Here is a 252,500-nt window from a genome sequence, read left to right on the forward strand (position 1 = left end):
GCAATGTTGTCGAGGTTACTGAATTTGGATATTGTTTCAAAATTTGACTTTTTCAAGCACTTTAAGAATTTTCCTCGATTTTCAAGCATCATTCAATGCTTATATTTACATATTTTCAATGAAATACTGAAATATTTCAAAGTAAACTACCTACTCCTTACATACATGAAATTGATAGAACAGCTGATTCAGTTTAACTTGATAAAGGTTTTATAACACAATGAGCTCTGTTGGTGCAGTGTTGAATTCTCCTTTTCTTGGGGCACACAGACTTTTTGTGAAATACAATTCAAATCTTGCAATGGAGTTAATGAGAATGTAAATATAATGGATGGTATGTGATTTGAATTCGCACTTTCTTATATATATGGTATGGTAAAATGTTTGTTTCATTCCTTATGTAATCTTTGTTAGAATGCAGCATTGGAGGCACAAGTGTCGGGTCTGCAGTCTCAACTGGTCCGTGAACAGCAGGAGTCTGAGGAGCGACTGACTCTAAAAGACCAGGAGATTTCAGATCTCCGAGTCACCGTAGAGGAACAGAGTCAAGAATATGCAGATATTCTAGAGGTCAAGATTAAACTGGATAATGAGATTGCCACTTACCGAAAACTGTTGGAAAGTGAAGAGGAAAGGCAAGTGTTATAATAGAGTAAATATAATAAGATATCAGTAAAAACATGATAAATGTATTTGTAGGTCATTGTAAATGTAAAAAAACATCAGATGATAGGTATGGTATACTACATTTGTTGTAGTGTGGCTGTGACTTTAATTTGTTTTCTTTCAGATTGAACTTGTCACAATCTTCTTCCCCAGGATCTACATCAGGCAGCAAGAGGGGGCATAAAAGAAAAAGAGTTGCCTTATCAGAGGCAGTCCAGGAGTTTGAATCTCATTCTGCCTCGGGGTTTTCTGCACAGTCCTCAGCAAGTGGCAGTGTGAACATTGAAGAGATCGACTCAGATGGGAAGTTCATTCGACTTCAAAACACTTCAGGAGAGGTACATTCCTATGCAGCAGTAATGTCTTATTTTAGATGTCACTCCAAGTACAAGTAGAATCTGGAGAATCAGAAAGCTCTCTGATCTCCCTTTGAATGCTTGTGCAGAGCTGCCAACCCTCACGATTTTGGCGTAAGGCTTACGATTTTAGGGCAGAAAATACACCTTACGATTTTACTGTACATCTTCCGATTTTCGCTTATTTGACATTTCGAAATTTTTAGAGCTGTCCGTCATTGGTTTTTACTTTTATAATAAGCAAGCTATAGTCGTTGCTACGTTTGTTTGCATAGTCTATATAGTCTCGATCATTTTAATGCTTTAAAATAATCAATATGGCAGCTGCTACTAAACGTAAAGCATGTGTTGATGGAAATAACAACAATACTCCCCCAAAGGAGAAAACCTAATGGAGCTAGAAATTCAAAGAACAATATGCAAGTACACTGTAAACATCTATTCATTTCAAAGTCAGAAAGGGGGAGTTTGTATAAGTGTACAATCTGTTGGACAAACTTCAACATTTCTCACAGCGGCGAAAATGACATAAAAAAACCTTGCCAGAATAACTGATTCAGTAACTGTAAAATTATGCAATATACTAATGTAACAATATTTTTTTACCCAAGTTTTAGAAAGTAAAATCAATAAAAGATGTATTTGATCTTTTGCAGTTGTAAAATGTATAACAATTAGTATGTCTAAATTCATTAAATTTGGAATTGAAACGTGCCTAAAATTGCTCAGGTAACATGTTTATTCATAAAAAAAATCTCCAGCGGCAGGGGGTCTAGGCGGCCCCCTGACCCCCACCTTACTATTTCCCATTTTATAATGTTGGCAGCTCTGCTTGTGTAGGTACAGGTGTTGGTTTTAGGCAGATGTATTTGAAACAGTGGCATTAAGGGAGCGGTAATACATAACTGTTGCAATGCTAGTTCTCCTGTGATGGAGGAATGTTTAAAACTAGATATTTTACTACCAAGTTTACCGGACCTAAACAGAAAATGAAAGGTATCAATGATGAACTGCTAGTTTTGTCGGCAAAAAAAATGTTTGAGCTTACCCAACCCCAACTGGTTCGTTTCTATCAACTTTCTAAAGTCCTGCAAGGGGATCAGCTTTCTTGTTTTCTGTTGCCTTTTCCTTGTGTTGTCTTTCACTAAGACAGAAGCTTTTTCCTTATATAAGAAAACAAATGGGATTCGATGACATGTTGATAGCAATTCTCATGGAGATGTCGAGAAAAACTCTCGTACACACCTCTACCATCCAGTTGTAAGAGTGTTGAAGTTTCCCTCAGTTTTTCTTGCAGTGAAATTGCCGTTATTTTTCACAAAATCTGACATTTCCAGCTCAGGCACAGGCCTAAAAACGAGATTCTAATTAAGAGTTCCCAATGATTAAGTTTCGCTGTAAATAGATGTTTTAGTACGATTCAGGTGAACTGTTCCTATTGGTCCATGTCTTCGTGCATCGTTCGTTAGTTGTGCGATAACGATTGAACATTTTTAACTTCTTAAGAACTGCCATTCCAATTCTTTTCAAATTTGGTATGGAGCATCTTTGGTACAAGGGCCGTCTCGTATATGTAGTCGATCCCACACTGGTGATGATGTGAGAAGTCATCTCACCCTTCGGGCGATACAATCCTTGCTCCAGACAGCTGTCTCTGCAAGTCAAAAGCCTCTGTATTAGGACTGATACACTACTAGGAGTATAATATAGGTGTTTCAGTTTGTTCATACCATGAACACCCCCCTCCCTTCCCTCAGGGTCCTTTCAGTTTGTTCATTGAAAAAGTAGACGTTTGTGATAATACTACTCTAAAGGGTTGTTGTATGATGAAAGTAATATATACTTGTGTTATCACAGTTACTGAATTGATGATATATGTACAGTAGTTATATATATATATATATATATACTACCATTATTTTGCTGCAGGATGTTGCTGTAGGAACATGGCAGTTAAAATTACGCCATTCAGAAGATGAGGATGCAGAGAGCAAAGCACACTACAAATTCCACCGTTCTCTCCTCATGAAAGCAGGACAGACCTGTACTGTGAGTCATTGAACAATATTATTACACGGATACAAACTTTGTAAGAACTTTTAAGACCATATAAGATTTTGTGCACCAATAACTCCTTGAGACCAGAAGAAAATATTGGAATGTTTTGCATGGATGAATTAGATGTATATATAAAAAAAAAAAAAAAAAAAAATTTGAAGTTAATACATGGAGCAGTATATTGGATGCTGGAGAGGAAAATGTACACTTACTATGTTGCATTTTGCATGTAGATTTGGAGTTCTGGCTCTGGACAGACACATAGCCCACCCAATGACCTTGTGATGAAAAGTTCAAAGTGGATTCCTAACAAAGAAGTCATGGTGTGTGTTTTAGTGAACTCGGATGGAGAGGTAAGGACAATAGCCATTTGTATTATTAGCTCTACCAGTAGCACCAAGATTAAGATTGCAGGAAGTCCATCTTCATGTACAGGTAGATTGCATGTTGAAAGTAAGATAGACAATTACATGTATATTGTTTAGGCAATTACATGTGACTATTGCTGCATGGCCTTGACTTGAGTTTGCAAAGTGATTGCCCACACACCTTTACCTAATATTGCCTGGGGACACCCAGATATCGGAAGTTACAGTTCCCCCACATTGTAATATTTTTTTCAAATTTTACTTGATATCTATTTACATACTGTAAATGCCTAAATATTTTTGAGGAATTTATTATCGTGTAATTTCACGATAGGCACGCCCACTAGTGAAATAAAATTACTTTCTTTTATTTTTCTGTTGCTAAAATACATGAAAGAACTCTTGACTTGATTAACAGTCTACATACGAATTCATGTTCATGCGATTTGACGTATACAAGTCATTTTGTCATATTTTAAAAGTATTCATGTAAAATAAGAAGTCTACAGTAATCTTGGGGTCAAAAAGAAGTTTGTGGCAGTTGCTGCCATTAAACCTGATTTTATGAGAAGATTTATTCTGATGCAGTCAATTTAATTTATGTTTATGTATGAATTTTGTCATGACCCAAGAATGTACATTGTCATAATTGTCAGATTTATTGTATAAGAAATTTTTTTTTATCATTTTAAATCTTATTTTTCCTCACAATTGACTTGGGTGAAGTGCACTTATCCTCTATGCTGCCACTTTGCCCTTGCATGCAAACATAAAGTGTACATGGTTTATGTTTTATTGTAAACTAGGAAGTTGCCAGGAGAACCATGACGAAGAGAATTCAGAGGATAACAACCTCTACTTACCGACCACTGTCAGGGTCCGAGGCTGCTGGCTCAGGGGTAAGACTTCTTTTATGATGTTGCCTGTCTTTTGTCTGCATCATCGTATTTCTTCCCCACTCCTACCCATTAGTATGCCTCCCTTCAAAGAAGAGGGGGTTATTGCTTTGCACCTGTCACACTCGATAGACCACATGTCTGCTCAATGTCTTGAGAACCCTTCACTTGATTGTAATGATATTTGAGATGTGGGTTGGTTATGAGTAGGAAAGGACTCCTATTGATTTTGAGGTGATGTGGTCAAAGGTTAAGGGTCAAACTGGACACAGAAAGATACTGTCCACTCAATATCTTGAGAACCCTTTGCTTGACAGACATCAAACTTGGTTCACTTGTACATCCTAAGGAGTAGATAACCCCTATTGATTTTGAGGTCACATGGTCAGGGGTCAAACTGGACATAAGAATATTCTCTCCACTCAATATCTTGAGAACCCCTTGCTTGATAGACATCAAACTTGGTATACTGGTGCATCCTAAGGAGTAGATAATATTACCCTATTGATTTTGAGATCCTGTTCACTTGATACCTTTCCTAGACATTAAAATTGGTACACTTGTACATGAGGAAAGGATGACCCCTATTAATTTTGGATTCACATGGTCAAGGATCAAACTGGACATGGTAATATTTTGTCTCCTATATTTATGCCCCCCTTTGAAAAAGAGGGGGCATATTGTTTTGCACCTGTCTGTCGGTCGGTCGGTCTGTAGACCATGTGTTGTCCGCTCAATATCTTGAGAACCATTCACTTGATGATAATGATATTTCATATGTGGGTTAGTTATGAGTAGAAGAGGATCCCTATTGTTTTTCAGGTCAAAAGGTCAAGGGTCAATCTACTCTGGACATAGGAATATAATGTCCGTTCAATATCTTGAGAACCCTTTGCTTGAAAGACATCAAACTTGGCACACTGGTACATCCTAAGGAGTAGATGACCCCTATTGATTTTGAGGTCATATGGTCAAAGGTCAAGGGTCAAACTGGGCATAAGAATATACTGACCATTCAATGTCTAGAGAACCCTTTGCTTGACAGACATCAAACTTGGTACGCCAGTACATCTTCAGAAGAAAATGACCCCTATTGATTTTGAGGTCACATGGTCAAAGGTCAAGGGTCAAACTGGACATAGGAATATACTGTCCGTTTAATATCTTGAGAACCCTTTGCTTGACAGACATCAAAATTTATACACTGGTACATCTTCAAGAGAAGATGACCCCTATTGATTTTGAGGTCACATGGTCAAAGGTCAAGGGTCAAACTTGACATGGGAATATACTGTCTGCTCAGTATCTTGTGAACCCTTTTCTTGACAGACATCAAACTTGGTACACTGATACATCTTCAGGAGAAGACGACCACTATTGATTTTGAGGTCAAAGGTCAAGGGTCACACTAGACAGGAATATACTGTCCGTTCAATATCTTGAGAACCCTTCGCTTAACAGACATCAAACTTGGTACACTGGTACATCTTCTTGAGAAAATTACCCCTATTTATTTTGAGGTCACATGTTTAAAGGTCAAGGATCAAACTGGACATAGGAATATACTGTCCGTTCAATATCTTGAGAACCCTTTGCTTGACAGACATCAAACGTGGTACACTGGTACGTCTTCAGGAGAAGAAGACCCCTATTGATTTTCAGATCACATGGTCAAAGGTCAAGGATTAAACTGGACATTGGAATATACTGTCTGCTCCATATCTTGAGAACCCTTTGCTTGACAGACATTAAACTTGGTACACTGGTACATCTTCAGGAGAAGATGACACCTATTGATTTTTAGGTCACATGGTCAATCCACTCTTGACATAGGAAGATATTGTCTGCTCAATATTTGGAATTGATGATACTACTCTCAATTAAATGATGTGTGTTTATAACCCTTTTCAATTTTGCACCATGGGGGGCATATGTGTTTTACAAACATCTCTTGTTTAAGAATCATTTGCTTGATTGACACCAACTTGGTACACTAGTACATCCTAAGGAGTAGATGACCCCTATTGATTTTGAGGTCACATGGTCAAGGGCCAAGGGTCAACCCACTCTGGACAAGGAAGATATTGTCTGCTCAATATCTTGAATTGTTTTGGCACTACTATTAATTAAAATGATGCATGTGCATAACCTCCCTGAACCCCAAACAGATTTACTGCCCTGCACCTCAACTGGGGGCTTGAAGTCGCCCCCAGACCTCCAACTGCCTTTGTTCCTCTTTGCAATCATTTAGGGTTGACAGGTATGGCATAGGTTTATTATTGACAAAACATTTGTTAATGTAGAAATAAAGATCATCATCATCATCAGCATTTTGATTAACGTGCAGGATTATTTGCATCCTCCACAGCAGTGGGCTCCCTTCCAGGTAACTGGCTTACTGCACGCATGGCAGACCTAACATGTGTATCTTATTTTGCAGAGGGCAGGCTCAGATAGATGTTCAGTAATGTGAGACATTGAATTGGGACTAGGATCACTGTGGATGATGATAAATGCAGCAGATGATGTCCTATCCAGTATGTGCATCAGGGATAGCCAGTGTTTTGCCTATGACCTATGACAAATGTTCTTAATGTTCATGGTAATGTTGTCATATGGTGTACAAGACCTCTTAAGTTAAAGTTACAGAAAAGATGTAGGAAGATGTTTTTTTATCGTTCCTATGTCTGGTGAAACCAAGGCAGCAATTGTTCTCCGTTAAGGAATCTCCCAATTCATCTCGATATTTTTATCCATAGACGGGCATTACTTACAAATTTTTGTGTGTTCAAGGACAAAATGTGTACATATTTGCTTAAATAGATGCGATTACTCTCATGTGTGGGGAAAGCATTTTTTGGGGAATTCTAATCTTGTGCGAGATAAAGCTTTTGGGTATGCACATATGAAGTACCAGGTTTAATACAGAAAACATTTGCTGAGCAGCATCATACTTTTATATACCCACCATTTTTATTTACACCAAAATATTGCATTCTTTGTATGTAACAGTGTGACAAAGACATTTTCCTTGCATGTACATTTTTATAGAATATTATATTTGTAAGTCATTTTAATCATTTATATCTGTATTTTCTCTCCAAGTGATTAATTTTCATTTTCCCTTCTTTTTTTCTTTCACTTTGATTTCACACAAGGGTTGTGTTATTTTTTGTGTGGGTTTTCCCCCCCTTCCATTCATGATGTAAAACTCTGAAAATTACAATGAGTCTTTAACTTTTGAATACAGTATACCTATTGGAGATGTATTTCATCTTGAGATTATCAAGTTGGTGTTTCTCTTGAAACCGCCCATCGAGTCCTGTAACTGCAATTTAAAAAAAAACAAAAAAACACTTTAATTGTAATGTTTGTTTCATGTACCATTATTATTTATTTGATGCAATGAAACTGGATGATTTTGGTTACTTGCAAAGTAAAGACATATCAAGCTGTAAATTTTTAATCAGGTATGTATATGTATTGTATGGTTAATAGTAATAGTTTTATAGTGATTGCTAGACCAGAAATACTATTGTGATTAACTTATGTTAGTGCAGTGATGAATGTCTAGAGAATCTCATTTTCACTAAAATAGAGGATATTATTCCAGTTTGTAGAGACATATTCTTGATACACATTTTCCTGTATTGTTGTGACTTCTGAAGTTATTGTTTTGGTTGTAAAGCATGGGCTTGATTTTTTCACATGTAGGTGATTTTACATGGATTAGTTAAGACCAAGGTACTGGGGACAAGTCCAAGTAGAAACCTCTTGCGTGTATATATTTTGTAATCGTAATGATACTCCTTGCTTACACAAGCTTTTTTTTTAATATGTCAATTGAAGATGGGATGTATTATGGTGTTGCATTTGTGTTTGTCCGTTAATTTTTTCGTATCCGGTTCATAACTTACTATATGTAAATACTAAGAGACCTAGAATAATCAACCTTAATACATACAGCTGATACATCTTGTGTAGAAGGAGGGTCCCACTTTAATGTGAGGTCACTTTGACCTTTGATTAATATGATATGGCAAAACCTTGTTCGATTTATAACAAATATTACTTGGCCTAGAGTCATCAAACTTGGTCAATTAATGCCTCTTAAGTCTACTGGTAGGTGTGTCACACCGTACATCAAGGTCTCTTTGACCTTTAATTAAAATGATAAGGTCATTTGTGTCATAGCCCTTTTTGGGCTCATGTGTATTTGAGTCCTTGAGTCAATAAACTTTGTCAATTGGTGCATCTGTAGAGAACTGTAAATTGCAGCTTAAAATCAAGTAGTTATTAACACTTTTTAAAAAAAATTGCAAGGGTTTAAAAAAAGTCGAAAAACACTTTTTTCATAAAATTTAGTCTCCATACGAGCGAAAAATTCTCGAGAGGGACATTAAACAATATACAATCAAAAGATCTAGCTACATATCAGTTAATAATATGTATATGGTGTGACCGTTGAGACGAGCGAAGACGCATGACATCTTACAACATGACTTTAGGCATTTCATTTAATGCGGGAAATATAATGCTGTTGATGTGAACAGTGCATTGTGACGCCATCATTAGCTGCAATATTTTTTTCTTTCAAACCATTCATTTGTCCACAATAAAATGTACGAAGGTATGGGAAAGTTTGTTTGGAATTTAAAATCATTTGTGGTAGATCTACTTTCCAAACTATTTGTTTTATCTATGGGGTTGTCAATAAAGTATACCACAATGACGGCGACATTTTTCAGGGGGCATTATGGGTAGTCCCCATCATTTTTCAGCTGATGAAGAGCAAACCACATGACTTAATTGCGTTATCATTGGAGCGAGCTCGTCGCTTTGCGAAGCGAGCTTTGCTCGCTATAAATAATAAACAATATACAGTCGAACTTTCTTATCTGGATTGAGAAAAAACTTATTCGAGATATCGAATGTAAAATACTTAACAAGTGGTTGGGACTTCATATTGCTTCAACATATCCATGGTATTCGAGATATCAGTGTTATAGATATCTAAGTCCAGCTGATTATATAAATAAAAATTTTGTTTCCAACAATGATATATATATACACACACACACACACACACGTACGTACAACAAAATTTGCAAAGCCTCGACAAGCACATCACACAATGGGTATAATTCCAATTTTCTTGTGGGAATAATGATCTAAGCCATAGTATTTCTAGGAGTTCATTTAGACATACAAAGATCATTTTGATTATGACCAAATTGTGTCTGTCCATTTGAAGATTCCATTTGTCCCTTGGGAATAATGATGTAGGCTGTAATTCACTTGGACATGCAAAGGGCTTTTTAATAAGAGCTAATAATTGCATATGTCAATTATAAATTAAAGGGTATAATGTTAGATATTGTACAACTCAAAATTGTAAAGTAGTTCATACCATGTGAATGAAATCTTAAATACATGCATATGATAAAAGGACATGCTTTGAAATATAGTTATTTTAACAATTTAAAGAGATAATATTGTCAATTGTTGTTCCAGGGTTGGCATGATCTTGTACCATGCATACTCGTCTGTTTATGATTAATAAAATGACCGGCATTATCATGTGCTATTTCAGTGCACATTATTTTCTATTGAGTTTTCACTTGTTTAAAACAGTGCTTTTTTGCATGTTATTGTTCATGGGACATTCAGGGTATAAAAGAAAATGGTTTAGACAATTTTGGCCCATGTTTGTTGTACGCTTTTAAATTTATGTTGTCTCCAATAAGCTTAAGGTTTTAATTAGCTAACATTTTGGAATTTTAATTTATATATGCTTTTGGTAGTTAACCATATACAATAATAAACAATTCTTATTATTAATTTTTGTTTCTTTGAAGAAAATTGGAAACAGTTTTATTGGAAGCACTTTTCACTTGAGCCATGTTGAAGTCGGAACAAAAGAATGAGCTTGTTAAATTCTATTTTAGTGTTGCTGGCATACTAAATTTTGACTAAGAATTTCAAACAATTCAATTTCTCATTATCTGGGTTATACCTGGCCATATATCAAGACAATACAGGGGTCTAGTTTTTATGGGGTTGTAAACGGATATTATTTCTTGGAGTTGGGCCTTGAAAATTTTAAACCTCGATTTTCCACTTATATCAGTTTCTCATATATGGACATTTTGAAATGAAACTTTCGATTTAGATATGCAGTTAAGTTTGTATTTGGTTCTGGTTGGGTAATTTTTTTGAAAAATTCAAAACAGATTACTATAACAATAAGTCAAAACAATATGGAACTTCTGGGATGTGCTGGAGTGACCGATTATATTTGACATTTGTACACCATGGTCTTGTGGTAATGACCAATTGTAGGGCGAAGTTGACATCGATACAAATGGTCCGTAAAGAGCTATGCACCATCCTACGATGACGATCCAAGTGACTCTTTGTGCTTAATACCTGGGTGTAAATTAGATGGAAGGGAAAAGGTATATTTAGACGTGTGTCAAAGGATGCAAGAAGTGAAGTTTTGCCGATATCCTCAAGATACTCCCTAGATTTATTTCCCTTGCCAACTCGCATAATTTAATCAAATGCATTTTCCTATACAATGGTTCTAGTGATTATTTTCTTTCAAAGATAACATTTGAATGCAGAGATTTGATAGTAGTTGAAGTATTCCACGTTTGTTTACTTAGTTGTTATTGTAATCTGGAAGTGACATGCCCTACAAATTTCATTCAATGCGCAATAAAAGTCTGTGGATCCGTATCTCGAAAGTCTCGTATTCAGTCACTGCTTATTTTCTTGGTCATAGATTTTGAATTGAAATTTAAGGTACATGTATACCGTGAGATACTAACTCTTGGCAGAGTTATGGCCCGTGGGTTAAGGAAATGTTAATTCAGTTTCCATGAACATTTTGAACTGAAATTTGGGATTTGAACTTGGTTGCCAGCAGGTGCATTCATGTCGCTCCAACACATGTAGTTGTTTGATTGTTTTACGCCCCAGGTCCCATGAAGAACTCTCCACTCCAATGTTGTAATCTTTAAGTAAACTTGCATGTTGTCTGCTCAATTCACTTGATCATAATATTTCATTTGTGGTTGGTTGTGAGTAGAGTCAATCCACTCTGTCTACTTAATATTGAGCACCATTTGCTTGACGGACATCAAACTTGGTACACTGGTACATCCTAAGAACGTGAAGTACATGACCCCTATTTGAGGTCGCATTGTCAAAGGTCAAACTGGACACAGGAATATACTGCTTGTTCAATATTTTTGAGAACCCTTTGCTTGACAGACATCAAACTTTGTACACTGGTACATTCTAAGGAGTAGATTACTCCTATGGATTTTGAGGTCAAGGGTCAAACTGGACATGGGAAGATTGTTTTATGTCTCGTCAAGAATTTTTCACTCGCATTGAGACATCATCAGCTGTAGATGAAGTACCACAAATTCAGACCTATGCTTGGTGCTCGAGGCTGTAACAGTGAGGGTTCTTTATCATGCCAATACCTGGTGCAACACAGGACCTCTATTTTTAAGGTCATACCTGGAAGACCCGTCACTGATTCTTGCTTCTAAATGCCAAGTGTTTGGCAAAGGAGCAATCACTACCTATTTTAACATTGTAGGTTTGACGCAGCCATAACACTCACAACTTCCCGGTTATGAGGCGAACACTCTACCACTGAGCTACTGCAACTGGTCGACATGGAAAGATCCTGTCTGCTAAATGACACGGCTCATATCCAAAAGACCCCTGATTCTCTTCACTTCTAAATGCCAAGCATTTGACAAAGGAGAAATCACCACTTAATTTAACGTCTTAAGTTTGATGCAGCCATGGCACAAGTGGGACTCAAACTTACTGGTTATGAAGCGAACGCTCTACCACTGAGCTACTGCAACCGGTTGACATAGGAAGATACTGTCCACTCAGTATCTTGTGAGAACTCTCTGCTTGACATACATCAAACTTTAACACTGGTACATCCTAAGGAGTGGATGACTCCTATTGATGTTGTCACATGGTCAAGAGTTAAACTGGACATTGGAATATACTGTCCGTTCAATATCTTGAGAACCCTTTGCTTGATAGACTGTAAGACATCAAACTTGGTATATTTTAAGATGACCCCTATTGATTTTGAGGTCATTTGGTGAAGGGGCAAACTAGACATAGCAAGATACTGTCAATATCTTGAGAACCCTTTGCTTGTTGGACATCAAACTTAATACACTGGTACATCCTAAGGAATAGATGACCCCTATTGATTTTGAGGTCACATGGTCAAAGGTCATTCCACTCTGGATTATAGGAAGATATTTTACGCATAATATCTTGAGAACCCTTTGCTTGACGGACATCAAACTTGGTACATACTAAGGAGTAGATCACCCCTATTCATTTTGCATTCATATGGTCAAAGTTCAAACTGGACATAGTAATATTTTAAGAATCATTTGCTTGATTGACACCAAACTTGGTACACTGGTACATCATGAGGAATAGATGACCCCTATTAATTTTGAGGTCACATGTTCAAAGACCAAGGGTCAATCCACTCTGGACAAAGAAGATATTTTCCACCCAATATCTTGAATTGTTTTGGCACTACTATCAATTACATGATGCACGAGTATAAATCTTTTCAATTTTTTTTTCTATTGAAAATGATACGTTTAATGAAATTGTCATTTTGATGAAATTCAAAAAGCTCCCCAAATTCACGACAAAATAAAAATTTCAGTTGTTTTTGGATCCATGTGAAACCACCTCTCTATGTAACTGGATTTTGTTTACAAAAATGTAAATGACATCGGATTCAATATCTGAAATTTCTTGTTATCAAGAGTTGTTAGAGAATCATAATTATGTATCTGCACCTTGTCAGTTATAGTTTTTAATTAGACAATGAAGAAAATTCCGATTCATTCAGTAAAGGGTCAAGGTGGGATAACAAAAGAAAAAAGTTGAGCAATACAAAAAACTTGATCCATATTCGTTCGAAGTTTATGACGTTAGGCCAAACAAATGCAGTAAGTTGCCAACGGCAATTTTTGCTTTTATGCTCGGCACATGTACTTGAGATTAGTCAACACAGCAGGAATAATTATTGTCCTCAGAACAAAGTCTGCTACCTCGAGATATACATACAGTTCCCCTTGATTACATTTGTGTACAGGGAATTTGTAATTTGCGTTCACTTAATACTTTTTAGGTGAAGAATGATATACATTTTAATTGAACTTCTGAAGGAAAATATACAAATTTTTATACAAAATATAAAAAATGTTGAAAATGTGAAATTTAAAAAAAACGTAAAGGTGTGGTATGAGGTGGATTCAAACCATGACAAAAAGGAACCATTTTGTATATTTTTTTGGTGAATTTTGACCCCAGGGCTAGGATGTCCCTAAAAATTGTTTTTAAGATTGCAACCTCTCAAAGCAACCATATGGTATTTTAGAACTTAATTCTAGTTGATATAAATTTAAACAATAAAACGTCTTTCTTTGTTATGCGGGTTAAGCATATTTTCTGCAATGCTGGCTACCTTCACCAGATGAAACGACAAAAAAACCATTTTATTGTTTAAATAAAGCACATAATAAAAAAATCATCTTCGCATGAAACAAAGAATTTTCTTACCATATGCATCTTGGTGCAGTACATGTACATTCATGCTTTCTCTACACATCACTCTTTTAGCACAATGATGTGACAATCTAGTTATAGTTCTATGTAATGTGACAGATATTTTTAGAGCCCTGCCATATGGTGGACGCCCTATAGTTATTACTCTGTCATCACTTTCTATGGCACGTGATAAATTTAGTTTTCTTAAGAATATTTTCAAAAATTTTATTCATCATACTTGGATTAGGCAGAGAAAGACCCCACTTGATTTTCAGATTTATCGGCTTTGTCGTTACAGAGTTATGGGACTTAGAATTTTTTAACATTAATAAAATAATAGCACTTATTATGATACAAAATTACTTCTGATTACACAAGAAGACTTCAATAAATTTTGTAAGTAATACTCTGAGTAGGCAGAGGAAGACCATTCAATTTAAGTTTCCTTGGGAAGATCATCTGTCCATCTGTCTGTCCGGCACCATTGCAGGGCCTTTTCTGACTTGTACATTTTCAAGTCTAGTTTATGATGGAATGTTTAAGCATGTACTGGTATTTGCACGACTTGTTGTTTTCATCTTTTCCATATATCCCATCATCTTTACCGTGCAGTCATTCACAAAATATTTTTCAATAAACAAGAGAAATTGCAAGCTAACTACTTTTTATTCTTAATTTGTTTCTAACTTGTTTGATCATTTTTATCACCTGCTCTGAAATAGCATCTGGATTTCTATATAACATATGTCTGTCTGAACTGTTTATAACAATGTGTTTCGCCCTAGGATAATGTTTCGTCAGTAAATTCTGCTCTGACTTGGCCCATGCCTGAAAAAGAAACCACCATTCTTTAAATTCCAAATACTCAGAACCTATCAATACTGTTTTTCACAAATAGAATAATGTCATTTAAATTTCACACAGGACTTGTTCTGTCCAACTTGCACTAACTGAGAAATTACATTATATAAATGACTGCTATAATAATGAGTGGCCCAAAAGGCCACCTGCATTGTGAGCTCTAAAGATTAGGACAGAAATTTTGAGTCAACATGTGTGTCCAATGAATTTTTGATGTCAAAAAGTAACTCCCATAATCCTAAAAATGTCCTTATTGATCATATGAAGTTGACCTGAGATTATGAACTTATCATAGATTATCTCAATTTCATTATAGTTTTGTGATCCACCTGCATTATGCAGTGAGCCACATCTGGCCCAATATAAATTAAGTGAAATGTTATATCAATCATAGCTGGGGCATAATGATATATGTGACATAACAGAATTTTCATACTCTCTGATTGGTCCAGACGATCTTTTCTAGTGTTTACCTCAGAGTGAGTTCACCACAAAGTTATGTTTGTGAGGTTTATTAAGAACTTCTCTTGACCAACCATAGCTTTGCTAACATTTTTATCGACCAATCAAATTGAGTGTTTTACAGCATGTATCGATAAATCAAATTCAATGCCATTAATGGCTTCACCACACATCACTAATTATGGTCAAACCATTATCAATTGTGTAAAAATATGAGAATACATTTTATTACTGTTACAGTTTCTAAGTTTTGATATTGAAATAGGATCATTAAAATATGTATGGAACTCAAATAATTGAAGATGATCTTTAATTATTTGAAGATATCATTAATTCAATTATTGCGCACATAAATGAATTGATACACACATCAATTCAATTATTGCGAGCATCAATTCAATTGAAGATAGCAATAATTGATTTGATATGTGCATCTCAATAATTCAATCATTGCTCTAATCATTTCGATTGGTGTGTGCATCAATGTGGTGGAATTATGGCTCCCAAAATTTAATTTGGAGCTCAGTATAAATGATTTCGTGATCTCTTTAATTCAATGGAAGATATTGACAACGCTTTTATATAAGGAATTAATGTGCACATCAATTCTTTTGAAGAGAGCAATAATTCAATTAAAGAGATCGATCATTAATTCAGTTGTGGATATGTTGAATTGAAGATATCTTTAATTATATAGTTACTCTCTCTAAACTAAAGGAATGATTGCATGCATCAATTGAATTAATGATATATCATACGTTCAATTTTTATAGAGCTATAATTCAGTTATTACGCACATTAATTGAATTAATGCTCACTATAATATAATTATACTAAACATTCGTAGAGAAATTTTAAGTTGCCTAGCAAAGAATGGTTACTTAGTACCCAAAGCATTCTACATTAAAGAGTCGGTAGTAATTTTAAACAACATGTAATGCATCTGTACTTTACCTTGTTTAAATGGCCAGGCATTAATTCATCGTAGTAATTTCCACTTAGTACTGTGACAGACACATTGCTGGGAACTGCTTTTAACATCCTCATCGTCCTAAAACATTTACTGATGTAAATTAAGTCATTCTGATTGTCAAGGAATGCTCAGCTTCACGATAGTTTCAAAACCAGGTACCCCAGAGCTTTTTCCACATAATTTATAACAAGAGGCCCAAGGGCCTTATTGGTCACCTGAGTATTCAGTTAAAAGTATCACTAGAGCAAAAGGCTATGAAATCTATAATAATTTTTTTGCTTTGCATATCTAAGCTAAATTCTAATATTCAGCAGCAGTATAAAAAGCATAAATACCCCCAAAAGTGTCCATTTTCATGAAAGACTTTCCATAATATATATTGCATTAACACTAAAACTATGATTATTTTTGACCCACCCTAGAGTCAGAACCCTGGCTGGGGTGGCGAAATTCACAATTTTGGTACATCCCTTTCTGCTTTTCCTAAATGTGCATTTAGTTTTTTATACAATATTGGCAAAATTAAAGAAGTCTCTTAAATGATAGACATTTAATCACTATGACCATTTTGGCCCTACCTTGGTACCAAAGCCCTTAGCTCTGGGATCATGAAATTTACAATTTTGGTAGAGGCCTTCCTGCTCTACATGACTAAGCATTAATTTTTCTTACAAATCTGTAATTGTAGAGAAGATTTTCAAAAATTGGTCAATTGTTAGCAGTATTTGCCCCACCCATAGGTCCCCAGGGCTGCAGGAGTACTGCAATTTATATCTCCCTTGTCTCAAAAATGCTTCATACCAAATTTGAAAAGAATAGGTAGGGTGGTTATCAAGAAGTTAGAAATGTTAATTATTTTTATTTAGCCTGCGACAGATGACGCACAACGGTGGATGCAGACCAATAGCAATAGGTCACCTGAGTGACTCAGGTGACCTAACAAAAATATAGCTATCTTCACTATCCCAATTACAATTTCATTGAGAAAAAAAGAATATATTTCAAATCTTTTTTGAAAATCTAATTTTAAAATTTCCTTAATCCATAACCATCAAATACACTGTATCTTCTCAAAAAGGGTAAGCCCACCTAGATTACCAGCTAGCACTGTTTTACATATATTTACCTGATTTGTGAAAATGATTCATTAATGAAATGGTACTCATCAACCACGGAACTGAGGTGTTTGGGATGACAAAGTAGGTATTTCTGAAAAAGGACACATATAATAACATTACATAAACAAGATCACACAAAGCAGCAAATTGACCACTAAAGCATTCTAAACTATTTCCAAGGAAAGATACATGAACTGTAATAAATATAACATCTTTTGTTTAACAAGAGGCCCACAGGCCTTATCGGTCACCTAAGTATTAGCTAAAAGTATCGATCACTAGCCCCAAGGGCTAAAATCTAGAAAAAAATTCCTGTTCTGCATATGTAAGCTATATTCTAATATTCAGCAACAGTATAAAACAAAATGTGCTCTTAAAACTTGAATGCCCCTAAAAGTGCCTATACTGATGAAAGACTTTACATAATATATGTAACATTAACACGATATGAATAATTTGGACTCGCCCTAGAGTCAAAATCCTGGGGTTGCAAAATTCACAATTTCTGTACACCATTCCTGCTTTTCCTAAGTATGCATTTAGTTTTTATATTGTGTCCAAAAAATTAAAGTGGTCTTTCAAATGATAAAGACAACAATCAATATAATAATTTTGGTCCCACCCTAGAACCAAAATTCTTACTCCTGGGATCATGAAATTTACAATTATGGTAAAGAATAGCCTACTCCTCCTAAATATCAATTTAATATTAATAGCATTTATGAAGATATTATTTAAATGTTTTATACATTTACACTACCGTATATACATGCATGCCAAGTTTGGCCCCACTCTGGAGTCAGAACCTCTACCCCGGGATCATGAAATGTACATTTAAACTTTATGAAGCGCCAAATTATTATAAATCGAATAATTGGAGATATCTTTAATTATTTGAAGAATCATCAATTCATTTGATGCGTGCAACAATTCAGTTAAAAATCTCTTCAAATAATTAGATACATCTTCAATTATTTGAGTTTGTTAATTCGGTGTTCCATAAATCTTAGTTTCACACTATTTCAATGCAGTAATTGCTGCATTTCCATTCCTTTATCAGATCTATCAATAATAAAACTGGTGAAATTGACCACATAGTACAGTACTACCTGTATATACATGTAATAGAATCTCAAGTCCTGGATAGATATGGTGGTGAGTATCGGCATTATAAAAAGTCATGTTTTTGTCATCATTCAAATCCTAGGTACAGATTATATGGTACATTGAGTGTTTAAAAGTACATTGAGTTTATATATATTGTGAACTTTGAACCTGTCTGTTGGTAACGTCCTCGGGTAGATTAGTGCCTGTCAGAGGCTGATTCATCAGTCCTACAAGTAATGCCAATCGAACCAAACCAAGCGCTGCACCAAGCTGTAAGCTCTGGAAATTTGGAATCAAATTTCTGAACCTGAAGATGAAAAAACTAATTGAAAGCATGTATTCACATAACAGTTACATGCAACTGAATTACAACAGAATTAGATGGAAAAAGTAAAGATAAAAGCTCACCACAAATTTAAAATTATGGTAATTAGATCTAGCTAGAAATCAAGTGCATTTACCATAAAAACATTCTACTTAATGATACAGTGAAAATTCATCTTCCATGCTCACTACATGAACAATGAAGCTTGTCTTATTCAGATAAGTTTGGTACCCCCAAATACTAAATTGATTACAAAGTCTGGTGATGAAATGTGTGTTCAACTTACACAACATTTTGAATTGCATGACATCTGAAATAAACAAATTGGACTGTATTGCACTTACCAATGCGCTTCCCATGAACCTGAGTCTTGTTCAAACAGATCATCCGACAAAGGGTTAATCAGCAACATCCCCGCAACCTGGCTGCAACAATTTAAACATCAGTTAGAATACACTTTCTGGAGCCATTGTTTTACAGAGGAATAATATTACTGTCACAATATCTAACAAGAGTACTGGAAACAGTACATAATACACCTGTCACATGCTTATTAAGGGTGTTTAAGCCATGAGTTGTAGAACTTTACTGAAGGTAGTATTAGCCATCATCAAGTTGCAAAATACTTTCTCTTGCATCATAAAGGTATTAGCATAAAAACCATGACAAGAGGTATATTGACAAACCAAGAGTTTTTCCTGAAATTGACAAAGTTCAACAACCCGTAATTTTTTCAAACCCTCAATGAATATTAGAAAATTGTTGGGAATCAAAATCCTTGCAATATGCACATCTTAAAGTTGTTTACAAAGGCCTTAGCTCAAAAATTGACAGTAGCTAAATGGTCGAAACATGTATTCACTTTGTAATACTTCCTCAAAACTGAATAAGTTCAATAATCTGTCATTAATGTTTGTCATATGCACATCAGTACCCATACAAAAATTCTGTATATAGGAAAGTCCTCATTTGAAAACTGTGGGAGGAATTAAGACAAATCATGAACTCTCTATGTAATATTTCCTAAAAACTGAAGGTCCTCACTTGAAACTAGCCATACAAATCATGTGTACCTGCCATATAACATTAAATTTCAAATAAAGGGGAAAAACTCCTGCAAGAGAGGTCAAAATGGATTAAAATTGCAACATGATCTTTAGAGTGGCCCACAAAGCAGTTATACAGTAAGTTTCAGCTTGATATGTGACAGAGAAATGAAAATAGAAAAAGAAAATCCCAAACAGATGAATGGAAGGACATACAGACATTGCTCTCCTGTCTAAAGACAGGTGTGTGTATAAAAAGTAAGTACATCCTGAATACATCAGTAATATATCTCTTGTCCATTTAAATATTGTTACCAACTGGTGAGCTGAATGGATGAAAGTGTTAAGTTTTCTAACCAAAGATCATGGTTCAAGTCCCACTGAGGTTTTAATATATAATTTTAAATTGTTTTACAATAAATTTGCAATTTTCTATGAAATTGGGTAAATTCTAAATTTGTCCTATCCATTAGATCATTTTACATGTCTTATACATTCCATTCATCATAATTTTCTTATGTGTGTTAAACCACCACAAACCAAAATGCAGCTTCACATTTTGTGATAATCATATTCAGAATGCTTCACTGTATTTTTAATGACCAAAGTGTTCTCTTCATAGAAATGAGCTATTAATGGAAACTAACACCATGGAATCAAAATATCTATGGTAGTGGCTTAATGTGATGTGCACAAATATGTGAAAAAGCTAAAAGCCTCAGTTTTTACAAATTGTTAGAACCTGTATTGCATTTACCATTTTTCTTTGACTATCCCTGTGTTTCTCTTTCTTTACTCTCTCTTCTTCTCATACATAATTTGTCTATACTTTTAAAGCTTACATTCATACACAGTACAGCCAGTTCAATCATGCATTCTGCAATCAAGTCATCTTCACAAGCCAATGGTTTTGGTCCACTTCGCTCTGGCTGCAGATCTGTAAGCTCTCTGGGAAAATACTGGGACAACCAGGTCTGTGCTTTATAACCTCCAGGCCAGGTTTGTCCCAATATTTTCCCAGAGAGCTACAGATCTGCAGTTAACTGAGCCGCTCTTGTGAAGACACAATCAAGAACACTTCAGGATTTAATCAAAATCATTTGTACCATTATACAAAGTGTTAGTCTAAATAATCATTTACATGAAGAGATAATTCCCAATACCTACTTTTCAAACATTTGAGTGTAAAATTGTGCGACCAGGGCCCCTAACTCTGCTCCCACTAATATAATGGGTTGAGGTTCTTGACTGCTTGTCGTTATCAATTTGTTCAAGTCATCTGCCATTCTGTAACAGAATTCACACAGAGTATACAAATAGGGTAACAGTACTTGATATGCAGAACTTATCAAAAGTATGACATGCATAATTTCAAAAAATTTCATTTTATTTCATGATAAAGAGTAGCATTCAAAACTGTAGATAGAGACAAATCTACTTTAATTATGAGGAGTTCCTATGGAAATTCAGAAACAAATAATATTTCAGTGGTGCCGAAATTACCATTATAATAAAATTCAAAGAAGCAGGTACAGTTTTGAAAGTCATATGGCCCAAAAAATTGAGGATTTCAGAAGGGAGTCCCAAAATCTGGCATTCAAATAAGGAATCTATAAGCAAACCCAAACTATGTTTAACTTGATCCAAAATTGCTTCGTGTTATATGACAGGAGCATGAAGTTAAATAATTGGCATAAAATTACCAAAATCAACGAAAAAATTCATAAATTCAGGGGGTTTTCCTTTCAGAAAACATACAGCCCATGCGTTGAACAAATTCATATTCAAAAAGCAATAATCTGGATGAAATGTAACAGTTATTAAGCTCTTTTTGAAAAAAAAAAGACGGGAAAAGTCTTATTCATGACGTAATAATGCTATCAAATAAGCAATAACTTTGATTAAAGTTGAGATGGCATACTTGGCATATATTAAGTCAACCTAGTTAAAACACAGATCAAGCTTAATTCAAGGCACTTTTAAAACAGAGAAATTTTTTGGGCCTTTTAATGTACACAATCATACCTTGTTCTTTATGAAATATAAAAGAAATTCACTGTTTAACATGTCATATGAAAACAGCTAAACTCATGGACAGAAATGAATTGGTCATCACTCTCACTAGTCATACTATGTATATTCCATTCCTACACGATCCCCTCCTTTAATATAGCAGACACCATTACATTACAAGTGTGCATAATGGGGTCAAGTCAGCACTGAGAAGTTAGGAAACTAAACCGTCATAAACAGAACATTTCTATTACTGTATATAAATATATTAAATACCAAAATGAAGGATATCAAAGAAAAAATTCGCTATCAGTGCAAGGTAAGCACCAAAGAAATTAATTATACATTATGAGGGTTTAGGTTGTTCATTTGCTAAGATTGTTATATGTTGGAAGTGGAACATTACAAATGATCAGGGCAACAAAATTTAACCTATAGAAATGATTAATTTTCTGACTCAAACTTTCATGTATAGAAATATTTTTGTACTACAGAGTATGAAGTATATCTCCCTGACAGAATTTAGTGACTATCAGTAAGAACTGCCATCAGCAAGTCTCCTAAAACTAGTTAAAAAGCATTTTCAGAATTTATCCTCATAAGAATACCCCCATATTCCTAATTCACATGCAAGAATTTTTCATTCAGTGAATTGAATTATTCCTGGTCTTTCAAAAAAAAAAAAAATTTTTAGTATACGAAATTTGTCAATTATATATGAATGAATTTGTTATAAACATATACCACAATAAATTAATTGTTTTCATTGTTAATGAAGTCACCTCTCGACTGTGAATGGCTGCCACTTGTTCCTGATGTTACTCTTGGCATCTTCCCCATCTGTGTGAGAGTAGTTCTGTGGACACAGAGAAAGATAATCAGATCTCTCTGTAGTGGAAGCAGTGGAAATGTTTTTTTATTATATGTGTTTTTAAAATAAGATGGTATACCTTCACTGGGCGGTCGCTGAAACCAAGCCCTGCTCTGTCATACACACAGACCTGTCAATCAAATTCAACCTCATTGAAATTTTGTGGGTTTTTAGAGTGTGGATGGATCCACTTTGTCTCTTGGTTTTCCACCAAAAATTTTCACGTGTAAATTTTACAATGGCTGAATATGGCATAAATATCATAAAGGTACTTTGATAAAACCCGGGGCTTTAACATCTCAATACGCCAGTTTTGAGATACGTCTGAGTTATTTCCCTTTGGAGAACTCTCGTATATAGTGAGGCATGAAACAATTTGTTTACACGTGGGAATGGGACAAATATTCATCACTGTGTAAGTGAAAGTACTCGGTAAATCTCTCATACGCTGTTTGATCACCCAAATTCGACTGATACACACACTAAGTAAGTTTTAAGTATTTAGGGAATAATTTTAAAATACATAGAATTCTTATCCTATCATGTTATTTCGTTGGTCATAAGTACCATATCTAAGATATTACTTGCAAATATGACATTGTTTATATGTTTCCACTTTAGGGAAACATTTCTTTCGATAGTATTTTGTATTTCCCACATTTACATATTAAAAAAGAGCTGCCTTTAATAAATTTCATTGTCTTCCTCGTTGACTGTAGGTACACTCTGTCCCACTTGGTCATTCAAAGTCCCACTAAATGCACCTCCTACACAGATGAATTCGTATCTCGAAACTGATGTATTAGAATTTGGACTTACATATATGGATGATGCAAATTGACCTGTGCAATCACTTACCCTAGAGACTTTTGCTATGCTTGGCCAAACTAACTCCCAGACATCTGAGGTCATACCAGTGGGGGCATCCAATATAACTGAAAAATCCAAGTCTTAAACTCAAGCCTAAAGTTCATACTCTAATGGATTTCATCTTGACCAACAAATTGATGCATGTATAATATGCATTATTTTCATTATACTTATATAGAGTTTCTTTTTACAGGAATTAAAGAGTTACTGTGGATTCCTTATTTTACGCGAGTACTCAATATCACGAAATGGCTTGTAGAACATGAATTCACAAGTGGTTTGTTGATCAAGAATTTTTATATGTTCTTTCACAATATAAGATCTAGAGATTGTTTTTATGAAAAACAAATGTCTCCCCAGCTCTCCAAAATGGAAGTGCTCCAAATTAAACCTCCTCCCCTTAATGTGCTGCATGGTATGGAGGAGAAAGTATGAGCAGGAACATAAACATTGTGAACTCCAATAAGCCATATAGGAGAAGTGTTTGCAAACTTTTTTTACATCCTCCACCTCTCTTAGATTCACTATAACCTTTAGGAAAAGAACTGGTTCCTCCTGTCCTGAGAATATGCACATCTACATATGGCAATGAAGCATTGTACAAAGTTTCAAGTCTATCAGATAAGCCATATTGGACGAGATTCGGAGAAGCGTTCAAAGATTTTGTGACATACAGACAAACAGACAGAAAGTACGGAAACAATATGTCTCCCTCCCCTGGAAGTTTTACAGTAATCATTCCAATGTTTAACCTGTTTGTGGTCATCTGATCACTGAATATCTTGCAGTGGAGTTGTGTTTGCCTCATGTTATTTCACTAAAAGTACTTTCCTATTGCTTTGTTCTGGTTGTGTGATTCATGCAGTTCCTGTAATTTGTATTTCATAAAATCATCACTAATTTCTGTTGTCACATTAGGATTGGTCATCTGATGTCATGGTCGTATCTATAAACATTTGTCCCTTTTCGAATGTCTTCATTTAAATTTAGACGTGTATAAATTCAATACCAGAACATTCATCAATGTGGAAAATTACTTCTAAAATACACTTAATCATATCTATTTGAAAATTCCCTGAAAATTTAGTGAAGGGTCCAACTCTGACAATCTAGCAAGTGACCGTTAAATGGTAGAAATATTGTAATGTATTATTGTATTGTAATATTTTGAGATAACTGGGCCTGTGGCCCACTAAAATAAAACCTTAAAAGAATTCTCAAAAAAGAAAACATCTAAACTTGATGAGACATAAAACAATCAACCAACCAAAGGGTTGAAACTTTTAAACCAGTGTTGTTTATTTTCCCGTATTTTTACTTGACTAGATCACTACATCACAACCAGATTCAAATTGATTCACTCCCAGATCTGGTTCCTTTACCTGAAGTTAAAACTGAATAAACACTCACAGCAGTGAAAACACTACAATACCAAAACAATTCTTAATCATTTAGTTGGACTAAATTTAACTTCGTTAGATCCACACATGAACTTTACAGATCACTGAGCCGTGGATCCATGTGGATGTTATCAAACAAATTCTGATGTGACAATTAATTCAAATCTGTACAAAAGTTTAGCGAGTAAAATTTTAAGTACATGCTTACCTGTGGGAGGGCCTTTTCCATGGCACATTTTCAATAATTTTTGTCCCCATGCAACATCATATAGTTGTCCTGCAATATCCACAAGGTCATGATATATACTTCTCAGTTCTTTACATAAAAATAAGGAATAATATATATCAAGAGCTCCACAAGGTGGGGCATATCCCCTCGCAATGAGTATCTACAAGCTTTTTCTATTAAGTCCAATCAGAATGAAAAGGATTTTTCCTCTCTTGATAACAAAGCTACATGTGAAGTATGAAATCAAAGGAGCAAAAGATGTGGCCTGCAGAGTGTCTACAAGCTTTTTCTATGAAGTCACATGGTGAACTTGACCTTTGGATCTTGAAAATAAAACTATATGTGAAGTATCAAATCAATGGAGCCAAAAATGTGGCTTTTAGAGTGTCTACAAGCTTCTTCTATGAAGTCCTGTAGTGACCTTAACCTTTTGACCCTAAAATGGAGTGGCTTCTTCCCTCTTGATAACAAAGCTACATGCAAAGTATGACATTAATGGAACAAAAATGTGGCCTGCGGAGTGTCTACAAGCTCAGTGTTATACAAGCACTCACACTGACATACTCACCCACATACAAGATGGTCTGTTACTATATCCCTTCTCACAATGAATTATTATGTGGGGATGATAAACCAGATCAGGAATTGAACCTAGGATCTCTACATCTCTGGTCAGGTGGACTATTGACTAAGATATCTAGTTACCAGCAACCAAACTTGCTGTCTGACCACTACACTCTTCTCCTGAGGGGTCCTCATTAATTTACGGTACATATACTATAAGGGACTGGGTACTACTGAAAACCATTGATAACATGGAAACTTCAATGAACCGATGAAATCTTGGATATCAACTCACAGTGCATTACTGTAACAATGGATCTTGACAATGAATTATCTTGATGACAAAAAAACCCAAAAAACCACCATTTAAAAAGCACACAGTAAATTCATTTTCAGAAAGATGAAATGAAAATACAGTCAAACCTCGTTATCTTGAACTTGATGGGATCAAGAATATAATCAAGATATCCGAGGATTTGAAATATCGAGGGTAAAATACTTAAAGAATAAGTGGTTGGGACTTCCTAATCACTTCGACATATCCTTGGTGTTCGAGGTATCATTGTTCGATATAACAAAGTTCAACTGTACTGTTAACAGTATACAGATACAAAATACTAACAAATGAAAAGCAAATGACATGCTGTAACTCACCATGACTAGGTTTGAGTTCTGAGGCCTCTTTCTGTAATGCTGCATAGTTCAGGAATGGTGGAACCAGTGTAATGATGATCAGAATTTGTACAGCTTTCAGAAGACGTTTACCGAAGGTCACTCCGCCTCCACTGTCAGATGACTGCTCACCTCTAGACTGAATAAAAATCTCCAGTGTGTGAAAATTTTCTGTTATAAACAATTTCTATAGACCTGACTGATTTACTATACACTATAACAACAAAGTATTATAACATATGTAGGTCTTTGTTTTTATTAATATTTCACTGCTTTCATAACTTGAGACAGATTTATTACTGGTATGCTGATGCATAGATCATTTAATGTACAAATCTATTTATTCTTCGGTGATATTTTCTATTAAAGCCTTAGAATTTGTATATTAAGTACATGCAGTGGACACAAATAATAGAACTACAGAATGACAAAAAATGTGATAACTGTCTTGAAGACTGCATTAATTCAATCTATACATAAATGAAAGGTGAAGATAATGAACAGTGATCAATCTCATAACTCCTAGAAGCAATACAAAATAGATAGTTGGGCAAACACGGACCCCTAGACACACCAGAGGTGGGATCAGGTGCTTAGGAGGAGTAAGCAGACCCCTGTCGACCGGTCACACCTGCCATGAGCCTTATATCTTGATCAGGTAAACGGAGTTATCCATAGTCAAAATCAGTGTGCAAAGAATGGCCTAACAATCAACTATGAAACACCTGTCTTAAACTATTCATCTAGCTATAGACTTGGCTCTAAATGTCGGCCTATACAGTTAATTGTACTATATTAGTGTACATCAATAATGATCGAGAAACAGTATTACCAAAAGTATAATTTGCAGTATATTTCCTTCATTATTCAATGCTTCTTCAGCCAAAACTTTAAATAAGGAAGGAAGAAAACGCAAGACCACACTGGTATTTGAACCTAGGTCCCCTGAATCTTTAGTCAGGTGCTGCACCAACGTATCTATCTGACCAATGGAGAGTGAACAATTAGGCTGACTGCCTGACTAATGTATACACCCCTGTCCTTTGCTCAAAAGACACATATAACCCAGGATCTTTATCCAGTGGCAGGTATTTTCACTTGTCACCTATCGACAGCCTCAATATCCCTGAGTTGTCAAACTTGTGTGCCAGACAGCTTGATGTAGCACCTGATAGATTCAGTGCAACCAGATTACAATTTACAACTTTTGTTATGACCATGGAAATATTTTCAAATTACGCCTTTTAAAATTAATTTCTTTTAGTTTTGTGCATATCATACAACGTAATAAGAAATGTCTTCTAGCTACATGTTTGTAATCATGTACTGTAGTGCACCCCTCCCCCTTACAAAATTTCATGCATAATTTTACCTTAACCGAATACTCCTCTTTTTGAACTGATCCACTCCCATGGTCAGAAACTGCTTTAGGTTTCGCGATCGTTCGTTTTCTCATGGTGCAAACACAAACGCGATATCTTGCACAAAAAGGTAAACAGTTTGTACACGTGGTGAGAAATTTCCGGTTCAGTAGCTTCTAAAAATAGATAAGACTTTTGTTTATACAATTTGGATCGCTAAAAATAATTCTATTTATTGTGTATAAATTCTGATTGTATACTACTATTTCTGTGTTTTGCTTAAATATGCAGAATATTTATTTTTCTGTAAGGTTTATTATTTCGGAAAAATATTGATTTCTTTCACATTCCTGCTTCTAGCTTTTCAAAGTGATAATGCACTTCCGGTTAACGTTTTGACAGAAAAAGAAAAGAATGTGAAGAATTTTAAGATTTCAGGATGAGTTTAGGGTAAGGATTCATTCAGTCACCATAAAAACCAGTGTGCAGCAAACGGAAATGGCATCATTCTAGGATCATTCATTGTACACCCTCAAATCTTCATGAAGTTTTTTGACACCAGCGAAATGTGAGTGCATAGAGCACGGTAGGACTGTAGGTCGTTAAGCATTCTAACCATCACTAACAAGCATGTCACGTAGCACGGGCCATTAACTGATTTTCTGCACAATATTTATAAACCAGTAAAATCGTACACCAGTCCATATGATAATAATATTAGTTTAGATCACTGTGCTATCCGTCTTTGAAGTGATTTTCATAGATAGAATCTCAGCTATTACTTATATACTATAGTCTGATTTTAGTACTAATTACTAGGAATTGATTATAGAACCATTATTTAATTATAATGATGATTATAAGAAATATTTTTTTAAGATACTGCATGCATCTGAAATTTTGGCTACCAACTCTGAATATTCTCTATGTACCAATCTTTTACTACCAGATATTAAATTAACTTGTTTGATATATTAGATATACCTTTTGAATGATTAGCGACTCCCTTTATCTGAGATTTTTCTCTTACTGTGTATCTTTTACTCACCTCATTGTCATTTTATTCATGTGCCAGTCTTTAACATACAAGGGAAAACATTTCCTGTAAATAGTAAGTATTAGCATACCATTGATATTGTTGATCAGTCGTGAACATTTGATAGTGTTTTTATATTCATTAGAATAATAAAAAAAAATCTGATCTGGTTGTTTTGCAAAACATTATAACCGTTAGTGCTTATTTAATTGATGATTTCCCCTTTTTTTATTGCCAACTTCTTTATATCAGGGCTCAAAATTAACATCTGCCCGTCAGTCTGTTACTGGTTAAAAGTCTGGCGGACTGATATACATTTGTTTTAGTCAGTCCAATAGAACTGGTCAATTTTCTAAAACGTCATTTTGGAAAACATACTTATGGAATCTTAAACACACATTTGGCTCTTTAGATATCAAATGAACCAGATTAGTAAATATAAATCTCAAATAAGTGTTACAATATTGTCTGAGGCATATCATTGATATCATGTTAAATTCCGTTACTTTATTCTAATAACATGAACGAAATATGTTTAGTTATTTCTGAAAAACTCTGGTGGACTGGTAAATTTTTCTGCAGACTGGTTGAAATTATACTCTATCAGTCCAGCTGGACTGGTGACATATAAAGTTAGTTTCAAGCCCTATATATCAGAGATTTAATTTAAATTTATGATGTCAGAAATATTATTCTCAATTTTAAGACATGTGCATATTTTGTTTGAGCTGAAAATTATTTAATGGAACCTGGTTCATGTTGTAATTTTACATTTGTTACAATTTAAAATTCCTGCATGATGATGCAGGTACATATAATACCCTTAATAAATTTAAGAATCCAACAGAAAAAAATTCATGAAAAAGGCTCTGAATTTCCCAAAGTTGGCATTTACTGGTATCTTGTGTTTTGAAGTTGCTCTTGTAAACTTAAACATATGAAACATCTTGACATTACTTGTTTTTTATGACAGTAATTGCAATATGATAAATAGATTGCATGGTATCATAAATGTTACAAATTAGTTATTGGGATCTCTGTTGATATAAAGTATATGAAGAAAGAGGCAGTGATGTTTGTATCCGTGGAGAACAAATATGCCAGATGCTACTATCACAGGAACTGTCTAATTTCATCAATTTATTCAGTCTTTGATGCTTTATGAACCACAACACGATAAAATGAAGAGTGCCAACTAGATCATTTGTGGTGTAGACTGTGCACTTTGGCATAAGAGTTTAGCTGGATGTATTGCAGCTAGTGTTATTGTAATGTTACTATTATAAGTGTAATTTATGCTAAAATCAGTTATATCTTGATCTTTTGATTATGCATTCCATGTTTTTCATACAATATTACCGCTACTTCATCACTATAAATAAACTCTACTGCATTAACTTTGTCTTATGCATTGGATCCAGTATATCTGTTTGATTCAGCCCATATTTGTAACAGCTTCCTCGATTTATCTTCATATATAGCCCTAGCTACATGGATATATTTTTTATTGACATGCAATTTCATCATTTTTTGGATAAAGAAAATTTTCAAACAGTTGAAAGATATTTGATAAATGTAATATGTTCATTAATGGATTGCTGAATGCTAATTTTCCTGTCCGATCCTGACACACTTGTTCCACTTATCCTTACAATGCCCTTTTAAAAACCACTGAATTTGAACAGCCGTGTCAACAGTTATTGTCACAATATATTTCTTTTGAAATGTTTTTAAGAATTTTAAAAAAAAAGTTTTTTAAAGAAAACATGGAAAATGGCAAATTTCAGAATGTGTTGAGTCAGACAATCTTAATTCTGAAATGGAGTTCGATCTGCAAAAACTGCACTGATCAAAAGTATACCAAGTATAATATAACTACTGGTATAATGGTATGTGAATTATTTGTGTCTGTATAGATCCAGTGTTGTTTGAATTGGCCTTGCTTTCAGTGTATTGTCCTTCTTGGTGCATTTCTTGAGTGTCATGCTTGACTCTGTGGACCCACAGGATGGTAATAAGCTGATTGTATGTTTATCTTGCACTATCTGTCCCCTTTACTTAGTGGTGATTATTACTTTTACCTGGGACCTTCCTGATTGTGGTTAAACTCCCCACAAACACAGGACTGATACCACAATGCTTGGGAGTTAATGTTGTTTGATTTGTGTCTGATTTTACCTTACAGAGGTATAATCTGTAATTATTCGTGATGTCACACCATGGAGATCTTCGCTTTTCATTACAATGCCCTCTCTAATGGGCCATACCAGAAAGTTTCATTGGGCATGCTCAAAATTCTGGTACTTACTGAATGAAGGTTGCAATGTTGTTTACTTTACAAACAATCTATATACCCTTAGTGGGTTATATATTTCAAAAGAACTATATGGGAGATTAAACTTTGTCATCAAAGTCCTCTCAAGGTTTTTTTTATTTTAACTACTAAGGTATTCTAGGTAGAGGTGGGTTAGTTAACAGTGCAATGGAATAATGGCAAAAATAATAAATATACATGCAAGTTTTTTTCTTTCTTTTTTTTTAACAATGAGTAATTGGAAAATGTCTTAATGGGAGTTTCAGTTTTCAGACTCATATCTGATGTGTATAATGTGCATATATACTTGCATTTAATTGACAATAAGCTTTTTACATGTATATAGCAATCTAATTTGAATTGATGACATGGAGAGTGGAAATTGTCAAGTCATGGTTTCTTCATACTAGGCTTGTTTAGATGGAGACTGCGTGTATTTTGTGTTCACTCCATGTGTAGTGCATTTCAATGACAAGTGGTATGCATAATTAGCTGTTTTACTATCTGTCAAGAAGTCTTTCAAAACAAGAAAGCTGATGTTATAGCACAAATCTTCTTGCCAGCCGTAAGACTACAACCACTGATCTTAATGTAATGTTATTTCTTGGCAGTTGCTTGCTGTACCCAATTACACTGTGTAGGTATTAGCTTAGATTGTGAATTTAGTCATGTTAATAGATGGAAGTGACTGAGATTCAGTGATCAGTGCCAGGTATCAGGTGTGGCTTCAGGATCAGGTGACATGGTCAGTCACACACTTAGAGTAGTCCAGGTATTATATCATGCCTTAGGGTCTGTGAAATAGGGAGACCGGTACCGACTGTATCACACATGGATGGACTATTGTTGATCGTTGGAATGTCCCCCTAATAAACTGAAGATGATGTCTGCAATGTACATGTTGAAGGCCAAGACTTTGTGGTATGTATCTTTGCTTCCTTCTAAGTTTAGATAATCCAGGTGATTGTTGTGGTGTTTATGTATGTATTTGTAAACAAATGGATCAACAGGAGATAAAAATGGAAGCCAGTTTAATACAGGTGATGCTCATCTGTTGTTGTTTCAGAACAGTGTAACACGGTGGTTTAAAAGGTTGGGGTAACTTATAGGAAACGGAGAATCCATTAGCTTAAGCTGGTACTTTCTATACCTGACCGCAGCCAAGTATTTAAAATTTGTGGAAATGATCGGGACTGTGTGAGAAATTCCATCCGGGGTATCTCTATAAACTTGTGGATGTCATTTGTGATATCAACCCCATCTGTAAGAGGAATACAGTGTCAGAAATTTAAAGCTGGTGCAGACATTGATTGCCACTTTCGATAATTGCTTTTTTACATACTTTAAGTATACATCACATTCCTTTGATACAGTGTACCATTTGTTTCCTCATCTTTGGAGTCCATGGTGTTGTGGGTTTTTTTAGTAATTTCTTTGTGGTAGCTTGGTGCTTTACTCATCTTGATCCAGACTATATACCAGTATGCCAGTGAGGTCTTGCATGCAAAAATGCATTTATAATTTAATAAGTGCTCTCTCTCTCTCTCTTTTTACTTGTATATTATATAATAATGAGAAATATATCACAAAGCTGATTGGGTATTCTTGACTAATTTCTTTACCTCTAAAGAAACTATTGTTGAGTATAGGAAATCGGCTTGGTGATATTTTTTATTATGCTACTAGCTACTACTTGTGTAGATTCTTTTATATATATATATATATATATATATATATATATATAATATATATATATATATATATATATATATATATATATATATATATAAGGAGAGATCTCGAGATCATATGATAAAAAATACTTTGACATACATTGGTTGTCTTGGTCGACCCTGCTGTGACGGGATACTGGTAACCAATGACATGTAGCTATTGCTAAGCATGAGGTACCTGTTTCAATACAAGGCACCTTTATCTTTCTGGAGAGGCACTATATTTGTGTATGTTGAGACTACACACTTTGTAACTACAATGTACGTTTGACTGTGGCAGCTGGTCACCTTATTTGATACCTTTGTAACCCTTTCCTTATTGAAGATTATCTTCATCTTGTGACCCTATTCTTACATGCAGGAACTGTTAGGGTTGGTATCGTATTACTGAAAAATAAAGATAAAATTCAGAAAATGAATGTTAGGGCATGTCTGCTGATTACAGTGGTTGTGATTTCCATATTTTATAAATAAAAAAGGTACCTAAGGAATTTAAAGACTCTGAGATTCAATATCCCTTAGAAAAATATGTTTGAAATAATTGAGATGCATTTAAAGAACAACTGCTGGTTTCACTGATATATCAGATGACAGTAAGATAAGAAGAGATGTTCTATTGTCAGATTTAGCACAGGATCAAATACTTTTGTTAACGGTCCTGTCTGTTGACAAGAGGGATTGTTAAAAGGATGAAATTGATTTGTGTACCTATAATGAATCTCCATTCATCCATCTCAGATTTTGATATTAAGTAGAATAACACTTGGGGTAAACTTATTTGGTCGTTTTGTTCTATTCTATTGATGGGGAGGTCAATATTTATATATTTTGATTTCAATGGCCAGTAACAGTGGGGACATAGGTGTTTTGGGTCAACGGAAATTACCGTAAGTACCTTTCTCTCTTCTGCTTAATTTGCTCTTCAGTTTTATCAAATTCGTAAATCAGAAAGCGTCATTTAAACAACAGGTTCCGTGTATTAGAACTGGGGGCCCAGTGCTGTGATCGGAACCATTTATCCATGGCACATCTATTTTTTAAAACGATTTCTATAGGGGTATTCTGTGTTTTCCTTGGTGTCGTGTACCCTATATATAAAGAGGATTCAAATGACATTGTATCAGCGTGTATCGAGTGGAAGTCGGTGATTGAATATTGATCATGATTGAGGAGACCATTGCAGAGTTAAGAACTCGGGTGTATAGAGTGTCTAGTATCATTAGAAGGTAAGAAAAAGTGGTCAATGGCACCTAGCTTGATTATGTGTATGTGCGGGAATTATAACATTAACATGTTGTCTTGATTACATTTGTTGAACAGAGTTACCTCCCTTCCACTGCTTTTAATGTGTGCAGTGTATGTTCATTAATCAAGGCATTATGGAAATATAAAAGTTTTGTTCCTTGGAGTAGAAAGTACTTGTTAAACTCATTGGCAAGATGAAAAGTTAATGTAGAACTTAATCTTGGCATTGAAAACTTCACTGACAACAGTAGATTTGAATTTAAGAAATAGCAAACACTTTGTCAAGATAAATGACTTCTGTGCTATTTATATTTGTGATGATTTATTTGGTGTGTGTGAGGCTGAGTTTTTATTGCTTATAACATCTTAATTTCATGCTTGGTGTGAAGTGGAATGAGTTAGATAGCTGGTGAAGGGTCATCCTTCACCGCAAAGAGAAGATAGGTGTTCTACAGGTGATTGTCGTGCAAAATTCTGTCAATTAAACTACAGTGTAGGCAGTTGCTATTTCTGCTATTTAATTGCAAAATGATTGAACTTTCCAGACATAAGAAAAAGAGATAATGTATTTGTTGTTGTGAACTTAAGATGTTGGTTGAATTTCATTTCAAGTTTAGGTATAACAAGAGTGCTATTCCCTCACATAAACATGACCTGAAACTCGAGGTATTTTGTATTGGTGTTACATACACAATCCCCCAATCACAATGGGTTATTGCTTGACGGCTATCACATTTAAATCCATTGTAAGGGAGTAATATATGGACAGTGGTTTAAATTGGACCACAATGAACTGAAATAATTAAATATTTAGAATGAATTAAAGGAAGTTGGAACAAGGTAATTTCATTTGATATCACTTTATCTATGTCTCTTAAATTCTTATCAACGGGAAGAGATGAACAAACCAAATAGTAATTCCTTTATAAAAAAACAGTAAGCTAATTGATGAGGAGAGAAAATATATAGAGTACTGTGTGCCCTGAGAAACGATTTGATGTTTTCCATGTGTGTGTCTTTATTGGGTTGAGTGTCCTGTTCCTCTCTCTTGGTTATGTATTTACATGCTGTGATGATGAACAACATTGTTTGTGAACCTGGAGAGAGAATACCAAATGCTACCACAGAACATCCAGGGAGCTTAGTGACAGTAGCAGCGATTCCCAGCATTGTTCTGTAGACAATACAACTGGAGTCAGTCTGAGAGATACATGTGTCTTTGTTGTGAATTCCATCTACATTTCGTCTGTGACAGGTCTATGATCTCCGACACTATCCAAATATTGTGGAATTTTTAAGTGCTAAATCTAGAAGGGGAATTGCTCTGTACCTCATGGGTGCCGGGAAGTGATAAATTCATACATTTTGGAGGAGATTCTGTCATCAGAGACAGTATGTTCTTCTTAATGAAGCTGATAATTAAGATGTAATTAGCATCAGCAGTCACCTGTTTCATATACACTTTGAAAGCAAGGGTTGGGAAGCAGAATACCATCCTATGCCATACAGATGAAGAGGATTATTTAGTGGCATTGCTGATTAAATTAATACAGCTACAAGGAACTACTAGACAAGTTTTATGAGTGAAAGTTATGAATCTATGATTACATGATATAAATTTTCTGTTTAGATCTGTAGATTAAAATCTGACATATGAATTCATTCTTGGAGCCACCATATTGACTTGGACAGCACATAAAAAAGTTTTTTATCTGTTCAGTAGATATTTCTATTAAATTTGTTGATAAACTTCTCAGATCTGGAACATATATAGATTTGTGATTTTTCACCAGAGTGGGTCTGCGTCTGACATCACATAGCTTTTTCGTATGGCTGTTTTGAATGTTTTCGATCTTGCTGCCGTTTGATTGCTCCTCGTACCTGTGTTGGAGGGAAGGGTTGTCCGTACAGGGGTGATAAGTTGGATTCTGTATCCTCTGTTTCTTGCATTATTAACCCTTTTGATGAATCTGCCTCCAGATTGAACTGAAAATCTGTGTGATGATGGAGGAGATTACAGGCCTCTGTTGATGGTGAAATTTATAACACCAACAGTTATTCTTGATTTTGATGTAGTACAAGTTTTACCTAGAGGAGATTCAGGAGAACTGGAAAAACAGATTTGGTGCTCAAAGATTTCAAAACAGATTTTTTAAAAAAGAACTGGATTATATTAAAGAGAGGATATCATAGATCGGTATTACTGGAAGCCTACTGTTCAGAAGGTGTTATATGGTTATCTTGTAAGAATTTGAATTATACTTTGTAAGATAGCATCGATTATCATGCCCTTTATCTTTTGGGAAGAGAAATATGGATGATGGTGTTGCACAGCTTGGGAGTTTGGTGTTTACATTACTACCTGACTACAGGCGCCTTGAAATAGAGAAGAATATCATGCCCACCTTTGTAGACTCATTATGTAAGAAGCAGACGGCAGCAGAAACCAATTCAATCTGTTATTTCTGCTGAAGGATACTAATATATTTTTGTGGAGGATTATTATCTGAGGAATTTAGTGTGTGTGTGTATTTTTCTTTCCTCAAAACATTTCCAATGAAAATTATGTCGTGGATGTCCTCGTTTGTTTCTGGTTCAGATAGCACCAGGAATCGACCCCCTACTCCAGATTTTCCCGTAGTGTTACCAGTAAACGTATCTGGACCGAACAATTTGTACACACCACAAAATAGCAGGCAGCATGTCTCGGCACCGAGCACACCGACAGAGAGCAATTCCCTGACCAGACAGAACTCTCTTCCACCTACCCACGGACTGGGACCCCACGTCATCACTGTCAACAGACAAAACACAATTCCACGAACAGGCCAGAGACCGGTGATTCAGAATGGGATTATCAGAGTCCGTGGAAGATCATCCACCCCGGATAGGATGTCCCCTGGAATTCCCCCCACACCAGTCACCCCACCGCCAGGATATTCCACCTCACACACAATGCAGACTGTGCCACCCTCTCCACGGGCAGTGAGGAGGGGCATCAAAGTTCTCCCTGGCAGCCCAGGGGTGGGCAGACGGCCTCCGACACCCGATGAGTCTGTCATACAGGACCTGTCATGGCTCGAGCATCATTCTGTGTGGACAGACAGGCAAGGTTTCAAAAAGTATTTATCTCCCTAAAAACATTGCATGGTTTGTGCTATATTTGTATTCCTTTTGTACACATGTCTCATCATGGGTGTTGATGTTATTGTTGAATCATTGTTTTAACATAGGGGAATCCTATAAGTAAGATTTTTAATGTAAACACATGGTCAAACTATGGCCTGATCATTAATCATCACATACATGGTTGAGTTTTAAAATGGAAATCATTTACATTTTGCCATGCTATCTGTTTATGATTTCAGGATCATAGAATGTTTCTTGTACTTACAGTAATCAGCATGCATGTTGGCAGTTATGTGGAAGTAATAAAGTTTGGCTTTATCATAAACACATTATAAAACATCAAATGTTTGTGCAAAAACAGATAGTGTTGGAATGACCTGTTCTATCATAACATATGGTTCACATATATACATCCGAGTACCTTATTTATTCTGTTGTAGAGTTGCAGTATACATCTTGTTGTCTTTGATGTGGAAACATTGCCAAAAATAACTTTTCTATGTAAGGGGGGCTTAACCAAGGTAGAGGGAAGCTAGGCCATCAAGATGCATTATCACTATCAGCAGCTATCTCACTTTGAGAAAAAAAAGATTCAATCACGCTTCCTGTTTCACACCAAGAATTGACATAATTAGTTGTGATACATAATGCCAAAACCAATACCTGTAATAATTACTAAGGAATTGACTGGCAAAACTTTTTTTTTAATGATAACTAATCTGTCGGATTTGATTTCTGTATGATCTGTATGATCTTTGAATGGTGGAATGTTGGAATCCAGATGTCTTGGTGTTGGATCTGGCAAAATCCACCTATGTTTATTATTTACAGAGTGAACTAGACTTTTTTATGAATGCATTCATGGAAAGAAGTGATGTTGATTGACGTTTCTCATACAGACAACTTATTCCTCACAAAAAAGCTTTCTGGCACATCATTCTTTGAATCATGTTTCCATTGACTAATTGCATGATACATTGTATGTGTGTGCATTGGAAATGATGACAACTGTAGGAAAGAATTCGTAATCCATCAAATGCAAATAAATTTTTGTGCCCTTGAGATTAAAGAATGGGGGGTTGGTTGGTCTGTCTCTGTTTTTAAATTTTTTTTTTTTTTTTTAATATCTCTTTCTTTGCTATGAAGTTTAACCTTATAATCATAATGTTTGAATGATACAAATGGAGACTTTGCAACTGGTGAACTAAAAGGTCAAACTAAATTACTGATAAGGTTGAGGCCATTCATAAAGGTCAAAAAGTACCTTTAATGTGGCCACACTGGAGAGTATTAAGGACATAAGCAACATTTCTGAATGATTTCCAAAATAGTTTGGAATTTTCTATTGTAGTGATATTACCACACGTTGTATAACGGCCTGGGTAATGCATTGGTTAGATCAGCTTACTAGGCCTACTCATCATCGCTAGCGGGGTAGGTACTTCCGGAGTCAGTAAGCATTACTGATTCCTGAAGTACCTACCCTGCCTCAAACCGTAGCTGTATAATGAATGGAACCCTCGATTTTCATAAATATTAATAAACTGACACAATCATTTAATGATTATCACAGTCATGATAATGTATTTCCATATTTTAATGGCTGGTGCAGCCATTAAAATATGCAAATATGTTATCGTATCACAGTAAAATGTGTAGTATTTGTATACAAATAAAAACAAACAAAAAAGCTGTCAGATTACTCTTTTAGAAACAAGTCGAGTATATAATGAAACCCACCTTAACAACAGATGCTATGCTTGCAAATTCTGTATCGATAAACTTATTATGATTGGCTATGATTGTGTCATTTTAATCCCAGATTCTATAAGCATGTTTTGTCACACAACATACACTAAATTTTTCATATTCAGAATTGCAGTCATTGTTTCAAGAAGAAAATTATTTCTTCTATACTTAAACCTTCAGAGCTACTGTTGCTTTTTGTTATTTCTTCAATGTTTTGTGAGTACATGTCTATACTCTAGATATGAAATTACGAATGATAACAATGCAATTATTTAGACTCTCCATGTTAGAAGTAGCAGTACATTTGGGAATTTTTTTAGGGTAAAATACAGTTGACAGGAACATAGAAATAGGGGTGGGGTAACTTCCCTTTATTGAGTAGGAAATGGTGATTGGGGGGGGGGGGGGGGGGGGGGGTCCAGGATTATGACACTACCTTGCCTCCTTAAGTCTGCTGGTTGTAATTGATTATACTAGATATACATTTCCTTTTCAATTACTTTATAAAATTGAATATTACATTGGATTTAGAACCAGATTTTCTTTAGTGCTAATGTGGAGATGTAGTCTGTTGACTGTAAACTTTGAGGTTAATACACTTGTGCATCATGCATTGATTCAACAGAACAAGAATTTTTCACTAAAATTGAGTAGAATTTGCATGTTTTATATGATAAGTATAGCTTAGGAGGCAGATAAACCGAGTCTGAAAAATCTACAAAGGTTGGTTTTTGGTTTCCCTGGAAATGTCACCTAGGGGGAGGCAGTTGTTCGTGTGTGTGGTAATATAAAATAGGAAGTAGATTGACATTAGATGTACCTAGATTGAATATAGATTTGAAAACTCCATCACCCCATGAGTACCCTCTAAAAGATCACACAGACTTTATAAGGGCCATGCACTTAGTGTCACATCAGAGTTTTTATCAGGCAACTGAAATCTTAATTACACAATATACTCAGGTAATTCAATAGCATATTTCTTTTAAAAGGCAATTTTGGGTGCTAAATATACACTAGAACAATTAATTCCAGTGCATATACATTCTTTTAATCTTGATTACTGATTTCAGGCACCTTTTTATACCCAATGACTAAAAATAAGTATACAGAGAAAGTTGGAGTCAGAGTGTACAGGGAGTGTCTAGATGTACAGGGAATGTCAAGGTGCACAGGGAATGTCTAGATGTATAGGAATGTCTAGGTGTACAGGGAATGTCTAGGTGTACAGGGAATGTCCAGGTGTACAGGGGATGTCTGGGTGTACAGGGAATGTCAAGGTGCACAGGGAATATTAAGGTGTACAGGGAATGTTAAGGTGTACAGGGAATGTCTGGGTGTACAGGGAATGTCTAGATGTACAGGGAATGTCTAGGTGTACAGGGAATGTCTAGATGTATAGGAATGTCTAGGTGTACAGGGAATGTCTAGGTGTACAGGGAATGTCCAGGTGTACAGGGGATGTCCAGGTGTACAGGGGATGTCTGGGTGTACAGGGAATGTCAAGGTGCACAGGGAATATTAAGGTGTACAGGGAATGTTAAGGTGTACAGGGAATGTCTAGATGTACAGGGAATGTCTAGGTGTACAGGGAATGTCTATGTGTACAGGGAATGTCTAGATGTACAGGGAATGTCTAGGTGTACAGGGAATGTCTAGGTGTACAGGGAATGTCTAGATGTATAGGAATGTCTAGGTGTACAGAGAATGTCTAGGTGTACAGGGAATGACCAGGTGTACAGGGGATGTCTGGGTGTACAGGGAATGTCAAGGTGCACAGGGAATATTAAGGTGTACAGGGAATGTTAAGGTGTACAGGGAATGTGTAGATGTACAGGGAATGTCTAGGTGTACAGGGAATGTCTGGGTGTACAGGGAATATCTGGGTGCACAGTGAATGTTTGAGTGTACAGTGAATGTTTGAGTGTACAGTGAATGTCTAGATGTATAGGGTATGTCTGGGTGTACAGGGAATGTCTAGGTTACAGGGAATGTCTGGGTGTACAGGAGATGTCAGGGTGTACAGGGAATGTCTAGATGTACAGGGAATGTCTGGGTGTACAAGGAAATGTCTGGGTGTACAGGGGATGTCAGGTTGTACAGGAAATGTCTAGGTGTACATGTCAGGGTGTACAGGGAATGTCTAGATGTACAGGGAATGTCTGGGTGTACAGGGAATGTCAGGGTGTATGGAGAATGTCTAGATGTACAGGGGATGTCAGGGTGTACAGGGAATGTCTAGATGTACAGGGGATGTCGGGGTGTACAGGGAATGTCTAGATGTACAGGGGATGTTGGGGTGTACAGGGAATGTTGGAGTGTAGGAAAATCAAGGTTCAAAGGAATGGTGTGTACACATAGGGTGTCAGGGTGTACATGGTGTGTATAGTGTTTATGTAGAAAGTTTGAGTACACATGGGATGTTAGGTTGTACAGGGGATAATAAGTCAGGGTGTAAGGGAATATTGGGTTACTCAGGGGAATGTTGAGGTACATAGGGAAAAGTCAGGATGTACAGGAAATGCGTTGGTATGATATAAGGGATGTCAGAAGATGTCAAGTGTGACACAGTGTACAGGGGAAAGTCAGGCGATGTAAAGAAGATGTCAAGGGTGTAGAGGGGAAAATCATGAATCAAGTGGTAAATCAGGGGTATAGAGGGGAAAATCATGAATCAAGTGGTAAATCAGGGGTATAGAGGGGAAAATCATGAATCAAGTGGTAAATCAGGGGTATAGAGGGGAAAATTATGAATCAAGTGGTAAATCAGGGGTGTAGAGGGGAAAGTCAAGCTGTAAATCAGGGGTGTAGAGGGGAAAGTCAAGCTGTAAATCAGGGGTGTAGAGGGGAAAGTCAAGCTGTAAATCAGGGGTGTAGAGGGGAAAGTCAAGCGGTAAATCAGGGGTGTAGAGGGGAAAGTCAAGCGGTAAATCAGGGGTGTAGAGGGGAAAGTCAAGCGGTAAATCAGGGGTGTAGAGGGGAAAGTCAAGCGGTAAATCAGGGGTGTAGAGGGGAAAGTCAAGCGGTAAATCAGGGGTGTAGAGGGGAAAGTCAAGCTGTAAATCAGGGGTGTAGAGGGGAAAGTCAAGTGGTAAATCAGGGGTGTAGAGGGGAAAGTCAAGCTGTAAATCAGGATCAGGGGTGTAGAGGGGAAAGTCAAAGAATAATTCAGGGGTGTAGTGGAGGGGTGAATCAGGGGTGTAGTGGAGCAGTAAATCAAGGGTGTAGTGGAGGGGTGAATCAGGGGTGTAGTGGAGGGGTGAATCAGGGGTGTAGTGGAGGGGTAAATCAGGGGTGTAGTGGAGGGGTGAATCAGGGATGTAGTGGAGGTGTAGTAGAGGGGTAAATCAGGGGTGTAGAGGGAAAGGTCTAATGGTAAGTCTGGGGATGTGAAGGTGAAAGTTGAGAAGAGAGGATGTCCAGCGAGAGTCTGGGGCTGTTATAGGGAAATGTCAATACAGTAATGTACAGTGTCTTATAGGGGAATGTCAATACAGCAGTGTACAGTGTCTTATAGAAGAATGTCAATATAGTAATGTACATTGTCTTATAGGGAAATGTCAATACTGTAATGTACATTGTCTTATAGGGGAATGTCAATACTGTAGTGTACAGTGTCTTATAGGGGAATGTCAATACTGTAATGTACATTGTCTTATAGGGGAATGTCAATACTGTAATGTACAGTGTCTTATAGGGAAATGTCAATACAATAATGTACAGTGTCTTATAGGGGAATGTCAATACTGTAATGTACAGTGTTTTATAGGGAAATGTCAATACAATAATGTACAGTGTCTTATAGGGGAATGTCAATACTGTAATGTACACTGTCTTATAGGGGAATGTCAATACTGTAATGTACACTGTCTTATAGGGGAATGTCAATACTGTAGTGTACAGTGTCTTATAGGGGAATGTCAATACTGTAATGTACAGTGTCTTATAGGGGAATGTCAATACTGTAATGTACATTGTCTTATAGGGGAATGTCAATACTGTAATGTACAGTGTCTTATAGGGGAATGTCAATACTGTAATGTACAGTGTCTTATAGGGGAATGTCAATACTGTAATGTACAGTGTCTTATAGGGGAATGTCAATACTGTAATGTACAGTGTCTTATAGGGGAATGTCAATACTGTAATGTACATTGTCTTATAGGGGAATGTCAATACTGTAATGTACATTGTCTTATAGGGGAATGTCAATACTGTAATGTACATTGTCTTATAGGGAAATGTCAATACTGTAGTGTACTTGATTGATAGCAAGGTGACATTGAATTTTACATGTCAGTCACTTATTTATCAGCATGTAATTTACAAACACTCAAACAGGTTTCATATTTGGCAGGCATATTTCCATTGAAGATTCTTTTTGATTGATGCCATAGTGTGGTGTTAACTTAGATTTCCATTCCTTTCCAATCAGTTGCTGTTTAAAAGAATTCTCTCTATAAATTCTATCTCATTTTATCATGATGTGTGTAGGTGTATTGCAAAGTATTCATGAAATAGGTTGGAAATGAGAAGATATACACTTATTATAAAATTATCAAATATATACTACGAGGGCCCTCATAATTTCTACAATTTGAAGTATTTTTTATTATTGTGAAGAATTTGGACATATGATTTGGAACAAACTTCTGAAGTCTTTGAAGTCTCAGCAGCTAAGCTGCATAAAGATGGTTATAAAGTTTCCCCTGTCATTTGAAATTCTATACAATATGCTGATGTGTGTTTCAGCACAGCTATTTTGGTTTTGTATGTGGGTAATTGGAGTCTTAATTGTCAGTCCTTTGATTTTGAAGATGGTGAAACCTGTGAGGTACTAGCTGGGTTTGTGTCATTATTTTATATGTACTATGGTTTCTTGTCTTTTATCTTTCCTGTATATATTAATCAGGGAGGATGAGAATCCAATGGCTCTAGTTCATATTGCATATATATATGAAGGACTGGCAAATTCTGTTAGGACATTTCCTGTATTAATTTTATATATTCAGTGGTCTTTGAAATTATACATTTCTGTAAGAGTAAACCTCTAGATGATGGATTAAATCAATGCTATTGGAGGAACCCATTTGGCCGATGATTTGGGCAGCTATACCTGTCTGAAGCCGAGAGTGTAAATTCTAACAAAATTCCTGTAGATCAAAGCAGGCTTTAATGACTTCCTGCAAATGTACAAAACTTATCAATTATACCAAGTTCTAATATCGCAGCAGGTGGAAATAGAAAAGGAATGCACCAGATATCCATTTTATCAATGATTTTTATCACTCCTCATCAGGGGAAACATCGTTAGTCTGTGTCATTAGAACATGTGGACTTTAGGGCTGGATTTTTTGTGTTCATAGTGAATAAATGACACCCAAAGCTGTAAACTTTCCATAGGTTTTGTTGTCTATACATGGACAGGTTTGACATAGAGTTGCTGGAGGGAACAAAAATCAAAAAATCAGATAAGAGTACAAGGAGTTGTTTGTGTGGAGCATCTTAAATAACGCTGAAGTATGTCTGATAAAGTCACAATTTCTGCCAGCTCTTGCCAACAAATTTAACTCTTTGATTGAAATTTACAGCAGTTTTGTGGAGTGAAAGTGAAATTCTTGCCTGACAGCTACCTGATTTTGATGAAGTGGGCAGGGATGTTTATTGGCTAATGATTTGTTGATTAGTGGCCAGTAACCCACTATGACAGAAAACCCCCAGGGTCACATCTGACCTCTGGAACAAGGACTCTAAGGTGGCTAGCTTGTCAATCCGGTGCAAATTCAATAGGAGTGGATTGTCATGATAGTGATAATCAGATTAATATACATCTCAAAGGAAATCAGTCATATTGTGAAGCTATAAGCCATATTACTGAGAGGAAGTGCTTTGACAAGGTGTAGAAAAGACCTTGATGTAGTCTGGCCTGCCTGGTGGTGAATGACTATTTTTGGTCGATGACTGTTCTGGAGGCTAAGTGGAATGTGCTGTACTAACTGTTGAAGACTTGGTGATCGGCTGTGACAGACATTTGTGTTTTGGTTTTAGAAGTATTGTGTTGTTATGTCTGATTCGATCGTCACGTCACATGGGCCTCTGAGGTCCACCGATTCTGTCATTAGGTTTAGGCTCGGAGATTTGGGGATTATGGAGGATGATGTTTTTGATGACTGGACAGAAGTCACTGTCAAGTAAGATATATTCAAGGCTTATTCAAGCTGCTTTGAAACACATTTCAACCGATTACATAGGCAGTAGCTTCAAAGAATGACAAGTTTTACTGATGTATGTAATATTGACACTTATTGTCAGTTTGTGAAGTCCTGAATTATGCATGCAATGTATTTAAACACGAGATTTAGTATCAGAAGATTGTTCAAGTATTTTGTTACCATTAGTATTTAATTCAATGATTGTCATTTGTCTGGAATGGGGTTTTTTCTTTAAGGAGGGAATACATTAAAGCATTATTGCATTTATCAAAGTCAGGCATATTGAAGCATATAGATTTTTTTTTAAAGCAACAAGAAATTTAGACATGGTTAAAGATGACATTCACTCAGTACAGGAAAGGTATGATATATAGAAAATATATTTTGGTCACAGTTATGTTTTTTTTTTATTGACATGTATTTGTCTTTTGCAGGGAACAGCCCATCTTCACAACGAAAGCACATGTATTCCAGATTGACCCGGACACCAAGAAAAACTGGATTCCGGCCAGTAAGAGTTCCGTCAGCGTGTCTTACTACTATGACACAACACGGAACACTTATCGCATCATCAGCGTAGACGGATCCAAGGTGAGATAATCATGGCTTTTGTCTCCGTTGGGATTTCATGATGAACGGATGACAGCAGGATATGTATGCATGTCAATTTTTGTCACATTTTGTTGGAAAGGATTAAGAACACTTATGTTGCTGTCAATATACAGTGTAACATGAAATACCTAAAGCAACACAGGTATCAGTAACAGCAATTTGTACAACCAGCCAGTAGCTTTCTTTGTAATTAAGATGGCCAGGTTTGTTGCTGTCAACAAATGTGTAAATTTCTTGGAAATTTCTATGGTTAATCATATTAAGTAAATGTATAGGTATAGTTAGAATTATGCCAGGGATTTATAGAATTAATTCAGATATGTGTGAGCCATGTGGTTCATGAGCTAATTGCTTAGGACCACATCCTACAGTATCACATTCAAAGTAGTGGCATGCTTTATTCAGGTAAATGGGTATTCATGGTTGTCTGTAATGAATATATTAGTAGCTGGGAAATGAAATGGTGGTGTAATATTGCACTTTGTAGAAGGCGAGTTTCATGTCTGGTAGATTGAAAAAGTTGTGATTGGCCAATTACAAAAGTCTGCACCTTATCTCTCTAGATTATGTAATAAGCATGGGTGTCTCTTCTCAATCCCAGCAGCACCCTGTCAAGCTGTTTACTCACAACTGGCTTGTTTTCACTGGCTTTTTTCTAGGGAGATATTAAATGAGGATGTGAAATGGTTTGGGATTCCAAAGTTGTGATGCAGACGATAAACACAGTGAAACAAGTCTTTTTGATAAATGAAATTGTTTATTCCAAAAAAATAGTTCATGGTTTGATGGAAATAAAGTATGCAGTTTTTCTAATTCTTTTTAGGTTTTTAGGCCAACAGCTATCTTTTTAGTGAGCAATGTTTGGTTTCTGACGTGAGATTAGAAATTTTATTTGAATTGCACCCCTTGAATTTGACCTTTACAATGCAAAATTTTTACTTCTTTTGCAAAAAAGACAGCATATCATATATCAAATCAAATATTAAATCTGTGTGATGTAAGACAAATAATCTCTCTATTATTTTTTGTGCTGATTGTAAAATCTAGCAGACATATAGATCACTTTGAATCAGACACTGCTGATATGAGTGACACTTTCTCGCTAAGTATGGAATGGTCAGAACTTTTAACAAATAGTATGTCATCTTTGTTAAACTATATGAAAAATTCAACAAAGAGATGAAATGATCAAGCTTATGGCCGGTGACACATTTATTTACTTGAATATGCTTGTCTTTGTTATATGTATTGTGTTTATAAATCAAAATGTGTTGCTCAATTTCTCTTCACGCCTTTTAGGCATCAATAGTTTTGGGAAAGGATCTGTGTATGTGAAACATGGTCTAGATGGTTCAGTCTATAAAAAATATTTGAATTTCAATTCTGTGTATAAAAATGCTTGGCAAATGAATTAATTTGCAAGAAATTAAGGAATTTCTGAAAAAGACAAAGTTCACATAAAATTGTAAATTTTCAAAAAATTGAAGTCAATGATTTTCACTTTCTGGCATTAGGAACATTTAGAAACTGCATCATGGTGAAAGATTTATGACTATACATGAATTATATAGTAGTTTGTACATTAGGATGTCAGTAAGTACATTATCACCATTTTGTTGAATTACTTCAAATGTAAGGTGTGTTTCAAAAATTCTATATGATACTTATAACCTGCAATTTAATTGTTTTATAGGTGTATTAATAATTTTTTGTTTGGATCTAGTTGCATGCTCATAATAAAGTTCTTTATAATATTCTGTATCAATGCTGTAACAGCATTTTCCAACAAAATTCAAGAGCTTTACTAGTTCTTCTGTAGGTGGATTTCATTAAAGAAACCCTCCGTCACTATTGAAAGTATGAAACCTCTATACTTTTATTCATACTGAAAAATTTGGCATAAATGGACATTTGTTGAACTGGAAATCAACACTTAAATTTGACCTTATAATTGTTATTTAAATTAATTAACCAAAAATCATTGACAAGAAATTGCATTATGTTATGGCTATGTCCAAATTTCTAGCATTCTCAACATCAGAAATCAGTTTCGATTATTTGCTTGGATCTGCCCTGAAGGACATGAGTCAAAATGCCTTAATTAATGAGGCCGTTTCGTTAGAAGTCCAGGCTATAAATCAGTTGTACAATGCAAGTCCAGGTTATGATATGGCTAGAGGCAACATCAGATGTTAGTTACCTACCTACATAATATTGTAAAGTCCATACAAATCCTGAAACTACAATGTAGTAGTACAAGTTTACAAGACTGACACACTTTTTTGATTAAGAATAACTCCGATGTTTGTACATTTGATGAGAGAAAACAACACCTACGTCATTGTTCGTTTGGCAGGTTACATTCACAAGAACTTATGCCAGTTGCTAGACCTTAGTATTACATAACTTGATCCAGGTCAAGAAAGAGTGAATAGTGACAACTAATGTGTAGGGTGGATTGTCAGTCAGTGCATTTGTTATGATTCAGCTATTCAGGTCTTTTGAAATTCTACATGACAATTTGTTGTATGTAGCCTAAAATACTTCAAATCAGTTATCTTAGCTGAAAATAAAGTTTTAGAACATTTGTGATTTTATAAAATTTGAAAAAATATTTTATAACATTTTGACCCTATTTCATATTGTTTACTTTTCAAGATTTATGGCTCTCTATTTTTATGTGTGTGTGTGTGTGTGTGTGCACTTTTTCAATGGAAGATGGAAGGCTATACTTGTATTATGATCTCTTTCCTTGTGATTGTAGGCCATTGTCAACAGTACCATTACTCCTGGGATGACCTTTACCAAAACATCTCAGAAGTTTGGCCAGTGGTCAGACCCGCGGGCGAACACTGTATATGGTCTAGGCTTTCCCTCGGAACAAGAGCTGCAGAAGGTTGGTACCAGAATTAGCTGCAAGAGTTGACATTTTGATGGGGGGGGGGGGGGGGGGGGGGGACTGTCCCACCAAAATTCAAAATAATAAAAATTGGGGATGATTACAATATTGCAAGTATACCAGGATATGCTTACTGCCCTAATTCATTAGCTTCAAGTGATCTATTTCTGTTTTTATGCACATTGAGTGAAGACTGTGCTCCTAAGTTACATGGCTTTTGCATAAAAATAGGCAAACAAAATATCTTGGGGCAGTAGATGTAAAACAAGTTTACAACATCTATATTTTAAAACAGAGAATTCTAGTTTGATTTTGCCTCAATCGACTTTACTTGCTGTGGGTTGTATTAACCAGATATATACCTACCTTGTAGCTCATAATTGTAGTACTGTCTAATACATGGATTGTACGTTAAAATAATTTTACAATATTACATGTTCCTGTACTGTATACAGTTCATAGAAAAATTCAAAGAGGTGAAGGAAATGACTCGCCAGGTGATCAACCAGCCACCGCCAACACCCCCGACAACCAATCAGAACTCTACCTCACAGGTGAACGGGAATGAGGAGTCACACCCCTCCTCCTCCAAGCACGCAAATTCCTCTCAACCAAGACAATTCTTGCATCACAGAAGCTCTAGTTTGTCTGCCATGCAGGTTGGTGTGGGTTGCTTCCCTTTGTTTCTAACCCTTCATCGTGCAGATTAGTGATGAAGAAAAAACATCTTTACCACAAACAAAAATTCTTTTATGGTTTAGAAGAGATTTTTTTTTTAGTAACGTGATGAAAATAATGATATATTTATGCCATACAGTCTTTTGAAGCTGTAGGTTACTTAGAATGAGATCATCTGTGATGTAAGACTTCTAAAATACAAACAGTATCATATACAACACATTCATGTTATATTGTATATAAATATCTCAGATATTCAGTGTTATGTCTGCATAGTACCAAACATAATGAAAAAAATTTCCAGCGCTAAGACTAACTACCAATTACCTTTGCATTGCTTGTCTTAATTCTGCTTTTATTTTTGCCCAGCAAGACATATATTAGGATGTAAGAATTAGCATTGTGAGTGGGGCGTGTACCGACTAATGTGCATGAATTGTTATTATGGTGGATGATTTTATATACTTCCATGTTTAGTTAAGGACAACTATATTCATGACATATTAAACAGACATTACACTTGTAGACACATTTTATTTAGTAGATATGTGACGGGTCATTTAAAATGGCATACTACTGTATCACTAATTGCATGCAGGTGATGAGATACATGCATTGAAAGTGGATTTTGTTTTTATGAAATTATAATGCTTGAATTGATGAGGAAAAAAAATTAAAGATAGAGCTCTGGGCTAAATGCTTTTCTTCTTTTCATACTAAATGCAAGATACTATTCTTGTGTCTTGTTTATTCTATTTAAACTATACTTATGTACATTTTATATTCTTGTGTCTTGTTTATTCTATTTAAACTATACTTACGTACATTTTAGGGCACGGACACACCCAAACAGGATGTGAATTTGCGAGAGAGACGTAACTCCTTTAACACACCAGGTTCTCCAAATAATAGCTCCAACAATGCTTCCGAAAGTCAACTCAAATATGAAAATGATCGACTTAAACTAGCCTTAGCACAAAGGTAAAGGATGTGATATTCGATATTTTCTAAAAAAAAAAAAAAAAAAATGCAGTCAAACACATTTATATGATGAGGCATGTTTCCATGTGGTTTGTAGTTCTACCAATGCCAAGAAATGGGAGGTGGAGTTACAGACCCTTAAAAACAACAATGCTCGATTGACGGCGGCCCTACAGGAGAGCACTACCAATGTGGAGGAGTGGAAGAAACAGCTCGCTGCTTACAAGGAGGAAAGTGCCAAAATGAAGAAAAAGGTCGGACATAGATACTGTATATGTTTGTCTCCAGGAGTGCAATAACAGCATAAATGTCTCCCATCATCAAACCCATTTAGATTTCATTTCATATTTTTATATACTTAAAGAACCTGTCTGAAAAAGTTTAAAATTATTTAGATTTATTTTTGTGTCAAAATTTAGTGGGTCATTAATTTGTTACTAAAAAGCATGACAAGTATTTTCTAAGAATCTATTTCAAAGAAAAATTAGTATTTTTCAAATTCAGTAGGATTTGCAAAATTGCTAAAGATCATCTGCAGAAAAAATAACCAGGCCTGGAGGTTATAAAACTTTTACCGTACTCATACTCAAACTCAGCAGTGTTTGTTTCGAGTCCAACTCTGAGCAAGCTCCGAAGCATACTCGAAAACTCTTAAGCATGTACTCCATTTGAGTATGAGAATGATTTTATAAAAGTTTCTTAACCTTCACTTTTGAGCTTAAGTACGATTTAGAGCACAGAGTTTGAGTATGAAAATGGGCTCAAATTTTATTTTATAACCTCCAGGCCAGATTTGCAGTGTGTATTTGTCATGAAATGTATTTCATTATTAAACACAGATAGTGGAACTGGAAAAGAGACAAAGTGGATCTGAGCAGGTGGCAGCTCTTCAGACTGAGTTACAACAACTGACAGAGAGGCTGGAGCGAGTACAACTCGACAACCAGGACAAACAAGATGTGAGTAGGGGCAGCCACATGGGACTTGGTCCTAACTGGGTCTTTATCTCCTTTAGTCAAATAGTTTGAGCATATATTTATTGACCATTGCTTACTTCTTTGTAGGAAATTAACCAACTCGGTCTTCGACTCAACGAACTCTCAGCAAGAGAAACTCAAAGTTCAACTTTACAAAATCGATGCAAGGTAATATCTCAATCTGAACAAAGTGTACATTAATTAGATTACATTTGCTTGGAGTAATTAAATAAGGTAAACTTTTTGTGCACCTTAGATAGTAGATCAAAGGACAAATTGTTCTTTAACTGGCTCTTTGTCTTCAACCTTGGTCATAACTTTTGAACTAAACTAGACACACAGATGTAGATTTCATATTTTCTTGACTAAATGGTCAAGACCAAAACTACTTGACTGATGGCAAAGTCATTCAATGTCAAATTTGACTAAGGTTACATTTGGGGGCATAGTGTCTCACAAGCATTATCTTGTATTGATTCAACAAATATTACCAGATCGATTAAATTTTCCAGAAACTAGATGAGGAAAATGAACATTTAAAGTTAAAAATGGAGGACCTGCAGAGACAGTTGACAGAAAGAAATATGTCACATGACCAGGAAAGTTCCGAGCTGCTTCGTCTGGAAGATCAACTCGGCAGTAAAGTTACAGAACTGTATGAAATCCATGAGCAAATTATTTCATTAATACGGAAGGAATCTCACAGCTGATAGCTGATTGTCTCCATTAACCACAATCCATGGTGTGACCATACAGATTTACTGTTATACAGGAGTGTCGGCTCTTCCACTTCAATTTCGATGACCAAAGGGAGCTTCTGTAAAGGGAGTGTATTTTTTTTTTTAATGTGGGAATGAATTGAAGGTCTGATGTATTGTGTGGGTGTTTAGTTTCGGGTCTTCTTTAATATGAGAAGATAATTTTGTTGTCAACTGATGGGAAACAGTTATAAAGTATTTTGTGTACTTTCTACATTATGATTGTAAACAATCAATTTTGTGCTGTGTAATTAATATGCATGTACATGTGATATTGAGAATGCACAGAATTTAAAGCACAAATTATACAAAAGTTTGGTACATTGCATACCATATATCTAAACATAAAGACAATTTCATTGTTTTAATAAAGATCTGTGTGAAATTTTCAAAGAGATGTACACATTATCTTCTCATACAAACAATTTCATTGTTTGAATACTAGATATGTATCAATTTTCTTCAAAGTGATATATATATATAGGTTTACATTTTATGTAATCCAACCATGCAAACAATCTCATTATTTAAGATCATTTTAAAATGTTCATAATGAAAGAGTGAAAGAATTTTAAAAACCTTGTTTTCAAATTGTTTGCCATCTTCCTGGCTAGGATGTTTGTCACTGTAAGCATGGTGTTTTTGGCTAGGATGGCTGTTACTGTAAGCATGGTGTTTTTGGCTAGGATGGTTGTCACTGTAAGCGTGGTGTTTCTAGCTTTTGGAGTCAGTGCTATGCTGGTGTTGTATTCCTTATTGCCGCATTATTAAGGGCAGCAGTGTTAGTGACTTCGTCTTTTATTTCTGTCATGCCTGAATTTTATCAAGTGTTGTGAGACTTAGCAGCTTTTCAAAGGAGGTGCCCAGATTGCCTTGGGTGCTTGCTTATACATCAACGTCCATTTTATAAATATACGATATTATACCACAAGGATCTGGCTATTGTGTTCTTGTATTATGGATCCGTCTGATGCACATATCCAGTCTGTATTGTATGCTATGTTTTATTCTATACGGAGACTATGCCATTTAAATTTTATTGGTTACAGAGATTTTAAAAATATTTTTTAAATCATGTAATTAGATGTAGTGCACACCATTTCCCTTAGACTTAAGGAACTGATTTTACTCCCATTTTATATACCATCACATGTACGAGTTTAAACCACTATGCAAGTCACGCTCTCTATACATGTATACATATTCCTATGTTGTATAGGTACCTTTTATCCGGTATCCATATCTATTTACTGTAGGACTTCTGTATATCAATAATTGTAGAACTACTAGTATGTTTTCACGTTTGTTATCCGTCCAATGAACAACCATGGCTTGCTTATTTCGGTGAGGGGATTATAACTGTAATCTGTACATCTAGTCCAGGTATGCATGTCTGAAGCTGTGGTACTTGATCATTTACCATCAAAGGTCTCTTTCATGAAAACAAAATATACAGGTTGGAAAATTGGATATGTATATGCTTTCTTTGTACACAAAGTGTATTTGTATGTGCAGCATTATATAACATTTCTTGAAGTCTTTTAATGAAGTGATAGTAAAGTTTTTAAAATTAATATCACCAATTTGTGAATGCATATACGAGCACATGCTTCCTATATGTTTGATAGTAAAGCTGTATATGCAACTGTAAATAATCTTAAATTTTTCTGTAGTTTATTATAGGTTATATATTATATATTTGTGGAAACCAAAGATCACGCATGTTTAAGATTTACCTTTTGATATTAACAAGAACCTGTCTAATTAAATCGATTATTTTCACGTTCTAATCTTAAATCAAAGGAGTGGTTGGTATACTCAGGGAAAATAAAGTATGTTGAAATAGATGGATTTAAAAACTTCACCACAGTATTACACAATACATATTGTATGAAGCATAAACTAGGTCATGTCAAGTACATTAAGCGAGACTTGCCTTCAGAAATAGTTGGAGGTTTACGATTCAAAAACTTTACAGCCATTTTACCTAATGTCAGCTTTTTCAAGGTTATATAATTATGTAGTTGCCTTGTTAATTAACCTGTTGTCATTATTATCAAGTTGTTTTAATTTGCCATCATAACTAATATATGCAATATTTATACATTATATGAAATATATACTCATTCATGAAAATGAATAAAACGAAGTACAATCTATTTGTTTATTGTTTATTTCCCTCTGAATTATAAACATGTACATATCACAGGTAACATTACAGCCATACAGAGTAATTATTATGGAGAAGGCAATAGTACTGTAGATTTCTCACTAAACTTAGTTTAGCAAAATTCTCATTCCACATAAAATCACAAGTACTTTAGTCTGAACTTTAATCTGTATAAATACGTAATAAATAAATAATAGCAAGACTGGATTTTACAATGGAAACTTTTCCCAAATGCAAGTGAATTAGGAATCTACAGTATTTGATATCGGCATACAATGTAGCATAGACTGGCCCCATAGCTTGTATCATTAACACTTTCATCTCATTCACTGTGGCAAGTCTGAAGCCCACCATTGGAATGTCTGGTAGTGGCTAGGATTTGGAGCCGATGTTTGAGAACCAGCTGGACAGTTCCGACATACTGGACATGCTGCCTAGCTTGTTGTAGAAGGAACTCTCTTTCTGTATACTGCTGGTCTGTGGTAGAACCGCCGCTGCTTTTTCTGTCAAGGAGAGGGAACCACTGTCTGCGACCTGTTGGACAGAAAGCAATAATTATGGAGTCCATCAATAGAATCCTAATCAAAGCAAACACTGCAGTTAATTCTTCTCTTAAAGATAACACACCCCTTCTTAATCATAAACAACAATTATCTACCTTTACAAGGACCTTATTCTGTAGTGATGGATGAAGGGTATCTTGGTTTTGTAATGTAAGCTAATAAGTTTTAGTATTTGAGAAGAGCTGCTTTAACATCTATATTGTATGAAGCTTGACCTTACCTTGGGTTTATACAAAGACTGCTGCATCGCAGGAGCCTGTATGGACGATCTGATTGGCTGGGTACTGATTGGAAGGAGAGCGAATCGGCCCGGACAGGAAGTGAGAGGTAGAACGTTGTGTTGTTCATTCTGCCCTGACTGCCCTGGCCTTCCAATACTGAACAGTCCTAGCCGATCCAGGGAGGTCAAGGAGCCGTACAGAACCTACAAATACAATCATACTGGACAGTCCTAGTCAATCCAGGGAGTACAGAACCTACAAATACAATCATCATACTGAACAGTCCTAGTCAATCCAGGGAGTACAGAACCTATAGATACAATCATACGGAACAGTCCTAGTCAATCCAGGGAGTACAGAACCTACAAATACAATCATCATACTGAACAGTCCTAGTCAATCCAGAGATTACAGAACCTACAAATACAATCATACTGAACAGTCCTTGTCAATCCAGAGAGTATAGAACCTACAAATACAATCATACTGAACAGTCCTTGTCAATCCAGGGAGTACAGAACCTACAAATACAATCATCATACTGAACAGTCCTAGTCAATCCAGAGAGTATAGAACCTACAAATACAATCATCATACTGAACAGTACTTGTCAATCCAGGGAGTACAGAACCTACAAATACAATCATCATACTGAACAGTCCTAGTCAATCCAGAGAGTATAGAACCTACAAATACAATCATACTGAACAGTCCTAGTTAATCCAGAGAGTATAGAACCTACAAATACAATCATCACACTGAACAGTCCTAGTCAATCCAGAGAGTATAGAACCTACAAATACAATCATACTGAACAGTCCTAGTCAATCCAGAGAGTATAGAACCTACAAATACAATCATCATATACTGAACAGTCCTAGTCAATCCAGAGAGTACAGAACCTACAAATACAATCATACTGAACAGTCCTAGTCAATCCAGAGAGTACAGAACCTACAAATACAATCATCACACTGAACAGTCCTAGTCAATCCAGAGAGTACAGAACCTACAAATACAATCATACTGAACAGTCCTACAGAACCTACAAATACAATCATACGGAACAGTCCTACAGAACCTACAAATACAATCATACGGAACAGTCCTAGTCAATCCAGAGAGTACAGAACCTAGAGATACAATCATACTGAACAGTCCTACAGAACCTACAAATACAATTCTATATAGCAACAGAGAATAACTGCTATCTACAGCACTATTATATGCATATAATGAAGTTGAAAAGTATAATTATATGTATATTGTGCAAAATAAAATCTGAATGTGTTCACTGGATGTAGTTTACAAAACATTATGATAACAATGATATTGCATATTATGAGCACATTTTTTCGGTGTTGTTTTTGTACTAACTTTAAACTCTACAGGTATTAAAAGGGGTACTTTAAACAAACCTAGAGAAAAACACTACGAAACCTGCAACCATGCCAATTCTCAAACATACAAAGGAACACAAAACAAGAACTGATGGTGGAAATGTATTGTACAATAAAGTCACCTACTAGTTATAACTGTAAAACTCGGGCCGATTTTCTATCCCTCTGATGTGTGTACTTTCACATAATGTATTATAATATCATAAGTCAGACTGACAAATATGATTTTGTGCATCCTTCCGCTGTACATGTAGATGTTCATATTGGAACATATATCTCTTACATCATACCTTTATGAAATCAATAAATACACTTAACTGTTCTGTCACACAAACAGGAAAATGACTTTGCTTTCTTACTGTTGATCTCTGTCCCTGCTTCATAAGGTGTGACATCATGTAGGGAGAGAAAACATCAAGGTCAAAGGGGTCAACCTTCTCTTCCAGTGACTCAATAATTCTGGCTGCTGATTTCTGATAGGATTTACTTTCCTACAAATGAACACAGAATGAGATAAAGCATGCAGACCACTGAACATGGCATCCTTCCATTGGCACAGTCTTTATTCTCTTGAAATTTCTTCTTGATTTACAAGGACTTACTGCAGTGTCATCTTTTCTAGGGATGGTTTGCAAAATGAATTTCACATCAAATATGAGCTGCAGCGCCCTCTGTTGTGTCAATGGGAGGTGATCCTTGTCATTCTTTTTACTTTTAGAAATAACCTCTTCAAAGCATTTCATTATTTCATCAGACACCTTGAAGACAAGTTGTTGTAAAGTTCCCCTGCAAGAAAAGGATATACTGGGCTTTGTTATTGCAGCTATCCTTGTCATTCTTTTTACTTTTAGAAATAACCTCTTCAAAGCATTTCATTATTTCATCAGACACCTTGAAGACAAGTTGTTGTAAAGTTCCCCTGCAAGAAAAGGATATACTGGGCTTTGTTATTGCAGCTATCATTGCAAAATAGTTTCTTAACTCTGTCGAGAGATCTTCTCCAATTAGACAGCAGCATCCAGTAGCACTGTAAAAGTGGTTATTTACGCTGGTGGTTATTTATGCTGGGGGTTATTTACGCTGGGGGTTAAGTACGCTGGGGGTTAAGTACGCTGGGGGAATAAGTATGCAGTCCTCTATGTCCAACATTACGCGTTGGTGAAAAATAAGCGGTATCTGAATAAAATATATATTATATCAAATATCTATACCTATACACGTAGGGGAAATTTACGTGCTTATTACGTGACCGCGTAATAAGTGTGAACTTCCCCACACGTAAATAACCACTTTTATAGTATTTCATGTTTTAATTTAATTTTAATTAAATAACTAGGAGTGTCAAATTGAATAACATGAAGTAACTGGCTACTTGGTCATTTTCTGACTGAATACGCCGATACTTGATCAGAACTACATCATCTTGATATTCAGATTTGTTTTAATGTAATATCGGCATCAGCTACTACTGTTGTAAGGAACTGGTACATTCATTTAGATATATCTAGAAACTAGTATCGTTGTCAATCCCAAGTCTTGGATTTGAATTTTAAAGAATATATAGTCATACTGAGAGGCATGGGCAATTCTGGCAAATATACATACAACTCTAGCCATATTAGCATTGAAAACGGTGCTGTATACTAAATCACATATAACCATAACCATTGCCATTCACTTTGTGGTGTTACAACATGATTTACTTAATATCACTTTCTTTAAAATTATCATAATTTCCAAACTTTAGAGGATGACATCAAAGGCATGTTGTCCATGGACAATAAAATCAAATTAGTCTTAAATGAGTAAGAAATTTTGTATGATATTTTTCAGTTTGGCTTGTGGCATTCTGCCTAGAAAACATTGTTTTAAACACACAATAGATTTGTCAACTGCTGGAGACAGAAAGACAAATAGCACTACAATAGAGGAGGAACAACACACCACAGGTTTTTCATTTGAAAGTCTGCCATAGATACGAAAATGAAATAGAACATACACTCCCACCCCTCCCAAGTAACCAAGTACAGTTCAGAATTAAGCATTATCCACTTAACCAGGCATTAGTTTTAACTGGGTATTCATTGACATTATCCTGTTAACAGCATTTAATTCTTACCAAATAAGACCTGCCAAATGTTGTGGTGGTTTACAGCCTCTATACAACTTTAAAATGTCAATATAAATGTGCTTGCTTTTGTCATAGTTTGATTGAACGCCTACCTCTGTACTGCATGGCCTCCTACTCTATTAATTTCCCGACACAGACTGTACAGCAGATCTTGGACATACCAGGAGGCCTAAATAAAAAAATAACTCAAATCACTAACAAACTGACGCAGACTGTACAGCACATCTTGGACATACCAGGAGGCCTAATAATTTATTTTTACACAAATCATCAACAAACTGACAGAGATTGCATGGTTGATATTAAACAAACAAGGAGCCATAAATAGTAAAACCACACAATAACCAACCAACACAGACTGGGCAGATCTTAAAACACAGCAGGAGGTCTAAATACATGTAATACAATCACACAAATTCATCATCTCATTGCAATAACAAGCTGTTTTTAATGAATTATACAAGTTATATTTACAGTCAGATGACAATGTTTTAGGTTAAAATAAAGTGATTTACCTGCATGGGAACCTTGATTTTGGAGGTGATCTTTTTCCCATCTTCCGTTTCTTCCTCAATGTTGACTTCATCCCATCTCTAAAACAGTGAATGACAATTGATAGTCATGGTTAACATATGAATACAATACAAAATTGAGAAATTTCCTGCAAAGGACTACTGTAAACCGACTTTAATTCGTGTCAACTTTATTTCGCGATTTACCAGTGAAGAACTGTTCACAATGACTAATTTTCGTGACCAAGATAATCTTAAACGTGCACAAAACATGAAAGAACTGGTTCGTGATGAGAAATATTCACCAGGTTAGTGAGAACCTCTTGATCATGAATATGTTATTCACAATGAAGAGGTTCTCAAGAACCTCATGAAAATTTCTCGCACGCGAATAAAAGTTGCTTTATAGTATACTATGATGAGGGCTATATTCTGCCCACCAAAATTGACTTTCGTCCTTTTCTTTGAGAATTAAGTTTGTGTAAGAATCCTGATGCAACTCACTTGTTATTCTCAATTTGATACAAATGACATAAAATTGGAATTGTAAAGTCATAAACATCACGTTTTTGCTGCCATTTTTGGTATTTTAACATAAAACAGTATTTTTTCATGCAGTATTTCTTCTGGGGCACATCAAGTACAGAAATTGCTTCACTTTTGAAGCTGTGAACTCCAAATAATTGTAAATATCAGAGACAAATCATGTGAACCTTCATCGGACATGACCTCTTTTGTGACATAAAAGGAGATTTAGTCTTTCTTTAAAGCTTTAACATTTAGAGTTTTAGGGGGGCACAAAAAGGCTTTTATCACATAAGTCCAGGTAGCGCTACGCTCTTGCTCCTCACCGCTGCGACCCGAGTTCGATCCCCTTGATCGGCAGTGGTTGTATGTGAGAGGGTATGGCAGTCGCAGGCTCGGACATGTGGGTTTCCTCCCACATAAATGACCCCCTAGCGCAAACATCTGTGCATGAAAGGACCCCATTGGAAATAAGCTTTCGAGCTTTCATGGGTTATCCTTGGTATTTATGTATGTATGTATGTACATACCGAATAAACATTTATTTATTTACAGTCCTTTAGACTTACTGTGCAGTGGATAAGAGCATCCCTGTGTTCCCGCGAACAAACTGCATTCCGAAATCTGGACACTACTGTCTGTGTTAAATGGTCCAGCCAAATTCTGAATGAAACAAACCCATGCAGCCCTCATTAGTGAATACATTTGCTTTGTAAATGATGTGAATTATTGTATAGAATTTATGGTTTTACAATATTGTTCAGAAATATATGACTTAAAGTGTGTCAACGCTCAACTGCATCATCAATTGCACAATCAACAACACTGCTGGCAAAATATTGCTTGAGCATTCAAACTTCTGAATAAAAATTTTACATTACATATTTCTATGCAAAAGCTAAATATTCTCTTTTCACATATGAATATCATGACATTTTTCTAGTCTTCAGGAAATGGTATCCAGACACGACAATGATGATAAAGTGTAAATTTTACAGATATTACACACTGCTGTACATGAATATCAACCTTGCATGGAGATTCTTCAATCCATATCAGGTTTTCAATGATATTGCTTTATCAATTCTAAACAGGCGATATTCTTATGCATAACATTTTGTAGTCTATTTTTCTCATTATTTTACTGGCTTATTTTTAACTTATAGAAATGTTTTCAATAATTTTTTCTCTCTATTGCATGACAAATGAAGATATCTAAAACTAATAGTAACCTTGACATTCTTTACATAGCTCATGCTTGTACCTTCATCATTAAAACAGCATCACATTACAATTTTCGCCAAAAACAATCTGTCCAAACAATTCCCTAATTGCAATGAAACAATTATAATTTTCTGACAGAAACTTCACAGAGTATTGGGACACTTTCAATATTACAAAAAATGTGAAAATCGAATCATTGGTTTTCTTCACTTCTTAGGCAGGTGTAAAATTTGGCAAAATCAAGATAAAGGCCTAAAGGTATGCCTATGATTTCTATGATTGTAAGTCCTTAAAATCTTTCACAAAGATATAAAACAATTAGAAACCTTCAGCCAAAATTGGCATTCCACTAAAAAATGCAATAGATATTATACAAATATTGCAAACAAATGGCACTGAATAGCCTTGTAACCTGTATGCTTCCTTATGGCAGCTACACAGCATTCCTTTTGTGCCGGCCCATGCATTATTCTCAGAAGTTTTGCTGCTACTTTGAGTAGACTGCTTCTTATGTCCCCTGTCATACAAATGAAATGAATCATTACACATTCTAACATGGCCTGCCTGTGTTATAATTTTCAATGAACTCCTTGACATCACAAGAGGTCCATGGGCCACAATGCTCACACGAATCACCTTAGCCCTAATGTACTTCAGAAGGTTTTTACCCTCTTTAATCCCATGACGAAGTTTGACCCAATATTATGACCCCAACCTGGCCCTATGGGGTTATGATTTTATCAATTTTGAATCCTTACAACATGGGTATGCTTCAATATCAATATGACTAACATGGTCTTGCTTTTTGGAGAAGAAGATTTTTAAAAAGATTTTGAGTTTGAAAAAGAACCCTCACTTCTTTAATAATTATCTAAAGGGGTTACTCTATTAGTGCATAGCGCTATTTTTTCAGATTGCAAATCAATGTACAATGACTGAACACAATATAATACTGAGTATATAATAATAAAAAGCGACTAATTATCGAAGAGGCACATTGTCTGTGTACAATAAATTTTCACACATGAAGTTTAAAACTTGAAATCGAGGATGATGATCTTAATAGATAGAGATGACTCATTGCAGAGTTGTACACCTAAGTACTGAAGAGACAATTGAAACACAAACAAATCATTTAAATATAAACTACAAATTTCTCCTATGCAGTCATTATTTCTTAAATGATTCACTAACTAGGTGGCAAGATTTGGTTTAAGATATAAACTAGTTTTTCAAGTTAAGGAAAACATGTTACTATCATACATAACCATTTTTCGGGTTGATTTCAGAAAAAGAAATACCAGAACTACACAGATATAGACTTGGGAACTTTCCAGCACAAGTATTTAATGGAATCTGTCAAGAAAATTGATTTTAAAGTCTTTACCTGCCACTGTCTGTTCCAAGTATTGCTGATTTACCCATAATGCACTGCTGTAAGGTTGGTACCATATCCCCAATAGCAGTACACAGTCTCCCAACTAAAAGCACTCTACAATGTTAAAACGGAAACGACACATTAAGGAATGAACTTACAGTGGAATTTTCTCAGTATGCTATCTAAGGGTTCTCTGATATTTTTCTCAATATATACAGGTACTCAGTATTTTTTTTCTTTTTCGTAAATGAACAATGGATGTTTCCAGTTAGCCAATCTGATACTGACGCTGTATGGCAATGAGTGATGTAATATATTCTTAGCTTACTTGTCCTGTGTCAGCTGATTAATGCCATCATCTGCTATTTCTTGCAAAGATTTCTCCCATAACTCTAAATGTTCCATTAGGCATTTAAGTAACCTTCAACAGAATACAAGACATTATTACGTATGGCTCTTCCAACTGGACAAGTCTCAATGAGAGATCGAATATTTGAAATAAAATAAAACAGACAATTAAGTCCATGTGCCTTAACGGTAATCGGAGTATGCACATTTGGTCTTTAAAAATCATTGCATTACATGTGTGATTTTTATATTACTTTATTTTTATACTTTGTACTATAGATGACAGCTATATTGGTCTGAATACATATTTGATAATTTTGCAATCTGTTATATGTGAGCAAATTTCATTACATCACAGCAAATTGCATTTTCAGTTTTTAAAGAGGACCTCATTGCTCATTATAATCATGCAAACAGTTTGCCTCCTTCAGGTCCAGGAGAAAAGATTTTCTAACATATATTGCATTTTCAACAAATCACCAATTAAACCCCACCCTGATACCTGAACCCAAGGGTATTGAATAGGACCAATCTAGCCCCACCCTTGTTCCTGAACCCTGGGGTCATGAATTTCACAATTTTGCTGGAGGGCTCAATGCTCATTATAATCATGTTAACATTTTGCCTTCTTGATGCCCAAAAGAAAAGATTTTCTATGATATAATGCATTTTCATTATAAGACCAACTTAGCCCCACCTTAGGGCCTGAACCCAGGATATCATGAATTTCGCAATAACGGTAGTGGGCTCAATGCTCATAATCATGCAAACATTTTGCTTACTATTCAGATTTGTTTAGACAGTTTTAATGTACATGTTTTTAGTTTAGTATATGTAGAGTGTGTTTTTATGTATATGATGTATTGTTTATTCTTTTAAAGCTTTTTATATGATACATGTACAACGCCATTGAATACATTGTGTAAAATTAGGCGTTAAATCAAATAAAAACAGTTTCAGTTTACTATTCAGAAGTAAAGAAGTTTTTTCTAAGATATAATGCATTTTCAATATTTGACCAACTTATATCAACCTAGGGCATGAACCATAAACCCAGGGTTCATGAACTTTACAGTTCATATATAAGACTCATGGCTATAACCATGCCAACAGATTGAGTGTTTGGTGTCCAGAATTAAAGCAGATTTTCTACGATATAATGCAGTTTCAATACATGACCAATTTAGCCCTACCCTGGAGCATGAACCCTGCACCCAGAGGTCATGAACAGAACATCATAGTTTTGATAAAGGGCTCAATGCTTACCAAAATCATGCTAACAGTTTAACTGCTTGATGTCCAGGAGTAAAAAAGAAGATTTTTGAAGATTGCATTAATTTTGATCGTTTGGCCACACCCCTTAGGCACCTGAGTTGCAGGGTCCATAAAATTAACAATTTTTGTTCCCCTTGACCCATAGACGTTATCTGATAAAAATTAGTTGAAATTGGTTCAGCCAATGCAGAGAAGAGAAGTTCCAGAGAAGAAGCTGAAAAAATTCAAAAATTGACTGATGCAATAAACATACAACTCACGACAATGGACAAAAGCAGATAGCAATAGGTCACCTGAGTGACTCAGGTGACTTAAAAATAAAACATCAGCAATATTATGCTCTTTGCCATCACTCTCTCCAATACCTGTACATGATATTTCTTAGCCATTTTAATGATAATAATAAGCTATTGTCTCGATTATGTTAACATAATTAACATAATTCTAATAAGCTATGAAATGTTTCTGTCATCTTATTTCAGTTCTATGGATAGACATGGCAATCACAAGTGGGCAGCATATAACAGAGACACCAGCGTAAAATAGCAACTCTTTAAAATTGACCCCTGGATGCTGATTTGAAGGTTGAGTATATTGACTTCAGTGACTTGTGTCAGCACTTACTCTTCTAAACAAGTTGTACAGGTTGTCTGAATGTGTTCACACAGTGCATCCGTGTCTGAGAGGCGATCAAACGGCTGTGACATTTCTGATCCCTCCTCTGATGCTGACAGGGAAAGATAACTCAGAGAATCCTGAAGCATGCCTTGTAGTTTCTCATCGTAAGTTTTACACAAACTGTAAGCAAATAGGTTTCTCAGTGAAGCAACTCAATACTGTAAAATGTAATCTAATGAAAACACTGTATACTGAAAAGGGGGAAATATTCGCTTGGGTTTTATTTTTGCTATTGTCGCAATTATGTTATATAAAAGGTATTTTAAATTAAACAGGAGTAGGTTTTGAAATAATATTTATCAATATAGTTCATCTGTATGTATAAATGTTACATAAATTAACAGGGAATGACTGCGCATCACACGTTGGCATTTGATGCAATTAGCTAGGAATCATGCAAAACAACTTCTTGAACTCTACATTTTTTCCTTATCATTAATTGTTTGATTAATGGTATGATAGCTTTGTCGTTCAAGCAAGAAATATTCAAACGCATTTAATTAAACATATACCTTGTAAGATACATAAAACATGTACAGATGCATCATCTTTCTCACAACATTGCTTTATCTATTTTTCCTTTCAGAGTGTTCACATCAAAATGCGATATTAGATTTTAATCTAGTTTGGTGATGTCGGCATAATAAAATTCATCAAGTTTATCTATTTTTTTCATTACCTGATTTAGGAATAAGTACAATATGAGTAAACACTCAAGATATTCCAAATAAATTGTTCATCTTGTGTTCACTTGAACTCCGTCCATACTCAGAGTTTCCTCACTATTCACTCATCTTTCACAAGCTGCATTCTGCATTCGCACACTTTTCTGCTTTTCCTAAATATGCATTTTAGTTTTTCTACAGTTTCAGCAAAATTAAAGAAGTCTTTCAGATGATGAAAACAATAATTATTTATGAAAATTTTGACCATCCTGGCACTAAAACCCCTATTCCTGGGATCTAATTAGTTTAAAAGTATCAATAGAATTAAAGATGATTTTATTTAAATGCTTTACACATAAACACAATATGCCAACTTTGGCCCCACCCTGGAGTCAGAACCTCTACCCTGGGTATCATGAAGTAGAGGCCTTCCTACTCTACATGACTATGCATTTAGTTTTTCTTACAGATGTGAAGTTATACAAAAGAACATTTTTGAAAATTGGTCAAATTTTGGCTCTGTTCCTAAGGCCTCTAGGGTTGCAGGAATCCTCAGGCTGGAATTCACAACTCATGTCCCCCTTATCCACAAGATGCTTCATATCAAATTTGAAAAGAATTAGAATGATAGTTATCCAACAATGGATGACAGATCAATCTAATTAAAATTAGATTGATGACAGATGATCTGCAGATCAATAGCAATAGGTCACTGACTGCCTCAGGTGACGTAATAAAAGTTTAATACACTTGACACATTAATTAACACTCATGGAGAGTGGTAATGAATATCTACACCTTCCATCTCCAAATGTCATGAGCATGCAAAGTTTTTATGTGGCCATATCATCAGCCACCATAGGTATGTGGATCTCCAGTTTGTACCACTTGACAGCTTCCGGAACGTCGTGCACACCACTGCTGTGTGTAAATAATCCTTATATGGGTTTTTAGCTGTTCGCCCTACACATACTACTAGACAGCTTCCAGAACGTCATGTACACCATCGCGAGATGTCTGTAAATAATCCTTATAAGGACTTTTAGCTGCCTGTCACACAATGGAGTATTAACACTCAAACATAAGTCAACTCCAAACCATAAAAGGAATTTAAAACCAAACACAGCACAAAGTATCCTTTTGTGTAATTCAATTTTTTTTTCACAGAGGGCAATATCTCCTTCCAAGACAAGATCATAAGGAAACGGTGAAAATATGGTGGAGCATTTAAAATATCTTCTCAAATACCACTGAATCAGAAAATCTCAAATTCTATTGAAAGTATCTTTACATAATGAAGATCCATGTTTTTTTTCAAACCACAAACTTGGGGGCCAGGATAAGGCCAAATTTTTGCATTTGAATATATACCCCAAAAAATAAAAATATAAATAAATATAAAATAAAAAAAAAAACAACCCAAAAAACCAACAACACAAAAATCAAACATCTACAGTTCTTCAAACTGATATACAATGTGCAAGCATTTTGTATTTCAAATCAAAAATTTGTCAACCTATGAATCCCAGGGCCTGGATATAATAGGGGTTTTAAATTTCAATCAGGAATATCATACAAGGAAAATTCTTTTTTTAAAATCTCCTCAAGATTCACATGGGTACAATTTGTCAAAGTCAGACTGAAGGTTTTCATAATTTCGGTGGACATGAAGATTTTCCTGATTTGCGTGGACATGAAGATTTTCCTGATTTGCGTGGACATAAAGATTTTCCTGATTTGCGTGGACATGGAGATCATTGTTTCCCTGTATTACACAGTAACTAACCTCTGTATAACTGGGGTGAATGCCTTGGCTTTCATAATAAGTCCTCCAGGATTATCAGAGGTGGATCTGGAGGTGGCGTTAGTCCAGGACATGTTAGCAGGAATGTCTCCAGGGGACTCTCGCCAGATGTACCCAGCTAGGTCAGTGTCTGCTAGACTCCTACAACAAAACTCTAAATTCTTGTAAAATGCTTCTAAGATTTCTAAGCTGCCTGGTAAAACTACCCAAAATTTTTACTGCTCTTGAAAAAATCAGGCAAGCTAATCTTTTTAAATGATTTAGACTTATACATTTACATATTAAAAATGATATGATTTTAAATTCCTATTGCTGTACTGACTGCCATATCTCATGACGGTTAGTTACTATACAAACTATTCTGAACGGCAAATAACTCTTGTCATTGGAAGAGAATTCCTTCAAAATATAAAGAATAGAATACAATAGAATAGATTCATTTCTAATTCAGAGCTCAAACAGGGCATAATGAGCATTACATACCTAGGAAAGAAAACCAAAAAAATATAATTAACATTAATTGAGACAGTGACATACATGTATGCTTGAGTACATCGGACATGAAGAAAGGAGTCATTGAACATTCTATGGTTATAATTTAAACAAATACATGGAACTGATCACTTGTTTAATATATAAGAAAAGAGAGGAAGAAATGAAGAAGAAAAAAGACCCAAAACAACTTAAGACAAATGATCATAAAGGAATCTGCCCAAGGAGTTCATAATTTCATATATACGAAAATTTCACACTGTATTATAAAGAATACATTTGTGATAAGGGAAAATCAATATCATTGACGTTACATGTTAATTAAACAAACCTAGGAACAAAACAAATGGTGGGCACTTAAAGTTCATAATGTACCACCTAAGATTTGCTAACCAAGGGTTCAAATCTTCTACTCTTATATGAGCAGAGCAGATCTGAACCTTTGGTAAGCATATCCTATAGGAAGTGTCTGATTGTTTAGACAGATGACTATTCTATAGTGTGTGATTGTTTAGACAGATGACTATTCTATAGTGTGTGATTGTTTAGACAGATGACTATTCTATAGTGTGTGATTGTTTAGACAGATGACTATTCTATATTGTGTGATTGTTTAGACAGATGACTATCCTATAGTGTCTGATTGTTTAGACAGATGACTATTCTATAGTGTCTGATTGTTTAGACAGATGACTATTCTATAGTGTCTGAATGTTTAGACAGATGACTATTCTATAGTGTGTGTGATTGTTTAGACAGATGACTATTCTATAGTGTCTGAATGTTTAGACAGATGACTATTCTATAGTGTCTGATTGTTTAGACAGATGACTATTCTATAGTGTCTGATTGTTTAGACAGATGACTATTCTATAGTGTGTGTGATTGTTTAGACAGATGACTATTCTATAGTGTGTGATTGTTTAGACAGATGACTATTCTATAGTGTCTGATTGTTTAGACAGATGACTATCCTATAGTGTGTGATTGTTTAGACAGATGACTATTCTATAGTGTGTAATTGTTTAGACAGATGACTATTCTATAGTGTGTAATTGTTTAGACAGATGACTATTCTATAGTGTGTGATTGTTTAGACAGATGACTATTCTATAGTGTGTGTGATTGTTTAGACAGATGACTATTCTATAGTGTCTGAATGTTTAGACAGATGACTATTCTATAGTGTGTGATTGTTTAGACAGATGACTATTCTATAGTGTGTGATTGTTTAGACAGATGACTATTCTATAGTGTCTGAATGTTTAGACAGATGACTATTCTATAGTGTCTGATTGTTTAGACAGATGACTATTCTATAGTGTGTGATTGTTTAGATAGATGACTATCCTATAGTGTGTGATTGTTTAGACAGATGACTATTCTATATTGTGTGATTGTTTAGACAGATGACTATTCTATAGTGTGTGTGATTGTTTAGACAGATGACTATTCTATAGTGTGTGATTGTTTAGACAGATGACTATTCTATAGTGTGTGATTGTTTAGACAGATGACTATTCTATAGTGTGTGATTGTTTAGACAGATGACTATTCTATAGTGTGTGATTGTTTAGACAGATGACTATCCTATAAGAAATGTCTCGTTGTTTAGGGATTGCTTGGTTACAGTTCAGGAGATGGGTACTTACCCCTCTTCTGTTGAGCCAATTGCCATAACAACCTTGGTAATTTGACGTTTTGTTAACTCAGTGCTGGTATCCAACTGAAATTTAATCAATGCCTGAAAAAAAAAATGTATCCTGAAATTGTGAACATGAGTACCGTAATAAAGAAATATTTGAAATACCAGTATGATAGATATAATTTCACAGTAATAGTGTATCAAGTAAGTTTTATATTCTTGTCCTCTTTCCCGACCTTGACTCTGTTTATAAAGAGTGGCTGCAGAAATCCATGCCAAATTGACAGCTGTTTGTTCAGAATCCTCAGACATACTGAATCCCAGGCCTGCATGCTGCTGTCCTACAAACGAACATCACACATCCAAACCATCATTGTAACAAGAATTATGTATGGTATGGACCAAATTTGTCCCCTCCAATGACTTTGACAAGTTTGAAGTATAGTTATTTAATTTTCATGAAAACCATCTCATAATAGTTTTATAGAAGAGGTCAATGGTCCTTAACGGTCAACTGTTGTTAACATAACATAAAACATATATTAGAAGTGTTGTGCACAGATGTCGTGGGTGTGCATCTTTAAAACTCCAAGAACTGGCTATCTTGATGGTTTAAAAGGTGGTGTAAAACTTCTGATTCTAGTCGTAAGCAACCTTTATGCCAAGAACAAGCAGCCAGTATCTCTAAATTACAAGGTTTCATGTACAGTTAGAAAATCTGGATTGTTGTTATTCCTGACCTTGACCTTACTTAAATGACCTTGGATTAGGGTGATGATGCATTGTCAATTCATTAGCAAGCTAAGAGCTAGATTTTCAGGAGTGAAGAATATTTTCTAAAGTTGAAATGTATTTTTTCAGTCTATAAAACCACAGAGCTTCACTCTTGGGACAAAACCACTAATTCTGGGGTTACGAATTTGACAAGTTTGGTACAGGTCTCACGTTCATTAAAACTAAGCACCCAGTTTGTGAGCTGATGTTGAGAGTTAAAAAAGATATTCAAAGATTCCGTACTATTTCACAATATGGTCTTCCCTGGTTCAAGGGTCACAAATTTCATATTTTGATAGAAGTCTCCATGCTCAATATAATTATGCACTTTGTTCCTAGGTGTTCAGGAATGAAGAAGATTTTTAACATTAAAGGTATCTGATACATAAATAGTCTTTCGAAAACATTCTCAGGAAAGGAAGATAAGATTATGCTAAAAACCCTGGTTTTACATCAAAGAGTGTCAACATAGAAAACCCAAGGTTTCTCCGGATGTGTGGAGCACACCAGCATCTCAAGTCAACTCATCAAAGAAGCGAAAGAGGGAAATTCCAGTGGTTTGGCATCATGTTGTTAATGCGTATGGCTCAGTGCTGCACATGTTGATAGAACTTATCATGTAGAAATTTTGAGGGAATTTGTATCAGATTTACAGAAGAGAGTTTGCAACAGCATGGCAGGGAATCATGACAAGATGTATGGTCTCACCAATCCTGTTTGTGATGGGAATGAACTTGATGACAACAGCTATGGAGAAAGAAGCAAGAGGTCCAAGGAATGTACCAGCCACCCATATGAGGTTTCATGGATGACCTCACAGTGACTACATCCACACATATACATAATAGATGTGTTTCAGCTTCAGTGGAAGATATTGTAACTTGGGCACATAAGAAATTTAAATCAAAGAAATCTACATTTTTGGTGCTGAAGAAGGGATGGATCACCTCAGCTCTAATTTTGGTGATTGAGAAGTTCAAGGTGGCTAAATGCAGACTGGTAATGACATTACAAGAATCATGTGATCACAAGACCTATGCACAGACATGGTTGGGATGCAAATGGTCTGCAGTAACATAAGTATACCAAGCAGAGAACGTGCTGGAGTTGCAGGACATTATTGGCAACACATAGAGATGCAGAGAAGGGGTTGGTGTGTCACATTTCCAACAATGGACAGAGGCTGATAAGATAGAGAGTAGGACCAGTGTCCAGGGTGAGGTTAGAAGAGAGGTTGAAAATGCCGGAGGATCATGGGAAGCAGAACTCAAGCAGCAGGGTGCTTGGATGAGATGGGAGTTTCTATAATGCAACATTATATGGTCAGACCTATGGAAGATGGATCAGTTCAGAATTGTGTTTTTATTGAGATCGGTAAATGTACATGATATTCTACCTTCATCTGCAAATCTACAGCATTGGTGACTCACAAAGATCCTGCGTGAAAGCTATGTAGGAGATAGGTACAATGGCAGGTGATCAGATGCACCTATGCAAGGTCGGTAGAGGTGGATACATGACTAAGTACCGAGGGAACTGACTGACGTTGTGGAGAAGGAACAAAGAAACTTCATTCGGGAAGGTGCAAGATCAGAGAACAAGAAAGGATGGAAATCATCAGTGCTCAACAGAGGAGACTGGGAACTTAGGGCAGATTTGAACAGATGGCACGTTTTCTCAGAGACAGTAGATACACCATTGAAACCAGACATAGAGTTGAGGTCTAAACAGTCCAAGATGCTGGTGGACATATAGCTGACATTGCTGAGGAAGGAACTCTATCAAGCACACCAAAGGAGGAGTCTGAAGTATGTAGACCTGATGACAGAGTGCAGGGAGAAGGGCTGGAAGGCAACACAGTTTACTGTTGATGTCTGGTGCAGGGGTTTTCCTGCTCAGTCAGAGTGGAGGCTGTTCCAGAGTTTAGTACAACAGCTGGCAGAGGCAGCAGAACGCACAAACAAGTGGAGCCAAGCTGGATGCCTGGAACCAATGAGCAGAGGTTTGGCCACCACTGCTGACCTTCGAACTGGAGGATGTCATGGTCTGGGGTAACCAGTCAGAGGATTTGGCAAACATACATTAGGTAGAGACAGGATGCCAGGACTCAGATGCTGATGAATATCATCTGTAAGCTTACTTCTAGGTACACATAAAACAGATCCATGGGCCTTAATGGTCATCTTAGTATGAAACACTAAACCCTTGCATATATCTTTGATTAGTTGCGAGTTTAACATTGAATTCGGCTAGCAAGTATTTAAAATCGGCCCGAGAATGCCGCCTCCAGTTTACATAATGGCGCCGGTTCTGACATTTTCCTGGCTAATATGTATACAGAACATTTACATACAGTACCTGCTAGCTAAATGTCTACAGCTTTTCAATGTGTATATGTGAGGAAAAATTACATATAAGAAGCAAATGACTATATGGATTCACAATTTTTCTTGGAAAAGGTATTCTTCATAAAGAACGAATAATGCCAATGGGAGGTTAGGATATACAGATTAAAACTAGGATACCAGGAGGTGAATAATCTAGAACATAATATATCTGTATATGTAAGTATGTCATGACTACCCACATAAGAATTAAACACACACTTTTTATTGCTCTCAAACAGTACACCCACTAATTGTATTATGAAATATCACATACCCTCCTTGAACAATGGCATTTAAAACTTGACATACTACTAAATCTTCCAATAACAAGAAATGTCCCCCTGTGTGGCAATTAACTTTAAAATGTAATGATAATGACAATAAATGGGTCATCTACTAGTCAGGGGCAACCACAATACTAAATTAAATCTCTCTTACATACAAGGTTCTAAAGCTGATAAGCAGTATTTTCTTATATTCAGGGTGATTTGAACAGACATTTCCAAATAACAAGTCATTCGAGTAATTTTGACTTGAAAACCAATGGGATTCATCTTATTTTTAGGGTGTTCTGGTGTACCAAGTTTGATGTTTGTTAGGCAAAAGTTCCTATTAAGATATTAAGTACTTTGACCCTTGACCTTTGACATAGTGACCTAAAATCACTTGGGGTCATCTATTAACTAGGGTGTATGTACCATATTTGAAGTTTGTCAAGCAAACGGTTCTAAAGATACTAAGCAGACAATATCTTTCTGTATCCAAAGTAGTTTGACCATGTGACCTCCAAGTCAATACGCAAGATCGTAAATACCGAGTTAGCGGAACTCTCTTGTAGAAGTCCGGAAGAGCGTGTTGATCTTGGGCATTTTTTGTTTATTCAAACATGGCATATGAAGACGATTTAACCTGTGCTTTCCACAATTAAAAGTATTTTTAAATGAAAGGTTTGTAAAAACGTCTGGATACAGGAAAAATGAATTCCTGAATATAGCTTGTGAAGCTATATATTTTGGCGCAAGCTCTTCTCAGCTTTGGGAATTTCCTGGCTGACAGCAGTGGGAAAAAATCCACCACATTTCCATTAAAATCTATCATTTGTGGATATTTCTGGGTATTATGTTTCTTTCTTGAATCATTACTACAGTCTACTGCAATGCAATGATGGTGCACCATTGTTAAAATCAGGTGAATCGATCACGACAAAAGTTGCAGAACTGGTATTATTTACCAACATGCCCAAATTCTCGCATACTCTGGGTCTCGCGAGACTTTGAAAGGGGAAAGTAAAATTTAAAAGCAAGATGGAAAAAGTAGTCATGATCTTGCACATTGGGTCCATATACTCTTTTGGATGCACCAGTGTACCAAGTTTTAAGTCTGTCAAGCAAAAGGTTCTCAAGATATTAAGTTGACAATATCTTTGTATATCCAGGGTAATTTGACCCTTGACCTTTGATCTCAAAATCAACATGGGTCATCTACTCCAATGATGTACTAGTGTACATGCTTGATGTCTGTCAAGTAAAGGAATCTCAAGATACTGAGCAGGCAATATTTTACTATATATACATTCACTGAATCTTTTCTCTTACATTTCATATTAAATCGATATTGCTTTCATCTGATACAATGAATATGTTTGTTGCAAACTAGTTCTATCCAGTTTTCTAGTTCCATCTGGTCACATAATCATTACCAAATATGGAATGTCATTACAGGACACAATGCATGTTTCTAAACTTTTTCATTTTTTCAGCAAAATTAACTCTTTTTATGCCTAAAACTACTTTAAATGTGTTTTAAATGAAATATTTTGCGTAGTTTTCGAGTTTGAAAGCGATGAAATTAAAATCTTGCGATATGCATATTTTCTTTCGCTAGTTTACGCGCCATTTTGTGTGACGTCATATGCGCCCTTGGGTTTGAAAACATCTATTAGCCATTTCATAAACAGATTAGATTTAATCGACAAAAAACCAATTGTCACGTTAACGGCTTGTAAATAATAATGCATTAAGATGTTTTGTGCCGTGCTCGGGTGTACTAGCTGTCGGTAGAAAGGATTTAGACTGAGTATTTTTCAATTTTTCGAAGGAAGGTACGAGAAAAAAGACGTGGATAATTTTTTTGTTGGAGCAAGAACTTTACCTTAAAAAACACACCCAGTCACCTTTTCAAACATCGCTTGGACAGAGACCCTGATAAACTGTGAGAAAATGGATATATCGAAGCTATAAGCACTGGTAGGCCTATAGCATACATTCTGTTTTGCTCTTCAAATTCAATACACACTCGGATCAACTGACCTTCACCTTGTAACAACATATATCGACGATACAATGTAACTTCTACCAACTGGTAGATTTACAACAACAAAAAATAAAGATACAAAATAATTGAACTTTTAATTATACAAATAATAGAATATTGTATTTCCTAACTTTAAATTGAATTATAAAATTATTTCTTTATTGAACTCGTAGCATCTTAATTGAGTGCGTCAGTAGGCTATAGCGCCGTGCTCCCACTTCGTACTTCCTAAAGACGTGCAGATCACAATTCAAAAATAGTAATAAGATTGCTTTATCAAAATAAAATAATGTGATTACCACTTTAAATTTGAATATTTTTATTGATTTGTGTGTGTGTTGTCTTTTTCTTTCTTTCCGAAATGCATGCGTGACAATAGTTTCTGTGGAAACGAGGGGGTTATTTATATTCGGTCTTAAGACCGAATATAAATAACCCCCTCGTTTCCACAGAAACTAGCGTGACAATAGCTTGGCATAGGGCCTAGTTGTCAACAATTTAACGTATCATAATTTGTCTAATCTAAAAATAAATAATGATTGCACTGTTTATTTTAGAAAAACAGCAGCAATTACAGATGTATAAAGGAATAACATCCCCAAACAGTTTGTAGACAGCGACCCATATACACATTATTTACTCACAATTTTGCCGATTTCATACACGCTTTACTCACTATATTTGGGTATTTACATCGTTATATGTGTGCACTGGTGGCGAACACATATAAAACTCGGACAATTTATCAACATCGATTTAAATGTTGCCCATGATAAATTAATTAGGACCCTAAAAGTTGAGTTTTTAATAATATCTCGCAGTACTTTCACATTCCGAAGGGCGCATGTGACGTCACTGTACCACGTGACTACCTACCTAATTAACTTGACTTTATGAAATCAGGGCTTAGATTTAAGTCTCTATTGTGGTTAATTATCGCAAAATTTCGGCGAACGAACTATTAGAATTAATTACTATAAGCATAAAGAAGACAAAATGCATGTAATATTGTATACTTTGAAAACATGAGATGTGTCCTTTAAAGAAAACATTGGCTGTTCCATTTAACGTAATGAATGGGTCAACCATATGATATTTTAGTATTTAAATCTAGCTTACTTTTAAAAAAAAAACCATAAAAATATAAATAAAATGTCTTTCTTTGTTTTATTGGGTGATTAAGGTAGCAATCAATGCAGATAGAATTTGCATAACCCACTAATGTGGAGGTACTATGTAAGATTCCTAAGCAAATATTTTTCTTTTTATCTTAATATTAATTTAATTTCAAACATTATTTTGAATGATTTTCTGGACAATCCAGTAAGATGCAATCAATTTCTTCTAATCTACACAGTACTCAAATTCTAAAACTTGCAGTAAAGTAATATCTAAAACTTTTATTCACCTCATGAAGGTGAATTGTAAAGAACATTCACAGTAAACAGAGCTTTTGGGACTACTTATTTCTGCTTGCAGTCCTGTAATTCAACAATACCTTACACTGTAATCTATGCACTTACACCAAAGAATTTACTCTCTCAATCCATATGACCTTGATTTATTCAAAACAAGAGGTACTGTGAGCAATGCTCACTAAGAATACCCCCCGCTTACCCCAATCTCCCAAAGGGTGTTAGTAATAGGTATAAACTACCTCTTTTCTGAGTGTAAAAAACAAATGGCATGACAAACCGAACCATATTGCTACTTCGATGTCCAGTGCGCGTGACCTTTGACCTTTTGACCCCAAAATCGATAGGGAACATCTTCATCCCATGGGTAGTCCATATGTATGATATGGTGACTGTAGGTGGAAAGGATAACGCTTTAGAGCCCGGAAACCATATTGCTACTTCGATGTCCAGTGCGCTTGACCTTTGACCTTTTGACCCCAAAATCAATAGGGAACATCTTCATCCCATGGGTAGTCCATATGTATGATATGGTGACTGTAGGTGGAAAGGATAACGCTTTAGAGCCCGGAAACCATATTACTACTTCGATGTCCAGTGCGCTTGACCTTTGACCTTTTGACCCCAAAATCGATAGGGAACATCTTCATCCCATGGGTAGTCCATATATATGATATGGTGACGGTAGGTGGAAAGGATAATGCTTTAGAGCCCGGAAACCATTGCGTCTACAGACGGACGGACGGACAGACAGACGGACAACCCGATTCCAGTATACTCCCCCACAACTTGTTGCGGGGGGTATAATGACCCTGACTAAAGATCATGGCACACTTTTTATAACAAGAAACCTTTGGGTTGCAGTAAGCTGGTATTGGACTTAAAACACTTATCTGAATCACTGTCACTAAAGAGTAAATTTTATATCAGAAGCAGCATCCAATTCAAGAATTAAACAAAGCATCCATAAATGTGATATTAAGCTGGAGACCAAGATCCCTAACCAATGGAACTGAAACAGTTTAAAAATCTATCACCATATATATCACAGTGTAAATTCCCTAGGTCTGATTTAATCAAATACACCTGTTAACAGAAGCAGGAATGAAGCATCCAAATACATGGATCATATGATATCATTATTCAAAATACATGCAATACTATATGTAATGTTTAATAAAACCTGAACTCACTTGTTTCAAGTACAGCCATACTTCATTGCGAATGTCAGCTAAACGTTTAACAGTGTTGACAAAGCTGAGTAGTTTTCCAACCCCACTTGTTACATTGTTCATACACCTTAAAAACAAAAATGTTTTACAGACATGTATGCCCTTGTATAGCAATACCAAATAGAATCATCTTTAAATTTAGAATGTCTGTAATGATCGTGAAAATTTTGGGTTATTTCCTAGTCAGGGGCAACCACAATACTAAGTTTGATGTCTAAAGATACAGAAAAGACATTTTCCAAATAAACAGCCATTTGAATCATGACCTTGTGACATGAAAACCAAGAGGGGTATCTACTGTTTTGGGGGTAACAGTCTACCAAGTTTGATGTCTTTCAAGCAAAGCATTCTTAAGATATAGAACAAACAATATTTTTCTATGTTCAGTTTGACCTTTTACCTTGAGACCTCAAAAGGTTCTTTAAATATTGAGTGGACAACACTTTGTTCTATCAACCTACATAATGTCAAACCAACAGATGCCAACAAATATGCACCCCCCCCCCCCCTTAATGAAAAAGAGGTTCTCAATCAACTTTTGATACCCACATGTATTATTATGTTTAAATTAGTACGGAGTATATGTATTTGTTTCAAGTTCTGTGCCATTCCATCACAACACTCGTAAAATGACTAGACTAAAACTCAGCTGAAGGTGACTTTCAATGCATGCAAGTTGTCTCAACTAGTGAATGATGTATGCACATTCTTTATGCAGTTGTCTGCTCTTGACTTACGTGTTGATCCACTGTTGACAGTTGTCCTGGAGATGCTGAACAGACACTGGCACTGCATGGGATCGCAGTGTTGGCACAAATTCTGAAAACAATGATGGTGAAAAGTTATCACACTGAATTGATGGTACCAGAAATTAGATTTATCCACAAACAGGTGTGTTTAAAAATAGACAGAGTAAATAAGTCACAGTGTGGGTCGTACCTAGTACAGATTTAGGCAAGCATCTAGCAGACATAGATCCAGGAGTTTCTAATAATCCACTGTCTGTAATACAACATAGAAATAATTTCTACACGCTGTAAGTCATTTAAATTCTACAGTCGTTCCAGGTTCCTCACCTGGATACTAGGGTTTTCATTTCTCACAATCTGAATACTTGCTATAATCACCACAGTAAGTCAGTCACACTATTACACTGTTCACAGTGATTTAATTTTGCCATTTTTTTAACTGCAAACATAATAAAATTAAAACCAATATCATGATTTCCAAATTATCATGCAATTTATCTGCATTTTTTAAATGTATACACAGTTTTAAATTCACTTTTGGTTATTTTCACGTTTTCCAAATGAAATCTGTTTTAAATTGACAGTTTTTATTTTCATATTATGTGGTGATTATAGTTATGTTACTTTGACTATAGTGCTAATTTCATTTTTCCCTCTGCAAAAACAATAAAAATACAACAGTAACAAAAATAAAGCTCTAAGTTCTCTAAACCTCAATTCTAATGAACACAAATAAAGCAAATCTTCAGATAAAATAAAGTTTTTCTGAATTCTTGGAAACATCCTTTTTATTTCTCTATTTTAAAAAATTAGTAAGCAAACCCAACAAGGAGACACATTATATCTTAAATATCACAAATGAATTTCTTAGACCATCCCAACCCAAAGCATTATCTATGGACATTACAAAATGAAATAGCTTTCCTTAATAGCTGTCAATTATGTATTCAAAAATGAGTAATCTTATACTAATACATGACATGGAATATTAGGGAGGCTATACTATTGCTATGCAAAATTCATCATAAATTCTAGAAAGTAGTTGTTATATGGATAGAGTAAATTATGGATATAATGAACTATATTATCTACAGATCCCTAGAATTTGCTGTAACTGGGTTCTACTGTAACCAATAATTCATAATAAGTGATACATTACATATTGTTCTTTATGACAAGTGCTTTGAAAATTCTTGTTGATAGTCTGTCAACAAGGAGAGTGAATATCAGAGTCACTAGAACTAAGAACATGGCTTTTCTTTTTCTTTTTGGTATCAACCCATGCACAGAAATGTGGGAGCTAATCACACCAACCCTGTTGTTTCTCCGATGTAACTTTGGTCAAAATACTCAGGAGCAGGTTGCAGGGGACTGAAAAAAAAATCAAATCAAACAGTTAATATACATTAACAACAAACAAAATATGCCCATCCAAGATACTCAGTAATGCAGTTGTCATAAAAGAAAGAATTAGCATCCAAAGAAGATGGTTCTGACTGTGCTCTCTTGATATAGAGTATTATCAACAAAATGTCACTTCAAAGTGAGCTTTGTTAATTACCAAATTGAACAGATTTCTCTCCAGTAAAGTATAACTTGAGAAGCAAAATTTACTACTTTTCAAAATATTCTTGGCACCAATCCTGTCCTTATTAGTACTGTTTTTCCTTCATGATTACTCATAAAAGTATGACCTTGACCTTGAGAATAAAAGGCATCTTACATTTCACCATAGGGAAAATGTGTCTTAGGGTTGATTATCGTAGCCTTATTAGTAATCATTTTATCTTTCCCACAAGGTGCTGATGGATGAACAGATAGACACACAGACACACTGTACCATTATACAACCTGTTTATGATGTTTCAATACGTGTTAACTTAGTTTCATTAGTACTGTTTCTGTCTTGTTTTGAGTTCATAGAAATACCAAAGTAAGTTTAACCTTAACCTAAAAAAACAACAGGCTACTTAATCATATCATTGGGAAAACGTTTAACATATCATTTGGAACTTGTGCAACAACTACAATGGCCTAGAAGATTATGACAGATGAGCTGAAAGTCAGACATGCATATGGAGAGACATGTTTACAGACAGATGCACTGCATGACATCGTATTACAATCCTATCCATCATAGGTATACAAAAAAATTCAATTATATGTACAAAAGCATGCAGATACCAAGAGGTCAATGAGTCAGAATTCTCATCATTTCACGAGATATTAAGCAGACAATATTTTTTATATTTAGAGAATTTGACCCTTGATCAAGTGACTTTAAAATTGATAAGGGTCATTTACTCTTAAGGGGCTACCTGTACACCAAGTTTGAGGTCTGCAAGCAAACAGTTCTCAAGATAAGCAGACAATTCCTATGTACAGAGTGGTTCAATCCTTGACCTTTGGCCTTGTAATTTGAAATCAACAGGGAACATCAATCATTCAGGGCAAACCAGGGTACCAAGTTTTATGTCTGTCAAGCAAAGGGTTCTCAAGATATCAAGCAGAAAATATATTGCTATGTTCGAGTAGGGGAACTAGCATATCAAGTTTGATGTCTGGCAAGCAAAGGGTTCTAAAGATATTGAGTGGACAATATCTTCCTATGTCCAGAGTAGATTGACCCTTAACCTTGTGACATCATTATCAATAGGGGTCATCTACTCTTTAGGGGAAACTAGTATAACAAGTTTGATGTCTGTCAATCATAGGTTCTTAAAGAACACATCGCATGTTTCCAAAGTATACAAATTATATGCATTTTGTCTTTCTTATGCTTATAGTAATTGCTTCTAATCGTTACCTCACCAAAATATTGCAATAATTAGCCACAATATGGATTTAAATCTAAGCCCCGATTTAAAAAAGTCTCATTAATTAGCTAGGTAGTCAAGTGGTACAGCGACATCAAATGCGACCTTCTTGGATCAACCAATTGTGAAAGTAGTGCCTAATTTATTCACCATTGACAACATTTAAATCAATGTTGACAAATTTTCTGAGTTTTATATGTTTTCTCCACCAGTGCATACAAATAGTGATGTAAATACCCAAATGTAGCAAGGAAAGCGAGTATGAAATCGGCAATATTGCGAGTAAACAATGTTTATATGGGTCGCTGTCTACACACTATTTGGTAATGTTATTCCTTTAAACATCTGTAATTGGTGCTGTTTTTCTAAAACAAACAGTGCAATTGTTATTCATTTTTAGATTAGACAAATTATGATATGATACATTGTTGACAACAAGGCCTAGCTACTATCACGGGTGCATTTCGGAAAGAAAGAAAAAATCTTTAAAAATAATCAAATCTAAAGTGGAAATCACAATATTTTATTTTAATAAAGCAATGTTATTATTTATTTTTGAACTGCGATCTGCACATTGTTAGGAAGTGGGAGCATGGCATTATACTGACACACTCAAGATGTTACGAGTTCAATGAGGCATAATTTTATAATTCAATTTAAAGTTAGGAAATATAATATTTTATTATTTATAATTAAAAGTTCAATTATTTTGTATCTTTAAAATTTTTGCAAATCAACCAGTTGGTAGAAACTGGGAGCACAAGTTACATTGGATATGTTGTTACAAGGTGAAGATCAGTTGATCCGAGTGTGTATTGAATTTAAAGACCAGAACACAATGTATATTCTGTAGGCCTAGCAGTGCTTATAGCTTCAATGTAGGTAAAAGTTCTTATGCTGTAGGCCTAGCAGTGCTTACAGCTTCAATGTAGGTAAAGTTCTTGTGCTGTAGGCCTAGCAGTGCTTATAGCTTCGATGTAGATAAAGTTCTTATGTTGTAGGCCTAGCAGTGCTTATAGCTTCAATGTAGGTAAAGTTCTTATGCTGTAGGCCTAGCAGTGCTTATAGCTTCGATGTAGATAAAGTTCTTATGCTGTAGGCCTAGCAGTGCTTATAGCTTCATGTAGGTAAAGTTCTTGATCCAACAAAAAATTATCTATGTCTTTTTTCTCATACTTCCTTCGAAAAATTGAAAAATACTCAGTCTAAATCCTTTCTACCGACAACTAGTATACCTTTAAATGGCATAAAACACCTTAATGCAATGTTATTTACAAGTTGTTAACGTGATAATTGGTTTTTTATCGATTAAATCTACTCTGTTTATGAAATGGCTAATACTGTAGATGTTTTCAAACCCAAGGGAGCATATCACATCACACTAAATGGCATGTAAAATAATGAAAGTAAATATGCATATCGCAAAATTTGAATTCCATCGCTTTCAAACTCGAAAACTACGCAAAATATTTCGTTAAAAACACATTTTAAGTAGTTTTAGGTAAACAAAGAATTAATTTTGCTTATAAAGTTTCGAAACATGTGTTGTGTCCTTTAAGATACTGAATAGACAACACTTGGTTTACCGACCAACCGACATACTGGTTGTCTGAAAGGTCCAAATCATTATGCCCCACCCCAACTCCTTTTCAAGGGGACATAAAAAGTTAAACACACAAACAAACAATATTGGCAAACTTCAATCAAAATCTTAGATCAAATGATAACATATTTGGAAATACATGTATGTGTATATATTTCTATTGATGTCAGTCTACTGTATAATTTTTTCCCCCCAAAGCACCCCCCCCCCCCCCCTAACTCACTGTCAGATGGTATTTCTGGGCTGTAGAAGACAGTGTGAATCTGGTGCACTGTGGTCGTTATCAGCTGAACGATCAGTGAGATCTGATCCTTCACACTAGCGTTTTGGTGGCTTGGGTGAAACAACTGCTGCACTGCTGCCTGTTCAAAATAATCACATTCATACACCAATATCCAACCAAGACAAATGTGGCAACATGTCTTGCCAACAGATCAAGTTGTACCACTACCATACCCTTGATATATGCAATTAATTGGACAGTAAATTAACTGTCTTGAATTTCAATATAGTCTAATTAATCATCACATATCAACTAATCTAAAAGTGTAATGAAGCACACATAAAATGAGATGATAAAGGTGTTATTTGCACACAAAGGTTTTATATCAACCTAAACTGACTTGCATATAATCCATATGAAAAAACTACATGTATATCACCAATAAAACAAAAGAATCCATACATCACTACAGCCACTATAGCTATGATAATTCTGTGCTTGAACTGAATACACATTACACACATACAGGTACAAGTTGAATGTAAATGACCAGAAAACAATTATTACTCACAGTTCTTGCCAGTAGAAATTCATTGAACACCTGCCTGGGGGTGCTGTCTTCTAACACAATAATGGAACACAAAGCTCTAGCTATTTGCTGAAAAAGTATACATATTAACAGCATATATCAAGATATTTTAAAGGAACATTGGGCATGCATAACTTTTTAAGCAACATGATTTAAGTACATCTATCACATAATGATTTAAACTAAAACTTTATCCATAATTTTGGTTGTCTTCCCTTTCTTTCCATTCAGTAAAATAATCACAAGATTAGAGTGACATAGAAGTTGCAATACCTCATCTTTAGCTCCTGCCTGTTTTAGTACATTCCTACAGCCCTGTCAAAATGAAAATCAGTTCTAAATACAGCCAATACAATCAAACCAAAAGTACAGAATCGAGCAAGTTGCAAATGCATGAATGATTATTTTGAGTGACAAACTTGGAGAATTGTGGTCCTGAAGTGACTGATAGCAGCCCACTGTCGAGTCAGTACGGGGAACAGCGTCAGCAGATTCCCCGACTGCTGTGATTCCAGTTGTAGACTCGTGTGAATGTGGCGTGACAACAAGAAATGCCTTGTTGCTGTCAAATAGTCCTCCTCATCCAAAGCACTCCATATCTAAAAATAACAGTTGTGAGATCATAGATTACATAGCCTTATGATTACAGAATATAAATATTCATTATATTCTTATTACTGCACTCCATTTCATTAACTACCATTGTTGGGAATATATAGGGAATAGTGACACAGATGTAGGACATCCATCATGTACAATGAATAGGATTGTTAACACAAAAGAAAAATGAAATCTCTCTATTAATCCTTCAGCTCCCACCATTAATCTTTTTAATCAAGCTAATAAACATTATTCAATTTAATTTATGAATGCAATGCCATTAGCATTAACAATGTTCACAAATAAGGACAATTCTATGACACACGTTCAACTTGGGATTAGCACAGACAGTGACACTAACACAACTTGAGATCACCAGTGTCTCACACAACTTGAGATCACCAGTGTCTCACACAACTTGAGATCACCAGTGTCTCACACAACTTGAGATCACCAGTGTCTCACACAACTTGAGATCACCAGTGTCTCACACAACTTGAGATCACCAGTGTCTCACACAACTTGAGATCACCAGTGTCTCACACAACTTGAGATCACCAGTGTCTCACACAACTTGAGATCACCAGTGTGTCACACAACTTGGGATCACCAGTGTGTCACACAACTTGGGATCACCAGTGTGTCACACAACTTGGGATCACCAGAGTGTCACACAACTTGAGATCACCAGTGTCTCACACAACTTGGGATCACTAGTGTCTCACACACCTTGAGATCACCAAAGACAGTGACACTCATACCACTTGGAATCAGCACAGGTGATGACAGGAGTAATATGATATCATAAAAGTTTTGGGAGGACATTCTGACAGGCAGAGTGAAAGGATAATTACTACATGTACAGTGCTCCAAGTTGCGAGTAAAATTGATTTTGTGACTAGAGATTATATTTAAGTCGCATTTTTGCGAGTGGAAAAAAATTGAGCATCCAGTAAAATTTTGTAATCGGGATTGGAAGTCTGAATAAATATTTTTCAGTCTTGGTCAAAACAGCGTTTGAAAGCAATCAAGATGGCAGTAAAATGAGGGTTAAAGCACTTTAGATTTAGTAAAAATCAGTATATGCACCCAGGGGTGCATGAGCCGAGTTGCATGGGATACATTGTAAAGCCAGGAATGACGTGGTATATTTATAATTGTGAAGAACTAATTTCAGTTTTAAACATTTCGAGTTACTGTCTAGAAACCATATTTGTCTGAAGTTTTCAATCTATATTTGGTCACTGTGACCTTGACCTTTGTTCTCCAAAATTAATAGGGGCCTTGCTTTGTTGGTATCCAACAATATATCCAAGTTTCATTTGATTCAAATTAAAATTTTTAGAGTTATCCTCCGGAAACCAAAATCCTTTTGGAATTTTAAATCTATTTTCAGTCACTGTGACCTTGACCTTTGACCTATTTTCTCCAAAGTCAATAGGGGTCTTCCTTACCTGGTACATAACAATATCTTCAAGTATCATTTGATTCGGATTTAAACTTTCTGAGTTATCATCCGGAAACCAAATATTTCTGAAATTTTCATTTTATATTCGGTCACTGTGACCTTGTCCTTTGTTCTCCAAAATCAATAGGGGTCTTCCTTACCTGGTACCCAACAATATATCAAAGTTTCATTTGATTCAGATTTAAACTTTCGGAGTTATCATCCGGAAACCAAATTTTTCTGAAATTTTCATTCTATATTCAGTCACTGTGACCTTGACCTTTGACCTTTTTTCTCCAAAATCAATAGGGATCTTCCTTACCTGGTACCCAACAATATATCAAAGTTTCATTTGATTAGATTGTAAACTTTTCGACTTATCATCCGGAAACCAATTGTTGACGCCCAACTGCCCGCCCACATCACCAAACCAATAGCCGAGTTCAACTTCGTTGCAACTCGGCTAAAATATAGAAGCCTCGGCCTAGTATATGTAACGAAGAAATTCAAGAATCACAAGGAGAAAGTTCTGCATTTAAAGATGACGTAGCTTTGTCTAAAGAAAAATGCAAAAGTAAAGGAAGAACCCCAGTCTTATACAGAGATTGCAAAATGTTTTGCAGAATTTGTGAGGCCAATCAGACAGCAACGTCCACCATTTCTGGACACCCAATGTCCGATTTTACCACGACCTGGTGTACATCTTTCAAATGTGGAAGTGTGACTATTCACGGTAACAGTAAGAAACACGTCTTGTCCGTGACTGCATTATTAGCAGTAAGTCGAGCGGGGCAACTGTTGCAGCTAATTTTCACAGACAATTACAAACTCAGGATGTATGTAGTGTTCTTATTGATGCTGGTACTGATTGTTCAGCAAAAGATCCAACAAAACTAGGAGCTCTTATTCGCATAACATGATAAGCAGTGAAGGCCCACTTATTGAGGACTTTAAAGCAAATCCTTGTTTGGAAAGCTAGGTTTTCTTCCCCAGAAGCATACTGTAAAATATACAGGATGGCCCAATGCAATACAACTTTTGCCAGAGTAAATACTTGATTTGTTAGCATCAAGCATGTTTCACAGCACATTTCTATTCAGTTTAAAAATAAAACAAACAAAACGCATACATGGGTGTTGATTTTTTTCTTGAAATATATTCAAATTAAAATGAAACTTGTAGGTCTTATTTACAAAATCTTTTACCATGGCGAGTAGAAATTTTGAACATGGCGACTAGAAATATGAAAATGGCGACCAGAAATATTTCTAAGTCGCCATTTTGCAACCCGATTGTAGATGTGACTTGGAGCACTGAATTGTACCAAACAAACACTTGGTTGGGAATACTATATCAAAGTTACCTTTTCCGGCATATCCAGAAGAAACTTAATTTGGGAGGCAATACCATAAAAACGAACTTCCTGCTTTTTCCTACAAATAAAAAGAAATCATATACTAAGATGCACTGTCCAAAATAACACTTAATTAAAAACACTTTAACAGGCATGTTGTAATTGCAAATAAAATACTGAACACATTCTTTGAATTCACTTTATATTAAATTCATGCTTTACATTTCCATATCATATTGTATAAAAAAGGTTTTTTTAAAACATTATTTTACTGTGGTTTTGATTTCATGGACTTATCCCTCAGTGAAAATTAAAATGCAAAGAAAAATAAGGCTAAATATAATATAATGGTTGTAACATCACAGCTTCAGTAAAATTTCAAATCTGAATTCAGAGCTAGACTAAGACTATCTCACCCATCTTCTTGGCCTATTCTCTGCTGGAAAGAAGAACCCTTTATCATATGTCTTTGTTTTAACTGTTTACACATGTCCTCCATCTTCGCTATAGATGACATTACCTGCAATGAATACACCGGTACATGTACACAGTGAAACGCTGAGTGGTAGTACTAATACTAAGGATTAATAATCAAATTTGAAGGAAGGGGTGGAGGGGAGATACTGGATAACTTGTGCATCAAGTTCTAAGTTTGTGTATCTGATGAGTATGCACAGTGTGTAGTTTGTGTGTCTGATGAGTATGCACAGTGTGTAGTTTGTGTGTTTGATGAGTATGCACAGTGTGTAGTTTGTGTGTTTAATGAGTATGCACAGTGTGTAGTTTGTGTGTCTGATGAGTATGCACGGTGCATAGTTTGTGTGTCTGATGAGTATGCACAGTGTGTAGTTTGTGTGTCTGATGAGTATGCACAGTGTGTAGTTTGTGTGTCTGATGAGTATGCACAGTGTGTAGTTTGTGTGTTTGATGAGTATGCACAGTGTGTAGTTTGTGTGTTTGATGAATATGCACAGTGTGTAGTTTGTGTGTTTGATGAGTATGCACAGTGTGTAGTTTGTGTGTTTAATGAGTACGTACAGTGCAGTTTGTGTATCTGATGAGTATGCACAGTGCATAGTTTGTGTATCTGATAATTATGCACAGTGCATAGTTTGTGTATCTGATGAGTATGCAAAGTGTGTAGTTTGTGTGTTTGATGAGTATGCACAGTGAGTAGTTTGTGTGTCTGATAAGTATGCACAATGGAAGAAGGATATCAAACAATCGTTTCCGTTTTGTACAGACATAATATTGTGATCTGGTTCTCTTCTTATTACTAAGCGTACAATAACTTCCATTTCCAGAGGGGAATTTGGATCCCCCACTCTAGATCTGCACATGATTCAGATATTGTTTTTAGTGATGTTTTGCGCACATGCCAATAAATGCTAAGTGAGCGGTGGGTAGGATGGGTAGAGTGTTAATGCAGGAAAGGAAAGGCCTCGGTATGTGTGAAAATTGTCTACTACTTGACTATGACATACATGTAGAACACTTGTTCCAATACATTAACACATGTAAGGTACACGTGAATCTGAAAACAAAGAATTATTACTGACACGTAGCTACAGGGGAACTTGGTCCCCACTTTCTTTTTTGACAAAGTAGTTTTTCCATATTTTACATGCGTTCGAGTTATATACACCCCCCCCCCCCCCCATATAGTAGTAGTAGTAGTGAATGCTTGTTGATATGATGAATTGAACCTATGACCTGATGCACGAAATGTACAGTATATAGGTACTGTGTAAACAAGTAAATCCTGTGCATGTATACAAAATTAACTAGCCAGGTATATATCTGATAGAAATAATGTTATAACATTTTTCTGTGTTATACACAAATGAAACAATATTAAAGGTGCAAGCAGTAACTCTGGAGCATGCGTTTTTGAGTTTATTGGCAAATTTTTTTAATCTATACGTATAGATAGTCGTATCACATGACGGCATGTACACTTCAATGTTCAATGCTAATGTAAGCCTTTAAACAAGATGAAATTTTTATAGCTCTACATCAGATTTTTTTTTTAAAAATCCTGTGTACTTTATAATTGAAACCAACTTCGTTATTGTGTTTGGTTTCCACTACTGTACCAGCTGAGCTAATATGCCCTATCAACCCATTCTGATGTCAGTTTTGATAAATGACATCCATTTATCAAAATATAGATAGGCAACATTTTCTGCCTACAGACAGGCATAGAAATATAGATAGGCAACGTTTTCTGCCTACAGACAGGCGCATTTGGTTATAAGCCTAGATTACATCTGTAAATGTACAATAGTATAATAGTCTTTGACAAAATGTTTCAAATAATGCATTTTCCATTGAATTTAGTTATCAAAGTATTCATAACCCAGATAAATGTTGCTTCTTTATGGATGTAAGATGATGTAATGAAAGAAAGCAAAAGTGAGCAAGCTCACATACCCCTTGCTCCAACATTGCTTGACAATGCCTCACATAATGAATGGTAATGCTATGCATTACTGCAAGAACAGGACAGATGGGCTCAAAATTCTAAATTCAAAAGGGGCATAACTGCCAAAAAAAATTATTGAATCAGTATTTCCTGGGAATATGCACATCTACATAGTGTGTCCTTATTAACTACAAAGTTTCGCGAAATTTTGTTGAGCAGTCTCAGAGGAGTTGTGCTGACAAGAACAGAACAGATGGGTTTGAAATTCTAAGTTTAAATGGGGCATAACTCCCAGAAAAATTATTGAATAAGAATTTCCTGGGAATATGTGTAAGACTCTAAAGTGCGATGGTTGCTCCAAAGTGCGATGGTCACGCCAAAATGCGATGGTCTGCGCCAAAATGCGATGGTTTGTTAACGTTACGGATGCCAAAGTGCGATGGTCACGCCAAAGTCCGATGGTGCGGGGTTCAGCAACGTTTGTGACGTCAAGTTACTGTGACGTCATTCTTAACGTCTTTCAAAATAAAACTGAAGAAATGCAACATGGACGACAGTAATAGCAAGGTTTACACTGTTGAGAATAGTGAGAGAAGCATAGTACATTTGTACTCTCTACTTCGCCCAAACATTCTTTAATTCATGATACATCTGGGACACAGACAAAGAGGCCCCTACATGTCTGCCATGTACTGCAAGGACACAAAAATGTTTCTGTTATCACATAGGCAAATACACTGATAAATCACGTCTCATCAGAACTAAGTAGTCTGTGTTCTCTGGAAGTGTTATGCACAGATGTAAGATGTTAAAATTAATAGAAAATCTTACATTCTGAGCACTGTTCTTCATTTCTGTGATGGTATCAGCAGCCTCTATCAAATCTCTGTATCTCTCTCTGAAGAAGAGAACTATTACTATATACAACCACATATCATACACTATATAAAAATTCTATTATTTTGAAAATATACATTTTTTGATATGAAGGAAAATTGAAGCAATTTAATGTAAAGAATGTTAATGTATTGCATAATGCATGCACATTATTTTATGATTCTGTGAGCGGTCTAAAATGCATCTTTAGCACTAGTCTAAAACGCATCTTAAGCACTGGTCTAAAACGCATCTTAAGCATTTCAAAACTTTGAAAGATATAGTACATCAGAAACTCACACAGGAACATGTTTGCTGTGTGTCATTACACTGAAGTGATCATTCTAACAGGTAAAGCTTTCTTAAATAATCCAAAACTGCTAGATATAACATTTCACGAACATCAAAACAAATTGAGAAATTTGAAGCAGCACTCTGATCCATCAGCACTTGAGCCTATCCTGAGGAGGGTGCTTATAATGGCAGTTATTGAGAGGAACGTTACATATAATGCCAAAATTCTTGAAATTAAATTCTAATTCCCGAGATTTTGAAGTACAAGAAATATCTCATCTTATTTCCTATGCAGCTTGTAAGACAAGTTTTGATTGGTAAACAAGGCAGATGTAAATTTCTGTAAACCTTGGTGAAAGTGAAGATAAATAATGTGATGTCACAATGCACTGTCTCTCCAAATGCAAAGAAAAAGAAATTTTACGACATTTGTTCCTTCGAATGTATTCTTCACCATTCAATATATTGTAACATCATGTTATAAACAAGTGAAACATCCAATATGCCTTTCTTTATTTCCATCACTAAATAATTACATGTAATATCATTAGTTTACGTCGGAAGTAAATTCGTCCCCCAGGCCAGTTAAGGATGTACGGAGATTTATCTGGGACAGTAATCCACACAACGAGCAGCTTCAGAGGTAAATCCCAGTACACCCTTCATTGGACCTGAATAACTAATTACATCTTAATTAATGACCCACCCAACCATGATCCGCAAATCTTCTTTCTTTCTCTCTATGTCAGCTCTGAAAATTTATAAATCATCATTAGTTTTATCAGCATAATAATGAATAATACAATGAATGTATAGCTTTAATTTGCTACCTCTCAATCTGATACTTTCAAGGTATGTAAAATTGTAATGTCAAAATGTGCTGCAATGAAAACAAGACCAATGGGACTGCTACTCCCTGCAGAATGCATCCTAAACTGGGTATATTTGAGAAACTATTAATTCTTGAACATCATATGTTTTCTAGATTACCTTTGATGCAGATTGATAGTAAATATGTGATACACATACTGCAAAATCATTGCCCATACTAAAATTTCACAATCCAATCCTTATGTCCTTCAAGTGTTCTAATTGGCCTTGAAGTACCGGTATTCTAATTGAATTTGACAGCATCATGACACAACTTCTAATAAAGAAAAACCATTGTGTCAATCCTGCTGTAAGATAGTAACAAGCCTTAGTGCACTTAGCAGAGCATCTGTAACCATGGGCACATTTTGATCATATGTCACTTGTAATAAGCTTTAAAAGACTTAAATACTATCCTTAATCAGGCCCTGGGACCATGTAACAAACTCAGACTAAGTCTAAATTTCAACCACCTGTAAGATGTTCATTACTTTTGAACTGTAACTCTAATTTGCAGACACTAGAAATTAGATGAAGCAAAATTGAATAACAATTCTATTTTGGAATGATTTACTTCTCATTCATTTCATCGCAACATTCAGATTTTGACAAGCTTAAGATGTTTCATAATTCTTAGGCCAGGGTCACTAGAGCATAAAATGTAGGTAAAATGCATCATCTGGACCATGAGTTGGAAGAAACATCCCATGATGTGTCATATGAGCAGGTATGCATTGGATTCCTTGTATGGGAAGATGAGAAGATTTTTAAAAATACTGTCCTTCACCTTGTGTCTATTGGTTTACAGACAGACGGATGGGCACACAGATGCACGGACACAATGTATACCCCCACAGTATATAACATAACCATATCCTTATATAGCATGGAGAAAAAAAAACTTGTTAATTTCAAATGAAGTGATGACATATTTTGCTCAAAAACATGTGACAAGTTACTTGGAGCAAATTCAAAGGCATATATATGGTAAATACTCATTTTATTATATAAACCATGTTTTCATTACTCTGTAATCTGAGTACAAATAAATCATTCATAACATGAAATGAAACCAAGATGCCCCCCCCCCCCCCCTCCACCTCCAGTAGGGGTGAAACGATACAGTACCTTCTCGATTCGATTCAATTTTCGATACTTTAGTCTCAATTCGATGATTTTCGATTCGATACAATAGCATGTACCAAATTCTTTATAATGCTAAGATTTTTTTATGTTTCGTTGTATTTATTGCTCTCTGCAAATAAATTCTACATAATGTAAAACCGTTTAACATAAAGCAACACTCTTATCACTTGTCCTAAAGCCGAAATGTCGCCATACCCAGGATTTATACATTGGGGGTGCATTTTTCAACTCGACTGCGTCCATTTTGATACAGCAAAGCTTACTCGTATGTTGATTGGGCAATTTTTAATTCCATTGGCTAATCAGAAACTGTGTTATCAAGAGCAATGTGTGCTATGATTTTAGAACCGTATCGAACCAAAACAGACCCCGAATAAATCGAACATCGAATCGAGGCCACTACATCGCGATTCGGCTGCATCGCGATGCATCGTTTCACCCCTAACCTCCAGTGGTGCAAAATTGAAAAAGGTTAAACATATGCATCATTAATTGATAGTAGTGCCAAAACAATTCAAGATATTGAGTGGACAATATCTTCCTATGTCCAGAGTGGATTGACCCTTGGCCTTGAAAATCAATATGGGTCCTATTCTACTCATAACCAACTCACATATGAAATATCAAGTGATATTGATTGGACAACATGTGTTCTAACAACCAACATACCAACAGGGGCAAAGCAATATGCCCCTCTTCTTTGAAGGAGGGCATAAAAAGTACATCCTCTACCTTGTTTTCTTTTCAATTTCTCTGATTTCTTCAACTGTGAATTTCTCAAACAAAATGTTGGTATCCATTTCATGTACAGGCAAGGCTAAAATGAAAAATACAAAATTCTAAAAATGTAAATCTAAATGTTCAAATTAGATTGAAAAAGGAAAATAAAACAGTTAGTGTTTACAATCAATTTCATCAATATACCGTATTCTATCTAGGATCAGTATCAAATGATACCAGAAATATTAAAATGTCATATTAACTAAAACAATAGCACAAAAACCATCGGAACATAACCTTACTCAGACCCTTCTAAAAAGACAATAACTGGCACATCTAGTTAGAGCACACTACTGGTCATATTCTACACTCTGCTACACTTAATCTCAACTTATACAGTGTCTGTGTATATTGAATGTTCTACTGTCAAAATGATACGAGTCCTTTACACCCAGTTTGATTGAAATTGGCCCAGTGGTTCTTGAGTAAAAGATTTTTAAAAGATGCCACAAAAATTTCAATAAATCATACATGTAATTATCTCCAGTTCAAAAAGGGTGTGGCACTTAGTTTGAAGAAATTTTAATTCTCTTTACCCAAGGAAGCTTTGTGGCAAGTTTGGTTGTTGAGAAGAAGTTTAAAATTTTAAAAGTTTACAAAGGGACGGATAGATGGACATCCGACAAAAAGTTACCAGAAAAGTTCACTTGAGCTTTTGGCTCAGGTGAGCAAAAAGTCCCGGGATTTGATAAATTGAGAAATATCCAATAAATTTTTAATTGGGAGTGGGGCCTTTTATCGGACCCACATACAATGAATACAAACCCCTGCATATGTAATACATATTATTGACATTTCATTGGCAGTCCAAAACTGTACAAAAAATTGTAAAGATACATATATAAAAAAGAAAAAAAAAATTTCTTTAATATATGGAACTACAACTGACTAAGTTCATTTTGTTTGGACAATTACCGGTGTGATACCTTTTAAAGTAAACATGACTTCATGTTCATCATGTGCAATACGGAACTTTCGGGATGTGCTGGAACGACCGATTATATTTGACATTTATACACCATGGTCACGCAATAATAACCAATTGTAGGGCAAAGTTGACATCAATACAAATGATGTTTCGCTAGCCGACGGTCCATAAAGAGTTATGTGCAGTCCCACGATGACGATCCATGTCACTTATTGGTGCTTAGTAGATGGAAGGGAAAAGGCTCATTTAGACAAGTATCATTGGATGCAAGGCGTGAAGTTTTACAGATATCCTCAAGATATTCCCTAGATTTATTTCCCTCGCCAAACCACATAATCTAATCAAATGCCTGCAGTGATTCCTTTCTTTCAAAGATAGCATTGAAATGCAGGAATTAGATAGCAATTGAAGTATCACATGCTTGTTTACTTAGTTGTTATTGTAATCCGGAAGTGACATGCCCTACAAATTATGTTTAACGCACAATAAAAGTCTGAGTGGATCCATATCTCGAAAGTCCCATATTGACAGCTCATTGTTGTTTTGCTAAATAGATACCAAAAAATCTAAATTTTAATCAAGAACAATAATCTTTCAGAAGGATTACAATTTGTCAGTCTTCCAAATGATCCGTGAGAAATCATATGTACACAATGTAACAAAATTAAATCTGAAGTTTAAGCATATATCTTTGATAATAAATCGACTGAACTTCAGAAAAAGTTAGTGTTTATGATCACTTTCTATTTTGTACAGAAACTGTACACATTAGGAGAGGTCAGAATTACATGTGGTGACTTCATGTTATGAGTAGCTAACAATGAAATTACTGACACAGACCCACGTCGTCTTGCTACGTTATATAAGTGTATGGGACACACTGCAACTGGGAGACCGAGAGTCAGAAAATGTTAAGACTGCATGATTACTCTAAATTATCAATCCATCCACTACACCTGAGAATGGATATTCAAATACTTGATATTGCAATAACCAAAATTATCTAAAATTTATCAGTAAGATAGAGTTTTACAACAAAAATAACCCTTCTAAATGACAAACGTCAAACCTCAAGTAAAGAATCCGAAAGAAGGTTATTTTGTTTTTAATTTACTAGGATGCAAAGTCACATTTAGATCTATTAGCGTCTTAGTCTTGTGCAATAACAAAAGTCTAATTATGCTCTTGGATATTACAAAATTTGTAGGATATCCTGAGACTTGTGATTGAAGTATCTTACATTTTGCCGATGCCAATTTCTGCTTGTCCATGTTGGCATAAGATGGAGAGTTCCTTGAAGGGAGATAATGTCAGTCCGTTCTTATGCGAGTTTATATCTTTTTACACCGACTTTAATTTTGATCGATATCTCGTTTTGGACGAGATTTGATTGCTTCCTGTAAAAAAAAAAATTTCGACACAGGACAGAAGAAAAGAAAAAAAAAGTCCAATAATTTTTATTTTTTTGTGGTTACACAGAGAAGAGTTCGTATGTCAACATCATCTACAGTATCCCCCGGGCCGTCTGGTGTTGGTGAGTATATCTGGGGGATTTGGAATGAGACAATTTGACAATGACACCCAGTTGTTTTCTTTCACATTTGACACATATCATATGTCATATGTAATAAATTGACAAACACTGCAAGATAATGTGATTAGAAATGGTTTTGATAATTGACAATTTTGCATCACAAAACTCCTTTCTACGATCATTATGAGGTTAGTTTTGGTCCAGGGACCTTTTCCATACTTAAAAAAAAAAACATTTGGGGGAACATGTTAATCAGTCTTATTAAAACCACCCCCCCCCCTTCTCCTATCGTCGTCAGGAGAAGGGGGGCTGGTTTTACTCAGACTGCATGTTAATATATGTCTTACGGCATGACCATTTTTGAGGGTATCAGCATCTATAGAATCTATATCCATAACAGGAACAAAAATTATCCCGAAGTTTGCACCCAACACTCTATCAAAGCATCCTCCTAACTTTGATAGACCATTTGGCCCACCTATTCATTGAACATTGGAAGCATAACGCAATTGATGTGAACAGTGCATTGTGACGTCAAATTCAGCGCCGGTTTTAAGCCCATTTACAAACATAGAAGACCAGGGCTTCATTCAAGATCGGGGCTAGGTATAGTGGCTGATTTTTGCCATTTGACAATTTGTCGTCTTTTTCATTATTTTGAGGAGGAAAGTAGCGAATTTTATCATTATGTTGACTTTTCGTTAGTTCGGGACAAAAAGGTGGCTAAATATCATTTTGTAGTCTATTTGCCTCAAAATAACAAATAGATGATTATAAGTGTAAAATGGCACAAATTATCCACCATACCTAACCCCTAGGCTAACCACTACGATCTTGAAAGCAGTCATGGTACAATCGCGTTGATTGAGGAGTGATTATATATGACTAAGAAAATAGGATTTACATGCTCTTACGGATTTCATGTAACATCTCAGAATGACGTGAACTTGGGTATACACGATATTCAAGGTGGAGAAATACATGTCCTTGCGGTTGCATTTGAAACTACGCCATTTTGACCAAAATTTTCAAGTTCAATAAGTATGGTTTACTTTTTCATCAGTTTTTTATATTTCCCTTTTCAACAATGGGAAGATCGGTACCTTTAGGCTTGTGTCAGAAATATTCAGCACTATATCTGTTATCGCTGGCACTTTGTCTTTTCTTACCAGTAATACAATTTACCGAATTGATATCACCCATGCACAATTTTATTGAGTTATTGAATAAAAATTTATTTGTTACAATTTTGTTATGGTTTGTTTCTTTAAAATAAAACATTGAGCATTTGAATTAAATACACGTATTAACACTTCGCTGCTTTATCTTATTTCCTTACGTTGGCCTTTGTAATTTTCTGACATATAACTTGACATTTGTTATTTTTCATCAATTGCAGTCAACTATAAATAACAATAATAGCCCAGGGTGGGGCAACCCGTAAACTATAAATTACAATAATAGCCCAGGGTGGGGCAACCCGTAAACTACAAATTACAATAATAGCCCAGGGTGGGGCAACCTGTAAACTATAAATTACAATAATAGCCCAGGGTGGGGCAACCTGTAAACTATAAATTACAATAATAGCCCAGAGTGGGGCAACCTGTAAACTACAAATTACAATAATAGCCCAGGGTGGGGCAACCCGTACACTACAAATTACAATAATAGCCCAGGGTGGGGCAACCCGTAAACTACAAATTACAATAATAGCCCAGGGTGGGGCAACCCGTAAACTACAAATTACAATAATAGCCCAGGGTGGGGCAACCCGTACACTACAAATTACAATAATAGCCCAGGGTGGGGCAACCCGTACACTACAAATTACAATAATAGCCCAGGGTGGGGCAACCCGTACACTACAAATTACAATAATAGCCCAGGGTGGGGCAACCCGTACACTACAAATTACAATAATAGCCCAGGGTGGGGCAACCCGTACACCACAAATTACAATAATAGCCCAGGGTGGGACAACCCGTAAACTTGTATGAAATTTTAATAATTAACTATAATTCATAGCTGTAACCTCTTACATTCGGTAGGGTAAAGAAGGAAAATTTGGCTGTTCACTGATGACCTTTGGCTGACCCTGCAAAGGGGGATAATTAAAATTGCTCATTGATAGGTGTATTAGAGTTAAAAAATTTCAGACACTGTTTTTCATTTGGACAAGTGATAGCCTGAATCTACTTATCCAAAGGGCAATTAGTGAGATGAAAAGTTAATGTCTATCCTTGTCTGTCTACATAGAAATCATGATTCAGAAGTATGTGCTAATCACTTGTTTGTGTAACCAGTAGGGTTGAAATCCGGCACAATAAGTATCAATACCAAGGACTTTCAAAATTACCGTTAGAATACTGATTCATTTCACATCGGTATCAATATTGGTATTTATATATCATTAATCAATAAATCTATAATCATTCTTTGACGTTTTAATCCATTCCTTGCATTCCTATGGAATACTTGAGTTGATTCAGTGAAATCGTATGTAAGACACATCTACAAACGTTGATTTTAGGCTTGCTTATTGACAAAATGCAACAAATGTTACCCTGCTTGACATTTCAATTACTCAATAAATACTTCAAAAGTATAATTTTCAATAAAGTGTATGTCAACCTTAGTTTACAACATTTATTTTGAATACTGGAATGTTAAAATAGAAGCAATATCAAACTCTTCAAGTTTTCCTGTGTTTTCGTCTATTAGTTTTATAATAATTTTACGGTAAGCAAACTAGGGCTGGATATTGTCTGGAAATTCCGTATTGCGATATATTGTGATATTTTAAACGATAATGCGATATGTATTGCAATATTTTCACTGAGAATTAAAGTAATCTTTACCTTATCAAGTAAGATAATATATGACTCCAATCAGCCACGTCATACCTCTGACTCTACACTAATTAAGTGTTTTGGTGGTGTGATGCGAGGTTATAAATATTATTGAAATAATTGATATGATTGGGGAATAAATAGAATTCTAACTGCATGAAAATCCTTCTCATCAAGGAGTCTTATTTGCAATTTACAATTATCATGCAATTTTATAATTGATGATTTGAGCATATCCCCAAAAATGCATTTAGTGAAACAATAGGTAGATCAGAAAAATAGTCTTTGTCTCTAGCATATTTTAAAAGCTTTTGTTTTATATTTTGAATCCAGGGTTGTATTTGGTGACAACCACAAGGGTTTACCCTGCTTTTTGCTTTAAAAGCATGGTTCGATTGTAGTTGTCAAGTATATGTACCACTTGTATGTTTTGATTGATTTCATTATCGCTATAACCCAAGAGTCCCCTCTTTAAGGTTTGTTTTGAATTCTTTAGATAACTTAGGCTTTCTTGTAGTACATCTCCGTCACTCGTTTCTTGCATATTCCATATGGTTTCACCTTTTATGAATCCCATAAAAATGAAGGATTATGTTCGCTTTTGCGTTTCAAATACTGGAAAGTGTTTGTTGGTTTGACGTACGTTTTAAAATGCAAGATGCGAGTTGCCTCAAATCGCTTTCCTTTATACACCATAGTGTCCAAGTAAGTAATTATTTAAAGTCAGCAAATACACAATTTAAGCAGTTGGTGAGTAAAATGAAGTATAGTGAATATATCACGGATTTCTTTCATTTCTCTGCAAAATATACTAATCCTTCATCGCGAAAACGCCCGTGCCAGTGATACATGCGATTTTAGTTTAGGAATCCCGAACTTAATTCCAAGCATGAACATTTTGTCAATATATTGGTACTGAAAAAACATATCGCAATACAATATTTTTCGTCAAAGAACCGCAATACACTGGAATATCGATATTATTGTGCAGCCTAAAGCAAACTGTTTGAAGTAGTCCCCTGTGCTTTACAATTTTACAGTAAAAGCAACATAAAAACTTTGAGTTAATTTTAGTTTCATAATACTGATTTTTTAAAGCATTTATTATTGAATATAAAATAAAAATGTTCTTCTGATTTAACATTGAGAAATTGGGACAGGAGAAAAAACTTCTGAGAATATTTGTCTGACACTTTTCAGCATGATCGTAGACTTACAATGGGGGTGGGGGGTTCTAAAGTTTTTGGGGTTTTTTTTGTGTTTACTCCCCCCCCCCCCCCCCCCCCCCCCCCCCCCCCACCTTTTCACCTAATCACATGGTTCCAAAATGTTGACTCGTCAAATTTTCATTGGACTGAGTCCAGTCTGGGGTCAAAAATGTGTTCATTTGAGTGATTTTAGCTGAATACAAAAAAATCATGACAATTGCCAAAAGTTTGTGAAATTTACATATCTTTACGCTCTGCATCAACTTGGTGTGTTTAATATTCTACAGAATGAGCATCGGGATCGGTCCTCTACTGCTCATAGGGCAGGGGTCACTCCGACAAGAAGTATGCTTGAAAGACTCAAAAGTTCAAAGTTTGACATGTAATATGCAAGAATTTTTTTTAGATATCTTCTTATTTTTGACCACAAGATTGCAGTTTGTCAAATTGGTGTGCAAGCTTATGTACATATAGTGTAGAGTTTTTCATAGGAAAAGTCTTTAAATTTTTTTCTCATGAACCACAAGATTACAATATGTCAAATTAATATTCTGTTTATAGTCAGCTTTGTTCACACTTCCTTGTGCCATGATAAAATGATTCAATTTTAACATGATGAAACACTTCCAAAACCACAGCAAAATATGTCAATACATATTAGAATTCCTGAGACCAGGGTTGGGGTTAAACACATAGGAGTACATGGAAAATACTTTGAAAAACATGTATTGTTAATGATCAAAAGGGGAAAATTTATCTGGCCAAGTAAATATTCTAGCATTCTCATAAAGTATAGATTAAATTTTCTTCACTCCATGACTCTGGAGTCAGTAGCTCCACATTGGGGCATTAAAGATTTACATTCTTATATTTACATTTCTGATGTTTTTGCCTTTGGTGTCTTTACAAACTGTAATGATAGCCATTTCCTCATGAATGTGCTGCAGTTGTGAACCACTTAAATTAGATGTAGTACGTCTATTTTAACGGCTGGGAATTCCGACAGAAATGAAAGTAGAATGTAAATACAAAAATGAATTTCAGTTTTGAAAATACATGAGGGTATGAACTGCAATGCTTCATGCTGATAAATATGTAGTGCATAGAGTTGTTGAATAGCAGGACTAACTTATTGTTGAGTAACTTTTGGTGTTCCAGTAAACTCTCTGTATGAGCTTTGTGGCTCAGGTGAGTGTTGTGGTCCATGGGCCTCATGTTATACATGTATTGGAACATATTGTAGAATTCTTTGAAAAAGCTTCATCAGAAGAATGACAAGGACACAACACATTAATTAGTATTTCAACATTTTCATAACAACCACCTGCAGGGCACAGTATATTAAGTATTCTCATGCTGTGTAGATTCAAGGTTATTCACACCAAGACCCTTGATTACAAGGTTGGTCATTGTTTTTAAATTATGCGGGGAAAGTGGAGTTGCTTAGTTGAACGATTTGAATTATGGGCCTCTAGTCTTTAAAATGGTACAAGATGGGTACATATCATATTAGACCCATAAAGTGGAGACATATTTTTGTCATTGTGCAAAAACACAGCAGATATGTTGTGCAAACATACCGTATAATGCTTTATTTTCCACGATAATGCAATTTTCGCTTTCTTTTGCGAGTATTTTTTAATCGCAAACAATTAAATTCCCATAAAATTTACACCGATTGTGTACCATATCTTACAAGATAAGAATAACTCAGTGGGTAGAAACTCACCACCTCAGATGTAATACTAATTATCTTAAACGGTGGTCAGGCATTAATTCTCACTCTGTACACGCACCTGTTAACTTGTTGAGTGACAACACGTGTAACAGTAATGTTTGTTCTGTACAAAATTGAAATCTGTCGAGTGTTAATTGATTTGTAACTTGGAGAATCGCAAACAAAGAACTACGCAAATAAAAAATAACAGTGTTTTGGGGTATTTTCGCAAAATTTATGATATGCAAGAATAACCTGTAATACCGTATTTTATTTAAGGTATCAGAATATCATCCCTGCACTACAATTGCCCAACTTGCAATGACTGTGCCCATCATGTACAAATATTCACTATGCTAGGAAATTTGGTCCCATGTTTATTTTTACCCAGACTGTGAGATATGTTGAAGTATTTTGCATCATTTCTAGATTTTGTCATTAGCCATTCATTGCATCATTAGAGAACTAAATAAATTTATTGATATCATTTAGAATTTCCATCATTTTCAGCATTGTCCAATTTGTTGCTGATTCTGTTAAGATTTATTTCATGAAGTATTTTCTACTGGAGTATTTCTTACTCAAAGGCAATATTTATTTTTGGTATTTTGTTGTGGTTGCAAGAGTTTTACCCCTTTGACTACCATCGCGTGTACACCGAGTGCCATTGGTAATACTGATAATTCTAGCTCACTAAGTGAGTCAAAGGTTTGAAATCTGATTCTGTCTTCATTTGTACTCTCATGTAAACTTCTACTTGTTTTAAAGAATAACTGAAAATCATAAAATGTTGATGTGAAAATGAAAAGTGATACCCTCTTTCAGGGGGATGAACTAGTAATGCATGTAGTGAAAATAAAAGTCATTTAGAAGTATTCTGTAGAACTACTAATTCAGAAATACCCAAACCTCTATTAAAGTTTCCATCCCAACGGCCAGCTCAGTAAAGCCATGATATCACAGGAATCAGTGCATGTACAGTGGAGCCTCATTTATCCAGATGCTTTGGTTCCCATGCAACCAAATTGTCTGGATAAAGTGAAGTGTCCAGATATCTGGATTGCCTTGATTTTTGATAAATACACTTGTGCATGTATATGACCCTTCATACCAATGGCAATAAAGAGGAATGATGCATTAATATGTCATCCCAAGCACACATATAAATCTGATGCAAGTTTTGATTGAATTTAGTATTAAAAATTGAATTACAAATTCAAGGTACAGGTAATAAAAGTCTGATTTGTATGTGAAATATTGTGCATTATAAGAGAGCAATATTGCTATGAAACTCTGGAGTCAGGTCTATAAATGACAGTAACAATATTTAACCTAAGATAATCATTTGTAAAATTAATAAAAAATACAATTCAACACACGTCAAGATGTGAGAGTCTGGTTCACACCTATGGATAATATCCTATAATTAATTTCAGGTGATTATTTTGTTTTGCCAGACGGCCAGGCTAATGCTTTTTACAACAATTAACACCCAGGTCGGGGGGGGGGGGGGGGGGGGGGGGGTCAAGCTGAAAGACCAATTAAATCTTTGACAATATTTGACCAAGGAAGCTACAGAAATTTTGGTTTTATCTTTAGTAATTTCTCATTTGGACTTTTGTAATGTGATTTTATATGGCATAACACAGACTGAAATATGTATAATGCAAAGAATCCAAAACATGGGTGCGAAATTGGTATTAAATCGTAAGAAATTTGACAGCTCTAGGGATGCTCTCATTGACCTACATTGGTTACCTATTGATTCTAGGATATCATTTAAATTATTGACCTTCATTTATAATTGTCATGTGGGCGAAGCGCCATTGTATTTAAGAGAACTTTTAACAAAACTGGTACCAAATAAAAAGTTGCGCTCCGCACAATCTTCTGAGAGTTACTACATTGTTCCTTTTAACAGGCATAAAACTTTCAGTGATAGAAGTTTCGGAACCATTGGTCCGAAACTGTGGAACAGTTTACTGGCTGAAATAAGACAGTCCAAATCTTTACATACTTTTAAAGCCAAACTGAAGACACATTTGTTTAGACAGTTTTAATGTACATGTTTTTAGTTTAGTAGATTTAGAGTGTGTTTGCATGTATATGATGTATTGTTTATTCTTTTAAAGCTTTTTATATTATACATGTACAACACCATTGAATACTCTGTGTAAAATTAGGCGTTAAATCATATAAAAACAGTTTCAGTTTACTATCTGGATAAATGAACCAAAATATGGTGGAAAAAAGCATTTTGTGATACAATAAAAACCTGTGTGGATCTGGAACACAGAATTCCAGAGAAACAAGACAAAAAAACAGTAAAGAATTCTCTTTCCAAGAAAAAATATCCGGAAGCTGAAGCGTCTGGATATCTGAGGGTCCACTGTATACAAACAAAGTGTCATGTTGGTAGCAATTTTTAACGAATTTTCATATGGAACAACAATTCATGACATCCTCGATTCAAGGAATCACTATCTAGTCGATTGGGTATGTGAGAGGATTCACTACAATGGAAAGCATTAATTAACAACAATGAATCTGAAAAAAGCATGAGACAACCAATCAGAATAAGTCACTGTAGTTGAATTGGTCATATTAAAGCTCCTGTGTGTGCAGTCTTCGACGTTAACCAGTGGCCTGATGCCCGAGGCCAGTAAAATCGGGATCGGGCTTCTTAAAGTATTAAACCCTGGAGTCCGGCGGGCCTGTAAATGTTTTCTTATATGTTCTGTATATATTACAAATAAAGTGTGAGATTGACTCAGACTAAATGTCATGACTTAGTAGTCAAATTTCGCATAGAAAAATTATCAACCATGCTGCCTTTTCTGAAGTATACTAGGGAGGGGGCTCGTCCAGGACATTCAAAACCACCCAAGCGTATTTCACAATCACAACCATCCGGGGAAAAAAACCCCAAAAAACTGTCGTACGAGGAGAAAAAAACAAAAATTCATGCCCCATTGGACCGAAGGCAGTGTTCGAAATTAACCATAGACCGATAGATCGAGTCTATGTCAAATGGCACTGGTCTATGCCAACTGTAATTGAGATAGACCAAATTGTCTATGCCAATTTTTTAGATTTAAAGCAATAAAGTTATCCAAGAGGGCCTTGCATGGTCAGTCGACGTCTGATAAACATTATGAGGAAAGAATGATATTACAGAAATGGAAAGAAAATACACTTTCTAAGTATATTAGAAGTAAATGAAAATGTTTTAAATTTGTGTTATTATTTTTTCAATGTTGTGGTATATGCCAATTCGATGAGGTCTAAGTCATCTTGTTTTGGCATAGACCTGTTGTCTATACCAAGTTTTAAACCAATTTCGAACACTGCGAGGGTAGGCCTTGGCTAACATTTAAGTGATTCTGGAGAAAACAAAATGTTTTGTACGTGGTGTATACAAAACAAAGTTGAACATGAGCTGCTGATGTATCTGCGAGATTAATATGTTGAAAAATAAGATAATCCTTTTAATGTCAGTTGTTCTCTAACTATGATCATCTTGACCTGTATTTTCCTACAGTAGAATAACTGTGCATGTGTCTATAGAGTAGAATCAGCAAATAACAAAAGGTCAAATTAGAAAAAAAAACATTTTGGGCCTGCAAAATAGTATTCGGGCTTGCACAATTATTATACTGGGAGGCCCGAAGGGCCTGTGCTTTACAAAGTTTTTCGTGAAGACTGTGTGTGTCGGCCCTCCCCCCCCCAAAAAAAAACCTGTTAAACAAAAGAACAATTCTAACAATATCATATATGCTGATTTGAATTCAGATGCAATAGGAAGAAACTACCAAGTAAGAAGCCCATATCTAGCTTGTGAATACTGTTGCATTCAGATATTGTCTCTAGTGAGGCTTCAAGTGAGAAGTTTATAATGCACTGCCATTAGATGTATTTGAATGTTGCTTGCAAAGTGCTCTAAGTTTAATTGCTTTGATATTATATAATTTGAGTGGGATTTGAATCTTAAAAATTGAGTTGTAGATTTCCTTTTCAATATTAAACATGAAAAGAAATAAGTAAAGGTTAAAGGCAAAATGTTATTGATATGGTACATATGCAAATGAGTAATGTTGAAATAATACACTCTATGTATGAGAATAAGGTTATAAGTATTTTGGGTTTATCTATTCTATGGTGTGTTTCATTATGAACCACAACTAAAAAAATCAATATTTCATAAAATTGATGTGTTCTAGCTGAGGTTTTATAAGGACACATTTCTACAAAAGAATATACCAAATCAATAATTCTGAATTAAAAGAATATTAAAGAAACAATATATATTCATATCTGCTACATGATAATGTGTCAGTTAATTATTATGCACCTTTCTGAGCTATAAATAGCAGATCATGACAATGGAGTCAGTTTTGTCATGTCTTACCTGATAACAGGTGACAACGATTGAGATGTAGCTCCCGGGGGTTCAAACAAGCTTACATCTTAATGATCAATTAATGAAAAGGGATATAGCAGAAAATCATGAAATTGTCAAGGTTTCTTCAGTTAGAAGGTTGGTGTTGGTGTTGGGGCCATCTTTAGTTGTTATGTTTTTTTCTAACGTCATTTATTTAATACATGTAGTTACAAAGATCATGCCATAAAAATTAAAGAAATCATATGTTGATGGTAAAGTGATAAGATGTCGTTTATTTAATACACGTATTTAATATAGTTGATTTTGTGTGTGTGTGTTAACATGAAAGATGTATTTTTTAAAATTCTGCTGATGAAGAAGGGGAATTTTAACTCTTGAGATCACTTTCTTAACATTAGCAGCTAATCTATTGATGTTTGCAGTCCCACACATGCTTGGATCACTGGAGTGTGACCATGTGTAGGAGTACAGATATACAGAGTTCTCCACAAGTCGTGACTGTAGTTCAGTCTCATGGGTGGCAGAAACAAATAAATAAGGTCGAGAGGCAGTTTGTAGAAAACAATGTCATTCGGGGCCATTTTGATAACAGTTTTTACTGAATAATTTTTACTAAATCAAGCAACAGGAGGCAGCCATCTAATGTTGTGTTCTATTTGTTTGGGAAAAAGACATAAAATTAATGAAAACACTGACATTTAAAAATCAGCATGAAATTAAACATTTTCCCATGAAATGATACAGATCCACAGAATATTTTTTTTAACCATCTAGTGAGAGAAAAAAGTTTGGTGTGGCATTAATGTTGCATTATGTGAACACACACTTGGGATGTGTTGAAAATTCATCATTTAAGCTGTGAACACCGTGCAAAGCAGTAGATTGAAATTGAAAACCAATAATTGGACTGTAGACTTTTACACCAATAAGTGAAGACATACCTGTTTTGTATGGTGACATATATCTGTGAGGCAGCTGTCTACCAGTATCAGTGATTGAGTAGTCATCTGCAGCAGCAGCAACAGGTGTGTCGTCTGCTTCCACACAGAAATGTAAAAAGTGAAGACTACTTATTGCGAGATAATTTTTTTCTCTCACTTTTTTTACATTGGAAAATATTTACATCTGTGTGTTTTTTGTGCATTGAGATTGGTTAATCAAATAGTATCAGGAGGGTTTGTCGCTGGTGAAAAATTAACTTTCCTTGGTACTCAAAATCTGACTTCAAAGATTAACAATGGATTACACTAATCTCCGATACCCAGGATCTTCCAAGCACTGTTACGACTTTAGTCAGGGGCCAAGTAGACATCATACATTTTCGGGAGTAGCTCCTATTCCCATAGTGTACACGGAAATGGCAATCTATGGTAAGATTACGATTAAAAAAAGATGGATTGTTATGAGACTCATGCAAGTATATATTTGTATTTTTAAAAACTTTAAATACAGTTTGAAGGATAGTAAATTTATAGTTTTCATACATATTTCTAGAATATTTTTGGTAGTGAATAAACATTTCATAAACACAGCTTATAGTCTCTATTTAAATGGAAATTAGTTATTTTGATATACTTCTTCTTTTGAACTAAGAATAATTCCTCAATAATATTAATATTTTACAACATTTGTGGTACCTTTTTCTAAAGCTAATTTTTCATCTCCTTGGTTGGATAAGTTTGTATATGATTTTTGAAATAGAGGTCTAAACTTTTTATTTAGTTTTAATATCTCTATACTTTATATATCTGCCTCCTGTTTGAGATTTGGGGGGGGGGGGGGGGGGGCATATAGTTTTTCATGTTTGTTAGCTTGTCAGTTTGTTTGCACAATATTTAACCTTGCCCTTAATTTTTGAATGGATGGTGATAGGGCTGTCATAGTTCTCATGTGTATTCTTTGTGACAAGGCCTTTCTTTTCAGAATCAAAATTTTTGACCTTTTGATCCTTACCTTGGTGTTTGACCTACTTTTGAAAAACTAACTTTGGCCATAAATTTTGAATGGTTAGTGATGGGGCTTTCATATTTCACATGTGTATTCCTTGTGACAAGACCTTAGTTACTTTATTACTTATAGGGGCATCGGGGTTTTACAAACACGTCTTGTTTTCCAAGTCTTGCAACATTAGCATAGTCATGTCCACAGATATATACTACCTTCTGTAATACATAACCAGTAATTTTACAATTTTACTTGCCAGAACTATTATGAAAATAAGCTTACTCTAAACAGACTTTGTAATATATACCCCAATTATTTTTGTGGAAACTTAAGATAGGATGCAAGTGGAAGTGTATCTGAAATGTCATGAAAATTATTATTGAAAAACATCACATGTGACATTTGATTATTGGTTAATTTGAAATTGCTTACATCAAAATGTATCTCTTTAATTAGAAGTGTGCTGAGCTGATAATGAGCGAGTTTGGAACGGTTTAATTTATGGTTACAAGGAGTTTCGGTTCATGAAACGGGCTTAACCCCTGTGCTCATGGCCAGTGAATCTATAACCATGCAGGTAGATACTGAGATGTGTTCTTTGCAAATTTTTTAGAATAGCAATTAAATTTTAGAGAGGTCTTGTTGTTCATTGATTGCTGTCTGATCTTGAACATGGAGATGGGGGAAAACATCCCCATCTAATGACAGTATTACTTTAAAATTTTTAATTCCAATATTAATTATTGTCTGGACTCAATATACTTCTTGTATATATACATGTATAAATTGGACTTAATTTATTATCCTGGCATTTTATTTACAGTGTGTTGGGGGGAATGGGGGATCTACGATTAATTAATTTGGTTTAGGTTTGTTAAATTGGGATCAAAATTTTAAAACATAACATTTTCTAAATGGATGAAAAAGATAAATTTTATTTTGAACTTCAGATACCGAGTATGTTGAAAACAAACTTTGGATATGTTAAGAACAATCGGTACGTGGTCCCCTGAATTTTGATTTACATATGGTATTTTGACCAACCCAACTGAAATATTTTTATTGAACAGCAAGTTTAAAGCAGTATTTGACCAATTCGAAACTGGTCAATTTAATTTAAATTTGCACTTCACATTTGCATGGGGACCCTGTTTTTCTTCGATCAGTTGAAGAAATTAATATACTTGTTTGGATAATAAAGTTCAATCAAGTTGCTAGGAATTAATAAATTTAGGAGAGAAAATATTGGAAAATTAATTTTCTCCATGGTACATTATTTGGGGTTTCTTTAGTTTCATTACTTGCTGCCTCTAAGGAAACGGGGTAATCAAGCAAAGTGCAGAAATGTGTAAAGACTAAAAGATGAACATTATCCGTTTATTTTTATCATCAGTTTTCTACCACTAGTGCAGTCTTAAGAGCAGTTTGTCATTTGACAAAATACACGTGGTGCATGTTAAGTAATTAATCCCTGGCTTAGGGTTTAAATTTTAGTCACTATCTTTCAATATTTTGATAAAAAGAGTATTATGATAACAAATATTAACCCAAGATTTGCAATTTAAATTTGATCAACTACTGATTTCCATTTTTGTTCATGAAGGATATGTTTATAAGGCTTTTAAAAAAACACAGTAACTGCCACTCCCCTTGAATGGAGTTGATAATGTTAATGAATGTGTGCCTGTAGCTGCATGCCATGCCTTCATAGACATATTCGATGACATTCACTAATAGGAATAATATTATAATCATTTTATAATCAATGATGATACGTTTATGACATGCGCCTGATTTTTGAACTAATTTGTTACAGAGTGAAATGAATCGCAACAGACCTTTTAAAAAGCAATAGCTGGAGATATGTTGTGTTTCAATAATTGATATCAATGAATATTGGTTTATTGAAGTTATACTGAACCGTGATAGGAATCGCTATTGATTGATTCATTGAATATTGTTTAACATCCCTCTCAAGAATATTTCACTCATATGGAGACATCACCATTGCCGGTGAAGGGTTGCAAAATCCTATATTGCTTAGCGCTTAGGGATCTTTATCGTGCTACACCTGCTGTGACACAGGGCCTTAGGTTTTTGCGGTTTCATCCGAAGGACGGCCCCATTTGGTCGCTTCTTATGACAAGCAAGGGGTACTGAGGACCTATTCTAACCCAGATCCCCATTCAATAATATCTATAGACCCTGCATCCTTATACTACCAGGACATTATATTCTGTTTTGATCTTAAACGATCAAGACTTTTTATGCCCCCGAGATCGAAGATCGGGGAGCATATTGTTTTTGTCCTGTCTGTCATTCTGTAATTCTATCATTCTGTAATTCTGTCATTCTGTCTGAAACTTTAACCTTGCTAATAACTTTTGAACAGTAAGTGATAAAGCTTTGATATTTCACATGAGTATTCCTTGTGACAAGACCTTTCCGTGGGTACCAACATTTGTGACCCCGTGACCTTGGAGTTTGACCTACTTTTTGAAAACTTTAACCTTGCTAATAACTTTTGAACAGTAAGTGATAGAGCTTTGATATTTCACATGAGTGTTCCTTGTGACAAGACCTTTCCGTGGGTACCAACATTTTTGACCCCGTGACCTTGACCTTGGAGTTTGACCTACTTTTTGTAAACTTTAACCTTGCTAATAACTTTTGAACAGTAAGTGATAGAGCTTTGATATTTCACATGAGTATTCCTTGTGACAAGACCTTTCCGTTGGTATTAAACCTTTTGACCTTGACATTTAACTTACTTTTAATTTTTTTTACATTGGTCATAACTTCTAAATGGTAAATATTAGAGCTTTCATTTTATACATGAGCATTTCTTTTGACAAGATCTTTCTACTCGTACCAAGATATTTGCCCTTGTGACCTTGGCCATCTTTGGAATTGGCCATTATCGGGGGCATTTGTGTTTCACAGACACATCTTGTTCTATTTAGACATGCTCCTTATGGAATACTGTACTAGTGGTCTTATTTTTTTTATTCAACTCATAAAATTTTAATCTTAATCAAAGTTTGACTGATAGCTCTAGTGAAGAAAGAAATGTGTGTCACCCATAAGTGACTTTCACTCAGATGAACATACTTGTATCAGTCATGCATTTTTTGGGGGGCAAAATTGCACAACATGCAAACTGCTTATAAAATGGTGAATGGCAGGCGGGAGGGTGGGTGTCCTGGTTATAGGATACCTACATTGTGTAATCAACTCCTCTCACACCTCTAACTTGATTTTTCTCAAACTTTGTACAGTTGTTATGGATACATCAAAGATGTGCATTTGCCTTTTTGAAAGTGATTAGACATTTTTCGAAAAATTTACATGTAGTTGAACTTAGTCATTTTTTAAGCATTTCTTGAATAGACAGTACCTATTTTGTGTAATCAACTCCTCTCACACCTCTAACTTGACATTCCTCAAACTTTGTACAGTTGTTATTGATACTGTTATTGAAGATGTGCATTTGCCTTTTTGAAAGTGATCATGCAGACATTCTTCGAAAAATGTACATGTAGTTATGAGAGTATGGACTGCAACACTTCACACCAGTGTGAAATGTTGCAGTTCACAACCTCATATATTTTCAAAAAAAGAATTTATTTCTAAAGTATTATTCTGCTTAGCCATTGTCCTTGTCTCAAAGCAATTTTTTGAGATATGAACTTATTCCTCCTTGAAAGTAATATACAGAAATAATATCAAACTTTCACATGTCATTAATCACAGTGCAGGGTGGAAATGAATGAAATTTTCTCGAGTTGTTGAAATGAAACATTTTTTTTATTCTTTAAAATAAAAACCCCACAAAAAACAGGATTATTCATGACTTGACTTCTCATAAATTGCATGTTCTCAGAGTCATTCATAGAAGCCCTCAGAGATGAGGCAGATGGCTAGAGATAAGCATTAGGCCGCTCAAGAAATCCTCCACAACTTCCAGACGATGCAGTAACTTTATGGAATCTTATATGCTGTTTATAAATATTGTGTCTGTTTTTTTCCAGGGACACCTGATAATTCCAAAGGAGGGAATCGAAAACGCAAGGGTGGATCCGGGAGGGAGTGAGTAACATCTGATAACCTAAGGTTTTATCAAGGGGTCTCTGACACACAGCTCCTGTTGGGAAAATTAATCATAGTTAGGGTCTATTTTATTGTGCAAAACATTTTGAATTGCATACATGGAGCTGATAAAAGTTAAAGTGTCAAGATGCACAAATATTCCAAAGGCTAGGTTGATATTCAAATGAGTGATCACTTTACCATTTTTATCTGCAAAGATGTGGTGGAATTTCTGTTTTTCTGCATGTGCCTCAGCAATTAAATCTCAAAATACTTTTCAAACCTTATTCAATAAAATTTAACTTGTTTTCTTTTATGAAAAGAACCATTAAAAGTTAGTATCATATGAATTGTCTTGTATTATTGGATATTATTATCTATATTAAATCAATTTTCCATGTACTAGTTTATATAGGGCTCAGATTTTTAACGTACAGGTTCCTGGCAACAATTAGAAATCTTCAGTAAATCTATATGTTGTTAAGAGTGTGATTGGATGATTTGAACAGGTCAGATGAAGAAGATGGACAAGGAGGGGGTTACAACCAAGAGCAGGCCGACAAAGAGAGATTTGCCAGGTAAAGACATTATGCGTGACCATGCATGTAACATCAAAAATCCTATTCATTTAAGATAACAAAGCATATGCATACATGTTCATATATTAACAAATCTCGTACATGTAACATGATACAGCCTGCATGATATAAAAAAAATGCAGTAAAGAATCTTCGTTCATTGCTTGCTCACAAAAAGTGTATGAATGACTTAATTTCTGTAAAGTACACATTCATTAGCATACCTGAGCAGGTTTTGTCAAGTGTTAGTATCTCTATTACCAACAGGTGAATTTATTTCAAAGTTTGGACCAAGCATATTTGGGTAGAGTCAGTGTTTTTTGGGGGTCCTCGAGGACTGATGTATGTACTCGTTCCCAATTTTAAAAAAAACCACACACCATATTTTTCTCTGAAATTGCTCACTGATTACCTAAAAGAATTCTTTATGGTGATTTAATATCATTTGTACTGAACTTTGATTATTTAACAAGAAAACCTAAATATATTAAGTAAGATACCTCATGTGGTGCAGATTTGAATTATAATAATTTACAACCCTAGACCAAGGTGATGAGAGTTCAGCATTGGAATGGAGTTGGGGGTTTGTGTATCAGATACCAACAATCTAGATCTTTGGAGGTGATTTTTTAGCTGAGTTGCATAGCAAATCTCGGCTTTTAAATTGGCGAAGGATGGGTGTCCACTCAGGCGGGCGGGCGATCTCCACAATTAGCTTGTCCGGTCTCTAACTTTCATACTTTTTGGTGCATCTTTGTTGGACTTACATAACATGATCACATCCAAAAGAGGAAGGTTCCTATTTATTTTGAGGTAAAAGGTCAAGGTCTCTTTTTCACTATGTACTGTAGATTTGAGCTTGCCTCTAACTTTTTACATGTACTTGCTGGTGCATGTTTATCAGACTTCAAATCCTGATGACATTCAAGATTCATGTTGCTTTTGAAATCCAAAGGTCAAGGTCATTATCATACTAAATACTTATTGCGGCCATTCAAAGCTTCATACATATAAACTATATTAAATACATGCATGTTTTTACTTCGTGAATGCAAGCGTGCATAATTTTTCAAACTGCAACTCGGCCATACACATCTTTGATGCATTTTAGCGATTTTTTTACATATGTTTTACTAACTGTAATTGAAAAAAGGTAAGCCTAAAATGACCCAAATAACCACTCAATGGTGTCAAAAGAATTTTTCCATGTTCAACTACTAAAAAGCCTTTGAAACAAATCTTTATGTGTGCTTTTTTCCACATGTGCACCTTTACCTAAAGAAAAACAAAAAATGGAATTCTCTGAAGGTGTGATAATGAAAATCAGAAGAAAAGTACAGAGGATTATTGTTTATCATCGAGGTGATACAAACGCTTTCCAAGATAATGACAAATCAAATGCACAATATGAAATGATATTTTATTGCAATCTTATTGAAGACAATGTGGAGCAATGAATAAAGGTTACCAGTGGTGAGGGTCATGTCCCATTATGTTAGTGATTAAAGTGTGTTTCTGTTGTAATTTTTGTGTATCCGTCTACAAATGTACAAAGTTGGTTCATTTGAAGTGTATGAGCCATTCCTCTGTGGCAATAGAAACATGAAATTCAGAGGGAAGATGCTGTTTTCAAACAGAAACGAATGCTTTTGCAGAGGAGATTGGTTGTTTCGTTAAGATTTTGAACAAACCACAAACTACTTTTTAAAATTCGAGAATAAATTGCAGTACTTTACAATTACACTGTATTTTAGAAATTAGGAAACAGATGCTTAGGTATAAGAATCTTATGAACATTAATTTGTAACGGTTGACATTTCTCTGCCGTAATGTGGACATATTTGGGGTTATTGTGAGAGGGTACTTGACTGCATTGGGTGATTAGGGAACTCATTTAGTCTCCATCGGAAACACTTACCACTCTCAAGTTTTTATTAAAGACAGACAAGTAGAAGTCTGTTATTTTGTCATTGATAATTATGATCAGTAGTGTTAAAACTTAAAAATAAGTCCATGTACATTCTTTACTGGGCAACACTAATACGATTTTTCTACTATCCCATTATTTTAATTGATATATTGTGTAATATGTATATATTATTGCATTTTAAATTTTAACGAATATATATAAAATATATATATATATGTGTGTGTGTGTGTGTGTATATATATATATATATATATATATATATATATATAAGATAAGATATATATATATATATATATATATATATACACACACACACACACACACACCAGGTAGTTTTATTATAAAAACTGTTTTTGGCATAGTATGGCATTAAGTTTAATAAGATAGATTTCATGCTTATATGTACTATAACACACTGTGATGTACAGAGGATTACTTGAGATAATTTATTTCAGAATTTGAATGCAAATTGCAAAATTTCCCTAATTTGCAAAGTTCTGTATAGTTTCAAACATTTAAAAAGTTATGAGGTGTAATACTGTACATGGAAAAAATCAAAATTTTCATAAATAAAAAAATATTGGACATGAATGATAAACTCATTGTGTTAGAAATACTAAAGTGTAAGATTTTTGCACCAAAAAATTAAATACCAAGTGGGGCTGGAACAATGATTGCCAGCCTAGTGTCTCCATTAATGCACTGAGCTACCAGAGGGGGATGAATTGGAAGAATGTGTATCTGATTTTATTTTTGCAACAATGATGTTCTTGTGTTTGGAAAATTGAGATGATGTGTTAATCCATAAGAGGCTGGATTTTTTTTCTTTCAGCTAAAACTTAAGACAAATGTTATATAATTATCATGTGTTATTATTACAGTGAGGACATATAAATTAAATCTTCTATACCCAAATTACACAGTTCACAAAGTCATTGCTCTCTTTCAATGTTTTTATGTTGATTCAGAAATAGAAATGGTTACTTCTGTATTTAGGCCAAAAAATTGTCATAATACAGGCTTACATATAAAAATCACAATTATCAAACCAAATTTAAAGGGGGGTGTGTGTCAGATGTATCTACTAACTAAAGACAATGAATTTCTAAAACATTGTGTATACATATGATTATTTTTTTTTTTTTTTACAGACAAATAGTTTGAAAGTAGTGCTAGTATTTACCAGTGTGTACATTTTAAATATTGTGTATAGTTTTTCAACAGATAAATTTAAGAATGAAGGGTTGTCTGTGCTAATGTTATAAACAGGGATTGCAGTGTGCTTCATGTACTTAAAGATGTTGTTCACCAACTCAACATAAATAAGGATTGTGATAGTTATGGTATTAAGTACGAACATGAAATAGAGTTATTGAAGGCTTGGAATATCCTGTGGGTTTTTGTTACATGTTTTGTGATAGCCATTGAAGGAAATATTAGTCATATATACACAGATACTGGCAATGAGCCTTTATATGTATATCAATATCTATACAAAATCACTAAATAAGGCACTGGGTTTTAGTATGGAATCATTTCTTTCATTTGGTTAATTTCCTGATCATTATTTTTTATACAAAACATCAGCCTTCTGGTATTTTTCACTATGGTGAATGATATATGGAAAGAAAGTTTGACAGCTATTGAGGAAACAAATTTGAAATGCCTCATAAAAAAAATTCCAAACGAGTTATAGAATTATTTTGTACGTGGTTTACCTATTTTTTCTGTTTTTTGTAGAGAGAGTCACTGTGAGATTGAGCGACGAAGGAGGAACAAGATGACCTCCTACATCAATGAACTCTGTGACATGGTACCCACCTGTAGCACGCTGGCTCGGAAACCAGACAAACTAACCATCCTCCGAATGGCCGTGTCTCACATGAAAACTTTAAGAGGTACAGGTTATTGTACTCCCATGTATAAAGAAAAAAAGCAGTTTTTAAAAAGCAATGGTCCAAAAGTTTTGTCGTGACTATGAAAAAGTCCTCTGGACTGATGCACTGTAGAAGGTACGGTACTTTTTATAGTGCTGACTGGTGTAATCATTTGAATATATCCTGCGTGCAGGAATCAAGTTTCAAAAATTTAAGCAAGTGCCTATGATATTATCCTTGAAAAGGGAAAGCCCATCTCTACCTGAACTTCTAATCAGCATGGGTATAGGCAATATGTTTACTAGCAAGCTATGGTATACAATATCATGTGATAGAAAAGACCTGAATTGGTTATGAATATTGGAATCTTGTTTTCTATCATAATCAGTTGCCAGAAATGAAAATGAAATGAATAAACCTATGAATTTATCAAGCCATTTTGTTACTGTAGGATGGGATGGCTTCTGTTCCATTGCTGCTATTTATAGAGTCACCATGCCCAGACTATTATACTTAGTATCATCAGAATCATTGTTCACATGTATTTCCCTGAAAGTATCATTTTTAGTCCAGCAGGCTAATGAAAATGCCTATTTATATACTCTCATACACACTCTGCAACTAGAGCAGGTCTAGTTTTAATTACATTAGGATAAGAGATTCTGCATTAATAGATACAACCCCAGAATAGAATTGTAGACTCTTCTGTTTAATGGATTTAGGTCTGTTACCATGTTCCTGCAAAATGAAAACAAAGGTGTCCTCTGATTAGAACATGAGGCTCAATTTAGAATAGTTAGAATAATCTAACTGTGTCTCAGGACAGGTCCTCACTACGGGGTCCATAGGACATTATCACTATTTAAATGTAGAATACTGGTGCTTTGAGTAGTTTGGTATGAGCGTTGAGCAATAATTTTTCAATGAATATACATGTATGTGTTATTTAGAATACTCATTTTTTCGAATACACTCTGTTGTGGGTATGGCCTGAAGGTGTTTTAGTCCTAGTAGGACAGTTCTAGTTAAATCTGTTTCCAGAAGACATTCTATACAAAAATATATTTATATCAGAAACAGTTTGAGTTTCGTGTTCATTCAGAGTAATGAAAATTGTTTGGGGTAAATACTGAAAGTAAATCCTACTGAACACCCTTTTAAGTGGAGATTTTTTCCAATTTTTAGAATCATTCACATGTTACCAGCTTATTATGCTTACTGATTGTGATTTCAGTTGCTGGGAACACCAGTGTGGATGGCTGTTACAAACCATCCTTTTTAACAGACCAGGAGCTTAAACACCTTATTCTGGAGGTAAAAAAATAATAAACTATAGAAATTTCACACCACTAAGTGGATTTTGTTATTGAGGTTTTTTCCTCTCTTAGTAAAAGTTTTCTCTTTCCTTTTTTTAAAAATTACATTAAGGAACCAGTGTTGATTGGAAAAGTCATTAACTTTACTATTTTCAGTTTTTTGATGTAAAAAATCATATTTCTTTTATAGATATTAAAAATTAGTAGTATTTGACTGTCATGACAACACTATATAAATATATAGAACATAAGAGTGTGTGGTTTTCTTTCAGGCTGCTGACGGCTTCCTGTTTGTGGTTCAGTGTGACACAGGCAGACTGATTTACGTGTCAGATTCCATCACTCAAGTTCTACACCAGTCTCAGGTAATCTCAGACCGCTGTGTCAAAATGGCTCAATAATGAATATAAGGTGTAAACACCATTAAACATCAGGCACGTTAGAGGTTAAATACACAAGGTGATATCTTTCACAGAATCTCGTAAGTTTGCTTCAAATGAAGTATCTTTGAACATCCCATGGTGCATAAAAAAGCCAATATTATGTGAATGAACTGTGTATGTTTAATATGATTTAGCTGGTGTCATCAATTCTGGTAATTGGCAAAGAATTTGCCAATTTTATCATAATTTCTTAGACTTCAGCGTTATAATTGAAAACTAGCTGTATACACCTTTCACGTTTTTTCGTTACTTTCCCATTCCTTCCAGCGTTATAATTGTGAACTAGCTGTATACACATTTCACGTTTGTTCGTTATTTTCCCGTTCCTTTATTTATAGCTTATTTCTCTCACCTTGCTTATTTCGTTTTGCTCCGTTTTCTTCCGACTTGTTAACTTTCGGTCATGTTTATTACATCAGGCTGACTGGTTTGGAAACTCCATGTATGATCTTGTTCACCCTGATGATGTGGAGAAAGTGAGAGAACAGCTGTCTACTACAGAATCTCAGAACACTGGCAGAATTTTAGACCTGAAAAGTAAGTTCATCCAAAATTCTTCAGAATTTGTTAAAATGTTGGTCATAGAATTTTGTATAGCAAAATAACCCTGAATGCAGGGGAATTGTAGATGTTAAAAGTTATCTTGGGATACAGGGAGTATTTAGATCTGAAAGGTGGATTACTTTAGAACTTTTAAAAGGTGAATATTTGATTTGGGAAAAACAGTTAACTTAGACTTGAAGGGGGTAATTACATGTAAGTTATAAGATACCTCGTAATTTAAGAATGTAGAAAGTACCTATAGGTCAATTCATGTTAGGATGTTCTAGATACCTCATAATTTAAGAATGTAGAAAGTACCTATAGGTCAATTCATGTTTCTACTGTAATCTTTATTGAATATTGAATTTTTGCTGGAGAATATTATCTTCTCAAGTTAGGTGTGAAAATGAAATAGGTCATGAGAGGATGTAAGATCAGTATCAAGGAGTTTAATATTTCATTCATTTCATAGCTAGTATTAGGAGCGTTATTACACAACACATCAGGCACCATTGTTCTTCAATACAGTTACAGTAAAACAGGGCTATAGCAAACCTCTAAGGTCAGCAAAAAACAGTTTGTTGTAACCTATTAAACTTTATTATATCTAGTAAAACATGGTTATAGTGAACCTCCAGGGCCAGCAAAAAACAGTTTGTTGTAACCTAACTTTATTAAATCCAGTAAAACATGGTTATAGCGAACCTCCAGGGCCAGTAAAAAACAGTTCATTATAGCTATACTTCATTATATCCAGTAAAACACCGTTATAGCGAACCTCCAGGGCCAGCAAAAATAGTTCGTTATAACCAAACTTCATTATATCCGGTAAAACGTGGTTATAGCGAACCTCCAAGACCAGCAGAAAACAGTTTGTTATACTCTGTAACCAAACTTGATTAAATCCAATAACATTTTCATTATTTTCCACTCGTAGGGAATATTGTTTTGCAATAAGCGTGAATTTGTTGTAAACGTGCTCATTATAAGCGTGTTTTACTATACAATGTATTAATCCCAATAGTCTTCATTTTCAAGTATTGGAGGCATTTGAATTTTTTTACTGTAAATTACTTTTTTAAAAACTTCATCCATTGAGTACTGATAATGAATATGTAGTGGTTTGGGCTGTAGTCAATATTGGCCTGGATAGCTCAGTGGTTAGAGCACCTGTCTAGTAATGTATGGTTCCCAGGTTTGTTCCCTATCCAGCCATAAATTTTCTCCTTTCCTGTTGTAAATGCATACTTTACTTTGCAGTGTATACAAATGAACTGGGTGAATTAAATCTTTAGGTTTGAAAAATGTTTACAACTGTTGTACAGTGTTTTTTCCCATCATGTTACAAAATATAATGTATTTATTTAATGTTAGGTATTCATGATTTGTTATGTATTTATGAATGGTTGTTTATTTGATTAATAATTGTTGTGTATTTATTATTTTAGCTGGAACAGTGAAGAAAGACAGCCACCAAAGTATGTAATGCATTAAAAAAAAAAAATGATAGAAAAGTGATTTTTAAATACTTGGAGTTAAACACTTATTTATTTTCATTGTTTCTTGTCTAAATTCATTTTTCACCCAATCATAAATTCAGGTTGTTAAATATGAATTCCATACATTCATGTCAAGGCTCTGTTATATTCCTTGTAATTTTAATTTCACATCTAAGGTCTACTGTGAAAATAGTGAAAATTAAACTGCAGTTAAATTATTTTGATTGTATAAAAGATAATGTAGCTGAAAGTATCTTTATGAAATCCTTGATTTATTTGCTTGTAGCCTCTATCAGATTATGTATGGGGTCCCGCCGTGGGTTTATTTGTCGTATGAGAATGGGTAATGTAGACGCAGGCAGCATGAACTCGAACCACACACTCCGGGCCCGACAACGGAATACTCTTGGCCCCTCCCCTGACGGGAATCAATACACTGTAGTCCATGTAACAGGCTACATAAAGAACTGGCCGCCATCAGGTAAATGTTGTTAAAAGGCGTATATAGATGAACTTCGGTATCTTTAACACCAATATCTCGAAATCCATGGATATGTCGAAGTGATTTGGAAGTCCCAACCACTTATTCTTTAAGAATTTTACCATTTATACATCGAAGTTTTTTCTTGGTCCCATCGAGTTCGAGATAACAAGGTTTGACTACATATGAGAAGGGTTCTATTTGCCCACTAAAATTAACATTCCTTCTTTTGTTTCAGAATTAAATTTATTTTGTGTAGGAATCCTGATGCAACGCAGTTGTTATTCTAACTTTGATCAAAATGACATAAATTAATAATTATGACATCAAAAAGATGAGGTGTTACTGCCATTTTCTGTATTTTGACATAGTGAAGCTATTTTTCTTCTAAAACAAAAACATCAAGAGTGGACTAGGACAAACTTTATATTTATGCCATAAATTTATTTTTCCAGTACTCGTACAATTACATGTATGATTAAAAAAAATTGCCTAAAGCTACACTTCGTTTTCTGGAAATAAAATGTTCACAGTAAATAGCATTTTAACTAGATTATATAAAATCTGAATATCAGGGTTAAAATATGTGAAACTCTATTGGACATGATAAAAGGGATTTAGTCTTTCTTCATACGCAGTCCTTTGCCACATTTTTAAAACAAGATATTGATAAAGTCATTATTGAGGAAGAAGCAAGTAAATACAATATACAATATACATGTAGAATTCATTTTCTGAGAAAAGTGTTGGAACATTTCTCACGAAAACAAAGATTTGTAAAAATGTGCCTATGATGTTACAATAGGGGTCCAGATGGACAGGGATTCGGATGAGAACTCCAGCACACACTGTTGTCTGGTGGGCATTGGTCGTCTCCAGGTAACCAGTACTCCTAACTGTAGTGATCTGATGGGTCCAAATGGTAGTACAGAGTTCATCTCCAGGCACAATATTGATGGAAAGTTCACATTTGTAGACCAAAGGTAGTCCATTCTCTTTACTCTGCTCATGCCTCTAACGTACTGAATGAATCTTCCTGTTGTTTAAATTTCTGCCCGAGTCAAAGTCTAAGTTATTTTGTAGAGTGACACCAGTACTTGGATATCAGCCAGCAGACCTTCTTGGAAAATCTGCCTTTGATTTCTACCATCCAGAGGACAAAGCACACATGAAAGATACTTTTGACCAAGGTATGAAGAGGAAGAGCGATATCTTATTTAACAATCTCATTCCTGAAAGTGTCTCATCTAGGCAATAATTGATTTATAGTCGATTTAGGATGCTATGATTATTAAGAGCCTTGCCTGCAACGTTCATCTAACAAATGGGACCCATTTCTCTTTTAGTATTGAAACTGAAAGGACAAGTGATGTCTATCATGTACCGGTTCAGGGCCTCCAATCATGAGTGGGTGTGGCTAAGAACCAGCAGCTTCAGCTTTCAGAATCCCTACACTGATGAAGTGGAGTATATCGTTTGCACAAACACATCTGCCAAGTGAGAATTTATTTTGAATGTGATGCATTTTATTTTGATAAATGTGTAATTTACATGTATAAAAAGTGCTAATAATTTAAATATCAGTAATTGGGAATTATATAATCTTGTGTTACCTGGATATTTTATCTATAAATAGATTGTTTTGACGTTATTCAAATACCATTCATAAAGCATTTTTAAAAACAGGATTCAAGATAGAACACTCTTGTAAGGTCAGTGTTGCCTTTCTGTGTTTTATAGAAGTGTTCAGCAGGGAGCAGGAGCTTCTACTGCTCAAGGAATGCCAAGTGAACAACCCCAAGATCCTACCCCGTCCATGGCCTCATATAACACCCCTCCTAGAGCTCCCATGCCAGCCGAGATGAATTTGCAGTCTGCTAACAAGCATGATTTCCGAGAACCTTTCCAAGATTATAGCGCTGTCCTTACCAGTTAGTTCATAAGAGTTTGTTGATATTATCTGATAGGAAATTATAATCTTTATCAATAGGACTCTTTACATTCATGTTTGAATGTTTTATAGTACTTGCATATACACGTATACTTTAATCCATGTTTACAGCGAAACTCCAGGGCCAGCAAAAAACTATATGTTGTATTAAACCAAATTTCATTAAATCCAATACAATTTTCGTTATATTCCTCTCTGGGGGAGAATGAATATCATTTTGCAATTAAGTGTGAACTCATTATATATATGTGTTTGCTATCTGCGTGCTTTACTGTAATCCATTCTATTTTTAAGAACATAATGTTATTTGGCCCTGATAGGTAAAATGTAGATGCTCTTACAAAGGAAGACAACTCTTTCATATGAAATTTGAATTTACAGGTGCCAGACAAGTCGGTAGACCAGAGATGTACAATTACAACTCACCTTCTCAAATCAAATACCCTGGACAGAATGCAGCCACCAACATGCCCATGTCACAGGCATCTGGGGTCAGAAGAAGCCCCAACCCTGGGGGCTGGGCAGGCACTGCAGGTTTTCAGAATCAGGTGAAATATACTTCTAGTACATTGTTGTTTATTTAGAAGTATCAGGTATTTAAATATTTTTGATTAAGCACTTTTTCTATACATATAATTCATTGAAAGGATTTTTTTTTGTAAAACTGGTAAAAGGGTCTCTATAGATAACTCTTATGTCGTTAAATTTCGTGTATTAGAGGGAGAAATTAAGAGACAATCACTTTTTAAAGTGCTTTTTAATTTTTTTAATTTTAAATTGTGCAGTTTATTTAAAAATTAATTCAATATTTTTTTAAATGTATTTTCAAAAATTAGAATTCATTTCTTACATTTACATTCTACTTTCATGTTTGTCAGAATTCCTAGCTGTTAAAATAGACATACATGTACGATATTTATCATGATTCACACACACATTGTTCACAACTGCAACACATTCAGGAGGAAATGGCTATCATCACAATTTGTAAAGATATCAAAGGCAAAAACAGTGGAAATGTAAATATATGTACAATGTATTTCATTTTACACGGTAATATATTAATTTGAAGTTGTTCAAGAGATTTATTTTAAGGGAAAACAACTTTAAAATCAAAAAGTTTGAAATTGACAAGTTCATTTCAAAATCATATGCCAATATCTTTACTTCCAAGTAAATGCATTGTCAAATACCCACAGATTTCACCTTTCTACTCATGACCCATGGGCAAACACAGAAAAAATATCATAGATGATAGATATGCATGGATTATATAATTGGTGTCATTGCTAAACCTAGGCAGGATTTAAACCAATTAGATTCAGTGTTAGGTATTTTTATATAGTGATGCTTACTTCTTTGAATAAACAGGAATAGATGATTTTTATGCCCCTGAGATAGAAGATCGGGGGGCATATTGTTTTTATCCTGTGTGTCATTCTGTCTGAAACTTTAACCTTGCTAATAACTTTTGAACAGTAAGTGCTAGACTTTGATAGACCTTTCCGTTGGTACTAAACCTTTTGACCTTGACATTTGACCTACTTTTTAAAAAATTGACATTGGTCACAACTTCTAAATGGTAAATATTAGAGCTTTCATATTGCACTTGAGCATTTCTTGTGACAAGATCTTTCTATTGGTACCAAGATATTTGTCCTTGTGACCTTGGCCATCTTCAGAATTGACCATTATCGGGGGCATTTGTGTTTCACAAGCACATCTTGTTCAATTAGATTTATGGTGTTAATGACCTCTTAAAGGGACTGGTTCACGATTTTTGATAAAAATATTTTTCATTTTTGATGGTAAACATTTAAAATATAACTCATTTAATGTCGACAGCCAAAATTTTGACCTTCTGAATGGATGAATAAAAGCTTTATTTTAGCCTTAAATCTGTGTTATGTAAACAAAGACTCGAGTCTTTTTATGTATACAAACAAACAAGTGAAATATTGATTTTGTAATATAAAGCATCTTAATTTTGCATAGTCACAAATTTTGACTTTTAGATAACACATTTTACCCCAAAACTGCTTGAAATGTGAAAGATATAATAAACTTAGATCGATATCCATTTCTTTTAAAAATTTCGTAAACAATAACATACCGCAATCTTTGTTTACAAAACAAATAATAAAGTCTCTAAAATGAGCTTCTGTGATAATGTATGACCTTAATTTTTATATGAACTGTTTTAAACACATTAGATAGTAGATTTTGATCACTATAAGGGAAAAAGAAAATTTTGGGGGAAATCGTGAATCAGTCACTTTAAGTTGTAAGTTTTTATGTACGTTCCAAATTGTAATCTGATTGGTCATTTATAATCTATGAATTTGCATATTTAATAATGATATCTCATTGACTTTGCTTGTGAGTGATTCAGAATAAAGAAGTCAGCCGAGGTATTGGATGAGGAGTAAATGTTGCCTGTAACTGTTTTTAGCTATGCTGTTTTTGCCAGTGTTACTGTTACCTTCATCAGCATTATCTGGGGGTCTCAATTCTGTAGAAAAGCTGAAAACACATTGCAAAAGATTGTCTAGCATTCAACAGTGCCTGGATGCAGAGTGCTTGATTTAAATTGAAACTACACCTCATATTTCCTGTGTAATTGTTGCCATCAATATCTTTTTAATCATGAAGTATTTTGTGTTAATGGAAACATGTCACATCTGTATCTTTCAGGGAGGCACTGATTTTAGCAACAACCCTGCTTCTGGATTTTCACAGATAAGCCCCAACAGCTCATCACCTGGTCAGTTTTACTTTTGTATAATCAAATATCTTTACATGTTATATACTTGATTTCTTTATATTTATTCTCTCCCATGCATATTGTATTTTTACATATTGCAGATGTAGATAATATAATCACTAGTACTGTGTGTTATTTAGCAGAATAAGAATTTTCTTCCTCTTTCAGCTGGACCACCCACCTATACTCAGCTTGGATCACAAAATATCCCCAGCTCACAACCAAATAACTTTCCTCATTCCTCACCCCCCTCCACTAACAGTCAGGGTATGTGGCCCCCTCACTGGCAGGGAGGGACAGCAGAGGCCCAGCAGAACACCCAGGGGCAGCAGGCCCCCAACGGTCAGCAGAACGAGGAGTTCAGTGATGTGTTTCGTATGTTGGATCCTCCTGGCCAAGAGTTTAATGATCTCTCAGGGATGTTTAACACATTCCAGGACTAGAAATGCACAAGGAAGGTGTTTCTCATCATCGTTTATGAAATCAAACATCGTTGTTTTGATACCAAATTTGGTCATATTGTTGGACTTCCTCATTATTTTATTTTGAGTATACAATGTCCTTTATTTTATACATGTACTCGGATTCACAAGTCTGAGAATTTTCCTTGAAAGCATAGGAAACAACTGTCAGTGAGAGTTGTTTAAGTGGGGCAGTAGGTAGCCATTTGTGCTCATGAAATCAACATTGCATTTGTTTCTCATCAGTGAATTTAGACAACAAGAAGTCTCGAACTGAATGTCACTACAATTTCCATTTTGAAAATGTTTTGTTGTTGATTATTTCACAATGTTTTGTTGTGATATTATTCAGATTATAGTCTAGTAGTTATGTTATTGTTATTCTTAGATTCATTTCCACTTTCAGTTTTTTGTGGTGCTTTAAATGACTTTGTTATACATAGGTACTTGTGCATTCAGACAAACTAAAAGGAATTTTGCTGTCAACATATTATTCTCCAAGTGCTGTTGTAGTGCTGAAAAGAGTAAAATTTTATAATATTACTGTAAACAATTCCCGAAATGTCAGAGCTTGAAATTTGAAAAGAAAAAAAAAACAGATTGTGCAGTGTAATTCAATCAGAGTGATGTGTACACTGATTTAATCATTGTGATTATCCCTATTATAGAGGGCATGTTCAATGAGTAGCCATTTTACTCATCACAAATAAACAGATATTGTAATGGCTTATTTTCATGCAGTATGTTTAGTTTCATAAAAATACTTGACTGAAGTAGATGATTTAAAAAAAAAATACTGGATTTCCTACTAAGATTAAGGAAATATATACATGTGTACATAGTAAATATCTTTTCAAAAAAAGATTTCTTGTGATCTGAACATTTCGCTGGATGTAAAGAAAACAGTATTTTCTTCTTTCCCTTCAAGTAATTGGGGAAAATTTGATTTTGACTTCATGCTGGGTTTTTTTTAAAACCAAAATAAGCCATTATGATACAAACAAATTTTGTACATACCTGTAAATGTTTGTCCTGTGCTACAACCTGTTACTATTGTACATTTATATTATTTTATATATGTAGTTTTGATTAAGATCTGTTTTATTTACAGATGCTTTGAATAATTTATTCCATTGTTTTCACATTTTGAACATGAAGGATGTTGTAAATATATGACACCTGTATCAGCACTACTTAGAGAATATATGCTAAGCAGGGATGAAAAAAGAATGGCGTGCAATCCTAGTTAACTCATTTCGGAGACTATGTTTTAGATAATGATTACTTCAAAGAAAAACACATTTACATATTCCATTTTGTATGATTTCCTCCAAGTTATATGTAATGTCAGTCGAAAACATTGTTGCAAATTCAGCACCTCTCCATTATGTAGTAGAAGTCAGAATTGGGTAGGATTCATCAAAGAGATTGTATTTTTAAATCATGTATGATGTTAATCATTTGTAATTTTCATTAAAGAATGGAGGTTTTATATAATCTCAAAATTTATTAATTTTGATCTCAGCTGAGAAATTCAATTTAAGATTTGCCATTTGCTTTTAATGCTTTCATAAATGACACTGAGGTTTTACCCGGAAGAATCAAATACACAGATATTTTTTTTTATTGATTTTTTTTGATAAATGGAATTGTAAATGCTTGTTCTGTTACCTTTTATAGTTTGCAAATTGTTATTTATGATACACATATGGTATGTGTTGATTTTCAGAAAGTATTTTCTTTTTTAACATATTTTTTAATTTACAGTAGACTCACACAATGTTTATTCATATTTATCATGTTTTATATTTTTTACTGTTTTCCTCTAGCTATAAAGTATTGAGGACTATAAACAATTAGATTTGCGGAGATATGTGCATATTATTTGAAATATTAAAAATGCCTTTTTCAACGTGTCAAGAAAAGCCAGTTTTATTGTGATGTATTGAACTACAGTATTTAAATTTTTCATATTATTGTGCACATTATTTTTTCTTTCAGTAACTACAAGAGCTGCAAATTTTGTTAAGATATGATAAGAGCCTAATTTAGCCCCACAAAAATGTGAATTCTGAGAGATTTCAAATACATGTACCTATGTTTTTCAAACTTGAATTCCTTTGTGACAAAAGTAAGAAAATCTTTACCACCAGTTATTAGCCATTTCTTGAAATTCGTAGTCAGAAGTTGCACATCTCATCGTCTGCTGTCTTATTCTTCTTCTTTTTTTTTTTCTTTTTTTTTTTTTTTTTTTTACCAAATCTTAGATTTAAAAGTACTTGACTTTTGTAAGAATGAAACATAGTGACTTTGTGAACAAGATTGATATTTCTGCCATTAGGAATCTTTGAAGGATGCTTATATATCACAATATGATTCTTGTCCATAGTTGCTCTATAATTATGAAAATGGTACAAATATGTGTACATGCAATTTGTTAGATATTTTCTGAAAATATTACATTTAGAAAAATAAGCATTTTGACTTAATTTGAATAGCATTAAGATATGGCATCACTTCTGGTGCTATCATTTTCCAAATGACTGTAAATTATGGGAGGTAAATCATGTAAAGCTACAAGACATCTCTTATGAAATAAAAGATTTTATATCTTACAAAATCCCTTAAAGACTGCCATCATATATAGTCCTTTCAAGAATATGGGAAAAGTCTAACATTTATAACTTCATGTCTTAGGATTATCAGCATTTTTTAAAAGTTACATATACTACATTAATATACATACCATACATGTATAACGGGTATTTCTGCATTTGGAAATTTTTGCAATGTGATCCCGATGAGGTAGCAAATTATATTGTGTTTCCAATTTTGATGATTGCATTTTACCTATATGTATCAATATATATATATATATATTGTGATTGTAATTTTTGCAGTTTTTTCTTATCTGCAAAATTCTGCAAAAAAATGACCAACCACAGAAAATACCCATTATACCGTATGCTCATAATTCAAATAAAACAATCTCTGCTTCAAAAATATATAAGTCAGTAAAAATAGCTGCAGATGATATTGATTTATTAGAGCATTCAATGAGGTGTAGTACATCTCCAGTTTTTAGATCAGTGCAAAGATCATGATGGAACTAAAAAAAAAAAAATCAGCACATTTTCATTTTAGAATTCTTATCTATAACAGATTTTAAAAAGTCTAGTGCATTGCATTGTAAATGCAGCCTGTTGTTGCATCAGATCTACTATATATTCATGTAAGACAACAGAAAAATCCGCAAAATAATGTATAATGTCAGAATGGTTTTCATTTTTCCAAAGATGGTTGATTTTAGTGATGTACATGTAGTTGGAACATTTTTTTTTTTGACTGTGTATAATTTTTATTCATCAGTAAAGTTGCACAGTGCTTCCCAAATGTGCATTACTTTCATTCATTGATATACATGTATATGTTCCTGAATATATCTTTCATTTTTGAAAATCTCAGGAAAAGTCTTGAAGTAATTGTCCGCAACAACATTCTGACTGCAGATTTTAGGAAATGAATCTGTTACTCTGGTGATCGGTATAAAGCCAGCGTAAATGTGCCATATATAAACATGTCGTTTCTGTACATCATTGCCAATATATAGTCTTCATTTGTAAAAAATCAAACGATGCAAGTCACTGTAGCTTGGTCACAAGTTGCGATAATTTTTTAAAATATTTAAATTCCTTCATCTGTGCTTTTCATACCAGATGATGAGGAACTGTTATTTTGTATCTCGGTCAAATCAAAAGAAATCTTTTAAATATTTCATTAGTTTTGATTGTATATCCTTGGAGGGTTTTTTTTTTCACTCCTTTTCAGATTTTTGGTCAAGTTTTAAAACTTTTATTTTGGAAACTTGAATGTTTATTGCGGGAAAGCAACCTTGATTTATATTTCTTAAGAAAACTTGGTTATACACATATTGTTATTTCTACAAGTGTATTTTATAAACATCAAATCTTGTATGCCTGTGTTTCGTACATGTAAAATGTGTTTTTGTTGTCATTCCTTGTAGTATGTTAATAAAATCATTTACATGTAAATATAAATTTTTGGCTGTAGTTCTAACATTAAAAGACATCTAATACCGGGTACCTGTAAAGTGCGAAACGAAACCCACCAAAACAAAACCTAAGGAAATGAAACAGATTGTATAACCAAACTCTTTTAATTATAATAATTAAAAATGGTATCTTAAGCCCCTGTGAAAGTTACAACATATAAATAAAATTCGCCTCCCCTTTGATGTAGGCTTTTGGCTTGACTGATACAAATTTTAAAAGTTGGAAAGGGGGAGGGGGGAGTAAGCACAAAGTACATAAATACCATGTGCTATTAGTTTCAGATCCATAAATTTCAGAACGGAGGGTTACAGTCTCAGAGGTCTGGGGAAACGCACTAAACGAGGGGTGGGGTCGCCGGCGTTGGATCACTTCGATTTCGTTTCGCACTTTACAGGTACCCTCTAATACCAGGGTAATATGAGAATACTCAAGAAAGAAAGAAATAACATGGCTACATACTGTAGTCTAGTTCACACTGAAGAGTTCCTTATCATGTGATTAAGGACATGCTTGACATTTTCTTTAAAATTACTTTTTCATCTTGATACAAAGAATTCTTGATTTCTGCAATAGGTTTAAATTTTATATTGTAGTAATATTACCATTCTTTGTGTATTGACCTGTAAAGCAAACATACTGAGTACATGGTTATAATAAGCAAAGGTGCCTCTACCAAAATTGTGAAATTCTCGGTCCCAGGGTCAGGACTTGTGATGTTGGGGTGGGGATCTATTGGTCATAAATTGAATTTGTATGATTGTTTAAAAATCTTCTCTGATACTGGGCATCTAGCAGATTAACTAAGTACATGAATTTGATGAGCAAGGGTGCTTCTACCCAATCTGATTAAAATCAGCTCCTCGATCCGCTCCTTTATATATTTTGTCGCTACAAGCACATTAAAAATAGAGGAGCGGATCAAGGAGCTGATTTTAATCAGATTGGTCTTTACCAAAATTGTGAAATTCATGGCCCCTGGGGCAGGGGTTCAGGCCATAGGGTGGGACCATGTAGTGAACAGGTATTGAATCTTAGCTTGTGAAATCCATGGTTCCTGGATCAGGCCACATAATGAAAATGTATGAAATACTTATTTTTTCTTCTCTCTGTTCGCAGTTGGATAAACTAAATGCATGGCTCTGATGCTCTTAATGTCTTCTTAAATTGTGAAATTCATGGGTTTAGGCTTTGGGGGGGGGGGGGACTCCCTATTTGGGTTATGATACTTGGGTGACCGTTAAGGCCTGTGGTCCTCTTATTTTATCATTTGGGCCATATTTTAAAAACGCTGTGGTAGATTTTTTTAAACTTGCAGCAGGGCATCTGTTGACCAGGGGCTATCAGATAGGGCAATTTCATAGGGGTATTGCTAAACAAGGGGAGATAATTAGCTAAATGTAGTACAAAGTAGTAACTAAATGATATTCTCCAGAACCACTGATCAGATTTTACCAAGCTTGCAAAACAGGATACTTAGATGATGTATATTTTAAATTGTTCAAAGGCTTTACCCCGGGGGCAAAGGGTGTGGCACCAAGGTGACCATTATTCAATAACTAATGGATCAAACTTCTAATACACATGCCTTTGATAGACACCTACAACGTATTGTTTAACAAAAATCATTTGGTGTATTTATCTCAAAAGTTTTTTCCAATGTTATTTTTGGGCCAAATGTAACGTATTTGATGGAAAGACACCTTTTAGTGTGTTGTGTCATAATTCAAAAGTTCAGTTTCTAAACTTAAAGTTCAATGTGTTTATTTCTAAAAATTCAAAAAATAGGAAATTAAATTTTTTTAATATAAAAAAACTAATTTTTAAGAATAGTGGCTTCATGTACAAGTTGTCTAGGGTGTGGGGAATTTTTTTTTCTAAATTAAAATGATATAATTGACGTACTAGAGACAAAAGAGGCTGCCAATCGTAATATTTTGCTATGTGTTTACCAATGGCACAAACATTTCAATGGTACATGTATTACATAAATTTTTTTCTTCTAAATCTAAATATTCATTAAAATGACCATTCAAATAAAGGAAAGGGGGTCAGCTGAGGCTCTCAATTATAATCTTTGGCCATGAATTTACAAATGGCATCAAAATTTCAATTATATTGTGTAATTCAATTTTTTCAAAATATTTAAATCATCAAAATCACCATTCAAATGAGAAAAAAAAGAGGTCAACTGAAAGTGTCAATCATGATATCTGACCATGAATGGCCAATGACACCAAAAGTTTAATGATATTATATAATTGAAAATTTTCAAAAGAAAGATTTAAATCATTAAAATCACTGTCTAAATGAAGAAAAGTGGTAAATTAGGCACCAAAATTTCATTTATATTACAGAGTTCAATTTTTTTCTTAAATTGTTAACATCACCAGCTAAATGAGGAAAAGGTTAAAGGTCAACTGAGGCTGGCAAACGTATTTCTTGGACATGGATATACAAATGATAAAAAAAAATTAATGGTATTTTTCTTTTAAATCAAAACCATTTAAATCGCCATTCAAATGGGTAAAAAGGGTCAAGCTAAGTGTTTCACCCTGAAAGCAGTAAATTACAGATATTTTTCGTTAGTGGTTAGGGTCTGGGTCCCTGAGGCCAAAGAAGTTCAAGACTCAACCATATTCTGGCAAGATGATGGCCACAATATTTTGGGACGCAAAAGGCGTTATCATGTTGGATTTTTTACCCAAGAGAACTACAATAACTGGAGTGTAAGTACTATGCAAACTTGCTAGACCAGCTGAGAACACAGGCACCTGAAGTATGGATATTACTAACCCCCCCCCTTTTTTCATAATTTTTTTTTGGTGGCAATAATTTCTCTGAAATGTATGAATTCCCAGTCTATCTCATCCCTCTTTCGATTCATGTAATCGTTTCACGCTTTTTGTAAGCTTTAAAGATTGGCCTTCTACCGGTATAAGTGTATTTTATTATACCGGTAGAAGGCCAATCTTTAAAGCTTACAAAAAGCGTGAAACGATTACATGAATCGAAAGAGGGATGAGATAGACTGGGAATTCATACATTTCAGAGAAATTATTGCCACCAAAAAAAAATTATGAAAAAAAGGGGGGGGGGTTAGTAATATCCATACTTCAGGTGCCTGTGGCTGAGAACCGCCATCCGTGAAAAACGCCGAGGTAAACTTTCTAAAGGTGTTTTGCTGCAACAGGACATTGCGAGAGTCCACACTTGCAAAGTTGCAATGGATGCTGTAGAGCGAAACAGGTATAAATTAATACCACATCCTGCCTATTCGTCTGCCCTAGCTCCTAACGACTTCTTGCTATTCCCAAACTTGAAAAAGGATATCCGTGCACATCATTTCCGGTCTGACGAAGAAGTCGTGACGGCCGTTGAGGAGTAGGTCCTGACTTTTTTAGTTCTAGGCTGATGACACTTGAACACCGTTGGTCTAAGTGCATCATACTAGAGGGCAACTACATCGAAAAAGAAGAGGTGGCTCTCAACCGGAAATAAGTTAGGCTGGTTACTTATTGACTCGCCCTCGTACTTATAGTTATATTGCTGCAATAATGTTGTCCTCCCAGACTTCTACATCACCTGAGTCACCCATTCACTGTCCGTTAACATTTGAACATAATCAACTTCTTCTCTGAAAGTACATATCCATGTTTCATCAAATTTTATTTAAAACATCTTTGGGGTAAGAGGAATTAATGTTGTGAATTTCATGGTCATCTGCCAAAATTGTGAAATTCATGACCCCCAGGCCAGGATTTTGGGCACTAGGGTGGGGCTGAATTAGATTCTTCTATACTTCTGTATATTGTGAATAAATACTTCATGCACGGTTAAGAAGAGCATGTAGCCCTCTACCAAGATTGTGAAACTCCTTGCCCTTGTATTAGGGATAGAGCTAAATAGGTAAAAGATTGATGCTATTTCTTCTCTAGTAAAATCAGCCTCTGTATTGTGACAATATCTGTTTGTATGGTTTTGAAGACCTGCCAAAAATTATAGAATCCATTACCCCTCTACCCAGGCTTCAGAGAGTGACAGTCGTATGATGACAGTACAGTACATGGATTTTGTTTTAAAATGCTCTACCCCTGGACATTGAAAAACCCGAATCTGGAAAGCTAGGGACAATTTGTTTTGTTTTTAAAAATAATTAACACCTTGTGGAATAATGCTGTTCATATAATAGTGCTGTATGTTACTTAGTCAGGTGACTTGACGTTAAGGTCCATGGGCCTCTTGTTAACATTCTGACATCTCCGGACAATGGGCTGCAGTTCAGAAACATATTATCTCGGTGCAAATATGACCCATGTATTTTAGAAAATCAAAAGAAAAACCGACACATTATCCACTTGAAATAAACCTAGGTAAACCCCCCCCACCCCCACCCCTTTTCCCGAAATGTCAGAATGTTAAAAATCGAAGAGGATTACGTTAATGCAGCTAGTTATCATGCCGGAGTGTGTTTGTGAGATGACAAAGTATTTTGCTCAAGGTAGCGCTATCCCCGTAGGTTTTTGCAAAATCTTCAATTAATCAAACGTTGTGCATGATAGAAATATATATTACGTAGGGAATTTATTCATAGGTATAATTGTAAACTTTGGTAAACTATTTGATACTGGAAAAAGTATGTATTATCTATGAATAATCAGTTATCCATACCTAAAAAATGTTGTCAAGGGCAATAACTGCCATTCTGGTATTTTCTTTATTATCAGTACAGTATATTATATAAGAATTTTCGTGATATCCATAATTTAATACTTTATAAACTTACATGTATATTTATATAAAGTAGCAGAATTTTTTAAACTGTTAGAATCAAAATGTTTTCATCTTAACCAGATTTTGTGTATTTTATACTGCTTTACGAAGCGTAAAACTTATACGGTACCAATTTTGATGCACCAGATGCGCATTTCGACAAATAATGTCTCCTCAGTGATGCTCAACGAAATGTTTGAAATCCGAAATAACAATAAACTTGATAGAGCTATTTTAGGGGGAAACAGAGTGCCAAAAAGTGGTGTCAAATTCATCTAAGGATAAGAGCTATGCATGAGGGAGATAATCCTTGATTTTGAAATGAATTTCTAAATTTTATCACAGCAATTAAATATACATCTGTATTTTCAAGCTAGTAACGAAGTACTTAGCTACTGGGCTGTAGAGACCCTCGGGGACTAACAGTCCACCAGCAGAGGCCTCGAACCAGGGGTCATAATGTAAAACTTATACGGTACCAATTTTGATGCACCAACGTGCAATTTTTTGATGTTGATATATACTTCTGTTCATGTAAATGTGTGTCTGACATTCTTAAAAAGGATGACAACATCTGAATTTTCTTTGGTTATTGATTAAACAAAAGTATATTTAGTGGAAATCAATAGTTTTCCACATCGGACTCATAAGAATGCTTAGTCACACGAGGATGGAGTTAAGTTAAAAAGATTGGATAATCTTTACATTTACCCATGTTTCTTTGGTAGTAAACTCATACTGGTTTAATTTTTTCTCAATAAAACAAAATATTAAATAAATATATATGAGGAGATATAGATGTCAATGTTGTTTGTATCTAGCTGCAGAACTGTAGCTCTCTGAGAAGATATTGGGATCTTAGAGAGCTACAGTTTTGCAACTAGTTTGTAGGATACAAAAACAATAGAAGCATTGGATTATTGTTCAATTCCGTCCTTACAATAAAAACCATCCTTACAAATTAATTTCAGATGGCCTAAATTGTATAGGCGTTTTTCACTAACCTTTCTGTGAGTGAATTTCTTGAATTTGTGTTTACTAGGCGTACTCTCAGTACTTTGATGGTTTCACCAGCTTCCAGTTTTATTGGAACATCACTTGACCTTTTCCGACAATTCGACTTCACGGAAAAGGCTGAGCAAGGTTCCAATTGATATACATGTATGTCATATTTGTTAGAAAACGGAATTCTAAAACAATAAAAACAAAGTTGGGATTTCAAAATAACTCAGAGAGTTACTAGATCTAGTATATAAAAACCAGTAGACTTTGATAGCATGTAAATTCAGATTCCATTAAATCAAGGCATTTTAAATCTATTTTACCCGGCCAAGAATGCATACTTTTCTCTTCACCAGAATGGAATTACGTGATTTAAATATCTTTTGGGGTAGTGAGAACGAATGTCAAAAAGGCGAAAATAAAGCAAGAACAAAATATATCAACAAAAAATAGATATTTGAAAATGTGTATAAACTCAAATATATGAGCTCAATTCGAAAAATCTAGAGCCCAAGTATTGATTCAAATTACGCAATCATATGTGTAAAAATATCTGTTAGCAAAAAATAGAATACACTTTTGTGATTACCTTAAAGTGCAATGTTGTCATAGAAAGGAAATGCATCATTGGAATATATATTGGTAGAGGACGTTATGTTTGTGCAACATTGGTAATTACGGCATGTGATCTATTGATTGAAGATCATAAATAGGAACCACGGTCGAACTACGCGATAATACCAATATAGTGTCATTTTGACAATCTTAAAAACAGATTGCCGTAAACAAGAGTTACGTGAAGGTATTTTTAAAAAAATCCTAACGATCATATTGAAAACAGGTGTTACGAACTTTTGATTACGGTCAAATTGTGATTGTTTGGGAAAAGAAGAAATGAATGATTCAAAGAGGTTTCGGATAGAGACCCATGATGATGCCACGTGGATCCTTACCTGCGCTTTCATTATTTTCACCATGCAATCAGGTGAGTAGTATTGCTAATTGCCGCTTTGATATTTAAAAAATCTCTCTCTCTCTCTCTCATTCTCTCGCCATCCGGAAGATGAAAAAATAGATTAGTAGTATTGCTTACTGCGCACTGATGTTAATTTTTCCTCCCTAGCTCTCCCTCGTCGTCCGGAAGATAAACAAATAAATGTACTAAGTACATGGACCATACATAAAAACCACTAGTATTGCGAGTAACGTGTGAATTTAATACCCCCTTCCCGCAAATACACACATTTTTCTAGTAGTGGGTCATTGTGTCCTCTCTCTCTCTCTCTCTCTCTCTCTCTCTCTCTCTCTCTGACGCGCAGTGATTAGTAAAGTCATTACATGATTGAAATCTCACAGTAATGAAGTTGATAAAAATTAATTATCTGCATGACAGATTATAAAGATTCTCGTCCCGATATTCAAAGAAAAAAGGGTTATTAATCCTGATAAAGACTTTCTGCAAGAGATTAAATCCCGTCCCAGAAGATGAAAACGTAGAGTGGTTTTCCTTTGGCTGGTACTGTGATACTTTGAAATAATTATTTGAAAATTGTCAGTGTCATGTATAATGTGGACGATCCAGCATGTATGTTTTTATTTTGTTTGGGATACAAAATCCAAAGCACGGTAATATTTTCCGTTCTTTGATATCAAATGTTCACATACAGTACTTACTAGGTAAATGAGAAGTTTCCTAATATAATAATATTTTGTCTGGCATGTATACATGTAATGGGATCTAATGAGACCCTCATACTAACATTAAAACAGGGGGGGGGGGGTATATGGATTTAATGAAGCGATCGACAAATTTGATTTCGATGAATGACCTTGACCTCTATCGGTCACAGCGTTAACCTTCACCTTTCAATTTTTTAATCATGAAGTATCTATCTTATTATGTTTCCCCTCTTACAGGATGAGACATATTGTTTTTGTGCTTTCTGTCCGTCCGTCCTTCCTTCTGTCCGTCCGTCTGTCACAAAATCTTGCGAACGCTTCTTCTATATGGCTTATTGGATAGACATGAGACTTTGTACAATGTTTCATTATCATTTGTAGATGTGCATATTTTCTGGACGTGAGGATCCAATTTTTTTCTAAAAGTTATAGTGGACCTAGGAGGGGTGAAGGATGTGAAATAGCCCGAGAACAACTCTCCTCCAATACGGCTTATCCGAGAGACTTGAAACTCTGCATAATGTGTCATTGCAATTTGCAGATGTGCATGTTGTCGGGACAGGATAATCCAATTGTTTTCTTTAAAGTTATAGTGGATCTAAGAGGAGCGTAGGATGTTAAATAGCTTGTGAACACTTGTCCTATATTTATCATCGGATAGCCTAGAAATTTTGTACAATACTTCATTATCATTTAATGATGTTCTGATCCAGGGATTTAAAATTTTGTACAATACTTCATTATCATTTAATGATGTTCTGATTTAGGGATTTAAAATTTTGTACAATACTTCATTATCATTTAATGATGTTCTGATCCAGGGATTTAATATTTTGTACATACTTCATTATCATTTAATGATGTTCTCATCCAGGGATTTAATATTTCTATGCAATTTACAGTGGATCAAAGAGGAGTAGAAAGCATAAAGTAACTAGTAATACCTCTCCTTCATGAATGTATTGGCTAATCTTGAAACTTATTACAGAGCATCATTACAATTTAATGATGTGCATATTATCAGGACCTTAGGGCCCAATTATCATGACTCCCCTATTTCAGGGGGAGACATTGTTTTTGTACTTTCTGTCCGCCCTTCGGTCTGTCACAAAATCTTGTGAACGTTCCTCCTTCTGTGTGGCTTATCGGATAGACTTGAAACTTTGTAGAATGCTTCATTGCAATTTGCAGATGTGGATATTGTCGGGACAGGATGATCCAATCGTTATCCTTAGCGGATATAAGAGGGGCTGAGGGTGTAAAATAGCTTATAAACATTTCTCCTCCTCCATGGCTTATCGGATAATCTTGAAATTTTGCACAATAGTTCATTACATTGATCTTACCCAGGGATCTAATATTATCCTACAATTTACAGTGGATCAAAGAGGAGTGTTTTATAGATTTATTTGTTCCAGCATGGGTATTTCTGCATAACAGTCATTATATTTGTATCATATGCAACAACGACATTGGTCACATCGATGTTGAATCTTTTCTCCGTCTTTTTTCTCAATGCACAAAGAGCAGTTCATAATGTCTATGTTCCTGTTCCTGTTTCCTCATCCATACCGTGTAATACATTGAGGGGAGGGGGTGTAATTTGGAGCATTTTCAATTTGGGGTGCTTGGGAGACGTTTATTTTTAACAAAAACAAATTATATTTTAACTCTAATGTTAAAGTTTAAAAAGACAGACCAAAATCGAAGTTCAGATCTTTGCTTTTGGGAACATTAGAAATTTATTTCCGATAGGCTAGAAGTTGGTAAATTCCAGTTGATCAATTGTAACCGACATTATAAAATATACCCGAGGTACATAAACCAGGTGGACTCCCCCTCCCCTGCCCCGTTTTTTGACAACATTGTTTTATTTATTCACAAGCCAAGTAAGATATAATAGCTGATTAACCCTCCATCTTTTTATAGTAGTATCAAATGGTACGAATATAGGCTTGAACTGATGAATTGAACCAATGTATTTAAGGATGAAGTTGTGGCAGCATAACACATTGAGAATTGTATAAACCGCTGAACACTGCAGTGGGACCCAGAAATAACAGTATTCCATGGCAAATGGTTCTCTGTCAACATTGCGTCAAATGGATTTCTATAGATATCCAACCGCCAACACCGCGACCGTCCGCGTGGATTAATTTCCTCTGTTAATTTGAAAATTATTAAGTGTCCTATTGAGTTCTGGGAGATAAAACGTAGATCCGATTAATTCATTTCCAATTTCTTTTATAATTTAGTATTGCAAAACAAGTCAATCAGACAGAAGTCATACTTCGTAAAGAACATTATTGCAATATTAAAACTTCAAAGTACTTGGTTTTTCTACCGTTATCAATCAATCTTCAGAGGCTTTTTTTCTTAAGGTTTGAAGTGTACACATAATAATGTCAAATAAATTTCAACATATCTATCATCTGTATTTTATATCATTTACATTTTCTACAATATTGTTATTGTTACTGCCGTGTTTAATCTATATTCTAGTAGCGGATCCCGCAAAATCTTTTAAATAATCCCATACAAAGGTCCTGCTCAAAATCAAGTTACATGTACATGTATAGATCTATTTTTTCATAGTATAGTATACAATATTAATCTAAAATTTAACGCTCCTGATTTTCGTTCACCTCCCCCTGTAGAGAATTGGGCACTGCATAAGATAAGTCTCCTTTGTTCTGGACTGTCCTTTGCCCTATTCACAGGTCCGACCACAAAGTAACTCTGAGTTGCTTCCCTTCTTCACCACCTCTATTTCGTGCTCCCCGTTTTCCACCAGACATGTACATGTATGGTAGAGCTACCCTAATCTCGGCTGAGATTCGGCTTGGCTGAATATTTTGACTGACGCCTTCACCGAATCTCGGAGCAGTCCTTCACAATTCATGTCTGGAAAATTAATTTCAGTTCGGCCGGTTCTAGCAATTGATGTGCATTTAGGTGACACTGCTGTTCGCTACAAATGTGATTTGACTTTTGAACTAACTCTCAATCACTATTAATTTTGCATTGCTTACCGTCTAGGTATGAAACTCCTTAAATGAAATTAGTCACTAAATTTTCCGTTCAAATATGATTCCATGGCACAATATTTTATCTCCTGAAATTGAAGAGTTCCTATAGTCTGTTTTATCTAGTTACTGATACATTGTATCTCCACATACCATATTGTATTTCGCTAATTTAAAAAAGAAACTATTGGAACTTTTCAATTTCGGAAGATAAAATATTGCGCCATGGAAGTCATCATTTGAACAGAAAATTTAGTAATAGTTTATTTTATGGAATTTACAAACTTAGAGGAGAAGTAATGCAGCATTAACAGTGATACAGAGTTGGTTTAACAGTCAACTAACTTATTTGAAGTGAACAGCAGTGTCACCTAAGTGCACATTAATTGCTAGAACCGACCAAAGCTGAAAGTAAATTTCAAGACATGAATTATGAAGGACTGCTCCGAGATTCCGTGAAGGCGTCAGTCCAAATATTCTGCCAAGCCGAATCTCAGCCGAGATGAGATCCACCCACGCGTCATTTCCTGGGGTCAATCTCAGTGCATGTCCGATCCACTCCACTTTCTTACTCCGATTATGGTGCTGATTTCATCGCTTTCTGCTCTTTCTCCTTATGCTTCATTTGTGATCGTTTCGGACCAAAATGGTTTCAGTATTTAGTTCGAGCATTTGTAGTTTTTCGTCATCTTTGTCCGTTTTCCGATTTCCTGCTACATAAAGTAGTACGGATATAACTTCTGATCAGGATTTTCTTAGATAATCGGTTGTTCACCCTGGTCTTAGATAATTCGTTGAAAGCGCTACTCGCATGGCCCAGCCTTCTTGTATTTTTCCTTGTTCATGATAGCACCAGTATGATATTATATAAACTGTCAACATCTACTTTATTTACCCTTGGTTTGCGTCTTTAGTTTAGTCTCATGACTTAAGTTTTTGCATCATTGATGTTTGTGAAACTGTATCAGTTTGTTCTTGTAAGACGGAGAATCTGTTTGTGAGACATAATTTTTAGCCTTCAATTCAAAGTGCTGTTTTCTATCCTGCTGTGAGTAATTTTGCCCTGATGATGACTTAGTGGTAATTACTTTGAACGTCTTCTCTGTATGCTTGCACTGGACCCCCCTCTACTCACTGTTTACCACATGGTCTGTCTTTCTGAGTTATATCCATGTCTGACGTATCTTCATACCTATTCATTTTCCCCATAATCTTTCTTTTAGAGTATATATTTTCAGTGGTACTATTTATGGTATGCCGATATGTTCTGTCTTACTCTTCGATTAAGTCCATATCTTTTTTTACACACTTCGAAACGGAAGGACTATCCCTGATTCTTTTTTTTTTCTTCTTCTTTTTCTTTTTGCATATCTCTCAATTTTTCGGAACTTTTAACAAACATAAATACAAGTTAATTTTATTTTGAGTTATTTCCCTTTGATCATTTGATTTTAAAGAGCCATTCCTTTTCCGTACAAAGGCTCGCTCAGTAATGATAAATAGAAAGCCCCTTAAAATCGGGACTTTTCAACATGCATCTCCAGTGGTGTTCGAGGACAGGACCCCCAACTTCCCCCGGCGGTCCGTGGTCCTCAGATATCCGGTGGCATTCTGATTTATTTTTTTTAAGGAGGTACTCTACATCGTCATGATGGCTGACTTCCTTTTAAAACATGGATGAAAATATGAATATCAGCAATATTTATCTATTCATTTCAAAAGTCATCGCCTAGCCGAGTAGCTCAGTATGTTAGCACGTCGACTGCGAATAAAAGATGGGGAAAAGCACGTCGACTGCTGAACTGTAGATCGAGGGTTCAAGTCCAGTAGGGGTTTCAAATTTTTTTCAGATTGCTTTCTACTAAAACTGCATTTTTTGACTAAATAAAGTATTTGAAAGTTTTCAATTTCAAAATATTGTGATACACATCCTCCACTTTTCATCCAGATCTGATGTAGCATACCTCCTTAAATAATTTTTTTAATTAATCAAAGTTCTTAGTTTAAAAATATTTTTCTACCATCTTCATTTTACCCGAAGAAAATTATAAAAAAAACCAAAAAACCGCGTAAAACAAAATAAGTGCAGAATCCCAAGCTATGAATCACTGGGTTTTAACACAATCTGAGGAAATTGGTTTATATACATGTACCAATATAGCTGCAATAATGTAGCCCTCTCTGGTTTTTTTTGTTTGTTTTTTTTTTTTTTAGGGAAAGGGCTACAACTCCTTAGGATTTCCGTAATGGTGCAAATCACTCCCGCAACATTTGCGCTCATTCTAAACATTTCCTGACTTTCTTTACGTAAATAAAATGATATTCTATGTTTCTTAGTCATTATATAAATTTACAACCTGCAACTTTAGATTTGTGAGGCTCTATTCTACCGTTTTCAACAATTTCGATAAATTCCAATTTCTCGATTCATATTTGTGCGCCATGTTTGATGTACTGAAGTTTCAACTTCCGGTTGTCAAGTCATTTGTATATGTCATATAAGGTAGTATTTACATCAATGGGAAAGTATGGAGGCGAAAGCTATTTCGTCGGTATTGAAAAGGTTTGAATTTAATATCAAGTTAAAAACCGAACAGCAGAGTGTAAATTCTTTCTGCAACAGTATGATTTTCCTTTCTTTGTCGAAGTGGCTCGAGTAACTACATTTTCGCACTGATTGTCAATGATTAGGCTTTTCATTAGATCCACCTACGAGATCTCGCGATAACAAGCATGGCGGAGCAGACGAAGAATTTTGCATGCTGTACATTATATTTAATGAAAAACACCTTTATTAGACATGCCCGAGCACAAAGTTGGTACTCCTTTTGGTGTAAACAACATTTGGGAGTAATACACAGAGTTTATTATCGGTTATTCATAAAATTATTTTGCACCATTACGGAGATCCTATGGAATTGTAGCCCTATCCCGAAAACGTCAGAATTAAAAAAAAATTGGATAGGGCTACATTATTGCAGCTAGTACCAATACAGTAGAGAAGGGACCTACCAAACCGCCATAAAAATTCTCGATTGCTCGCTCCAAACTCTCACCAGCTATTAGTTTCCGAGTTCAAACGGGTCAGCCATATCTAACTATAAATTTCCGCAGCAACAGATATTTTAAGATATTGTCCAATTGTCTTGCACGTTTTAAACTCGAGTCATTCGAGGGTATGAACTGCGACGCTTCACAACGGCATACTTCAAAAAGCGCGTTAGTGAAGTATCACTCATATTCCATTTCTACTTTCATTCCTGTCGGAATTAAAATAGACGCACTATATTTATCAAGTAGTTCTGTATTAATATATGCATTGTTTGCAACTGTATCTCATTCACAAGGAAATACCTATCATTATAATTTGTGAAGATATCAAAGGCAAACACATTAGAAATGTAAGCATTAAATGGTATAGATTGATAATTTATTGTTAAACACACCCCTCGAGAATTTTTCATTGGAGACGTCACCATCGCCGGTGAAGGGCTGCAAAATTTAGGCCTATGCTCGGCGCTTACGACCTTTGCGCAGGGAGGGATCTTTATCGTGCCAAACCTGCTGTGACACGGGACCTTGGTTTTTACGGTCACATCCGAAGGACCATCCCATTTAGTCGCCTCTTACGACAAGCAAGGGGATACTGAGGACCCATTCTAACCCGGATCCTCTCGGGACTAAATGGTATAGAAGAAAAATTGTCTGTGTAGACGTTAACAATGTGATTAACTCATATTTCTTGAAATCATGTATTTAATAGGAAATCTACCACGATTATTGCAAAGATCAAAGGAATGCTGCGGTCATTATTCTACGATATACCTTGATACGTAATAACTGATTATGACAATGACAATATCTTTATTCTCTTAAACTGATTTACAGTGTAGAGAAATAAACAAAGTAAACGTAATATAGATATACATGCAAATCGTGGGTAATGGTACATTTTGAAAAAGAGAGAGAGAGAGAAAAAAACTAGAAAACAATGTTGTTAGTGGGTGGATTGATTAACCTGGAGAACATACTCTCTCAGAAATCATTTTGATAAATTTACTTAAATTGATTAATTTACTTCTGTTTTGTGTATTAAAAACTTGTTCAAATTTAAAGATATTCGGGTTTTTATAGTAATAGCTTTCTATGAGCAATGCCCTTGATTGTTTTATAAAATTATCATTACAATTGAACAGATAATGAAATTCATCCCCTATCTCTTTCATATTGCATGAGAATATTGATACACATCTTGCTTGCACTTCGAATTTTGCTAATGCAACAATAAAGTCGATGACTGATAATTCAATTCTATAATCATAAAAATCAATATATGCACCCAGGGGTGCATACGCCGAGTTGCATGCGATACATTGTAAAGCCAGGAATGATGTGGCATATTTATAATTTTGAAGAACTAATTGTTGGATATAATGTGATAAATTCTTGTGAATACATTTTTAAAAGGAGTTTGGAGCTAAACTTTACGAATTACTGTCCAGAAACCATATTTGTCTCAGGTTTTCAATCTATTTTCGGTCACTGTGACCTTGACCTTTGACCTTTTCTCTCCAAAATCAATAGGGCCTTGCTTTGCTGGTATCCAACAATATATCCAAGTTTCATTTGATTCAAATTAAAAAAAAATTCAAGTTATCTTCCTGAAACCAATTTTTTTTTGGAATTTCAAATCTATTTTCGGTCACTGTGACCTTGACCTTTGATCTATTTTTTTCCAAAATCAATAGGGGTCTTCCTTACCGGGTACATAACAAGATCTTTAAGTATCATTTGATTCGGATTTAAACTTTCTGAGTTATCATCCGGAAACCAAATTTTTCTGAAATTTTCATTCTATTTTCGGTTACCGTGACCTTGACCTTTCTTCATTTTTCTCCAAAATCAATAGGGGTCTTTCTTACCTGGTAGCCAACAATATATCAAAGTTTCATTTGATTAGATTGTAAACTTTTCGAGTTATAATCCGGAAACCAAATTTTTCTGAAATTTTCATTCTATTTTCGGTCACCGTGACCTTGACCTTTCTTCATTTTTCTCCAAAATCAATAGGAGTCTTCCTTACCTGGTACCCATCAATATATCAAAGTTTCATTTGATTCGAATTTAAAATTTCTGAGTTAAAATCCGGAAACCAAATTTTTCTGAAATTTTCATTCTATTTTCGGTCACTGTGACCTTGACCTTTGACCATTTTTCTCCAAAATTAATAGGGGTCTTCCTTACTTGATACCCAACAATATATCAAAGTTTTATTTGATTAGATTGTAAACTTTTGAGTTATCATCCGGAAACCAATTGTTGACGCCCGCCCGCCCACCTACCCGCCCGCATCACCAAACCAATAGCAGAGTTCAACTTCGTTGTAATCGGCTAAAAATCAATCAATATATGTTGTAAAACAAGTTCATAAATGACTGAAGAACATTTGTCATTCAGTATAAACCAATCGTCTGCACACCCAGTGATAAACATGTAAACATGGCAATGCAAAGACAAGTTTTTCTTGAACTGTATTCAAAGCAATTAATATAATCCGTTAACATTAAACTAAAAACTTGAAATACTCTTTCAAAATAGACTTAGAATATCCCTACCACCTTGCCTTTTTCGTCAGCAAAAAATAATGTAGGCAGTTTCGGAAACTGTCATGACGTCACAGTGACCTAATTTGCAGCTGTATAGGAAAACGATCAGCTGTATATTTTTGAGCCGTAGTAGAATAGAAATAAAGTTCTTGTTTTTGCGTACGTTGCAGGATAAGCTCCTTGGTCTCGAAATGTTTGAAATATAAAAGCCGAGGCTTTTATATTTCAAACATTTCGAAACCAAGGAGCTTATCCTGCAACAATGAACATACACAAAAACGCGATCATTATTTCTCAATTTTAAGGGGTAAGTTTGGGTAAGATTCCTAAATCCTAAAAAGTTTTTACATAGTAGAAAGAACTGAGAAGAAAATGTTGACATCAACAACTCCTACACGTAGATGAAGCAAAAATTTTTAATTTAGGGAGCTAGGGGTCCATAAAACAGAATTCTTATTAGACTAAAATAGTTATCAACATTTTCTACAACAAAGAAGAGTATCGTGTATGGATGTTAACAAATTGTTCAGATCGTAAAGTTAACCAGAGGTTTAAAAGGGGTTAGATCTCCCAATCCTCAAGTACTTTGATAATCTCTTTCAAGGGGAAAATGGTCGCAATTAAACTTCAAAGCTATCTAATACATCAAACCCTATAGGGAACTATAAGTCTGACTCCTGAAAAGTATTAAATACCAGACAGAACATTTATAGCTTTTAGTTATCACATTGTCTCCTTTGCTACTCTGTGTCGAGTGTGACTTTTTAACAAAAATCGAACGGGACTTATAATTAGTTGCTTTAGCAACGAGCTCTGTTCTAGTTGTCGCCCTTTCATAGGATGTTTGTATTGGATATTGCTGGATCCAGTAAGTGCTCTACGAAGCTAGCCCTATCTTTGCCCAACTATCTAATTTGTATTGCTTGTAGGATTGCTTGTAGGAGTTATGAGATTGATCGCTGTTCCTTATCTTCACCTTAGACACGGGACCTCGGTTTTTGCGGTCTCATCTTACGGACCGCCCCATTTAGTCGCCTCTTACGACAAGCAAGGGGTACTGAGGACCTATTCTAACCCGGATCCCCACGGGATGTCTATTATACGATGATTATCCAATTTCCCTAATATCCAATAATTGTTGAATGTATATATCATGACATATCTCTTCAGGAAATATCCGATACAGTGATGCGCGCAAAATCTAAGTCTGCATGTGGGTTCGACGAAATTCCTTACAGTGTTTTGAAATATCCAATAGTCATCGACACGTTACGTCATCTTTTCCAACACATTTTTGACACAAACACTATTCCCTCGGTTTGGCGTAAAGCAATAATTTGTCCTATTCTTAAGGATTCTTCATCAGACAAACGTCTTCCAATGAATTACCGTGGTGTGAGTCTGCTGTCATGTATCAGCAAACTTTACAGTTTCCTTTTGAACAAAAGAATTGTGCGTTATTTAGAGAATAGCGATATTTTAGCAGATGAACAAAACGGTTTTAGAAAGGAAAGATCATGTGAAGATCATTTATTCGCTTTGAGTAGTTTAGTTCAAAACAATCAAAATCTTTATGTTGCATTTATTGATCTTAAAAAGTGTTTCGATTTTGTCGATAGAGAAATGATGCTATATAAACTTCCGTTAATATGGATGGTAAACTGTACAACTCGATAAAAAATATTTATCAAAGCTCAGAATCATGTGTACGAGTTAATGGAAAATTTACAAATTGGTTTAGTTGTAAAACTGGTGTTAAACAGGGAGAAAATTTACCCCCTACCTTATTTTCAATTTTTATTAACAATTTGGTACAGGATATTAACGATCTTGATTTTGGGACTAGACATAGTTAATCGTAAGCTGTCTATCTTATTATATGCAGATGACATTGTTTTAATAGCCAAGTCTCCAGAAGATTTGCAAAGCATGTTAAACAAACTACATAACAGGTGTAGACGTTGGAAGGTACTTATAAATACCAACAAATCTAAATGTATACATTTTCGCAAAAATAGTCGGTCCAGAGCAACCGATTTTGAATTCACTATAGGATTGAATAAGTTAGAAACAGTTGATAATTATAAATATCTGGGAGTAATGTTTACTTATACAGGTATTTTCGTGGAAAATGCAGAGAATCTTGCTAAAGCAGGGGACGTGCTCTTGGGAAAATTATATCCACAATTCATACTAATAAAGACTTTAAATTTAGGGCTTATGAGAAACTATTTTACTCCTGTGTAATACCTGTGTTGGACTATGCATCTCGTGTCTGGAGTTTCAAAAAATTCCAATCAATAGATAATATTCAAAACAGGGCTATTCGGTATTTTATTGGGGTACATCGTTTTGCACCTACATTGGCTGTTTACGGAGACACTGGATGGATACCAAGTCAATATAGACGTTGGATAAATGTTATCCGATATTGGAATAGAGTATTGTCCTTCGATAATGAGCGTATTATAAGAAATATATTTGAATTTGATTACAATAGATGTAGAAACAATTGGTGTAGTGATTTGAAAGAAATATTTCATAATTTAGAGTTAGACTATTATTTTGAGTCAACGCTAAAGGTAGATATAAATATGGTTCAATCAAAAATACACTTTTATTATTCAAACCTTTGGGGCAATGAAATTTTCAATATTCCCAAATTGCGTACTTATGTATCTTTCAAAACGACTTTTGGTAGGGAAAATTATGTAGTTATGTATATGCCTAAATATTTACGTTCAGTTTTGGCGCAATTTAGATGTGGAATTTTACCATTACGAATAGAAACTGGTAGATATCATGGAGAATCTGTTGAAGAACGAATTTGTATCCTTTGTTCCGAAAGTAGTGTAGAAGACGAAATTCATTTTCTATTGCACTGTCCTCTGTACTACGATTATCGATCAAAACTTTTTGAAAATACTGGATTTAACCAAATTTTACTGAGGTCAGATATGGATGTATTATGCATGCTAATTTCAAATTATCCTCGCCAGGTTGCAAAGTATTTGTATTCTTCATTAATGCGTAGACAGTCAGTTATTTTCAAAAATTAAGAATGTAAATTATGTGTATATTTATCAACGTCTACATACATATGATTTTATACTTTTCCCATTATCTCATAAAACACATTGATGTACTGCAGGTATTTACTTACAACATGTATGTGTGTTTTCATGTTTGTTTTTCCTTTGTTTCTTAACGCTGTACTTCTTCTTTTTTCGTTATGTACTGCATTTAAGTTTTGTGTTTAAAGTGGCATATAGGTCCGATGGGCCGGGTGTTTGATTTATTTTTACACTGTCTGTTAACATAATGTTTATGAATATACACATGTCACTATAAATAAATAAACTACTACACTGTACTATTAGTGCCGACTTTAAATAAAATATACTTTACTTTTACCATATTAATTTATACATATTTATGAATTAGCAGTTCTTTTTAATCTGTTGACATTTAAAATCTGTCATTTCAACAATATTTTGTTTATTTTTTATTATTCTGTATAACGAAAATGTGTGGTTTTCTGATATTAACTTAATACTTCCGTTTTTGTATGTCTGACATTTTAAAAAGGTGGCAACATACAAATTAGCTTTGCTTATTAATTAAATTTCACAATATTGAGTGAAAATTAATACAGTTCCCACCACTGTCAACCATTAGTATTGATAAGTCACATGAGGATGGAGCTACCTTAAAGGTCTCCACGAATTTGGTAGTGGCAAGTTGTTGTCAAGTCGAGACAAAGAGCTTAGGCCGAGCGATGGAGCTTGAAGACGCGATAGGATCTAACGGGGTAGGTCGTGACAGTACATGGGGAGTAAAATCAGTTTGCGCATGCACATAGTTTATTGGAATAAAAAAAAAATGTTCTGTGTGGTTTGTGAAAACGGTGTTTAGCAGGTTGGGGGAAACGTAAATTCCACTATGTGAGTTGATTATTACAAGCAAGAATTTGAGCACATGTGTGAGAGAAAATGAGATTCAATCATGCTTGAATACTTCCGCAATCACCGGTTGCTATGTTAAAAATGTAACTTCCGTTTCAAAAAGCGTGTTCGCATTATCAAAGGCAACGGTAGAAAATTTAATAAAATTTATAAAATGTTAGCATGCTAATTATTGTTCGTTTCTATACTCACCATGACTTGCACTTTAATCGGCTAATATGTAATTTGAGGAAATCGAGTCTATCTACAGCTGAAAATATAGCGAAATCTCACAATAATAGTGATATACCACTATTGTAGCGGAATTTGCGCCCCCCCCCCCCCTAACCTGTTTAGTGTTCGATTACAGTCATATGAAGTCCAAGTTATTCACTTGTACATTGTACATACTGTATAGTACATGACAACATATTCAGCTCAGCAACGCCCATCAAAGGAAGTAACGAATTGTTGTTTATATCTTAAACCGGACATCATTTGTGAAGTTGTAGTGACTTTCTAAATGAAAAAAGACATTCAAGCTTGTGAGGATCAGTATTTTGTGGCCAGTTATATCATTGTGTTAGGATTACGTATACGTATGAAACACAAACGTTAAATTATTATTTAGACCAAAAGGTCCAAATCAAATAGGCTGACTCTTAATTCTGAGGTTAAAACTACAAATATTTCTTATCCATTAGGCCTGTATGTCATTTTTTTTATTTTAACCTAGAATAGTTAAGGTTTTGTTAGAAACACATGTCTATGGTCCACGTATTTAAAGGACAGCACTTGTCAAGCCATAGGCTATGTCTAATTCACTGTTTACCTATGTGTAGCTTCTACTGAATGCTCATTGCTTATCAATGTTGTGTATTACAACTAGTAGTGGAAATAGTCTGGTCCCCAGTATATCTTGTGGTTTAGCCGGAACACGACACAGGCTAAAACTTGACCAATGAAATCCTTCGTAACAAATACAAACCAAAAATATGAAGATAATAACATTAAAACAATTCTTCGGATACAATACAAATGAAAAATTATATTTCGTAAATTATACAAGACACATAAGAATTACATATCAAATATTGCAACATTTGACATGGCATAGGCTTTTGCAAAAAAGAAATGTTGAAAAACACTGATATTGGACCAAAATATCGAGTGACGTGACATTTTGTTAGAACTCGTACACTCTTGGCATAACCGAAATCACGGTAACAATAGATATGAGGGGGTGTTTTTACCTTCTCTTTTATCATCTGAGGAATAATTAAGAGCTCAAAACGTAATTCGCCGGAAACATTTATTTCCTGTTTACGACTAAGAAATAACGAACAGCACACCCATCCCTTCCACGAGGGTTATTTTTGCCATGTTATATACTATGGTTATTTTGTAAAAATTGGATGATTATACCGTGCACGCAAAAACAATCATGGAAATTACCAAACCATTAAAAAACATGGTCAATGACATACTTTAAAGTACCGTCTAGCAATAAGACAAAATTACGACATGATTCTAAACACTAAACGATATATATTCCGCATTATATTGACTTTGAACCAATTCACTATATTTTGATAAAATCGACATGTTGACATAGTCATGAAAACTAACTGGGAATGATTTTAAAAACAGAAAAGTTAAAATCATTCATGGTTGCGGAATTGTTTTATTTTCTCGACGATTTTTTTCTTGTATCAATTATTTTCTCTTTTTTAATATTGTTTTCTCTTAACGAAATTAGACCCGTAAAATCGCCCACAGTATATACACAGTATACGATCAACAGCACCCGAGCATAAAGAAACTGATCGAGATCAAAATCGATTCCTTCTCGCAGTTTTCAAATCATAAAGTTGAACATAATTACCCATCAACATCCGTGCATTACAAAGGCAACACAGCTATTCTATATAAAAAAAAAAAATTCAATAATAACGGCATAACGAGGTTTAAAATGTTTCGTAATGACACAGAGGAAAAATTTGAGGACCCCCAAAATGACTCTATTTGGATTTTATCCAGTACTTTCATTATCTTTACTATGCAATCCGGTGAGTAGCTTTTAATTTTTCATTAGGTTTATAAACTTTAATATGAATATATATGAACGCGTTCAAAATTTAAGAAATCGGTGCATATTTGGGGGGAAAAGTGTTAAATAAGTTTAATTGAAATCAATGTTCATGATTTATCAAAACAACACCATGAAAACTTGTGTCCGGTAACTTGGATTCATTGGATCAGAATGTTGTGGATTTATATTGTTTTGAATCTCGAAGAGGGTACCCCCTTCCAATGCCTAGTTGTACGTGATTGTATAAGCTGTTTTGGTTAGGAGTGGATACTTTACGTTAAATTAGCTCCATCTTCCGACCTGCAATAATTAGTAACGTAAGTCTCCGTTTTGTGCTGCCTGTAAAGATACTCTTTTATGTCATTACCTTTCCATGTGGATCTTCTCTTTTTTAACTGACATAGCGAAAATTAAAAAAAATTCAAATGTCGTGTAAAATGTCAACCCAAACTTGAAAGTTAAGCGATTCGTTGTATTTTGTCCCTAAGTCAGGATGGGAGCTTTAGCAAGAATTACCTCATCTTCATACTGCCCCTGGGGTGTTTTGTTTGTTTTGTTTTGTTTTTTAGGATACATATTTAATCTCAAATACGTTAATAATGTATCCCTTGACAAACAGCGGAAGGACGGATGAAATAAAGGAAGAAGCAAACATGAGATGCTCACTGCTATGCCTACGGGATAAAAAAAAATCTACGAAATTCTGCGAATCCCATTTTAACGATTCCAAAACCTCACCTACTGTTAATTAGCAGTGCTGTACTTTGGTTTTAATTAAAATATTCAGTGTATAACAATTGACATTGATTTAGGTTCCATCGCAAGGATGTCTGAAAGACACAAAAGAAATAAAAATTGTCAAGTGCAGTTGTCGGAGACATGTGAAACCAATCTAGGGAACCTGTGATTCTCATGTTGCGGCTAAGCGCTCTAGCAACAAACACACATCCATCATAGGTAGTGCACTTTAAACTATAAATGTTTCAACATCAACAGCAAATATCGTAAGTAAGTGCATTGTAATTAGTGTTGAAACAATTAGAAAAGAAAAAAGATGAAAAGATTACGCTAACCCAAAAATTAAGAATTAATGTCACAAGTCGTTTTTAGTTAGCGATGCATTCCATTTCCTGTGCTAATAAAGCCTCGGTGTTAGATATTCTCTAAACCCAAACATCTAACAATTTGGATCAAATGAATAGATTTCTGCGAAAAAGAAGTCATGTTATTTCCAGAGAACTCGCATGGTTCTTTGATTAGTCTCTTCTTTGTCACAAAATCAGAGTACCTCACTTTTTTTCTCTCCGGAATTAAGCACTAATCTTACTTTTTAAAACTGTGGCCTGGGTATTCACTCGTTTCGGAATTAAGCACTAATTTTACTTTTTAAAACTGTGACCTGGGTATTCACTTTGTCTTTGGATCTGTTTACTGTGTTCTACCTCTAAAGTCGATTGCTCGGTTCAAAATGGCCCTTACTGCGCAAAGTTCTTCATTTCTAATTGTTTACATTTACTGCTATGAAATAGTACCGTATTTGTTCGCCATCTTTTTGCTCTGGGTTTTTTGATGATTTTTTTATTTGTCACCTTATAGCGTAGTATTATTTTCGTTATTTTGTCTTCTTTGGGGGAAATCAGACTTTGAGTAATTTAGCTTTGCAGGTACTTTGATGTAGAATGTATTGGCTGATTTCCCCCAAAATCTTCTGTTGAAGATTTCTTTCGTCATTTGGTATTGTAATAAATGACAATATTTCAATCTCAATCACTCTTTTGTTTTGTTCAGATTTTTAACGACAACAAAAACGAGCTACGGTGAGCAGAGAGTTTGGGTAATAGAAGCTGATAAACATAAAATAGTTGAATAGATGGAGAAATTTTAAATGTCTTCACAACCTCAAAATACCTGGGTTCTTCAGTGATGTTTACAGATATCGTTAGATTTTACCTTCAATTACTGATCGATAAATCTATGCTTTGTTCAATAAAATTTGTAATATTATTTTCTTTATAATAGATTTTAGGGACAATATTTGAATATTCTTACTAAACATTACCCATCTTGACAAATGATTTCTTTAAAAAAAAATTATTATGTCCATTTTACAATAGGTCATGCTATAAAAAATATATTGGTGAAAATGTTTCCATTTGTCAAAATTGTGAAAATATTGTTGCGGTTACTTCATTAATTTAGATCTGTTATGAATTCATATTTGATAAAAAAAAAACCAAAAAACAAAACAAAAAGTGCTACATTAAATAGATTGAAAAAAATATTTTTGTCATATTCAGAAAAAAAAATTCGGAGTAAAGTAAAAAGGGTGCGATCTTTAACAAGATATCGTGGACATAATACAAATCTTCTCCTCAATTAGTGATTCATTATCTTCCATAGAATGATATTTCGGCGATTGTTTTTCTGTAAAATAGAGAAATTTTTATGTCAGAACAACGAGATGCTGCAGGATGTAAAGATTTTATTATTTCAGAGGTTATTTTTATGTGATGTTATTTAGTAATAATCGCGAAGCATGACTTTGTCATGTAATGTCAAGTTTAACCTCTTTCGTAAAATGGGTCGTTAGGTTTTCCGCAAAATAATTATTAGTAGAATAGAGATTCTCTTGAGGGTAGTGTATCAGCATTAAGTACCATGAGTAATGATATGGTTAATATCAATTACTGCTTGCGGGTATTTCATGAAAATGTTAAGAGTATGCTAAATCGATCGTCATGTTTTTTGTTCTTTTCTCCTGAGTCTTTTGCTTTTTGACACTTTTCTCGGAAAAATTGTCCTTGATTTTAATGACATTCTGCAGACAGAACAATTATTAAAAACAAGTCCTAACAAAATGTGATTGGAAACACCAGCATTGTCACTCCCAGCCCAATGATGGCGACGGAGGCCGGGGGCATTCTATCCATTTCAATTTTCGTATCATCGAACTTTATTTAATTTAAATTTAATTATAATAAATAAAAACGTCATTTTGACCTCACTCGCCGTAAGAAAAGGATTAGAGCCACCAAAAACTCCAAATTTAACATTTTTTTCTCTCAGATGAAAGGTCACGTTTCATACTTTCAATAACACTTCGATTTTTGCTATTATCTTAACTCATCTTTCTTTCCATAGCTCTTCTCTGGAACCACAGGACCGATTTCAACAAAACTTACCTTAAAGCATTCTTGGGTAAAGGGGATTCAAAACCTTTCAAACGAAGAGTCACGCCCTTTTCAAAGGGGATATAATCAAGAAATAGTGAAATTCTGGTGGCATCTTTTAAAAACACTGGGCCAGAAAAGCAAAACCTATGTGAAAGCTTCCCTAAAGAATGTAGATTCAAACTTTTCAAATCATGGCTCTCGGGGGTAGGGTGGGCCATCTTTTAAAACCACTGGGCCAGAAAAGGCAAAGCCTATGTGAAAGCTTCCTTTAAGAATGTAGATTCAAACTTTTCAAATCATGGCTCTCGGGGGTAGGGTGGGGCCACGATAGCGGGTCAGTATGTATGGGATATATAAGAAAAATTGAATCCTTTTAAATTCTTCTCAAGAACAACAGGGTCTTGTTAAGTCATATTTCTATGCAATCATCCTCAGGTAGTGCAGATTCAAGTTTGTTCAACCAGGACCGCAGTGGGTAGGGTGGGGCCAAAGGGATTGAAGTATACATATTAAGGAAGAGTAACACATCCGCCATAATTACTCATATTAAGGAAGAACAACACATCCGTCATAATTAGTCATAATATGTATACGGTGTGGCCGTTGGACCGAGCGAAGCATGTAATGTCCATTGGAGTGTCCCAAGAGGTAATCATAATTCCGTAAAGTATGGTAGGTTATGATTCATTTAAAAATATATATTTTTAATGAAATTTTCCTTGTGCTAAAAACCCAGTAACATCTCAATATTAAAGGGGTTTATATGGGGACAACAGTTTTACAGGATCCGCCTATTCATTGAACGCGGGAAATAAAACACAAGGCGACGTAAACTGTGTATTGTGACGTCACATTTAGCCTCAACCTTTTTTCTTTTTTTTCAAAGCAAACAATTATAAACAACAATAAAACATTCCGTATGCAATGAAAAAGGCCGTCATAAAACTAAACAAAATTAACCAACAAATTCAAAATGGTAAAAATGTAACCGTAATTTTATCGTATATTCTTATTTAAAGAAACTCATGAACTCGTTCATCTATTTAGTCGTATTACGGTTTTATATGTAATTATTTGCTAAAATCTGTTACAATGATAATTATACTATTCACTTTAAACAAACTGAGTGTTTAAATTACGAATTGCACGTCAGAGTCTTCTATTATTGGCATTCAAAATAAAACACGAATAACTGTTGAAGTAGGTAATGAAAAAATAAATGGCGGCGCCCATATCCCCCCATATGGATCACGAAAATTTCAGTGAACGTATATAGAGATTGTCTCTTTTTCTTTTGCTGATTTTGACTTTTTTCTTTTACATACGTGTTACCTTTAGAGCCTTGCTTCGCGGACGGGCCTTCGGCCCGTCCGAGCTTCGCTCGGTATTAAGGAAGAGTAACACATCCGCCATAATTACTCATATAAAGGAAGAGTAACACATCCGCCATAATTACTCATATTAAGGAAGAGTAACACATCCGCCATAATTACTCATAATATGTATACGGTGTGACCGTTGGACCGAGCGAAGCATGTAATGTCCATTGGAGTGTCCCAAGTGGTAATCATAATTCCGTAAAGTATGGTAGGTTATGATTCATTTAAAAATATATATTTTTAATGAAATTTTCCTTGCGCTAAAACCCCAGTAACATCTCAATATTAAAGGGGTTTATATGGGGACAACAGTTTTACAGGATCCGCCTATTCATTGAACGCGGGAAATAAAACACAAGGCGACGTAAACTGTGTATTGTGACGTCACATTTAGCCTCAACCCTTTTTCTCTTTTTCAAAGCAAACAATTATAAACAACAATAAAACATTCCGTATGCAATGAAAAAGGCCGTTATAACTAAACAAAATTAACCAATAAATTCAAAATGGTAAAAAAGTAACCGTAATTTTATCGTATATTCTTATTCAAAGAAACTCATGAACTCGTTCATCTATTTAGTCGCATTACGGTTTTTTATGTATTTATTTGCTAAAACCTGTTACAATGATAATTATACTATTCACTTTGAACAAACTGAGTGTTTAAATTACGAATTGCACGTCAGAGTCTTCTATTATTGGCGTTCAAAATAAAACACGAATAACTTTTGAAACAGGTAATGAAAAAATAAATGGCGGCGCCCATATGGATCACGAAAATTTCAGTGAACGTATATAGAGATTATCTCTTTTTCTTTTGCTGATTTTGACTTTTTTCTTTTACATACGTGTTACCGTTAGAGCCTTGCTTCGCGGACGGGCCTTCGGCCCGTCCGAGCTTCGCTCGGTATTAAGGAAGAACAACACATCCGTCATAATTACTCATATTAAGGAAGAACTCCGTCATAATCCCCTATGATATATTTACTATACATAATAGCGAGCGAAGCTCGCGTCGCGACGAGCTCGCTCCAATGATTACACATATGAGTCACTTGATTTGCTCTTCATCAGCTGAAAAAAAATGAGTATTACCCATAATGCTTCTGGAAAAATGTCGCCGTCACTGCGGTATACTTCATGGACAAACCCGTAATTAAAATAATTAGACTGTTTAGAAAGTACCATAAACGTTTTTAATTCCAGACAAGCTTTCTTATAGCTTCAACCGTTTTATTTTTGCTTGGTTTGAGAGAAGAAGAAAAAACATTGCAGCTAATATGACGTCACAATATAACTTTACATCCACCGCGTTATATTTCCCGCGTTAAATGAAGAGGCGGATAAAATGTCTATAAGTCGTGTTGCAAGATGTTAATGGGCTTCGCTCGTCTCAACGGTCACACCGTACAACATATTAAAAATATCACGAAGCCAATTGGGTATACTTGACTTGTTCTTCTTAGAAGTTATAGTGTAAATTTTTCTAAATCTACTTCTGGATCAGATAGATAGAGAGAGTCTTGATGTCCTGTCGTAGCCCTGAGCAGTTATATATTCTTTAAAATCATGATTTGTAATAATAATTTACAGGCTTTTCAATGTAGTGCATGACCTCTTGAACTAGGATGGACTAAAATAGTAATTCAAACTTTTCAGGAGAATATATGTAGGGGATTTTAAAACAGCAGGGCCACATTGCATCATACTAGCAGGGCCACACTAAATTACACTAGTTGGGCCACACTAAATCATATTGATATGCGAACATTGCCAAGCTGTATGAATTAATTTTAAAAAATATATGAACTATGGTGTCAGGGTGGGGCTAAAATCGGAGATGAAAGTTTATATGATACATATAGGGCATCCTTATGTTGTTTGATTCAAGTACGGTTATCACCTCGTTTTGCTAAGGTGGGATCATGAATATAGTTCAAAAGAGATTTCGTCAGATTTTTGTGATTGTCTGGCATGAAGAAGAAGGCTAAATCTTCGAACTTAACGAATTGTGAAAAGTGATTTATGTAGCGGAGCATTCCCAAATTTCACGACTCTATACTTGCTCAATTTATTGAATTTAGGTGTAGTGTTTTTCGAAATAGAATTAAAAAAACTGGGCGGTTTAGCAGGGAGGCATGAAATGATGGACTCTGTAAACTGGGCGGTTTAGCAGGGAGGCAAGAAATGGACTCTGTAAACTGGACGGTTTAGCAGGGAGGCATGAAATGATGGACTCTGTAAATTAAATACGGAAGATAAACGTTCAAGATGAGTTTCACTTTTTGTTGCTTTCTTCTTCTTCTTGAAACCTTAGAACAAAACCATTGACCTGTACTGGATGTAACCCCATGTTACTCAATATACTAGATTCAGATAGCAATATCATGGGAGTCTGGACTTACTTTGAGTCGGTGTAGTAGCATAGATCCCCCTGAAAACCGACCTGGTCAGACCTTTTTCAGACCGGGAGCGCTCCAGAATATTTCACCTTTGAACAAAAATGTCAATGTAGAGTTTTCCCCATAGCGGAAAAAACCGCCCTAGGATAAATTTCCCCTCTCTTGTTTTCGGATTGTTTCAACCAGAATCTTCAATCATACTGCGCTTGTTCTGTAGAAGCACCATTCTATAACATTATTGTGAAGTTTGTGATGATGAAAAGTGAAGATAACGAACAGTGATCAATCTCCTAAATACCATAAAGAATACAAAATTAAGAGTAGGGCAAACATCGACCCTGGACACATAAGAGGTGGGATCATGTGCCTAGGAGGAGTAAGCAATACTAAGTATCCCCTGTTGACCGGTAACATCTGCCGTAAGCCCTGTATCTTGATCAGGTAAACAGAGTAATCCGTAATCAAAATCAATACGTAAAGAAGATATTTATTCTTCTCATGTAGATGCTTTTGAATAGTAAATTTTGCTTCATAAGAATATATAAACAGGTCAGATAATAAAGGAGCACAATTCGTACCCACGGGATTTCCAGCAGACTGTTGGAAGACTTGATCATCAAAGACCACGTAGATATTGTCTTTGAGGAACTCCAGCATCTTTTTAATATCAACTTCAGGGTATTTGTGCGTAGAACCAGAGTGATGTTTAACAAAGTAATTTTTGAGTGCCTGTCACAAGATATGAATATTTCCATGTTCCATTTTTTGAAAAAAGCATCTGTCTATGATGTCAAATAGCCTAATCTAATATGTATTGTGAGAAATGGTCGTGTAAAGTGTTGAAAAGTCGTATGTTTTGTTGTGTTGGTTTGAGAAAAGTTTTGTGATTTCAAATTTACTAAACAGAATTGTTGAGAATCCACATTTGATTTACACCATTTTTCGCATATGTTGTGGTACAAAATTCTGAAGTTTCTTCTTCAACGCAGTTCGCGTCGGGATCAGGGTTAGAATTAGTTCTGTCATGGTTAACCGCGGTAAAAACACATTCGGCTCGCATGTTCCAGATTTCGGTTAGGTTATGTTTACATTTTACGATATCCCATTTTGTTTGATACACGCCCAATAATTGGTTGGATATTTTACCAATGATATTCTAACCAATGCAAATCCAAGTAACATCGGTAATAGTAATTGGTTGGATATTTTACCCATGATATTCTAATCTAACCAATGAAAAGCCAAGGTTAACATCGGTAATAGTAAAACAAACCATGGGATATGTGCAAAGAAATCACGCATGTCACCATCGCAATTAAATACTTTAATTTTCTAAAAAAAAAAAAAAAAAAAAAAAAGGGGGGGACAGAAATTTTTGAATAAAGCTCCCAGTCTGCAAAATATCCAAGTGCGAGTTTAAGAATGCAATACGATCGCGATAGCTCAGTGGTACAGCATTCACGTTGTGACCGGGAGATCGTGCGTTCGAACCACACTCAACCTGAGACATAAGCATAGATGGTGATTACTCCTTTGCCAAACGCTTGGCATGTAAAATTGAGAGTCACGGGTGTTTTCGGTTATGATCTTAAAAACAGAGGCCGCAGCAAGCGTTGACACGTTAAAGAACCCTTACTACTACGCCGTGCATAGGTCTTAATTTACAGTACTGCACCTAGTCGATTAAAAAGTACTTGAGAGTTAATGTCACCCGTTGTTTTGTACATAATGTCTGTAAATAAAGATTTCTGATTTTTTAAAAATAAAATGCATTATAAATGGATGTTTGCATTACTACAGACCCCCCCCCCCTCCAAATTATTTCAGGGTCCACGTTATTCTGGATTCATTTAGTTATTTTATCACACACAATAAAACAACCGCCGCGGTGTCTAGAGGTAGAGTGTTCGCCCCGCATCCAGAAGGTCGGGGTTCGAATCTCTGCCGCTACAGACCAGGCAGTGATCGTTCCATCGCCAAACGCTCGGCATCAGGTGTGAATGTCACGGTATCTCGGTGATGACCTTCAAAATGGATGTCCCTTGTCACAGTAGTTGTGGCACGCTAAAGAAACCTCACTGCTCAATGGCTGTAAGCGCCGAGCACCTAGGCCTAAATCAGAAGCACTTCACCGGTCTTGGTGACGTCTCCATATGAGTGAAAATTCTCGAGAAGGACGTTAAACAAGATATAATCAATCACAAAATAAAACCGAACCGAAAACCCCCGAAAACCGAGGTTTTGTTTCCTGAACCGAACCGAACCGAAAAATGTCCGTGACAGCCCTAGACTTAGAATAGGTCCTCAGTACCCCCTGATTGTCGTAAGAGGCGACTAAATGGGGTGGTCCTTAGGATGAGACGGCAAAAACCGATGCTCCGTGTCACAGCAGGTGTGGCACGATAAAGATCCCCCCTGATCAAAGGCCGTAAGCACCGACCATAGGCCTAAATTTTGCAATCCTTCACCGGCAATGTTGACGTCTCCATATGAGTGAATAATTCTCGAGCGGGACCAATCAACCTTCAACGCAGTTAACATTTCTGTGAGGCGCAAAGATACGGGATTGGTAGAACAATTACTGGATCCAGCAATCTATCTATGTTTGTAGGGGTTTTTATGAAGTTTTGGAATCCAATGAAAATATGGTAACTCATATTTCTTTGTCCCATTGACTGGGATGTTTTATGTATTTAAAACTGAAGCAATAGTTAAACGGTTTTCTCATACTTTCTTGTAAAAACAGACACTGTTGCTGAAAACATATCCATGTATCACCAAATTTTCCTATACATAACCTTTTACTTTTGCATTTTCCTCAAAATTCATACACCACTTATCAATATCAGAATTCCCGGGGAAAGTCTAACCCGGGCCCGTTTTTTCTGGGAGAAATTCTATACAAAGGGAGAGTCTGTATTATAATACCGGGTGTTCGAACCTACTGTTCTTATCAAATGATTGTAATTGTTTTACATAACACCTGTCTCTATAATAAATCATTTACTTACTCATTTCCATACTAGGACAGCTACATCTATAATGCGGTGTTGTTACATACGAAATTCAAATAATTTCTATGTCAATTTCATTTTGAAAGGACCTATATAGCACTTTCCAATGCATTAACTTTCATATCCTTTGCTCGAAATACGAAATCGTTTTGATTACATTTGTCTAAAAGTTTCGTACATAACACTACACATGTATATACCCCAAAATGTTATATTGGTTATCAAAATAATGTATTTGTCGGAAAATGGATTGGTAATGATTAAAAATAAAAATCCAATTACATCTTTTGATTAATAAATACAATATACAGGGTTAAGACCTGCTGTCTAACTGTAATTAGATATTTCGTAACAAAACAAGCTTACAAAGGTTTCCTGTTTAAATACTGTTTGATTTATTCAGGGTACGTTATCCTATAATAATTGTTAGCACATTTTGTTTCTGTTCCCTAAAACACCACGACACACGCCAACCCGCGCTTATGAAAACCGGCGGTATAAATATGAAAGAATCCCGTTATCAATAATTTGGCGTTTTTAAAGCGTCGCTGTTGTTTCCATCTTTAAATTCATGTTTGAAGTTTTACAGAAGCCAATAGGTGCCAGGGTATAGAATTAATATTCATTTAGCTGGCGGCCGCCACTTAATTTATGTGGCGGCCGTCATATAAATTAACTGGCGGCTAGGGCGTGTAAAACGTTGTTATATTCGATAATCTTATAACAAACTTTGCAGTGCTTAGATATAGACCATCTTATACGTAATCCACCAACATGTTCTTGTTCTTCGTCTTCTTTCAACTATAGTCCAGCTGGACATGTCATTACTGGTGATGTTGATATAGTTGAAAATGAGGACCTCAAATCACTTATTCTTAAAGGTCCTAAATACAGAGAACCTCGGTCCTTTAATTGGCGACAGAACTTCATCTCTATTATGAGTTCTGTCGAAGATTATGCCAGACGATGGGCTAAATATGAAAAAGAAGAACTTGATACATTGTCAGAATGGGTTAAAAGCATAAGAGGGATATTAAAATCCCGCATTAGACACATGAAAACAAAAGTACGTACCATCTATCCTTCTGTGTTTAGTAAACCAGAAGTGATAAAAGAATTAGATAGGTTACATTAGGAATGTTTTGGTTCCAGCTGACAAAGCTAGTAACAACATTGTCTTTGTTTGTAAGGCTCATTATTACAACTGTATTTTAAACGAACCTGGCATTAATTCCACCTTTGGTAATCATACTTATACTCCAACTGCCCTTTCAAAAGACGAAATTCTTCAAAACCATGCTTCAGTTTTAGACACATTTAATATTCCAGTCAATGGGTCGAATGAATATGAGTTACCGTACCTATACTGGATTCCTAAACTACATAAAAACCCTTACAAACAAAGATACATTGCTGGATCCAGTAAGTGCTCTACCAAGCCCCTATCTTTGCTCCTCAGGAAAATGTTAACAGCTGTGAAGGAGAAACTTCAAACTTACTGTGCGACTACATATGCCAGAAGTGGTGTTAATCAAATGTGGATTCTAAAAAATTCTAAAGAACTTTTAGTAAACTTGAAATCACAGAAGTTTTACCAAATCAATAGCATTAAAACCTATGACTTTTCAACACTATACACGACCATTCCTCGCGATAAATTAAAGGCTAGACTTTTTGACATCATAGACAGTTGCTTCTTCAACAAAAACGGAAAACGGAAACATTCATATCTAGTGATCAGTCATTTAAAAACTTACTTTGTTGAACATCACTCTGATTCCACGCACAAGTACTCTGAAGTTGAAATAAAAAATATGCTAGAGTTCCTCATTGACAATATCTTCGTGGTCTTTGGTGATCAGGTCTTCCAACAGTCTGTTAGAATTCCCATGGGCACGAATTGTGCTCCTTTGTTAGCTGACCTGTTTTTATATTCATATGAAGCAGAATTTATTCAAAAACTTCTACGTGAGAAGAAAAAATCTCTCGCTGTGACCTTCAATTCGACTTTTAGATATATCGATGACGTTTTGTCTATTAACAATGATAGCTTTCATTCATATGTCGATTTGATATATCCCTGTGAGCTGGAAATAAAGGACACCACAGAGTCGTCCACTTCTGCTTCATACTTAGATATTTTATTGAAAGTAGACATTAACGACAAACTGACAACTCAACTGTATGACAAACGGGATGATTTCAGCTTCTCCATCGTCAACTTCCCACATTTATGTAGCAATATTCCATTATCACTTGCATATGGTGTTTATATATCTCAACTGATTCGATATGCAAGAGCTTGTTCTGGGTATGGTCAGTTTTTAAATCGAGGTAAGCTACTGACAAACAAGTTAATGGTACAGGGATTTCAACAGTCTCGATTGAAGTCAGCATTTCGCAAATTCTATGGTCGTTATAACGATCTAGTTCGTCAATACAACCTCGCATTGGGTCAAATGCTGTCTGACGTGTTTCATACCGATTGTTAAGCCGTTCTTGGCACACTGATTTTGACTGCGGATAACTCCGTTTACCTGATCAGGATATGGGGCTCACGGCGGGTGTGACCGGTCAACAGGGGATACTTACTCCTCCTAGGCACCTGATCCCACCTCTCGTGTGTCCAGGGGTCCGTGTTTGCCCAACTATCTATTTTGTATTGCTTGTAGGAGTTATGAGATTGATCACTGTTCGTTATCTTCACCTTGCATGATGTATGTTCAGTATCTTGTGATGTATATTCTATAATCTTGTGATGTATGTTCAAATCTTGTGTTGTATATTCTATATCTTGTGATGTATATTCTATAATCTTGTGATGTATGTTCATTATCTTCCGATGTATGTTCGTTTATTTTCTGATGTGTGTGCAATAATTGCATTGTGGGTATTATGACATAACAGCGTTCTATTACAGTAAAGACATTTTTCATTGGAAATAACGAAAGTATCCGGTGATGCAAAATATGATACACTAGTATGTTAATTAATTTTGTTCCCACCCTGGCACCAATTTTAAAAGCCCTACTCAAGGATCATGAAATTTACAATTTTGGCAACGGGTTTCCTGCTCCATTCTGTTTCAATTTCATGCCATGAGCATTAAAGAAGACGCTACTCTTGCATCACCGGATACTTTCGTTATTTCCAACCAATGAAAATTGTCCTTACTTTAATAATACGCTGCTGCATCATATTACCCATAATGCAATTATTGCACATACATCACAAGATTATCGAACAGCCATCACAATATATAGAATATGGATCACAAGATTATCGAAGATTCATCACAAGATAATCGAAGATTCATCACAAGATATTGAACATACATCACAAAATATTGAATATACATCACAAGATTATCGAACATGCATCACAAGATATTGAACATACACTACAAGATATAGAATATACATCACAAGATATTGAACATACACTACAAGATATAGAATATACATCACCAGATATTGAACATACACTACAAGATATTGAACATAATCACATAATAAGATTATCGAATATAGCAACGTTTTACACGCCATAGGCGGCCGTCACTTAATTTATCTGGCGGCCGCCACTTAATTTATCTGGCTGCCGATTTCAAAAACAATTTATTCATATTGTTGAGTGGTTATTTTGGAATATGCAAACACCTAGCATTGTTTTTCAAAGTGTAGGGACAGTTGGAGGAGAAATTGTCTTCTACAATTGTTGACAAGCAGAAAATTAACCTAAAGATTTCTCTTTTGCCCAAACTTCATACTCCTGAATTGGAGGGAGGGGGCTCCGTTCGTCTTCAATTCATCAGTTCACATTCATTATTACATTTTTACCATTCATTACTACAACCAAAAAGAGTGGGATGGGGGCCAAGCCGCCAATTAATCCTATTGCACATCAGAAAATGAACGTTGTAAAAAAAAAAAGTGGAGGACTTCCCTTTGGTTCTACGTGTTGATATCACAATCCACAATCACAAAACAATAATTTAATGTTCTTAATTGTATATCACACATACATATTACTAAGTTTTGGAGAGGGAGATTACAGGGATTACACCCCTTTCATTTGGAGAGAGAGAGAGAGAGAGAGAGAGAGAGAGAGAGAGAGAGAGAGAGAGAGAAGTTGAATAACTGGCGACCGCTATAAATTGAGTGGCGGCCGCCAGTTTCTACACCCTGGCACCTATCGACTTCCGTAAAGATGTGTTTGCTCGAAATCGTGCGACAACGTGCTGTGTGACAACGCTATGGTGTTTTATAGCTGGACATTATTCCGTACTTCAATATCAACACTTAGTTAAACGATTAGATATACTTATGGAATTTATTTTGAACCTAGAGACTAGCCATACCTGCAGTTACAGGGGTTGAAAGAATCGTTGGTGATAAATGATGCTTTAAGAAAATCAACTGGGGGGGGGGGGGGTGCAATCCAAGATGGTACTTTTTCCGCCCATAAGAGGAATGAAGACCCTAAAATGGCACAAAACGACGTGTTGTTAATATTTCAGCCGCTTGTTTTGATATGCTTTCTTCTTTACTGAATTTAGATCTGCTAAAGTCTGGAGCTCCTTCATATGAGCAATATGATAAAATATACCTATCATTCATGACCATCCAGTCTCGTAATGCTTGCAACACCAACTCATATTTTGATATCTAAATTAAATAGCTAATTGTACACATAAATGTAGTTTGGTTAAAACAAGTTTGAGCCAGGGTGACACGATCTTTGGCAAATATTTCTTTATCATACGACAGACGACGCAGAATTTAGTATACAAGTACATGTACACATGATACCCCTGTATGACTGAATTTATTCAAAAATTTCTACGTGAGAAGAAAAAATCTCTCGCTGTGACCTTCAATTCGACTTTTAGATATATCGATGACGTTTTGTCTATTAACAATGATAGCTTTCATTCATATGTCGATTTGATATATCCCTGTGAGCTGGAAATAAAGGACACCACAGAGTCGTCCACTTCTGCTTCATACTTAGATATTTTATTGAAAGTAGACATTAACGGCAAACTAACAACTCAACTGTATGACAAACGGGATGATTTCAGCTTCTCCATCGTCAACTTCCCACATTTATGTAGCAATATTCCATTATCACTTGCATATGGTGTTTATATATCTCAACTGATTCGATATGCAAGAGCTTGTTCTGGGTATAGTCAGTTTTTAAATCGAGGTAAGCTACTGACAAACAAGTTAATGGTACAGGGATTTCAACAGTCTCGATTGAAGTCAGCATTTCGCAAATTCTATGGTCGTTATAACGATCTAGTTCGTCAATACAACCTCGCATTGGGTCAAATGCTGTCTGACGTGTTTCATACCGATTGTTAAGCCGTTCTTGGCACACTGATTTTGACTGCGGATAACTCCGTTTACCTGATCAGGATATGGGGCTCACGGCGGGTGTGACCGGTCAACAGGGGATGCTTACTCCTCCTAGGCACCTGATCCCACCCCTGGTGTGTCCAGGGGTCCGTGTTTGCCCAACTATCTATTTTGTATTGCTTGTAGGAGTTATGAGATTGATCACTGTTCGTTATCTTCACCTTGCATATACATGTATGACAAACACAATTTGAAACGTAGGGATCTTAAAAGGGGTCCTGTGAGAATCCGGATTAGAAAAGGTCCTCAGTACCCTTTGCCTGTCGTAAAAGGCGACTAAATGGGGCGGTCCTTTGGATGAGACCGCAAAAACCGTGTCACAGCAAGTGTGGCACGATAAAGATCCCTCCCTGCTCAAAGACCGTAAGCACCGAGCATAGGCCTTAATTTTGCACGCCTTCACCGGCAATGGTGACTCTCCATATGAGTGAAAAATTCTCGAGTGGGACATTAAACAATATAAAATCAATCAATCTTTACAGGGTTCGGGTTGCTGGAGAGTGGCTCTGTGTCCATTAAGAACGAGGTAAACATTATGATGAAGAACACGGTGGATGTGATGTTTGGCGGGCTGACGTTCTGGATGTTTGGTTACGGATTGGGATTTGGGGATGATCCGTGGGCCAACCCATTCTGTGGATGGGGAGACTTCTTTGTTCACGCTAATTCCTCTGAGCTAGGATGGATCTACTCTAAATTCTTTTTTCAATCGTCTTTCGCAACAACAGCGACAACCATAGTCTCAGGTAAGACATTGCTGTAGAGTTGCGTTTAGACTGATTTAACATATTTTGTACATAACCAAAATAAGTGTTGATTTTTAAACTTTATGAAATATTCTGCACTTATCTAATCTCATGTTTTAGTATGTCTTGAGATACATGTATTTACCTCTCAAGACAATTTTTTTCTTATTCTACTTTGTGCTCCTGCCATCTTTACGACCACCATTCGCGTTTCCCAGTTCCATTTTTATCCAAAACGGCTGCATTCCAAGTCAAAAAACTTTGAAGAAATGTATCTTTAGACACTTGCAAAAGATTTATTCGGAATGGTCGTGATAAGATGTAGCTACTACTGAGCTGAGGCAAGGCACTCCAGCTCTCTTCCCCACTCACTGCTTAATCGGCATTGGACATCGTCCATTGACTGCAAGCCAAGCCACCAAACCTAGAACAAATGTTTTGCTACCAATACTGAACTATTGTTTTACTTTAAGAACCAATCAAATTTCTAGATTGTTCACCATTGCTTTTGATTAGTGGAGACAAATTCTTTTATAGAATGGCTACATTGAAGATATATAGACACCATTGTTGATACAGACATTCCTCGTTTGTTTCCCCAAAACTACACGACGTTACTAATTTAATTTTATGTTTACCACGACTTCAGATTAACTGAACTTTTCCTTTTCTTTTATAACTTTTTGTACGGTACGACTGCTTGGGTAATCATAAATTCTGTCTTTTGTTCCTTTATCTATTTTTCTACTTAAAATAACAAAGCAGATAATTATGGGAGTTAATGGGAATTTTCTTTGCATATGCAAATAAGTCGTAGCGCTTAAACATGCAAATATCAAGCGGCGTAATAAAGCTATAATGGTTCAAAAAATAGCCTAAGTACCTTTAGAAAAGGTGAGATTTTCCAGGTAATCATCAATTTTATTTTAAGTACATTCATTAGACTAATTCTTCTGGTTTTTCTTCCATTTACGAAAGGAAATAGACACAAACCCTTATAAAAAGATCGCTTGTTACCATACATTTTTACTCTTAAACGACACGCAAACCACTCCACGATGGTGTTAATTTCGCGTGTTCACATTTGCAAACTTCAATCTCCATTTAAATGAGGTCGCAATACAGTCTTTAGACTTGTTAGTTATAGTCCAAGCATTAAAGAATTGAAGATCTTGCACAAGTTCCTAAATAAATGCAGATTCATGTAACGTCATATTTAAGAAATATATCTTAAAAATTGGGGGAATTTTATTCATGCGCCACATCGCTCACTTGAGTCACCTTGGCCCATATTTAAAGAATTTCCTTATATATTCGCATGTAAAGCTTTGATCCCCATTGTGGCCCCAACCTACCCCCGGGGACCATGATGTTTACAAACTTGAATCTTTCATGTAAATGCAAACTTCTCTGGCCAAGTGGTTCTTGAGAAGAAATTTTTTAAAGATTTTCCCATATATTTGTATGTAAAACTTTGATCCCCTATTGTGGCCCCACCCTACCCCCGGGGTCCGTGATGTTAATAATTTTGAATCTGCACTATGTCAAGAAGCTTTCATGTAAATTTGTCTGGTCCAATGGTGCTTGAGAAGATTTTCTCTATATATTTCTTTGTAAAACTTGAATCCCCTATTATGGACCCCCTCCACCCCCCACCCCTCCCTCGGGTGCATGGTTTTAATAAACTTGAATCTGCATTATGTCAGAAAGCTTTCATGTAAATGTAAAACTTATCTGGCCCAATGATTCTTGAGTAGAATATTTTAAAGATTTTCCCTATATATTTGTATGTAAAACTTTGATCTCCTATTGTGGCCCCATCCTACCCCCGGGTCATGATTTTAACAAACTTGAATCTGCACTATGTCAGGAAGCTTTCATGTAAATTTGTACTTTCCTGGCCCAGTAGGTTTTGCGGCGAAGACTTTCAAAGATTTTACCCTATTTATATGCATGTAAAACTTTGATCCCCTGTTGTGGCCCCAACCTATCCCGGAGTCATGGTTTTAACAAACTTGAATCTGCACTATGTCAGGAAGCTTTCATGTAAATTTCAGCTCTTCTGGCCTAATGGTTCTTGAGAAGAAGATTTTTAAATGGCTCTTCTCTATTTTTGCATTTTTGTGATTATCTCCCCTTTGAAGGGGACATGGCCTTTCATTTGAATAAACTTGAAATCCCTTCACCCAGGGATGATTTTTGCGAAGTTTGGTTGAAATTGGTCCGGTGGTTCTGGAGAAGAAGTCGAAAATGTAAAGTTTACAGACGGACATCAGGCGACCAGAAAAGCTCACTTGGGCTTTTAGCTCAGGTGAGTTAAAAAAGATGTAAACTATTGATACTAAAAATGTTGATATTTCCATAAATAATCAATTATTTATGATTTAAAAATATTTCCAAGGGCAATAACTCCTATGCTGGTTTATTTATACATGTAAATACAACGATTTTCCTGATATCCACAATCAATTTATACATATTCATAAAGTAGCAGTTTTTTGAAACTAATGACACATTAAAAATGTCATTTAACAAGTTTTATGTATTTTTATTATGCTGTTTGTACGATTTTCTGATGTTGACATATACTTCTGTTTATATGTCCGACACAGGTGGCAACATACACATTGACTTTTGTTATTTATTAAATTAAACTAAGTTAAGTAGAAATTAGTACAGTTTTCCTACTTTGAACCATTAATATTGAAATTCATATGAGGATGGAGCTACTTTAAAAATGCTACACTGTCACGATTTCTTTTTTTCACTTCACAGGATCAATGGCAGAGAGAACACGTTTGGACTCCTACATCGTTTTTTCCATGCTTAACACTTTCATCTTCTGTATCCCTGCCCATTGGATATGGGCGCCCGGAGGTTGGCTGTATGAAATGGGTGTGATAGACATTGCAGGAGCTGGACCAGTTCACCTTGTGGGCGGTGTCACCGGTCTGGTGGCAACTTTGATGTTAAAACCGAGGCACGGACGATTCTCTACAGACAAGAGAGAACAGCCTCCTATGGGATCCCCGACGAATGCCATTCTTGGAATGTTCATGTTATGGTTGGTTTTATTCCCCATTAGCTTATATTTGTCATGCATAAATCGCTATAACAATTAAGAGCATTTTGAGACCGCAAACCTTCGTTTAGGCTCTCCAGATCTTATATCTACATTTTCAGAGCGTAAATCTCATCTTTCCTTTTGCATCTATATATATGGTTATTCTCATCTTTAAACTTTTTCAAATTAGTTGTCAATTGTCATTAAACCTACCTTCTATGATAACTTGAATGAAATCCAAGCTGTAGTTTACATGTAACCTCGCTTAAAGAGAAACACACAGGCAAACATAAACAAAAATATTACCTCCTTACCGGAGGTAACTAGAGGGTCTCTCCGTCGATAACATGTCTTTGAGATTTTGGCTACAGTAAAGAATAAAATGTAAATGATGATTTCTGTGTGTCATCGTCAAAAAGATGATAATTGAACATTTTCTTACATGAAGGTGGGGTTGGCTGGGATTCAACTGTGGAAGCACCTTTGGCATTTCTGGTCTGAAATGGAAACTTGCAGCAAGGTACAGCAAACGGCGTAAATATAAAGTTTTGTAATCAATGATTCTTATTGAAATACTTGTAAATGTGTCTTTAATTAATTTTTATTTGTGTGTTTACCATGGTTATACGACAAATTTGTCATGTAATAATTTAAAACTTCAGATTGAACATTAGTTAAGGACGCATGTATGAAAAATAATGACAATATTTAACACATACAGTTCAGTGGCGGATCCAGAAAATTTTCAAGGGGTTGCGATCTGAGTTTCTTTGATTTTGTCCTGTCTGTCTGAAACTTTAATCTTGAATTTAACTTTTGAATGTATTTTATAGTGACAAGACTTTTTGGTAACAAAATGTTAACCTTTCGACCTTGACCTTGGGAATTTGACCTTCTTTTAAGAAGGCCTAAGCTATTCAATATCCTAAACTAAGGTAGGGCTTTCCTATTTGCATATATATTCCTTATGGTAAGGCCTTACATTTAATACCTGAACTTTGAGTTTGACCCAATTTTCAAAACTTTAATTTTTCTGGTAACTTTTTAATAGTGGGTCATAGGGCTCTTGTATTTATAAATGTATTCCTTGTGACAAAACCTTTTTTCGTTACCAAAGTTTCTAACCTTGCGGATGTGACATTGGAGTGTGACTTACCGGTACTTTTAAGAAAACCTATTAGATATCTCCTGAAATATTTATAGTAGGGCTTTCATATTTTGTATATAGATTCTTTGTGACAAGACCTTTTATTTGATACCATGGTTTTTTACCTTGTGACCTTAGAGTTTGACCTATTTTAAGAAAATTTAATACACTCAATATCTTCTGAACTATTTAAGGTAGAGCTTTCATATTTTTATACGTAGATTTCATATGGTAAGACCTTTCATTTTATACCATGATCTATGACCTTGGCCTTCTCTAGAACAGCAAGGTCATGTTAGTGATATTGGTGTTAAGACATCCCCATGTTGTGTGAATTCAAGTTTGGCTATGTTGTGACCTTTTGGGGCTAGGTTAGGGCCAATATATGGGGGTCAAAATTTTTGAAGGGAAGAATATTTGAAAAAAAGTTTGAAAAATCACAACAGCTGAACAACAGCAGGGCCAAGGTGACTCAGGTGAGCAATGTGGCCCATGAGTCTCTTGTTAATGAAAATATATTTAATTCATCATCTAATGTTTATTAAAGTCAATATACAGTATTTTTTTATCTGAATATTTCACGAAGGCCGATTTGTAATGCACATCAGTACTCTGAATCAGTGTATGAAACTGTGCACTCGATATTCACTACAATCACATAATAAGATATGCAGTGTGGATATGTTTGGTTTTTTAAAATTTAACGGTAATGCTCATTAAAAAGGGTATCCGTTCCATTGAATCTTGGAATGGTCATTGTCAAACAATCATAGGGGTGTACACAGTGATATTGATACCTGTTATTCAGTAGAATTAAACTGCAGCAATTCATTGATCATCCACTTATTTTACCACATTTTACCAGATTGATGGCTTGGACAGTGAGCAATTCCTAATCAAAGACAGTTTTAGCAGTACCTTTTCCACCCAAAAAAGGGGGAAAGTGAAGACCCAAAAATGTCCAAAATATGACTTTTTGAGAGAAAAACATTAAACCAAACATAATATATTACAGACTGAACATTTAGCACCGTGTGGCTTTCAGCCAGAGAGAGACATAATGTTCTCAACAGTCAGACAGCTTGTCTAAATGTTACACGTTTCACCGAGGAGTTTCGCAGAAAATCAAATATTGGCAATTGAAACGATTATATTTGGCCAGCCTTTGTTGCTATACGACAGACTTTACCAGGTTTGGTATTAATCAAGATTCGATGTTTATGAAAAGGTATTTTGGTACACATACATCATTGCAATATACTCAGTAATATCATTCAGTTAGTGCTTGTGAAATTTTCATATTTAGGTAGTAGGGGCTGGGGGAGTAAATATGAGGAGAGGAGGGAGAGAGAAGGGAGGGGATAGGAGATAGAAGAGGGAAGGAGGAGGGAGGGAAGAGGAATGGAGGAAAGAAGAGGAAATAGAAAAGGGAGGGAGGAGGGAGACAAGATGAAATAGAAGAGAGAGAGAGGATGGAGAGAAGTGATGGGAGGAAAGCTAGGGAAATGGGGCTAGGCGAGGAAGAGGTGGATCCCGTGTCCATCCAATACATTTGACTCGTCTTAGAAATTAGTAGACATCTTCTCATTCCCATCTTCTATCTCTGTAGCAAGTATGAATTGAGATCTGGTACACCACTCTTTACATGGTGTCCAATACATTTTATTCGATTACTGACTATGGCCATGATTAATAGATAGAAAAGATAGCAACACTCGATCGAACATAACAGGAACGCAGGAAATCGACAGAACTTTAAAGATTGTGCTTTTGACTAGTATGATTGGTTGTCTGTTACAGCTGTAACTTGAGCCGCATTACGGCTGGGGAAATCTCCGCGAAAGCAGTTTATCATTGTGAAAGCGCGAAATAAATTAGTTGCGAATAAAATTTGGTTTACAGTAATCGATAGAGGACATCGAGGCACCAAAGGTTATCTTAGACAAAATATACTCACGAAAAAAGTATCTGTGCAAATCAGAAAGTTTAATAAAATCATATGATATGTATTTTGAATAAGTTGTACGGTAGTATGACCAACTGGGTCCTTGATGCCACAATGTGTTCAAATAGTTTGCACATGATTTTTTAAAATGCTGTTTATGTTTCTCTCGATTGTAAGATGTGCTTCCTGAGTGGAGGTTTTCTCTGACTACCTACAAGAAAGCAACATTAAACGGAAATCATTATTCCGCAAGCAATGCTCATTATAAACAATAATGAACGTCAGCATGCAATTTATATACTGCAAGATAGATGATCACGTTGTTCATCTTTCAAGAATCCCTTTACATAGAGGTGATGAAAATCTTTCAACGATCGCCCAGGCATCGCATTGTGTATCAAGTATCTCCCAAAGATTTCTACTCTCCATGGTGTCCAAAAAGTTGTGAAAATCACAAAGGTAATCAGTCTCTCAAAGAACGTCCAAGGATTACAGAAAGATCGCCTTATTATCTCGTAGATCTCTCAGAGGTCTATCAAAGAACACGGAATTATTTGAACGCCTTCGTGATATCTCTTGGTTGCACCTGATCTCTCAGTAATTCTCATAGATCTCGCAGTTATCTTGCTTGATTGCAAAGCAATCAGCAAACTCTCAGAGGTCGCTATAGAAAGCTATGTATCCACCAATCGTTGAAGGATATTTCATTGTAGGCTCCTTGAGCGTTAAGATCGCTGAGCGATTTCGACAAATCGTCATGAAATATGATGATATCCTCAATTTTTCATCGCACAACCAACACACTTACATTTCCCTTAATATTTAAGCAAAAAAACGGACGTTCCAAGGGTCTCAGAGGTCGCTAAGGGATCAGGGAATTTTTTAATCACCCAAAGGTCTCATAAATATATATCCATGTGTGTAAAGGGCCTTCAGGCGTCAAGCCTTACAGCTAGAATGATTCCTGGACTAAGGTTTATTGGTCGAATTGCGTTGGCAGCCGACTACGAAAGCACGATCATCGTCCAAGATGTCCAGTTGTACAATCGCAAAGTCACTGAAATGGGAGACTTGGCTGGTGTACACGACACATCCTATTTAGAGTACTGAGAGACTTTTTGTTATTTTGTTTTATGTAGATAGGCATGCCAGACGACCCACGGTCTATCGCCAAGTAGGAAAGATTATTCTGACTTCAGTGTTGTTCAGCGTCTGGGTTCAGTTGAAGTAGCATGATAGTGTATGGGAGGCATCACAACTAATGGTGTAATACACTTTTTGTGATCGTTAATAACAACCTAGCTTGAGTTTGGTATAGTGGTGAAATTGTCCAGAACATTGTCAACCTGTTTATCAAAGATCAGGGTTACCAAATTTTCCAGCATTATGGCATCGCCCAGATACATGTTGCGCGTATCGTTCACACAACAGAACATTCAAGGGTTACAATGGCAGTCTTCTTTCTTGACATTTCACCCAAAGAACACAGGAGGCGATGAAACAGATTGTCGATTGCGTCACTTATCCTCTCCTTACGTCAGCTAATTTTAGACCTGAACTTGTCGGTATCTGGAACAACATTCCACCAGTATTCTGAACTGCCTGGTAACATTTGTGAGACACTGATGTCAAGCTTGCATCAACTCGAAATGGTGGTCACACCCATTATTGACTGTTTGAATTCCCTTTGACCTCAGTGGTTTTTGATAACATATTATGAAAGATTTTGCAATGTCTTATGTAAAGAGTATGAATCATCTGGCGGGTGTGACCGGTCGACAGGGTATGCGTACTTCTCCAAGGCACCTGATCCCACCTTTGATATGTCCAGGGTCCGTGTTAGCCCAACGCTTCATTTTGTATTCCTTCTAGGAGCTATGAGATTGATCACTGTTCGTTATCTTCGCCTTTCATTCTACAAAATTAAAATATTCTTATTCTTATAAAGCAATTTCTATGCAACTCTCGAATATACACAGTAACATATTCCTCAGTGCATTAATGTATATCTAATATCCCTACAGAAAATGATTGGTGAAAATACAAGTCCGTACCACACGGTAAAAGATTAGGCATGTATTGCATTAAGTAAACCAGACACGTAATGACTTAGTGATATTAATTATTTCAGATCTGCCGTGACAACGACACTGGCGTCCATTAAGTAAACCACACACGTAATGACTTAGTGATATTAATTATTTCAGATCTGCCGTGACAACGACACTGGCGTCCATTAAGTAAACCACTCACGTAATGACTTAGTGATATTAATTATTTCAGATCTGCCGTGACAACGACACTGGCGTCCATTAAGTAAACCACTCACGTAATGACTTAGTGATATTAATTATTTCAGATCTGCCGTGACAACGACACTGGCGTCCATTAAGTAAACCACTCACGTAATGACTTAGTGATATTAATTATTTCAGATCTGCCGTGACAACGACACTGGCGTCCATTAAGTAAACCACACACGTAATGACTTAGTGATATTAATTATTTCAGATCTGCCGTGACAACGACACTGGCGTCCATTAAGTAAACCACTCACGTAATGACTTAGTGATATTAATTATTTCAGATCTGCCGTGACAACGACACTGGCGTCCATTAAGTAAACCACACACGTAATGACTTAGTGATATTAATTATTTCAGATCTGCCGTGACAACGACACTGGCGTCCATTAAGTAAACCACACACGTAATGACTTCGTGATATTAATTATTTCAGATCTGCCGTGACAACGACACTGGCGTCCATTAAGTAAACCACACACGTAATGACTTAGTGATATTAATTATTTCAGATCTGCCGTGACAACGACACTGGCGTCCATTTCAGGAGGTATTGTTGGAATCATGACCAGGTTAGTATTCTGTCAAATACATACACACTGTTACCTAGGAAACGAATATCATAGTATTGATTGATTGATTGTATATTGTTGAACGTCCCTCTCGAGAATTTTTCACTCATATGGAGACGTCACCATTGCCAGTGAAGGGCTGCAAAATTTAGGCTTATGCTCGGTTCTTGCAGCCTTTGAACAGGGAGGGATCTTTATCGTGTCGCACCTTCTGTGACAAGGGGCCTCGAAGGACCGCCCCATTTAGTAGCCTCTTACGACAAGCAAGGGGTACTGAGGACTTATTCTAAGCCGGATTCCACGGGAATCACAATAGATGCGGAGGTTAAAAGTCAATACTTTAATTACTTAATCATATAACCATTTTTATACCATACATAAAGGTTGCATACTCATTTCCTGATCTACGAAAATTGATTGAGTTTCTTGCATCAGTTTACCGTAAGCTTACAGGGTTTTCCACCGGCGAATGGAACTACCTGTAACTCAGATTTCTGATACACTATGACAATTTAGATTTCGGTTCAATGTTTACAAAGACTTGCAGATGGATGAATCAATGTTTTATTAAATCAATACCCTCAAGGCCAAACAGAAAACAGGGGGTAACACGCCATGATCTAATATGATTTATACATATTTAAAAACTTAACTTTCATTTATAGAATATCAATATTTTGACAAAAGAAGAATGAGAGAAAAATTTACATGTATAAATCAATTCAGTTCATTCGAAATTTTATCCTCTTTCTAAAATGTCATAAAACAATATGGAAGGGTAGTAGTCACAGCACTCGTTTTGAAATATGCATAAAATTGTTATGTTTGTTAAATTCTCCGAAGTTAAAGTTGAAGTTACGCGGAAGCACAGAGGTTCTTTTTAGATTGGACAATTGAAAGTCCAGTTGTGTTATTTCTGAGAACTTGGGGTATATATATTGCTATTGATTACATAAATAAATCATAGATTTATCCTATTCAGGCTTTACTAAGTACAATATAATGACAATAGAAATTGTTTGTGTTGTGTGCTGCATATATCGATTGTTGCAATTTACCTGGGGTTTTTTTTCCAGTTATATTTTTAAGAATAGAAGATTTGACGTGGTCTACACCATTAATGGAATACTGGGATCATTAGTAGGGATAACGGGTAAGTGTCATGTGACAGAGACATGATTTAATTCTTAATTGTAAAGGTTTTATTGTAAAACTATCTCTGTACTTTATAGCTAGTTGTGCCCTTGCTAAGCCTTGGGAAGCAATGGTAATTGGGGTTTTCGCAAGCATGATTACTAATGGAGTCTGTGCACTCCTAGGAAGGTTGAAAATAGATGATCCAGTCGGTAAGTACTGTACACGCTAACGCTATGGTCATCTTTTGAACATCGCTATGTTGTCAACGTACATGTAGATTTTGTTGTTTTACTTATTCCTCATTTCAGGCTGTGTAGGGACTCACGCTGCTGGAGGGATGTTCAGTCTCCTAGCTTCCGGTTTTCTGACAGAGAAAGACGAACTTGCCAATGCCATGCAGCTGGAACGAATTCGAACAGGGCTGGTTTATGTACGTATTTCGAACATTTTTAATTTTTCGCAACTGCATATTGGTTTCATTATCATGACCAATTATCTATATTTTGTCTTCTCTTCAACTAGACGGGTAATTTCCATCAGCTCGGAATACAAGCTCTGGCTGTGATTTCTATATGCGTATGGACGATAATCATGTCTTACGTGTTCTTGAAACTGATCAACATTACCATAGGTCTTAGAGTATCACTCGAAGAGGAATTAATAGGAGCCGATATCGTAGAACACGCAGTAGGAGGCATACGTTATAACAGAAAGACCCGTATGGTCGAATCAGATTCAACCAATGACGAGGAGCCAGACATAATACGGCATCATGACCAACCAACCATCGTTATGCAACGGAGACAGTCTCACACTTATGGCAGACGAATATCATGTCAAAGCGGAATGTGCAACGATGATAGTATACATATACATGTACCAGAGCTACCAGTGGTGAAGGAAGAAGAATCGAAAAAGACCGCATTCCGGAATTTATTCAAAAATATTCCAATAAGACGTAGAAAAAGGAAGAAGCATGTTTTATTCAGCCCTGGTGATCACAACAAATCAAACTTTACTAAAAGACAAGAAAACAATATAAGTGTAGTTCAGCACACGTCACTTTTCCCTGTCCTCCCATTCTGTAAAGCAGTTGAAGAAACGGAAAGCGAAAAAACTACAACTTACGTTTAAAACATGAACAATGTATGATATTCATTGTCATGTCTGTTGAAAACAATGCATACAATTTGTGATATTTGTGATAAAATGATTGAGTTATTGTGAACAAAGTTAATGATTTTTAAAACGGTGATGAAATTCTAAATCTGATCAATATCTCTTGAGATGAAAAAGTGAAGATAACGAAAAGTTATCAATCTCATAAATACTAAAACGAATACAAAATTGAGAGTAGAGGGCTCCCGGAAACACCACAGACAGAATCAGGTGTCTAGAAGAAATAAACATCCCCAGAGTAATCCGTAGTCAAAATCAGTATGTAAAGAACAACCTAACAATTGCTATGAAACACGTCATACAGCATCCGATTTAATGACAGGTTTCATTTTTAAATCAGATCGTTAAAACGACCATAAATTTTGCAAGATGCTTACTTTAAACGAAACTGTTGACCCCCCCCCCCCCTCCCATAGCATCAACTTATTTATCAGTAGGCTGCTTAGGTTTGATATCGAACATACGTGGAACAAGCTCTTCCGTATCAAGTCAGTTGAGAGACAGAAAAACCATATGCAGGTGATAATAGAATATTGCTACATAAATATGGGAAGTTGACTATGAGAAAGTTGAAGCAATCCCGTTTGTCATTGATGTTTATGTTCAATAAACTATTCAAATATGAAGCAGATATGGAAGATTCTGTGAATAGATAAAACGTGGTTGATGTATCTAAATGTCGAGTTGAATGCCACAGCAAGAGATTATTTCTTCTCATGTAGAAACTGTTGAATGAATTCTGCCTCGTAGCGTAACCTTCTAGTTTTATCAGAAAACAAATAGAACGGTTGTGTAGGTTCTATTGTTTGTGTTCTGGACGACTTGGAACTAGAGTGGTTAGTTTGGATTTCTTGCGAATCATGCTTATACAACATCAAAACCAGTAAAACAAGTCAAAAATAACAACCAATCACACTACTAGAAACTCTCATACCCACACACTTTCACACTCCTCTCTTCACCATTCAGCGTTCACCCCGATGAAAGATGCATAAGGAACGGCTTACGATTCCATTTGTGAAATGTAATAATGAAATGACGAGTGATAATGAAATTATGTTAAAATTTTCAAACTTGTAATCAATCATCCTGTGACAATAAGAATACAAGACAGGTCACCTAATAAAGGAGCCAATGCCCATCAAAATTCCAATAGACTGTTAGAAAATCATAAACTGAGAATAGATTTAAGACTAAATTCCGAATCTAAATAACTTTTGAATTCATTATCATACACAAATAAAATTGTTGGTACATGTTACAATTTTTTAATCAGCAGATTTTTGAACATCTGTGCTAGATAAATCATAAGTTATAAGTAATCAAAAATATTCTCATTTTATGGTATTGAGGCCGGATCTCCAAAATCTACATAGATATTGTCAATGGGGAACTCCAGTATTTTATTATTTTCATATCAATTTCAGAGAACTTGTCACTACCTTGGTTTCTCGCACTTGGTATACAGTGAACACCTTGGTCACTTGCCACTAGGTTACTCGCCACTTAGTCACTTGTTAAGTGTACCCTTGGTCGCTTGCCACACAGTGCACGCCTTGGTCACTTGGCTGCTTGTCTCTAAGTAAGCACCATTGTCATTTGGACGGTAAATACTGATTAATTAAACCAACTATTATGTTAAAGTTATACGGTACTAATTTTGATGCACCAGATGCGCATTTCGACAAATAATGTCTCTTTAGTGATGCTCAAGCCGAAATTTTGGAAATTCGAAATGACAAAAAACTTGTAAGAGCTAAAAGGAAAACTAGAGTGCCAAAAAAAAAACAACAACCTGGAGCCAGTACCCTTATTTATCTGTCAACGTATTCTTTTATTAAGCAGTGTATATTTCACAAGTCAATGATCCCTTATTCAGATATCCTAAAGACTTTCCTGACACACCATGCACGTTGACCTTATTGCTATTTATGCATTTAAATCATAACACTTGTTATAGAGTTTAAAAGCTAAGCAGCCATATATACCAAGGAAATGTAGCATACTCGTGCTCACATTAACGCAAACAACGTATTTATTTTGTTTTATAGCTACAATAGTCTTTCTTGTATAATCATTTAACCAAGGAATCCGTTAATAATAAATATTTACAATGATTTCTTCTATTCACATAATTGAACAAAGGAACGAAACTTTCAACCGTTCCATCCCCCCTCCTTTATCTCATGCGTCCAGCATGACACTTTGACACATTAATTATTGCACTATTTGGCACTATGATAAAACATACGAAAATACATACAAAAATATAAATGTATAAAAGTCTATCTTACTGTCAGTGCATACAATCTGCCAGTGTCCTTTCACAGCATTTTCTCATTCTTGACTGTGATCACTTTCCTTTCATTCGTGGTCGTAGAGATTGACTCCGTATACCGGACAGGTTCTGTTTAATACACAACGTAGTCACTAAGCCAACTTGGCGCTTTTCGAATTATACCAGAGCAGATAATCTCTAGGTTGCTGTCAACCTCACTTGGTATGTCTATACTAGGATCTGACTCTTTGCATTCATAAGTACTAATGTTAAAATTTTCAGCTGAAGATTCCTGAGTGTGGTCTTGCTCGTTTCGCAAGACCTGGTTATCTTTCAATCTGAGCCTATCTACATGAACAACTAGTGGCTTTCCACGTGACCCACAGTTCACATTGTATGTGATATCAGCTATCCTGTCCAAAATTTTATATGGACCTCTCTAGTAACTTGTGAACTTAGGAGACAGGCTAGCTTTCTGTAAAGGAAGATAGACTTACACCTGGTCTCCTTTCTTGAACTTTTGCCACGAGAGTTTCTGATCATGTTATTTCTTTTGCCTGACCATTGCCGTCTAGATATTCTCTGGGACATACGTATAAGTTTTACATTATGACCCCTGGGTCAAGGCCTCTGCTGGTAGACTGTTAGCCCCCGAGGGTCTATACAGCCCAGTAGCTAAGTACTTCGTTACTAGCTTGAAAATACGGATGTATATTTACTTGCTGTTATAAAATTTAGAAATTCATTTCAAAATTAAGGATGATCTCCCTCATGCATAGCTCTTATCCTTGGACGAATTTGGCTCCACTTTTTGACACGCTGTTTTTGGCTATATTTAGCTCTAAAACTTCATAGTTATTTCGGATTTCAAACATTTCGGTTGAGCATCACTGAAGAGACATTATTTGTCGAAATGCGCATCTGGTGCATCAAAATTGGTACCGTATAAGTTTTACGTATGTGATTCTTCTAGCCTTTCTTTGAGTTGCCAAGTCCCTTTATTCTTGGTCACATATTTCACTGCATTAGGCATCTCATACATTAGGCCAAGAGGCGTCGACACCTCTCTTCCTAGCATCATGTGGTTTGATGTGAAACCAGTTGTTTCATGTACAGATGTACGATATGCCATCATGACAAATGGCAAATATCTGTCCCAGTCAGAGTGGTTCGAGTTTTCTTTACACGACACATCTCCACAAAAAGCTCGCTTTCACATTGATGTCCTTAATTTGAGCGAATACTGTTTGGCACTCCAAACCTGGACACTACTTCCTCTACCACAATTCTGGCAACTGTGACTGTCCCCATGTTAGGCTTTGGAAACTCTCTGTCCATTTGGTGAAATAGTCCGAAATGGCGAATCTTTCTCTTTAAACACTTCTCGCAGCCAGCTATATAAGTCCTGGTATCTTACAAACCTGGTTAGTAGTACTTCCGTCAAATCCACACAAACGTCTTTGTTACACCCAAATGAGTAGTGGTCTCCAAGTCATGACAAACTTGAATCGTTCTACGCTCCTTGGAAGGTACTACTGCCTGAAGGCAAAATGATTGGCTATCCCCCTCAGCATATTTTAGGAACAAAATAACATTTTCCAGAATGAGGGTATCTCACTGGGACCAATGGGATCTTACGATATAGCCTAGGCCACTTATTTCTATGTATTCGGGCTTCTTTGTATTGGCAAGCCAACTTTTTAATAGTCTAAAGTCACAGTCCTGGTCTTGCAAATCACTCATCTTGGTACATGGCTCTTGCTTTGGCTGCATTGCAAACAGCGTCCTCCCTCTCCAGTTCGTATCCACATTGTTGACAAGGCAATCTGTTTAGAGCGTCCACATTTCTGTGTTGCAAGCTTTGGTCATGCTAAATTTGAAACGAGAAAGAACTCAATGAAAGGTGAAGATAACGAACAGTGATCAATCTCATAACTCCCACAAGCAATCCCAATTAGAGAGTTGGGCAAACACGGACCCCTGGACACACCAGAGATGGGATCAGGTGCCTAGGAGGAATCATCCCCTGTCGATTAGTCAAACCTGCCCTATATCTTGATCAGGAAAACGGAGTTATCCGTAGTCAAAATCAGTGTGCCAAGAACCGTCTAACAATCAATATTAAACACGTCAGACAGCATTTGACCCAATGATAGGTTGTATTGGCAAACTAGATCATTATAAAGACCATAGAATTTGCGAAATGCTGACTTTAAGCGAAACTGTTGAAACCCCAGAACCATCAACTTGTTTTTCAGTAGCCTGCCTCGATTTAAAAACTGACCACACGCAGAACAAGCTCTTGCGTATCGAATCAGTTGAGAGATATAAACGTCATATGGTAATAATGGAATATTGCTACATAAATATGAGTTGAGTTGTTGGTTTGCCGTTAATGTCTACTTTCAATGAAATAGCAGAAGTGGACTCTGTGGTGTATTTTATTTCGAGTTCACAGGGATATATCGAATCGACAAATAAATGAAAGTTATTATTGTTAACAGTATTATTGTCAACAGATAAAACGTCGTCGATATATCTAAATGTCGAATTGAAGGCCACAGCAAGAGATTTCTTCTTCTAAAGTTTTTGAATAAATTCTGCTTCATAGGAATTTAAAAACAGGTCAGCTAACAAATGGGCACAATTTGTGCCCATGGGAATTCCAACAGACTGTTGGAAGACCTGATCACCACGAAGATATTGTCAATGAGGAACTCCAGTATATTTTTTATTTCAACTTCACAGTACTCCTGCATGGAATCAGAGTGGTGTTTAACAAAGTAATTTTTGGATGACTGATCACTAGATATGATTCTAGCCATCTTGCAAGCTGACCCTCTGGATTCTTGAATCAGAACAACAACCTGAGCGACCTATGATCACTGGGAACTCCTTTCCATAAAGATAGCGTTTGAAATGTTTCACAAAGTGAACGACGTACTGGAGTTCCTTTCTTGTGATGCAGTATTTGCGCTCGCATTTTGTTAGAGTCCTGCTAGCGTAGGCTATGACTCGCTCACTGTCGTCTGTGCTTTGAGACAACACTGCCCCTATTACTTGATTACTTGCATCCGTGTCTAAGACAAATGGAAGTGTGAAGACTGGATGCATTAAGATAGGAGAGTTGGTCAGGTTGTTCTTCAAGCGTTCAAACGCTTCTTGACATTGGTTCGTCCAGACAAACGGTTTTCCCTTTTCTGTCAAGGTATGAAGACACTTGATAATCGCAGTGAAGTTCTTGATAAACTTGCGATAATATCCACATAGCCCCCCAAATGACCGAAGCTCTGTAAAGTTAGCTGATAATGGCCATTCTCTGATTTCAGCAATTTTGGTTCGGTCGGTGGCTACACCCTTTTCTGAGACAACGTGTCTTAGATGGGTAACCTCTTTAGCAAAAGACCCGTGGGGATTCGGGTAAGAATAGGTCCTCAGTAACCCTTGCTTGTCGTAAAAGGCGACTATGTGAAGCGGTCTTTCGGATGAGACCGCAAAAACCGAGGCCCCGTGTCACAGCAGCTCCGAGTATATACCTAAATTCTGCAGTCCCTCACCGGCAATGATGACGCTCCATGAGTGAAAGATTCTCGAAAGGGACGTTAAACAATATACAATCAATCATATAATCATTAGCAAAAGACATGTCTTACCTTTAAGTTCAGGTTTGCAGCTTGTAGTCTGTCATACACCTTGGTCAGGTTGTCAAGCATCTGATCAAACGCTTTACCCGATACAATAATGTGGTCTAAGTAGACTAGACATATGCCCCATTGTAGCCCTTGAAGAACACTCTCCATGAGGGCTACTGGAGGGTTATATTACGTCTTTAGTCAACATATCATTAATATTTAAGTTCTGCTCAACTTAAGTTTCGTTCGTCAAATGGGCTGGCATTCTTTTTGCTTGTTGTTTTATCGATATACTGTCGCCTGTCTCAATATGATGTTTGACTATCCCGGTTCAACCAAAGTCAAAGTTATTCTCAGCAAACAGACTTGTGTTCTTGACGAGGAATTCATTCGCCTTCTGTCTCTGATCATTGGACAATTTGCTTTCCGTCTTAATCAGCAAGGTCACTTTTTAGCTCTGTGGATGGTAATACTTCAGTCAAGGCAGATGACTTCTGCAATCTCTGCCAGCTACTCTATGACTGTTCCTGTGTGTAAGACCTTGGATTCCTCGCTGACGTTCATCAACCTCACGGGAACAATTTCTCGAGGACGCACAACAGTTCTGACCGTCAATGCACCCCGTCAATGCACCCTCTCTCATGGTCTCCTTGCATACAGGCTCTATCATGATATCGCTAGCCGGCAAAATGGACCCGTCTATAAAGCATATTTTTCCTGGGATTATGATCTCGCTCCGTGGGGGTATACTTACAGTTTTAACTGAAGTAATGCGAAGACAACCTAGAGACCTCTCTATTGACATTGCGATGCCCCTCTCATTAATACTGAGCACTTCATTGCTTATGTCTATCGTGAAATTATTTGCTTTTAGGAAATCAAGGCCCAAAATGTCATCTGCCTTGATATCTGTTACCACTGCTTCATTGTGGTACGTATTTTTATCAATAGTAAGGTTAAACTCTGTCTTGTCCTTGTCCGACAAGGGAGTACCATTTGCAGACATAATGGTTTATTGAACCGCATGTAGGTTTGAGGTAGCTGCCTCAGACAACCTCCTGTACAATATAGTAGATACGAGAGTAACTGTAGCCCCGGTGTCTACCAATACTTTCGCTCTCACCCCGGATGCTGATATTGACATATAAACTGAAGACCCGAGTCCAATGGATACATGTGGTCCTTTACTTGGTCCTTTGTCATCTCGGTGAGTATTATGCTTATTGTCTGCCTTTGTGTGTGGACTTTTTGTTTAACATTGGGCAGTTCCGCTCGATATGTCCTGGCTTATCACATTGATAGTATATGACATCTTGCTTGGCACCGTTCTTGTACCACCGGCTATCCTGTCCCTGTCTTGGTGTCTTTAGCTCTTCAGTTAGGCTTTACATGTTGTCTTCTACAGACTTCATCCAGTTTTCCAGCCTTCTGTTGGAAACTATGTCATGCTGCTTTTCTACCACAGCTGATCTCAAATGTCCCATAAGCTCTCTTTCTTTCCGTTCAACTTTATTGTATGCCTCTACATGTAGTTCAACTGCCAGGCTGATTGCCTCAGTCTGGACTGTTTGACCCGAATACGAACGTCAGAATCTATCAAGGCATCAATGAATTGGTCTTTTGCCAGTGTTTCACAGACCTCACCAGGTGCCGTTGGATAGGCTAAGTTAGTGAGCCGGCCAATAGCCTGACCCAACTCTGTTGCCTTTTGTCGCCTTTCCTTCGGTTGCATTCTACATAAATCCGTTTGGCTAGGGGGGGGGGGAATCTGTTTGCAAAGACCTAACAAGTGTCCCGTAGTGTTGTCCCCTCTCACTTGGCAGGACACCAATCACGGCTTGCGGTGGACCACGTAACGACAAAGCAAGGAACAACTCTCTCTTTTCTTCACTCCACCCGTTAACGTTGGCACAGGCTTCAGGCTAGAATATGTCCTCAGTACCCCTTGCTTAAAAATTGTCGTAAGAGGCGACTAAATGGGATGAGACTGCATAAACCGATGACCCGTGCCATAGCAGGTGTGGCACAATAAAGTTCCCTACCTGCTCAAAGACCGTAAGCGCCGAGCATAGGCCCAAATTTTGCAGTCCTTCACTGCCAATGGTGACGTCTCCATACGAGTGAAACGTCAAACAATATACAGTCAATCAGATCATACTGTTTTTCATAAATTTATCATACTGACAAAACTTTGTTCTAGTTTTTAACATCAAACAAAATATTGTTTAATACGTACGGCACATATACCTAGATAGAAAACACGATTCTGAACGCTATCAATTATATAAAAAAAATCACATGTAAAATCACCAGCTGGGGACTGTATGGCTCGACTGTGGTTGCTCTGGATGCCCTTGAATGGTCTGTAGAATGTCAAGCAGGAATGAGGGCTGTCTGGAACATACCAGTCTCAAAGCATTCCTGAGACTTTCACTTTCAATTGATGAAATGCAAGTCTGAAATAGTATACTTGGTATATCAAAGTTTAAGTAAATCATTGATTTGCTGTTAAAAAAAAAATCAACATTGATAACTGCAGTCGCAACTACAGTTAACCATTTATTCACAAAAGTTCTTTTTACCAATTTACCTCCATATAAGCCTCCCTATCCTGCCGGGTCCTAACTGCTAACTCTGCGCGGTTAGGCCTTCGATCCCCTCTTCCTCCTCTCTGTCTTCTGGCTCTTCCTTTGCCTCTTGCTCTAGGTGTAGGGGACTACAATATAGGATAGATACTAATGAAATGCCAACTAAATGATAATATTCATTTTGATGGTGTTTTTTTTTTTACTTTGCTAACAAGAGATGAGGAGTGTAAACACTTATCTTGATAAGTTTGCAGTAAGAATTTGCAAATGCATGGGGATAAACACAAATAAATGTGCATGTCCAACCAAAAATTGTATATATATTTACGTTTGATAAAATGCGCCTCCCTCTTTCTCGTCCTCCTTTGGGGGCAGTAGGCATATTACAGTCATCAGATGAGTCTAGACCTACGTACTCGGAATTCCATCTCGGCCTACTTCGTATTCTAGAACCTCTCGCTGCAGGTGCAGGAGACTACAATTATTGACCAATAAGGGACAATATAATAAAAATTACAGACATATACAATAGGCCTTTAAGATAAAAATTAACAATATACGTATGAATATTTATGTCATGCCATTTTTACATTTATTCTCATAAATTTTATAAGATATCTAATAAAAGTTATGTCTTCAAAAGTTTATGGGATATCTCATATCCTTTATAAGATAACTCATTAAATATATGATATATATCTTATATAGTATCTCATGAACTTTATAAGATCTTATTAATGTTTTTGATATAAGATATCTGGTAATATTTATAAGATATCATAACTTTCATAAGATATTGTATAAAAGAACGTTTATAAGATATCTCATAATTTATAAGATATCTCATAAATTTTATGAGATATTTTGTTTGATATACAAAATATCTTATAAGCTCATGAGATATCTTATATAATTATAAAATATCATATATATAAATCTTATGAGATATCTTGTAAACTGTAAATCATATAATAATTATATGAAATATCTTTAAAAGTATGTGACACATCTTATAAACCATTTTTTAAAACAAGATATCTCATAAACTTTCATTTATATATATGAAAATTATAAGATATCTTATAAAGTTTTTGAGATATTTTATAAAGATTCAGTTATGAGATATTTTATAAAATATACAAGATACCCCATAAATGTTATGAGCTATATTACAAAACATAAGATATTTTATATATGTTTTATTATTATAAGATATCCTACACAACTACATTTATAAAATATCTTCTATTTTTTAAAAGATATCTCATAAACCTTATAGTATAACATATTTTATAAAGTATATGAGATATCTGATATATTTTATGAGACATCTTTTAAATTGTAAATTATATGAGATATCTTATAATTTTTTTTAGATATCTTATTGAAAATAGAAGATATCTCATGAATTCGCCCATATATATGGAGCGCCAAATTAACATAAACTCAAATAATTGAAGATATCTTCAATTATTTGAAGATATCATCAATTCAATTATTGCTCTCTTTAATTGAATTAACGCGCGCATTAAATCAATAATTGCTCTCATCAAATGAATTAATGCACGCTTCAATTCAATTATTGCTCTCATCAATTGAATTAATGCGCGCATCAATTGAATCAATGAGAGCAATAATTCATTTAATGCGCGCATTAATTCAATTATTGCTCTCTTCAATTCAATTGATGCTCTCATCAATTGAATTAATGAGAGCAATAATAGATTTGATGCGCACATTAATTCAAATTATTGCTCTCTTCAATTCAATTGATGAGAGCATCAATTTCGTAGAAATAGTGCTCACAATAATTAATTTAGAGCTCGGTATAAATATATAATTTGATGATCTCTTTAATTCAATTGAAGATATCTTTAATTATTTACAATGCTTTGTATAAGGAATTAATGCGCGCATCAATTCTTTTAAAGAGAGCAACAATTCAATTAAAGAGATCATTAATTCAATTGTGGATATGTTGAATTGAAGATATCTTTAATTATATAGTTGCTCTCTCTAAAAGAATTATTGCTCTCTTCAAATGAATTAAAGATATCATTAATTCAATTGAAGAGAACAATAATTGAATTAATGCACGCATGAAATCCATTATTGCTCTCATCAAATGAATTAATGCGCGCATCAATTCAATTATTTAATGTGCGCATTATATCAATTATTGCTCTCTTCAATTGAATTGTAGCGCGCATCAATTCAATTATTGATATCATTAATTCATTTGAAGAGATCATTAATTCAATTAAAGAGAGCATCAATTCAGCTGAAGAATTAATGCTATCATCAATTCAATTAATGCGCGCAATAATTCAGAATTGAAGATACCATTAATTATTTGTAGAGATCTTTAATCAAATTGTTGCGCGCATCAAATGAATTGATGATATCTCAATTATTTGAGTTTATGTTAATTTGGCGCTCCATAAATATAAGATGCATGTATCTTTATAAAGTAATATATACATGTATAAATAGGGTGTGACATACATATTTTATATTTAGAATTGAGTATATATAACACAATGTGATGTAATATCAATAAACACAAACTCCTAATGCAGAGCAGAGAGAATCTGAATAAAACTTTGTGAGATTTATAATCCTGAGGAAGAAAACATTCATGCAGTCTATTATGGTAAACCCGGTATTGCTGAAATAAAACTCCCAAGACAATATACACACAGTGTATTAATTATTTCGTTTTCATAGAAGCTTTACTTTGCTTGACAAAACTGCATATATAAACGTATAGGCCCCTAATTTATAGATGTAGAGATGAGGTGTTTTTTTCCAAAAAATATTTTTCAACGAAGTAAATATATATAGAGACAGAGAATAAATGACGACTCGCATATGGCTTGTACCGTAGTTTATATTTTTGATATGAATTTTCATAAACTGTAGATATTTCGTTAAATACTGAATTTGAAAAAAGGGGGGCATTGTATACCGATAATTGCACATTTTGTGTGTGTGTGTGGGGGGGGGGGGGGGGGGGGTATATAATACTTACATCAAACGGAATGGATCTTCTTTCGCTACGTGCATCATCAGAATCAGAATCACTTTTTGACATAAAGGATTTCTGTGATCGAAATGATAAATCCAAAATTAATTTTAGGGTAATATCTTTAGTCACCACTTTATGGGGCCTCATGGTATTGAATCCATCTAATTTGCCAATTTTATTTAAAACTCATCGTCAAAATTTCATTTGAGTGACACATCTTAGTTATTGGTACTTTTTTACAATAATTCGTTAAAGTCATTCATGACACAGCGTTATATTTTAAAACAAACAAAATGTATAGTCACCCACGTCAGTCTCCATCTTCGTATGACATCGGTATCAGCAACTCGATCATACTCGGCAATCATCGTTCCCGTGTCCGAGTTTACAACGATGGCGTACGAGACTATGGCGGTTTATACGAATCGATCATTGTAGGTATGCTCTCTGGTGATATCCCTTTGTTTATTTTGCTTAATTTTTCATCAGATTTTGGTTATTATATAGTTTTACCGGTAGGTGTTAATTTGGTGCATATTTGGGTAATTGAAAAATACCGTCAGTTACAGCTTATTGCTTTTAAAAGGTTTTTATTTCATTAGATATGCTCTATCAAGTCAATATTAGGACACAAAGGACATTACACAGTCCGGGTAAGCGTTCAAGATAATTTAGCTACATTTGCTACCTATGCACAGAATGAATTAACATTTGTTCTCCCTATGTAGGGCTTGTCTGGAGATGTTCGTACAATTTCATAGTTCTACGTAGTCGATACGATCTTAACGGAGCCCAGTTCCCAACCGCACATTCTCGGGCCTTTCGGCAAGCAGAAAAGCGCCTTTATTATCCTTAGCTCAAAAGCACTAGCCAAGTGGACTGCACTCGTTTTTTGCTCCAAGCAGGCAAATCAGAACAAGTTTGAGAATATTTTCGAGCTAGCCGGAAAGGCCCGATCTTTTCATGCAAGGTTTTAAAATTATGTAGAATCTATCCATTTCCGGTCATTTGTCATCGAAGATTAACCATGTCGAGGGTTTGCATTTCACGAAGTATTCGAATTTTACAGGTTTGTGACGACATGTTATATGTATTTCTTTTAAAAATGGGATATTTTAACCAAACAAATTAAGTCAGATAATGTGATATGACGTTTTATGTATCTTACGTAACTTTGGGAAAGGCTTTTTTGTATGTACATGTTACGACGTTAGACTAGCCAATGATACCGTTCATTTCATGTTCAGATTCAATGTGTATATTTTGAACACCACATCGTTATATAATATCGATAAGAACTTTGTTAAAACTAAAAGATACAGTGAATATATTGACAGAATGAGTTGTCGACGAAATTTCATTGAAATTTACATCATCCTCAGCTCGGGGGATTCTAAAATGGAATGGTGGCGATGCAACGAAAATTGAAATATATCATTTTGTTAATATGTATACGGTGTGACCGTTGGACCGAACGAAGCATGTACGTAACTCCGTTTCCCAAGTGGTAATCATAATTCCGTTAAGTACGGTGGCTAGATTATGATTCATTTAAAAATATATATTTTGAATGAATTTTCCTTTTGCTAAACACCCAGTAACATCTCATTAAAGGAGTTTATATGGGGACAGCAGTTTTACATGATCCGCCTATTCATTGAACGCAGGAAATAAAACGCAAGGCAACGTAAACTGTGCATTGTGACGTCACATTTAGCCTCGACTTTTTTTTCTTTTTCAAAGCAAACAATTATAAACAACAATAATACATTCCGTATGCAATGAAAAAGGCCGTTAAAACTAAACAAAAAACCAATAAATTCAAAATGGTAAAAAAGTAATCGTAATTTTATCGTATATTCTTACAATCCCTACCCAGAGTTGTCGTTCCTTGCCCTCACTTACACCTCTGTTAACGTCTCAAAATAAGCAATGTTATTCCACATGTAAATCCACCTTTTTTACGGCTAATAAAACGAAGAACTATCTTATAAAATATCGGGAAAATGTAGGATAAGCAACTATTTGTAGATTTTTCCCCATTACTATATATTCTTCATGTACCTGTGTATAGGCCTGGTGCAATAGAACTATCCAATATCCATGTTTCAACCCAAATCAATGCTTCTTGTGTCACAAAAAGACTTGACACCTGCTCAATAATTATTTATTTATGTATATTTTTGTAACTGAAGTCAAAACCATACTTTATTTGAGCATACGTGCCATTTTACAAAAATCTTGTAAAACCCTTGAGACGTTGACAGAGGTGTAAGTGAGTGCAAGGAACGACAACTCTGGGTAGAGATTGATATTCTTATTCAAAGAAACTCATGAACTCGTTCATTTATTTAGTCGTATTACGGTTTTATATGTATTTATTTGCTAAAATCTGTTACAATGATAATTGTACTATTCACTTTGAACAAACTGAGTGTTTAAATTACGAATTGCACGTCAGAGTCTTCTATTATTGGCATTCAAAATAAAACACGAATAACTGTTGAAGCAGGTAATGAAAAAATAAATGGCGGCGCCCATATGGATCACGAAAATTTCAGTGAACGTATATAGAGATTATCTCTTTTTCTTTTGCTGATTTTGACTTTTTTCTTTTACATATATGTTACCTTTAGAGCCTTGCTTCGCGGACGGGCCTTTGGCCCGTCTGAGCTTCGCTCGGTATTACCTTTTGAGTTTTGATTGTGTTGAAAAATGTACAAATATTATGTTATTAAAATTTTGAATTTCTGATCAAAAACTACTTTCTTTACTCTCAAATTAGGACATGCTCATATACGTTATATACTCATAACTCTGATATATTTTTTCGCAGGCAATGTTTGGTCATGATGTAACAAAGACTGTAAATATTAGTTTTCGACTTATCATCAATTCTTCATTATTGATTTTGATCAACATTTTCGATAACCAATCTTTTAAAAATAAAATTTTATGTATATCATTTTACATTGCACAGTTTGACCTGCATTGCAGTTATGTAGCATTAGGGGTAGAGATGGAGGCTTGCCCCTCACTTCTTCATCCGTTGTTATTACAGGCAAAGTTGGCCATTTTTACTAGCTAAGTTCGATCTATAGGCTGGTACCGGCCTTCCTTTTAAATAGCATTATTGAATTTTAGTGGAAATGTAAAATTAAAGGTATACGTGCCTTATTAAACAGTATTTTGTTCAATGTTAAAGCAAGACCAATATTTTGTCAGTATGATAAACTATCAAAAATAATATGCTTTGACAATTTCGACTTATTATAGTTATATATGGGTATTAAAGGAATACTGGCCTACTCAATTTAAGGAGAACACAATGATTTTCTAATGCATGATTGAATGATGTTTTATGGTGGATGTGCGCAAGTGCACAAGAAATATATTATTAGAAACACCATGGGAGATTTACAGTATGTAGTTGTACTGAATGGTGATTTCATGTTAAACATGAAATTTAATGCCCCCTCATTGCTCAAAGTGGTTCTTTCTTCCCTGGTACATGTAATACATAACACATCCAGTGTGCGAAACTAACTTTAAAGTCCTATAGAGTTTCGATCTATAGTCATTTTATTTCCTATAGACCACAACAAATTCCTATAGACCGAAATTTATCATGCAATATTCATTGTTATTTAAAAATAGATAATAGACACAAATTGGGTTTGGTAATTTGTTCATAGTTTAATTATATTCTTTTTCAATTTCATGCACGTCAAGCTTTTCAATTAGAATTTCATTTTCTTTTTCATTTTGTTCCAGCTTAGTTTCACTGCCTGATCCTTCATCTAAGTCACATTTACTACATTTCATTTTCTCATGATTTTCTGCGACTTTAGCCTTGCTGGAACTTGTTGTACTGACCGCTTTCTGTTTGATTCAAGTGTGTTCACCTTCCACATATTTTTAAAACCGTTCAAAAAGGACATTCCGAATTTGCACGAAAATGACGTACATTGAAGTAAATATCAAATTGACCCCCCCTGTTGAAAATGGAATAATCTGATTCGAATGATTTGTAATTACATTGTGGAACATTTTATTACATCTAAGGGGTGAACAGAAACATCATCATACTACATATGAACTGGTCCCACTTCTCATATATGTTTAATAAGCGGCAGTGAACCATTTTTTTTACTCAGAATTCCTATAGACAAGTCGGTCTATAGCTATTTTGATCATTATAGACCGACTCGATTTTCTATAGACATTGTCTATCGGTCCATGGTTAATTTCGCACACTGCACATCCATACATGTGATATCTCCCAGACTGGCCTGAGGGCACCTGTAATGAAGGCATAAAGAGGTCTTCTGCTGAGAATTGAAAATGGAAAATAATCGTAAAATATTCCATTTCTTAGGAAAACCAGGCCCATTGTTATTTTGATTGACATGCATTTATGATCAGTGGTTTGTTCCTTGTATGGTGGTGATTATTTATTCCATGCCAATGAAGACTCATTATGTCAGAAGATTAATAAGTTACTGAGATGTAAGATGACTACCTTCTCTCTCTTGAATGCAGACTCAGGGTTTTAGATATGAGTGATGCAACACTTCCTAGCTATTATATACGAGGGATGGCAAATTGGTTTTGCTTTTTTACTTAGGTTGTAAATAATGGTATTTACTTAGGTTGTGAATAATGGTAAAGAATTTAAAATGTTGTAGTGCTGGAAAGGCCATGACACAATGAAAAACATAAACTAAATATCATAGCCTTCACAATAATCATAATTTAGAAGTGCTGTTTTATTTTTACAGTAGTAAGTTGGGGTCATAAGGTTTAAAAAGAAACATAGTGGCATCATTAGAAGTCATCTCACAAGGATTACACTCACAAATATCAATGAACTCTCTTTTACAAGCAATATTGAAGGATTTTGTCACTAATAGACAGACAGATGGGCATATATGCCAGGGTCCTCCACCTGAAATTTTTTTGGATCCATGTTATAAAACTATATACAATAAATTTCAGAGGAAAACATATCCAAACCAATGGAGTCAAAACATGACATTTTCATCTAGAAGTTTACCCATGAACACAGTAGTATTGTTTGTGCCCCAACAAGAAGCATGGGTTGTGGAGAGGTTTGGAAAGTTTGACAGAATATTAAACCCTGTAAGTGTATAAGAGATTTTATATTTCTGCAAAATATGTAATGAAAAGAAGAATGAAATAAAAATACTTGGATTATTAAGTTTTGTAGTTTTTGATGACTGTACATTTTGGTTGCTTTGGAAGTACAGTACATATTAGATATCAACCCTGCAGGTGAAAAATGAAATTAAAGATGTAAAATAACTCATTGAGGTACTACTTGTATGTTTCTTCCAGGGTCTCAACTTGATTTTACCAGTCATTGATAAAATCAAATATGTACAGTCTTTAAAGGAAGTGGCATCAGAGGTACCAGAACAGGCTGCTGTAACATCAGGTATACATTCTTCATTATTTCCTCAGTCTACTGTTTCTGTAACATCAGGTATACATGTACATCCTTCATTATTTCTTCAATCTACTGTTTCACTTTTCTTTTCTGAAATATGTGTCTATATAATATTCAGTGCAGGATTCAACTTGGTTTTTCATTTTACATTTGCTCCACACAGATAATGTTACACTTGGACTAGATGGGGTGTTATACACTAAAGTATTCGATCCTTACAAGGTAAGCCATGAAGTTGTCTATACATTGAATATCATTTTTAAGGTGGTTGAAAATTTCTTAAAATTCGAGCCTTTCAAGTTTTGTGTACTGTTGCCCAAGCGACTGAAATAAATTTATTATTATAGCTTAAATTTCGTAAGTATCTTTCTTATAGTTGACTTGGTTTCTGGAGTGCATTTAAGTGTTGATCCAAGGGGAGGCAGGGGGTTGGGTTCTGGACTCTCCCTGAGATTGGTCAAAAATACAGTTTTTGTCTATTTCTTGGCACTTATAAAATAAATCCCTATTACAGGTTGATATCCCCTTTAGAAAAAAGCCAGGGTTACTCCCCTTCCCCTTGGAAAAATCCATGCATGCCTATGGAGTGTAGCGGTCAGCTGGGTTCGATCGCCGGTGGCCAGTTAGCTCAGTTTGTAGAGCACCTGACTAGAGATTCAGGGGGCCCGGGTTCGAATCGCGGTCTGGTCCGTTGCATTTTCTCCCTTCCTGTTACATTTGGTGCCGTAGACCAGCCCCTGGAACTGAAAGGTGAAAATGCCTGTCAGGGGATAAAGATCCTGGGTTGATGTCTTCAGGTGTGAAGACATTGAAGGAGGGAGGAATGTAGCGGTCAGCCGGGTTCGATCACCAGTGGCCAGTTAGCTCAGTTGGTAGAGCACCTGACTAGAGATTCAGGGGGCCCGGGTTCGAATTCCGGTCTGGTCCATTACATTTTCTCCTTTCCTGTTACAGGAGTAACAAATTAATGTAAATAGTAACTATATGATATGAAAAAAAATTGTCTATGTACCATCCAGTACGAAGATTTGTACAGAGTCGGGAGTGGACCAAAATAGACATTTTAACAGTGTCCTTATATTCTTAAAAACTGAATTTTTTTTAAATTACAGTGTAGTTATAATGTAGAAAATGCTGACTTTGCCATCAAGAAATTAGCACAGACTACCATGAGATCAGAAATAGGAAAAATTACATTAGACACTGTATTCAGGGAAAGAGAGATTTTGAATGTGAATATTGTGGGTAAGTGTCATACATAGAAAATCTAAATTAATTGAATTACTTTAATAGACATGTCAAAAATGGAAGATTACCTTTATATATGTATGTCTTAATTTTACCATTTCTAGATTCCATCAACAAAGCATCTGAACCCTGGGGAATATCATGTTTACGATATGAAATAAGTAAGTAGATATACAGTGTACTTTAGCTAGTAATTAAAAAATATATTATAAAGATGTAAATACATATAGGATCTCCCATGGTTTGATATGATTTATATTCAATGAGTTGTGAGGTTCTCTATCCCCATGACATGGTAAGGGGATTGAAAACACACGTGTAGGATATAAATCATATCAAACCACAAATCATGGGAGATTCTTTTTATCACATGTTAACACACACAAACATGGTTATTCATTTACGGTACTGTATTGTTAGGGATTTTGCTTTCTGATATTTTATAAACTATGTAAAATTAATGTTTGTTTGTGACGTCACAAATGGCATAGGAAAACATGTAATAATTAAAATTTATGGAATGTGTGATATCCACTGGATAAAGGAGTAAACATGGAATAAAAATACTTATGTTTGTATGATGATACAGTGCAACCTGCAATATGATGTTGCTCCAATGTCAGAATAAAGAAAATTACATATACAAAGTATACAGTATAGTCTGAGTCAGTTCTTCAAGGAATTTTAGTGTACACCAGGAGACTGTGATAAAATGAGAATGGCTTCCACTAAATGACAAGGACTTCTAATGTACAACAAGGAACTATGATAAGAATGCCCTACAGTTATGCTTTGTAAACAAATGAGCCAGAATTGTGATATCAGAAGATATTAACTTACAGAGAAAAAATCTTTTATTTATCTTGTAGGAGACATGACTCTTTTATGATTTATCAATGAAGAAAACTAAATAAATTGGGTTATAAAGGTGACCTGGCCTGGTCCGGTTTTGAATACCCATTTTATCAACACTCCTTTTATTAATCCTGTAAGAGACTTGACTCTTTTCTCAATCGTGTAGGAGACTTGACTCTTTTCTCAATCGTGTAGGAGACTTGACTCTTTTCTAAATCGTGTAGGAGACTTGACTCTTTTATTAATCCTGTAAGAGGCTTGACTCTTTTCTAAATCGTGTAGGAGACTTGACTCTTTTATTAATCCTGTAAGAGGCTTGACTCTTTTCTCAATCGTGTAGGAGACTTGACTCTTTTCTCAATCGTGTAGGAGACTTGACTCTTTTCTAAATCGTGTAGGAGACTTGACTCTTTTATTAATCCTGTAAGAGACTTGACTCTTTTCTCAATCATGTAAGAGACTTGACTCTTTTATTAATCCTGTAAGAGACTTGACTCTTTTCTCAATCGTGTAGGAGACTTGACTCTTTTATTAATCCTGTAAGAGACTTGACTCTTTTATTAATCCTGTAAGAGGCTTGACTCTTTTCTAAATCGTGTAGGAGACTTGACTCTTTTATTAATCCTGTAAGAGACTTGACTCTTTTCTCAATCGTGTAAGAGACTTGACTCTTTTATTAATCCTGTAAGAGGCTTGACTCTTTTCTCAATCGTGTAGGAGACTTGACTCTTTTATTAATCCTGTAAGAGACTTGACTCTTTTATTAATCCTGTAAGAGGCTTGACTCTTTTCTCAATCGTGTAGGAGACTTGACTCTTTTCTCAATCGTGTAGGAGACTTGACTCTTTTCTAAATCGTGTAGGAGACTTGACTCTTTTATTAATCCTGTAAGAGACTTGACTCTTTTCTCAATCGTGTAGGAGACGTGACTCTTTTATTAATCCTGTAAGAGACTTGACTCTTTTATTAATCCTGTAAGAGGCTTGACTCTTTTCTCAATCGTGTAGGAGACTTGACTCTTTTCTCAATCGTGTAGGAGACTTGACTCTTTTCTCAATCGTGTAGGAGACTTGACTCTTTTATTAATCCTGTAAGAGGCTTGACTCTTTTCTCAATCGTGTAGGAGACTTGACTCTTTTATTAATCCTGTAGGAGACATGACTCTTCCACTCAGGATCCAGGAGGCTATGCAGATGCAAGTCGAAGCTGAGAGGAAAAAGAGAGCTAGTATTTTAGAATCTGAAGGTGTGTAACCCTATCAGTTTACAGCTATCAGTTCCTCTGTTAATCTTTTGTGAAATATTTAGTTTTCTGTATGCATTTATTTCCTGTACCAGTAAGTCTCACATCTGAGTAGATATGAAGGACGTGAATTTTTTTTCTTCTCTTGTTTACTCTCACCTCTCCTCTCTTCCGAAATTGAATTTCACACGAAACATACAGAATGAATCTGTACTCCCAAGATAATGTCTGATAATAAAGTACAGGGGGTATTTTTGGAAAACGACCATAGGAAAATAAATAGTACGGTATTCACCTATAAATCATCATTACAATCATTACATGTACATATACTGTATTCCTGTGAAAAATGATAGAATACAGTGTATTTATGAGTTATGGGAATAGTTTTGCATCTGTTTTCTCTGTAGGTATCAGGGAGGCAGAGATAAATGTAGCCGAAGGCAAAAAGAAAGCAAAGATTCTCAACTCCGAGGCCTTCCAAATAGAACAAGTTAATATTGCAACTGGTATGAATTTAGTACATCACAGAAATGTTTAATGTGGGTAAACACTAAATTGTTGTAATACTTAAAAATACATGTATATTTTGAATTCTTGAAATGCTGTTGAAATGTTCTTCTCAGTATATACAGTGCTTGCCAAATTCTTTGATTCATATTCTGGGCATCTATTAATACTGTTTTATAAATAGCATTAAGTCACCATACAGACTGAGATACATTTGTGTGTGTGTATTTATTTTTAAAATCAATATTAAAATCCCATGCACACACGTGTGCATGGGATTTCCCCCAAAAATATTTCAGAAAAAACTCCAGATACTTTTATCAATAAATGATTTATTGTGAACTCCAGGTGAAGCACAGGCAATTCGTTTTATGGCTGAAGCCAAGGCAAAAGCAGTCACTCAAGTAGCAGAAGCCATCAGTCAACAGGTCAGGCTAAATAACCTAAAGACTTTATTCTGTGTTATATGTATTGCAGTAAATCCTGTCGAATCTTACCTTCTCTGGGAAATCAGTTTTATGTTTGTTGATTGTATATTGTTTAACGTCGCAGTCGAGAATTTTTCACTCTTATGGAGATGTCATCATTACCGGTGAAGGGCTGCAAAATTTAGACCTATGCTCAAGTTTTGTGGTCATGGAGCCTGGTTCTTCTTGATTTTGAAGTTTTTAGCTCACCTGAACCGAAGGTTCAAGTGAGCTTTTCTGATCGCTTTTTGTCCGTCTGTCTGTCTGTTAAACTTTTCACATTTTCGACTTCTTCTCCAGAACCACTTGGCCAATTTCAACCAAACATGGCTAAAAGCATCCTTGGGTGAAGGGCTTTCAAGTTTGTTCAAATGAAGGGCCATGTCCCTTTCAAAGGGGAGATAATCACAAAAATAGGGTGGGGTCATTTAAAAATCTTCTTCTCAAGAACCACTGAGCCAGAAGAGCTGAAATTTACCTGAAAGCTTCCTGACATATTGCAGATTCAAGTTTGTTCAAATCATGGCCCCCGGTGGTAGGATGGGGCCACAAGGGGGGATCAAAGTTTTACATACATATATATAGGGAAAAACTTTAAAAATCTTCTTCTCAAGAACCACTAAGCCAGAAAAGCTGAGATTTACATGAAAGCTTCCTGACATAATGCAGATTCAAGTTTGTTCAAATCATGGGCCCCGGGGGTTGGATGGGGGCCACAATAGGGGATCAAAGTTTTACATAGAAATATATAGGAAAAATCTTTAAAAATCTTTTTCTCAAGAACCACTGAGCCAGAAAAGCTGATTTTTACATGAAAACTTTCTGACATAGTGCAGATTCAAGTTTGTTCAAATCATGGCACTGGGGGGTAGGATGGGGCCACAAGGGGGGATCAAAGTTTTACATACAAATATATAGGGAAAAACTTTAAAAATCTTCTTCTCAATAACCACTGAGTCAGAAAAGCTTATATTTACAAGAAAACTTTCTGACATAGTGCAGATTCAAGTTTGTTCAAATCATGGCCCCCGGGGGGTAGGATGGGGCCACAAGTGGGGGGGTCAAAGTTTTACATACAAATATAGGAAAAAGCTTTAAAAATCTTCTTCTCAAGAACCATTGAGCCAAAGAAGTTGACATTTACATGAAAGCTTTCTGACATAGTGCAGATTCAAGTTTGCAAAGGGTAGTTTGGGCCATAATAGGGACTAAGGTTTTACATGCAAATATATATGGAAAGTCTTCAGATATGGGCCAAGGTGACTCAGGTGAGCGATGTGGCCCATGGGCCTCTTGTTTTTAATGTGAAAGGTTGCTGAATGCATAATATCAAACTTGGTTAAGAATAAAAATGTTGGAATTCTACAAAACTCAGTAATAATTAATCATTTTTTCATTATAGAATGGAATGAATGCTGTGTCATACAGTATTGCAGAGCAGTATGTGGATGCTTTTGGGAAACTGGCCAAAACAAATAACACTATGATTCTACCAGCAAATTCTGGGGATGTTGGAGGGATGGTTGCACAAGTGAGTCTACAATATTGATGAATTCAAGCAAATTATGAACTTTATAGTTTAACGTAACAAGCAATGATATTGTACAAAATCTTTAACAATCAATTCAAAATTTTGTAGATCGGATCATATAATGATATTTTTCTAATTACAGGCAATGACAGTGTACAAAAATCTTTCAAATATGGACCAACTAAAGAGTGAAACAGCATTAAGAACTGACAAACTTACAAACTCAAAGGAATGAGATCAATGCTTTTTAAGATCTGGTGCAAACGTTTAAACAAACTACATTGTGAGAGAGGGAGAAAGGACTATTTTATATTCAAAACTGTGCAGTTTTGTTTAATATAGTTTAAATAAACAAAGAATTTATTAATTTTTTTCAATTCTGTCATTCTAAACAGCTTTTGAAATTACATGATACTGTGGTACTAAACGGTACATTGAGTTCATCGATGCCAACCTTACACAATTTCAAATTGAGAAATTTTTTGGGGGCGTACTCAATTTGGCCGTTTTGGAACTGCACCGATGGCAATCCTGACTGCCCTGCAAATCAAGTGAAATGGGATAATGAACGTGGCAGCACTGATCAAGTATCAAAAAACAATGATGGAAATACAAAACAATAAAGGGGGTAACATTTCTTACCACGCAGAGCACATTAGTGACCATAAGCACTTGAATAAAAAATGATTCACCATTTACCTCAGAAAGTAAGAGGGGTGCTTTCTCTTTTACTTCCTACTACAGGCATTATAACAAGTATTAATTAAGTAAATGATTTATTATTTTTTACTCAAGTGCGTATGTTTGTGACAATTAAAATGCCTATCATTATAAATGCCCTATTCATTCCGTTTAAACACTGTTGATGGCATTTTGATTCTGTCTGCACCACCTACTTTGCAGGGCTTGTTCCATAACAGCAATCCCAATCAACTTGTTTGGGGATTCCACTTAAATTCTCCCAGAAAGGACTGTCAATCAAAAGTACCCTTAGGTTTCACCTAATAAAAACTTGGGTACAATTACTAAACAAGCAAAATTTTGGAGATATCGGGGAATTAAAGAATCTAATCATAACCTAGAAAATTGACTAACCCATGCAGGGCTTTGTCGTTACTTTGGATGTAGCGGCCCCAATCATGCAGTCATGACAAAAGGCAATTGTATCACGTGGGTTCGAATTTACGATTTGAACCCAAGCGATATGTTTGCCTGTGGTTATGACCATGAAATTGCTAGTCTAATTAAGAAGCATTGCATAATCACACAAAAATAGAAACAACCACTTTTCAATTGCATTTATTGATATTTCACTGTTTCATTAAACCATGTCCATAGAAGATTCCTGTGATTGCTGAATCTATCCGAAACTAACACCAATACAAACACGCTTGCAGGGAGCAAATATTTTATCTCTCTGAAGACCTGGTGCCATCATTCGGAATTCAACGAAGACTATACTACCGTCACCTATAAAGCAGAAGACAGTATGAAAATTTATGTTTAAATACTTTCTATTGAAGAAAGGGGATAAAGGTGAACTTATTCATCAATCTGAGCCTATCTGTTAATAGATATCACATGTAATAAATCCTTAGACGTCATAATGTTCATCACTATTTGAAAGAAGAAGAGTGCATATTTTGCTAATTACTTTTACTAATATAAATGGGTCGAGTCAGCCTAGTGGTTAGGATGCTCGCTTCACAAGCACAAGTTTCGCGGCCGTGTTAAACCCAAATTCTCTCTTTCCGAATCGGGTTGCTTCTCAAAGATCGAAGTGCCATCAAAAACTGAAATTCCTTGACTTCAGAAGCTTTACTGGTCATTAAAGTATTCAGTGGATTAATATGGAAATACTGAAATGAAAACTACAACCATATGTATTTTTTTTTGTTTTTGTTGTTGTTTTTTTTATGTTTTCTCCCACACTCAACAATTTTTCAGTTAAATGGTGGCACCCAGTTTTTATTGGTGGAAAAGAGAACCCAGATACAATGTACCTGGGAAGAGACCACCGACCTTCCGAAAGTAAACTGGGAAACTTTCTCATTTACCGGCGCGAGCGGGATTCGAACCCGCGCCGACAGAGGTGAGAGGCCGTGTGATTTTGAGCGCAATGCTCTAATCACTCAGCCACGGAGGCCCCTCCATATGTAATGATTTTTCAATATCCTCATCATTTGGAAACGACGAATACTTCTTTATGGCAAGCCCTTTTACTATTTATTTTTAAAATAAGATATCTCTTTAAATAAGAGAGATATCTCTTTACACTAGAGAGATATCTCTATTGGTTGTAGATTTATCTCTTTAAGTTAGAGAGATATCTTTTTACGCTAGGGAAATATCTCTTTAACAAAAGAAATATGATATATCTCTTTACGCTAGGGAGATATCTCTTTCTCTTTGAGATATATCTCTTAATGCTAGAGAGATCTTTATCAAAGAGATATCTCTCTATCAATGTAAAGAGAGATATCTTTTTAAATGTTCAAAAAGAGATATCTCTTTAAGTTTTCCCCCGGTGATTCCCTGTTGCATCGGCATTAATATGATGTAACCCTATTTTTTAACCTATCAAAATATCTCCCAGAGTAAAAGAGATATCTCTCAAAGTGAAAGAGACATAACTTAAAGTATAAGAGATATCTCTCTAATTGAAAGAGATATCTCTCAAAGTGAAAGACATATCCGAGTGAAAGAGATATCTCTCTCAGTGTAAGATATATCTCTAAAAGTAAAAAGATATCTTTCTACGTGATAAGTAAAAGAGATATCTTTCTAAGTGAAAGAGATGTTTCTCTAAGTAAAAGAGATATATCTCTAAGTGAAAGAGGTATCTCTTAAAATTAAGAGATATCTCTCATTTTAAAGAGACATCTCTTTAAATTAAGAAATATCTCTTCAAGTTTTTTCGAGTGAATGGTAAAAGGGCTTGCGATACTTCTTTGCCACGTGGTGTTTTTAAACTAACCATTTAAATAAGATAAAACGGGAAAAAATATAGAAGATAATGTATTTAGCATTATTCATTAAGGACTTTAAGCACTTAGGATTCATGAAAAGTGTGCCAAAGTAAAGCATAGCAGTTCATATCCGATTGTATTTTCAAAAATGAAGTGTATTTCTTTTAATATTTACATTATACTTTCATTTTGTCGGAATTCTCAGCCGTTACTACATTTATCAAGATTCATTCTCACATTGTTTACAACTTCATTGCATTCATGAGGAAATGGCTATCATTACAAATTGTAAAGATATCAAAGGCGTCAATGATATAAAAAACATTGTCAGACATGTGTAGACAATAAGTATTTTATAATCTAAACGGTTAAATATTTGTTGTGGAGGCATTTTAGCGATGCCTGCCGTTGCCTTCAGAAATTCTTCACTTTTGATGACACCGTCGCTGTTCATGTCGTACGCACCAAAATCACAGGGTAGAAGGATATTCCCCTTTTGATACAGATCAAGACACAATGAATGTATCAAAAATTAATAAAGTGGCATTGTTTATTACTAATTGAATTCTGATTGGCTTGTATAGACATAATAAATGGCATCACTATATCCATTCAATCCTGTCAAGTATTAACTAGTGCTTTCTACCCCCACCGTGAGCCTTAAATCAGGTAAGGGCGTTATAAGGTCCTAACCGAGGCTAGAAAATTGCTTTATTTGAAATATTCCAAAGGTTAGGAGGCGGGCCTTAGTGTGAAGCGGCACATGCCACATTTGCCTTTCTTCCATTTCGGGGAAGAGGTAATGTTGGAAAAATTAGAAAATGTAATAATGATGAATATTTGTCTAGTTTTTGTGATAGAATGAGATGATCTACCACCAAATCTAGACGGTAAAATATGAAATATTTGAATATTTTTTTTTACCTTTGTCTGGACGGAAACCACTGAACCAATCAGACACAATCCAAAAACCAATGTACCAAACAAAATGAACTATTCTGTAAGTATATAGAACAGAAATTACAGCAAAAACATATAACGTTTGTACATCATGACATGATACTGCGAGTGATATCTCTTACTAATTTCAGTGTTGCATAAATGTGTTGCTGTGGAAGTTCTTATATACTTCAAAGAACGAACAATGTTGAAACCTTTATGAGTTCAAGTAGATCAATCTATTATCCTCTATCATACTTGCATTGTGATTAACTTTTGTGCAACACGTTTTGAGAACAAGGGGGAAAAGGAAGCAAAAACAAAAATTGAATTTCGTCATTCGACACCTGTCGAGTGAATAAAGCTCCTATAGAGATGGGGATTCTCTTTCTGTAAATCACAGCCAGGGTAGTTCATAGCTCTGAAATACAATCAGGATTTACATCTAAAAATGAAATCTCAGGTTTAAAGATTAAATACATTTGCATACAGCATCTATCAGTATTACAGAAATGTATGGTCATATGTGACGTTTCTGTACGAAAGCCTTTATAGTATCATATGAAAAAATAAATTCACCTTCCACGAGAACAGGGCCTGTTTATGAATTCCGGCCCAGATCTCGTAATTACGAAAAAGGTCTCGTTAATTCCTAAAAAGATCTCGTAATTACGAGATAATTATCTCGAAATTACGAGAAAATTACACATACGAAAACATATGGGGATCGACGTTTGGATAAGGCCGCATCAAGTCTTTGGAACTCTCTGCCTTTTAAACGCAGACAATGTACTTCACTGTCTAGTTTTAAAGTGGACCTCAAAATGCCTCTTTTTAGATTAGCTTTTAATTTGTGATATTTTTTTTTTTTTTTTTTTACATAGGCCTACTTAGTGCTCTTACATTACAGCTCTTACATTGCTGTTACAATTTTTTTGGGTACCAAAAAAAAAAAAAAAAAAAAAAACCCCCAAAAAAAACCCACCTTCAGATGCTATTTGAACTGTAGTTTGTTGTTATACTTATGTCCTTTCTATGTATCTAATTATTCCTAGGGGTTGTTTTAAATTTTTTTTTATGTCATTATGGTAATTATGTCTTCACACTAGGCGCTATATATTAATAATAATAATTATGCATTTTAATTCTGACACTATGAATATTTTATTCACATGTATGTGCACATCGATTTTATATTATCTTTTCCTCTCACATTTGTAAAGCGCTTTAGAGAACTAATGTTGATAGGGCGCTATATATTTTAATTACAATTACAATCTCGTAAAACGAGATAGTATATAAATATTGGTCACATGATAAGAAGGCCGTGATCGCCAATCGCCTTTTTTGGTAATATCATTAAATGATTACATGTTTGACTTGTTTCATTTTTTGTATTGATAAATTCAATTTAACATATGTTTAAACGAAAATATTATTTTAACAAACCACTATCTAGTTTCAGACAGATGCTTTAAGTGTATGCATCTTAAATTGATTTTTTTTAAAAACTTTCCTATTAGCTTGCATGTATAGGACTAGTACATAGATCTCTCTCTCTCTCTCTACTCAATATCTTATAAAGTAACCAGTACGGAATTATTTGATCATTAAAGATATACGATGACATCAATGAATTAAGAAAGAAAAATATTGCAAGCATTTGTGCATATAGTCTGTATGCGTAAAAATTAAAATCCAAACCTATTTCAATAAGTCTCGAGAGATATGTAGATCAGTACCTGATGCTACATTACATTTGACAATGGTGAGGGTTTGTGTTGGTATATATTGTAGAAGGCGTCTATGGAGCGCCAAATTAACATAAACTCAAATAATTGAAGATATCTTCAATTATTTGAAGATATCATCAACTCATTTGATGCGCGCAACAATTTAATCATAGATCTCTTCAAATAATTAATGATATCTTCAATTCTGAATTATTGCGCGCATTAATTGTAATTAATGATAGCATTAATTCTTCAGCTGAATTGATGCGCACTTTAATTGAATTAATGATCTCTTCAAATGAATTAATGATATCAACAATTGAATTGATGCGCGCTACAATTCAATTGAAGAGAGCAATAATTGATATAATGCGCGCATTAAATCAATTGATGCGAGCAATAATTGAATTGATGCGCACATTAATTCATTTGATGAGAGCAATAATTGATTTAATGCGCGCATTAATTCAATCAGTGCTCTCTTCAATTGAATTAATGATATCTTTAATTCATTTGAAGAGAGCAATAATTCTTTTAGAGAGAAAGCAACAGATGTCAATTTTACGTAGTTTGCATACAAATTGTTAGAGAGCAAAGCAAAATTTTAACAATATAGTAACGTAAATGAATAACCGGGGGGAGGGGGGGTGTTAACATGTGATAAAAAGTTGCGTGTTTTCTATCCCCAAGCCTTAAACACACAGCTCATTGAAATGAATCATAATATGCATAAACCACAAACTATGGGAGATCCTATATATTTTATGCAAATCACGCAATTTAACTCAATCGGATTAAAAAGTAATCAAGCTAATTTCCTAATTAATTATGTATTATTCTCCGAATCGGATAGTGAACGCCCAATTTCGAAATATAATCACTGAATGGTTCATCGATGCCAACCTTACACAATCTGAAAAGTGAGAATTCTTTTTACTTGGGGCGTACTCAGTTTGGCTGTTTTTGGAACCGCAATCCTGACTGCCCTGCGAATCAAGTGAAATGGGATAATAAACGTGACATCACTGATCAAGTATCGAAAAACAATGATGGAAATACAAAACAATAAAGGGGGTAACATGCAAGGTGAAGATAACGAACAGTGATCAATCTCATAACTCCTATAAGCAATACAAATAAATAGTTGGGCAAACACGGACCCCTGGACACACCAGAGGTGGGATCAGGTGCCTAGGAGGGGTAAGCATCCCCTGTTGACCGGTCACACCCGCCCTATATCCTGATCAGGTAAACGGAGTTATCCGCAGTCAAAATCAATGTGCCAAGAACGGCTTAACAATCGGTATGAAACACGTCAGACAGCATTTGACCCAATGATAGGTTGTATTGACGAACTAGATCGTTATAACGACCATAGAATTTACGAAATGCTGACTTCAATCGAGACTGTTGAAACCCCTGTACCATCAACTTGTTTGTCAGTAGCTTACATCGATTTTAAAAACTGACTATACCCAGAACATTTCTTACCCCGCAGAGCACATTAGGACCATAAGCGCTTGAATAACAAGAGGCCCATGGGCCACATCGCTCACCTGAGTCACCTTGGCCCATATCTGAAGACTTTCCATATATATTTGCATGTTAAATTTTAGTCCCTATTGTGGCCCCAACCTACCCCTTGAGGCCATGATTTTTACAAACTTGAATCTGCACTATGTCAGAAAGCTTTCATGTAAATGTCAACTTCTTTGGCCCAATGGTTCTTGAGAAGATAAAGATTATCCCTATATATTTGTATGTAAAACTTTTATTTCCGATTGTGACCCCAACCTACCCAGGGGGGCCATACTTTGAACAAACTTAAATTTGCACTATGTCAGAAAGCTTTCATGTAAATATCAGCTTTTCTGGCTCAGTGGTTTTTGAGAAGATTTTCCCTATATATTTGTATGTAAAACTTCGATCCCCTATTGTGGCCCCATCATACCCCCGGGGGCCATGATTTGAACAAACTTGAATCTGCACTATGTTAGGAAGCTTTCATGTAAATATCAAGCTTTTCTGGCTCAGTGGTTCTTGAGAAGATTTTTCATATATATTTGTATGTAAAACTTTGATCCCCTATTGTGGCCCCATCCAACCCCCGAGGGCCATGGTTTTAACAAACTTGAATCTGCACTATGTCAGGAAGCTTTCATGTAAATTTCAGCTTTTCTGGCCCAGTGGTTCTTGAGAAGAAGATTTTTAAATGACTCCACCCTATTCTTGCATTTTTGTAATTATCTCCCCTTTGAAAGGGACATGGCCCTTCATTTGAACAAACTTGAAAACCCTTCACCCAAGGATGCTTTTGGCCAAGTTTGGTTGAAGTTGGCCCAGTGGTTCTGGAGAAGTTGAAAATGTAAAAAGTTTACAGACGGAAAGACAGACAGATGACCGACAACAGGCGGTCAGAAAAGCTCACTTGAGCTTTCAGTTCAGGTGAGCTAAAAATTGATACACCATTTACTTCAGAAAGTAAGAGGGGTGTTTTCTCTCTTTTACTTCCTAGTAAAGGTATTATAACAAGTATTAATTAAGTAAATGATTTATTATTTTTTACTCAGGTGCATATGTTTGTGACAATTACAATGCCTATCATTGTAAATGCCCTATTACAATCCGTTTAAACACTGTTGCTGGCATTTTGATTCTGTCTGCACCACCTATTTTGCGGGGCTTGTTCCATAACAAGCCCCGTAAATCAACTTGAATTCTCCCAAAAAGACCTGTCAATCGAATGCACCCTTAACCTTAAAAAAAACTTGCGTACAATTACCCAACAAACAGACATGGGGTCAATTACATTCAAAGTAATCGATTATAATTACAGATTACATTGAAATTTATGATTACAATTACAATTACATCTATTTTGAAATGTAATTGATTATAATTACAATTACTTTGAAAAGTAATCAATTACAATTACAGATTACTTTTAGATACTTTTGCTGAGCAAATCTTTATCTTTACTACCGCAAGGGTCCTACAATTGAAAACATAACAACTGTAAATATTTTTCATCATAACTTTATCTTAAATCACTAATCTACAATGCACTATGTATATATACTGATTGACAATTCTGAACATAAATGATAAAGAGTTCATTTTGTCATAATGTCTTACTGAGGAGAAACTTTCAAGTTGCACTTAATGTTCATAAGTCGTTCAAAAGTTTGATCAGCAAGGAGGCAACGCTCTGGTCTAAAGATCTTTCCACCAATGCTGAAGAGGCGTTCAACAGGCACAGAAGATGCCGGAATGGTAAGGAACTTGCAGGCCATAGCAGAGAGGATTGGGGAGTTTTGCTGTTGGCTCTTCCAAAATTGAAGTGGGTCACTTTCCATGGCAAGACAGGGTTGGGATAGATATCTGTTGACCTCAGAGCTGCTGTCAGTTGATTTACTGGAGGAAGGCTCACCAGTTGTTGTCATGAAACCAAAGAAGTCCTCTGACTCGTCTGTCTTTGCTATCTTAGCTGGTGGTGGTGAAACTACTTGTACGGGAAACTACTTGTACAATCCATTTGGACTAATTTTTGCATCTTTTCAAAATTTTAACAAAGTGAATTACAGTGTGCCTTTATTAGACATAGCTTTGGAAATTCATTAAATGAATATTTTTCCTACGTCAAATGAATAACCAAACAAAAATGATACAATATCTGAAACAACAAGTTACATAGATGAGCTGGGGTCTTGTGGACTGACTCTGACTCAATTAAGAATTTTGAAAATCTAAACCAAGACCTAGCTGTTATTTGTCTCACAATTAAAACCCACATATTATAAATATTCCAGGTGACATGTCACACTCTAGGGAACTTAGATAATAGCACCCAGTTTTCAGTGCACAAGTTGTTTGTTTAGTATCTGTCAATTAGTAGAAATTCACCTGTAGAGATCAAGTGTATCTAAACTGAATTCCAAGAAAGACAACCATGAAGTTTCTATTTCTTTTTCATTAATGTAAATAAAAGGTGTATAAAACCTTCATCTTCCGATAGCCATTTTTGTTGTTGTTTTTGTTTTGTGGTTATGAAGGTTGGATTACCCCATCAGGAAATTTAATCAAACATTAAAACTTGATAAAACAACGGTGAAATCTATAGGCTGTTCCAAAAACAAATATGGGGGAGGGGTACATGGCCTGTTTAAAATTAATGAAAGTAATCAAAAAAGTAATCTAAAAAATTAATAATCATGATTACAGGGTAAAATTAATGTAATTGATTACAATTACATGTAATCTAAAAAGTACACGATTACAGATTACATGAAAAACTGTAATCGATTACAGCCGATTACGATTACGATTACCCCATCTCTGCCAACAAACAAACAAAAAAATCCAGAACCAGTTGGCGAATTGTAATATTTTCATGCTTTCTTTCACACCTGTCTGATGGTAGACAAACCATCGAATTAAGTCCTCCAACTTCATTGGCATGCCACTTCCTTGTGTAGTGAAGAAGTGAGCGGATTAAAGAATCTAATTATAACTAGAAAATTGACAAACCTATGCAGGGCTTTATCGTGACCTTGGATGTTGTGACCCCAATTCTACAATAACAGGTGTTTTTGCTTCACTTCTACCTACGTGGAAGAAAATACAAAGTCTGTGAATTGCACAATTGTCATACAATCCCACATTCATCATCTCTTTGTGACCTCAACCTAAACATTCTGACCTCAATTGTTTAGATGGCTTCTCTTGAACCTTGTACAGCAAGTACTGAATATTAAGTATGTCAGTTGAAAAATACATAACATATTGCATCACAGTCCTGCATTCAATATCATGTGGAGTTGACTTGTTAAACGAGACTATCCTCATATCATGTCTATGAAGATTTCTTGCCAATCCCTTTTGTATTCATCTGCTGTTTCCAATTAATCCTAATTTATAAAGAACTAAACTCTCTGAGATTTTATTTCAAAAAGTTTTAAAGATAAAGAGAACAATTCGTAAGTAAGAAAACATTTATTCATTAAAGAAACAGGACTGACAACAGATTATGCCTCTTCATTTTCTCTCTTTATACAGCAATTTGCTTCTTTCAAAGTTCAGGCCACCATCTGGTGTATTATCAAACTTGATAAGTCAATGCATGCTGGATAATTCACAGGTCAATTTTGGGACAAATATTTACAATATAATGATGAGCATAAATTGTAGACATATAGGTTCCAGTCAGAAGAATATAACTTGTTATATTGCATATATCATGAAGAGTAATACTGTGTGTTGTTTATGTTAGAGGTAACTTTAAAAAGAAAAAGTACTGAAGTCACCCAGTCCTGATATTTTTCTGTGTATAATGAGCAATAATTAACAATACAGGCAACCTAGCCCCCACTTTTCTTGACAACATACTTTTCCTGTTATTTTTACATGTAAAGTTCAATTTATTTTAATGTTCATTGGATTGTTGTAGTATAGAATGGTAGTAGAAATGCAAGCTTGAATTGAACCTAAATACTGAAGGATCAACCCTTAACCCTCCTCCAAACTTCATAGGCAGAATCATAATTACATCTAGTTGGCGACCTCTATTGATTTTCAGAACTGATGGTCAGTGTAAGAGTTCAAATATAAAAACAACTTTTATTGTACAAAATCGTTTACAGAATTTGTAATATTTACTTTATCTTTCTCACAACAAAAGCATCTGCATAATTAAAACCTTTTGAGTTGCACACTTACATAAGATGTATGTCATGCAGCTTCAGTACATGTATAATCATCACTATTACATGCACAGTATGTCGATTATTGAAACTTTATTTGTGATTGAAGCTGTATATATGATAGAGTGAAACCACAAGTTTAATCACGGGAGTGCCCAGTACTGTAGCTACGGGGACCAGATAGTACTGTAAATAGAATAACAAGTCCTTGACCTCCAAATAGCCCATCACCCTTATGGTTCCTGTTGCTAAGCAACGAGTTCTCCAATACTCCACAACAGCTTGTAAAACACTAAGGTCAAGGTCAGTTGCTATGGCTTCTCCCTATTTAGGATGAGAAAATGGTATTACATATTGGCTGAACAATCTAGATATGTATATGGATGGATATAATATACACTCAATTTTCAATATACCGGTATATATATATATGCATTATATACAGCCTTATATTTGCTGTATAATCTCTGCTAATTTCACTGAAGACCAAAATCTTGAAGTTAAAACTGCAGTGAAGATAACTTCTCCCATGTTTCTATAGAATCAACTAGGTGAATTCTAAACTGAATTCGAAGCCATAAAAATAACTGGGAGCAAATCTAAAGCTGTATACAGTATATATACATTATTTGATCAAGTTGTTTAAATTCAAAAATGAATATCACAACTCTCATGGTGATAATACAATAGTTCCTCACCAAAACTTCAGTAATTCGGTTTACATTATTTTTTATGGCCACTTCCACCATGTAAGCGCACACAAGCATGTAAGTCAAGGCCACAGTCCAGGTGCCTATCACAGTTAGCAAGCTAGTCCTGGAAAGAAATACCACTGGAAACTTGTCACATGGTCTAATTTATCTTTCAAAGTGTTTTGCGAGGGAGACCAGTAATTCAATAAATTATGGTAATTTTTAGGTTCAGCATTAAAAGAATTAGATTCACTTTTGTTCAAAATGATGCATAATTTTACTTTTTAAAGTGTTTTTCTGTTGTAAAACTGGAGGAGAAATAATAGAAGACAGTTTACCATTGTTTGATTCTCCGTGGAGACAGTTTACTTTTGGACCAGACATTATCCGTGAGGAAGTACACTAATGTTCCCATCCCTCCTCCATAAACCACAATATACATCACATACGTCACTGAAAACTTCCTGACATCAAAACGGGTGTGGATTTCATCCTAAAGAGAATCAAAGTAATATAAATGAATTTATAAAGACATCATCCAGATAGAAAGTGAAGATTTAAAACATGTACTCGGTGATTAATGTGTACAGTGGAACAGGGTGATGTAAGAGTTTAAGCATGGAAATACTCGTGTGTAGACATCCATGTACAGTAAGGTGCTGATACTTCATTAACTTTATTTTTGTCATCATGCATTATCAGATTTATAAGCAAGACAATTTTCCCAAAACTTAATTCGTTTTAATGTATATATAGATATCTGTGTTTGTGTAGTAAATGACTCTCAAGAAATTTATTTTTGTATGGATTTCATACAATTACAAATAAGAAGTTATTTGCAATACATGTACTAGATCTAACACAGGAAAAGAGTTTTGTACAGGCAAACAATGACAAGTATCAGAATAAAACAATGTTTCAATCATTAGAAAGCTCATTGGTTAACTTCATATTTAAAGTAATGGCCCCAAGACCATACACTGAGAATAGACTTAAGTCAAAATTTGGATTACTTTTACCTTAAAGATTTATCTAGAAGTGTTTAAAAACTGCTGGTTTATATATAAAGAAAATTGAATAGAAACATACTGAAAATTTTATTTGTTTATGAAATTAAAAGTTTGCTGGATATGACTTAAGTCTATTCTCAGTTTATGGTCTTGAGGGCTGGTTTCAGAGTACATTTACCAGTAGAAGTTTATGGTGAAGATGCCACTCTATCACAGAGGATCTGAATTTCTCCTTTGTTGCTGCCACATTTATGTTGTGCATGCTATTGAAGTCTACGAGTCTTTGGTGAAACAGCAATAGATTTTGCACAACATTACCTAAAAATAAACATATTTTCAGGGTGTCTTCTCTTTGAATAGTACATAACACTGTATGACAAAGAATATGTGTATTACATATCAAACAAGATGTGTTTGTGAAACACAATGCCTCTGGTAGCAACAAGGTAAAAAACTTTGGTACCAAAAGAAAGGTTTTGTTACAAAAATACACATAGGAAATATGAGAGTCCTGTCACTCGCCATTCAAAAATTATGAGCAAGGCTAATGACTTGAAATTTAGGTCAATCTCCATGGTCAAGGTTACAAGGTCAAAGTATCAAATGAAAGGTCTTATCATAAGAAATGTATATACAAAATAGGAAAGCCCTTAAATTCATAAATAGTTCAGGAGATATTACCTACGTTAACTTTTCATAAAAGTACGTCAAACTCCAAGGTCAAGGTCTCAAAGTAAAAATTGTTGACACCAAATAAAAGATCTTGTCGCCAGGAATGCACATATGAAATATTTGAGCCTTATCACTTACCATTCAAAAGTTATGAGCAAGTGAAAGTTTCAGACAGACGGAACAAAACCAACAAGCCCTCCAACTTTAGTCGTAGGGCATAAAAATACTTTATTTTTGGATCTTATGCACATACATGTGTATATTGGTTTTGTTTTTTACAGTAGCATAAGAAGCTAAGAAGCATATTTTTGAGTCCAGAGACTCTTAATACCAGTCACTGATGATGTATGAGAAAGGATCAAAACTTGCTGCTACAAAATAATGTTTAATTGTAAATATATGGCACTTGATAAACTCAAAATCTCTAAAATGTTTTACTCACCATGTAATTTAGTGAAAAATGTGATAATCAGAACAAACAACAGGAAACAGATTGCTCCCAGCTTCAGAATTTCAGCAGGAGAAAGACGCATATCCTCCATTTCTGGCCAAAGTGAAACCCCACCCCCTACACTGAGGCGATCCATGTTGTGCCTTGTGTCCAGATGCTTGCTGATTAAGGTATGTCTGTCATTATTCACTCGACCTACCAATATATATAAGCTCAACGTAAACTTCACAATAAGTGCATCAAAGGTTTCATATTCAGTTTGTTTGTCTGTTTGTATTCAGACCGATTCAAATTGGCTATGACAACTAGAGGTGTCTTAATAGGTATATCATCTAAATCTAGTAACTTTTACAACAAACCTAACATGTCTAAGGGCCAAAACCTCTACAATAGGTAAATGATCTACATCTAGTAACTTTTACTACACACCTGGGGTGTCCCTCAGTTTCTGCAGTGTAGGGCTGATTTCTTGCTGAGACTCTTTCTCCAGCAGTTTCTTTCTTTGCTGTTCTAACCTTTGTCTGACTGGAGTTAGGCCATTTCTTTGGGGAGTTGACCCATTATAAACAAGTCGGTGTTTTTTACTAGGTGGCTCTCCACTGATCTCTGGGCTGGGTGTTGTATATATTGCTGTCTTCTCCATGACTAATTGCTAAATATGTAATCACAGTTTTACAGCATGCCTTTTAACATGAGAGAAATGTAGTTTTACTAGTGATAAACTAGGTCTATCAATTGCAACTTATAGTTTACAAGGCATATATAGAACTTTCACAACTTCTAATTATAGCATTCAAGTGGGAAATGGGCTTATTTCAACCTTAGAAAACCCAGGGATATACATTAATTTTTCACCTTACTTGCCCTTTGGGCAAGTAATCTCAAAGTTTTACTTGTCCAAATGAAAAACTTAGTTTTCCGAAATATTTTAGACTCTAATAGGCCTGTCAACCAGCAACTCTAATTATCTCTCTCTGTCAATTAGTGATACAGTATGATCTACTAGAATGGGCCTTCGCTATAATCTGATGATTTGGTAAAGAAAATAGCAATATATGGAGTTGGACTTAACGATCTAATATTTGATATTCATCAAGCTTAAAACAATTATTATAATAATCACATCTCCTACTTAAATAATCACTTGCCCCATCGGGCAAGTGTGTATTGAGTTCACTTGTCCGAACTGGGTTTTCACTTGCCTCGGGCAACCGTTAATGTCGATCCCTGAAACCCCTCAAAATTACTGTAAACTATCAATCTGACTAAAGTACAGACCTATATTATTATATTATATAATAATATAGGTCTGTACTTTAGTCAGATTGTGTAAACTATAATTATGAAATTAAAAACTAGGTTTATTAAACTGTAAAAAACATGATAAGAACTGTTTTTGCTGATAAATATAACTATCAATTACAATCAGTTAACATTCATTTACTATAGTTTTGGGTTGTAAAACTGTATTTATCAGATAATCTGTTTCACACGTGTAAACTAGTTTTGAATTGTGAATGTCATTAATGATGATTCCCATGTGTATACTGTAGTTAACGGCCATATTAAAACTGTCATTCAGTCATAAACTATAATTCATTCATAAACTATCATTCAGTCATAAACTATAATTCATTCATAAACTATCATTCAGTCATAAACTATCATTGGTAAATCCTATCATTCAGTCATAGTTTACAGAGGAACAATTCATAGTTTACAGAGGAACAATCCGCTATGTTCTCTATTAGCACACATAATATCATGACATATTATATGTGCGATAGAAGAAGAGTGGATAAGATGCCGCTGTGCATGTAGGTTCCTTAATCTCAGCGAGGTTCGTTGAGGCTAGATATTTGGACTGACGCCTCTTCGGAAGAGAATAGAATCCGGCCTCGACGAATCTCGCTGAGATTAGGTCCCTAGCTGTAGATCTACGTGTATCATGGTTGAGTCTCATTTTAATGAGAAACTGAAATGCCCCATGAAGCCTATAGATCATAGTAAGCATTTTGGTATTGTGTGTATAATGTAGAATCAAACAAACTTCATGAAGCAGCAACACGTCCCAGTCATTTGTGTTTGAACAGCGTTAGCGTTTGATGTCTGTTTGTATTTCCCGCCGGAAGTCACGTTGTACTTTTTGTTTAGGTCGATAAATATCAAAATAAAGTATTCGTTTGTAATTTTAAAAGAGCAATACTTAGAACAAAAATTTAATAATTTACACATGAGTTTTATGAGTAACGAGTGAAGTTAATCTTTACAACTCGCGATTTAGTTTTTTTACGGTCGGGATCGGGATTTTTTTCGTATACCCATGTGATCGCCGATGATCACTTGTCATGTGACAGCCTATCACCTGTTAATAACAGAAAGACTCTATTGCCAGATTGGGACTACCGTAAAGATGCTAATCAAAAGCTTCCTCGTAATTTTTAGTTTTTCTTTTGTTTTTTGTGATGGACCATTTCGGAGTGTAAGTAAAACGTTATAGCGTTGTTAAATTCAAACGCTTGTAGGATTGTTAGAAAGCTTGAAGAACTTTGCAAGTTGTGCATGAATTGTTATATTTGGTTTGATTTTCATTGCTGCGTGATTCGACTTGGCTGTGGTATTTTGACTGATGCATACACCGAGATTAACTCAATATATATTCCTCTCCTACCATTCAACATAGATTTTTTGACAGTCATTTGAATGACATTTATGAATATGATATCACAGGAGTTCGAAATTTTATCAATAAAATTCACTCGATTGACCAAGTCATAAGCTTTTGTAATTCATCGTATGTGTTTTTCTCTTCAGATGACCACATTTTTCAATCCTGGTTGTGAATCGCAGAAATGTCCACAGTGTAACCCTGGTTTAGCGTATGTCATGTCCAAAGGAAGCAATGATATACTGCACTATATAATATCAGCTATAGGGGGTCCACCCACTGCACTAGTCATCAGGACAAACAAGCCTTATAAAGGGAAATCTCAACTCCAGATTGATTGCAAGAAGGTGGCATCAAAGAATGAAACGGAGCGGAGGGAAGCTATCACAATGCCTGCTGGATTAAAAGAGATATACTCATTTGGAGTTGTCTTTAGTAGGGCAAGTATGATATTTTCTTGTCTTCTGTTCATACCTCAGTGATGTCCTTCCAGACAAAATGTGTTCTTTTGAGTACATGTATCAATACAGTCAAACCTGTATTGATTAAGAGACCGTCCAATGGAGAACAGACAAAAGGTCACATATGACAGGTGGTCTCTTAATACAGGTTGCTTATTTTCCGCAGTAAATGCATTGCACAAATAATATACAGAAATAGTTTGTACAATGGAGAAAATATGTGTACATGTATTTGGAATTCATTATTAAGAATATCAAGTATGGTTTTAATAGCTGTAAAATGAAATTACATATATCACACTTTTTTATTAACTACATGGCAGACTGATTGTTCATCACACAATAAAAGGATGATAAATGTATGTATCAAGTCTAAAATATGAAATGCCTGTGTTTCATTTCCCAAATATATATTGCATTTCCCCCCAAAAAATCACAATATGCGATGGGCAACGCGAGTCCTGCGACAATAGTACTGAACATATTACAGAACTTGGGTTAGTAAAAATGTGAGATACATGTATCTTGGTTTGTGTTAAAATCAACTCACATTTGGACAAGTGTTTTATGATTGTTCAAAGTTTTGATTCTGTGCTTACTCTTTTAGCTGTTTCAGTACAATGACACTGCGGACAAAGCTGATATAACAAAGTACGGCATAAATGGCACTACATGGAGAGTGTACGACTTCACGGACGTTGAGTGGCAAGATATAACAAAATGGTCATCCAACAATTTAATCGTGATGAAAGTTGAGAACAGTGGAGAGGTGCTGGATAGGGCATTTTACAATGACTCCCTGATTCTTCAGGTAGACAAAAATTGACTTTGATAAAAACCAGTATTTTTAATGATTTAAAAAAAAAAAATTTGACATCCTATACTAACAAAATGTTAATTAGATGAAATTATCTGGAATTATATGTCGTTCAGATGACTGACAAAATTTGGCATTGCATGGATAAAAGATCCTCCTGTATGTTAAATCTATAAATGAACTGTCATACATTTTTATTTCATTTTTAAAATATAATACCTCTTCAAGGAATCTGAATAAATTTGGTCCGCTCATGAACAGCATTTGATGGCTTAGCATGATGAACACTAATTACTAATCTAGTTATAAGGACAAAAAGAATTTGATCCAATTATTTTATAATCCACATATTTCTACTTTCAGTTTCATCTGTTTGACCAAACTGATAGATCTAAGGAGTTACCCCATCTTCAGTATGATTCTAACTCCATGCATATAGACTTCACTCTTCAGGACATAGACACTGGCAACTCCTCCTCTGCAAGGTGGGGTCTGGAGACTGTCCTTCTGGGGAGCGACTCAAACACAGCACCCATGTCTATTAACACCAAAAAGTCCATCGATGATGAATATGCACCAGGAGTCTTCTCGGTATGATGATGTCTTATTCTATGTCTTGTTAAACATTAAATTCACATACATTGTAGACACCAGGACGTGTATTTAAGATGATAGTATATGCACTTATGTTTGGAAACATTGCAACATTTTAATGTGTTTTAGTTCTCAAACATATTTTCCTGCCAATGAGATTGTGGTTCATAGGTTATGGAGTGGACTTTGAATCTACACTTCTACACGAAGACGTTTCAGGGGTGTGATTTTTCCTCTTTTCAGAGGAAATCCTCTTATTTGCTCAATTTTTAAAAAAACTGAAACACTGGGTTTGATCTAAAGTGACAGAAAATGATATTTTTCCAGGTAGGATGAGTTGTTTTCCTCCCCTTTTGACCAATTTTCCTCTGATTTCCGAGGAATTCAGTCACAGCCCTGACGTTTACATATTCATAAATTTGACAAATTGTGCTCATGTGTTTCTTGTAAAGATTTCCTGTAGTATCCTTTTTGTGAATTTTTAAAAACTTTTATTGTTGCTCTGTTCTGGTCTAAAAGGTCAATGGTTTGCAGAAACTTGAAAACTTCATTATATAAAGAAGCTATTATGTGTTATACTTTTTTTGTGCAGTGGTTCTGTGGAGAAATATTTTTCTAATTTTTTCACATTATTTGAACTATATGATATACATTGTATTTTGATATTCCCCATGGTTTGTCATTTGAAAAACTTGTCTTGAATCCCATTTAGTTAACACAAAAGAATTTCTTGTGTCAAGTTTGGTTGAAATTAGCCCAGAGAAGCTTAATTTTTTATCAGAAAAGTTCATGGAGCTTGATATACATCAAATGAGCTAAAATGAAAGGCAAATTGTTTTTCTTTTCATTTATCACTTTCTGTTTTATGTGCATCCATCTGTAACAGGAAGGAAGAAAATACAATGGACCAGACCGGGATTGAAACCCAGGTCTTTCTCGTCAGGCGTTCTACCAACTGAGCTAACTGGCCACCTGCGATCAAACCCAGCTGACCACTACACTCCTCCCTCCAGAATGTGAAGACATTTAAGGAGGGAGGAATGTAGCGATCAGCCGGGTTTGATTGCCAGTGGCCAGTTAGCTCAGTTAGTAGAGCACCTGACTTGAGATTCAGGGGGCCCAGGTTCGAATCCTGGTCTGGTCCGTTTGCATTTTCTCCCTTCACGTCACACATCAATTGTCAACATTGATAAAAACTTTGATCAACTTTATCTCAGGATACCATGATGAGTCCGAACATTGTTGCCAGTAAAATACTTTATAGTTATATTGTAGATATCGAATTGGTTAACCCGTCCAGGAAATGAGGCCAATGGAGGATATTTACAGTGGAGACCTGTTTGTTACCTGAAGTCTGCCAGGGCCCGCTCTGTGGCCACCAAAGTGGATGCCACCAGCCTTGCCTCCACAACTTACGTAGATGACTTTCTGAACAGCAGCGTTTTATATTCATATTTCCCAGACATTGAGATGATATCAAGATATGCAACCAACTTCACATTTGGGTTGGAAAAAGATGGTGGATTCACTAAAACAAATTACACCTCATGGTAAGTACAGTTTTTGTAAATTTTGTATAGGTGATTAGCAAAATTTAACATATTTCTTATCTCTGTCAAGGAAGTTTAATGTGTTCAGTCCTACATACATGTTTATAAGGGAATATGTGAAAACAATATACATGAAAACAGCTTGGATTTATGTGTCCCCTCTTTCAGGGGGAGACATTGTTTTTGTACTTTTTGTCCGTCCATCTGTCACAAAATCTTGTGAATGCTTCTCCTCCTATGTGGCTTATCGGATAGACTTGAAACTTTGGAGGGGTGGAGGCTTTATTTTTTTATTGTTTGAAGTCTACACATTATTTTTTGTTGTTGTGCAATTTACATTAAACTGACATCTTGACTGGTGAATTCCTTGAACAATTCATTTCTTACAGAGAGGGGTATATATTTTGGGAGAACACATTTCAATTCATTATTGGCGGTAAAGCTCATGCCATCTAACTTATAGATTACATGTACACTGTGTGACATAATATTATAATTGTAACAAGCCTTCGATTCTCAAATGTAAATAGTCTCCGATATATAAAAACAAATTTCTTTTGTAGACACAAGATTGAGAGGATTCATTCAATAATTATTTTTCCAGACATCTCTTGTGACAGAATTACATGTACATGTGTATCCCATAGTCATGCATTTGTGTCAGATAAATGTAGTTCAAGTTTAATGTACTTTGTACATCGAACAGATCATTGTAAAAAGATATCATAAATAACCATTGAGAGATTCCATACATTTGATGATTTTGAAATTTTTTCGCTAGGACTGCCCAGCTTGGCTATGGAGCCCCTCCAGAAGACAAAGTTTCATCTCTTGTGATCGGAGTGATATCTGCAGGGTTAGGCCTGCCGGTTGTCATCATCATGTTTGGAGGACTGTTTGTGGTCATAAAGAAGAAGACTACTGCCAAAGAGGGATACACAGATTTGGACAAGGACAATTCACAGATACAGTGAGGAAACAGTCTTCTAACATAAGGATTCCAAGGACCCGTTAAAATACTCACAGAGGATTGTTTGTGTGCTCAGATGAACATGAGGATAAGGTTTTTTTTATTTATGTTATATGAGATTGAAATGTTGTGTGGGATGATGTTGTGACTGATTTTTTTGTTAATTCCGTGGTGTTTGTGTATGTCCATGTTACGACTTAATAATGGACATTTATCAATGCGAGTAAAAATGCAAAGATGTTGGGGGTTTTTTTTCCTGAGGACAAGAGTTGCTATATAAGAGATACTGAATTCTGTGATAATGGAAAATGTAATTAATTTTTAAAATATGGAATCACAAGTTGTACAGGTGATTTCCATGTTGTTAGACGGGAAGGTGTCACAGGAAGCAATGTCTCCTTTAATTTTGTTGTTTGGAAAAAAAAATGTAGGCTGAAACAACATGTAGTGATTCCGATTTGGCGGATACTGCCCTCACAACAGAGCCCAACTAAGGAAACTGTAAAGGATGAAAACTATAAATTAAAATCTATAAGAATCTTATGGTAACGAAAATTTTGAAATTTACCTTATTTAGCAGAATGAAACTCATCACCCAAAAAATGGTGGGACTCAACCACGTAATCTGCCGACAGCCTTATGCAAGTAAACAGCATTTTTAGGGGGAGAAGAAATACTATACAGATGATGTTATGCATGTATTTATGACAAACTTCCTTTTGAAATATTGTGCCAATATGTTATATTGTCTTAAAGAAACTTCTTTAGTAATTAATAAGCAATCCATGAATTCATATACCCACAAAATAGAGAACATTATCTGATATCCAAAAAATAGAGAACATTAGGTCCTCAAAAATATATGTTTGTTTCCTGTTACCAAGGCAAAAAAAATTCCAAGTAGGTAGGTAGGTTTTTTTTCCCTTCTTATTTTTAGGGGGTTGGTTTACACTTTTATGCAACTCCAAGAAATAATTGAAAACCTAAAGTTAGAGAACTAAATAACAAGAGTTGATCAAGCATAAAGTCTAGGTCAAAGTGTCACACCTAAAAGTTAAGAAAGTGGATCCTGCACCACAAGTGTAGTATCTTTGCAGTATTAGAGTGTTTGCTTTATAACCAGGAGGTCATGAGTTCAAGCAACGCTTGTGCAATGGCCGCATACTTTTGTTTTAAAAATCAGAACTAAATCTAATTTTACACATTTTTTTTTCAAACTTAGAACCTCTTGTTTACAATCACAGACTGAAAATATTTTACAATCAGTAGTCTTTCAGCCAGCTTCATTTCATAAATATCTAAGAAAGTACTTGAGTTACTAGTACATGATGTAATTACTGCATTCTTTGAATATTAATCACATTAACCGGGCTAGCTAGATTGGAATTAAACAAATTCCTATGCTGAAATGATCCCAAAAAAAGAATTGGTTTAAAAAATCCCAGGTTGGCAACTTTGATTTCAGGTAGGTATATAGTAAAATAAAACAAACATATATATTTTTGGCCTTATCTGATATCCACGAAACAGAGAACTATATCTGATACCCATAAAATAAAAAACATTGTCTGATATTGAACAAATGATAATTTGTACATTCGTACTTGTGAATCTCCATGCACATTGTGATACCGGTATCTAAAACAAAACCCCAAGACATTTATTTATAGTTCAGCTGAGAGTTAGGGAATAGGGATACATGTATTCAAACTTGAAATTTGTAAAAATATTAAAATATTTCTGCTGCACACTCTCCATAGTCAAGACTCCACTCTGTGTATCAGAGGTTAAATGTGTAGTATGTGTGAGAGAATCGTGCATTTCACTCGCTGTTTAACACTTCAAACCATTGTATGTTCCCTTATGGAGCGCTGGATATTTCCACTCTGAATTCTTTTTAAAAACAATTATTTCGTATTTGTTTTTGTGTTAACCATGGAGACAAATCGTTATCTTGTTAGATTGTCTCCCTTTTGTTGTTATGTACAGAATTTTAAAGACTTTGTCATAATATTTAATATTTATCATCTTCAATTTGTGTTCTGTATTACAAATCATAAAATTCATTATTTTAGTTTTCTCATTGTTTCACAAGACATCAATATGTCTGCATTTTTATGATAGTGATGAGTATTGTTAGGTTTAAGACATCAGCAATACATGTATACATGTACCACTTATGATTTGCTTGTTTTCTTCATAGGTTATTTGTGTATTTAATTTCAATATCTAGTCTTTGAAATTATAAAATAATGTTTCAACGTATCCTTTTTATGAGACCATAGGAAACATCACAATGTTGAATGATATATATTAAAAATCCAGCCTTTTAAAAGCATTTAATGACATTTGCTACAAACAAAAATGAGGAAAATGAAAACTAAATTTACGTTTTTTTATAAGTAAAATGATCCAGAATTCAGTTTATTTCCACGATTTCTAAATTAAGTCCAAAACAGTGGGGAAAATTTGTATATAGTTATAAAGAGAGGGGTAATATATTTCAACTTTTGAACGTCACAGACAATTTACAAGTTCTTTATGATTTAGGAATTTCATATGTTTACTTTTACAACCAAACTACACAACAACAAAAACTAATTTCATGCATAATTTTTTTGGTATCAAATGTCCTTAAAGCATTAATAAATTATAAAGAAAATTATTAAGCATATTCAAAATGCCAGTTGAAACTAACTTTCTTTTGATGAGAGTTAATAAACTCTTGTCTTGATTATTTGTTTCTTTGTTAATCATTTGGTTTTGGAAAAACCCATAAGATATTAATTTACTCAATTTACAAAGGGATTCTTATTTCGAGTATAAACAAAATTGTAATCATTCAGCATTTTAAGTAGGATGAAATGAGGCGGCATTCTTGCCCCAGTCCTCTTTGGCATCTTTTTTGCTGTCTTGCTCAAGCATGCTTTTGGTTCCACCACAGAAGGCATCTATTTCGCACATGGTCAGATGGGAGGCTCTACAATCCTTCCAGACTATGAGCAAAGTACAGCTGAAATGCCATCTTCCCAAGTCAAGGGTTTCTGATCTGCTCCGCTCGGAGCAGATCAGAAACCCTCAACTTTGGAGGATGCTGAAATGCCTGCAGCACTTCCTCTTTGCTGATGATGCTGCCATCACCACTCACTCGGCCAGAAGACCTCCGAAGACTTGTGACCTGTTTCAGTGATACCTGTCAAGACTTCAGCTTACTATCAGCCTGGAGAAGACACAGGTCATGGGCCATGACAATGAATTCGTCTACCTTGGCTTTACAATCTTTAGCTCCCTTTCTCTTGTCATTGAGCTAAATATGCACATCGGCAAAGCAACCACCACCTTGTTCAGACTAACTAAGAGAGTGTGGACCTACAAGAAACAGCAGATTTACCTAGCATGTATACCATCCTGCAGAGAGAGACCCATGTGATGGCTCAGACATCTTGTTCAGATAGATTAGATCCCCACAGACCTTCTCTATAGAGATGCCAAGGGATCATGAGCCACAAGAAGATCACACCTGCATTTCAAGGATGCTTGCAAGAGAGATCTTAAAGCACTAGGCATCAACCTGAGCACCTGGAAAGAAACAGTCTCTCGAAGAAGAACTTGGAAGTCAACAATTAGAGAGGGCCTCACGTACACAGCGTGTAGATGCCAAACACCAGAAGAGAAAAGTTTGCAGCATGTCAGACACTGCATCATCAGAGTTTCAGTGTACCCTATGTAAGAAGGACTGCCACTCCCACATCAGGACCCTCAACCAGCGTGCAAACTCCCGAGTCTCCCGACACTGAAGGATGCCTACTACTAAACAGGACCCTCAACCAGCGTGCAAACTCCCGAGTCTCCCGACACTGAAGGATGCCTACTACTAAACAGGACCCTCAACCAGCGTGCAAACTCCCGAGTCTCCCGACACTGAAGGATGCCTACTACTAAACAGGACCCTCAACCAGCGTGCAAACTCCCGAGTCTCCCGACACTGAAGGATGCCTACTACTGAACAGGACCCTCAACCAGCGTGCAAACTCCCGAGTCTCCCAACACTGAAGGATGCCTACTACTGAACAGGACCCTCAACCAGCGTGCAAACTCCCGAGTCAACCGACACTGAAGGATGCCTACTACTGAACAGGACCCTCAACCAGCGTGCAAACTCCCGAGTCTCCCGACACTGAAGGATGCCTACTACTCAACAGGACCCTCAACCAGCGTGCAAACTCCCGAGTCTCCCGACACTGAAGGATGCCTACTACTAAACAGGACCCTCAACCAGCGTGCAAACTCCCGAGTCTCCCGACACTGAAGGATGCCTGCTACTCAACAGGACCCTCAACCAGCGTGCAAACTCCCGAGTCTCCCGACACTGAAGGATGCCTACTACTAAACAGGACCCTCAACCAGCGTGCAAACTCCCGAGTCTCCCGACACTGAAGGATGCCTACTACTAAACAGGAACCTCAACCAGCGTGCAAACTCCCGAGTCTCCCGACACTGAAGGATGCCTACTACTAAACAGGACCCTCAACCAGCGTGCAAACTCCCGAGTCTCCCGACACTGAAGGATGCCTACTACTAAACAGGACCCTCAACGAGCGCGCAAACTCCCTAGTCTCCCGACACTGAAGGATGCCTACTACTAAACAGGACCCTCAACCAGCGTGCAAACTCCCGAGTCTCCCGACACTGAAGGATGCCTACTACTAAACAGGACCCTCAACGAGCGCGCAAACTCCCTAGTCTCCCGACACTGAAGGATGCCTACTACTAAACAGGACCCTCAACCAGCGTGCAAACTCCCGAGTCTCCCGACACTGAAGGATGCCTACTACTAAACAGGACCCTCAACCAGCGTGCAAACTCCCGAGTCTCCCGACACTGAAGGATGCCTGCTACTAAACAGGACCCTCAACCAGCGTGCAAACTCCCGAGTCTCCCAACACTGAAGGATGCCTACTACTAAACAGGACCCTCAACCAGCGTGCAAACTCCCGAGTCTCCCGACACTGAAGGATGCCTACTACTAAACAGGACCCTCAACCAGCGTGCAAACTCCCGAGTCTCCCGACACTGAAGGATGCCTACTACTAAACAGGACCCTCAACCAGCGCGCAAACTCCCTAGTCTCCCGACACTGAAGGATGCCTACTACTAAACAGGACCCTCAACCAGCGTGCAAACTCCCGAGTCTCCCGACACTGAAGGATGCCTACTACTAAACAGGACCCTCAACCAGCGTGCAAACTCCCGAGTCTCCCGACACTGAAGGATGCCTACTACTAAACAGGACCCTCAACGAGCGCGCAAACTCCCTAGTCTCCCGACACTGAAGGATGCCTACTACTAAACAGGACCCTCAACCAGCGTGCAAACTCCCGAGTCTCCCGACACTGAAGGATGCCTACTACTAAACAGGACCCTCAACCAGCGTGCAAACTCCCGAGTCTCCCAACACTGAAGGATGCCTACTACTAAACAGGACCCTCAACCAGCGTGCAAACTCCCGAGTCTCCCAACACTGAAGGATGCCTGCTACTAAACAAAATTATGAGGTAACTTTCAAACGTTGAATGGTGTGAAGCAGAGGAGACTTGAGGCTCCATTTGGATGCACCATATTACATCTCATCATTAATTATCATTATTGAATAATAACTTTTTAAATAAGTATTATACACATACATAAGACATCAACAAAGGCTAAACAGGATTTGGAATTTCTTTGCTAACTATAGTGCATGTTTTAATACATTTACTGTTCATACAGTTCTTCTACTTTCTCTATCAAATGAATCAAAACTGTAGGATTGTATTGAATGATACTAGAGTCTTTGTATTTCTCCATCTTCAATCTAACCCTGATCAATACAGCCATTGTTTGATCCAAACACATGCTGACATTATCTAGTGGCAAATCACAACTTTTTGAATGATTAATTTTGTCTTTTATAAGTTCTGAATCTTTATTTTGATAATCCTTGTCACAATCTGATTTTTTTGTGCTATCTTCTAATAACTCCTCCTCTTCTTCCTGCTCATCGTCCTCCTCATCTTCATCATCATCATACTGTTGTAACAATGACAACCCATGGGACATATTGGATTCCAAATCAGAATGTATTTCATTCACAGATGCGGATGTCTTTTCTTCATCGGAGTTTAATTCCTTTTCTATGTTTAAGCTTTCCTTTGATTCATTTCTAACCTTCAATGAAGTGGCTGACCTGTATTCAGAATGTGTGTTAACAAATTCTGTCCATTCAGAGAAGACTACCCTGAGGTATTGAGTAAAATAAGACAGAAAACATGTCTCTGGGGAGACCAGGAGATCCACAATCAGGGTGTCATCGAATCCTGTGTTGTCCAAAAACAGTAAGAATTGCTGGTGAGGTTGTATTTTATTCAATGCGTCCTGAGTAGAACCAAAATCTTTCTGATTTTGTGACCTGTAAAACAATGAATCAATGTACTCTGATATACTGTATAGTATAATTAATGTAACCTGTAAAACAAGGAATCAATGTACTCTGATATACTGTAAAGTATTAATGTAACCTGTAAAACAAGGAATCAATGTACTCTGATATACTGTAAAGTATTAATGTAACCTGTAAAACAAGGAATCGATGTACTCTGATATACTGAAAAGTATAATTAATGTAACCTGTAAAACAATGAATCAATGTACTCTGATATACTGTAAATTCATTAACTTTCATTTCGGTAAGTTTGTTTGTTTAAAACAAGAGTGAAGAAACTACACCCAAAAAACCATGAAATAAAGTTTTTATTGCATTTCACAAAATTAGACCCATGAAAATGTGCAGTTGTGCAGTACTCAGTGTTACATATATATCTCGTGATTACATTTCACTTTCAACGGAAGAAACTTTTCTTTTATTTGTTTGAATGCTTGTTTAATTTCACATTACACATACCTGGCTTTTCCTTCCATGTATATCTCCAAAAGAGTCATCAAAATATTGATCCATCCATCATCTTGCTCGGAGTAAACACGAGGAACCCACAAAAAGGAACTCAGAGCAATAGTTCTACCCATCCAAGTATCCAGTGACGTTAATGTTTCAAAAACTGATGACAAATTATCATTGGTTGGATCCAAACCTACAAAACAGGAAATTACTTACAAACAGTCCCACTGATCAAAAGATAGATTTCTGCACATTTGCCAGAGGAACTCACCTAGCTTTGGTATAACTGAGACAAGTTTGATGCAGATATTTGCCACTGTTCTGAGGATTGAATAGCCCTGTTGATTGTTTGAATTTACTGTTAACTCTCCTCCAAATCCATCTTTAAAGTCACATGAAAATTCTTCAAACCATTCTGGAGAGAAGCAGCCCACAAAGGCTTTTCCAAGTTGAACACTTAGATCCTTCAATTCAGTCCCAAATTCTGAAATAACACCTATGTTTCTTACCACAGTATAAATTAATTTCAACACAGCTCTAAATGTCATCTTATTTTCAAGAATCTTGGGTTTTATCTTAGATATCAAGTTCAAAACCGGTTTCAAGAATTCAATAAGATTTTCTTGTTTGCTGTTGGCACATCTTTTAATGATTCTTTTCCAAAGCTGAAGAAATTGACAGTGCATGACAACCTTGTCCGATGTCTTCTTGGTAAGAAAAGAAGAATCTTCACGTCCAGGGACTATAAGAGAGTCCATGAGACATACTTCACATAACCGCATCCATTGCTTTCCCATCACTGTCACAAGCTGCAGCCAGTTCTTTTCAACCACTGTCTGAGTTAACTGGTGTCCCAAAAAATCAAGGAGGCTCACTCTATATTCATACTGAATATTGAACATCGATGAGATCATGTCGCTGAACAATGGAACAAAATCTGTATCTTCAAACTGATTTATGGCATCTCCCAAAGTCCTGGCAGCTGAATAACGTATGAAAGGGTCATCGTCTAAGAGTGCCTCTTTCTATATTAAAAGAAAAATGACATTCAAACAAGTCTGAGGGAAAACGTAAGAGGTTGAGTAGTGAACAACGTTACAAGGCTGAAGACTTCACGCTTACTTTACCACTCTCCTAGCTCCGGTATCGGGTTCGTTCGCCCTCTCTACATGTTCGCGTCCGTCCGTTCGCCCAGAGTCCGTTCGCCATAATTCTCGTTCGCCCTTTTCCTCGTTCGCCCTATATCCCGTTCGACATATATATATATATATAGTATATATTAAGCTTTTTTTTTTATTTTTTAAGACATTTATTACGTATCGATTTTTTTTTTCGCAATTAACAATTTTAAGTTTTTTAAATAAATAGACTGGTATTTTAATTCTGATTGTAGTGTTTATAAAAGACATAATTAGTTTAAATGTATGTTATTTTTAATACTGTAATTTGGGGAATCAGCTCCTTTGTTTTCTTAACGATTCGCGATGTTTTGAAAGCAATATTGAAGACATTGAGACGTTAATAGGCCCATTATGGATATGAGCACTGGTTTTATCTTTGAAGAATTTTTTGATTTTCAACTACAAACCAGTCCTTTGATCCACACAGAACTGAATTAAATGGGATAGAATAGAACAATAAAGCTTCAATTTCATGTCAGCTTGTGTATATAAGAATGAACATGGCTCTGATGATAAATCATAAATTAACAGTTACAAAAATTCATTAAAATTTTTAATTACCAAGTATTATACCTTCATACTCCAAAATACCAAATATATCATACATGTATATCAAGCAATAAAATATAAATAATGTTTATGAATGACTAAAAAATTGGGAAAATTATTTCTAATAGCCTTTAATCAAATGTATTTTTATTCATATTCAGGAATATATCTTACAAAATTTAATATAAAACCTTCAAATGTCGTAAATTTCTGTTAGTCAGGTATTTGGTATGACAGGTCATTAGTAAGACCCGTTGCATACGTGAAAAATACTTTTTTTGTTCATCTATAGAAAAATATGTATAGAAAAATGAAGAATTCCTATGTTTCAGACATTCAACTTAATAAGAGGGCGAACGGACCATGGGCGAACAAGTTTTAGGGCGATCGGACTCTGGGCGAACGGGAATAAGGGCGAACGGCGTCATGGGCGAACGCGTTTTAGGGCGAACGAACATACATTCCCTAGCTCCCCCCCCCTTTCTTTAATACCTCACAACTATATTCATATTCAAACACATGAAGTTATTGAATGAAAGAAGCTTGTTTAGTAGCATGCATGCAAATAATATAAAAAAAGATCTCACCATAACATACACAATCTGACTCTGACTTCCAAAACTGGCTGACGTTTCAAACTTCTTTGCGAGTTTGCATTGTTTACCAGCACTGTTAATGCATTTCAATTTATCTTTTTTATTCATCCGATTGTTTTGCAATTTCCAGTACTTAAGGAAATCCAAAAATTCTTCTTCAATTTCATGCATGATACAAAGGCATCATACTATCTATTCGACTACTGTCATACAGCTACTTTCAATTTGAAAACACGTGTTCTTATTTACTTCCGGAGAGATCACCTCAGATATCACTGGCTTGATTTTAAAATGAAAATACTTTAGATGTATTAACTTTGTACATAGTGATAAAAAAAAGATATACTTTAAAAGAAAGAACAACGAGCATTAAAATGTCAAAAGTTTATATTAAAAAATGTCCGGAAACTCTTCTCGCTTGAGGTTTTAAAATTAACTTCTACTTTCGCTTTTGTGAGAGAAAAAAGGAAGAAAAGAAGTTGTGATTGCTCATAATGTTGTAAACTAATTTCTGACGTAGTCCCTGCAACGGAATGTTTGGACAAGTGGTTATTGGGCCCCCAGGATCTGGGAAAACCACTTATTGTCATGGTATGTCGGAATTCTTGACCGCTTTTGGAAGAGAGGTGTCTGTTATCAACCTCGATCCCGCCAACGACCATCTACCCTACAAATGTGATGTTGATATATCAACATTAATAACTCTCTCTGATGTAATGGATGCCACAAAACTTGGACCAAATGGTGGTCTTATCTACTGCATGGAATACTTAGAGAAAAACATTGACTGGCTTCAGAATGAGTTAGCAAAGCTAAAGAACAAGTACTTGCTGTTTGATTTTCCAGGACAAGTTGAACTCTATACACATCACAAATGTGTTCGCAACATTCTGGCTCAGTTGCAAAGGTGGGACTATCGCCTTGTGTCCGTGCATCTTGTTGACTCGCATTATTGTAGTGATTCAGCGAAGTTCATCTCCGTTTTGTTGACGTCATTGTCTACAATGTTACAGTTAGAACTTCCACACGTTAATGTGCTGTCAAAGTGTGACTTAATAGAGCAGTTTGGGAAGCTTTCATTTAATCTAGATTTTTATACAGATGTTTTGGATCTTGGATACATATTGGATGAAATTGAAGTTAGTAATCAATATAGTTTGAAATTTTAGTGCTTTAATATTTGGCGTAGTTTCATTTAACAAAAATTAAGTGTATCAATTATATGGATAGAATTTTTTTTGTTTTTATTTTTGGCGAATTGTTTTTATCCGCCAAAAATAATCAACATATCTGGAGCGCCAAATTTACTTGATCATGTGGATATATGCAATATTGATTATTCTTTAATCTGAAATTGAATGACTTGGTTTTTTTATAGTCTGACAAATCACTGCAGAAGTATAAGAAGTTGAATTCAGCCCTGGTAGACCTGGTTCAAGATTACAGTCTCGTTTCATTTGTTCCACTCAATGTAGAGGTAGGGTACATAAATTCAACATTTAATACATTGCAACTTCCTTTGGCTCATGTATGTAGGAAATATAGTGTTCCAATAGAGTCATTTGTGAAAGTGCAATTATAATGTGAATGTCACAGAACACACCATCACAACTTTTGTGTGACAGAGCAGTAGCATTTTAAAAACAGAGCGCTACAGTATGACTTGCTATTGCACTTTTGCAAATGTCCCTATTGGGACAACATAAGGTAATGCTTATGAATCTGAAATATATATGTTGAAGTCATTAAGAAAAACCCAAAAATTCTTAGTTGTGTAAAGTTCCCTCCCCAAAGAGAAATAGGTGATTCTGATTGTAAAGAGATAGTGGTAATGTAAATATAGAAATAATGACATTTTAAAAGTATGAGATATTTCTATTTTAGAAAATTTATATCCCCCCATATTAAATATTATGGGGGGGGGTATTGTTTTTGCCTGTCTGTCCAAAACTTTAACCTTGCTCATAACTTTTGAATGGTAAGTGATAGGGCTCTCATATTTCATCATGTGCATTCCTTGTTATGGCAAGGTCTTTGTATTGGTATTAAAATGTTTGACCTTGTTACCTTGGATTTTGACCTACTTTTAAGAAAATTTTACATATTATATCCTGAACCATCTAAGATATGGCTTTCATAATTTGAGTACAGATTTCAAATTCTTATAACAAGACTTTTTATTTAATACCATGATCTTTGACCTTGGCACTAGAGTCTGACCCAAATTTAAAACTCTAACCAAAACTATAAGCTTGCTCATAAATTTTGAATTGAGAGTGATAGGACTCTTATATTTCATTAGCTGCAATAATGTAGCCCTCTCTGATTTTTTTTTTTTTTTTTTTTTTTTGGGAGAGTGCACAGAGTTTATTATCGGTTATTCATAAAATTATTTTGCACCATTACGGAGATCCTATGGAATTGTAGCCCTATCCTGAAAACGGCAGAATAAAAAAAATTGGATAGGGCTACATTATTGCAGCTAATATTTCATATGTGTATTCATTTCGACAACACTTTTTTTTTTTTTTGTTCTTGGCATCAAAGTTTTTAACTTGTGTCCTTGACCATTGAGTATGACCTACTTTTAAGAAAATATCTCAAATTATTTAAGGTAGGGCTTTAATATATGTGTATATAGATTCCTTATAACAAGACTTTTTATTTGGTACCATGATCTTGACCTTGGAGTTCGACCCAAATTTTAAGACTTTAACCAAAACTTTAACCTTGCTCTCCTGAATGGTGAGTGATAGGACATTCATACAATTGCCATGTATTTCAAATGTGCATTCCTTGTGAAAATACCTTCCTTTGGTACCAAAATGTTTTGATCTTAGGACTTTGACCTTAGAGTATGACCTACCTATAAGAAAAGTAAACGCAGGCAATATTTCCTGAATTATGAATTAATTGTTAATAAATTTGAACACTTATAGTGGTACATGAATAGATTAAACAGTATTAAATGATCCTACAAGTGTTTGGCACTATTGAAATCATTATACATGTACATAATTTATTATGTCCACTGGGAAAAAATATGAGATAGGAGAAAAAATTTAAACCATTGACAGATATGCTGGTGAATTTCAGAATGGTTTTTCACAAATGTCTTTTTTAAGAGTTTAAGAAATTTATATAACAAGACAAGTAAAAATTTGATGATTGTGTACCATTTGATGACATTTCCACCCTGTCAGAGTTTGAGTGTGTGTGGTTGTATCATACCTTTGTTAATTGTCCATGTTGATTTCTTTTCAATCTAATTAAAATTAGATCCTATGATCCGCTCATCTAGACTACTATGTGAAGCGATAGTAGATGAGCGGATCATAGGATCTAATTTTAATTAGATTGGGTTTCCTTTAGACATGCTTTACTTCAAAATTCTATGAATTTTATAATTACAATGTAAAACATTAATTATTTTCAACAGGACAAAGAATCAATGTTGAGAGTTATGAAGCAGGTGGACAAAGCAAATGGTTACGTGTTTGGAGATTTGGAGGAAAGAGACGTTCAATCCATGATGTCATGTGCAGTTCAAGCCGAGTTCGAATACGAGAAAATCAAAGATGTTCGAGAAAAATACATGGACACTGAAACAGGAGACATTGATATTGACACTTAATGGAAGTGAAACGAGTACACTGTTGACCATAATGTAATCAGTACTCAGTTACCTGTTCAGTGCAGAACAGTTTTAAGTTTTTGCAATGGGGTTTGATGAATAGAATGAAGAACTTCCACTTAAATCTATTGATAAAAGTGAGCACAATTTATTTGAAGGTATGGTTGATTAAACAAGGAGTTGACTCAGTCTTGTTTGCATTTGTGTTTAAAGTGGTATTACTGATCTAATCATTACACAAACTGATCTCCCATGAAAGTATTCTGATTCTTAGGCCCCTGGAATCGAAGATTTGGGGGCATAAAGGTCTGTCTGTGGCAAAAAACTTTAACCTTGGTCATATCTCTCACACCATAAGAGGTAGACCTTTCATATTTATTTTGTGTATTCCTTGTGGCAAGATCTTTCCATTCACACCAAAATCTTTGATCTGGTGACCTTTATATTGACTTGTGACCTACTCTTAGAAAATTGCAATATAAGCCATATTTTTCAAATTGTAAGAGGTGCTGTTTTTATATTTTTTATATATGCATTTTTTTTATGAGAAGACCTTTCCAACAATACCAGATTTGTTGAACTTGTGACCTTGACATTAACCTAATTTTGGGAAAGTCTTACAATTCCACTTTGTTGTAATCTGGGGGCGTAACACATCTTGTTTAGAATTTTAAATCAAAATGATAAAATTGAAAATATCAAAGACTGCGAAAACATTTTTTTTATTTGCAGAAGAGCCCTTGTAAGGGTCCTGAACTATGAAATCACATTTGTAATTGTGGTTGTATGGATACCCTGTAATTTTTTTTACTGTAGCCTCTTCACAATGTTAACATTACTATATATTGACATGGAATGTTACGGCTCTCATGATGTGTACGGACTTCAAGTAAAATCCTATTTGGAGCTAGACATGACTTTTAATTGTGATCAGTGGGTTCTGATTTTTAAAAACAAAATGCAAAAAACTCATTTTTCATGTAGTTTTGTACATTTTTTTGTGAAAACACACAACAGTAGAATTGGGAGTCATCAAAATGATTTACACATTTGATTGTAGTTTATTGTTTCTATAGTATCTACGTACTTTTAATGACTTTTTACTGATGAGAAAGTTGTGTTGACGTGAAAATAAGGTTCACACAGGGACCTTTATAATTAGTAAATAGGGCCCTAGCTAATTAATAAATGGGTTTTTTTCTTGTGTACATACTAATGAACAAACTTAACATTCTAGAGGATTTTGTCTCGTTAATAAATCAAACAAGGTGAGATCGCAGAAGAAAGTCACACAGAATATATATGATCTTCACTACGTGTTAAGTCACAGAGGTTTGATTTATGTTAAGTTTTCAATCTGGAATATTGCCATGAACCCATTTCGTTGTCCTATGGAGTATATAGGGTTTTGTTTAGAGATTGTAAGTCTGCCAGTAAAGCTAAAGTTGAAAGATGGTTGAAAATGAACTAGGTCATCTGGAACAAAACTCAAATCTGGAGTATCCTCATATACTCTAAATTGCATTTAATATGCAAGGACATTATTTATGCATAATTTTGCAAGTGGAGTCATATGCAAAATTTTTAGTTCTCATGAATAAATTTTTCAATATAGAAGACTTCAGCAATAAATAATGATTAGCGAAAGTTATGTCTCATGAATACACACATCATTACACACATCATTACATCCTCGTGAAAATAATAAGGTCTTGCAAATTAAAAGTGATCTACAGTTTTTCAAAAATGTATAAACATGTACATGTATTGTTACAATTTGAATTTTATATTGCAGTATGCGGCATTTTGAATAAGCTACAAAGATCTTTATATCCTGTGCAGGTTTACTCACTGGGGCCAGAAAATGTAAAACATAGTCATACAGTGCAGATGTTTGCATTTCATTCTTGCCTTTTCTGCTAGGTTGTACAGTTTTTCAGTTTCCAGACAAGCCAGTATCCCCTACAGTCCCCATTTCATACAGCTCACTCCAGACAAAGTCTGTGTCTCCGACCCAGCATCCCCTACAGTCCCCATTTCATACAGCTCATTCCAGACCAAGTCTGTGTCTCTGACCCAGCATCCCCTACAGTCCCCATTTCATACAGCTCACTCCAGACGAAGTGTGTCTCCGACCCAGTTTGTTTATTAATGTAGGGTGACTTTTCAAATGATTTTCTTTCTTTCTGAGGGTATGTTTGAACTCACTCGTTGTATTACTGTGGTGTTATGCTTTTAAAACTTGTTCATAATTACCTACAGTAATATAGGTGTCTGTGTGTGAATACAAGACATGCTTTTTCAACCCATCAGGAACACAGAGTCCATTGTATGTGTCATTGTGTGTATCCTAGTCTTGTGCGTATCCTAGTCTGGGTTTACAAGTCTTATTTGGAGATATATGGTTTGGCCAGGAGATCTTTAGCTTTTCCTGAGAATGATAGTTCTAGACAAGAGGATGCTGAGGATGTTTGAAAGTCCTAATCTGGTGTGGATGCCAAAGCTTAAGCATTGTCAAGGCTTGATTGATCCTTGCACCAATCTCCTAGATACAGCCAGTTGTCACCTGATAGATATTTAACAATAACGTAAAACTGCATTGCAGCACACTATGTCATTAGACATTCGTTTATTGAAGTTCGTGTGCAAAGAAAGCAGCCTTGTCAATAAAAAAAATTCCAGGAAGAATTGTTTCAGCACACTAAAACTGATGTCTCTCCTTTCATTTTCCATATTTATTTATTTTTTCCGGTTTTTTGTTGTTGTTTTTTTTTGTAGGGTGTGTGTGGACATTTTAGGAATCATCTTTAAAGTGGAAAATTAAGAGTTACGGTACATAACATTCACCTATATGTATATGTGCTTAAACCAAGGAACAGTGTTGTGAACATATGACTTACCAACATACCAAATATCAAACGCCCATGTCAAAAGACAAAAAAGTTACGGTCCGGACAAAACTTGCTCAAAAAATTCTGTTATTTGGCCTTTACATAAAAGGTCATTTAAAATGTCACGTGACACTCTTGTCTTGTCATGGTATACCCACATACCAAATATCTCAACTGATTCTATACGTAAGAGATTGTTCTGCGTATGATCAGTTTTTAAATCGAGGCAGCCTACTGATAAACAAGTTGATGTTACAGGGGTATCAACAGTCTCGTTTAAAGTAGGCATTTTGCAAATTCTATGGTCATTATACCGATCTAGTTTGCCAATACAACCTATCATTGGGTCAAATGCTGTGTGACATGTTTTATACCAATTGTTAGGCCGTTCTTTACACTGCTTTGACTACGGATTACCCTGTTAACCTGATCAATATGTAGGGCTCACGGTGGGTGTGACCGGTCGACGGGGGGTGCTTGCTCCTCCTGGGCATCTAGTCCCGCCTCTGGTGTGTCCAGGGGTCCGTATTTGCACAACTCTTAATTTTGCATTCCGTATAGGAGTTCTGAGATTGATCTCTGTTCCTTATCATCACCTTTTCATTTTTATCACTGTTCCTTATCTTGACCTTTTCATTTTGGATGTATCAAAATTCAGTATTACGGAATTAAGAAACGCTAAATAAACAATTAATGGAATACAACATGAGAAAGATATATAAAAAGCAACACTTTAAAAATCATCAAAGTTCATAAAGTTGAGTATCATTTATTCTCACAGCTTTAAAGCACAGGTCTGTATTTGAAGTCATAGTTTTAATGTATGTTACAAGTTTTCGATCTGGAATATTGTCACAGACCCGGAATATTGTCCTATCGAATATATCAGTGTTTTGTTTAGAGCATTGTAATCTTTTCCTATGAACCTGTAAAGTAAAGAGAAAAAGGTTACTAGCATTCAGATTATCTGGAGTAAGCAGCACCATTCATTTAGTCTGCCCAATAGCTTTACTAGTGTATGATTGAATTATAAGAAGACGTATAGTGTTTTTGCATTCTCTCTGTATCTGCCTTTCAAAATCATCTGCTAACAGCGTATCTCTTTCTTAGTTTTGTTATGCAAGCATAAATTTTTTCAACGGTGGCTTTTCATTGCACTAATTTTACATACATTGTACTTGACAACACCAATTAATCCGGAATCTTTTCTGTTATCCGGTAAATCAATTAACAATCCTACCCGACAGTAAATTAATTAACAAACCTACCCGACAGCGGATAATCCAGCGTCTCCAGCAGTCCCCAAATCATACAGCTCGCTCCACACAAAATCTGTGTCTCCGACCCTGTAAGCCGTTTCAAACCGAGGCTTGGGGACTCCTGTGGTGGTATTCACAGAGTAGAGAAAGACGGTGCCTGTTGTCTCACTGCCAACCACAATAAATTGATCACCATTGTCATTGATGTAGTCCAAGGAGCCGACTTTTGGGCCCTGAAAATACATTTGGATGATATATATTCAAGAGAGGTTTGGAAAGTGAACTTTTCTTAAATCAATAAAAACTTCTTTCGAACCCCAAACATGTTCGATTGTTTTATTTTGAATCTCTGAGAGCTGATGCAACAAGACATGTGACCAGGAACTGTTTACGCCATTGTTTCGTGTTATTTTTGCCTTTCTTTTGTGTTAGGTAACACCTTTGACTTGCAATATTTCGCCTTTAGAACTATCTTTTGTCTAATAAATGATCCTTTATCGGTTGTGAGGAGCTCCCACATATATCTGTATCTATGATTTCATTGTTTGAGAAATATAAATTCAGATAATTGATGAAAAGTGGAGATACCTAAACGAACAGTGATCCATCTCATAAATCCCATAGAGAATACAAGATTGAGCGTAGGGCAAATACGGACCTCTAGACACACCAGAAGTGGGACCAGGTGCCTGGGAGGAGTAAGTACCCCCTGTTGACCAGTGACACCCGCCCTGAGCCCTCTATCCCGATCCGGGAAATGGAGTAATTCGTAATCAAAATCAGTATGTAAAAAATATTTATATACCTCCATATACATGTAACCTATATACAAGCCACTTACATAGTTATCAGACTGTGTATCCCTCAGGTTCTCCGGGCCTTGATATGTAATGGTGTTGCTGACACAGTCTGTGTTGAACACCTGTTTCATGGAGCTGGCTAACTCTTTTTCGATTTCGTCCCCCGAGTCGTAAACCAGTGACATATCGGAGGTTTTCCAAATGGAGAATCCTCTTCCACCGAAATGATTGACTTCATCCATTTTACCCGTGAATAAATTTAGACCATCGATTGTGCTCAAGGTTAGTCTGCCTGAATATGATAATTTTTATACGAAATTTCAGAAAACATTTCGTATTTTGAATGTTACCGTTAATTATGCAAGAGATTTCCATATACATATTGGTACAATCTTAGTGGTCTCACTTTGTCGGAATAAACTAGAAATTTCCAATGAAAAAAATATATAACCAATTAAATGTAATAGCGAGTTCATCGTTTCATACGAGGGGTATTTTTATTTTAGAATGAGAGAATCGTTGTAAATTATGTAAATTCGTTTTCCAATTAGTTGATCCGAGTGTTGTACAATGTATATGCAAACGCTCTCTGAAACCTGTTGATTTCTTCTTTCGCATGATCAGCACAATGATATCATTAGATATTTATATTTCCAATGTTTTTATCTTCGATGTATTTACCCATTGAAATGATAGTCATTTCCTCTTGAATGTGAGAATTGTGCGTATTAATCTTGATGAACATAGTACGACTATTTCAATGTGAGAATTGTGCATGTTAATCTTGATGAACATAGTACGACTATTTCAATGTGAGAATTGTGCGTATTAATCTTGATAAATATAGTACGACTATTTCAATGAGAATTGTGCGTATTAATGTTGATGAATATAGCACGATTATTTCAATGTGAGAATTGTGCGTATTAATCTTGATAAATATAGTACCACTATTTCAATATGGCTGTGAATCTTCCGATAGAAATGAAATTAAAATAAAAAGAATGAATTTCACTTTTGAAAATACACGAGAGTAACAACAGCAACGCTTTACGTCAGCATACTCTCCATGAAGCATCAGCATACTCTTCATGAAGCATCAGCATACTCTCCATGAAGTATCAGTATACTTTCCATGAAGCATCAGCATACTCTCCATGAAGTATCAGCATATTCTCCAGGAAGCATCAGCATACTCTCCATGAAGTATCAGCATACTCTCCATGAAGCATCAGCATACTCTCCATGAAGTATCAGCATACTCTCCATGAAGCATCAGTATACTCTCCATGAAGCATCAGCATACTCTTCTTGAAGTATCAGCATATTCTCCATGAAGCATCAGCATACTCTCCATGAAGTATCAGTATACTCTCCATGAAGCATCAACATACTCTCCATGAAGTATCAGTATACTCTCCATGAAGCATCAGCATACTCTTCATGAAGTATCAGCATATTCTCCATGAAGCATCAGCATACTCTTCATGAAGTATAAGCATACTCTCCATGAAGCATCAGCATACTCTCCATGAAGTATCAGTATACCCTCCATGAAGCGCTCATGAAGTATGCTAGCACAAAGCGTCACAGTTCAATAATATAGTGTTTATAGAACTATCTTAAAAATAATAATCATAAACTCATAAAGCGAGATTGACCTGCTCACCTGCTTTATTGTCCTGTTTTAGGGTCTCTATGAACGTAGCATTATTGATAACCAATGTATCAAACTTGTTCTCTGAAAAAGAAAGACGAAATAAGCAACAACGTCCGGAGTCATAGATCATACAATATAGAAATTCTCTGCCTGCCTCACTGCCTCCCCAACTCATACCGTGAGACGGTGTTACACCAACCGCGACTCTCACTCCCAATATGGAGCGCTTTCTGAAGGTATGATTGCTGTCTATAGGCCTTTCCGAAAACGTGAGTTATCTCTCTTTGTGTTCTTACATTTAGTGTGAATATGACAACTTCCGGGTAGTAACACACTCAGGCTGCGCATATATTAGAGTTATATTAGTATGGGTGTTGTTCAAAATCGTAAACAGTTGAAATCATTTGTACGAGAGAGTAAGAAAATGTTAATGGAAACAAAAACTAATTTCTTGATCGAGTCGGCTGTGATTTTTCGGGGGTTGGGGGGGGGGGGGTTAAAAACTGAATTGGAAATCACGCAGACATTCATTTGTTTACATATGTCTCCAATAAAGACTGACATAATTATTTTGTATGAAATCAGAACAGAACTTCTGATTCTCAAGAGATGATGGTATCTCATCAACTCAAAGCTCGAGTTTTTACGAGGATCGACACGTGCAAAGATCTTGCATAACATGCCCCCCCCCCCCCCTCTCCAAAAAAAAAAATCAATTAAATTAGGAAATCAACGCTCTCATTGTTTTATCAGCGCTAAAATTATTCCACCACTACCAATCGATTCTTTCAAAAATAAACCAGATCGTAATGTTTGGGTAACTTTCTCCAAAGTACCTGGACGTGTTCATTCTGTGTGCAAATCATATAATTTGTACACTGCAGCATGAGACTGGAATTGTTTTAAAATATCAACTGATATGTTTAAAATGCAGAAAAATAGGTAATTAAATTAAAAAATTTATTAATTTTATTCAATATTGCTCGATTGATATAAATTATTTTTCATAGACCTGTGTGATCCGGGGGGGGGGGGGTATATTCTCAAATGTACTTTCTGGGGGAAGGTAAGTTTAACCCCCAATAGAATGCTTTTGACGTCTCTGTATCTTCCCTCTTTTATTCGTTTTAGCCCCCTTGAAATGTAAGTGATTATATATAGGCACGTATCGTGTCATAACAGAAATTGCAATGACAGATTTAGATCCCCCTTTTCGCCACAAATTTACAAAATAATTTGAGTAAAACTCCAAATATTTTACCCCAAATGGCTGTATTTACAGGTACACACTCTAGTCGACTATAAATTCAGGGCGTTCAATTATAAGTTATTTTATTTTCAAAACAATTGTATGTGTAAATGTCAGTATAAAGATGGTTTGTGACGATGAATTTCTTTATGGTTATACTTGTATTTGAAACTGTATAAAATTTGTGAGTAGTCAGCTGGAAATCTGTCAGTGGACTCTCACTTACAAATACAGGCTGGGATAAATTTTACTCGCCAATCAAAGAGATGGACATTTTCAAAATCCAGAGGTGTCAGTCCGACATACCTAGACGTTCATCGTGGTAGAACTGTTATCGCTGAATGTACTACATTGATATTGAACAAGTAACTTCTGATATTTTATTATAAATCTGACTATTGAAACACGGGCTAAAGATCCTGATGAAATGTATGCAATATATAATATATACTAATTTCAGTCATAAAACACGTGAAATCCTGGAAAGTGGGAGGGGGAAGGGTAGTTAGAATAATCTAACTGCGTCTCATGACAGGCCCGCCGTAGGAAATTACATCACTTTAATGATAGAAAATTCTATCGGGGAGGGGGGGGGGGTCCTCCTCTACTTACAAAATTAATTTTCTATTATTTTTACATGCAAAGTTGGTTATTTTCACGTGTATGAAGTAAACTTATGCATTGGGATTTTTTATTAACGTTAACATATTTGTTGGCATGATTACTGTAAAATTATACAGCAATATCTTTGCGGTCTTCTGCACTGTTGATAATGACGCTTCTCGAATATACTACCCGGAAGTCTTAAACTACTGTTACGCAAGGGCACTACGTTCCGGATCAAGGAAAGATAACTCATGTTTTCGGATTGGCCTATTCTAGCGACTCGGGTCTGTCGCAGGCCTGGGGTCAATTGCATAGCAATGTAATGCATTACATTACCACTATTTAGAAAATTTGACATTACCGTTACCACTACTCTTATATTTTAAAATGTAATACATTACATTACACATTACTTCAGAATGTATTACATTACATTACACATTACTTCAGAATATATTACATTACGTTACACATTACTTCAGAATTCATTACATTACATTACACATTACTTCAGAATGCATTACATTACATTACTTCAGAATGCATTACATTACGTTACACATTACTTCAGAATTCATTACATTACGTTACACATTACTTCAGAATTCATTACATTACATTACACATTACTTCAGAATGCATTACATTACATTACACATTACTTCAGAATGCATTACATTACATTACACATTACTTCAGAATGCATTACATTACATTACACATTACTTCAGAATATATTACATTATGTTACACATTACTTCAGAATGCATTACATTACATTACACGTTACTTCAGAATGCATTACATTACATTACACATTACTTCAGAATGCATTACATTACATTACTTCAGAATATATTACATTACGTTACACATTACTTCAGAATTCATTACATTACATTACACATTACTTCAGAAAGCATTACATTACATTACACATTACTTCAGAATGCATTACATTACATTACTTCAGAATGCATTACATTACGTTACACATTACTTCAGAATGCATTACATTACATTACACATTACTTCAGAATATATTACATTACATTACACGTTACTTCAGAATACATTACATTACATTACACATTACTTCAGAATGCATTACATTACATTACACATTACTTCAGAATTCATTACATTACATTACACGTTACTTCAGAATGCATTACATTACATTACACATTACTTCAGAATGCATTACATTACGTTACACATTACTTCAGAATTCATTACATTACATTACACATTACTTCAGAATGCATTACATTACATTACACGTTACTTCAGAATGCATTACATTACGTTACACATTACTTCAGAATGCATTACATTACGTTACACGTTACTTCAGAATGCATTACGTTAAAGAAATGGCAGATAAATTATTTCTTAGATAGAAAGAACAATTTCTGAAGACAGTTCAGAACAGTCTACTTACAAATAGCCCTTAAGAGAAACATTCAATAAATGTTTGAAGTGTTGACTCACTATACTTTAGGTACTATAACTAAAATGTTGTTCATTAAATACTGGTAACTCTTAGAGACAATATACATGAAGTTGATATTTGTGTTCATAAGGTCTAAAAGTCAATGATTAATATACTGAATTAATCTAAACGTCCATCAACTATTTGAAGTTGTCGTCTTTCTATGTGGATTAAGGAATATTTATTATGATATTTTCTATCAGTCTGGATAAAGCAATATTGATGTCATTGGCTTTTCGGATGAATGATATAGACGATGTTATTGTATTTCCATTGGAATGAAGATATGCAGACGATCTGCATTTGGCGATACGCTTGTTCATGTTTAGGTAGAACTAATAATTTTGGTTTTCCATCAGATAAAAGTTTAAAGTCGAAGTAATAGACAGTGGAACTGAATAAATATCATAAAGGCTTTACATAAAAATGACTGTCTGGATAGGATTATGAAGGCGATATATCTATAGCTTTACGTCTGGCTAAGACATCCGCCAAATTGTGATCGGACCAAGTGAATCCGTCATTGGTATTAGTGAAGTCCGTTGTCTTCCCCTCGTCTGCTGTTATTAGGAAGCTGGTGCGCCCGATGGTCATCACTTTGGCGTTGTCTGGTTGACGTATGCTCTTGAATGGATACTGTCGAAGATGAACGCCTTGAGAAGAAGACAAAAATTGTCAGATGGCAACACATACAATGGGAGGGTGTCTAATTTCAATTATTGGGACTCCGTTAGAATTACTGCACATCTGTAGGACACCACCAATTATCTTCCGAAAGATGATTTGGTTGTTGAATTAAATGTAAAAGGAGTTCTGGAAACCAGGGGTGTGTGAAAAAACGTCGTTTTTTTACCCCCTTTTGGCCCTAAGGATGAAAATGAAATTCCAAAAACTTAATGCACATGTACAGGACACCACCAATTACCTTCCAGATGATTTGGCTACTGTATGAAATGAAAGATCAGTTCTGGGAACCAGCATTTTTTGTCAAAGAGACGTTTTTTGACCCCCATTTGGGCCCCAGGGTGAAAATCAAATTTCCAAAGCCTTATTGCTCATCTACAGGACACCACCATCTTCCAAAAGATGATTTACCAACTGTGTAAAACGTAAGAATTCTAGGAACCAGATTTTTGTAAAAAAAAAAAAAAAAAAAAAAAAAGCGTCGTTTCCAACCCCCCATTTAGCCCCCGGGGTGAAAATGAAAATTCCGAAATCTTATTGCACATCTATAGGACACCATCAATAACCTTCTAAAAGATGAGTTGGCCATTGTGTAAAATTAATGGGAAATTCTGGTACCAGTTTTTAAAAAAAAAAAGAAAGAAAAACCTCACTTTGACCCCCTATTACCGGTATGCACCAGGGTAAAATTGAAAATTCTGAAACCTTCTTGCTCATCTAAAGGACACCACCTATCACATTCCACAAGACTAATTGGTCACTGCTTAAAATAAAAGAAGAGTTTGAGGAAGAAGAATGTGTGACAGACATACGGACGGACCAGGGGCCCGTTTTACAAAACAACTTACGAAAAATCGCAAGTCTTAAATTGTATTACACAATTATTACTTTGAAATAACGAAGTAAAACTTTTCTAAGGCTTAATTTTCAACATTTCTAAAAATATATATTGCATTTGGAGTGAATGATCTTACAATAAACTTGAAAATTTCAGTATGTAAAGTTGGTCGTAAGTCGTAAGTTCTTTTGTAAAACGCACCCCAGGGTAACAAAAATATATACCCGAACCTTCTTCAGAAACTTTTACAGGATTTTGAAATGTTAATATCGTAAAATGTCTCGTTCTATCTCTGATGGCTGATATCTACCTCTGCCCCGTCACGGGATAACATAATAATATGTCTCTGTGATGGTCAACATTTACCTCCGTCCCTGTCGCTGGGATCTATGGTGTAGCTGCTCCAGTCTTTCTTTGGTATAGGTGTGATCGACTGAATCTCATACGTTGACAAGGACATGGTAGCCACAGCATTGTTCCTCTGCAGAAGAAACGTAATCACTTTAAGAGCGGTTACAAGAGATCTTCAGTTGCATTTCTTGGTTTGTGGGTACATCACAAACTGATCCGCTCGTCCCAAAATTTCCTCAATACATCGAACGGATCTCTTCAAAACTTACTTGTAATTTTTTCCGGTCGTTACGACGCCGTACAAGGGCCGTGTTACCCGTGTAAAAAACTCGTTCGGACCGAGCTCTTCTCTCGGATCAAATAGTGTTTTGTTTTGTTTTTGTTCTACCGAATCAATTATGCGTTCTGGTGAATTATTTTCTGCATTTGGACGAACTAGTTCTTTGTTTAGAAGATCTAGTTTTTCGTTCCGACTAATATCGGCGAGTTGTTCAATTTAGACATATCAATACTTCGTTTCATTTCTTCGCTCGGGTAGTTCGAAAATGTGAAGATAAGGAACAATGACCAATCTCATGATTCCTGTAAAGAATACAAGGTTACGAGTAGAACAAACACAGACCCCTGGCCATACCAGAATTGGGATCAGGTATCTAGGAGGAGTAAGCACCCCCTGTCGACCGGCCACACCCACCACGAGCCCTATATCTTGATCAGATAAACGGAACAATCCGTAGTCAAAAGCAATGTGTAAAGAACGGACAAATAATTGGTATGAAATATGTCAGGCAGCATTTTACCCAATGACAGATTGTATTGGTAAATTAAATTTGTACAACGGCCATAAAATTTGCGAAATGCTAACTTTAAACGAGACTGTCCAAACCCCTGTAAGAAATATCCTCATTATTCTAAATATATCCGATATCTTAACATTTTTTATGATATGCATCGTGAAGCTCCAAGGTTGGAGGGAATGTTGCATTCAACGGTGTATGTAGACGCTTTAAAACACTTCCATTAAAACTGTTGATTTTTCATGGATTTTTTGTTGTTGACGTAATTGAGATAAAAATGTCATGTTTGTGCATGAAAGGTGAAGATAACGAACAGTGATAAATCTCATAACTCCTACAAGCAATACAAAATAGATAGTTGGGCAAACACGGACCCCTGGACACACCAGAGGTGGGATCAGGTGCCTGGGAGGAGTAAGCATCCCCTGTCGCATTTAAAGACATTTCTATACATGACGCGACGCAAGCGTCACAATTCGTTTGCGTCAAGTTATTTAAAAACGCTAACAAAGTCATGAATATTTCAAGAAGATCATCGACCTACACAATAAAAGAACTATTGAAGTTGCTTCGAGCTAAGTTGGAAGTGCGGTTTTTCCCTAACAAGTGCAAATAGTTCAACACTATTGGTTACGTATCCCTATGTAAAAGACTAGCATACAACATTCTTCGTATCTGTATAATTAATTTATCCAATTGATGACTTTAGAAATTGATCAGTGATATTATGTTACAGAGATGATAAATTCCTCAAGCATGACGTCACAAGAAAACCTTTGAACATTACGTCATTAATGGAGTATTATTTTGATATTCTCTTGTAGAATATACAGTATATTTCAATATTCTGTCGTAAAATATCGTTTACATCCCATTCTAGAATTTTTCACTCAAATACGTCACCAGCTGTAGGTGAAATACCACAAATTTAGACCCATGCTTGACAATCAGAACCGGAACATTGATAATTCTTTATCATTCCAATGCCTACAGCGACACGGGGCCTCCACTTTCAGGGTAATATCCGAGAAATCCGTGACTTTCGCTTCTAATGCCGAGCTCTCGGCGAAAAAACAGTCATTTCCTTCGGTTTGAAAAAAATGTCAGGATCAAGAATCGAACCCGATATCTCCCCGTTGTCAAGCGAGCACCTAAACCACAAGGCTATAAGATGCGTAGCGGGATACGAGAATGCACTGGATTCTCCTTAACCAAACTGAATTCATCATTTTAGACTGAGTCGGGGCGATCCTTTAACGAGGATGTTATTCATGTTTGCCTCCACCCTCCTTATTCATGTTTTTTCTCCTACCTCCTTTTTGTAAATAAAGGTTGATTCGTTTGAAAGATAATACTAACTTGTTCGAATGTGGATAACACATGGTTCTTTGCAAAATGAGACTTTTATGTATATATTGTATATATATATTTTTTTTTTTTTAAAATGACGTTTCCAAGATAAGAATGGACTCGGTTCATTCACAAATCATATCAGGTATACATCTAAGAAAAATGCGCATTAGAATAAGTGGTAGTTGACCTCAAATCCCTACACACTGTGGATTGGAGATAAGAAGTACACTCAAAGATTAATCAAAATGTGTCTACTTCTAATCGCTACACAAGCACTAATGAGCTTAATAAAAATGTCTACTGATATTCAAAATAGTAATGGGTATCATTTTTGTTCCCATGTTGGTGACATTATGAGTACTTTAATTTGAGATGCCATGGATTTACAGTACATTTTTGCTCCTCACGAAAATATTAATAGCTGTGAAGGAGAAACTTCAAACGTTCTGTGCCACTATATATGTCAGAAGTGGTGTAAATCAAATATGGATTCTAAAAAATTCTAAAGAAATTTTAGTAAACTTGAAATCGCAAAACTTTTCTCAAATCAACAATATCAAAACGTATGACTTTTCAACACTTTACACGACCATTCCTCACGATAAATTAAAGACTAAACTTGTTGACATCGAAGACAGTTGCTTCTTCAACAAAAATGGCAAACGCAAATATTCATATCTAGTGATCAGTCATCCAAAAAATTACTTTGTTAAACACCACTATGATTCCACGCACAAGTACTCTGAAGTTGAAATAAAAAATATGCTAGAGTTCCTCATTGACAATATCTTCGTGGTCTTTGGTGATCAGGTCTTCCAATAGTCTGTTGGAATTCCCATGGACACGAATTGTGCTCATTTGTTAGCTGACCTGTTTTTATATTCACATGAAGCAGAATTTATTCAAACACTTCTACGTGAGAAGAAAACATCTCTTGCTGTGGCCTTCAATTTGATATTTAGATATATCGATGACGTTTTGTCTATGAACAATAATAAGTTTCATTCATAAGTCGATTTGATATATCTCTGTGAACTCGAAATCAAAGACACCACAGAGTCGTCCACTTCTAATTCATACTTAGATATTTTATTGAAAATAGATACTAACGGCAAACTAAAAACTCAACTTTATTATAAACGGGATGATTTCAGCTTCTCCATCGTCAACTTCCCATATTTATGTAGCAATACTCCATTATCACCTGCATGTGGTGTTTATATCTCTTAACTGATTCGATACACAAGAGCTTGTTCTGCGTGTGGTCAGTTTTGAAAACGAGGCAGGCTACCGACAAACAAGTTGATGGTGCAGGGGTTTCAACAGTATCGTTTAAAGTCAGCATTTCGCAGATTCTATGGTCGTTATAACAATTTACTTTGCCAATACAACCTATCATTGGATCAAATGCTGTTTGACTTGTTTCCTACCGATTATCGGCCGTTCTTGGCACACTAATTTTGACCACGGAAAACTCCGTTTAGCTGATCAAGAATAGGGCTCACGGTGGGTGCCACCGGTCGACAAGGGATTCTTACTCCTCCTATGCACCTGATCCCACCTTGGTATATCCAAGGGTCCGTGTTCGCCCAACTTTCTATTTTGTATTGCTTACAGGAGTTATGAGATTGATCACTGTTCGTTATCTTCACCTTTCATTGTAAAACTTGTGTTCAGGATAAAAAGCAGTACGGTGAAAAAATGTATTTTTAAAAATGTGTATATATTGTTTCCAGACTCCAAACGTATTGTACGATATAACATAATGCAATGAGATGATGAGATTTAGCAATACCTGTAAAATGATGTAGGCGTATTTGTTGTCAGGAGAAACAGCAATATACTCAGGCATAGCGTCTTGTTCAAACGTCGGAGTGATCTTCGGTGGCCATGTGTTCTGGGGAATGTATCGAATGGGAAACCGCAAATCAAACCTAGAATTATTAAAGTGGGTCTTTTTGCATGGTTAATTGTTTCGGTTCAGTAAATTCAGGATATTTACAAGCATTTGCATTGATCATTTTATTTTCCTCTTTACATCCGTTGAGTTAGTGTAAATCGCTGCTCGCAAAAGATGTTTGTTAACAACCTTTGGTTTTGACCAGTGAAGAGAACTGTCCTCTCTGACGGTGGAGCACCACTCCTCTCCCGCTCGATGATTGTAACAGATCCTAACGGATCCGAGAACACGTTGTTGATATTCTTTCCTGGTCTTCCTTCGTTGGCAACCAGAATTTTCTTACAGTCATTTGTGAACGTTAACATATC

General features: G+C 35.4%; 12 protein-coding genes, 2 long non-coding RNA genes and 1 other non-coding gene across 31 annotated transcripts in view; 8 read left to right on the top strand and 7 right to left on the bottom strand.

Annotated features, from left to right (window-relative positions):
- The window catches only part of LOC125650830 (lamin-B1-like), a 20,346-nt gene extending 10,161 nt beyond the window's left edge, over positions 1–10,185 (top strand). Inside the window, exons 6-11 of the mRNA XM_048879370.2 lie at positions 415–635; positions 791–1,004; positions 2,952–3,071; positions 3,314–3,433; positions 4,255–4,347; positions 6,785–10,185. Coding sequence (XP_048735327.1) covers positions 415–635; positions 791–1,004; positions 2,952–3,071; positions 3,314–3,433; positions 4,255–4,347; positions 6,785–6,817 — 801 coding nt within the window. The 3' untranslated portion in view covers positions 6,818–10,185. The remainder of the gene's footprint in view (positions 1–414; positions 636–790; positions 1,005–2,951; positions 3,072–3,313; positions 3,434–4,254; positions 4,348–6,784) is intronic.
- A 4,430-nt stretch (positions 10,186–14,615) lies between these two features.
- Positions 14,616–28,012, bottom strand: LOC125652243 (uncharacterized). The gene is made up of 12 exons (XM_048881284.2): positions 27,852–28,012; positions 26,462–26,618; positions 25,223–25,291; positions 23,603–23,679; positions 22,824–22,874; positions 22,656–22,729; positions 21,028–21,147; positions 19,159–19,239; positions 18,658–18,796; positions 17,391–17,473; positions 16,246–16,342; positions 14,616–14,796 (listed from the first exon to the last, which is right to left on the bottom strand). The coding sequence occupies exons 1-12, from the start codon at positions 27,933–27,935 to the stop codon at positions 14,623–14,625; spliced, it is 1,206 nt and encodes a 401-aa protein (XP_048737241.2). The 5' UTR covers positions 27,936–28,012; the 3' UTR covers positions 14,616–14,622.
- A 194-nt stretch (positions 28,013–28,206) lies between these two features.
- Positions 28,207–54,322, top strand: LOC125652873 (homer protein homolog 2-like). Of its 16 annotated transcripts, none has more exons than XM_048882327.2 (9): positions 28,207–28,290; positions 45,693–45,849; positions 48,635–48,766; positions 49,225–49,428; positions 50,280–50,428; positions 50,526–50,682; positions 51,268–51,387; positions 51,493–51,573; positions 51,918–54,322. In XM_048882327.2, exons 1-9 carry the CDS (start codon positions 28,280–28,282, stop codon positions 52,113–52,115), a joined length of 1,209 nt encoding a protein of 402 aa, XP_048738284.2. In that variant the 5' UTR covers positions 28,207–28,279; the 3' UTR covers positions 52,116–54,322. The 16 variants fall into 16 exon arrangements, with proteins under 16 accessions (XP_048738284.2, XP_056021878.1, XP_048738283.2 ...); XM_056165903.1 differs by having other exon boundaries at positions 49,225–49,323; XM_048882326.2 differs by having other exon boundaries at positions 28,212–28,408.
- On the bottom strand, positions 54,321–95,401 carry LOC125652871 (conserved oligomeric Golgi complex subunit 1-like). Of its 2 annotated transcripts, XM_056165897.1 has the most exons (28): positions 95,256–95,401; positions 93,040–93,124; positions 90,998–91,042; positions 89,953–90,019; positions 87,113–87,216; positions 86,706–86,775; positions 83,715–83,894; positions 83,569–83,610; positions 83,278–83,364; positions 82,707–82,845; positions 79,379–79,435; positions 78,255–78,317; positions 78,053–78,134; positions 77,277–77,382; positions 69,431–69,535; positions 69,202–69,293; positions 67,040–67,198; positions 64,535–64,708; positions 62,616–62,708; positions 62,297–62,401; positions 61,322–61,426; positions 60,255–60,348; positions 59,164–59,241; positions 58,741–58,817; positions 57,120–57,303; positions 56,877–57,008; positions 55,117–55,320; positions 54,321–54,867 (listed from the first exon to the last, which is right to left on the bottom strand). In XM_056165897.1, exons 1-28 carry the CDS (start codon positions 95,284–95,286, stop codon positions 54,706–54,708), a joined length of 2,922 nt encoding a protein of 973 aa, XP_056021872.1. In that variant the 5' UTR covers positions 95,287–95,401; the 3' UTR covers positions 54,321–54,705. The 2 variants fall into 2 exon arrangements, with proteins under 2 accessions (XP_056021872.1, XP_048738272.2); XM_048882315.2 differs by lacking the exons at positions 54,321–54,867; positions 55,117–55,320; positions 56,877–57,008 and having other exon boundaries at positions 57,130–57,436.
- On the top strand, positions 95,370–129,662 carry LOC125652872 (aryl hydrocarbon receptor nuclear translocator homolog). Its single transcript, XM_048882316.2, has 16 exons — positions 95,370–95,549; positions 111,704–111,761; positions 112,271–112,339; positions 116,010–116,167; positions 117,381–117,460; positions 117,735–117,827; positions 118,325–118,442; positions 119,897–119,926; positions 120,234–120,428; positions 121,234–121,411; positions 121,512–121,618; positions 121,775–121,925; positions 122,169–122,359; positions 122,761–122,927; positions 125,074–125,143; positions 125,312–129,662. Exons 1-16 carry the CDS (start codon positions 95,507–95,509, stop codon positions 125,584–125,586), a joined length of 1,983 nt encoding a protein of 660 aa, XP_048738273.2. The 5' UTR covers positions 95,370–95,506; the 3' UTR covers positions 125,587–129,662.
- Positions 103,368–106,930, bottom strand: LOC130054874 (uncharacterized). Its single transcript, XR_008803207.1, has 2 exons — positions 106,670–106,930; positions 103,368–103,839 (listed from the first exon to the last, which is right to left on the bottom strand). It is a non-coding gene; the product is annotated as an uncharacterized LOC130054874 (long non-coding RNA).
- A 6,443-nt stretch (positions 129,663–136,105) lies between the features above and the next one.
- Positions 136,106–179,871, top strand: LOC125651954 (putative ammonium transporter 3). The gene is made up of 9 exons (XM_048880801.2): positions 136,106–136,434; positions 167,671–167,934; positions 170,710–170,998; positions 171,447–171,518; positions 176,906–176,965; positions 178,042–178,118; positions 178,198–178,311; positions 178,411–178,532; positions 178,625–179,871. The coding sequence occupies exons 1-9, from the start codon at positions 136,344–136,346 to the stop codon at positions 179,234–179,236; spliced, it is 1,701 nt and encodes a 566-aa protein (XP_048736758.2). The 5' UTR covers positions 136,106–136,343; the 3' UTR covers positions 179,237–179,871.
- On the bottom strand, positions 145,670–150,065 carry LOC125651955 (uncharacterized). The gene is made up of 2 exons (XR_007361423.2): positions 149,919–150,065; positions 145,670–147,195 (listed from the first exon to the last, which is right to left on the bottom strand). It is a non-coding gene; the product is annotated as an uncharacterized LOC125651955 (long non-coding RNA).
- Positions 179,872–191,794: 11,923 nt separating the features above from the next.
- LOC125651562 (stomatin-like protein stl-1) lies at positions 191,795–202,497 on the top strand. The gene is made up of 11 exons (XM_048880218.2): positions 191,795–191,876; positions 195,806–195,949; positions 196,166–196,265; positions 196,441–196,499; positions 197,390–197,522; positions 197,630–197,686; positions 199,533–199,625; positions 200,033–200,131; positions 200,481–200,560; positions 202,002–202,130; positions 202,273–202,497. The coding sequence occupies exons 1-11, from the start codon at positions 191,835–191,837 to the stop codon at positions 202,363–202,365; spliced, it is 1,029 nt and encodes a 342-aa protein (XP_048736175.2). The 5' UTR covers positions 191,795–191,834; the 3' UTR covers positions 202,366–202,497.
- A 10,251-nt stretch (positions 202,498–212,748) lies between these two features.
- On the bottom strand, positions 212,749–218,447 carry LOC125650661 (uncharacterized). The gene is made up of 7 exons (XM_048879121.2): positions 218,346–218,447; positions 216,725–216,947; positions 216,287–216,490; positions 215,351–215,490; positions 214,501–214,655; positions 214,169–214,286; positions 212,749–213,794 (listed from the first exon to the last, which is right to left on the bottom strand). The coding sequence occupies exons 2-7, from the start codon at positions 216,936–216,938 to the stop codon at positions 213,564–213,566; spliced, it is 1,062 nt and encodes a 353-aa protein (XP_048735078.2). The 5' UTR covers positions 216,939–216,947; positions 218,346–218,447; the 3' UTR covers positions 212,749–213,563.
- A 163-nt stretch (positions 218,448–218,610) lies between these two features.
- LOC125650929 (glycosylated lysosomal membrane protein-like) lies at positions 218,611–226,090 on the top strand. Its single transcript, XM_048879499.2, has 6 exons — positions 218,611–218,777; positions 219,110–219,403; positions 220,032–220,235; positions 220,605–220,832; positions 222,111–222,385; positions 223,167–226,090. The coding sequence occupies exons 1-6, from the start codon at positions 218,631–218,633 to the stop codon at positions 223,357–223,359; spliced, it is 1,341 nt and encodes a 446-aa protein (XP_048735456.2). The 5' UTR covers positions 218,611–218,630; the 3' UTR covers positions 223,360–226,090.
- Trnas-uga (transfer RNA serine (anticodon UGA)) lies at positions 221,907–221,979 on the top strand. The gene has a single exon. It is a non-coding gene; the product is annotated as a tRNA-Ser (tRNA).
- A 2,924-nt stretch (positions 226,091–229,014) lies between the features above and the next one.
- LOC125651885 (uncharacterized) lies at positions 229,015–232,858 on the bottom strand. The gene is made up of 4 exons (XM_048880725.2): positions 232,607–232,858; positions 230,561–231,314; positions 230,296–230,482; positions 229,015–229,803 (listed from the first exon to the last, which is right to left on the bottom strand). Exons 1-4 carry the CDS (start codon positions 232,784–232,786, stop codon positions 229,110–229,112), a joined length of 1,815 nt encoding a protein of 604 aa, XP_048736682.2. The 5' UTR covers positions 232,787–232,858; the 3' UTR covers positions 229,015–229,109.
- On the top strand, positions 232,729–236,437 carry LOC125651886 (GPN-loop GTPase 2-like). The gene is made up of 3 exons (XM_048880726.2): positions 232,729–233,754; positions 233,994–234,092; positions 236,055–236,437. Exons 1-3 carry the CDS (start codon positions 233,149–233,151, stop codon positions 236,247–236,249), a joined length of 900 nt encoding a protein of 299 aa, XP_048736683.2. The 5' UTR covers positions 232,729–233,148; the 3' UTR covers positions 236,250–236,437.
- A 3,456-nt stretch (positions 236,438–239,893) lies between these two features.
- Positions 239,894–252,500, bottom strand: part of LOC125652652 (mesenchyme-specific cell surface glycoprotein-like) — a 16,529-nt gene continuing 3,922 nt past the window's right edge. Inside the window, exons 4-11 of the mRNA XM_048881993.2 lie at positions 252,322–252,500; positions 252,028–252,166; positions 248,098–248,212; positions 246,683–246,862; positions 242,869–242,940; positions 241,241–241,491; positions 240,409–240,632; positions 239,894–240,066 (exon numbers count right to left, since the gene is read on the bottom strand). The exon at positions 252,322–252,500 is cut by the window's right edge and continues 14 nt beyond it. Coding sequence (XP_048737950.1) covers positions 239,967–240,066; positions 240,409–240,632; positions 241,241–241,491; positions 242,869–242,940; positions 246,683–246,862; positions 248,098–248,212; positions 252,028–252,166; positions 252,322–252,500 — 1,260 coding nt within the window. The 3' untranslated portion in view covers positions 239,894–239,966. The remainder of the gene's footprint in view (positions 240,067–240,408; positions 240,633–241,240; positions 241,492–242,868; positions 242,941–246,682; positions 246,863–248,097; positions 248,213–252,027; positions 252,167–252,321) is intronic.

The sequence above is a fragment of the Ostrea edulis genome, chromosome 5, assembly GCF_947568905.1.
Source record: "Ostrea edulis chromosome 5, xbOstEdul1.1, whole genome shotgun sequence".
NCBI classification, from domain to species: domain Eukaryota; kingdom Metazoa; phylum Mollusca; class Bivalvia; order Ostreida; family Ostreidae; genus Ostrea; species Ostrea edulis.

Excerpts from the sequence above, each read along its gene's own strand:
- LOC125652243 (XM_048881284.2), bottom strand. The coding sequence starts at position 27,935 with ATGAGAAAACGAACGATCGCGAAACCTAAAGCAGTTTCTGACCATGGG. Across the intron at positions 22,875-23,602 it reads GCATAGCAAAAGTCTCTAGG|GTCTGTGTGTATGACAGAGC; the intron begins GTAAGTGATTGC and ends TTTGATTGACAG. Across the intron at positions 14,797-16,245 it reads TGCCTGGCCATTTAAACAAG|GCATGGGCCAAGTCAGAGCA; the intron begins GTAAAGTACAGA and ends TTTCTTTTTCAG.
- LOC125652873 (XM_048882317.2), top strand. The coding sequence starts at position 36,725 with ATGAAAATTATGTCGTGGATGTCCTCGTTTGTTTCTGGTTCAGATAGC. Across the intron at positions 37,291-45,692 it reads GACAGGCAAGGTTTCAAAAA|GGAACAGCCCATCTTCACAA; the intron begins GTATTTATCTCC and ends TGTCTTTTGCAG. Across the intron at positions 51,574-51,917 it reads CTTTACAAAATCGATGCAAG|AAACTAGATGAGGAAAATGA; the intron begins GTAATATCTCAA and ends TAAATTTTCCAG.
- LOC125652871 (XM_056165897.1), bottom strand. The coding sequence starts at position 95,286 with ATGGACAAGCAGAAATTGGCATCGGCAAAAT. Across the intron at positions 83,611-83,714 it reads TCAGGACCACAATTCTCCAA|GGCTGTAGGAATGTACTAAA; the intron begins GTTTGTCACTCA and ends TCATTTTGACAG. Across the intron at positions 78,318-79,378 it reads TACATCGGAGAAACAACAGG|ACAGTGGATTATTAGAAACT; the intron begins GTTGGTGTGATT and ends GTTGTATTACAG.
- LOC125652872 (XM_048882316.2), top strand. The coding sequence starts at position 95,507 with ATGTCAACATCATCTACAGTATCCCCCGGGCCGTCTGGTGTTG. Across the intron at positions 95,550-111,703 it reads CCCCGGGCCGTCTGGTGTTG|GGACACCTGATAATTCCAAA; the intron begins GTGAGTATATCT and ends GTTTTTTTCCAG. Across the intron at positions 117,828-118,324 it reads AAGTTCTACACCAGTCTCAG|GCTGACTGGTTTGGAAACTC; the intron begins GTAATCTCAGAC and ends TTATTACATCAG.
- LOC125651954 (XM_048880801.2), top strand. The coding sequence starts at position 136,344 with ATGAATGATTCAAAGAGGTTTCGGATAGAGACCCATGATGATGCCACG. Across the intron at positions 176,966-178,041 it reads ATTGTTGGAATCATGACCAG|TTATATTTTTAAGAATAGAA; the intron begins GTTAGTATTCTG and ends TTTTTTTTCCAG. Across the intron at positions 178,312-178,410 it reads GAAAATAGATGATCCAGTCG|GCTGTGTAGGGACTCACGCT; the intron begins GTAAGTACTGTA and ends TCCTCATTTCAG.
- LOC125651562 (XM_048880218.2), top strand. The coding sequence starts at position 191,835 with ATGTCGAGGGTTTGCATTTCACGAAGTATTCGAATTTTACAG. Across the intron at positions 196,500-197,389 it reads AAGTATTCGATCCTTACAAG|TGTAGTTATAATGTAGAAAA; the intron begins GTAAGCCATGAA and ends TTTAAATTACAG. Across the intron at positions 197,687-199,532 it reads ATGTTTACGATATGAAATAA|GAGACATGACTCTTCCACTC; the intron begins GTAAGTAGATAT and ends TTAATCCTGTAG.
- LOC125650661 (XM_048879121.2), bottom strand. The coding sequence starts at position 216,938 with ATGGAGAAGACAGCAATATATACAACACCCAGCCCAGAGATCAGTGGA. Across the intron at positions 215,491-216,286 it reads ATTTTTCACTAAATTACATG|GTAATGTTGTGCAAAATCTA; the intron begins GTGAGTAAAACA and ends GTTTATTTTTAG. Across the intron at positions 214,287-214,500 it reads CCACGGAGAATCAAACAATG|GACTAGCTTGCTAACTGTGA; the intron begins GTAAACTGTCTT and ends ATTTCTTTCCAG.
- LOC125650929 (XM_048879499.2), top strand. The coding sequence starts at position 218,631 with ATGATCACTTGTCATGTGACAGCCTATCACCTGTTAATAACAGAAAGA. Across the intron at positions 218,778-219,109 it reads GTGATGGACCATTTCGGAGT|ATGACCACATTTTTCAATCC; the intron begins GTAAGTAAAACG and ends TTTTCTCTTCAG. Across the intron at positions 219,404-220,031 it reads TTGGAGTTGTCTTTAGTAGG|CTGTTTCAGTACAATGACAC; the intron begins GCAAGTATGATA and ends TTACTCTTTTAG.
- LOC125651885 (XM_048880725.2), bottom strand. The coding sequence starts at position 232,786 with ATGCATGAAATTGAAGAAGAATTTTTGGATTTCCTTAAGTACTGGAAA. Across the intron at positions 231,315-232,606 it reads GTCAGATTGTGTATGTTATG|AAAGAGGCACTCTTAGACGA; the intron begins GTGAGATCTTTT and ends CTTTTAATATAG. Across the intron at positions 230,483-230,560 it reads CTCAGTTATACCAAAGCTAG|GTTTGGATCCAACCAATGAT; the intron begins GTGAGTTCCTCT and ends CCTGTTTTGTAG.
- LOC125651886 (XM_048880726.2), top strand. The coding sequence starts at position 233,149 with ATGTTTGGACAAGTGGTTATTGGGCCCCCAGGATCTGGGAAAACCACT. Across the intron at positions 233,755-233,993 it reads ACATATTGGATGAAATTGAA|TCTGACAAATCACTGCAGAA; the intron begins GTTAGTAATCAA and ends GTTTTTTTATAG. Across the intron at positions 234,093-236,054 it reads TTGTTCCACTCAATGTAGAG|GACAAAGAATCAATGTTGAG; the intron begins GTAGGGTACATA and ends TATTTTCAACAG.